The sequence below is a fragment of the Trichomycterus rosablanca genome, chromosome 10 (genome assembly GCF_030014385.1).
Source record: "Trichomycterus rosablanca isolate fTriRos1 chromosome 10, fTriRos1.hap1, whole genome shotgun sequence".
Taxonomy (NCBI): Eukaryota; Metazoa; Chordata; class Actinopteri; order Siluriformes; family Trichomycteridae; genus Trichomycterus; species Trichomycterus rosablanca.
In genome coordinates, this window is record NC_085997.1 from 15,649,624 (window position 1) to 15,916,454 (window position 266,831).

At 39.3% G+C, this 266,831-nt stretch overlaps 3 protein-coding genes across 10 annotated transcripts; 1 reads left to right on the forward strand and 2 right to left on the reverse strand.

Annotated features, from left to right (window-relative positions):
- Nucleotides 1–19,813: 19,813 nt before the first annotated feature.
- usp54b (ubiquitin specific peptidase 54b) lies at nt 19,814–218,053 on the reverse strand. 6 transcript variants are annotated; one of them, XM_063002872.1, is made up of 20 exons: nt 217,854–218,053; nt 142,238–142,832; nt 106,225–106,317; nt 80,445–80,579; nt 75,306–75,419; nt 73,657–73,739; nt 61,804–61,909; nt 58,312–58,458; nt 55,328–55,477; nt 55,058–55,229; nt 53,443–53,619; nt 51,993–52,554; nt 46,214–46,341; nt 45,975–46,133; nt 45,278–45,397; nt 36,263–36,437; nt 28,474–29,387; nt 26,427–26,536; nt 25,123–25,242; nt 19,814–20,792 (listed from the first exon to the last, which is right to left on the reverse strand). In XM_063002872.1, the coding sequence occupies exons 2-20, from the start codon at nt 142,382–142,384 to the stop codon at nt 20,721–20,723; spliced, it is 3,684 nt and encodes a 1,227-aa protein (XP_062858942.1). In that variant the 5' UTR covers nt 142,385–142,832; nt 217,854–218,053; the 3' UTR covers nt 19,814–20,720. The 6 variants fall into 6 exon arrangements, with proteins under 6 accessions (XP_062858942.1, XP_062858938.1, XP_062858939.1 ...); XM_063002868.1 differs by having other exon boundaries at nt 53,440–53,619; XM_063002869.1 differs by lacking the exon at nt 217,854–218,053 and adding an exon at nt 174,015–174,027 and having other exon boundaries at nt 53,440–53,619.
- Nucleotides 218,054–225,548: 7,495 nt separating this feature from the next.
- On the reverse strand, nt 225,549–238,357 carry myoz1b (myozenin 1b). 3 transcript variants are annotated; one of them, XM_063003637.1, is made up of 6 exons: nt 238,165–238,357; nt 234,900–234,996; nt 230,137–230,300; nt 229,606–229,690; nt 229,333–229,501; nt 225,549–225,970 (listed from the first exon to the last, which is right to left on the reverse strand). In XM_063003637.1, the coding sequence occupies exons 2-6, from the start codon at nt 234,985–234,987 to the stop codon at nt 225,736–225,738; spliced, it is 741 nt and encodes a 246-aa protein (XP_062859707.1). In that variant the 5' UTR covers nt 234,988–234,996; nt 238,165–238,357; the 3' UTR covers nt 225,549–225,735. The 3 variants fall into 3 exon arrangements, with proteins under 3 accessions (XP_062859707.1, XP_062859709.1, XP_062859706.1); XM_063003639.1 differs by having other exon boundaries at nt 229,453–229,504; XM_063003636.1 differs by having other exon boundaries at nt 229,333–229,504.
- A 19,951-nt stretch (nt 238,358–258,308) lies between these two features.
- On the forward strand, nt 258,309–259,874 carry gpr142 (G protein-coupled receptor 142). Its single transcript, XM_063003926.1, has 2 exons — nt 258,309–258,447; nt 258,934–259,874. The coding sequence occupies exons 1-2, from the start codon at nt 258,309–258,311 to the stop codon at nt 259,872–259,874; spliced, it is 1,080 nt and encodes a 359-aa protein (XP_062859996.1).
- The last annotated feature ends 6,957 nt before the right edge of the window (nt 259,875–266,831 follow it).

The following is a 266,831-nucleotide window of genomic DNA, read 5'->3' on the forward strand; positions in this document are numbered from 1 at the left end:
TATAACTTAGAGTAGTCAGTGTACAACTTGTATAGCAGTGTAGATTTACTGTGTTCTGAAAATAACTCAACACACAGCCATTAATGTCTAAATAGCTGGCAACATAAGTGAGTACACCCCACAGTGAACATGTCCAAATTGTGCCCAAAGTGTCAATATTTTGTGTGACCATCATTATTATCCAGCACTGCCTTAACCCTCCTGGGCATGGAATTCACCAGAGCTGCACAGGTTGCTACTGGAATCCTCTTCCACTCCTCCATGATGACATCACGGAGCTGGTGGATGTTAGACACCTTGAACTCCTCCACCTTCCACTTGAGGATGCGCCACAGGTGCTCAATTGGGTTTAGTCCATCACCTTTACCTTCAGCTTCCTCAGCAAGGCAGTTGTCATCTTGGAGGTTGTGTTTGGGGTCGTTATCCTGTTGGAAAACTCAGTTTCAGCCCAGTTTTCGAAGGGAGGGGATCATGCTCTGTTTCAGAATGTCACAGTACATGTTGGAATTCATGTTTCCCTCAATGAACTGCAGCACCCCAGTGCCGGCAACACTCATGCAGCCCAAGACCATGATGCTACCACCACCATGCTTGACTGTAGGCAAGATACAGTTGTCTTGGTACTTCTCACCAGGGCGCCGCCACACATGCTGGACACCATCTGAGCCAAACAAGTTTATCTTGGTCTCGTCAGACCACAGGGCATTCTAGTAATCCATGTTCCTGGACTGCTTGTCTTCAGCAAACTGTTTGCGGGCTTTCTTGTGCGTCAGCTTCCTTCTGGGATGACGACCATGCAGACCGAGTTGATGCAGTGTGCGGCGTATGGTCTGAGCACTGACAGGCTGACCTCCCACGTCTTCAACCTCTGCAGCAATGCTGGTAGCACTCATGTGTCTATTTTTTAAAGCCAACCTCTGGATATGACGCCGAACACGTGGACTCAACTTCTTTGGTCGGCCCTGGCGAAGCCTGTTCCGAGTGGAACCTGTCCTGGAAAACCGCTGTATGACCTTGGCCACCATGCTGTAGCTCAGTTTCAGGGTGTTAGCAATCTTCTTATAGCCCAGGCCATCTTTGTGGAGAGCAACAATTCTATTTCTCACATCCTCAGAGAGTTCTTTGCCATGAGGTGCCATGTTGAATATCCAGTGGCCAGTATGAGAGAATTGTACCCAAAACACCAAATTTAACAGCCCTGCTCCCCATTTACACCTGGGACCTTGACACATGACACCAGGGAGGGACAACGACACATTTGGGCACAATTTGGACATGTTCACTGTGGGGTGTACTCACTTATGTTGCCAGCTATTTAGACATTAATGGCTGTGTGTTGAGTTATTTTCAGAAGACAGTAAATCTACACTGCTATACAAGCTGTACACTGACTACTCTAAGTTATATCCAAGTTTCATGTCTATAGTGTTGTCTAATGAAAAGATATAATGAAATATTTGCAGAAATGTGAGGGGTGTACTCACTTTTGTGATACACTGTACATTAAATACAAAATTCAGCTCTTAACATTTCAAGCCCTCTATGGTTTGGCCCTAGTCTATCTTGGTAGGCTCATAAATCCTTACATTCCCACTCACTCTCTAAGGTCCTCTGGTGGCCTCTCTATACCACTAGACTCTTGGTGGCAGATCTTGGGTGGCAGATCTTTCAGTGCTGTAGCTCCTATAAGCTCTGGAACACTCTGCCTCTTTTTGCTCATCTATTTTATTGTTTCTTCCTTTAAGTCTGTCCTAAAGATTTTTTTAAATCAGTATTTCTGTCCATCTTCTGTAAAGTGACCTTGAGATTGTAAAAGGCACTATATAAATAACATTTTATTATTATTATTATTATTATTTGTAAACTGGTGTAATTGAACAGATTATTTCAGCTACATGTAATGTGTTATCAGGTGATTTTTTCAGCCAACTTTGTTAATGTTAATCTTTAAATGTTTCATTTTGTGCGATGTAGAATTCAGCACCTTGTTCAATCACACGTTGAGCTTTGAGCTCTGACTTTAGGTGTTCAGTTGATTTATAAATTGCAAACTAGCTTGTTTCTACCCACCATCAAGACAGACTATTTAGCAGTGTTACAAATATGATGTATTTTAGATCCCACCTGGCTCAGCAATAATGCAATAACAAATTCAGTGCTACACTTCAACCAGTTTGGATATGCAGTTAAAAAATAAGTAAAAAACATGCATTATATAGCTAAGGATAAGACTAACCTGATCTCCAGTGGGAAAAGCTGCATTTCAGGTCTAGGATCTCAGTTGATTCTGTGCTGACATTAAAATCAGAGATGATTATAAAATGTACACAGCACATCCCGGCAAATGACCAAATCTCATTATTAAATCAGGCTATATAAATCTGAACTAAAAATGACTTATTATAGGTTTATAGAGCTAATTAGACTTTCTCTGACTCATTAGGCTCTAGTAGCTTCATCTGAACTAATATGAGGGAGAATGATATTTTAAAACAAGTCAGAATATTTCTAATAGTCTAAATCACATGTGTCATACTCAAGGCCCATGGGCCAAATCCGGCCCGCCACGTCATTTTATGTGGCCCGCGAGAGCTTAAAAGACGTATGATTGTCTTAAAATACACTGTAAAATCGTACATGAACTGCATCTCCCACAATGCATGCCGATTTTGTGACCTGCAAAGTGACTGCATCCTGCCAATAAATGGCAGTGTTTCCACATCAGTTTTCCAACAAGTGATGTTGAGAAATATCTACAAATAATCCAAAAACTTACAAGAACAGAAAACTGAAGCAGAAGGAAGGTCATTTAATGAAAGATGGGAAAGTGAATACAAGTTTGTGCTTCAAGAAGAGAAACTGGTACGTCTCTTGTGTTATGAGGCTGTGTCTGTGGTAAAGGAGTACAATATAAATGTAGATATACATTATAAATAAACAGTATAAATTTGCCATTTTAACACAAAACACAGAATTTAGCCTCCAAGAAAAACAACAAATTGTCCAAGAATTAAAAAGCAGACTGCAATCACAGCAGTATATGTTACAATCGGCCCTTTGAGGGCCACCATAATGCAGATGTGGCCCTCGGTGAAAATGAGTTTGACACCCCTGGTCTAAATCATTACTAACCTTGTTAATCACCTTATGAGGTAACTAGCATGACTCGATATGAACTTGCAATCATGACACCATATTTCACATGTTCATAAAAAATTTTTTGACTTGTGCTTGCTGGCAGCTTCTCCTCTGTGAGAAGTGTCTATGCTCAAGCTGCCCTCAAGCCCACTGGCCCAGCTCTAAATCAATGGTTCGCTCCACTGCCTGGTCATGGGAATAATTGCGTTCCTTAGTGCTCACTGCCTCATGTTCCATCACATTCTTAAAGTTTTTCTCATGCGTAATGCTGGGCTTAAGGAACTGCCTGTGGCCTGTTAAAGTCATGTGAGAACACACACTTAAGACTCACTGAGCCAAAAAGCTCAAAAGTAAAAAAGCTGAAAAAAATCTGAATTAAACTTTATGCTTCTGTAAAACTGGCTGCACTTGTGTTTACATGATGTCTAAACAAATATTATCCAAGTAATCTAATATTTAGGACACATATTACATTATATACATATTCATATTATATTCATTCATTTTCTGATGTTTAATGTACTTAAGTATCAAAAGTAATTTTCTGACATTAAATGTACTTAAGTATTAAAAGTAAAAGTACAAGTAAATGCTGTTAATAAAAAATGCAAGTGGTCAGAATTAAAAAAAAATATATAAGCCTGTTCATTTAAGCCTGTAAACCACCTTAACAATAGAGCCTACCCTACACCTAAAGAAAAACGAGGTCAACATAAGAATTTATAGAATAAAAACATTCCTTCCCTCTAAACATGATTTGTGCCAAATCATGATTGCAATCACCTGTTGACATCAACAATTTGAAATTATTATTTTTTTTACTTCTTTTCTAGCCCTAAATTGCCCGTCCTAAATTTTTTGTAATGTGTTTAGGCCTGAAATAAATGTATGTGTATAGTAACAGTTGAAATGAAGTTGGCCAGACAAAATATGAAATATTATGAATTAATACTGTCTGCAATGGAATAAAAGTGAAAGTAAATGTAGGAAACATTGTGCCATTTTTATTTGCATTTTCCATACTGTCCCAACTTTTTTCTGAATTGGGTTGTACATTCAAGTTATAGATATATTCCAATAACCTATAACCACTGAATTTCAGGGAAATTAATTTAAAGCAAGACGCAAGAGAGTTTAACAAAACGAACTATCTAACAACTTATTGTAGTAACTATGTTGTGGGGGTTGCTAATAGGATGTTTAGGTCATTTTAAAAGGTTTTTTTGGCCTAAGTCATAGAACAAATTACTGACATAAGGCAAAGTATTACTGTGTTGTGAAGCAGGGTAAAGAAAGCAACATGATTTGAAGCTGTTTTGCTGCATCAAAGCCTAGAAAGCTTTTAATCATTAAAACGTCTCAGCAAGAAATTTTACAGAAGAATGTGGGAATGGCAGTCCATTACCTGAAGAATAAAAATTAGACTGGATTATGCAACAGGACAATAAAAACTATATTTTTTTAAATGTTATGAACATGTGTGCCATGTAATATCCAATTCCAAGTCCAGACTTAAGGGAATTCATTAGATTTTAAATACATGGGTTAACATACATTTTCACCCAGCCTAGACTGCTAATAAACCATCTGGGGAATTTGGAGGCCAAGTCAACACCTCAAACACGTCGTTGTGCTCCTCAAACCATTCCTGAACCATTTTTTTGCTTTGTGGCAGGGCGCATTATCCTGCTGAAAGAGGCCACAGCCATCAGGGAATACCGTTTTTATGAAAGGGTGTACATGGTCTGCAACCATGTTTAGGTAGGTGGTACGTGTCAAAGTAACATCCACAAGGATGGCAGGACCCAAGGTTTCCCAGCAGAACATTGCCCAAAGCATCACACTGCCTCTGTCAGCTTGCCTTCTTCCCATCATCCAGCCTGGTGCAATGTGATCCCAGGCAAGCAACGCACACACACCCGGCCATCCACATGATGTAAAAGAAAATGTGATTTATCAGACCAGGCCACCTTCTTCCATTGCTCCGTGGTCCAGGTCACGTGCCCATTGTTGGTGCTTTCGGCAGTGGACAGGGGTCAGCATGGGCACCCTGACTGGTCTGCAGCTATGCAGCCCGATACACAACAAATCGCGATGCACCTATCTATCAGAACCAGCATCAACTTCTTTAGCAATTTGAGCTACAGTAGCTCGTCTGTTGGATTCCGATCCAGCCTTCGCTCCCCACATGCATCAATGAGCCTTGGCCACTCATGACCCTGTCACCGGTTTACCACTGTTCCTTCCTTGGACCACTTTTGATAGATACTGACCACTGCAGAGTGGGAACACCCTACAGTTTTGGAGATGCTCTGACCCAGTCGTCTAGCCATCACAACTTGGCCCCTGTCAAACTTTTACTGCTTCTAACACATCAACTTTGAGAATAAAATGTTCACTATAGAGTAAAAGTGGCAGGAGGAATGTAAACAAGCCAGCCCAGCTTCTATGCTTTTCAAATCCTCTTTCTCAGTTTTATAATATTAAGAACAATTCAAGCTAAATCAGTTTATCTTTTTTAAGTTCATGTCCCATATTTAAAGGGATCAAAAACCTTTAACAGGATCAAAAACCTTTAACTACAAATGGAAATAAAAGTCTTAAGTCTGACTTTGGTCAGAATCAGGGCTGGACTGGGAACAAAATTCAGCCCTGGACTTTTTTCTTGACCAGCCCACTACAAGCACATCGCGCCACACATATCACCCCATACTCAAATGTTAGATGATTTATATTAATAGTTTTCATCTATCTTACCACTAAAGTTAATAACTCACTATAATAAAAATTAAAATAATAAAAAAATAACTACAAAGAAATGAATATATTTCCAACACTTTCCTTTGGGATTAATAGTTCTATCCATCTATCACACACATAAAATTTACAATTTCTTAAATGGTTCTATAGGATTTCCCCATCCTGTCTCATTAAACCGCAAGAAATAAAATTAAACTTTTCTTTCATTAAACCTTTAACACTGGTAAATACGCTTTTTTCGCACTTTTATTCACACGTGATTCACGTTTGTTCCAAATTAGTGCATTGCTCCGATGAGCAGAGAAATAAATACTTTATATGTTGACAAGGGAAATTAACCATGTGCGCTATGCACATAATCACTCTAAAAAAATGTCCTGAACAGCTGCATTTTCCTTTCTGTGTTATAGAGGACAAGATAGTGTTTACTTTTTCTGAACAGCAGAGACTAATGGTACCATCTCAAATTATATCCACCGCCCTATGTAGTGCACTATGTTGGACATGATATCATAGATCTTTTACAAAAATCGTCCTTAAAACGGCTGGTTTAAAGTCCCTGATATCTAACAGTAGCTTAGATAACTACTTATTAATCATTCAGTGACTGTTAAAAGAAATGGTTTGTACTGTTAGGAAGTACACTAAGTAGGGCATAGGCGACATTTGAGATGGGCCCACAGTCTCTTCTTAAACGGCGTTACTAACGAAGCAGAGGCTCTGAACACTAACTTTTCCTTTTCTGCTCTTTGGCTGTGCTGCAGTTCCTCACTGCCAAACAGGTTGTCCAGTTTCCTGCACTTTTCTGCATCTGCTTGCAGCTTTTTCTGTGTTTTATCACGGGCTTTTTCTGCACCTCCTTTACGCTTTTTCGGCCCTTTCTCCATCTCGCACTCATTCATAGTTTTTTTGTACTGGTGGTTGTGATTACGGTTTATCCTGGGGGAGGGACATTTCTGTGATTGGCCAATGGACATGCAGCGAGGATACTGTGGTGGGCCAATGTACACTTCAGGATTATTGTTCAGAAATATTTAAAACAGAATTTATTTTTCACTCTCTCAGCGGCCCACATACAGAGCGGCCCACCGGGAAAACTCCCGACCCTCCCGATGGCCAGTCCATCCCTGGTCAGAATGGAGAGAATGAAGGTTTTTAGATGTTTTAGTTACCTGGCACACGCTTTGTAACAAAATACCTTCAATGAGTCACCACTCTTTTACAGAGATTTCAAGGCTTCAGGGACGGATCATTGTTGGAGGATTGTAAATGTGTGCATGTGTTAAGATGGGAGTTCATGAGAAATCAGATTTTTTTCCTTTTTTCCTGTGCTATATTTAGCCTGCTTAGATCATTAACCATGGTACCATTTCTGGTACCTTTTTTTTTCCAAATGACAAGAACAACAAACTCCAGAGGCAAATAAGACATCTAGAATCAATGCTAGACATTTATTTAGGTCTTGTCTGTATAAATTAATAATGCAACAACACACAGCTAGGCAGGAAACAAGTGCCTCATTACTTAAAGCATTACTTCCAGTTCTCTGAAATAAATAAACTATGTATAAAAGGGGAAGTGAGTCCTGTGTGGCTCATTAAAGCTTACAATTTGCATTTTAATCTGATAGTTGTTGTTGCATAGCAAATTTAATTGGCCTGAATATAAATGCTATACACCAAAACTAATTTGCCATACAGTGACAGTTCGGATTATCTCGCACATCTTGGAATTACAGTTGGTCAAAGTACAAGATTACAAGTGTGGTCAAACTAGCTTATCTTGTTTTGTCACAAAAAGGTAACCTGATGTCAATTACAAGCTAAATACACTGATCAGGCATAACATTATGACCACCTTCTTAATATTGTGTTGGTGACCCTTTTGATGCCAAAACAGACCTGACTTGTTGAGACATGGACTCCACTAGACCCCTAAAGGTGTGCTGTGGTATCTGGCACCAAGATGTTAGTTTTGGAGATGCACTGACCCAGTCGACAATTTGGCCCTTGTCAAACTCACTCAAATTCTTACTCTTGCCCATTTTTCCTGCTTCTAACACATCAACTTTGAGGATAAAATGTTCATTTGCTGCCTAATATATCCCACCCACTAACAGGTGTCGTGATGAAGAGATAATCAGTGTTATTCACTTCACCGGTCAGTGGTCATAATGTTATGCCTAGTCGGTATATATATATATATATATATATATATATATACAGTGTATCACAAAAGTGAGTACACCCCTCACATTTCTGCAAATATTTCATTATATCTTTTCATGGGACAACACTATAGACATGAAACTTGGATATAACTTAGAGTAGTCAGTGTACAGCTTGTATAGCAGTGTAGATTTACTGTCTTCTGAAAATAACTCAACACACAGCCATTAATGTCTAAATAGCTGGCAACATAAGTGAGTACACTCCACAGTGAACATGTCCAAATTGTGCCCAAATGTGTCGTTGTCCCTCCCTGGTGTCATGTGTCAAGGTCCCAGGTGTAAATGGGGAGCAGGGCTGTTAAATTTGGTGTTTTGGGTACAATTCTCTCATACTGGCCACTGGATATTCAACATGGCACCTCATGGCAAAGAACTCTTTGAGGATGTGAGAAATAGAATTGTTGCTCTCCACAAAGATGGCCTGGGCTATAAGAAGATTGCTAACACCCTGAAACTGAGCTACAGCATGGTGGCCAAGGTCATACAGTGGTTTTCCAGGACAGGTTCCACTCGGAACAGGCTTCGCCAGGGTCGACCAAAGAAGTTGAGTCCACGTGTTCGGCGTCATATCCAGAGGTTGGCTTTAAAAAATAGACACATGAGTGCTGCAAGCATTGCTGCAGAGGTTGAAGACGTGGGAGGTCAGCCTGTCAGTGCTCAGACCATACGCCGCACACTGCATCAACTCGGTCTGCATGATCGTCATCCCAGAAGGAAGCTGACGCACAAGAAAGCCTGCAAACAGTTTGCTGAAGACAAGCAGTCCAAGAACATGGATTACTGGAATGCCCTGTGGTCTGACGAGACCAAGATAAACTTGTTTGGCTCAGATGGTGTCCAGCATGTGTAGCGGCGCCCTGGTGAGAAGTACCAAGACAACTGTATCTTGCCTGCAGTCAAGCATGGTGGTGGTAGCATCATGGTCTTGGGCTGCATGAGTGTTGCTGGCACTGGGGAGCTGCAGTTCATTGAGGGAAACATGAATTCCAACATGTACTGTGACATTCTGAAACAGAGCATGATCCCCTCCCTTCGAAAACTGGGCCTCATGGCAGTTTTCCAGCAGGATAACGACCCCAAACACAACCTCCAAGATGACAACTGCCTTGCTGAGGAAGCTGAAGGTAAAGGTGATGGACTAAACCCAATTAAGCACCTGTGGCGCATCCTCAAGTGGAAGGTGGAGGAGTTCAAGGTGTCTAACATCCACCAGCTCCGTGATGTCATCATGGAGGAGTGGAAGAGGATTCCAGTAGCAACCTGTGCAGCTCTGGTGAATTCCATGCCCAGGAGGGTTAAGGCAGTGCTGGATAATAATGGTGGTCACACAAAATATTGACACTTTGGGCACAATTTGGACACTGTGGGGTGTACTCACTTATGTTGCCAGCTATTTAGACATTAATGGCTGTGTGTTGAGTTATTTTCAGAAGACAGTAAATCTACACTGCTATACAAGTTGTACACTGACTACTCTAAGTTATATCCAAGTTTCATGTCTATAGTGTTGTCCCATGAAAAGATATAATAAAATATTTGCAGAAATGTGAGGGGTGTACTCACTTTTGTGATACACTGTATATATACTGTATATATAAATCTGTTAGATAGATAATTATTGAATTGTCTATCTAACAGATTAATCTCAGATTGATTTGGGTTCCTGTTTGCATAATATAGTTACAGGTTACATTTCTTAATACAGGTAGACTGTGTTAAATAACAATGATTTTCCAAAGTAGCAGGATGAGGGCTTGATAGTCATGCACATTCACTGTTTTGCCCCCTTGAACCAAGATTTTCACTGACCACCTGATTTTTTGTTTTCATAATATTATGAAGTGTAGATGGTAGAACACCTATTTTTTTTGCAATCTTGTACTGAGAAACATTGTCTTTGAACTGACTGACCATTCACTCACAAAGTTTGGCACAACAAAGTGGTGAACCACGACCCATCCTTGATTGCAAAGACTTAGCCCTGGACTAAACGTTGACTTCTTTAATCAGTTAAATAAAATTTTGAAAGTAAAATTCAATGTAACAATTAACAGTTTCTAGCTTTTATAAATAAATAAATAAATAACAGTTTCTAAGCCAATTACCAGCATTTTCAGCAATCATGCAATCCTGGTCAGAGATGTGATGCATATTTTTCCACTGAAAAAACAATAGTCGAGGGCAAAAAAAAAAAACCTAAGCAGTGTGGTAATTAATACTGGATTTTAACAAATTGCACAATGTGTAGATATATAAAAACAACAAAGTTTCATCTAGTGGAGCACAGTTATCAAAATCAACAACAATGTGGCGCTGTTTCTCTGTAACAGGGTTCCAGCTCTGTGCTTTTCACTGCAGACTTGCTGGTGTGTCAGAAAAGACTGTTGGGGAACTGATTGGTATAAAGTGGTGTTAAAAAATAATGACAGTAGTGGAACTTGAGCAAAAACACATTTTGTGAAACATTATTTCATTTACTTAAGGAACAAAATTATTCAACACGCATGTCCCCCTGGTTAATCAGTCAGTCACTTTACTAAATTTTATTGGTAAGCCAATTTAAGATAAGATTCCTTTATTGATCCCTATGGGGGAAATTTAAATGTTTGTCGAATTTTGTCGAGAATTTGGCAAACAAAACAAAGTTTGGGTTACTTTCAGCCATCTGATCTGATCTAAGGTCCCTAGCTAGCGTATGCAAGGGGACGGTCCTGTAACCGACACTCTGCTGTGGGTGCTGTAGGATTTTGAGCCTGCTCTATGATGTTTCTCCAGCTTTATGGTCTACAGCTACTGTTTTTGCTGGGTTGAGAGCCGAATATTCGTTAGATCTACTTCAATTTGTTTGAACCACATTTTCCTCGGAGCAGTACATTAGATTCTTTACTCGTTTCCTCCATAGGAGTTGGTATGAAATTCGGTTTACATCCTTTCTGCACACTTGTCCACACAGTCTGTCTTGAGCAGGGTCCAAGTTTCTGATCCATAAAGAAGAATTGGTAGCATTAGTGTTTGGAAGAGGTGGTCTTGGTCTTCGTAGATATACTTGTCCGGTTCCATAAGCACCAGTTGAGTGAGGCACACGCTGTGGGAGTCCAATTCAGGCATGGCTCTCCTTTGACGATGCCACCTTCTTTTCCTAAACCAGTGACACAAGATATTTTAACTTCTGGACTTGAGTGCTGATTTGAGTGCCATTTAAGGTAAATGGAGGCTTGCGACCCATCAGTTGTGAATAAATAGAATATAAATCTTGCTAATTTTAAACCTAACCAAAGTCGGTCATCTTAAAGTTTCTACAGATTAGAACGGGGTGTTGAATTGACAGCAGGACAAAACTAAGTTGCCGAAGATATCCTAAAAGTAATGTATATAATATATGATATTAGGATTTTAACATCATGTTTTACACACTTTGGTTACATCCATTACAGAAACGGTAGTTACTGGTTACAGAAGGTTTATTATTTCAAGTCTTTAATGTCAAACACAGTCATGAACAATTTTGTTTCTCCAATTAACCTTACTTGAATGTTTTTGGACTGTGGAAGGAAACTAGAGCTCCAGGAGGGAACCCACGCGAACACGGGGAGAACATGCAAACTCCACACAGAAAGGACCCGGACCGCTCCACCTGGGAATCGAACCCAGGACCTTCTTGCTGTGAGGCGACAGCGCTACCCACCAAGCCACCCTGAATTCCCTTATATAAATATATCAGTTCTGATTTTATTTTATCTACTCATATTTGACAATCAACATCTAAACAAATACACATTTTAACAAATACATCCTTCATACCTTACAATTCAATTTGTTTTGAAATGTGAAAGGTTAAATGAAAAACGGTCGTACAGTAATTGCAATAATCTATACAGTACTTTTGAATGACCACATGTAGGATTTTGTGCTTTATATCTAAGTAGAAAACAACATTGACAGTCTTACATTCCAGAATGGCATGCAAAAGGTGCACAGGGTCAAATTTGTATATGACTGGTTTGATGATAATAATAGAACACTGATAAACTTTGACAGGTAAGCAAAATAATATGGACTTCAGTTCCAACAAAAAATTGCATGATTATTGAGTGCAGCAGGAAAAACACAAAAAATAGAAACTAAACTGCTCTAGTAAAATGTTTAAGTAAAGAAAATTACTAAAGTGTTTTTTTTGTCTGGAAATTAATTGATTACTTCGCATTTATGAAGATAGAGGAGCTGTTTATTCAGAATAGATAATACTGATGATGGCAATTTCATACCTGTCAAGTTTTGGATTTAAAAATAAGGGACATTTTCCGCCGCGCGCTTCGAGCCGTCCCACCAGCCCAACCGAGGTTCAGTATCCCTTACATTTTAAGACAGGTTTACAAGAAATCTAAAATAACCACCTGTGAACCACGTACAAACTACAATTAGATGATCAGAATCTGATAGGCCTACCTTTGTTGACACTGAAATGCTGTGGACATTCCTACATATGTAATTCTTATAATACAGCCTAAATGAAAACACAGTTACAAACCTTACAGAATGCATAACTCTGCCCCATCCTGCTCCTCTTTAGAAAGGTAAATTCGATGTCCCATTTCTCTAGATATTTACATGCAGTCTTTACTTTTTTGGCAGGAATGCCCTCTCTCTCCTTGCATCCATCCATCTCTCCCTGTTCCAGGTTTGTTCCCGCTGTCCGGGTGGCAGTTCTCGCGAGGTTAGTGACATTTCAGTTTGGAGAGGCACAGGAATGTTTTTTAAAATTATAATATAATACGGGACATTTACGGGAAAACACTAATACCTCCCGGCGGGAAAGAGGGGTAAAATACGGTAGTTTCCCGGCCAAAACGGGAGACTTGACAGGTATGCAATTTGGTAACTATAGAAAAAACACAGACACAGCAGGCGGTTGTGCAGCGCCCCTGCTGGAGTGCATTGGTAATAACTTTATTGCAAAAATACAAGTTCCCTCAGCCCCAAGCATTTACAAATAAGTCACAAACAGGAAAACCACTTAAATGATTTTTCATCTTCGAAAAACCCATCTTTCTCTGGCTACAGCTGGCATTCAAAGGCTGTTATTCACACAAACATCTGTACATATTAAATAATTCAGCAAAAAATCTCTTTCATCCTTAGTTATAAGGGAAACCAGGTAGATAAGGAAACACAAGTTTATCCCAGTCTGGCTTTTTGCTGGTTAGGTGCATTTTGTTGCATAGCATACTCGTGCGCCACCATTGCTACATTCTTAAACACTCTTTAGATGAGAAGGTGGATAAATATCTAATGAATGGACTATTGTTTGCATTAGTGCCAATCTTTGGTTTAAAAAAAATAAATAAAATGTGAATAAAACTGCATAAAATATTTTATTAAAGTGCCTCTGAACTTGACAATATGATCTTTAAACTGTTAACTCTTCCAGAGTGTGTGTGTGTAAATATATGATTAACATGTATATGGTGGTTTATTTGATGCTTGCAACACCAACAAAATGTTGGGTAATGGGCAAAAAAGAGTGAATATACATTTATGGAAGATACTGTATATCATTACAAGAATGCACAACATGTTCTCTGGGTAGATAAGTCCACATTTCAGCTTGTTTTTTTTTTTTTGTGAAAAACAAACCTCGAGTTCTATGTGCCAAAAACAACCACCTAGACCTTTCTGGTTTAGCAAAACGTGTCATGGCATTGGTGACTTAAACTTTGTGTAAAGGTACCATTGATGTGAAGGCTTATATTAGGATTTTAGAGAGATGTATGCTGCCATTAAAGTAATGGAGAGATGTATGCTGCCATTTAAAGCTGCCATTAAATGTTCCAGGAAGTCTGTGGCTGTTTAAGCTAGACAGTGCCAAGCCTTCTTTTGTATGCGTTTGCTTGACTGGCCTGCAGTCCAGGCCTCATTCTGCATGCACTACAACAGCATGACTTAGTATGTGTTGCTTTAGTATGTGTGTGTTCCTCTATTAAAAATGCGTGGTGGTGCTCAAGTGGCGCAGCGGTAAAATACGCTAGCACACCAGAGCGGGGCTTTCGAATACATCGTATCAAATCTCAGCTCTGCTATTGGGCTGGGCAGCCACATGAACAACGATTGGCTATTGTTCACAGGGTGGGAAAAGCCGGACCAGGTTCCTCATAACTGGTGCAATTATGACCTCTGCTGGCTGATTGATGGTGGAGTTGAGGAATAATGCTGATCAGGGTGTGGTGCTCTGTGCACAAAGCTGATTCGCGTTTGAACTCACCTCGTGCAGGTGAAAAGATGCAGTCGGTACTGCACACGTGTTGGAGGGGGTGTGTGTCAGTTGCGAAGCTCCCTAGTCAGTGGTGGAGGGTTGTATCGGTAAAGGTGAAGCATGATTTTAAGCATAAAATTGGGGGGAAAAATGCATGGTGCATCATAAAAAAGAGAATCAGACAGTGACGAACCTTAAACTGCTGAAGTCTTGTATCAAGCAAGAATACGTAAAAATACAACTGTGAAACTGAAAGTTAGTTTGTTTAGTTTCCAAATCTAAAAAAAGATTTTAATCATTAAAAAGTGGATTTAATAGGGCAGGTGATGTAACAGTGGTAAACATGCCTCTGTTTCAACTTTAAGTCTGTAGTTCAGACTGAAGAAGTCATTCGGATTGAGTGACGAAACGTATCTCTACAACAAACTTGTGTCCAGATTAACTGATTCAACTTTGTGGATTTGTGTACCTGGATTATTGAGCATGCATCAACAGATTTAAGTCTGTAGGCATTAAATTTCACATATCTTAATATTCAAAAATACAATTAGGTTGGTGATTGAAAACATATTTTTTGTCAATTCAATATGGTTTAAAGAAATTTAACGAATCACATTGTTTTCACTGCATTTCACTTGAACTGTTCTAGAGATAGCGCTTGTATATTTGTAGATTCTGGTATTTCTTAGTATAGGAAAAGATGTTAAAAAAATTTCAGGGTCATTTTCTTTTCCTGGACAAAATAAAATACTATTTTTAATTACACAATTTATTATTTAACAAATATTATATTAAAGAATCAATATGACCAGTTCAGGGGCAGTTTAAATAAAATGGGAATAAAATAGAACAAAATTTTTTTGTTCAGTTTTAGTTAAGCACTTATTGCTTACTTTTCTTGTGAAAATGGGATGTATACTGATAAACTATGCAGTTATGTCAAAAATCTGTAGAGTAATAATCAATCTTTATGATTAATATGACAACATACTAAAAGCATAAACAATGCTTTTGTGCAAAATATTTAGTGGTGAATTACTGAGAAGGCTTTAAACTGTTTGACTACATTTCTGTAGCTATCAGAGCCAAACATTCTTTTACTAGTTTGGTTTACAAACTAAATAATTGTACATTTTCTAAAAGTAAAATTCCATGGAATGACTGTAACCCCTCTACAGGCCATATGTACTGACAATGCAACACCCAGCTGTCTTTCACATGTGTATATCAGGCTCAGAGCTTCATCGTCAGTGTTAATACAGGTTACAAAAAGAACAAAAAGAAAGCTTAACTTAACTCTCCCTATATAAACGGGAGAACTGTCAATAGAATTAAAATTGCAGCTTAACTCCAGCTTTACACTTCTGAAGTGTACTATACTTGTCTTAATGCAAATAAGTAACTAGTAGAACATAAAATGAATTAACATTCCATACCGTCATAAAGTAGAGACTCTTCATTCCGCTGAATAATTTGTAAGTATTGATAGCGCTCATGTTTTCAATAATAAATTCATTGATTAGTGTATATTCAGTCAAAATGAATAAAGCAGTCTGTGCCTGTAACACTGGACATAAAACAAGTGTGTGCTACAGGGAATGCCCATACAAGAAGAAGAAAAGATTGAGTTAGTCCCGTCCAGTCTCCGTACCAGGGCTGCACGTTCACATGCGTGCTCTGACATAGCACCAGAGCTGCGAAATGATGATATACAAAAGTACAGAATCTTTTACTGCAATGTTTACATCATATATAAGTACTTAGTTGATAAATCAGTACAAGCTATATGCTACATATTCACCCTAGACAAACAAGGGCTTTTTTCTAACACAACGGTGTGAAACGATCCAATCCTTTATAAAAGTCTGAGAACTGGATGGACTGTTTATTTTACAGTAGATACCAAAATGACAGTTTGTTTTTGGTTTCTTCAGTGGATGGAAATGAGGAGAAAATTCCAAATCACCTTCCACACACATTTAAGGTCAAAGTTTACATATGTCTGTCAATCTTGAAATTTTAAGTTCTGCAAGAGTTCTTTTTTTCATGACTGAATGAATGGAACCCAATTACATTTTGTGTATTATTGTACCTTTAGAAATGTAATAAAAAAAAAAAACTATCACCCCTGTGACAAAGGTACATTTTAATATTTCTGAGAGTGGGAGGATCTTTCCACACCATCAACTTACAAAAGTTGCTTTATACAGTCATGTGAAAAAGTTAGGACACCCCATGAGAATCTTTGTCTTTTTGAACATATTTAAACATAGACATTTGAGCTTCATTTGAACAGTACTGGAGCTTATATAACTAAACAAATAAAACTGAAAAAATTACTTTTAAACACAAGTTGTAAAATGTAATGAACAAAAATGGAAATGTATTGTGAAGAAAAAGTTAGGACACCCCCACATTTACTTAAAATGTCTAAATGATTAGCTGCAATGATTAGCGCATCGTTAGAGGACATTGAAGTTTTATTTAAACCTCAGACATTAGTTTGGTTTGCTCTTGATTGTTATCATCATGGTGAGATCTAAAGAGCACATTTAAAACAACTGCCAACATGGCCAGGTCAGGCCGTCCTAGCAAGTTCAGCCCAAGAGCAGACCACAAGATGCATAAAGAAGTCTCCAATAATCCTACAGTCATCATCACGGGACCTACAGGTAGCTCTTGCCACAGTTGATAGCAAGGTACATGCATCTACCATCAGAAAGAGACGGCACATGTGTAATTTTCATGGGAGGTGTGCAAGGAGGAAACCATTGCTGTAAAAAAAAACAACAACAACAAAAAAACATCAGAGCAAGACTAAAGTTTACCAGAGAACACCAAGACAAAGACCAGGACTTCTGGAACAATGTGCTTTGGACAGATGAATCCAAAGTTGAATTATTTGGGCACAGTAACAGAAGACATGTTTGGTGCAAACCAAACACAGCATTTAAGCACAAGAACCTCATACCAACTGTGAAGCATGGAGGTGGAAATGTCATGGTTTGGGGCTGCTTTGCAGCAGCACGGCTTGGCAAGCTCTCCATTATAGAATCCATGACGAATTATTCACTGTATCAGAGGGTGCTTGAGGAAAATATAAGACCATCTGTCCAAGGAATGGCTCAAAAAAATAATAATGGAGAGTTCTGGAATGGCCAAGTCAAAGCCCGGGTCTTAATCCTATTGAGATGCTGTGGGGTGATTTGAAACGAGCTGTGCATGCAAGAAACCCCTCAAACCTCACACAGCTGAAGATATTCTGCATGGAGGAGTGGGAAAAACTTTCTCCTAGTTGATGTCAGAGACGGTAGATGGTTAGAGGAAATGTCTAATTGAGGTTATTTCAGCCAAAGGGGGAAATATCAGCTATTAGGGCATAGGGTGTCCTAACTTTTTCCTCACAATAAATATTCATTTTAGTTTATTGCATTTTACAACTTGTGTTTAAAAGTAATTTTTTCAGTTTTATTTGTTAATTTATATAAGTTCCATCTCTCAATACTGTCCAAATGAAGCTCAAATATCCATATGTTTAAATATGTTCAAAAAGACAAGGTTCTTGTCTTGACCAAGCAGATTTTGTCTTTTTTGACACAGTAAAGAAAAAATTCCAAGATCTACATGAAAAACTATTTCCCTACAAGTGTGTGTAAACAAAACTTTAAAAGGGTATTCCTACTGATCTAACTGAATGATTTAATACTGGAGCTATATAAACCTAAACACTAACTGTAACCTTAACTTCAGTTAAGCTACAGTGTATCACAAAAGTGAGTACACCCCTCACATTTCTGCAGATATTTAAGTATATCTTTTCATGGGACAACACTGACAAAATGACACTTTGACACAATGAAAAGTAGTCTGTGTGCAGCTTATATAACAGTGTAAATTTGTTCTTCCCTCAAAATAACTCAATATACAGCCATTAATGTCTAAACCACCGGCAACAAAAGTGAGTACACCCCTTAGTGAAAGTTCCTGAAGTGTCAATATTTTGTGTGGCCACAATTATTTCCCAGAACTGCCTTAACTCTCCTGGGCATGGAGTTTACCAGAGCTTCACAGGTTGCCACTGGAATGCTTTTCCACTCCTCCATGACGACATCACGGAGCTGGCGGATATTCGAGACTTTGCGCTCCTCCACCTTCCGCTTGAGGATGCCCCAAAGATGTTCTATTGGGTTTAGGTCTGGAGACATGCTTGGCCAGTCCATCACCTTTACCCTCAGCCTCTTCAATAAAGCAGTGGTCGTCTTAGAGGTGTGTTTGGGGTCATTATCATGCTGGAACACTGCCCTGCGACCCAGTTTCCGGAGGGAGGGGATCATGCTCTGCTTCAGTATTTCACAGTACATATTGGAGTTCATGTGTCCCTCAATGAAATGTAACTCCCCAACACCTGCTGCACTCATGCAGCCCCAGACCATGGCATTCCCACCACCATGCTTGACTGTAGGCATGACACACTTATCTTTGTACTCCTCACCTGATTGCCGCCACACATGCTTGAGACCATCTGAACCAAACAAATTAATCTTGGTCTCATCAGACCATAGGACATGGTTCCAGTAATCCATGTCCTTTGTTGACATGTCTTCAGCAAACTGTTTGCGGGCTTTCTTGTGTAGAGACTTCAGAAGAGGCTTCCTTCTGGGGTGACAGCCATGCAGACCAATTTGATGTAGTGTGCGGCGTATGGTCTGAGCACTGACAGGCTGACCCCCCACCTTTTCAATCTCTGCAGCAATGCTGACAGCACTCCTGCGCCTATCTTTCAAAGACAGCAGTTGGATGTGACGCTGAGCACGTGCACTCAGCTTCTTTGGACGACCAACGCGAGGTCTGTTCTGAGTGGACCCTGCTCTTTTAAAACGCTGGATGATCTTGGCCACTGTGCTGCAGCTCAGTTTCAGGGTGTTGGCAATCTTCTTGTAGCCTTGGCCATCTTCATGTAGCGCAACAATTCGTCTTTTAAGATCCTCAGAGAGTTCTTTGCCATGAGGTGCCATGTTGGAACTTTCAGTGACCAGTATGAGAGAGTGTGAGAGCTGTACTACTAAATTGAACACACCTGCTCCCTATGCACACCTGAGACCTAGTAACACTAACAAATCACATGACATTTTGGAGGGAAAATGACAAGCAGTGCTCAATTTGGACATTTAGGGGTGTAGTCTCTTAGGGGTGTACTCACTTTTGTTGCCGGTGGTTTAGACATTAATGGCTGTATATTGAGTTATTTTGAGGGAAGAATAAATTTACACTGTTATATAAGCTGCACACAGACTACTTTTCATTGTGTCAAAGTGTCATTTTGTCAGTGTTGTCCCATGAAAAGATATACTTAAATATCTGCAGAAATGAGAGGGGTGTACTCACTTTTGTGATACACTGTATATACTGTATATAATCTTTTTGGCTCTTTAGTTTTACTAGTTTTAAATTAATCTGCATATTTGTTAAAAAATAACATTTTTCTTAATAGAGACACAGCAAATATCCCCAAAAAGTTCAATGATCAGGTTTTCCTTTCATCACAGGTATATTTAGTTTCAACCAAGAGCTAAATATATGTCCTTCCCCCCCCACCACACACACACACACACACACACACTAATTATGTCTGCTGTGGAGTGGCTAAATGGACCTCAGAGATATTAAAAAGTTAGCCTGGATGCATCTAGCTTTGCAGCTCCACGCAGTGCATTTAATTAAGTTAAGTGCATGGGGTAGGGTGGCTCACTCTGGCAGAGCCCAGGTTTAGAACCTCGTCTGTACCATAGCATGCTGCTAGCACCACACACACTCACAAACAAGCACACACTCGAATCACACAGAGCTGCCCACTTTAACACATTATCCCAAACAGTGCAGTAAAGAAAATAATTCCAGTAAAGATTATCCTTTGCCATGCTGTGGGCAGGAAGTGTATGCACTTTATCAAACTGCTTTGCAGGACAGAGGCAGGAGGTCTAAAGGAGGCTGACCCAGATGCACTATACATGGCCGTTGAAAAGGAAGGCAGCTTAGAGCACACTGGGAACAAGTTAGAAGGAGGGAAGGAAGACACAGGAGACAACATGCCCATCGTGGACAGAGAGCTACAGCTACAGATGGACTGTAGGGATCATCAAAGATCTGCTACTGCCAGAGCTAGAAAAGCTGAAATCAATCTTTGTTAGCAAGTTTTCATATGACAATATGCAGGGATTCCTGCAAGGATCGTGCAGATGCATTCAGAGAGGAGGACAAAGCTTGTCCAGTGCCAGTGCTGCTAATGCCAGGATGATTAGGTGGTGGTCGTCAAGGACATCATTAGCACAGGGCTGCCATGTTTCATTGCTGGACTGGATTGAGCTTGACCCCGGTCAGGCACAGCCAAAAACTCTGAGACCCTCTGGACAAGTCCTGCAAGAGGGAAGAATGGCCAAGTGTTTTAAAGAACAGAATCCAAAACCAATTAAAATGGAACTTAGATCACATCAGTGGAGATTATAATAAAAGAGAGTGTATCAAATAAAGCACAATAGAGTGTTTTGGAAAAGCCTCTTCATATTAATAATTCAAGCAGAATTAACTGAACAAATCCATGAAAAAGGGGAGACAGACATTTCAGTTTTATTTTAGCAATATACAGAAAGCATGGGTGCCTGCAAAGGCAACTGAATATACATGAGATAAATGAAGGGTATCATGGCTTAATAAAAAATGATGAAGTGTGATAGGAAGTGTGATATGTGAACCTGGTGTCCTTCAGACTTGCATGTAAGGAGCACAGATGTGTGCACAACAAGCCCATGCATGCAGCTGTTAAGAAGTGAGAAACAGAAAAAGATGGAGGGCAGCAAAACAGGTCATGCATACATGTTGTGTAGGAAATGGATGTTAGCATGAGTATACGAAAGGATTATTTTAAGTAGAGGTACAGTATAGGATGTGGACACATGATGGCAGTATTAGTCGAGGAACATGGGATATGGTGTGTGTGGGTTCATTCATTTCACTACTCATTGGGTAGCCAATAAATAAATTTTCAATATACAATATACACCCATCAGCCATAACATTAAAACCACCTTCTTGTTTCTTCATTCACTGTCCATTTTATCAGCTCCACTTACCATATAGAAGCACTTTGTAGTTCTACAATTACTGACTGTAGTCCATCTGTTACTCTGCATGCTTTTTAACCTCCTTTTACTCTGTTCTTCAATGGTCAGGACCCCCACAGGACCACCACAGAGTAGGTATTATTTGGGTGGTGGATGATTCTCAGCACTGCAGTGACACTGACATGGTGGTGGTGTGTTAGTGTGTGTTGTGCTGGTATGAGTGGATCAGACACAGCAGTGCTGCTGGAGTTTTTAAATACTGTGTCCACTTACTGTCCACCTTATTAGACACTCCTACCTAGTTGGTCCACCTTGTAGATGTAAAGTCAGAGACGATCACTCATCTATTGCTGCTGTTTGAGTTGGTCATCTTCGAGACCTTCATCAGTGGTCACAGGACGCTGCTCACCGGACACTGTTGGCTGGACTATTCTCAGTCCAGCAGTGGCGGTGAGGTGTTTAAAAACTCCAGCAGCATTGCTGTGTCTTATCCACTCATACCAGCACAAAACACTCTAACACACCACCACCATGTCAGTGTCACTGCAGTGTTGAGAATGACCCACCACCCAAATAATACCTACTCTGTAGTGGTCCTGTGAGGGTCCTGACCATTGAAGAACAGAGGTTAAAAAAAGGTATGTATTAAAAAGGTATGCAGAGAAACAGATGGACTACAGTCAGTAACTGTAGAACTACAAAGTGCTTCTATATGGTAAGTGGAGCTGATAAAATGGACTGTAGGTGTAGAAACAAGGAGGTGGTTTTAATGTTATGGATGATCGGTGTATATGGCTGAATCTCAGAGTTATTTCAACTGGGTTTAGAGTGAATTCACTTGGTCTACAATGAATTAATGTCATACTCATTTGTAGTGAGCAGATATAGTCATTAGAAAGCCATTCTGGACCTCGTCTTAAACCTTTTAAATAAATCAGCTTCATAAAATGCACCCGGAAGAACAGATGTGTCAATTTCCACTGACTGCTGCTTGTGGCGAGTTTATGAAAAATATTTTAGTTTTTTCTTTTATAAACCCATATTTGAACAGGAAAAGCCAATGCAGTGGTCAGTCAGGAAAATATGAATAAATAAACAAACAGAATTAATCTTGTTACTTTTTTATTCTATTTTTTCTATTTATTTGATGGCAGAGAGACACATGCAGTCATCATCTGCTTCTTTTTACAAGCCTGAAGTGGTCTCACATAACCAAAGAGCCACATTATGCTATTCAGTGATCATCCAACCATCAAGCAGACAGCTCAACCAGCCGACAGAGGTCAAATTTGCAGCAGCAATTAGGAACCTCATTAAAAACCTTCTTTAGGATCATCCAATCGTGCCTGTTGGATGCCTGACCGGGTCAATAGCACAGCTAATTAAACTTCAAAGCTCAACATCTTAAAGCAATGAAAGCATTAAGAAACAATGTGCCCCGCTCAGGTGGCGCAGCGATAAAGTACGCTAGCGCACCAGAGTTGGTGTTTCGAATACATTGTATCGAATCTCAGCTCTGCCTTCTGACTGAGCTGGACTGAACTCGACTCGTGCAGGTGAAAAATGCAGTCTGTACTGACTGTACGTGCTGGAGGGGGCGTATGTCAGTTGAGAGGCGTCCTCAGTCAGCGGTGAAGGGTCGAATCAGTATAGAGGACGCAATCAGGGTAATTGGACACGACTAGATTTGGGGAGAAAATTGGGGGAAAAAAGTGGGAAAAAAAGTGGGAAAAATTATATATATATATAAAGAAACAATGTGTTAGAATAACTGCAGTTATCAATGCAGGTATAACTGATATCCTGGCACTGGCTATGACTGTTTTGTAATTAAACGTGGGGGTAAAACCCTTATAACTAACAAATAAATGAGTAAGTTAGCAGTGAGTTAGAGTAGTGTTTCTGTATGATAAGATGAAGCTTCGCTGTGATTGACAGGGAACAGGCAGCACATACGGCACAGGCTAAAGTAAAAGTAGCTGTTTGAGTGTTCACTCTCATGCTAAAGTGATAGCACTGTGATCAGATTTCCAGGGCGCATATCCTGTTCCTATTCCCACAGCCCCTTAGCCTAACTGTCACCTCAAAGCCAATTTTAGCACCTGCGCTAGCAGTCTCTCTACCTTAAGCATTTAGAGGCTTGCTTTAAAAGACAGCAGCAAATCAGTCTTATAACCCAATTTCTATATGTGGAGCTCTACAAAGTGGAGCTCACTTACTTAATAAACACTATATGGACAAAAGTATTGGGATGCACATCTTAACCATTAAATTCAGATGTTTCATTTAGTCCTATGGTGAATAAAATCAAGCACCTTGTCATGCAGTCTGACAAAATGGGTCACTCTAAAGAGCTCAGTGATTTTAAGCATGGTACTGTAATAGGATGCCTCTCTTGCAACCACTGCAATTTTTTCCCTCCTAGATATTCCACAATCAACTGTGAGAGGGTATTACTGAAAAATTGAAGTGTTTAGCAACTCAGTTGACCCAATAACTGCAGAGTTCCAAACCTCCTCTGGCATTAACATAACAAAAATAAAGTTCATTGGGAGCTTCATGGCCTTACATCACCAAGCACATTGCCAATTGTTGGTAGGGTTGATGTAAAGCATGCAGCACTGGACTCTGGAGCAGTGGAAACGTTCTGAGGAGTGATTAGTTGCGCTTATCTATTCTTCGAGTCTTGGTTTGACAAATGCCAGGAAAATGCTACCTGCCTGATTGCACTGTGCCAACTTCAAAGTTAGGTGTAGGAAAGCTAATGGGGCTAATGGGGCTATGGGGTTGTTTTTTAGGGGTTAGTCTGGGCCTCTTAGTTCAGGAGAAGAGAAACGTTAAAGTTTCAGCATATCAAGACATTTTTGACAATTGTATGCTTCTGACTTTGTACAAGGGATCTTCAAAAAGTTTCTGCACTTTTATATTTTCATTGGAAATGGTAAGGGTGGAAGGAGTAGTAATTGGTCGTGTCTCAAAGACTTAGAGAGGGCTTATAGTCCAGATTTAGCACCATCTGATTTCCACCTTTTTGGACTGCTCAAAGAAGCTTTAAGGGGAAGAAGATTTTATGTGATGATGATGTGAAAGCAGTGCTGCATCAGTGGCTACACGCTCAACCAAAAACATTATTTGCTGATGTCATTAAAAAGTTGGTAAGACACTGGGAAAAATGCATCGGAAGGTGATTATGTAGAAAAGTGATGTCATTTGTTTTTGAAATTCTTAATAAATAAGAGTTAAAAAAGTGTGGAAACTTTTTGAAGAACATTCGTAGGAACAGTTCCAGCATGACTGTGCTGCAGTGCACAAAGCAAGGTCCATAAAGGCATGGTTGGGTAAATTTGGTGGTAAAGCCTTAACCTCAACCGTATTGAACCCCTTTGGGATGACCTGAAGCCAGGTTCAAACCAACTCCATATTACTCCCTATGGAATTAAAATGGGAGGTTATCTAAGGACCTGTAAGAGTAATGTGTCGGGTGTCCCAATACTTTTGTATGTACAGTATATAGCATATGTGAGGTTCCGTAGTATAAATGTTTGTTGGTTTAAGTGGCTTTTAATTCCTCGTTTACTCTTACTAGTTATATATGTCTAAGTCAGTAAAAAGTGTGTTGTACATACAAAGCTTTGTGAGACCGCGAGATGGTCCTCCCGTCGTCCAACAGCGGTCCCACTCAGGCTGCGAGCAATGCGGCGCAGGTGATCGGAATCATACTGCTCCCGGTCTGCCACTGAGAAAGACTAGAAAGAAAAAGTGGCATTCATAAACATACTCAGTCAACAAACACTGACAAGCTGTTACGTACACTTCATTCATTTAAAGCCAGATTTACGCAATACAAAATGTAGCTTATTTATGATCTCAGACAGTCGAATGTTTCTTTGGTTGTTAAATCAGTGGTTCTAGAATGCATCATTTGGACTGTAGTGTTGGGGGATTGATGTCCTGTCCAGGGCATGTTAATGCACTGTGCCCAGTGACTCTGGGGAAGCCATATCCTCTACAACAGTGGTCCCCAAACACCGAGCCATGGGCCGGTACTGGTCCTTGTGTCATTTATTACTGCACAGAAAAAAAGAATATATATATACTGTATATATAATAATATAATAATAATAATACATAATACATTTTATTTATATAGCGCTTTTCAAGATACTCAAAGACGCTTTACATAAGACAAATAATCAAAAAAAAATATATATATATAATATATACTGTATATATATATATATATATATAAAATCATTTTTTAAATATTTTTTTTAAATATTTTTTTCTGTTTTATTGACAATCACACTCCGAAAGATGTTTTATTTTGAAAAAACGGATTCTCTTTTAATAACATCCGTCTGTTGCTCTTGATGCGTTTGACAAGTACCGATTTCAGTCAAGGGAGAATATCCAGAGATCGCTACAAAAGCAATGAAAACACTGCTTCCGTTTCAGTGACAGCCACCAAGACAAAGTTACAGAGTGGACTGGACATAACAAACACACTTCAGGTGTTATTGTCTCCTATCACACCTAGGTGGGAGCGTCTCATTGCAGCAAAAGAAAGCTCAGGGTTCCCAATGATTTTCCATCATTAGTAAGTAGTATTGTTATGCACTTTGTGTTTTTTATTATGCTTGTCATACAATTTTATTTTAAATCCTCCTACACCCGCCGGTCCGTGAAATTATATCTTATATGAAAGCAGTCCATGGTGCAAAAAAGATTGGGGACCACTGCTTTACAACCCTAACCAGAATAAAGCGGTCATAAAATAATAATAAAAAAAAATATATATAAAATGAAACAGAAAAAAAGGTTTATTTAACAAAGTCATGTTTTTGACTGCAAATGTATATATTTCCATAAAAAACTGGTTGCCAAAAAACTCTACTACTGCATGGCAATATGCTGCATGTAAATGACTCACCAGGTCTGGGTGTGCGTTAAAGCTGTGAGATCCTGGCGCTCCAAATGCAGTCCTCTCCTGCTCAGCCGTAGGGGTCTGTGAGCGCCCCACCCCAAAAAGAAGTTTCCGTGCTATAAAAAACACAATAGTTTACTAGTTACTCATGTGTAATAGTCTTTTAATGTGTTTGGTATAAAAATGCTAGATTTGTTGGTCGTTTTCAGACGGAGTCCTTGTGTCCTTGTGTGTCTGGCTGGCGACACATCTGTTCATGTCAAGGCGGATGATATGTGATGTAGGGAATGTAGTGTAGGTGTGCCATGATTCAGTGAAAGGCTTGGAACCACTGACAGGGTCTCAATATCCAGCAGAGAATCAAATAGACTATCAATTACATTTTGACAATATATAAAGTGGCTAATATTCCTAATTTGCATAATTAATTGTATAACTACTGATTTTAATTCATTTAATTATGTCTAACCAAGGTGAGGGTATTTTAACATGGCACCATGGTTAAAAAAAGTCTGTTTAGATTACATCATACATCACACATAAGGATTATTAAAGCAAACAGGATGTTCCTGATCACGATTTGGAGTGTTATTGCAAAATAACTAATAATTAATAAAAGATTTCAGTTTTTGATTATTAATTCACAGTAAAGTTTGTAAAATCTCAAGGGATCTGAATATTTTGTAATTTAAATCTCACTGTCAAACACGTCAATATTATGAATTAAAAATGTGCATAATTTTAAGAAGCATGTATGTTCTGGCAGTGTTAAGATTTTAATGATTAGGGCCGCTCAGGTGGCGCAGCTGTATAAACACACGCTGGAACCAGAGCTGGGACCTCGAATACATCGTATCGAATCTCAGCTCTGCCTACCAGCTAAGGCTGAGCGGCCACATGAACATCGATTGGCCTGTTGTTCAGATTTGGGCGGGACCAAGCTGGATAGGGTCTCTCTCCCATGACTGGTGCAATTACGACTCTGCTGGCTGATTGATGGCGCCTGCACAGAGATAAGAAAAGAGTGCTCTCAGGGTGTGTCCTCTCTGTACACAACGCTGAGCTGCACTGCACTCGTCAAAGTGCAGGTGATAAAATGCATACGGCATGCTGCCCACGTGTCAGAGGGGGTGTGGGTTAGCTTCGTTCTCCTCAATCAGAGCAGGGATCAGCATTGGTGGAGAGGAAGCATGACACAATCAGGCAATTGGACACGCTAAAAAGGGAGAAAAGGGGAGAAAATACATAAACAAAAAAAATGATTAGGTGCAGCGGTAAAACATGCTAGCACACCAGAGCTGACATCTCAAACTCGTTAGTTCGAAACAGGCTGGTCGCCGACAGAAACAATGATTGGCTCATTTGTTGGGTTGTTTGCTTGAGAGGATTTCTCATAACTGATGCAATTATGACCTCTGCTGGCTAATCGATGGCACCTGCACAGAGACAAGAGATAATGGAGATCAGTGCGTGACTCTCCACGCGTGAGACTGAGCCCCATATGAACTCGTGTTGTGCAGGTAAAAAGACGCAGTCGGCTACACGTGTAGAAAGGGCAGTGGTAGCCTAGCAGTTAAGGTATTGGACTAGTAATCAAAAGGTCACTGGTTCAAGCCCCACCATTGCCAGGTTGCCACTGTTTGGCCTCTGAGCAAGGTCCTTAAGCCTCAATTGCTTAGACAATATAGTGTCACAGTACTGTAAGTCGCTTTAAATAAAAGCATCTACTAAATGCCACAAATGAAAATGTAAATAAAAGGGACAAGTGTTAGTCATGGCTCTCCTCGCTCAGGAGTGGAGGTTAGCAGCAATAGAGAGGAAGCAAAATGCTATCGGGTAATTGGACATGACTAGATTGGGACAAAAAAAATAAATAAATGATTTTAATGAAGACTAAAACTGTTCTGCATCTGTGACTAAATGTTACACATACATCTTTGCACAATTATTAAAAATTCATGTATTTATTAATGTATTTATTTTAAGCATTTGTTTGTTGATGCACTGAATACACATAAACCTCATTTTATAAAACTATGTAGGAGGAGTGTACCTGGTTTTGCTAAGGCTTGACTAAGACCACGGCCGGCTTGTAGGCTGGCCTGGTACAGTGAGTCCAGCTCAGTAAGCTCATTCTCCTCGGGTTCTGCAGCCTTGGTCTCCACTTTGAGGTCAAACTGAGAGTTGGATACGTTTTTGATACTTTTGTTTCTGGAGCTTGTTTGACTGTTGGGTGGGATGCTCCATCCTGGTGAGTGTGGGGAAACCATTGATCTGATAAGGTGGCTTTGGTCTGGAGGAGTCTCGTGTGGCGTGACTACGGCGTCAGGGCGGTCCAAGCTCCAGGAGGACCAATGACGGGCTTTGGGAAGGGGAACCGTTCTGGTGCTGGAGCAGAACACTATAGGTGAGTGAGAAAGAGCAAGGTTGCATTGCCATCTAGGGGCTCTGAGATGCTCTTGTACCCTGTCATCAGGCTGACATGACGCTTTTGCTACACCGGGATAGGGGCTCCAGACTGGGCTGTCAGCAGTGCCTTTCCATTTAGGAGGAACAGTGGAAGTAGAGAAAGAAGAACAAGGTGGAGGTGAGGGCTGCTGGTGCTCAGAAAGCTCTTCATCTTCATCCAATGCACCCCAGAATTCCAGGGGCAGAGAGGGAAGTGAGATTGCCAGGTTCTTGCGCATGGGTTGGCTTTGCATGTCTGATGACTGCAGGACTTTTTCATCCCCCCATTCCATCTCTTTAAGTGCGTGATCACTTCCGTGGGTAGGATCTAGGGGTTGTGATTTGGATATCGGAGGGCAGGGACTGCTAACTGACTGGAGGTTCAAAGCAGAGAGTGAAGCAGAGGGAAGTGGCTTCATCTGGGCATGAGGGGGCAGGCCACGGGTAGTGTCCTGATTGACTTCCCAGACCTCCTCTAAATTGTCTGTCAGCAGTATTTGGACCGAGCCAGGTTGTTCACTGCATAGAAAAAGAAGACAAAAAAACTCAGTATGCAAATATGGACTTAATTCTAGAACAGATCATTGTAAAGCTAAACATTGTTTTAAGAAACCTGTGCTGTCAAGTTGATTTTGACTCCTGCCGATCATTTGGATTGTGTTTCTACAAAACACCCTCTTCCGTTGGTCCTCAGACTTCTTAACGACTCGTTCTTTATTCCTCTAATTGTATTCATCCATCCTGTTGCTGCCCTTCTTCTTCCTCTTTTATCTTTAATTCTTTAATCAGATTAACACTAGAAATTTTGCCAATTTCTTTCAACCCATATCCGTCATTAGTAGGCGGTTAACCAATAAATGACTAGTACTTAGCGTCTAATCAAAACATAAACACATCACAGAGTCACACAAGCTGTAATAATAATATTAATAGTGGATGTGCCAGTAATGTAGAACAAAAAAATTAACATGAACACTGAGAACAAAATCAGTTCAGCATTCAGACTAAAATTTAGATTTTATACATAGTTTATTACAACCCCAAATCAGAAAAAGTTGGGACAGCATGGGAAATGCAAAAAAAATTTCTTACATTTACTTTGACTTTTATTTGATTGCAGAAAAAAGACATTTTGGCACAGAGGAGACCGAGCGATTTAGTGTTTCAGCTTTTATTTTGTCTCATTCTTCCTGCAAACACGTCTTAAGATGTGCAACAGTACGGGGTCGTCGTTTTCACATTTTTCCCTTTAAAATTCTCCACACATTCTCTGTTGTGGACAGGTCAGGACTGCAGGCAGGCCAGTCCAGTACCCGTACCCCCTTCTTCCACAGCCATGCCTTTGTAATGTGTGCAGCATGTGATTTTGCATTGCATGGACGTCCCTGGAAAAGATGACATCTTGAAAGCAGCACATGTTGCTCTAAGATCTAATGCAGTTGCATCATGTACTTTTCTGCTTTAGTGCTGCCATCACATTTGTTGACAAACTGGAGATCCTCTGGCCATCTTTGCTCATCAAAGACTCAGCCTTTTCTGGATGCTGCTTTTGTACCAAACCATGATTACAATCACCTGTTGACATCACCCGTCTGGAATTATTTAATTTTTTCACCTCATTACTAGCCCTAAATTGCCCCCGTCCCAACTTTTTTCGGAATGCGTTGCAGGCTGAAATGCAGGAATGGAGGTATATTAACAAATGAAATGAAGTTGAGCAGACAAAACATGAAATATTTTGGGTTCAAACTGTCCGCAATGAAATAAAAGTCAAAGTAAATGTAAGGAACACTGCTATTTTATTTTATTTGCATTTTTCATACTGTCCCAGTAAGTTTTTTTCTCATTTGGGAAGGTACAACCTACATCTTCAATTGCATCTTATTAAGTGGAATACTTGAGTTTAGAATGAAAGGTAAAACAGTAAACCAGAGGTTAGAATCCATTTAGAAATCCAGGTATTCTTAAAGCAGGAATTGGTTCAGTATTTAAAGGTTTATTCACACATAGTAATTGTAATGAGTAATATTTTATGGTCAAGGACTCTTTTAAAAGGCACTCTGTCATCAAGAGACTAAGCTCAAGGAGACTCAAGGCTGTTTTTATCTATTTTCATATGACATACATACTAGCACACAATAAAACACACATGAGCACACACAGAAGGAGAGAGAGAAAAAATAGAGAACAAAATAACCAAACTTCAACCCCTACACACACCCCTCTCCACTGACTGCAGTTCTAGTTACACTGTAGCATGATTACCGGTTGACAAAAGTAGAAGCAAGTTTTTTAACAAGCACCTTGGCTATAATGATAGCAGCAGCTGTGATTGTTAAGCAGTGTTGGTGGCCTGTGTGGTCAAAATAAGAGTTTAACAGAATCTTTGTTTTATGTCCCTCAATCACTATCTCTGTTCTTATTGTTATGTGTTTTATACACCCATCAGCCATAACATTAAAACCACCTGTTTCTACACTCACTGTCCCATTTTATCAGCTCCACTTACCATATAAAAGCACTTTGTAGCTCTACAATTACTGACCGTAGTCCATCTGTTTCTCTGCATGCTTTGTTAGCCTGCTTTCACCCTGTTCTTAAATGGTCAGGACCCTCACAGGACCACCAGAGAGCAGGTATTATTTAGGTGGTGGATCATTCTCAGCACTGCAGTGACAATGACATGGTGGTGGTGTGTCAGTGTGTGTTGTGCTGGTATGAGTGGATCAGACACAGCAGCACTCTATTAGACACTCCTACCTAGCTGGTCCACCTTGTAGATGTAAAGTCAGAGACGATCGCTCATCTATTGCTGCTGTTTGAGTTGGTCATCTTCTAGACCTTCAGCAGTGGTCACAGGACGCTGCCCACAGGGCGCTGTTGGCTGGACATTTTTGATTGGTGGACTATTCTCAGTCCAGCAGTGACAGTGAGGTGTTTAAAAACTCCATCAGCATTTCTGTGTCTTATCCACTCATACCAGCACAACACACACTAACCCACCACCACCATGTCAGTGTCACTGCAGTGCTGAGAATGATCTACCACTCAAATAATACCTGCTCTGTAGTGGTCCTGGGAGAGTCCTGACCATTGAAGAACAGCATGAAAGGGGGGCTAACAAAGCATGCAGAGAAACTTTTTTTGTTTTAGAATCATTTGTACCCAATTTACAGCTAATTCATGGACAAACTTTAAAAAGAAATTGATTTAAATTAGTTTGACAATATTGCTAAAGTGATTTCATATAATTAATTACACCAGCTTTTATACATCTTAAATAATAATAATAATATTTCTGTATGTTTATATTTTAATGTATTTTAATGTTGTTTTTAAACATTGCTTAGGTATTATTTACTCTAAAAAATATACTGCTAAATACTAATGTACTGATGTTTCTGTTCAAATCACTACAAATTCTAGTTAGCAACCAGCAAAAAACACCATAAACATATTTAATGCCAAATGCTGTTGAATGCCTTCCCAAAAGCTTTTATTTCGAGAACTTGTACGTGAATGGTGTGATCATGATGCAATTAAAAATAAATGAATAAATAAACACCCAAGCTTTAGGGCTCCCAAACACACCACACAACATATTCTAGTTAGGAACCAGCACAAACATCCAAAACATCTTTAAAATGCTAATTGCTGACCATGATTAATAAATAAATGCTAGTAACTACAAAGACATGTTGGTCTGTGTTATTATTTATGTTAACCTCATTTCCAGAAAAGCTAACAGATTTTGTAAAATGCTATAAAAAAAATCTGTGATTTAATCTGTGATCCTCAAAAAGAAAAGATTTCCAACTTAGTTGTATTTTTGAAATATATAAAAATAGACTTTATTAGATCTTTTTAACACCCTTAATAAACATTGTGACAAAATAAGGCAAACTAAACTAAGTTTCTAAAAAATTCTAGTTACACTGTGTGACACATTTAACAATAACCAGATAACAGGTAACAGGTAACAGGTAAGAGAATAATGATTGGGTTTTTGAAGCAGGATCTTTGAAAGTCTTTGTCATTGCAAGCAGAGTCATGGGTCGTAGCTCTTTTGTTAAAAAGACAAAAAGGACCTTTCAGACTGTTATCAGAAAAGGTGTGAAGGCTAACATCTGTCATGGTACAGGGGTTCTTCAGTGCCCAGAGCATGGATGGCTTGTATATGCATGGTAGTACCATTGTTGCAAAAGCCTATAATGGGATATTAAAGTGACATAAGCTGCCATGAAGGTGATGCCTTTTCATGGCAGGTCCAAGGTTATTTTAAAAAGACAAAGCCAGGCCTCATTCTGCATGCACTACAGCAGTGTGGCGTCATAGACAGAGTGTGTGTCCTTGACTGGCCTGCTGACAGTCCATATCTTTTTTTTATTTTTATTTTTTTATTGAAAATGTAAGGTGCATCATAAAAGCAGTCATGTCTTCATGTCAAGCAAGAATGGGTAAAAATTCTAATTACAAAATTGCCACAACTATTATCCTTTGTTTCCAAACAATTAAAAGGTGTAAATAATAGGAAGTAACACGTAGTGTAAACTTGCCTCCGTCCCATCTTTTCTTTGTGTGTTGCTGGCATCAAATTCCAGTTTAAATTATAATCTATATATACGTTTATAGATACAAAATGTAACTAAGCTGGTAAGTTAATACATTAGCAATCCTTAATAAATGTTCCAGAGAATTAACAAGTCACAGATTATTCTCGTTCACAACTTTTCCAGTAATGGGGCTGGTAGTGGTTTTATTGTGGACTTTGGTCCACACCATCCAAAACCTGCAAGATTATTCTAGTTGACGTTTGTGTCTTACACTGCATTTATGAGCATAATGGGACAGTGGTAGCCTAGTGGGTAGAGCCTTGGTCTATTAACTGAAAGGTTGAGAGTTCGAATCCCAGCTCTGCCATGTAGCCACTTTTTTTTTAATTAATATTCTTACATTAAAAGCCAACTATTACATGATTATAAGGTTGCAGTCTTCTGTACATCACTTGGTATAAACTGTTACATTGTATTACTGCATTCTGAATTAATATTTATTTGGGTTTTAATGCCATATTTAACACGTGTCATTTAATGGCAACAAAAAGGTATTATGTTTCCATCTATTTTATATTGTCTTTATATTTTAGTCCATTTTATATTTTCATTTTTATTTTTATGGTTGCTTGGTGTTTCTGAAATAATAAAGGTAAAATTGTGTCTTCATAGTAACGTGGGATGACTTATGATTGACATATCATTAAGAGAAATGCAAACAGTGTCAATCAATCTTTAGCCCTCAATGTTATTTCTCTTTGTAAATCTTTCTACTAAAAGTTTTACTGCTCTGTGATTATTTACCTGGGAAATTTAATCTATTAGGGGCATCACCCAACTAGATATTACACTAAAAAATAAATTAAAATAAATGAATGAATAAATAAATACTGTAGAATTAATAAAAGAAAAACACTTGGAAACAAACCATGTGAAACAACCAAGGTTCAAAATAATAATTTACATTTGAGAGAATGAGAGCAGGATGTAGAGCATTCAACTCGATCAAGGATGTGCTGAAGAAAAAGTTGGATGTGGATACCCGTGCCGCCCTTTCAAGAGCACAGTCTTGCCTGTGATGCTAAACGCAAGCAAGACAAGCGACGAAGAGAGAAGAACAACGGCTGGTGACGGTGCCATGGAGAGATGTATGCTGGGAATTTTGATACCTGACAGTCTGGTTGATCAAGGTGACATTTATTATTATTGTTAATGCACAAATAAGCTGTTCAAGTGACTTTAAGGCAGCTTGAACACAGTCCAGAAGTTATTTCATTTATTTATGTTTTTTCACAGAATCTGTGGTAAATTAAGTTATGCTGGTAGGCAGAATTTATATCTTGCAGTAAATAGGCAAATATTCATGGCACTGTAGATAAAGTCCTTCAAAGACTACAAAGTCCTAACAGAGTTATAGAAGCAGTTGGTTAAAATTCAAAACCTACTAAAAATTAAATGGCAGATTTTACATTATGATTTGCTTCAGAATGATGAAAAATGATGTGCATTGTAAAATGATTGTTTTGATTTGCCTGCTTTTTATTGCATAGAAATGTTTATGGCAATACTGATGTGTCTTCCACTGTTCTTAGGTTTTTTAGCATGCATATGGGAGTTATTAACTGACACATTAATTGTAAACCTCTGAAAGAACTGATGACCTTATCCTGATGACATTTTTAAGTTAGCTGAGTAAAAATCACAGATCAGCAACAATATAGCTAAAAATTTTTTTATTATTTAAAAGGATTACCTGACTGCCACTTACACACCATACATTATTATACAACAGGTAGTTCCGACCTTACAATCTGATTGGTTGAGAAGCGTTCTAACTGTGCTGATATTCGTGATAACAGCACGGTCTTTTCACACCACAACTGTATTACTCCGCTGACGCGTTGCCAGTAACGACAAGCTTCATGCACACAAACGTGCACGCAGGCGACACAGACTTTTTTTCCCCGATCGCGTTTTAAATCCGTTATCTGATATACAATCTAGTGCACTGTGTAGGGAACATAATTCAATTGTCTAATATATTGTCTAGTGCACTATGTAGTGAACATGAATGCGTTATCCGATACACAATCTAGTGCACTATGTAGGGAACATAAATCCGCGATCTGATACACAATCTAGTGCACTATGTAGGGAACATAAATCCGCGATCTGATACACAATCTAGTGCACTATGTAGGGAACTTTAATGTGTTTGTAACGCAAACAGTTAGCTTAATAGCCCAGTTAGCAGCTCCTAAGAGTTCTGTTATCACCCATATCCTTTGGTGTGTGTGAGAGAGGTTTTTTATTTCTTTTTTTCCCTTCGGAGGTTCTTGCCTTCTTCTTCTCGTTGTTCTTACCTCCCTAAAATGAGTTTTTGCAACTTGGGATGTCTGCTTTGTAGTGTTAAACTTTATATTCGGTGTGGAACTACTTTTTGGCGGAAGGTATTGTCAATATTAAAGCATAATTAATATGAAATTCAGGGCTTCTTTGATTTATTTTCTTTCTTTATTTTGTAATAACTGTTGTATAAAAGCAATAGAACACTTGAGGTCGTGTGTTATCGCAAATAACATCACGGCTGTGATGATCTACGGCACGGATAACACACTCCCTCTCATGTTCTATTGCTTAAGCATTGACTGGTGTTTAATTGTTATGGAATGAAGAAAAAATACACAATTTGCAGATTTGCCAGAAAACAAAAGGTTAAATATATAGATTTATGGGTTGCCATCTATTTTAAACTGAAAACAAAGACAGACAGAAGGTATCAGGCTGATTATTTTGGTACAGGCAGTAAACCAGACACACGGGGGTAAACAGTGGAGGTACCTGAGAGGCCCCTGTGGACGGCCGTGCTCTTGAGGCTGCTCTTGCTGCTGTTGCTGCTGAATGCGCTGTTGTAGGCCTCGAGCTCTCCTCATGCATTTCTGCAGCTTGGCGTCAGCAGCCATAGTCCTGCTATGAGTGTTAGCACTGCCCTCATGCATGGAAAATCTTAATTTAGCTATAAATGTAGACAAAAAAGAAAGGGAAAAACAAATAAAGAAAAGAAGCCGAGTTATGAGGGGCTCTCATGCACACTGTTTCTTTCTCACAGACACGACAGAAGTTTAGATGAAGGAGAGCGAGTGAAGTAAAGCTGCCCACCTTTCACCCAAGAACATGGTACACACTGTTCACTAGGCAAAGCTGTGCACACTGTTTTATCACAACATCTTAAAGCAGATTATTTAAAAACTCAACTCAAAAGAACAAAAAAATCATTGTTTTATTTTCCATAAATAACATGTATTATTGTGTTATTTTGCTCACTAAACATAGTCATATGAGAGGTTATGTAAGGCTAAACATACGGTGAAGGACAAGTATGGATAAGTGTGTCCCAACAGGAGAGAAACCAAACAACAATTCTTTTAAACAAGAGCATGATTTCCACAACGTCTTATGGTAAAATTAGCTGTTTCTTTGAACATATACACTAGCAAGAAAACTACTACAATTTCTGCGTAATCGTTCATGATTGTTTTTGTATACTCATATTAACATAGTGCTGCCGTTAAGCTGTGAAAATTTCAAGTCGCTCATCGCATTGGTTTGTGAAATGGGCATTTCCAGACTATAGGAATAGGAGATCTAAGATCAGGTAGACATTCCATGTGACAAAATTAGCAATTTACCCATGCCCTTGCCTTACCTCTATAACTAACTTGCAGTTTATTTATTGTCATCTCCCTGGCTTAACAGTCTGACTGAGTCATTTATTAGCAGGCTTAGTGAGTGTATATGCATTGTTTACCCATCAATCTATGTTAAATCACCCATAAAAAAAACCCTGAAATAATGCTTTAAACTACATTTTAAACTGATCAAAACAGTGAAATCTCTTTGATTTACAAACATGTTTAGACAATTTTCAGTGACCTCCCAAATTGTGGTTAGGTGCATCCTGTTTGCTTTATTGATCCTTGAGATGTGTCTAAAACGCAACTGTAGTCTACCTGTTGCAATCTGAATTAAATGAGCATAGTTTGAAAAGGAAAAGGGCTTTGGTCAGGAAGGTAAAAAAGATCCCACTGGTCAGTTTTAAACCCTTCAAAGTCCTGTGCAGAGAAAACCTGTTGGATGAGCATCCATCTATGCAGCACTTCATAAATCAGAAGCCACTTTCAATAAAAGGCATATGCAAGCTTAATACCATCCCTCTAGTAAAACACGATGGTGGTAGAATCATACTGTGGGGTGATTCTTAACCCCAGGGCCAGAAAGACTAATAGGAATTAAGGAATGGATAAATGCAGCCCAATACAAGAATAACCTTAAAGATAACCTCCTCCAAAAAACAGGTAAACTTAGACTGGGGTGACAGTTCACCTGTTAACATGACAATGACCTCAACCATACAGCCAGAACAACACAGGACTGGCTTTGGGGCAAGTTTCTGAATGTCCTTAATACCAAAACCCCAAATGAACACCTGTGGAGAGTACAATCATGTGCAATCCAATGTGATAGGTTCCAATGTGATAGGATCTGTCATAAATAATAGATAAACTGACCAAATCCAGGTGTTCAAAGCTGTGAGATACATATCTAAGACTTGCAGCTGTCGAAGTGGCTTTTACAAAGTTTTGAATAAAATTTAAAATATATCCTGTGTCTGAAAAAAGAGATTCTGAAATTAGATGTTTAATACATTTTTAAATAATAATAAAAAAAAAACTCTTGATGTTTTCACTTTATTAAAATAGGTGAATACGTATAGAATGATGGGTAGAAATTAAAATCATATCTATTTAAAATTACAGATCAGATATTGCTGACCCCTACAGAGCCCCCAAAGGTGCTATTTGGGTAAATAACCATTCTCAGCACTGAAGTGACACTAACATGCTAATGACATGGTAGTGTGTGTTGTACTGGTATGAGTGCATCAGATGCAGCAGTGACAATGTTGGGAGGAGAAAAACGCTCCAACCAAACATACTGTACAGGTCCTTCTCAAAAAATTAGCATATTGTGATAAAGTTCATTATTTTCCATAATGTAATGATAAAAATTAAACTTTCATATATTTTAGATTCATTGCACACCAACTGAAATATTTCAGGTCTTTTATTGTTTTAATACTGATGATTTTGGCATACAGCTCATGAAAACCCAAAATTCTCAAAAAATTAGCATATTTCATCCGACCAATAAAAGAAAAGTGTTTTTAATAAAAAAAAAAGTCAACCTTCAAATAATTATGTTCAGTTATGCACTCAATACTTGGTCGGGAATCCTTTTGCAGAAATGACTGCTTCAATGCGGCGTGGCATGGAGGCAATCAGCCTGTGGCACTGCTGAGGTGTTATGGAGGCCCAGGATGCTTCGATAGTGGCCTTAAGCTCATCCAGAGTGTTGGGTCTTGTGTCTCTCAACTTTCTCTTCACAATATCCCACAGATTCTCTATGGGGTTCAGGTCAGGAGAGTTGGCAGGCCAATTGAGCACAGTAATACCATGGTCAGTAAACCATTCACCAGTGGTTTTGGCACTGTGAGCAGGTGCCAGGTCGTGCTGAAAAATGAAATCTTCATCTCCATAAAGCTTTTCAGCAGATGGAAGCATGAAGTGCTCCAAAATCTCCTGATAGCTAGCTGCATTGACCCTGCCCTTGATAAAACACAGTGGACCAACACCAGCAGCTGACATGGCACCCCAGACCATCACTGACTGTGGGTACTTGACACTGGACTTCAGGCATTTTGGCATTTCCTTCTCCCCAGTCTTCCTCCAGACTCTGGCACCTTGATTTCCGAAAACAGTACTTTGGACCACTGAGCAACAGTCCAGTGCTGCTTCTCTGTAGCCCAGGTCAGGCGCTTCTGCCGCTGTTTCTGGTTCAAAAGTGGCTTGACCTGGGGAATGCGGCACCTGTAGCCCATTTCCTGCACACGCCTGTGCACGGTGGCTCTGGATGTTTCTACTCCAGACTCAGTCCACTGCTTCCGCAGGTCCCCCAAGGTCTGGAATCGGCCCTTCTCCACAATCTTCCTCAGGGTCCGGTCACCTCTTCTCGTTGTGCAGCGTTTTCTGCCACACTTTTTCCTTCCCACAGACTTCCCACTGAGGTGCCTTGATACAGCACTCTGGGAACAGCCTATTCGTTCAGAAATTTCTTTCTGTGTCTTACCCTCTTGCTTGAGGGTGTCAATGATGGCCTTCTGGACAGCAGTCAGGTCGGCAGTCTTACCCATGATTGCAGTTTTGAGTAATGAACCAGGCTGGGAGTTTTTAAAAGCCTCAGGAATCTTTTGCAGGTGTTTAGAGTTAATTCGTTGATTCAGATGATTAGGTTAATAGCTCGTTTAGAGAACCTTTTCATGATATGCTAATTTTTTGAGATAGGAATTTTGGGTTTTCATGAGCTGTATGCCAGAATCATCAGTATTAAAACAATAAAAGACCTGAAATATTTCAGTTGGTGTGCAATGAATCTAAAATATATGAAAGTTTAATTTTTATCATTACATTATGGAAAATAATGAACTTTATCACAATATGCAAATTTTTTGAGAAGGACCTGTATATAGCCAACAAATATTTTGTCATAATGTGTCCAAAATAAAAGAGCATCAGTTCTGGGCTTTAAGTGAGAAGTTAAGTTTCATTTAGTACAGATACATTTATTTATCTTCTTTGCCATCCAAGCTACTCTTAAAAATCTTTACCAGCAGTGTCATATTTCCTGACAGCTGGATCCTTTTGACAACTCGACCAATGTGTTCCTAATTAAAAAAAAAGAAAAGTAAGTTTACATAGTGTTTAAAAATCTGAACAACACTGCTGCACCTAATACACTTATACCGGAACAACAAACACTACTACATCATTACCATGTTAATGTCATTGCAGTGCTGAGAACCATCACCTGGTTTTAACAGGGTTATAAAATGAGCAAAAGATAAGCTACAGTCAATAATTGTATACCAATAAGGTGTGCTGGTGCAGCATATAAAAAATCAACAAATCTATTTGTCAGATCAGTGTACTTTATGAAGTACTGGGTGAGTACACAGTCAAGACGGAAAGTCTGCACACCCCTTTCACCTTCTCCACGTTTTATTACATTACACTCATTTTAAAATAGATTGAGTTCTTTTTTGTCACAAAATTCTACACAAAATAGCCCACAATTAGACATTTGTGCTAATTTATTAAAAATTTTACACAAGTGTGCACACCCTTTGATATGACACCCAAAAGTAAGCTGAGGTGCATTTTTTTTTTCACTGATATCAGGCACCGCTCATCACCTAGCTAATGCCATCCCCTACAGTGAAGCATGACGGTGGCAGCCTCATGATGTGGAGATGTTTTTCAGCAGCGAGACCGGGGCAACTAGTCCTGATAAAGGGAAAGATGAATGCAGCTAAGTACACCGAGATCCTTGAAGAAAACCTGCTCCAGAGCGCTCTGAACCTCAGACTGGGGCGAAGGTTTACTTTCCAACATGACAACGACCTGAAGCATACAGCCAAGAGAACAAAGGAGTAGCTTCGAAAAAAGTCTGTGAATGTCCTTGAGTGGCCCAGCCAGAGCCCAGACCTGAATCCAATTGAACATCTGTGGAAGGAGCTGAAAATGGCTGTGTACCGACACTCCCCATCCAACCTGACACAGCTTGCAAGGATATGCCAAGAGGAATGAGCAGAAACAAGTGTGCCAAGCTCGTAGCTTCTTTCCCAAGACGCCTTGCATCAACCAAGTATTAGGCTAAGGGTGTGTACAGATATGTAACCCCTAAATAAACCATTTTTGTCAGTAAAATAAAATAGCATATTTTTTAAACCCTGTTTTCACACACAATTGGCGATTGTGTGTAGATGTTTGAGGCAAAAAAAAAAAAAGAACTCAATCTATTATAGGTGAAAGGGGTGTGCAGACTTTCCGGCTTGACTGTACATTGAAATAAATTTTAGCAAATGAACTGCTTATTTGGTTGCTCTCCTGTCCGCAGCTGTTACATAGAGAACACATGAGTGTTGCCATGGCTCCCCAAAACTTGTGTTAAATTTGAGACTGAAACATTATTAACTCGTTCATAAATATGCTATTTTCAGAACATTTAAGGTTATCAACACTAGCTACTCTTTGCTTCACTGTAACTGCTGCAGATGCCCACACCCCTCAAAGAAGAGAGAACGGAGGCACGGAAAGAGTGCAGAAAAGAGGGTTTAGTGCCAGCAAAATACACACTGCACACAGCAAGCAGAAACATAGACAGCACATAAGACCCAATACACAGACAGACTGAATGAGAGAAAGACAAACATAAACAGACACACAGTTGGTGAGAGAGAACGTAAAGGACAAGTGAAAGAGCGAGAACTGATGGATTATGGGGTCACAGTAGCAGCTGTCTTAATCTGGGCCATCCATGCAAAAAACAGATAACATTGTGTAGGAACATGGCTAAAGAGCTTTTCAGTCCAAAACTTGTAAGTGTGAGGTACAGTTTGCATTCATAAGCCAAAGAAATTTCACCTAAGCTTTCAAAAGGTTATGATTATGTAACCTGGCTTTTTTCTGTTCTGTAACTGTACCATACACACGCACACACACAGATTAGAACAGAACAGCCAGGGACATGGAGTGTTTGTTGACCTGGATAGCGCTTTGTGAGTGGGGCGTGGTATAAATAGCTCATTGGCAAGTTTTGCCTGGCTGAAAATTTCTCTTTCCTAATTAATCATACATCCAACACTTTGGACAAAACACAGGAACCTGGATCCAGAGTAAAAAAGAGTGTAAAAAGAGGACATCTGGTGCTAGTTTTTTAAAATGATACAGAGGCATCAGACAAGAAAAAGTATATTTTTAGGCATCACTATTACAGTTAGCCCATCATTATTCTCCCAGTGTTAGGCATTTATGCAACAAGAGTGCACATCTGGGATAACATCTATGTCTGAGAACTGGCTTGAACAAACTTTTATTAGGGTGGGAACAAACTCAATTTAAAATTTATAAGCCAATCAAAAGAAAGCAGATTGGAACAAGATGCAACCCAAAATGCACACCACCTCATTAAATGATATGCCATATGAGTGCACAACTACTATTATAAAACGGATAGTTCCGGTCCTAAAATCTGATTGGCTGAGCCGCGTTTGAAGCCGTTGTAAAATCCCCGATAAACGCACACCTAGGACCACCTCACATCATTCCATATTAATACGCCACTGAAAAGAAATAGTTAATGTTATTTTCGCCCTCATGTTGCCTAGCAACACTGTTAATCGAACTACCTTGCGTCGCGGAAGAATGCTTTATTGTAAGTTATACACAATAAATACATTTATGAATTAAACATTGTTGTATTTATTGTATTTTATGTTGACCGCCATTTTATAAAAGCAATAAGCCACTCGAGACCGTGTGTTACTGCTATGATTTTAGCACGGGAAAGAAGTTTTAGGCACTCCGCTTCGCGTCGTGCCAAAAACGTCATTCCCGTGCTAAAATCACAGTAACGCATGGCCTGTCGTGGCTTATTGCTTTAGTAAACACTACCTGCAGTTTAGGACACTGCTGAAAATTCCATATGTGTGATTATAAATGTTGTCTTTACATAAGATTTAAATAATCATCAACACACATGAGGGTGTGGTAAGTTTGTCATGCTTTCATTTGTAAGAAGTTAGGACTGTGGCAAGGTGGGCACTGGGGTTGCGCAGCAGTAAAATGTGTCAGCCCACTACCACAGAGATTGTCTGTCTGGGGAGTCAAACAGTCTAGCCATTGGGAGGTGTATTTGTCCGTGACTACTCAGTGCCAGTCTTAAAACCAAATAAAAACAAGGAGGGTTGTGTCAGGAAGGGCATTCAGGGCATTCACCAGAATGATCCACTTACATTTCCATTTTCAGCATTTAACAGACACTTTTATCCAAAGCGACCCACAGTACTGTGACAGCATACTGTCTAAGCAATTGAGGGTTAAGCATCTACTCATGGTCCAGTACCTTAACCGATAGGCTACCACCGCCCTGATGCACTGTGGTGGCCCCTCAAAACAATGAGCGTTGCCAAGAAAAAAAAAAAAAAAAAAGCCAGTCTTCTCAAACATGTAATAGATTTGCTTTAATTATATTGTTTAAAAATCACTTTTATCGTGTTGTCCAGCTATATCAGGTTATATTTAATAGAATTAAATATTGACCAATGCACCAGTAAATCGAATTACACTGTTGCCTCTCTATAACAGTGAATAACGATCGCTGAGCCTCTGCTGTTCACTCCCATGAGGATACAGAGTGGATGCAATGCTGAAAGAACTGGCAGGTTTAATAATATGAGAAACACTACAATTTGCATTGAAGTTACTGTGCTTTCCAATATGAAAATGCGTGTGAATTCAAACTAAACAAATCGGTAGAACTATTCCTGCCACTCATGCAGGGATAGGTTTTAGAAAAGCTGAGGCTGTAGACACATTTCCCCAGGCGTATATTCTTGTCCCTAATACATTTATTTATTTATAAGGATTTTGATGTCATGTTTTACACACTTTGGTTACATTCATGACAGAAACAATATTACTCGTTACACAAGGTTTATAAGTTCACAAGCTCAGTGTCAAACAGTCATGGACAATTTTGTATCTCCAATTCACCTGACCAGACCCACACAGACATGGGGAGAACATGCAAACTCCACACAGAAAGGACCACTCCACCTGGAAATTGAACCCAGGTGCTACCCACTGAGCCACCATGCTGCCCTGTTCCTAATACACAATACATACACCAAACAAACCCAATACCTAACAAGCTAAATCGAGTGTGTTGGGAGTATACAAAACTTAAAACTCTCAAAAAGTAAAGCTAACACTAGCTTTTTATAAAAAAAAAACATCAGGCCAACTGCTGCATTCTCGGACATGCTGCTTATACAATGTCATAGTGCAGCTAAACACGCTTATATAACATCACTTTTGACCCTATAAGTAAGAAAGGCTTTTTATGGTCTTTAGAACTCTTGGTCATGAATGGCATTGACACTGGCAAAACAAAAACATCTGATCTCTTAGAGATAGTGAAAAACCAAAGTGCATTCTTTTTTTAATGCATTTTCTCCCGACTTTTAGCGTAACCAATTATCCAGTTGCAATATGCTTTCTCTCTACTGATGCCGATCCCCACCTTGGTTGAGGAGAGCCGACACTAACACACAGCCCCTCTGACACGTGTGCAGTAGCCGACTGCATCTTTTCACCTGCACGAGGTGAGTTCATATGCGGATCAGCTTTGTGTACGGAGAGCCACACCCTGATCAACGCATTATTCCTTGACTCAATCAGCAAGCAGAGGTCGTAATTGCATCAGTTATGAGGAATCCCCGTCCGGATCCAACCCTGTATGAACAACAGCCACTCGTTGTTCATGTAGACGCCCAGCCTGCTGGATGGCAGAGCTGAGTTTTGAACCGACATGTTTGAAATGCCAGCTCTGGTGTGCTAGCGTGTTTTATCGCTGCGCCACCTTAGTGCCACCAAAAGGCATTCTTGCTGATGATAACATTAAACACAGTACTAATCTACCTTGCCAATCATCTGCATAAAGCTTTAGCACAGAGAAAGATTGTAAAAAAGACAGAAAGACAAAGATAACCGCTCAGGTAAAAAATGAACACATGAAGACAATGAGGATACACATAGGTTACACACGTTAAGACAAATACAATCACACAAAAGCCAGACAAATGCAAGCTGACAGTTGGAAGCAGCTTCGGTGGAAGGGGTGGGGTAGCTGGTGCTAGTGCTAGACACAACTGGCAGGGGTACAGTTAGCGTTACTTACAAACAACGTGGCGAGAGAGTGCCAGGGCGGTGGCTGGGTCTCCAGCCTGCTCGAGGCGCAGCGACTGCTCTAACAGAGCATCCGCTTCTGCCAGGCAGCGTTTAAAACTGCACCCCTTTCCTGCAATTAACACACCAAGGCCAGGCTGCTGAAAACATGCACACATTCACGCTGCCTGTGGCACACTGGCAAGTGCCCAGTACAGATGGAAACCTTGCCACATTACGCAGACACAACAGAAGCAAAAGTATCACCAGTACAGATGTGCCCAAATACTTACACCAGGACATAAAAACATGCACTCATACTGAGAAAAGCACATTTATTCTTGTTTCTAGACTGACTGTTGTAAATATACTTATATTTTTATGCACACGGTTGCTTCAGTCTCTTGATGATCCTCTTGTGCAGTTGGATTTATTACCTCCCATTGTCTCCACATGACGTAAACACCTGTATACCTTTTGCTATCCCAGCCTTTAATCAGATTTCTTTTTCTCGATTTGTTTCCCACTATGAAAACAGAACCTACTGGGTTTACCAATGCTAATCTAACCCAGTTATCAAGACCCTGGGAGAGAAGCTAAAAAGAGCAAATGCAAAAATACAGACCTAAATTCACCCGCATATTTTAACCCCCCCCCCCCCCACAAACCCATAGGAAGTGCCTGATACTGTGTATTTGTGTCATATTTACCCTGGTGCTGAAGTTCATCTAAGTCCATGAACTTGCTAGGTTTTGGATTGAAGCCCATGGCTGCCTCTCTCTCCTTCTCCTTCTTTTTCTGAAGCTCTTGCTGCCTTGCTCTGCGGGCCACCTCCTCCTGCAGCTCGTCCAGCTCGCTGCGGCCCTCTCCTGCACCCACACAAATTAGGAAATATTTCAGAGCTTAAAGATGGCAGGGGTAGCTTCAATATGTATTTGATGCAGCTCACCCAAGCTTGCAGAAGTGCTGCTCCAGCTGGGTGATCGTACGTCTTGCAGGATGGAACTGCTACTTTTGGATTTTGGCACCGTCTTCCAGGATGGTCCCGAGGTAGGTGACCTCCTACTGCCAGCCTCTCTAATAAGGGGGTAAGATGTTTGCCATATGAAGAAAAAGTGAAATAATTACAATTTGTTTGATGTACTGTATATGGTAAATGTATACACATTGGTACATTAGTATCTTCTGCATTCGAGCTGAGGAACCATGTAATATTTGAAATAAAATGAAGCTTTTATGGATTTTACTGTGATAATGTGTAGGACCCATCAGGAATAATACACTCCATGGCCAAAAGTATGTAAACACTCATAAACTGAGTTTATAAGCTTCAGCCACACTCACACAGTCACAGACATCCCAAGTTGCAAAAACTCATTTCAGGGAGGTACCCCCCGACCCGGACCCCATCCACCCCCATCAAAAAAAAGAAAAAGAAGAAAAAAAAAAAACTCTCGCGCAGACCAAAGGATATGGGTGATAACAGGACTTTTATGAGCTGCTAACTGAGCTAACTGTTCGCGTCACAAACACATTAATGTGTACTGCATAATGCACTAGGTAGTGTGAAAGATAACAGATTTATGTTCCCTACATAGTGCACTAGATTGTATATTAGGAAGGAATTTATGTTCCTTACTTAGTGCATTAGATAGTGTACTAGATAACAGACTTATGTTTCTTACATAATGCTTTAGGTAGCGTATTACAGATTTAGGTTCCCTACATAGTGCACTAAATTGTATATCAGATAACGGATTTATGTTCCCTACATAGTGCACTAGGTAGTATTTTAGATATGAATTTATGTTTCCTACGTAGTGCACTAGTTTGCATATCAGATCACGGATTTATGTTCCCTACATAATTCACTAGATAGTGTATTAGATAACGCATTCATGTTCACTACATAGTGCACTAGAAAGTACAACTAGATGATGTTTTGTGTTCCTTACATAGTGCACTAGATAGTGTATTACATAATTAATTATGTTACCTACATAGTGCACTAGATTGTATATTCGATCATAGATTTATGTTCCCTACACAGTGCACTAGATTGTATATTAGATAACAGATTTAATACGCGATCGGGGGAAAAAGGTCTGTGTCGCCTGCGTGTGTGTGTGTGTGTGTGTTTGTGCACTCTCTTGGCCGCTCGTTAAAGATTCCAGGAGATTTTATCTGACTTGCGGGCATCAGGGAGCCGCTATGTATATGCGGGAGACTCCTGGAACTTCCGGGAGACTTGGGATGTCTGCAGTCATTTATGGAAAGTTTGGTGTGGATTAAATCAGTGGCCTACACAGAGCCTAGACCTTGACCCCCTCAAACATTTTTGGTAAAACTAAAACACCAATTATAAGCCAACATTCTCGTCTAACATCAGTGACAGACGTCACTGGCACACTCAAAACTACTGTCAAAAGAATGCAGACATTTTGGGGCTAAATATGCAGGAAGGGGGGATAAAAGAACCTTCTTTATCACATACAAATTAGTCTATAAAATTTAAACCAGGTTAGAATTGGTCTATAAAAACCTACCAAGTTGTCCATTCTAAAAATAACTAAACATATCTACAGTCAAAAACCAGCCATAGATAAGTGACCATTTATTTATTTATTTATTTTACTAGGTTTTTGGGTTTTAGCATGGCTTTTTTCTGTGCCAACTGTTATATTTACCATTGATTTATATCTTACTATACACTGACCAGTCATAACATTAAAACCACCTCCTTGTTCCTACACTTACTGTCTATTTTATCAGCTCCACTTACCATATAGAAGCACTTTGTAGTTCTACAATTACTGACCGAGCACGTATTATATAGGTGGTGGATGATTCTCAGCTCTGCAATGACACTGACATGGTGGTGGTGTGTTAGTGTGTGTTGTGCTGGTATGAGCGGATCAGACACAGCAGCGCTGCTGGAGTTTTTAAATACCGTGTCCACTCACTGTCCACTCTATTTGACACTTCTACCTAGTTGGTCCACGTTGTAGGTGTAAAGTCAGAGACAATCGCTCATCTTTTGCTGCTGTTTGAGTTGGTCATTTTCTAGACCTTCATCAGTGGTCACAGGACACTGCCCATGGGGCGCTGTAGGCTGGATATTTTTGGTTGGTGGACTATTCTTAGTCCGACAGTGACAGTGTGGTGTCTAAAAACTCCATCAGCGCAGCTGTGTCTTATCCACTCATACCAGCACAACACACACTAACACACCACCACCATGTCAGTGTCACTGCAGTGCTGAGAATCATCCACCACCTAAATAATACCTACTCTGCAGTGGTCCTGGGAGAGTCTTGACCATTGAAGAACAGCATGAAAGGGGGCTAACAAAGCATGTAGGGAAACAGATGGACTACAGTCAGTAATTGTAGAATTACAAAGTGCTTGTATATGGTAAGTGGAGCTGATAAAATGGACAGTGAGTGTAGAAACAAGGAGGTGGTTTTAATGTTATGGCTGATTGGTGTATGTCTGTATTACTGTATTTTATGTAATTGATTTGCTTCATTATTGTTCTGATTTTATTGTACAGCACTTTGGATGACACTTGAGGTCGTTGAAGGTGCATTATAAATAAACCTGACTTGACCACTTTCTTCAGCATTGATTCAAACATAAAGTCATGCAATGAACTGGCACTCAGTCCAAGTTATATTTCTACAATGTATCCTAATGTATCCTAAGTTATATTTAACTCAGCTTAAAATACACCATGATTTTGATGTCTTTAAATAGAAGACAATAACTGTTTTATTCTTCAGAATTGCATATTGGTCCTGCAATACGATTTTAAAACAATAAACAAAATTACACACAAAAAACTAAATTAAATAAAAGCTTCATGTTTCTTTTCTAAACTCATTTTGGCTAGTCTTTTTCATAATGTGGAGTCGTAGAGTGAGCTTAGCTAGGTATAAATCTTTTTTACAATCTTTTGTGACATTCCAGCTGCTTCTGTGTAGATTCAGTACTGTATTACTAATATCTGGAATCTATTATTATCGTGCTAGACTGTGGCATAGTGTTTTCGTGAAGAACCTTAAAGTGTTTTGGGTGTTTTGGGCTTCACTGTAGTGGTAAATAAAGAATAAATAAATTATATATATGTATATATACACCAAACAGCCATACCTTAAATTCACCTCCTACACACACTGTCCATGTTATCAACTTCATCTACCATATAGAACCACTTTCATGCTGTTCTTCAATGGTCAGGACTCTCCCAGGACCACCACAGATCAGGTATTATTTGGGTGGTGGATGATTCTCAGCACTGCAGTGACACTGACATGTTGGTGGTGTGTTAGTGTGTGTTGTGCTGGTATGAGTGGATCAGACACAGCTGCGCTGATGGAGTTTTTAAACACCGCACTGTCACTGCCGGACTAAGAATAGTCCACCAACCAAAAATATCCAGCCAACAGCGCCCCGTAGGCAGCGTCCTGTGACCACTGATGAAGGTCTAGAAGATGACCAACTCAAACAGCAGCAATAGATGAGCAATTGTCTCTGACTTTACATCTACAAGGTGGACCAACTAGGTAGGAATGTCTAATAGAGCGGACAGTGAGTGGACACTGTACTTGAAAAATCCAGCAGCGCTGCTGTGTCTAACGTTACAACATACTTTTCTTCACACATCTGTAAGGTTCAAGTTTCCAATTAATAACCCAGAGCCTTTACCCCAGAGCTACCCCACCAAAGCCCTGCTCAAATTCTGCTTCTTTGTAGTCCCTTGAACAAGACCCAAAGCTTTTAATTTTTAACAAACACCTGTTCCTTTTCAGAAGACTACAAGCTTCTGTCTGTGTCCTCCAGGGAACTACAAGCTCCTGAACTTTAATATGAATTTCTGCCGACTGCATAATTCGATTAAGTGTTTAGCATATAAACACTGCACAGTATAAAGGAACAAAAGTCTTTCAGAGTCCTGACTAACATTTTGGCAAGGCAGCTGGGAAAGAAAAAATAGCAGAAGCAGAGCTGTGAAGTATACACCGACCAGGCATAACATTATGACCACTGACAGGTGAAGTAAATAACACTGATTATCTTTTCATCACAACATCTGTTAGTGGGTGGGATATATTAGGCAGCAAGTGAACATTTTATCCTCAAAGTTGATGTGTTATAAGCAGGAAAAATAGGCAAGCATAAGGATTTGAGCGAGTTTGACAAGGGCCAAATTGTGATGGCTAGACGACTGGGTCAGAGCATCTCCAAAACTGCAGCTCTTGTGGGGTGTTCCCGGTCTGCAGTGGTCAGTATCTATCAAAAGTGGTCCAGGAAGGAACAGTGGTAAACCGGCCACAGGGTCATGAGTGGCCAAGGCTCATTGATGCACGTTGGGAGCGAAGGCTGGTCTGTGTGGTCCAATCCAACAGACGAGCTACTGTAGCTCAAATTGCTGAAGAAGTTAATGCTGGTTCTGATAGAAAGGTGTTAGAATACACAGTGCATCGCAGTTTGTTGAGTATGGGACTGCATAGCCGCAGACCAGTCAGGGTGCCCATGCTGACCCCTGTCCACTGCCGAAAGCGGCAACAATGTGCACGTAAACATCGGAACTGGACCACGGAGCAATGGAAGAAGGTGGCCTGGTCTGATGAATCACGTTTTCTTTTACATAATGTGAATGGCCGGGTGGCTTACCTGGGGAACACATGGCACCAGGATGCACTATGGGAGGAAGGCAAACCGGCGGAGGCAGTGTGATGCTTTGGGCAATGTTCTGCTGGGAAACCTTGTGTCCTGCCATCCATGTGGATGTTACTTTGACACGTAAGCATTGTTGCAGATCATGTACACCCTTTCATGGAAACTGGATAATGCATCCTGCCACAAAGAAAAAATGGTTCAGGAATGGTTTGAGAAGCACAACAACGAGTTTGAGGTATTGACTTGGCCTGCAAATTCCCCAGATCTCAATCCAATCGAGCGTCTGTGGGATGTGCTGGACAAACAAGTCCGATCCTTGGATACCCCACCTCACAACGTACAGGAGTTAAAGGATCTGCTGCTAACATCTTGGTGCCAGATACCACAGCACACCTTCAGGGGTCTAGTGAAGTACATGCCTCAGTGGGTCAGGGCTGTTTTGCCAGAAAAAGGGGGACCAACACAATATTAGGAAGGTGGTCATAATGTTATGCCTGATCGTTGTATACTCCCCTAAAATTGTAATAAATTTAATACACCACACATGGCCAACAGTATGTTTCTGCTGAAGACATTTAACCAGTTACCACTGGTTTCTGTTTTCATTGGTATGTTGCCTACTGTCCTAACATTTTTTTTTAATTGGTTATGTACTTTTTTATTCAGCCCAATTTTCAGCCAAGTAAAAGCAAGGTGGAAGTGAAAGTGCAAGGCGAACAAAATAGCTTTTAAATACAAGCCTGTTTTAATAGAAATGCTTTGTATGAATAAAATATTCCCTGTAGCTTCTTTATTGCACAGCCTGTTAGAATATAAAGCTTTCTTGGCAGTGAATAATATCACCCATGCTCATTCCTCACCTTTTCTGAACACTGAACAAATGGACATTTTTTTCTTTTAGTCTAAGGTGACAGTATCTTTTGGAAAGGGATGTATAGCTCATATAGGTTTGTTGCTTTGCTGTCCACATACTTTTGGCAATACAGTGTATATTCAGTTTATCCTCCAACCTTAAAAGAGTCAAAGTTTAGAACAGCAAGCAATACCTTAGTGCAGTAGAATTCTCATTCAGAGGCATGTCCATACTGATAGGACTATTGCTGTTTCTCTCACTGCTCTCATAGCCGCTCTCCATTCTCTGAATCAACCTTGGCTGGTAATCCACACCCCTTGGAGAGGTCGGTACAGGAAGATGTCCCATCCCTAGATTAGAACCATCTCCCACCCTGCCCATGACCTGGGTATCTGCTTTGCCCATGTCATCTGCGTCCGGCTCTGGGAAGGCTTCGCTGGACGTCTGAGGCATGCAGTCCTCAGGCAGTGGACTCGTGCCCATTGAAGTCTGGTCACATAGTCTGTGTCTCTCATGGTTAAGGATGCTGTCGATGTTAAGAGCTTCTCTTCTGGGTCTCCAGCATGGCCGATAGCGCCCCCCACTAGAGCTTGATTTAGACTCGCTGCTGGTGCTCTCATCCTCCCAGTCTCTTGTAAGCTGCATCCCCTCAGATCCACTAGCACCTGGCCCCACTTTCTTATAATCCAAAAGTTGTCCAGTGGAGGATGACCGTGATGGAGAGAGTGAAGCACACTTCTCTTTCAGGACATCATCTAAACAAAAGATATGCACGTGTTAACACAGTATGTAGTGTTAAGAACTCAGAGGTCTAAGGTCTAAAATTATAAATCTTAGTAAAAAAAATCTAGTAAAAAAAAAAAAAAAAAAAAAAAAATAGTAAACATTTGTAAAAAAAAATCTTACTAAACATGGCACAGTGATTTTAGCAACATGCAAGAATAGTGGAAGTGCAAATTAACAAATAACACAAAAAATAAATAAAAAAATAAAATAATAAAACAATAATAATAATAATAATAGTAATAATAATAAACAACTTAACAAATAACCCCAAGATCAAATAAAAACAAATAAATCATAAACTAATAATAATAGAAATAATAATAATAAAATAATAATAATAAAATAATAAAAATAATAATAATAAAATAATAATAATAAACAAGTAAACAAGAAATTGGACAACCAATTAGGAATAAAAAAAAATCTAAATAACAAATAACAAAAATAAATGAAGAAATTATAAAAAATAAATAAATTAGTAAGCCAAAAGTAAAACAAGCTTACAAAACTGAAAATTAAATGACCATATCAGAAAACACGGAAAGGGTATGTGTCAGTTGCGAAGCTCCAGCAGTGGAGGGTAGTGTCGGTAGAGGTGAAGCACAATGCACTCAGAATAATTGGATACGACTAGATTAGGGAGGAAAATTGGGGGAAAAAATCTGAGAAAAAAGAGAAAAATGTGGCTTACTGCACCCTTTCAGTTTTTAGCACATTAGTTCAGCACATTATTAAACCATTTATGATTTGGATCAGGTGTGTTGAGAGCAATGACACTTTTCAGCTGTGCATGGCAGTGGGACACTGGTCTTTGCGTGTGTTTAAGTGTGTGTGTGTGTTGATACTGATAGCACTACCTGCAGAGTCCATGCTGTTTTGTGAGCCATTGCTGTCCTGGTTACACACCACAGTTCCCTGAGACTCGGAGGAAAAATGCGAGGCCATAGACTCGTGATGTGAGCGAGAGTGCTTATAACTGTAACTGTCTGTTGAGGAGTCAGTGCGAGTGTCGCTGGAGATAGACGGCTCTCTCCCTGAACAAACATCAAAGACATTATTATAATAATCATTATAATTTCATAGAGTTTTACAGTCATCATCATCAAAGACTCCAAATCACAATAAAAAATATATATACATGAACACTGATATTATTTTTTTTATAATATACATGCTGTAAATCCAATACAGTTACAGGTCTTTGAGCGTTCTGCTTCTCCCAATGTGTTCTGAACTGGTAAAGCATGTTTCAGTACATAACAGATAACACGTTATTACATCTTTATTCCTTTGTTAAAGCCCAACTATGTTACCAAAATGGCATGTGTTAGTAAATGTTTGAGTAGTCAAGGATAAAGTGGTGGTAAAAATATGAAGATTATATTAAAAAAATAATTGCATAATATTAGCCAAAAGAGTGGCAGCTTAAAAAAAAAAATAATTATATAATACAAAAAATAAAATAGAATATTATATTTAATAATAAAAGTCCCTATAAATCAGGAGTGTCAAACTAATTTTCACCGAGGGCCACATCTGCATTATGGTGGTCCTCAAAGGATCCATTGTATTGTATAAAACGTATCCTGCTGTGATTGCAGTCTGCCTTTTAATTCTTGGACAACTTGTTGTTTTTCTTGGAGGCTAAATTCTGTTTGGTGTCAAAATGCCAATTTATTCTGTATATTTATAATGTATATCTACATTTATATTGTACTCCTTTACCACAGACACAGCCTCATAACACAAGAGACGTATCGGTATTTCTTCTTGAAGCACAAACTTGTATTCACTTTCCCATCTTTCATTAAATTGCCTTCCTTCTGCTACAGTTTTCTCTTCTTGTACATTTTGGGATTATTTGTAAATATTTCTCAACATCACTTGTTGGAAAACCACCTCAGTTAAACGCTGATGTGGAAACACTGCCATCTAGTGGTGGGATGCGGTCACTTTGCGGGTCACAAAATCGGCATGCATTGTGGGAGATGCAGTTTATGTATGATTTTTTATTGTATTTTAAGACAATCATATGTCTTTTAAGCTCTCGCGGGCCACATAAAATGACATGGCGAGCTGGATTTGGCCTGCGGGCCTTCAGTTTGAAACATGCTATAAATGGTTTTTTTTTCTTAATTTTTTTTTTCATCATGGCTGATATATGTGCTGCTTGTTATGACTCTTTGGAGTCTTTCTTACTTCACATTGCAGAAGAGGTTTTATTTAAATGATGTTTAGATTTTAAAAAAAATCATCTAATCATCTGTGTTGACTTTGGTTCTATTTGTCTGGTTTTAAATTGAGTTTGAAGATCTAAAACAATTAAAATACAATAAAATGTATCTTATCCTTGGTATTACGCCATGGAAAAAAATGAAATACTACAGTAAAACAAACCAAAAACCTACACGCCTTTTCACATTTTCAGTCACACTTTCTCTCTCCATTTTCTGTACTGTTTAATACTCTTACCAGAGTCTTCACTGTCGTAGCCGGCTTTACTGCAGTGGTGCAGCTCCAGATGAGCAGAGGGCATTTCCTGTGAAGCTACGGGAGTCCCACGGGGGTCAGCATAAAGCAGCAGCAAAGGTTGGTAGTGGCTCTTAATACACCGCGCCACCACATCTTTCCACTTAGGTCCAATCTGTTAAGAGTCAAACACACACAAATAACAATATACACACAAATACACACACACACTAAGCACAAATTAACTGTAGACTGCTTTTCTGCAATTTGTACCTCTTTGACATGTGCATCATCAAAGTACATCCACTTGCGTATCTTGGTTTGGAAGAAAAAAGTGGAGTAGTGCTTGCCGTAATAGCACACCATGCCCACCAGGTAGAGCTCTGATTGCTTGGCTCTGTCATCTGTCACTCTGTAGAACAGCTACAGGGCAGAACAAATGTTAAAGAGTTGGCTGTGAGAGACAAGCGAATGGTCTGTGACCTGAGCGGATGGTTGAGCGTTTAGCTGTGTGGAGCTGCCAACTTTGTGCTGCAGCCTAAGACTAAATCATCAGAGGTTCTGTCTCATCAGCATTGACAGTGCTCTGACTTGTATGCTTTACAGATAGTTTAATGAGGACATTGGACATTCTATATTTCTAAAAATAACTACTTTAGCTATAGTTCTTTTATTATTTAATTTTATATTAGGGCAGTTGTAGCCTAGCGGTTAAGGTACTGGACTAGTAATCCAAAGGTCGCTGGTTCAAGCCCCACCACTGCCAGGTTGCCACTGTTGGGTCCTTGAGCAAGGCCCTTAACCCTCAATTGCTTAGACAGTATACTGTCACAATACTGTAAGTCGCTTTGGATAAAAGCGTCTGCTAAATGCTGAAAATATAATGTAAATGTAAATATTATTTAAATATTAAATATTATTTATATTATATTATTATTATTATTATTTTTATTCCATTTAAGCATTCTTCAGTTTCTTCCCAATATAGTCATATCCAATTACCTGGTTGTACCTCTCCTTTACTGCTGCAGACCCCTACCCTTCAGCGAACCACAGTAAAAGTAAAAGATTCCAAATGACAAAAACTTGGAACAGTAGTAAATCTAGTAAGGACGGCATCTAAGAAATCCACAACAAATGAATTGTGATAACTCATCCAAAGGAACACAAAACAACCCAAAGGAACTGCAGTCCTCAATTTCCTTACATAAGCTCAGCAATCATGATTCCAGAACTGAAAAAAATTGGAAGGAAATAGGGCCTGTTCAGTCTACCCACAGCCCTAAAGACAGTGTTGCAGTGTGTGGTAATCATATTATCTTTGGTCATAAAGATGGGCAGTTTTGAATAACACAATGTCACATTAAGGCTCATTTAGTGCTCTTCCAACCAAAGAACATCTATGAAAAATTTCTGTCATTTTGCTAATGTGTTTTTCTGTAATGTGTTATTTCAATATTGTGCTATATCTTTAAGTTTTTATTTCTTTTATTTTTATTTCTATTTTGTGCTATATTTTTAGTTTTTATTTATTTTAGTTCTATATTGTGCTATATTTTTAAGCTTTTTAAATTTTTATATTGTGCTATATTTTTAGTGTTTAATTATTTTAGTTCTATATTGTGCTATATTTTTAAGCTTTTTTTATTTTATTTTTATTTCTATTTTGTGCTATATTTGTAGTTTTTAATAATTTTAGTTCTATATTATGCTATATTTTTAAGCTTTTTTTCTTTTATTTTTATTTCTATATTGTGTTATATTTTTAGTTTTTAATTATTTTATTTCTACATTGTTATATTTTTAAGCTTTTTTTTCTTTTATTTTTATTTCTATATTGTGCTATATTTTTAGGTTTTTTATTTTTATTTCAATATAGTGATATATTTTTAAGTTTTTATTTCTTTTATTTTTATTTCTACATTGTGCTATATTTTTGGGTTTTTTATTTTTATTTCAATATAATGCTATATTTTTGGGTTTTTTATTTTTATTTCAATATAATGCTATATTTTGAAGTTTTTATGTTCTTTTATTTTCATTTCTATAAAGTGCTATATTTTTAAGTTATTTATTTTATTTTTATTTCTATATTGTGCTATTTTTAGGGTTTTTCATTTTCATTTCTATATTGTGCTATATTTTAAAGTTTTTATTTATTTTATTTTTATTTCTATTTTGTGCTATATTTTTAGTTTTTATTTATTTTAGTTCTATATTGTGCTATATTTTTAAGCTTTTTAAATTTTTATATTGTGCTATATTTTTAGTGTTTAATTATTTTAGTTCTATATTGTGCTATATTTTTAAGCTTTTTTTATTTTATTTTTATTTCTATTTTGTGCTATATTTGTAGTTTTTAATAATTTTAGTTCTATATTATGCTATATTTTTAAGCTTTTTTTCTTTTATTTTTATTTCTATATTGTGCTATATTTTTAGTTTTTAATTATTTTATTTCTACATTGTTATATTTTTAAGCTTTTTTTTCTTTTATTTTTATTTCTATATTGTGCTATATTTTTAGGTTTTTTATTTTTATTTCAATATAGTGATATATTTTTAAGTTTTTATTTCTTTTATTTTTATTTCTACATTGTGCTATATTTTTGGGTTTTTTATTTTTATTTCAATATAATGCTATATTTTTGGGTTTTTTATTTTTATTTCAATATAATGCTATATTTTGAAGTTTTTATGTTCTTTTATTTTCATTTCTATAAAGTGCTATATTTTTAAGTTATTTATTTTATTTTTATTTCTATATTGTGCTATTTTTAGGGTTTTTCATTTTCATTTCTATATTGTGCTATATTTTAAAGTTTTTATTTATTTTATTTTTATTTCTATATTGTGCTATATTTTTAGGTTTTTATTTATTTTTTATTTCTATATTGTGCTATTATTTTAAATTTTTATTTATTTTTTATTTCTATATTGTGCTATTATTTTAGGTTTTTATTTATTTTTTATTTCTATATTGTGCTATTATTTTAGGTTTTTACTTATTTTTTATTTCTATATTGTGCTATTAGTTTTGGTTTTTATTTATTTTTTTATTTCTATATTGTGCTATATTTTTAGGTTAATTATTTAGGTTTTATTTAAGGTTTGAATGAAAAATTTCTTTATTATTCTTTAATCTTCAAGCTGCAAAATTTTTTTAATGTATGGAGTGTCAGGGTGAAAAATGATTGGTGAAAGAGATACATTGCAACTAAGCAAACATGATAAGGATTTTTAAATGTGCATCTTACATCTCCCAAACGCAGACATGTGCCCAGGCTGTGAATGACATCCTCGGCCAGATCAGAGTGGTCCGAGTCCCACACCAGGCCAATGCTGATGATCTCAGGAGAATTCATTAAAACTCGGCGAATGCGCAACATTTCTCCACAGTTACTCTGAGAAACAGGCACAGAGAAGTCCACGTTTGAGTTCAAGTCCAAGACAACAACACAATAAAAAGACACAGGTCAACATCAATCTGTGTGTGCTTGAAAGAGAGAAAAATAGAGAAGAAAGGAAGTGTTTGGAAATGCATATGAAGTGCAGCAGGGCCTTATGTTCAGCTCCCAGTGTTCTAGCTGCTTTCTTTGAGTCAGCGCCCACCGCAGAGACGTTTGGCAGGGGCGATGTGGAAATGGGAAAAGAAAACCCTGGCAATCGGTGGCACTGCCAGCCTCACCCCTGCCTACCGCATCACTGCTTTTGTTCAGTGGAGAGTAAGCAATGCCAGCAGGGTTGCACCAGCCTGGCACAAGTCCTGGGTAGCATGGGACTAACAAAAAGAGCGCTGTTCTCAGAACTGGCCACAGTTCCCATCATCCCCCCAGTTTCTCCTTGTTTTGTGCACACACACAATCACACACACACACACGTCTGAATACTTGGCTGAAGTAGTAAGTCAAACACCCAGCATCCAGCCAGCTGTTTAGTTTACAGCCTCTTTTACAGTCGAAACACATATAAATACTAGGTTTGCTTTAACAGTCATGGTCAAGCTTGGCGTCTTTACACATTAAGTGTTTACATGGCAGTTTACTGTGCGGAACCTGTTCACACATGAAACACCCAGTATAACAAATCCCACACACAACACTTTGTTCATCAGTTCATCTTATCTCTTTCTAATGGCTTAAATAAAATGATCCATAAATGATTTCTCATTACTGACTAATTACTGAGCTACTAACAGCATGTTGATTTCGTGTCTTAATCATTCAAATTAAAATAGAAGTAATTTCTAATGTTCTTTATTTATTGAACATTAAAAGGTGGGTAATTAAAATATCAGTGCATTTGTGACGTGTAATCCTAATCAACATGTTTGTTTTGTGTTTTTAAGATTTTTTAAGGTTTTTTTATATAACAAGCTATGTAATTACAACATTACTTGTGTACTTTAATTCTTTGTACTTTAATACTTTTTGCTTTAATGTACCTAATGTAGCTGCTGTAATAACTGACTTTCCCTCTGGGATTAATAAAGTTATCCATCTATCTATCTATCTATCTATCCATCTATCCATCCATCCATCCATCCATCCATCCATCCATCCATCCATCCATCCATCCATCCATCCATCCATCTATCTATCTAATTAATTTCAGATAATAATTATACACTATATGGCCAAACTTTTGTAGACACCCTCTAAATGAATATATTTGGAAGTTTTGTCCACACTCACTACCAACAGGTATTTAAAATGAATTATTTTTAATGAATTACAGTCATGTGAAGGAAAAAAAAGGGCAGCCAATAAAAACATATTGACATTTAGGCGCCCAGGTGGTGTAGCAGGATATTCTGCTAGCACACCAGCGCCAAGATTCTGAACACCCCAGTACTGGTTGGATGGGTGCCATCTAGCAGGCACAATTGGCAGTGCCTGCAGCAGACACAAAATTGGCCACTGTGTCTGCTGGGTGGGGAAATGACCGGACCAAGTGGGTGGGGTCTTCAAACGCTGTGCAAGGACCTGCTGTGTTAGCAGACCAAGGCGCCTGGCAATTCAGCCCAAGAACAGTTTTCATTTCAACAGATTGCATCTTACAATATCATCACAGAACCTTAAGGTAGCTCCTGCCAAAAATTATGTCAAAGCACTTGCATCTGTCATCTGAAAGAGACTGCACAAAGTTGGGATGTGTGTAAGGAGGAAACCCTTTAGCATGTCCCCATAATGTCTTTTTACACCAATACTATTTTAAATCCCTTATCTCAGTATGCATCCTACACTAATAATAAGTCTGTTCACACATAAGACTACCCACATCTGTATTAGGCCTTGACCCATGAAATGAACCTGTCAGTTTAATGATTCCTAAATAAATGCACATTAATGAAACGAGATAACATGTTTGTTCTTGAGCCTGTCATGTCATTTAAGCTTCACTGAAGCTTTTCTACATTCAAATCACTCACCCAACTCAGGGGATCAATTTAGACCATCAGTACAAGCATTAATTATAAGTGGAAGCAACCTGAATCCTGATCTTCTGATCCATATTAATTCAGCAGAGATTAGCAGCAGGTGAAAAACTGAAATATACATTTAACCACAGAAACAGGCTTCCTTGTAATTCAGAATGTGCCTAAATAAAGTAATGTGAGGGTAAAATATTATATTTAGGCCTTTTTACTGTCATGAATTCTTATTCTTATTAATCCATTCATTTATTTTTAGCAACTGCTTCATGCTGGTCAGGTAAAAACAGGGTGGGAACCAAAGACGGAAATGTTAGGCACAAATTGCAATGCACCTCATAATAATAATAATAATAATAATAATAATAATAATAATAATAAACAATAATAATGAATAATAATAATAATAACAACAGCAACAACAACAACAACAATAATAATAAATAATAATAACAATAAATATTATTATTATTAGTGTTATTATTATTATTGTTGTTATTATCATTTCTAATTTAATTGTCTTTTCATCTGCTTAATTTAATTAAATTAAATTTTAATTTTTTTTCTTTCTTTTTTTTTTTTCTTTAGTGGATCAGGCTTTCGGGCGCCAATCCATCACAGGGTCTTCACCATCTTTCCTCTCAGACATAGGCAATCATGTATGTATAATACATTATTATTAATAATAAATTATCATTATCATTATTGTTGTTGTTTCCAGTACCAGTCTGTCTGATTGCGACTGAAAAGGTTCAAGTTTTAAAACCCAACTAAACACCGCTGTTTACCCTAGGAGTGTACATGAAGCAAGATTGTGTTTTTAAAATGCATTTAGATTGTACAGTGTCATTGTTGCAAAGCACCAGTTTGGTTTGTTTTTACAAAAACTGCTACAGTAAACTTCAGCCAACCTAATGTCAATAAAAAATGTAAATAACTGGAATGAGATCTTAATAAATATCAAAAGTTTTGATGAGGATAAAATCAGATACCACACATCATGATATAACAGTTGTATCAGTTCCTGTCTTTAAAATACTTTACTCTATTACCTAATATGTTTGTTTCTAAGCTTACATTTTGTCCCAAGTCCTAATTTAATTTCGGACTCTACAGTTGATTGTTTTTACAATCACAGCAGCTTTTCAGCTTTGTATGTTAAACAGCACACCATTAGTACGTAATACCAGGCACAGTCTGTGTGAAGTCACACATAATTAATAAACCAAATGTTGATTTCAGATGCAATGTGAATGCAGTTGGGTTTGGACTCAAACATAACATAAAAACAAGTAACACAAAACAGTGTATTCACCGGGCAGCTCCGAAGGTCTCCCATAGTGCTAGCATTGCGTAGAAGCTCCCCAAACATGTCCGGCGTCGGCTTTTCCTTGCACTCAAGCATTCGCACGGCCTGGTTACTGCAGCAGAAACACAGAGACACACGTGTCCTCAAGCATCAGCTATACACTGAACATACACTATTGAACACAACTCACACCAAACTGGTAAAGTTTGCTGCTGCTCACACTTAAATACTCACAGTTTGACAGTAAATTGTATGTATACTTAAATTTATTTATTATAAGTCATTGGGTATTAGCAAATATCGAGAAAACCTATACAGCGGTCTGAAAATGAATGTCCTCTTTTTAAGTGCCCCAGTTATTGCATGTTTTTCAGTGAATGAGTTCAGATAATTATAACACAATTTTAAACACGAGAAAGAAAAGCCAGAACTCAAAAAACTTAAAAAATACAACTCAATGTATTTAATTAAACAAAGTTACCCAACATGCATAGCACCCAATTACCCCTTAATTATTAAACTACTGTAGGTAGTTTACCACAGTTAATTAGAAAGACAGTTTAGTTAAATAAACAACCAGGCTTGTTAAACATAAATTCTTCTCAACTCAAGCAGGTCTGGTTCCACTGGAAAACACAGAGCAAGGTAGGAACACCCAGGACAGGGAGCCAATCCATTGCAAGGCTTCAGCCATCCTACAGCTCTCCCCCCAAGGAAAATTATGTTTGTGAAGACAACTGGCTAGACAATAACACAGCTAAGATCTGAACCCAGATCTCAAAGGTGCCACCCGAGCAACACTCTCACTCATCTTGAACTTATCTTCTAATGTTAGGTAGTCACCTTAAAATTTCTACAGAAACACTATGCCCCCACCCAAAAACATTTGAATCAAGCTTTTTAAATCCCAAAATGTTAAAATATATCATGGTTAAACATATACAGTCATGTTCAGCTTTATCCTGGTCAATGTCACTGTCCTTTGGTTGTCCCTCTTCAGACATCATGTCTGTACGTAGATGTCTGATCGACCTCATGTTCTGTTTAATGTATCTGAAATTTGTCTTTGTAACAAATATTCTTTAACAAATGAAACCAGAAATTGTTGAATCATGATTTCTTACTCATAGTTTGGTATCAGACCAAGTTTTAAGAGATTCGATGACTAAATAAGTTACATCATGTTTTTAAGGTAAGTTTGTGGTGACTCAAACTTGTAGTTTGTACAGTACTAAACAGGTAGCTGCAAGCTTCAAATAATTGTTAGCAACATTAACTTTTAGCTCCAGTGTAAAAGCTATGAAGCATGCCTCATGCATCAATGATTTCTCAGCTTAAAACTCTTTTAACTTAGAACTCTGGTACTGGTATCAAGGGCTATAACTGGCCTGAATCTCTGAATCAGTATGATACAGGGGATGAGTTAGAATGTTCCACTTAAAAATACATGTGATGGGAAACTTAGACCTAATGTTTTTGTTATTTAATGCACTTGTATCTACTTAAAAATTACACACACATGGTGCTAAGGTAAAGGAGCTGGCTAATGTTGTCAGAGACTAAATTATTAAACAACAGCTAAATGGGAAAAAGCTACAGGTGCAAAGCAAACACCAAAACTCGCCTGTCAGTACAATTGGTTAATAATTCGCAAAAAAAGTCAAAAATAGTCCACACGCAGGTGCTTCACATTACACAAATGTGCTCACAGCCAAATGATAAGGAACATATTATAGAAGCCAGATGAGCACTACAGTCACCACTACTGCACCACTGAATTCAGGTTATTCAAGTCATCATATATGGATGAATGAATGAATGGATGGAAGGATGGATGGACGGATGGATGGATGGATGATGGAAAAATAAATTAATGGATGGATGGATGGATGGATGATAGATAAATAAATTAATGGATGGATGATAAATTAATTAATGGATGGATGAATGATCGATAAATAAATTAATGGATGGATGGATGAATGGATGATAGATAAATAGATGGATGGACAGATAAATAAATTGGATGGATGGATGGATGGATGGATGGTTGGATGGATGGATGGTTGGTTGGTTGGTTGGATGGATGGATGGATGGACGGACGGACGGACGGACATACAGACATACAGACAGACAGACAGACAGACAGACAGACAGACAGATAGATAGAAACCCACAACCAAATCTCTACCCACTAGGCTACCACATCATGCTGACAGTCAAGTGTGGAGCTGATAGCATAATGTTATTAGGCTGTTTTGCTGCAGAGAGCAATGAAGCAATGAAAGTCATCCAATGAATCATGAATGTACTGATACACCAGGACATATCAGAACAGAATTTAAAAATAGTGGTTTCTAATTTAAGAATGTGCCAGAACATCAAGCTAACATGACTCAAGACTGAAGGAAGGGGTGGGGTGTGTGGGGGGGGGGGGGGATGGGAGGAGGAGGCACTGGCCTAATCTAGCCAATTGCCTGACTTGAAAATTTATGAGGACTTTGAATCTGTAAGTCTATTAAAGAAACCCTAATGATCATGGAAAATTAAAGACAGTTTGCCAAGTGGGATGGGCCAGAACTAAACCACGATGCTGCAGAAAGTGAGACATTTATTTCAGAAGACAAATTGGATCGTTAAATGCCATCAACGACCAGCCGGAAAATACAGCTATAGGCCATGATGATAAATTGCTATGCTCAAACAATGATAAAAAATTGTAGGCACTTTTTAAAACTTCATTTAAAACCTAGATATTGGTCAGTATAGGTCGGAGTGCAAGACTGGAATGACTTTTTTTAACATTTCATTCCTGTGGCAAATTGTAGGAATAAAATAATAATAATAGCACATGAAAAATGTGTAATGTGATTTAAAATCTGTATTTTATAGTGGCATTATATACTGCATTTGTGTCCTTCACATCTCTAATCTCCACAAATTAAACGGTGTCACGCTTTTTAAAATCTATTTTATTGTTTTAACGACATAGTGACGACATAGTGATCACATGATATTCAAATGCTTAGTCTTTGGTGGCTCAATACAGTTAAATGATGTTTTTTAAACAAAAGCCTTAACATCTTTAGATGTCATCTGGTAAAGGCTAAAAATGTTCCACTGAGTCTGAGGCCAGAAATGTCTGGACAAAGAATGTGTGTTTTTTTTGCATGGTTGCCAGTCATACTATATATACACGCTTAAAACTAAATAGTAGATCATTTGCTAGTGGATCCGCACTATTTAAGGATTTTTTAAGGATTTTAATTTAGTGTTTTTAAGAACAGAAGGTAAGGTTAACAGAAATTATGGTTCTGTGTTTTGTGGGTGGGATCCCAATGCCACGATTATTTCATTTTTGTCTTTCTACATTTTTTTTGTTTTTTTGTTACATTTTGTGCAAATTATTGTGACTGTCAATTTGTTTTATAAAAAAAAAAACTGGTCAATACTGATCTCAAAACAGCACTATAACATTAAAATTCATCAAAATTAACTTAAGTTTTGTTTTGAAAGGTAGCTGAAATAGTTTGCATTAATGACAATATTTAGGCATTCTAACCTTTAAATGGGCCCTTATTTACCAACACTGGTTATATTGATTATGATTCATATTTAACTGAATGAAATGATCAGAAAAATTTAGAACAATAATCTTTGCATTTTCTTACATTTACTTTGACTTTTATTTCATTGTTTTGTCTGGTCAACTTCATTTCATTTATTAATAAACATCCATTCCTGCATGTCAGGCCTGCAACACGTTCCAAAAAAAGTTGGGACAGTAAAGCGTTTACCACTTTGTAATGTTGCCATTCCTTTTCACCACACTTAAAAGACGTTTTGGCACCGAGGATACCGAGCGATTTAGTGTTTCAGCTTTTATTTCGTCTCATTCTTCCTGCAAACACGTCTTAAGATGTGCAACAGTACGGGGTCGTCGTTGTCGCATTTTTTATTTCAAAATTCTCCACACATTCTGTATTGGGGACAGGTCAGGACTGCAGGAAGGCCAGTCCAGTACCCGTACCCTCTTCCTCATCAGCCATGCCTTTGTAATTTGTGCAGCATGTGGTTTTGCATTGTCTTGTTGAAAAATGAATGGACGTCCCTGGAAAAGATGACGTCTTGAAGGCAGCATATGTTGCTCTAAGATCTCAATGTACTTTTCTGCATTAATGCTGCATCACAGAAGTGTAAATGACCTTTGGCAAGGGCACTGACACAGCCCCATACCATGATAGACCCTGGCTTTTGGACTTATTGCTGATTACAGTCTGGATGGTCCTTTTTGTCTTTTTTTCCAAAAAAGACCTGGAATGCTGATTCATCTGACCCCAATACACATTTCCACTGTGTGATGGTCCATCCTAGATGCCTCAGAGCCCAGAGAAGTTGACACTGCTTCTGGACATGGTGAACATAATGCTTCTTTTTTGCACAGTAAAGTTTTAAGTGGCATTTGTGCATGTAACTCTGTATTGTAGTGCTTGACAAAGGTTTGCCAAAGTAATCCCTCACCCATGTGGTTATATCAGCTATTGCTGAATGACGGTTCTTGATGCAGTGCCATCTGAGGGATCGAAGATCACGGGAATTCAGCTTCAGCTTGCGCCCTTGGCCTTTACGCACTGAAATTCCTTGAATGGTTTAATGATATTATGCACTGTAGAGGGAGAAATATGCAAATCCCTTCCAATCTTTTTGAAGTACATTGTTTTGAAACATTTCAATAATTTTCTCACACATTTGTTGACAAACTGGAGATCCTCTGTCCATCTTTGCTCACCAAAGTCTTTCCTGGATGCTGCTTTTGTACTAAACCATGATTACAATCACCTGTTTGGAATCGTATCATTATGTAGTTTTTTCACCTCAGTAGTAGGCCTAAATTTCCCCGTCCCAACTTTTTTTGGAATGTGTTGCAGGCCTGAAATGCAGAAATGCAGGTATATTAACAAATGAAATGAAGTTGAGCAAACAAAACTTTCTTGGGTTCAAACTGTCTGCAATCAAATAAAAGTCAAAGTAAGTGTAAGGAACACTGCATTTTTATTTTATTTGCATTTTCCATACTGTCCCAACTTTTTCTGATTTGGGATGTGTTTAAGGTTTGATGCAACCATGGTAAAAGCAAAGAAGCTGTCATGGAAGTTTACAAAAGCTAAGTGAGGATTTAATAAACTCTCAACATTCCTAGAAACATTATTGGGAGTGTTCTCCGTGAGTTTCAAACTGCTGATGCAGCATCAATCCTTCCATGGCAGAAAGCCCAGAATTTTGTCTAAAGGCCTTAGCATAACAATGAAGCACAAAGGAAACCACTCAGGACCAAGAAGAACTCCAAGGATTGACTATATTACCTTATTTGACCTCTCAGAGCAACAAAAGTGTACTGCTAATATTGGAAATCTTGCACATAAACAAATGTTCTTGAAGCATGTGATATTTACATAGTCAATGAAAGCTTGCAGAAAGCTTGCTAAGTCACAGTAAGGATGTAAGAAACAAAACAACTGGGCATCAGCCAATACTCAGATGACTCTGAGCCAGTGATACACTGGTGTATTGGGAAGGTTAAGGTGATTCCAAGGGCTGATGATGACAGGACTGTAAGGATTTGCACCACTGCTTCTCACACAGTACACTAATTATATAAGACCATAAGCTGATCCACAGTACACCATGACTAAAGTTTTCATTCCAAATGTAGTTCTTCACACATTTTCTTTACACTTTTTTTTTCAAATCACATTATTGCATCTATTACTTATCATGGCACCATGGCATAAATGGTTGGCTCATGAAAACCACAGAGTGACATGCAATCCATTTCAGGGATCCCCAGCTGCATCGAAATCAATGTAGAATAAGATTTTGCCAGTCTGAGACAACACTACAAATCTTTTATGACTGTTATTGACCGTGGAACAATGATGTGCTGCAAAGATAAAAAAGCCCCATTTATTATTGAATACGTCTTTCCAATAACACTGCCGGCTCACAAATCCCAATCATGCTGCCATATTATTGAATCAAGTTCTTTTATATGCATCTAATAAATGTGTCAAATGAAAGTTGTGCCTATAAAGTCGCCACCAAGCAGTTACTGTTTCTCAGCAGATTAGTATTCTCTGAAAGGAACAAGAGGAAATGGAGCCATGCTTCATTGACAATCCACCACCTCATTACCTGCAGTTGAAAGAAGCTGGAGGGCTACAGCGATACCACTGTGTTTTAGGAGCTAATGTTTCTTATAGATACTTTAACATTTCAAAAAGAAAGAGAGAAAATTGTTGCTGACACAGACTCCTAAGGGCTTAAACACATAAACACGCTAGACCAAATACAAACACAGACAATCAATTAATCAGAATACATCTCTCTAAACTTTGTGACAAAAATATTTTGACAATAAAAAGCCCCATTTATTATTGAATATGTCTTTCCAATAACACTGCCAGCTTGCAAATACCAATCATGCTGCCATATCATAGAATCAAGTCCTTTTAAAAGCATCTAATAAATATACACCGATCAGCCATAACATTAAAACCACCTTTTTGCTACACATATTGTCCATTTTATCAGCTCCACTTACCATATAGGAGCACTTTGTAGTTCTACAATTACTGAATGTATTTCATCTGTTTCTCTGCATGCTTTGTTACCCCCCTTTCATGCTGTTCTTTAATGGTCAGGACTCTCCCAGGACCACTACAGAGCAGGTATTATTTGGGTGGTGGGTCATTCTCAGCACTGCAGTGACACTGACATGTTGGTGGTGTGTTAGTGTGTGTTGTGCAAATATATAGATGACCACTATTCACAACGTGTGTTTTTATTTTAATTTTTCAGTAGTCAATCTATAAAGGCAATCTAGCCTACATTATCAAAGACTAGGTTCACATACAGTATACTACGTTTGTATAATGTCAATAATCCAGCTGTGTGATTGATCCAGCTTACGTGATTCACATATACAGCACTGGGGCTACAGAACAATGAGGACGGTCATTTAAACCCTAATATTTGGATAAGTATAATATTATTACTTTAAATAACAGTATTTTAAAGATATTAAGTGCACTCAGATGATCTTAACGCGCAAACACAACACCGCTGAGATACAAATTTAATACTCAGCTGTGACACCAATGTGACTGGGCGTCCAACTAACACAACTGGCTGGGTCTGCAAGAGGGAAGTCAAATAAAGAATTCTATTGTCTATTGAGGTGCTAGGTAGATTCACACAGATTTGCGGAAGTCTCACTGTGCGGTAATGCTCTGTGCGAGGTGTCCACCACTGGCCGGTGTATAAGAGGTGGCCAACTCGTGCCCATAGCGGGGTGGTGCAAGTGGCAGGTGATTGCAAATGCAACAGAGAAGTGTTAATGACTAGATTGGAGGATAAAAGGGGGAAAAGGATATTATGCAGGTTGTGGTGGCTTCTCAACCAGAAAACAGACAATGACGTCCCTTCCTAAGACACAGCCGGTGTGTCTGTAGAGAGCCTGATTACGCTTGTGGCAATGCTAAGACCAAGTGATGGGCTAGCGCATGACACTGCTGTTCTACACAGGCGATCGTTAGTGTTCCTATTTACACTGTTTTTCATTACCACCACTGATTTACATATATTTATATATGTTAATTAAGACAATATTAAAAAAGCCATTACCATTGCATTTACCAAGTCAATTTGAGATGGCCGTAAAAATAAATAAATAAATAAATAAATAAATAAATAAATAAATAAATAAATAAATAAATAAATAAATAAATAAATAAATAAATAAATAAATAAATAAATTGGAGCCATTTATACTGTCCATTGTGTAACAGAGATAACAAATTTAGTAAAACTGAAAAATCATTATTCTATACACTGATTTGAATCTGTCAGTTCTTCTGTTTCTATTACAAGTTAAAAATTATATAATTAACATAAAAAAAACAGGGACAGGGAAGTGACAGATGACAAAAGGCTAAATCATACTAAAAAAAAAACAAGCAACAATGTTGTGATAAAAGCTATGAAGTAAAAATGAGAAGCTAAAACATGAACACTTGACAGTCAAAAAAAAAAAAATATTAAAATTAAAAATGTAAAAAGCTAAAAAAATAAATAAATAAAAAAAAAAAGTCAAATGAATATCTCAACAGACAGTAAAACATGGTTTGTGTGTGTGTGTGTGTGTATGTGTGTGTGTGTGTGTACTCAGCCCGCTGTGATAACCATGGCCAGTAAGAAAGTGGGCGGATATCTAGCACACAGGAACATTCTGTACTGACTCTTATTGCTACACAGTGTTGCAGCCAGCCAAGCAATTTACCGCAGTGAGTGTGTGTGTGTGTGTGTGTGTGTGTGTGTGTGTAGGGATGGGGTGTAGACAAAGTGATGTAAGGGGTATGAGCATAAACTGTGGCTTTTATAAGTGTGCAGCAGTTTATACTAAAAGCTCAGCAGAGATCAGGCACCTCTAGTGCCCAACAAGCATGATGCACTGATTCTTTTTACATTCTGCTGCTGATCTCACACCTGATGTGAAGGTCAAAAGATGATACTTCAAAAATACAAAAAGCCTTTACAGCCTCTCTTCATAGATCACTGGCTGTTTTTCATTTGATTGAGAGTTTTAACCTTCATCATCCTACATTCCACCTGAAGAGTGAAGTGACAGAAGGCTACACATCAACAGGATGGGGTCAACATCGAGTGCTGTTTATCATTAGAACAAATAAAAGAGCTACTCTCAACCACGGCTACGTTCCGACAAAAGTGTCTGCAGACCACTGATTACTGTTTATGTTTTATGTAAACACCTCCAAGGACTAATTCATTATTAGGCTAAAATTCTGGATCATCAGGAAATTGATTTACACAAATTTGGACATAATAAAAATGGCAGAGTTTATGTTAGTTTATACAAAAACAATTACATTCTAGCTTTGTGACGATAGCTTAGGAAAGGTCCCTTTCCATTTAGCATGACGCTTCCCCTGTGCACAAAGTGAGGTCCATAATCATGGGTTTATAGATTTGGTGTTGAGTTTGACTAGCACAGAAGCCTGACCTTAACTCTCGTGAACTCCGCAGAAAATAATTGGAATGTCAATTGCAAAATGAGTCTTTAGACAGGCACAAATTCCCACAGACAATTTTTAAAACCTAATGGAAAGCCTTCCCAAGAAAGTGCTGAGAAGGGTAAGTGTTCTGGGAATGCAGTGTCCATTAAGGTCATGGTCAGGTGCCCACATACATACACATAGTGTGTGTATGTGTGTTGATTGTATTGGACTGGCACCCTGCCCTGTATTTCTGCCCAGCAACCACAGTTTTGGGTGCTACTAGACCTGCCATGCCAGTAAGTGGGGAAAAAAGCCACTTAAAAAAAAAAAAAAAAAAAAAAAAAAAAAAAAAAAAAAATATCAGTAATTTGGCATAAGTAACAATTTGAAGAATATAAACTGGACGTTGTCTCACCATAAATTACTAAATTATTCCTGATAATCTTACCATAAGAATTTGCAGGTAGCTATCTGAGCACCTAAATTAATATTGTACAACAAGGGCGCTCAGGTGGCGCAGCAGTAAAACATGCTAGCACACCAGAGCTGACATTATGAACTCGTCATTTAGAATCTCAGCTCTGCTATACAGCAGGCTGGGGGCCTACATTGTACATACAGGGTGGGATCCGGACGGGGATTCCTCATAACTGATGCAATTACGACCTCTGCTGGCTGATTAATGGCGCCTGCACAGAGTTGAGGGATAATGCATTGATCGGGGTGTGGCTCTCTGTACACAAAGCTGATACGCATGTGAACTCGGCTCGTGCAGGTAAAAAAGATGCAGTCGGCTACTGCACACGTGTGAGGGGGCAAGTGTTAGTTTTGTTCTCCTCAATGAAGGTGGAGATCAACATCAGTAGAGAGGAAGCGTAATGCAATTGAGTAATTTGATACGCTAAAGTCGGGAGAAAATGCATAATTATATTGTACAACTATCACAAGGAGAGTCATAAAGCAATGAGGGTGAGATATTGTACAGCCGTTTAAGCAAGGGTAGTAGGCAAATGGGTTAATGGCCTCATGAAAGAAAACGTTTAAAATGCTGCTGTTTTAATACATGTGACTTATCACATACTTGAAAGCCTTCCACATTATACATTTGGGCAGTTTATCTCATTCTTTATAGCAGATCCTCTTAAGCTCTGTGAGATACTTATAGGACTTTTAGGAGGTGTTTCATTGATGGTTGTTCGTCCAAAAGATGTTTAGAGCTCTTTAGTGAGACCATTGGGTTTTTTCTTACCTCACTGACCAAGGACCTTTTTGTACCAATGCCCAGTTTGGTTAGACACTAGGTAGGTTCAAGGTCATATGAAGTGTCTTCCAATTTCAAAATTATTAAGGCCACTGTGTTCCTGGGAACACTCCTTAAATATTGTTTATATCCTTGACCTGATCTGCCTAGACACAATTTGATTGTGCAGATCCACAGAGAGTTTTATTTCCCTTTTTCCCTTCATTTCTGACACTGTAATGTAAACTGTGGGCCTTTGTAGGCTCAAGTGCTTTTACAAAATATGTCTTATCGCTTTACATTGCAATAGATGAACTCCAACTAAGTTCTTAACAGATCTGATTAAAGCAGACAGGAACACCTGATCATAGCTTGGAGCATGAATATTTTGAGTCTAAATACTGTGTTGGATGGAGTGTAGACTGGTGTAAAAAAAAATGTCTGTTACATCTAAAATGAAATTCACAAAATAATAAAATGCATAAAAAGTCAGGTTTGTCTGAATAGTTTCTGAACCCACTGTATTTTGAGGGGCGGTGCGGTGGCTCAGTGGGTAGCACTGTCGCCTCACAGCAAGAAGGTCCTGGGTTCAATCCCTAGGTGGGGCAGTCCGGGTCCTTTCTGTGTGGAATTTGCATGTTCTCCCCGTGTCTGCGTGGGTTTCCTCTGGGAGCTTCACAAGTTTAATGTCAAACACAGTCATGGACAATTTTGTATCTCCAATTTACCTCACTTGCACGTCTTTGGACTGTGGGAGGAAACCAGAGCTCCCGGAGGAAACCCGCAGAACATGCAAACTGCACACAGAAAGGACCCGGACCACCCCACCTGGGGATTGAACCCAGTACCTTTTTGCTGAGGCAGCAGTGCTACCCACCGAGCCACCAAGCTGCCCAAAGTTTGGATTACAACATATCCTGTAAACTAACAAGCCAGTATAAGGAACTTTTGGCATATACAGGGAACCAGATAGAACATTACAGAAGATAGTGCAAACTAATCTCACTGTTGCAGCCAGTATAAAGGTGTTACCCAAACAACCAGCACAAGAAGTCTAAAAGATTAGATTAATATGACCTCCTCCTTTTTCTCTTTAAAGTTAGTGAGAAAAATAACCAACATGCCAAAGATCTCCTTGTTCACCATACAGGCCAGTTTTTGTTGCTGTGTAAAAACCCCAGAGTGAAGTTAGTGAGTTGAGTGATTATTAAGGCAAGTGTGCAGGATTGAAAATAAACCCCTTGAAGCAGATATTTCCTTCATACTGCTCTGTGGAAAGACTCTCATGGGTCTGATATGTGCAATGACAGCTAATTGCCAGTGATATAGAGGCACATTTGAGCTCTGTAGGCATGCTGGGAGCTGAGCTGAAGTTTAAGCTTTGCTCCTCCCGTACTCCCCTCTGTCCTCCACACACCAAAACCATCAATCCTTCAGCTCAGCCTTCACTCACACTCGGCTAAATTGAAGCAGTAATGGTGAAGTGTGGTTCACGTTGTTAGGAATACCTGCTGTGTAATTCGACTGCACAGTCCGCCACTTACCAGAGAGACGTGGTGGAGATGTAATGCACCATTTGAACAAATGGAAGAGGATCTGACGTAGCTCCACAACTGTTACACACACACTGGAAAAGAGCAGGAGACCAGTCAGTGAAACATGTAAATCCTTGCACACAAGAAACAATTATTTTATAATTATTACAATAAAAAAAAAAACCCACACACACAGATTAATATGGAGTAACATTTAGCATCGTGTAGTGTTTATTTTTTTTACTACTGGTAGAGAATAACATTTATTAGTATTTATTTATTAGAATTTTAATGTCATGTTTTACACACTTTGGTTACATTCATGACAGAACAGGTAGTTACTTATTACACAAGATTCATCAGTTCAAGTTTTAAAGTCAAACACAGTCATGGACAATTTTGTATCTCCAATTCACCTCACTCGCATGTCCTTGGACTGTGGGAGGAAACCGGAGTTCCAGGAGGAAACCTACACAGACACGGGAAGAACATGCAAATTCCACACAGAAAGGACCCGGACCACCCCACCTGGGGATCAAACCCAGGACCTTCTTGCTGTGAGGAGAGAGTGCTACCCTATATTTGTCTTTAACCTGTATTAAATAAACAAAAAATCATGTTTTACATATATGTGCTATATGGTTGTGTAAATATGGGCTAGCTTAAATTTAATGCCTGCCACACATCTCAAAAAGTTGGGACATGCGGACAGGTGGCGCAGCGGGATATTCCACTAGCACACGAGTGCTGAGATTCTGAACTCCTCAGTTCGAAACTTGGTGTTGCCACCGGTCGGCTGGGCGCCATCTAGCGGGCACGTTTCTTCTAGGGCGGGATGACCAGACTATGTGGGTGGGGTCTTCAAACGCTGTCTAAGGACCCTGACTGGCAGATAGAGATGTGCCTGTGCAGAATGCATGGGTGAAAAAGGGTTCCGGAGGAGGCGTGAGCAGTAACCTCGACTGCAATCAGGGACCCCCAGCAGCGGAAGACAAATTGACTATGATAAATTGAAAGAAACTGCATAAATAAAATAGAAAAAAAAGTTGGGACAGGAGCATGTTTACCACTGTGTTACGTCTATTATATATATATTTTGTTTTTTCCATTACGCAAGTCTTCAGCTGTCCAACTATATGTTCCCTTAGTTGTTGTACTTTATGTTTTATTATGTGTCACAGATTCTCAATAAAAGACAGGTCTGAACTGCAGGCAGGCCAGTCTAGCATCTGCACTTGCTTATCAAATACATGTTGTTGTAACAAATGCAGAATGTGGCTTAAGGTTGTCATGTAAAAATAAGCCACCCCAGGGAACAAGATCTTTAACAAGCAGCATATGTTTGTTCAAATTGTGTGAATACAATTCTTTAAGGGTGCCTGTACAGGTGTGTAAGTTGCCATGACCAATGCCATGGGAACTAATACACTCACATGACAGACCTTTAAAACTTTATGCTGGTAACAATATGGATGGTCTTTTTAATTTACTAGCCTAAAAACATAACAGCCATTATTATCCATTTATTGAAATTAATTAATTTAATAATACATTTCCAAACAAAGGCAATGACCAATTCAGAATTAAAAACAGACATGCATTGTACAGGGTCTGGTGCAGGAAGTTAACCCCAGAGGATACATTTTATCATTACTGACCTGTTCAAATAACGTCATAGCAAACTTCTGGTGTGAGATGCAGTGCTTGGCTGTGCAGATGTCTTCTCTAGTCTCATCTGAGATGTGGAAGTGGATCCGCATCAGCAGGTTCTCCTATAAAGTAAATGAAAAAAAGGAAAACATTAATATCTGTGAAAAATGTGTGTTTGCTTGGCCTAACTGAACTATCTGGCAAATCTGGGCTATTAAGTAAAGGTCGTTTGCTGTGTGGTGTATGAGAGCTAGTTGTCAAGCAAATTTGGCCATCCACTTTGTTTGTTTGTTTTTCACTTATACTTATATTATGCAAGTCTTCAGCTGTCCAACCATATGTGGCCTTAGTTGTTGTATTTTATTATGTGCCACAGGTTTCCAACAGAAGACAGGTCTGAACTGCAGGCAGGCCAGTCTAGCACTTGCACTTACTTATCACACGTATGCTGTTGTAACAAGTGCAAAATGTGGCTTGAGGTTGTCATGTAAAATAAGCAAGGCCACCTAAGGGAACAAAATCTTTACAAGCAGCATATTTTTGTTTAAAATGCATAAATATAATTTTTTGAGGGTGCCTAACTGAATTTCCTGAAAAATCTAGGCTATTAAGTAAAGGATTTTGCTGTTCGGTGTATGAGAACAAATTGTCAAGCAAATGTGGCCATCCACTTCGTTTGTTTGTTTTTCACTTCTAGTTCCCACTTCATGTTTATCTGAGAACAGAACACATTTATACTCTAAATGTCGTTTTGATTCACTGGCTGATGAAATTGAGAATCCATCAATGACACTGATAGCTCTCGATGCTTGGATGCGTCAATAAAAAAAAAAAAACTGAGAAAGGGAAGGCGTATTAAAAAAAAAAGTCTAGGTAGTGATGGGCAGTATGGCGGTACATTCAGTATACCGACTTTGATTCCTCGTACGGTATGGATTTTTCATATACTGCCATACCGTAGCACAGTTAACAGCTGTAAGCTTCTATAGGCAGCTAATCATATAATATTGTTCGCTGCTAAAAGCACTATGGGGTGCTGCTCCCTTGTTAATCATTAGCGTTAGCATAACAGTATTAACAGACGAAAGAGGTTTTCTCAATATGGTGGAAAAAAATAAACAAAAACAACAAAGAAATGAGCTGTCTCAGCAGTTTAGAAGTTCTTTTTTGTTCCGACACAGATTAAAACACTATATACTGTACGGTTTGCCAGGGTTGTTGCAAAAAAGCAATCGGTTAAGCAACATTACTACCAGGGTGAAAATACTTCAGTTTACCAACAACACCGAAGCAAGCTGGAAGCGCAGATGTAAAGTCGTCCACTTTTCTACAACAGACCTGTGATCAAGTTGTACAATCAGTGGAGTCATACCTCAGTATAACAGTATAGCTGTGCACTTCATCAGTGGTCCATTTTATCAGCTCCACTTACCATATAGAAGCACTTTGTAGTTCTACAATTACTGACTGTAGTCCATCTGTTTCTGTACATACCTTTTTAACCTGCTTTCACCCTGTTCTTCAATGGTCAGGACCCCCACAGGACCACCACAGAGCAGGTATTATTTAGGCGGTGGATCATTCTTAGCACTGCAGTGACAATGATATGGTGGTGGTGTGTTAGTGCGTGTTGTGCTGGTATGAGCGGATCAGACACAGCAGCGCTGTTGGAGTTTTTAAATACCATGTCCACTCACTGTCCACTCTATTAGACACTCCTACCTAGTTGGTCCACCTTGTAGATGTAAAGTCAGAGACGATCACTCATCTATTGCTGCTGTTTGAGTTGGTCATCTTCTAGACCTTTATCAGTGGTCACAGGATGATGCCCACAGGGCGCTATTGGCTGGCTGGATATTTTTGGTTGGTGGACTATTCTCAGTTCAGCAGTGACAGTGAGGTGTTTAAAAACTTCATCAGTGCAGCTGTGTCTCATCCACTCTTACCAGCACAACACACACTAACACACCACCACCGTGTCAGTGTCACAGCAGTGCTGAGAATGACCCACCACCCAAATAATACCTATTGGTGGTCTTGGGAGAGCCCTGACCATTGAAGAACAGGGTGAAAGCAGGTAAAAAAGTATGTAGAGAAACTGATGGACTGCAGTCAGTAATTATAGAACTACAAAGTGCTTCTATATGGTAAGTGGAGCTGATGAAATGGACAGTGAGTGTAGAAACAAGGAGGTGGTTTTAATGTTATGGCTGATCGGTGTATATTGCACCTGTTTAATGCGTACTGATTCCATCATATATTGTGTCATTTTGTGGGGCCAAGCAAACCCTAAAGCACTCAAAACCTTATTATATTCATTAAAGCAATAAGCCACGAGAGACCGTGCGTTACTGCGATTTTATCACGGGGAAGGTTGTTCGTCTTTCCTCGAGATAAAATCATAGCAGTAACACACGGTCTCGAGTGGCTTATTGCTTTTATAAAATGGCGGTCAACATAAAATACAATAAAATACAACAATGTTCAATTTATAAATGTTTTTATTTACAAAAACACTTACAAAAAGCATTCTTCCGCGACCCCAGGTAGTTCGTTAACAGTGTTGCTAGGCAACATGAGGGCGAACATAACATTCACTTTTTCTTTTCAGTGGCGTATTAATATGGAATTATCGGGGATTATAAAACGGATAGTTCCGGTCCTAAAATCTGATTGGCTGAGCCGCGTTTGAAGCCGTTGTAAAATCCCCGATAAACTCACACCTATGACCACCTCACATCATTCCATATTAATACGCCACTGAAAAGAAAAATTTAATGTTATTTTCGCCCTCATGTTGCCTAGCAACACTGTTAATCGAACTATTTTGCGTCGCGGAAGAATGCTTTATTGTAAGTTTATACACAATAAATAAATTTATGAATTAAACATTGTTGTATTTATTATATTTTATGTTGACCACCGTTTTATAAAAGCAATAAGCCACTCGAGACCGTACGTTACTGTTACGATTTTAGCACGGGGAAAGAAGTTTTAGGCACTCCGCTTCGCGTCGTGCCAAAACGTCATCCCCGTGCTAAAATCACAGTAATGCACGGCCTCTCGTGGCTTATTGCTTTATTTTACAACGGCTTCGAACGCGGCTCAGCCAATCAGATTTTAGGACCGGAACTATCCGTTTTATAAGGTGAAATTTACGTTTGACAGTAACATCAGCCACAGACATATAAAAAGTCCCAGTCATACAAAAAATAAATGATACCATGATACACCGTGAAACCGGCAGAATCTTAAAAAAAAAAGTAATACAAATTTTTGGTCATACCACCCAGCCCTAAGTCTAGGCTATGAATCACGATTTCTCTTGTTTACCAGCATGTAGTTCGCACCTACAGTCCCTGTTTGCTCTTGCCTTTGCACACCCTGTAAAAGTGTAAAAAAATCACACTATCAGTACCTAAAGCGTGTCTCATTTCCCGCGCAGACACAGTCCTCTCATTTTCGAGCAGTGCAGATGCGCAGAGCATAAGAGGAAATGAAAAGTTACAGCTTTGCAAATGTGAAGCTTCCATTTTTTTCCACACGCCGGGAGACAGTGCCATCTGAGAGCGGTGCAGGAGGGCATGATGAGTGCCCATCTGGCATCGTGCCCACCAATGCCTCCTCATAAATGAGCTAGGCAAATAAAGCCTAAATTTCTCAGCAGCAACTCGATTTAACAGCCCTTTGGTTAAAAATACAGCATAGAAGCCTGGAGCCCAGAGACAGAAACAGCATCATACTGCAGAACTCCCAGAGAGCTGCTAATTGAACTGAATAACACTTTAATTATGTAGTCTTTTGTGACCTTGGAGAGAAAGCGTGGCTTATAGTTCTCAAACCGAGAGCGTAAAAAGTCCTGACGCATGCAGTAGCGGCTGCATATAAATGGGTGTTTAAGATTTCAGAGAGCGATCTTCACTGGACATCTCCACGGATCAGCTGATGAAGAATCGTTCAATTGCCATTTTTCTTAAAGGCAATTATCTGTATTGATGTTTAGCTGTTGTGTCCTTTAAGGCCATGAATGTTAGATAAACGGAATCCTTGTGCCTTAATCAGTCACTGGGTGAATAATCAGGTTTGCAGATTAAAACATCAGATAGCACTGACACAACTAACAGAGCAACACTGTCATCAAATAAAGCTGTTCATGTGATAAAACTACATGGGTATTTAACACCAACAAAGGCAATGATATTACATTAATACAGAACCAAACAAAGTCCACTGTTTTTGAAAGGCTTTCTCTAAGATTTTAAAGTGTCTTTGGGAATTTGTGCCCAATCAGTCAAAAGTACATTGGAGGTATGCTGCATTTGTCAGGCACTAATGATGGACAAGGCTTTGCTTCATATCAAACCACGTCTTTATGGACTGTGTGTGAAAAAAGTTAATTACACCAGAAGTATTAATACATAATCAATTACTACTAAGAATGTGTAGTTAGGGGCATAGGGGTTCAAGGGCATGATTGCCAGTAGTCATATTCCAATAATACTGCTACCACAGAGTGTTACTGGATGTGTACATGGTGTATTTGATAAGAAGTGCGTCAATTGCATTGTATGACGTCCAAAACCCAGTTCTAGCTTATTTAGACAAGTTCCTATGTTCTAGCTCTGAAATCTCTGTTAACGTTGGCATCTTCCACTGTCCTACAAGGTCACCAACAAATATATAAGGGTGTTTATTTTATCCTTCTCCTCTCTGAACTCTTTTCTACACACAATTCAGTCTCTGAGGTATTTCATTAAGAGCTTTTACACCACAGGACATTGCTTCACACTGCTAAAACAGTAAGGGTCTTCCCCAAACTGTTGCCACAAATAAAGAAGCATATAAATTATATAACTGATTTTACTGGGTATGGCTAAAACTTGATAACTTGATTATAAAGATGTTTTAAATACTAAGGCACTGTAAGGACTATCATAACTGTATGTTAAAATCTCCTGCTCTAAGTCGTTTTATCTTTACAGTAAGTGTCTGATAACATTGTGTCATTTTGTATTTAATGTCAGTTTAATCAGCTTAAAAAATTCCAGAAGAACCAGTTTGAATAATTTATTAAGGATTATTCATAATCACTATCTGACATAACAGCGAAGGAAAAAAAAGGAAATTGAAAATACAGGAGGTCTTACAAAGCACTCGGCAGCATCATCCATAATGCCCAGCTGGAAGCGCTGCTCGTCCTGAAAAGTCTTGGCCAGAGCGCTGCGAAGGGCATCCGATGGTAGAACCTTCTCACTGCTGTACTGGAACTGGGCAAAGATGCTCTGCAACCATAAACACAAAAAATCCCATTAGCAAAACCAATTTATCCTGAGGGTCACTGTGAGCCCAAAATATTTTCCATGAATACTGGGAGAAAACATGAATACACTAGACAAGGTGTCAGTTTATCACAGGGCACCATATACTGCTTAAAAATGTAAAAAACAGCTGTTTAAAAGCCCACTAGTTGTAAAAAACAAACAAACAAACAAACAAAAGACTGAAGCAGACTGACTCTAGCAACTACTAACAGGAAACAGAAGAGCAGAAAAGCTTTAAACAAAAGAGGCTAAATCCCAGTTAGAGATACACCAATACACTAATCCAATTAATTGTATTTTTTAAACAATAATCAATATGAAAATCAGTTCCCTTTGCTATGTGCACCGGGTCACAGTCATGAAGAGCATTTCTCAAACAGCTACTACCAAGTGGAAGCATATTATTTATGTTATAAAATTGTGACTATGTACATGTAGTGAGTATGTACATGTATACACTCACCAAGCAATTTATTAGGAACACCTGTCTTAAGCGTTCATTGATTTATTGGCCATTTTATGAGCTACACCCACCACACATAAGAACATTGTAGATGAACAATTACAATTACGGACTGAAGTCTGTCTGCTTTTCTTTACACTTTGTCACCCTTCTCTAGTCCATCAATCAAAATTAACTAATCAAAGTTATAGGACTGCTATTTGGGTGATGGATACACTTATTGGCCTTTATTTTATTTTATTTTTTTATTAGGGACACATACCCTGTTAAGACTTCTTAAAAACTGTTAACACATACAAGGGATGTTCAAAAAGTTTCTGCACTTATTTAACTCTATGCCTTTTTTCCAGCATCGTATTCACTTTTAATGCCATCAGCAAAAAAAGGGTTTTTCGTTGAGCGTGTAGCCACTGATACACTGCTGCTTTCACATCATCACATGAAAATATTCTTCCCCTTAAAGCTTCTTTGAGCGGTCCAATAAGGTGGAAATCAGATGGCGCTAAATTCGGACTATAAGCTCTCTCAGTCTCTCAGACACAACCAATTACTGCTCCCAAAAATATTAAAGTGTGGAAACTTTTTAAATATCCCTCATACAATCAGAAACTAGAGCTATTTTCCTTTTCATTTAAGGTGTCTGTTAATCTTCCTCTAGTTTTATCAGTAGACAGTTTCTGATCGCATGTCACTGCTGACTTTATATTTTTGGTTGAGGCTATTCTCTTTCCAGCACTGACAGTAAAGTGTTAAAAAATGAACAACATTGCTGAACCCAGTACATTCACACCAGTACAACACACACTAACGTGTCATTACAGTTTTTCATGTGATGAGTGCTGAGAATGATCCATCACCCAAACAATATACACTCAGTGGAGATTGTATGGGGTCCCTCCCTAGTGATAAAGTGGACAGCACAACAGATGGACTATAGTCAGTGATTGTATACCCACACTGCACATTTATTTGGTATATGTACCTAATAAAAATGAATGTACGTTCAATATAAGTGATAGGTGAGTGAATATCACATACACCAAACTTTGTTGAAACAGTATTTGTATCTGGCTAGCCGTATTTGTCATCACTTGACATACTGTGTTTAAATGTAAAGCAAGATTCACATTTTGGAAGTGGAGGTTCTGTGACGTTCTTTGGGGCTGATTCAAGGCATCACGGAGTCAATGAAGTACCTGGATATTTTAAATCTCAATCTGAATGACGCTCAGGTGGCGCAGCTGGGTTGCCGGACGGGACCTCATAACTGATGCAATTCCAACCTCTGCTGGCTAATTGATGGCGCCTGCATCTATCCATACACAAAGCTGATCCGCATATGAACTCGCCTTGTGCTGGTGAAAAGATGCAGTCGGCTACTGCACACATGTCGGAGGGGACGTGTGTCAGTCTCGGCTCTCCTCAACCAGAGTGGAGATCAACATCAGTAGAGAGGAAGCATAGTGCAATCGGGTAATTGGATACAACTATGACTTTTGGCATTGTCGTTCTAAAACTGGCCTAAACTCCATTAAAAATTATGAATTAGCTGGTGAGGAGTCCAGAGGACAGAACATACCTTAAAATCTAGAAAGACTTCTGTATTAAAGAGAGCTCTCAGATTATTTGAATTGTATTTAACAACATTTATTATAGGTGAATACTTAGGGCTGCTTTCTTAGCAAAAATACTTTACATAAAGTACCAAATACATGATTGGCAATCATTGTTACCCATGGTTTTGTTTACATTTTCAACTGGCTTAAAATAATGAATTTCTCTTAGCCTTTCAGTAGGTAAGAGTGTGTTATTTTATCACAAGGACATTTAGTCATTAACTTTTTTTGACCCAGCTTTACCAAGGGGGCTAATCATTCTAAAGCTGACTATACACTGTGCTTGCTTATAGGTATAAAGTAGAAAAGAAGGTGTTTCCAGAAGGAGGATGGGCTGGTGGCACTGAAACAGGTAATGTAATGAGCTGACTGCAGCACTGCACCAACAAGAAGAGAAACTGAGGAAGAAAAAAGTGAGAGAGATGAAAGCGAGAGCTAGGTGATGGCAAATTTCCACTACTCTATCACTTCATTCCTTTAATCACATGGCTGATGCTCAGTTCAGAATTTAGAACCATTTTAACCCACTGACATGTCTTAACGTCCAACACACACTCTTACACCGTGTCACACACTTTTCCTTACTTGCTCACTTGCACGACACACTCCCCTACTGCTGGCCTGACTGCAGCTACTAAATTCTGAGGACAGATAAGGACTATTGCTTCTACACTAGCAAGCATGTAAAAAAGCTGCATGAAGCCTAAATTTGGGTGACGGCAGCAACGTGATATTTTAAGTTTACCTTTTTAGCCTGCTTTTTGTTCAAACAGCCAGTGACATTATATGGCACCACTGCAAGGTTCAGAGCCTTGCTCAAGGACCCAACAGTGGCTGCTTGGTGGAGCCGAGATTTGAGTCCTCAGCCTTACGATTTATTCCCAGAGCTCTTATCACTGAGCCCATATTGTAATAATGAATCAAATACTAGTGATCGACTCTGGCAGAGTCAAAGAGCTTATCACATGGCACAAGTCTGATGTTATCTGCTCAGAACTGTAGTTTCATTTCATGTTTATCTTCTATTGAACAGTATGACATGCATGACAAAGAAAAACGTGCTGCAGTGACACAGTATTCTATCACACTAGCATATCACTTTACAATATTTAAGCATGAGTCTGAATCTCTGCAGTGCTACTAACCTGGCTGTGTGTTTAATAGACACAGTTGGCAGTGCTTGAGGAAGAGAAGGTTGATTGGGGTTTCTTCTCAAAGCTGCTGCAGTATGTAAAGTTTGGTGCTGGTCTGGGCATGGCACAAGAGGGTTGGGTCACATGGAGGATAGCGTGTCTCTCTGTACACTTTACAGCTATGTGAGGGCACCTGCCTGGTGAAGTTTGACATTCTATTTCACACACCATAAAAAGGTTTAAAGCCAAATTAAAAAGTTCAGGGTTCTGTAAAAACTGTGACTGGTCAGCGGCAAGCGTTCAATCAGATTGAACTGAGTGCAGCGACAAGCTGTAATAACAGAGAGGCAAAGTGGTGAATCCGCACAGCAGAGTCAAGGTAAGTGGCACCGTAATAATGTAATAATCTTTAAATCCCACCTATGGGTTTATGAAAAGTGACTGTGACAGCCACAACAGAATCTTCCAGGACTTCTTTTGAAACCAAGCCTTGGTGGACTTTGAGGTATGCTTAGGATTATTGTCCTGTTGGAAGGTCCAGTGATACCCAAGCTTCAGCTTTCTTACAGTTTGCATGATATTTTCCTGAAACCTGACTGAATCAACCTTGCCTTCTATATGCTGCAGGATTCCGGTACCAGAGAAAGCAAAGCAGCTCCAGAGCATCACTGATTATCCATCATGCTTCACTGTAGGCTGAGTGTTCCTCTAAGCATATGCTTTATTATACCTTCTCCAGACATACTGCTAATCCATAGGCTTGAAAAGTTCCAGCTAAATCTTTTGTGTCTTAGTTATATGATTTTGAGCATATTGGAGCTGATGTTTCTTGTGTTTTTGGGTCAGTAGAGGTGTGGGTCTTGGAGTTTGGACTTGGAGACCTTACTGTGCAAACTAAAACCCAGGTGCCTGCTGCCACAAATCTTGCTTTAGGTCTTTTGTAGTCACTCCAGGGTTTTTTTACCACAGAATCTGGTGGCAGTTGGTGATAGCTTCCTCTTTCTGCCACGTCCAGGTACTCTCACCAGTGTTCATTTACTTTTAATTTCAAATGTGCAAACTAAGCTATATCTATAATCAATTGGTGCCTTTGCTATGTTTTATATTACAAGGCAATTATCTATTAACGTTTTGACAACTCTCTTGACTTTTATCATTTTTAACATGCAATCAAATGCCACAGTCAACAACCCCCTAGCCAGTTCAGGTATTTGATGTGTTTAAAGCACACCTCACACCTTTTCTCAAGTGTTGTGCTTATTTGCAAATGTGAGCACTTATGAGGAATTCTATTCAGGCGGTTAAATAATTCTGAATCTGCAGTAGTCATTAAAAGTGGCATTTTGTGTTGAATTTGGATAAAACACTTGTTATGTTTGTTATGTTGAGCTATTTAAATTGTTCATGTTTGATTGGTTTATTGCAAACAGCTGAAAGTTTGTAAATTTTGCCAATAACCCTAATTTGCGATGGAGGTTAAATAATTTTAATTGCAAGTGTAATATAATCTATGTTTTACTGTTTTATCCATTAGTCCATTTTTATTTTTAAGATTTCCCTTAGCTATCTTAAAATTCTCTGGAGGTTTTAATTCTGATTACCTATCAGTTTGATAATTACCAAATTATTAAGATGCATGTACACAAAGCTGATGAGTCTGCTCACTGAGTCTGAATAAATGTACCTCAAGCCTTCTGCTTATAGCAGTAACACACAAAACGACAATGTGATTCATTCAAGATCAAGCTACTGTTTGTAACAAATGACCACGTAAAATGAGTCTCAGGAAATCATGTACAGTGAGCTCCATTACTGACTGCATGCCCTGAGGCATTGCATATGACGTTAACCTTAAGTCTGAGTCATGAGTCCACATTATTAGCCTTTACTATCCACACTGTTCCACAAATAGAGGCCCATTTATCATGAGATCTATGACTACTAATTTCAATTTCTTTACAGCAAAATTGGCAGTTTTTTGTAGCCTTTTTATGGGCAAAATATTTGTAAATAGTTGCAACAAGTAATGGGAGAGTTGAATCACAACAACACAATATTAAGCATATATAATAATAATAATATATACAGTATATATACACTGCTCAAAAAAATTAAGGGAACACTAAAATAACACATCCTAGATCTCAATGAATGAAATATTCCAGTTGAAAATCTTTATTCATCACATAGTGGAATGCGTTGAGAACAAAATAACAAAAATGATCAATGTAAATCAAAATTATTATCCCATGGAGGGCTGGATTTGGAATCAAACTCAAAATCAAAGTGGAAGATCAAATTACAGGCTGATCCAGCTTCAGTGGAAATTCCTCAAGACAAGTTAAAATGAGGCTCAGTAGTGTGTGTGGCCTCCACGTGCCTGTATGACCACCCCCTACAACGCCTGGGCATGCTCCTGATGAGGCGGTGAATGTTCTCCTGAGGGATCTCCTCCCAAACCTGGATTAAAGCATCAGTCAACTCCTGGACAGTCTGTGGTGCAACGTGGCGTTGGTGGATGGAACGAGACATGATGTCCCAGATGTGCTCGATTGGATTCAGGTCTGGGGAACGGGCAGGCCAGTCCATAGCATCAATGCCTTCATCACGCAGGAACTGCTGACACACTTCAGCCACATGAGGCCTAGCATTGTCATGCATCAGAAGGAACCCAGGGCCCACTACAGCAGCATATGGTCTCACAATGGGTCTGAGGATCTCCACGGCGTCTCCAGACTCCAGACGTCTGTCACATGTGCTCACTGTGAACCTGCTCTCATCTGTCAAAAGCACAGGGCGCCAATGGCAAATCTGCCAATCTTGGTGTTCTCTGGCAAATGCCAATCGCCCTGCACGGTGTTGGGCTGTAAGCACAAGCCTCACTTGTGGACGTCGGGCCCTCATACCACCCTCATGGAGTCTGTTTCTGACAGTTTGAGCAGAAACATGGATATTAGTGGCCTGCTGGAGGTCATTTTGCAGGGCTCTGGCACTGCTCCTCCTGTTTCTCCTGGCACAAAGGAGGAGGTAGCGGTCCTGCTGCTGGGTTGTTGCCCTCCTACAGCCCCCTCCTCATCTCCTGGTGTACTGGCCTGTCTCCTGGTATCTGCTCCATGCTCTGGACACTGTGCTGACAGACACAGCAAACCTTCTTGCCACAGCTCGCATTGATGTGCCATCCTGGATGAGCTGCACTACCTGAGCAACTTCTGTGGGTTGTATTTCTACCTGTTGTCGGTTCCATTTGAACAACAGCAGGTGAAATTGATTCACAATCAGTGTTGCTTCCTAATTGGACAAGTCGATTTCACAGAAGTGTGATTGACTTGGAGTTACATTGTATTGTTTAAGTGTTCCTTATATTTTTTTGAGAAGTGTATATATATATACAGTGTATCACAAAAGTGAGTACACCCCTCACATTTCTGCAAATATTTCATTATATCTTTTCATGGGACAACACTATAGACATGAAACTTGGATATAACTTAGAGTAGTCAGTGTACAGCTTGTATAGCAGTGTAGATTTACTGTCTTCTGAAAATAACTCAACACACAGCCATTAATGTCTAAATAGCTGGCAACATAAGTGAGTACACCCCACAGTGAACATGTCCAAATTGTGCCCAAATGTGTCGTTGTCCCTCCCTGGTGTCATGTGTCAAGGTCCCAGGTGTAAATGGGGAGCAGGGCTGTTAAATTTGGTGTTTTGGGTACAATTCTCTCATACTGGCCACTGGATATTCAACATGGCACCTCATGGCAAAGAAAACTCTGAGGATGTGAGAAATAGAATTGTTGCTCTCCACAAAGATGGCCTGGGCTATAAGAAGATTGCGAACACCCTGAAACTGAGCTACAGCATGGTGGCCAAGGTCATACAGCGGTTTTCCAGGACAGGTTCCACTCTGAACAGGCTTCGCCAGGGTCGACCAAAGAAGTTGAGTCCACGTGTTCGGCGTCATATCCAGAGGTTGGCTTTAAAAAATAGACACATGAGTGCTGCCAGCATTGCTGCAGAGGTTGAAGACGTGGGAGGTCAGCCTGTCAGTGCTCAGACCATACGCCGCACACTGCATCAACTCGGTCTGCATGGTCGTCATCCCAGAAGGAAGCTGACACACAAGAAAGCCCGCAAACAGTTTGCTGAAGACAAGCAGTCCAAGAACATGGATTACTGGAATGCCCTGTGGTCTGACGAGACCAAGATAAACTTGTTTGGCTCAGATGGTGTCCGGCATGTATGGCGGCGCCCTGGTGAGAAGTACCAAGACAACTGTATCTTGCCCACAGTCAAGCATGGTGGTGGTAGCATCATGGTCTTGGGCTGCATGAGTGTTGCTGGCACTGGGGAGCTGCAGTTCATTGAGGGAAACATGAATTCCAACATGTACTGTGACATTCTGAAACAGAGCATGATCCCCTCCCTTCGAAAACTGGGCCTCATGGCAGTTTTCCAACAGGATAACGACCCCAAACACAACCTCCAAAATGACAACTGCCTTGCTGAGGAAGCTGAAGGTAAAGGTGATGGACTAAACCCAATTGAGCACCTGTGGCGTATCCTCAAGTGGAAGGTGGAGGAGTTCAAGGTGTCTAACATCCACCAGCTCCGTGATGTCATCACGGAGGAGTGGAAGAGGATTTCAGTAGCAACCTGTGCAGCTCTGGTGAATTCCATGCCCAGGAGGGTTAAGGCAGTGCTGGATAATAATGGTGGTCACACAAAATATTGACACTTTGGGCACAATTTGGACATGTTCACTGTGGGGTGTACTCACTTATGTTGCCAGCCATTTAGACATTAATGGCTGTGTGTTGAGTTATTTTCAGAAGACAGTAAATCTATACTGCTGTACAAGTTGTACACTGACTACTCTAAGTTATATCCAAGTTTTATTTCTATAGTGTTGTCCCATGAAAAGATATAATAAAATATTTGCAGAAATGTGAGGGGTGTACTCACTTTTGTGATACACTGTATATATATACAGTGTATCACAAAAGTGAGTACACCCCTCACATTTCTGCAGATATTTAAGTATATCTTTTCATGGGACAACACTGACAAAATGACACTTTGACACAATGAAAAGTAGTCTGTGTGCAGCTTATATAACAGTGTAAATTTATTCTTCCCTCAAAATAACTCAATATACAGCCATTAATGTCTAAACCACCGGCAACAAAAGTGAGTACACCCCTAAGAGACTACACCCCTAAATGTCCAAATTGAGCACTGCTTGTCATTTTCCCTCCAAAATGTCATGTGATTTGTTAGTGTTACTAGGTCTCAGGTGTGCATAGGGAGCAGGTGTGTTCAATTTAGTAGTACAGCTCTCACACTCTCTCATACTGGTCACTGAAAGTTCCAACATGGCACCTCATGGCAAAGAACTCTCTGAGGATCTTAAAAGACGAATTGTTGCGCTACATGAAGATGGCCAAGGCTACAAGAAGATTGCCAACACCCTGAAACTGAGCTGCAGCACAGTGGCCAAGATCATCCAGCGTTTTAAAAGAGCAGGGTCCACTCAGAACAGACCTCGCGTTGGTCGTCCAAAGAAGCTGAGTGCACGTGCTCAGCGTCACATCCAACTGCTGTCTTTGAAAGATAGGCGCAGGAGTGCTGTCAGCATTGCTGCAGAGATTGAAAAGGTGGGGGGTCAGCCTGTCAGTGCTCGGACCATACGCCGCACACTACATCAAATTGGTCTGCATGGCTGTCACCCCAGAAAGAAGCCTCTTCTGAAGTCTCTACACAAGAAAGCCCGCAAACAGTTTGCTGAAGACATGTCAACAAAGGACATGGATTACTGGAACCATGTCCTATAATCTGATGAGACCAAGATTAATTTGTTTGGTTCAGATGGTCTCAAGCATGTGTGGCGGCAATCAGGTGAGGAGTACAAAGATAAGTGTGTCATGCCTACAGTCAAGCATGGTGGTGGGAATGCCATGGTCTGGGGCTGCATGAGTGCAGCAGGTGTTGGGGAGTTACATTTCATTGAGGGACACATGAACTCCAATAAGTACTGTGAAATACTGAAGCAGAGCATAATCCCCTCCCTCCGGAAAATGGGTCGCAGGGCAGTGTTCCAGCATGATAATGACCCCAAACACACCTCTAAGACGACCACTGCTTTATTGAAGAGGCTGAGGGTAAAGGTGATGGACTGGCCAAGCATGTCTCCAGACCTAAACCCAATAGAACATCTTTGGGGCATCCTCAAGCGGAAGGTGGAGGAGTGCAAAGTCTCGAATATCCGCCAGCTCCGTGATGTCGTCATGGAGGAGTGGAAAAGCATTCCAGTGGCAACCTGTGAAGCTCTGGTAAACTCCATGCACAGGAGAGTTAAGGCAGTTCTGGGAAATAATGGTGGCCACACAAAATATTGACACTTCAGGAACTTTCACTAAGGGGTGTACTCACTTTTGTTGCCGGTGGTTTAGACATTAATGGCTGTATATTGAGTTATTTTGAGGGAAGAATAAATTTACACTGTTATATAAGCTGCACACAGACTACTTTTCATTGTGTCAAAGTGTCATTTTGTCAGTGTTGTCCCATGAAAAGATATACTTAAAAATCTGCAGAAATGTGAGGGGTGTACTCACTTTTGTGATACACTGTATATATATAAAATATATATATATACAGTGTATCACAAAAGTGAGTACACCCCTCACATTTCTGCAAATATTTTATTATATCTTTTTATGGGACAACACTATAGACATGAAACTTGGATATAACTTAGAGTAGTCAGTGTACAGCTTGTATAGCAGTGTAGATTTACTGTCTTCTGAAAATAACTCAACACACAGCCATTAATGTCTAAATAGCTGGCAACATAAGTGAGTACACCCCACAGTGAACATGTCCAAATTGTGCCCAAAGTGTCAATATTTTGTGTGACCACCATTATTATCCAGCACTGCCTTAACCCTCCTGGGCATGGAATTCACCAGAGCTGCACAGGTTGCTACTGGAATCCTCTTCCACTCCTCCATGATGACATCACGGAGCTGGTGGATGTTAGACACCTTGAACTCCTCCACCTTCCACTTGAGGATGCGCCACAGGTGCTCAATTGGGTTTAGTCCATCACCTTTACCTTCAGCTTCCTCAGCAAGGCAGTTGTCATCTTGGAGGTTGTGTTTGGGGTCGTTATCCTGTTGGAAAACTGCCATGAGGCCCAGTTTTCGAAGGGAGGGGATCATGCTCTGTTTCAGAATGTCACAGTACATGTTGGAATTCATGTTTCCCTCAATGAACTGCAACTCCCCAGTGCCAGCAACACTCATGCAGCCCAAGACCATGATGCTACCACCACCATGCTTGACTGTAGGCAAGATACAGTTGTCTTGGTACTTCTCACCAGGGCGCCGCCACACGTGCTGGACACCATCTGAGCCAAACAAGTTTATCTTGGTCTCGTCAGACCACAGGGCATTCCAGTAATCCATGTTCTTGGACTGCTTGTCTTCAGCAAACTGTTTGTGGGCTTTCTTGTGCGTCAGCTTCTTTCTGGGATGACGACCATGCAGACCGAGTTGATGCAGTGTGCGGCGTATGGTCTGAGCACTGACAGGCTGACCTCCCACGTCTTCAACCTCTGCAGCAATGCTGGCAGCACTCATGTGTCTATTTTTTAAAGCCAACCTCTGGATATGACGCCGAACACGTGGACTCAACTTCTTTGGTCGACCCTGGCGAAGCCTGTTCCGAGTGGAACCTGTCCTGGAAAACCGCTGTATGACCTTGGCCACCATGCTGTAGCTCAGTTTCAGGGTGTTAGCAATCTTCTTATAGCCCAGGCCATCTTTGTGGAGAGCAACAATTCTATTTCTCACATCCTCAGAGAGTTCTTTGCCATGAGGTGCCATGTTGAATATCCAGTGGCCAGTATGAGAGAATTGTACCCAAAACACCAAATTTAACAGCCCTGCTCCCCATTTACACCTGGGACCTTGACACATGACACCAGGGAGGGACAACGACACATTTGGGCACAATTTGGACATGTTCACTGTGGGGTGTACTCACTTATGTTGCCAGCTATTTAGACATTAATGGCTGTGTGTTGAGTTATTTTCAGAAGACAGTAAATCTACACTGCTATACAAGCTGTACACTGACTACTCTAAGTTATATCCAAGTTTCATGTCTATAGTGTTGTCCCATGAAAAGATATAATGAAATATTTGCAGAAATGTGAGGGGTGTACTCACTTTTGTGATACACTGTATATATACACAGTATATATATATATATATATATATATAAAATATAAGGAACACAAACAATACAATGTAAATCCAAGTCAATCACACTTCTGTGAAATATATATATATACAGTGTATCACAAAAGTGAGTACACCCCTCACATTTCTGCAGATATTTAAGTATATCTTTTCATGGTACAACACTGACAAAATGACACTTTGACACAATGAAAAGTAGTCTGTGTGCAGCTTATATAACAGTGTAAATTTATTCTTCCCTCAAAATAACTCAATATACAGCCATTAATGTCTAAACCACCGGCAACAAAAGTGAGTACACCCCTAAGAGACTACACCCCTAAATGTCCAAATTGAGCACTGCTTGTCATTTTCCCTCCAAAATGTCATGTGATTTGTTAGTGTTACTAGGTCTCAGGTGTGCATAGGGAGCAGGTGTGTTCAATTTAGTAGTACAGCTCTCACACTCTCTCATACTGGTCACTGAAATTTCCAACATGGCACCTCATGGCAAAGAACTCTCTGAGGATCTTAAAAGACGAATTGTTGCGCTACATGAAGATGGCCAAGGCTACATGAAGATGGCCAAAACCCTGAAACTGAGCTGCAGCACAGTGGCCAAGATCATCCAGCGTTTTAAAAGAGCAGGGTCCACTCAGAACAGACCTCGCGTTGGTCGTCCAAAGAAGCTGAGTGCACGTGCTCAGCGTCACATCCAACTGCTGTCTTTGAAAGATAGGCGCAGGAGTGCTGTCAGCATTGCTGCAGAGATTGAAAAGGTGAGGGGTCAGCCTGTCAGTGCTCAGACCATACGCCGCACACTACATCAAATTGGTCTGCATGGCTGTCACCCCAGAAGGAAGCCTCTTCTGAAGTCTCTACACAAGAAAGCCCGCAAACAGTTTGCTGAAGACATGTCAACAAAGGACATGGATTACTGGAACCATGTCCTATGGTCTGATGAGACCAAGATTAATTTGTTTGGTTCAGATGGTCTCAAGCATGTGTGGCGGCAATCAGGTGAGGAGTACAAAGATAAGTGTGTCATGCCTACAGTCAAGCATGGTGGTGGGAATGCCATGGTCTGGGGCTGCATGAGTGCAGCAGGTGTTGGGGAGTTACATTTCATTGAGGGACACATGAACTCCAATATGTACTGTGAAATACTGAGCAGAGCATGATCCCCTCCCTCCGGAAACTGGGTCGCAGGGCAGTGTTCCAGCATGATAATGACCCCAAACACACCTCTAAGACGACCACTGCTTTATTGAAGAGGCTGAGGGTAAAGGTGATGGACTGGCCAAGCATGTCTCCAGACCTAAACCCAATAGAACATCTTTGGGGCATCCTCAAGCGGAAGGTGGAGGAGCGCAAAGTCTCGAATATCCGCCAGCTCCGTGATGTCGTCATGGAGGAGTGGAAAAGCATTCCAGTGGCAACCTGTGAAGCTCTGGTAAACTCCATGCATGCCCAGGAGAGTTAAGGCAGTTCTGGGAAATAATGGTGGCCACACAAAATATTGACACTTCAGGAACTTTCACTACGGGGTGTACTCACTTTTGTTGCCGGTGGTTTAGACATTAATGGCTGTATATTGAGTTATTTTGAGGGAAAAATAAATTTACACTGTTATATAAGCTGCACACAGACTACTTTTCATTGTGTCAAAGTGTCATTTTGTCAGTGTTGTCCCATGAAAAGATATACTTAAATATCTGCAGAAATGTGAGGGGTGTACTCACTTTTGTGATACACTGTATATATCAGATAACTATTTTCAATGTCTTGTTGAGTTCATGTTTTCGTGGGTCAGAGCTGTTTTGACAGCATATTAGGCAAGTGGTCCTAAAATTTTGGCTTACTGTTGTATTTAGCATCTTTTTTTTTTTTTATATAGACTTGAAGATTAAGACTTTGATTGAATCCCAAACATAGTGTTTGAGATCAGGGCTCTGTTCAGTCCACTAAACATATTAAACTAGGTATATATCTTTATAGACCATGCTTTGTATATAAAGGCTCAGTCATGCTTGAACTAAAATGTAGTAAATTACACAGTACAATTTATTTTATATAATTTTACCTTTACACCTGTAATAGCAAAGGGTGTGGCTGCTGAAACTTTAAAGCTTAATGCTTACAAGTAGCTCACATGCTTTTGGCCATACTTGTATGTAAGAATGGAAAAGTCCCCATCCCTGTCTTCACATAGCTGCTGTGTCATATAACTAGGGCCATACTAAATTCACAGGAAAATGTGCTTAAATTCACAGACCTTGTTTTTTGAAAATCAGAATTCAAGGAGTTTTTTTTTTTTAAATAGTGCCACATTTCACAGCAGTCATTAAATGACACTAATAAACTGAATGATAGAATAAATGGAAGCTACAATATACAGCACAGCCTAACCTTAACGGTTGAATTTAAACTAGAACATTCAGCGACGGTCTCAAATACAAAAAATACTTGTTTGTGTTTTCACACACGCCCCTCTGCATCCACAGAATCAGTTGGGAGTTTTCCAAACTCAGATACCTGAGTCATGTTTTTAGCTGCTTTAAACTTCAACATCTTGGACATTTTGTCTAACCGATAGCTGGTGTAACCGAGCATCTTTGAAGTTTGCTGAGTTTATAAAGAAAGAAATAAACTTTACATATACTAACTATCAGGAGCAGAATATTTTACTGTCTTGTTCTTTTGACGCACAGCACAGACTACAAAGAGATGATTCTGTGTGTAGAGAAACACACTTTTCCATTGATTATGGAATCTCCAAAGAGACAAAATGCACTCAAAACGTAAACACATACATCAAACATTGTCAGCACACCACACCACAGAAAAGTTTATGATTGCTAGGATGCCTCATACTGCGTATTGCGCCTCAAAATTTTATATGCTACACGAATGAAAAATGTTAAATTGCTAAACACAAACCTTATTTTTTTATTTCACAGCTAATTGCATATTACATGGAAACAACTTATTTCACTGTCCGCAACACAATTTTTAAGGCCGTGAATTAGGTAGGGTATTACATATAACGCTAGAAGTCAACTGCTACAACACACCTCATGAGAATTACTCGACTTTAGTTGATCCAACTAACACCTCAGCATATACTCACTCAAACACTCATGTGTGCACACACACACACACACTCCTTTAATGATTTAACTTGATTTAACATACTCTCCAAAAACAACCAGACCCACGCATTTATTTAGTAATATTTAATAAACCAAGAAAAGTAGGAGAAAACTAAATGACTTGAAATGAAACTAATTTCCACTATTTTCTATTACATAACCACTGCAGGCAACAGTAAGGCCCCCAGTGTAAATGTGACACCAGCTGTAAGTGTAAAAAAGCAGTTGTTTAAGGCTTGCGGTCCTAACACAGCACGATGTAATAACGTTAAAGAGTGCTCTGGGATGAGATTTTTACACACAGTCTGAATCTCTGTGTATTTGGCTTGGTTTCGTATCTCTGAGAGCTGGAAGCTTGAGAAGAAATCTAATATTCCCTCAGCAAGAGAGCTTTTAAGTAAACACACAACATGAATCTGCACTTATTTACTGTTTGCAGTGAGGAGCATATTGCAGTGCACATTAGCAGTATGAGATCATTAAATTTCATGAAGCTGGCTGTTGAGATAAGAGCTGTGAATCAGAACCTGCACCGACTGAAACTCAGCTTCATGAACCAACACTAACAAGTCTCAATTAGAAGTGAGAGTGGATTCATGCTGCATTAAGTGTCAGCTGAGGGCAAGGAAACAGTCTGGTACAGAACTGGGCATTTCTAAGTTATGGAACAGAAGCAAGATGCCTTAGCAATCTCATTAGGACAAAAACTGTTACTGAAAAAGGCTGTTTTGCCACATGGACCAGAAGTTTGTTTGGCTCAAGAAGAAGAATTCTATCCCCATAGTCATGCATGACGGTGGATCAGTAATTGCTTCTTGCTGCAGAAACTGGCAATCTTGACTGTGTGAGTGCCAATACCAAGGCATTTTGAGAAATGTCAAGCATTGTGGTGATACTAAACCTTATATTTTGATGTGATCAAAATAAATTAAGACCAATTAATAGATGAATTAAATGCCAATAATTGGTTAGATCTTTATTTATCTATTTGAGTTGGTCATTCATGGACCTTCATCAGTGTTCACAGGACGCTGCCCACGGGGCACTGTTGGCTGAAAATTTTTGGTTGGTGGACTTTTCTCAGTCCAGAAGTGACAGTGAGGTGTTTAAAAACTCCATCAGCACTGCTATGTCTGATCCACTCATATCGGCACAACACACACTAACACACCACCACCATGTCAGTGTCACTGCAGTGCTGAGAATGATCCACCACCCAAATAATACCTACTCTGTAGTGGTCCTGACCATTGAAGAACATCACGAAAAGGGGCTAACAAAGCATGCAGAGAAACAGACGGACTACAGTCAGTAATTGTAGAACTACAAAGTGCTAGCAATTTTTGATTAACCTGTAAATAGTGGTGCTTGAACCTTAACCGTTGACCCATGACTGTCAAAACTGGTGCTCATCTAGAACTTTCTTTTCCTTTTAATACAAGTTCCTATTTCCTGCTAATATTAGGCTTTACGCATGTCCATTTCACCTGGTTTAATATCTAACACTAATGTAAGCAAATCACACTCTTACACTTGTGGGGAAAACAACGCTTTACCAATGATACCTCAGTCATTCCTACTAGAGCAGTCAGAACAAACTAGACTAATTTCATTGTTAATGACAAAATACACTTCATGTTTTAGTTCTCGTTCTTCTTTAAGACTCTTAAATAAGTCTATCAAATAACAAATGACTAGAATAAAGCATGTCATTTAATATATACCTAATGTCTTTATTTTGCCTAATTATTTCATTTTATTATGTTTTTCAGTCTGCTGCTAAATCTCAAATCTTTTATTAAACATAGAGTTATCCAGGGCACCCGTGTATTTTGTTCAAATAAACTACTAATGAGGACAGAATCAAATAAATCTAACATAATATCAACAACTACGAGACTAAAAAAAATAAAATAAAAAGTAACAATAATCTTCAAGACAAAATCAGGATATATGGTCTAATTTATTTATTTTACATTAAGGTTTTTATTAGCACAGTGTTGTATCAGTGTTGTCCAACTAATGCTTGTTTTGTCTGTCAAGTGTAGATTTAGGCTTATTTAAAATGTAGTGTATTATTAACTATTATATATTATACAAACCATAGCCATAGGTGGCATGTGTAACTTTTAAATCTATGAAAGCAACATCAATGTTGAAAAGTACATACAGTGCCACAGAAACAACACCTCGTTCCCAATGGTCTCAGTTAGACAATGCCAAGCCAACTTTTGTGAATGAGTTAGAACAGCTTGGCTTTTTTAGTAAGTGAGTATCAGTGCTTGACTGGCCAGTCTGCAGTCCAGACTTGTCTCCCATTGAAACTTTGTGGTGCAACATCAAGTGCAATAGAGAAAAAGAGAATTCTAGTCTGTAAAGCAGCTTAACTGATACGTAAATCAATATGTATATCAATCAATGGGAAAAAAAAACAAGTAGCCTACATTGGTGTCCTTTATGATTGGATAAGACACAGCAGCGCTGATGGAGTTTTTAAACACCTCACTGTCACTGCTGGACTGAGAATAATTCACCAACCAAAAATATATCCAGCCAACAGTGCCCTGCTCTGTGGTGGTCCTGTGGGGGTCCTGACCATTATAAATCAGGGTGAAAGCAGGCTAAAACAGTATATAGATAAACAGATGGACTACAGTCAGTAATTGTAGAACTACAAAGTGCTTCTATATGGTAAGTGGAGCTGATAAAATGGACAGTGAGTGTAGAAACAAGGAGGTGGTTTTAATGTTATGGCTGATCGGTGTACATAACATTATGAAGATGAGTATGATGCAAATAGAATTTTCAAATCAATGATGATTCTGTTTATGTTTTCCTTTTTTTTTTTTTACTGTTCCAACTTTCTGGGTATTGGCTGTGTGACTGGGTCAATCTACTATGACAAATTACAAGTAAAATTGACATAGAAATTCCAAGCTGGCTGTTTATACAAAGGTACAATGTGGGGTACAGTACCACACATTAAAGACGTTATTGCACTTTTAGCATCACCAAATCCATTACCTGCATATTTAAAAAAGTTTCAATTATTTAGTCACAGAAAAAAGCAGTAGCAAAAAGTCCTTTTTTAAGTAGCAATTAAAATCCTCAGACGTCCCTGACATGCCTGTCACATACAAAAACATCTAAACTGTAAGTACGGGCAGGTTATGTAAATTTTATATTTTGGCTAAATGCATTTATGCAAAATGACATTAATGTCTTGAGGTGCAAATTGTTGTGAAACTGCTGGGCTAAAGATGTTAAGACATTAAGACAGCGTGACTGGATGATAAATGGTGTCACAGACCCCCTCCTCTGTTCAGATGCTTGTTCCAGCATGACATCCGGTTTTCTCTGAGGAAAATAATAACTACATCATAATTATCCTCATTATAAAAACATTAAGCTGTCAGTAAAACAAGTTATCCTATTTAAGACGAGACATTTTAGGTCTAATTTTCAAACATAATTAATCTGATCATACTACATAATTAAAAGTATTCAAGCACTTTTTTGGCTATTTATTATACAAAGTTGGAAAACATTGAAACATTCCACAATATGCAGAAAACAAGTGAGGGAATGTGAACAGGTATAAAAGGATTATCTGACAAAGGCTCAGTCTTTGCAAGCAAATATGGTTGTGACAAGCTAAAACAAGCTGTGGACTCGTCTGACCACAGAACACGTTTCCACTGTTGTTCGGTCCATCTCAGATAACTTTGGGCCTAGAGAACTCGCTAATATTTCTACCAAATTAATATATGAGTTTCTCTTTGCACAATAAATTTTAGGTTGTGTTTGATGATGCAGCGGTGTATTGTGTTAAGTGACAATAATTTTCCTAAGTACTCCCAAGTGCCTATGTTTTTTGTCAGTAAAAACACTGGAAATCTTTGTACTTTTGTGATTTACAATTCACAGGTTTTAGTCTGTAGGTGTTCAAAAAATAATGCATCTTTTTAATACACAAGCTGTGCTAATCCACCAATGATTGGCTTGAGGGAGGGATGGCTGTAGGAAGCTGATTAATGGTCTCAGAGACAGGAGATACACATCCCTATATAAACCCATCTTGTGCATACTTATACTTGCCATAGATATCACAAAAATAAGGTATTGTGATTGCATTGCGATGACTGTATTCACACCTGAGCTTTTCCTCACACTCCCACAGTGACACATGGACGCTCCCAGCAAGCACACTAACGCATCACTAGATGTACTAAACATCCACATGCATCACTGTGTCTGCGTTAGAGGACATGGCCTCGTCGAGCCCGTCATCACAAGATTCCCTCTCATTTTCACACTGCAGCAGAAGGCTCCCTGATCTCATATGTCACTGCAAACTGTCCCTGGATTCCTCATCTGAGTCATCCTCAATCTGGTACGGTTTACAAGAGCTTATGTCTCCACCCAGTCATCAATAAGCAGTCAATGTACACCCTTCAAACCAACTGGGGAAGCACGGATTCATTTTTATTAATAACATCAAGCTTTTATTACCAAATAACACAAAAGATTTAGGGTTTATTTATGGCCTGCATTTGCATGCAAGATCGTGTCACATCAATCAACATCACCTATATTCTGGTATAAAATGTTTTAATGGATTAGAAATGTCAACATTCTGTATGGGGTCAGTGCATTCATAAAAGTATACAACCTGTTTATTCCTCACTCTAAATAATTTAAATTACTTTGAATGTAAAAACTTTAATAAATACTCAGGACTGAAAAGCACAAAGTGTATGTTTTAAAAAATGTGGACCTAAAAAAAAGTAAATGCTAATATTTACATTTACATTTTCAGCATTTAGCAGATGCTTTTGTCCAAAGCAACTTACAGTATACTGTCTAAGCAACTGAGGGTTAAGGGCCTTGCTCAAGGGCCCAGTAGTGGCAACTTGGCAATGGTGGGGTGTGAACCAGCAACCTTTTGATTACTAGTCCAGTGCCTTACCCACGAGGCTACAACTGCCCTATAATATTAATTTACCAAATGATTAATTTAATAATCTGTAATCTAAGTATTACCATGGACTTTTTTTTTTGGAAGGGTGTAGTAGTTTTCGGAGGCAGGGGGAAGTAGGTTTTTTTTTGGAGGTGAGGGTAGTACTTTTTTAAGGCGGGGTAGTAGTTTTTTTTGGAAGCGAGGTAGTAGTTTTTTGGAGGTGAGGGTAGTACTTTATTAAGGTGGGATAAATATATTTGGAGGGGGGTAAAAGTTTTTTTTGGAGGCAGGGTAGTAGTTTTTTTGGAGGTGGGGGTAGTAGTTTTTTGGAAGCGGGGTAGTAGTAGTTTTTTTGGAGGTGGGGTAGTAGTAGTTTTTTTGGAGGTGGGGTAGTAGTAGTTTTTTTGGAGGTGGGGTAGTAGTAGTTTTTTTGGAAGTGGGGGTAGTAGTAGTTTTTTTGGAGGTGGGGGTAGGACCAAAGCCCTGGTGCCCTGTCCATGGTATTCACGTCTTGCAGACCAGACCAGGAGAAATCAGTTAATGAAAATGAAATGAAAGTATGATTCAGTCACACCTGGTACTAAACGCTGTATAAAAACAACTGTACACATTTAATATGCTTCCAATTTTGTGGCAACAGTTTAGGGAAGGCTCTCTCCTGATTCAGCATGGTTGTATCCGTGTGCACCAAACACTGTCTACACAGACATGGATAACAGGAAAAGTTATTGGAAGTTGGAAAGACATTTTTTTTACTCAAAAATTACTATATGGCCAAAATTATGTGGACACCCCAATTAATTCAAGTGTTTCAGCCACACACTTTGCTAGCAGGTGTATAAAATAAGCTCCAAATTTCAAATGTATGTAAGCATTTTTAGAAAGATGATGTGTAATAAGTTTGGTGAGAAAGGATTACAGTGGTCAGTGCTCTAACAACAATGGACACATTGGGATGCCAGGCTTTGCTGTCAAACATCAGTGCCAGTTCCAATAAATGCTTTTTTTACTAAATGGGCACAGATTCTCATAAACATAACACATAACACATAACAATGCGGAAAGCCATCCCAAAAGAGCGAGGATGTTAAAGATGCAATTTGGCACAAAAGCAGAGTCTTTGCCTATAATCCAGAGATTGTAAGTTTGAGTGTTCATGATGCCATTCTGTGGCCGAGAGCTTATTCGTCCAGCTCTCTGCATTAGAGGGATGTCATTTGTTATTTCCCTAAGGGTGAAGGAAAAAGTAGCACTCAGATCTTGCACAGAGAAGTGTATCAGCAATGTTACTGTGCCTCACTTTAATGCCACAGAGCCATTTAATGATCATTTATTAAGATAATGCAGCTGCATCATAAAATAGTTTTTCCCTCTCCATATACTGTGTGCAATGGTCATTGTTTATCCTCTCTTACACAGAATTTTTATAATTTAAAATGTATTATTTTAGAGCCAAGGGGATGTCATTAAAATGCAGCCACAAAACACAAATGGGAAAATGAATGCACTTCTTTATACTCTTATATAAAAAGTTACTGTAGTAAATGAATAGGTGTAAGTGTAAAGCTAACCACTGCTGCATTAGTTTTACTTATCTGGATGTGAAAGGAAAGACTATGGTTCTGTTTGAAAACCTAGTGAGCTGCCTTGCTGTCTTACTGCCTACATAGGCAGCTGGCTAACTAGAGAGGATTCTAATAAGTCATCGACTTATGTCAGGTTATTCGAATGCACTACTTAGAGATTCCATCAGTTTTTGCTTACTAAGCTAACACCGTTAGCGTCATGCCATTCAAACCAATGGGATGAGGTGGCACAACACACTAGCACGTCAACTAACGTCTCCCTCCGTGTACCGAAAACAAGCCCGAATTTGCAAATAAAAACACTTGTACACGTTTAAACAAATTAAAAATCAACAACAATTTATTTACGTTTGAAAATAACTCAGTTCGTTACTCCACATGCGTCCACCATATTTATAATTTTTCTGTGAGAAAAGTTGTGCCGAACTGAATGCTGGGATTGCCTTCAGTGCTAAGGCAGCATCGGATGCTCCCTCATTATTCAGTCAAAATACCGTTCAGATTTAAGGTGCCTCACTAGGCAGCATTTTAAGGCATCTAAGAATTCGAACAGCCTTCTTTTCTTCTCGGGAGCGCACGTAGGATGACATAAAATGCTGTCTATGTAGAGAGCTCACTAGGTTTTCGAACACACCCTATGTTAGTGGGTGAGAATTGACAACTAGTTTGAGATTAGTCAAGTACAAAGTCTAAACTGTAAACATTTTAAATGTCTGGTGCACATTAATTTTTTTTAGCCCAAATGAAAAATAATTATAATTTATTTTAGTCCTAATTTACCTGTCACAATTTATCTTTTATATAAAGCAGCAAGACCACCTCTGGCATGTAGGACTTTAGTTCAAGTTTACTTGTTGTGCTTGTACTGCTTGTGGAATGATGATAGACTCTCCATCTCTGAATGAGCCTGCCTCAGTCACACTTATTGGTTTAAAAAAAAAAAAGTTCAAATAAAGTATTAAAATTATTGTTAGTAGTAATGTATTAAGCACTTAATTGACGTCAGTAAAGCCATAAGCCATCATGATAAAACACTTTTGCTAAGGAGTAACCAAGGTAACAGAAAATCATGGCAGCATGTAATAACAGAAAATACAGGAGTTTAAAGAGCAAAACACAGAACAATGGATGACAAAAGCTTTCTACCACCAGACCTTTTGAACACATCCATTCCTTCCTATCCTTTTTGCCCAGTGAGCTGAAAATACCTAGTTATGTATTGTGTTATTTTCGTATATGACAAAAGAAGAATACAGAACCACAGCTAAAATTAGAGTCACTCATAAAGTCAGCATTTAGGCTTTTGCCAGCCAAAAACACATCTTACACATTCAGACTGGAGGCAGTGCTGACAGGCTGTTGTGGGATTATGAGATTTGTGCATTTTTTACAGGTACATGTGTAATGTTTCTTGCTCCATGTTTCTCTCTTTTTACTATTTTTTTGTTTAGTGATGAAAATGTAAACTTCTACCTTAGCAGATACAGTAAACATCAGATGGCACCACATGAAAAAATATATAATATAGATAGGTAGATATAGATAGACAGATAGACAGACGGACGGACGGACAGACGATAGATAGATAGACTGATGGATAGAAAGACAGACAGACAGACAGACAGACAGATAGATAGATAGATAGATAGATAGATAGATAGATAGATAGATAGATAGATAGATAGATAGATAGATAGATAGATAGATAGACGGGTGGATAGAAAGATGGAGAGATAGATAGACAGACAGACACACAGACAGACAGATAGATAGACTGCTGGACAGACAAACAGACAGATAGATAGATGGAGAGAGAGACAGACAGATAGAGACAGAGAGACAGATAGATAGATGGAAAGACAGACAGACAGTTAGATAGATTAGATAGATAGAAGGCCAGACCAGCCGATAGACAGACAGATGGATGGACAGACGGATGGATAGATAAATAGATTAATAGATAGACAGACAGACAGATAGGTAGATAGACAGACCAGCAGATAGACAGACAGATGGAGGACAGACAGATGGATAGATAGACAGACAGATGGATGGACAGACGAATGGATAGAAAGATGGACAGACAGACAGATCAGCCGATAGACAGACAGATGGATGAACAGACGGATGAATAGAAAGATGGATGGATAGATTAACAGACAGACAGATAGATAGCTAGACAGACCGACATAGGTAGAAAATAAGAAATTAGAACGCCAAACTTTTGTGAGATAATAGCTTTTGCTTTAAATAAAGTCTTTATCAGTAAAATAATGCAGCAAATGAATGAATATAATAAATGAACATTTTGTTGATACTGTAATGTTACAATTTTACAACCACCACATAATATTGCTGACCTACTGCTACTTAGTTGCCTAAAGTTGGGTTACAAAAGTTTTCAGCAAAAGGGCACTGGGTATAAAAAAACATTTCCAAGATTTTTCTAACCTATAAATGCCTTGGCCATGGGAGAAAGACCAAAAATCTATCCTGGGGCTTTAGCAATCTCGCCAGGACAACGAAAAAAAAACCCTGATAAAAGCTGGGACGTGTGTCAGTGGCAACCATAAAAAGATCATTTAACAACCAAGGATGCACATAAGATAAGATAAGAGATAAGAAAACACTTTATTGATCCCGAATGAAATTGCAGGGCTCCAACCCACAACGAGAAACTAGCTGCTTAGAGTAAAAAGTAAAAAGGTTGACATCACTCTCAAGCAAAAATACAGAAAGGATCAAATAAAGAAATATACCAGAAAGGATTTGGATATGCCTGCAGAGTTCTGGGACAAGGTTTTATTGAGTGACAAATCAAACCTGGAACTGTTTGTCCATATGGATCATTGGTTTGTCTGGCAGAAGAAATGTGAGGATAATGACCAGAGGAATCCTGGGTCTGTTCGAAAACCTAGTGAGCTGCATTACTGCCTACATAGGCAGATGCCTAAGTGGAGGGGATTCTAATAAGTCATCAACTTATAAGTCAGGTTATTCGAACGCACTACTTAGAGATTTTATCAGTTTTTCGCTTACTAAGCTAACACAGTTAGCCTCATTCCATTTAAATCAATGGGATGAGGTGGCACAATGCGCTAGCATGTCAACTAACATCTCCCTCTGCGTACCAAAAATGGTTAAATTCGCTGACAAGCCCCAATTTGCAAATAAATTACATTTGTACATGTTTATACAAATTAAAAATCAATGAGAATTTGTTTATGTTTGCTCCACACCCGTCCACCATATTTTAGATTTTTTTTGTGAGAAAAGTCACGCCGCACTGAATGCTGGGATAGCCTTTACCACCAAGGCAGCATCGGATGCTCCCTCATTATTCTGTCAAAAAAACGTTCAGATTTAAGGTGCCTTATTAAGCAGCATTTTAAGGCATCTAAGAATTCGAACAGCCTTCTTCTCGGGAGCGCATCTAGGATGACGTAAAATGCTGTCTATGTAGGGAGCTCACTAGGTTTTCGAACACACCCACTATTCTTACAGTCAAGCATGACGGTGGGTCAGTGATGATGTGGGGAGGTTTTTTTCTTCTGCCGGAACTGACAGTCTTGACCCTGTGACTGGCATCAAGATTCACATAAATAGCAAGAACGAATGTACTGTACTGCCTATGTGGTGAAACTGATCCTGGCTGATGATGAGACTTGAAGCAAGATAATGTTCCCAAGAACACTGTATAGTCAACCAAAGCTTGTTTAAGGAATCAGTACTGGAATATAATGGAGGGTTTATAATGGAGTTTTACACACTTTGGTTACATTCATGACAGGACCGGTAGTTACTGGTTACACAAGATTCATCACTTTACAAGTTTAATGTCAAACACAGTCATGTGCAATTTTGTATCTCCAATTCACCTCACTTACATGTCTTGGGACTGTGGGAGGAAACCGGAGCTCTGAGAGGAAACCCACGTAGACATAGGAAAACATGCAAACTCCACACATAAAGGACCCGGACCACCCCACCTAGGGATCAAAGCCAGGACCTTCTTGCTGTGAGGCAACAGCGCTACCCACTGAGCCACCGTGCCGCCCCGAATCCCAAACAAAATCTTATATCAGAAGAATTTACATAGAATCCACAAGAGTTGTCAGAAGCGTGTTAGCACAATTCGCTTATTAGAGGTTATCACGGCGAAGGATGTTCCACCAAGTACTGAGGCTGGGGAATAAATAATAGTGCACATGGAAATTTGTCAAGAGAACTACATGTTTATCATTTACACTCAAAATTACGTCAACTTATCAAAATTGGTTGTATAGAAATATTCTTGTTGTATATTCCCATTCAATTCTATACACACAGCCATAATAACCTTGATGAGTGGTTAAATATTTCAGATTGCAGCTGTATGTGTACAGTAAATACAAGCAGAAAGCCATCCATAACATGCGGATACTTTAGAAATGCTGAAACCACAGTTACCTTTAAAGCACAGAAGATACACGAGTCCTCCATGCACTTGTGCGTGGTCAGCTGCCTGAAGCTTCTGCGAAAGATGTCAAGATGCCAAAGTACCTGCAGTTAAAAAAGACATCAATGTGAGATTGTTTACACTTTAATCTGTAAAGTTTAATTGTTCCCCCCAAAAAAATCAACTTGCCAAAAAGATCCATAATACGATTCTTCACATGAAATACAGAGTTGCTGCAGAATCTGGCTAGTGCATCACTAGCACAGTAGAACACAAACACTTTGCTTCAGCATCTTCTCTAAAACACACACACTTACCCCCAACCCCCCTCCCCCCCATATTAGCACATCTCTCGCCCCGTCCCACACTCTTTCTCTTCGTCCAAGCTAACTGCGGAACTCCGAACACTCTAAAACAAAGTGTGGGAGAGCCCTGCAAGCCTGTGGCCAACGATCGCGTGCCAGGTATCCACTCCACTTAATCCTCGAAACAGAGCAGGAATTCTTCCGAGAGGAAGTTCCGAACAGAGGAGAAGGTTACAAAAGGGAGCCGCAGATCCGCAGAGAGCGAGAGTAGCAAGCACTTGGGAAGGAAGTATAAGCGAAAGAGCTAAGATCAGAGAGCCGGTATTGAAGGTGAGAGAGATAGAGACAGACAGAAGAAGAAGAGAGAGTAAGGGAGGGAAGAGCTGATACTGTAAGATTGTTGCAGAGTGCAGAGAACGTAAGACAAATCACAGCTATGCAGGTAGATGGTGCATTTGTGTACCTATACCTGTGTGTGTCTATGCCATGCTTGGGTATTTCAGCCTTAAATTCTAATGTGTCACTTCGATTAGCTTTACTCCATCTTCATTATAAAATTTAAAGGAGAAGGCAAATGCCGCATGGTTACGGCAACTTCAAGCACTCATCAACCACCTGAAACTAAAGCTGCACACTTTAAGCTGTCACAGTGACCACTGTACAATGAGACTGACAGCAAGGAGAACACAGAGGTACCAGGGTGAGCCTGCCTTCAGTAAAGGTCATAGTATTTAGTATGTAGCTTGCTACTTGTGGTTTAAGTTTATACATATTCACAAAAACAACTTTTATAGTGACAGGAAGACACTAACTCAAAATTACACACTGCCGTCTTCCTATTGCTTATTTCTTAATCATTTCCACAGATCACTTAAACCTGTTTAGGGTCATGATAAATCCGGCACCACCCAGGAACACTGGATGCAAAGCAGAAACAAACCCCCTAGATAAGGCTCCAATCTATTGCAGTCCAATACTTAAACATTTAGTTACATAATCACAATTAGTCCACCTCCGGCATGTTTTTGGGGTAGTAGAATAAAACTGTAGTACCCAGAGGAAACCCACCAAGACATAAAACTTTGCCAACACTCGCTTACCAGCAAAAGTAGTCTAGTCGTATTCAATCTTGAGATACATCTTGACCCGTCTACTGACTGGAATGTGCCTACCCAACTTCCTGGCTATGCAAAGTAGGAGCCAAAGTGCTGTATTGGAGTGATGGCAGTCACAGCATACCATTGTCTCTTATAAACAGCAAGGTGATACTGGTGGCCTACTCTTCCAGACCAGGGACGTAAATTAAAGCCAATGTTTTATACACTTTGAAAGACAGAGAGAAATGAGCTGTATCTGCTGCTAGTATTATAAATTAAAGTTTAATAGCATACTCTAATTGTAAAATGTGGGATCGTTCACCAAGCTGGCAAAGTAAGTAAAAATATCAATAAGAATGAGTCATTGGCAGCATTAGCTAATAAAATGATGAAAGAAAGTGTATAAATGAATGTAAAACTAGAGCAAAGACAGAACAAAGGTGAAAGGAGATATGTCTAACTAGAGAAACTCTAGTTGTGTGTTGTACATTTTCCAAAAGCTTCATCAGGTCATGGCCACAATAACAACTGTGGCTACTGTAGATGTCTTTACAGGTGTGTGTTCTCTGTGGTAGCAAGTTAAAGAAAAGAATCACAAACTGCTCCCAACTGTCTCTACTGGTGAACTGAACTGATTTAAATACAATTAAATGTAGGGTGAACAGATTTTGGTTTTCAAAAAAGGGTCACTGAGGGTAACATGAGGACAGTAGCCTGCAGTGGGTACAAAATTGAAGCTAAAGGGGTTCAAGTAACTAGTGGACCGTGGCATTGTCTGTGTATGTGGCTTGTGTGTGTTCATCTGGGGAAATTTGATAGTTGACTGACTATGTTAGATTTAATCCATAGACAGTTATTCCTTTAACAAAGCATTACAAATTCTTTATATAGACATAAGACAGATAATCTTCTTAATTTAAATTAAATATTTTAAAATGCATTTTACAAATAATAATAATAATAATGTATTCAAATGCATTTTACAACAACAATAATATTAATTAATTATTATTATTATTATTATTATTATATAAATATTAACAATAAATAATAGGTCGTTCAGGTGGCGTAACGGTAAAACATGCTAGCACACCAGAGCTGACATTTTAAACTCATCGGTTCGAATCTGCCATCCGGCTGGACTGGCTACATGAACAGCGATTGGCTTGTTGTTCATACAGGGCGGGAAGCCAGATAGGGACCTCATCATCAACTAATGCAGTTACGACCTCTGCTGGCTGATTGATGGCGCCTGCACAGAGTCGGGGAATAGTGTGGACAGGGTGTGTCTCTCCATACACAAAGCTGATCTGCATATGAACTCGCCTCGTGCAGGTGAAAAGATGCAGTCAGCTACTGCACATGTGTCGGAGGGGCGGGTGACAGTCTCACTCACTTTAATCAGAAGTGGGATCAGCATCAGTAGAGAGGAAGCATAATGCAATCGGGAAATTGGATACAACTAGATTGGGAGGAAAATTGGGGAAAATGTAAAAAAAGAACAAATAATTATTAATATAATTGTAATAATTGTTTGACTTTATACATTTACTTTATTTTGTTTCATGGCCATATAATAAACTAATAAATCAGTTGCCATGAAAATTCACTATTACACTAAACACTTTTCAGCATGCCTAATATACTCGGTTATACTATATAGGATCAAATATTTTCTGAAACTCCATATTTAATAATTATAGGAATAAAGTTATTGGTATACTATCCACAAAAGCATTGTGTAGCGTCTGTGATTTAACAGAAAGTTGATTACTTAAAATTTTTAAGTTTAGAATAAAATTGAATATTTTTATAGTTTTCTGTAATTGAACTATACATTTGGGTTACTGTTGCTAAGTAAGCTGCTGCTCTCTCGTTGCATGTAACACCTTACATGATCAACCAATGATAAGGGTCAAAGTTGCACGCATAATTTGTCAACATAAAAGTAAAACCCAAATCCCAGATATTTTACGTAGTTTATAAATCACAGCCAGATACATTTGTTATATTTACATTTATGACATTTAAAGTGACTTATAATAATGATCAGATACAAGTTAGGTTTAAAGACCTTGCTTAGAAACTACACTGTGGCAAGTTAGTGGTGCTGGAGCTTGAACTGGCAACCTACCTAACAATGCCCAAAGGAACTCTCTGCCTGAGGCAGGATATGATGCTGCTCGATAGATCAACTGAGGTCAGCGATCTGTTGTGTGAGCTAACTACTATACTCCCTGACACCCAAGTACTACATGAAGCAGTCAGTATAACAAGCCCATTATTCATTTAGGATTTGCCTTGCCAGTTAGGCTTTCAGCTACTTTTGTGAGTCTGAATTTCAAGGCTTATTTTCATCACATGGACAGTGGTAGCCTAGTGGGTAGAGCTTTGGAATATCAACTGAAAGGTTGAGAGTTCGAATCCCAGCTCTGCCATGCTGCCACTGTTGGGCCCTTGAGCAAGGCCCCTAACACTCTCTGCTCCAGGAGCGACATATGATGGCTGACCCTGTGCTCTGACCCCAGCTTCCAAGCAAGTTGGGATATGTGAAGAAAGAATTTCATTGTACTATACATCTGTATATGTGTAAATGACAAATAAAGGGCTTTTTCTTATTCTAAAGTGTAGGTGTAACACAATGATCAGTGCTGTTTTTTTTTTACTAGAGATTATAGGGACTTATAGGGACTACTTACAGTACAACAGCCATGTAGACTTGTATGTTATTCTCTCTAGTTTTCACTTTTCATCCTATATGCTGTCTCTACTAAGACTCTCTGCTCCAAAGTTTAACTAATGTGATTTTTAATAAAAAGAAAGATGTGGGGATAAAAGAATCTGATTAAATAGCATCCAGTGCCTTGGTCATCCTGACATTCCCAATAGCAAACTGTCAGTATACATAAAATACTGCAAAGTCACAACTTTTGACAGTCGGTGCCCTCTGCTAATATTGTGTGGGGGGCTTTATAAGTCCTAAGAGAAGTCTGGAATGAGTTCTCCTCACAGTCATTACAGTTGTTTATCTGATGACTAAAGATTATGTAACTTGAACAATAATCAGTAAAGGTAATTTCAAGTGATTTTCTGGTTGAGTGCTCAAAACACTTAAAATGATTTATCAATTAATATCTGAAATTAACAATCTGACTAAGAAATGCATGCCATTATTTTGCTTTAGGCCACAATAGGAGCATCAATTTATATATAGTTTAATATACTGGCCAATGGTATCAGTTGGGTGGCTGGTAGCCAAGCTGATGGCACTGCCAAATATCATACCTGAGATTTGAGTTTTAGAGGTAGTGGGCTGGTAAATTAGGCCTCTGTGTCCAACAAGCACCCTGCATCACTATATTAAATACATAGCACAGACACCACATATTGTGTCACTTTGATTCTTACCAAATATTTTTTTTTTTTTTTTTTTGATAATTCATTTTTACAACACAATTATGGTGAGCCTAACCTAAGCTCACTTAAGTTCAATAGACAAACTATTTTATAATAGGCATATTCATAATTGAACACACAGAACTGGGTAATTAAAAGAATAAGAAATATGAACTCAGTAACACACTGTAGACAGGACGCCAATCCATTGTGGGGCCTTCAGTATTTCCCTCTCAGCCAATAGCACATTGCAGAATTCAAACCCTGGATCTCAGCTGTAGTGAGCTGACATCATTTACTTCTGTGCCAACCAAGCACCCGGAACAGTGAAGAAAAGGAAGATACAGGTTGTATTACTTAGATGATTAATTGTATTACGGACAGTGATCACTGTCTATATAATTATCTGAATTAAAAAATATGAAACACAAAATCTGAGTTGCTGTTAATAATTATATATACACCAATCAACCATAACATTAAAACCACCTCCTTGTTTCTACACTCACTGTTAATTTTATCAGCTCCACTTACCATATAGAAGCACTTTGTAGTTCTACAATTACTGACTTTAGTCCATCCATTTCTCTACATACCTGTTTAACCTGCTTTCACCCTGTACTTCAATGGTCAGGAATTCCACAGAGTAGGTATTATTTAGGTGGTGGGTAATTCTCAGCACTGCAGTGACAATGACATGGTGGTGGTGTGTTAGTCTGTGTTGTGCTGGTATGAGTGGATCAGACACAGCAGCGCTGCTGGAGTTTCAAAATGCCGTGTCCACTCACTGTCCACTCTATTAGACACTCCTACCTAGTTGGTTCACCTTGCAGATGTAAAGTCAGAGACGATCGCTCATCTATTGCTGCTGTTTGAGTTGGTCATCTTCTAGACCTTCATCAATGGTCACAGGACGCTGCCTACGGGGCGCTGTTGGCTGGATATTTTTGGTTGCTGGACTATTCTCAGTCCAGCAGTGACATTAAGGTGTTTAAAAAACTCCATCAGCGCTGCTGTGTCTTATCCACTCATACCAGCACAACACACACTAACACACCACCACCATTGTCAGTGTCACTGCAGTGCTGAGAATCATCCACCACTCAAATAATACCTACTCTGTAGTGGTCCTGTGGGGGTTCTGACCATTAAAGAACGGGGTGAAAGTAAGAAAGTATATAAAGAAACGGATGGACTACAGGCAGTAATTGTAGAACTACAAAGTGCTTCTATATGGTAAGTGGAGCTGATAAAATGGACAGATGTTATGGCTGATCAGTATATATATATGGTTTACATTTCGTATGTGTGTGTGATTGACGTGTGCAGGGATTTACATTTCATACTTGTGTGTGTTTGACGTGGGCAGGAGGGAATGCAGGGATGACTCAGTGTGACGGACACATCCCTCAGTGCGTCAGCACCGTCTCAATCAATTCCTAAGGGGAATGTTAGGATGCTACACTGTGTACACTGCACCAGAGTAACGTACATTTGTCACCACTACGGCTGTACCTCTGAGTTCATACACACCCAATGGTGCAATAACGTCTAGCTAATAAAATGCATTTTCCACAGTACAATCAAATTGCAACCCAGCACTTTTCCTAGAGTGGGCTAAATTCAATTTGTGCAAAATGACTTGTTTAGCAAACTATGGAAAAATCAATCAACAAATTTATTTGAAAATTCCCAAAGATCCAGAGGTTAGCTTTGCTTATTCATATAGCTCTATCTGCTAAAATAAAGTGGCTTCTCACTGTTAATAGCTGCTGTTGGACAGCATCCAGGCTAGAGTAATGTAATGTTTCAGCACAGGAGCAGTAGAGAAATGAGCTACAGTATTGGTAAAGGAAGAGAATGAGGAGGATTAATCCACGGTTACAAAGGTCCCTCTAATGGACTTAATTTCAAAATCCACCAGAAATGTACAAGAAAGCTTAAATTTTAAAGTGTTTGTCTTATTCTAAAACCCAGCAGATTTAGTTTCTTGTCCTAAAACAAAATGCCTAGGACCATCACTCTATTCATGTGTTCCCCAATACCATACACAGTCAAGACTTAGTGATAATAGAGAAATTGAGAGCTATAGTATCTTGTGTAGCCCAACAAGAAAGCTACTGTGGCTCAAATAGCAGAAAAATGAAATACTGGTGATTAGGTGACTATGTCACAACACGCAGTGCATAAAACCGCTTTGTGAATGTGGCTACGTAGCTTCAGACTAGTTAAAGTGCCCATGCTAGCTTCTGTCCTATTTAGAAGGTGCCTGCAATGAGCACACAGGCATTTAAACTGGACAGTGAATGAATCCTGTTTTCTCCAAATATTCGTAGATAGCCAGACACACATACATCATTAACTGCGGAAGAAATTGGCACCAGGATGCACTATAAGACCATCCACCTTGCCATTCACATGTTTTAATTTACAACACCAAATCAGAAAAAGTTGGGACAGCGTGGAAAATGCAAATAAAATAAAAATGCAGTGTTCCTTACATTTACTTTGACTTTTATTTGATTGCAGACAGTTTGAACCCAAAATATTTCATGTTTTGTCTGCTCACCTTCATTTAATTTATTAACATACCTCCATTCCTGCAGTTCAGGCCTGCAACACATTCCAAAAAAAGTTGTGACATGGGCAATTTAGGGCTAGTAATGAGGTGAAAAAACTAAATAATCATGTGACTCCAAACAGGTGATGTCAACAGGTGATTGCAATCATGGTTTGGTACAAAAGCAGCATCCAGGAAAGGCTGAGTCTTTGATGAGCAAAGATGATCAGAAAATCTCCAGTTTGTCAACAAATGTGTGAGAAAATTATTGATATGTTTAAAAACAATGTACCTCAAAGAAAGATTGGAAGGGATTTGTATATTTCTCCCTCTACAGTGCATAATATCATTAAACAATTCAAGGAATCAAAGAGGAATTTCAGTGCATAGAGGCCAAGGGTGCAAGCTTAAGCTGAATGCCTGTGATCTTCGATCCCTCAGACGGCACTGCATCAAGAACCGCCACTCAACAATAGCTGATATAACCACATAGGTGAGGGATTACTTGGGCAAACCTTTGTCAAGCACTACAATACAGTTACATGCACAAATGCCACTTAAAACTTTACGTTAACCATGTCTAGAAGCAGCGTCGACTTCTCTGGGCTCGGAGGCATCTAGGATGGACCATCACACAGTGGAAATGTGTATTGTGGTCAGATGAATCCAGACCAAAGACGAAAAGGACCATCCAGACTGTTATCAGCAACTAGTCCAAGAGCCAGGGTCTGTCATGGTATGGGGCTGTGTCAGTGCCCTTGGCAAAGGTCATTTACACTTCTGTGATGGCAGCATTAATGCAGAAAAGTACATTGAGATCTTAGAGCAACATATGCTGCCTTCAAGACGTCATCTTTTCCAGGGACGTCCATGCATTTTTCAACAAGACAATGCAAAACCACATGCTGCACACATTACAAATGCATGGCTGTGAAAGAAAGAGGGTACAGGTACTGGACTGGCCTGCCTGCAGTCCTGATCTGTCCCCAATAGAGAACGTGTGGAGAAAATGCGAAAATGACGACAACCCCATAATGTGTTGCAGGACTGAAATGCAGGAATGGATGTTTATTAATAAATGAAATGAGGTTGAGCAGACAAAACATGAAATATCTCAGGTTCATCCTGTCTGCAATCAAATAAATGTCAAAGTAAATGTAAGATGTTTTATTATTTGCATTTTCTGATTTGGGGTTGTAAGACACTTTATCAGATGTCTTGTGGAGTCCATGTATTGGCAGGGCAGGGTGGTTCTGACAGAATTGTGGGCAGATGGTCCAAATATTTTGGCTCACTGGTGCATATCTAAACATCTCCTTCCACAACACTGTTCCTGGCTATGCTTTCATTTTCTTGTACTTATGTGGTAGCTGGTGCTCAAAGTGTGTGGAGTGGTAATTACCATGATGGAGGTTCTATTGAGCCTTTGTGAGTGTGACTCATATTGTGGGAGTTGTAAGGAGAACAGTTCTAATTAAACCCTTTTTTTGTATTGAGTAATGTTAAGAGCAGTTCTCTCGCTCTCCTTGCTTTACCCTTCTCATTAGAACTTTCTTTAGCACACCTTTATAACTGCTTTAGTTATATTAAGCCATGCTACAGAGAAGCTTGTGATCTGTTTGTAAGGGTTCCATACAGATGACATTTCTAAAAGCTGTCAAATAACTGTTAAGGTAGATACAAAATATAGTACAAATTATTAAAATGCATACTTAAAGCTATAGGTACAGCTACATACTGTTCCCTTACAATCAAGAAAAGGTACAAAATAGGCACCTTTTTAACACAGTACCCATACTAAATACAGTACAAACTCTATTCCAAAATAGTTGGGACAGCAAATAAAATGCAAATAAAAACAGAAAACAGTGATTTATTAAAAACTGCACAAAGAAAATATCTTCAATGTTACAGTGTTTGTGGATGTTTTAAAAAAAAGTTATTTAATCTGCACAGGCGCCTCTATCTGCTAATCAGGTTCTTTGCACAGCATTTGAAGACCCCACACACATAGTCCAGTCATCCTGCCCTAGCAGACATGGTTGCCGAATAGAGTCTGCTGCAGGCACTGCCCGCTAGATGGCGCCCAGCCGACCAGTGGCAACGCTGAGTTTCAAACCGAAGAGTTCAGAATCTCGGCGCTAGTGGAAAATCCCGCTGCGCCACCTGGGCACCATTATTATTTTTTATTACTGTAGAACTTTCCACAGTTAAGTAGGTAACAGGCAATGTTATAATTGGGTAAAAAAGGAGCATTAATAAAGGCTTAGCTGTTTATTAATAAATTAATGGTAGGTCAAGGTTTGCTTCTTTGCAAATGGTTTAACAGTCTAAAAAATTTTCTTCAATGCTTGACTGAAAAGATTTTAAAAGATTTTAATCCAGACAAATTTTTGCATTTAAAAATCAAGGATGAACATCAACAATTAATTCCTGTGGCCTTTAATACCACAGACAGCCCTGCATTGAAAAAACAATATTCTTCTGTATTTAATCTAACCACATGTGCTCTGCATTACTTCAAAAAACCATTGCCATTAAACACAGTTTATCACTACATCTACATATACAGTACATGTTTAGACAGTGCTACACAAAAAGGAAGCCATATATAAATGAACATCTAGTAATTGTCACCTCCTACAGTATTATGGTCCTAAACTCATCTGAGACAAAACAACTCAAAGAGCAAATGTGTTCTGTGGTCTGACAAGTCCAGTTTTTAAACTGTTTTTAAAAATAACAGACATTGTGTTCTCCAAGTAAAAAAGGATAATACAATTGTTATAAACACAAAGTTAAAAACCAGCATTTTCATGGTATGGTATGCGGTGTGTTAGAACTATTTGCATGGGTATCTTCCACATCTATTAAGGCATCATAATGATGAGGGTTATGTATTTTGGAGTAAAATACGCTGCCATCTAGATGTCTTTTTTTCAGGGATAAGTCACATTCTGCATTAGTTACAACAATGTGGCTTCATAATAAGAGTGTCCAGGTGATAGACTGACCTGCCTGTAGTACAGACCTGACTTCAATTGAAAGTGTGTAACTTCAAATAAAGTGCAATATATGACAACAAAGACAACTGACTGTCAAGCAGTACTGAGAGAAACAAATACTTTTACAATCACAACAATTTAAGTCCTCAGTTTCTTAATGAATATAGAAAAATCATCTATAGTCAATCAAAAACACCAACAAGAAATTATTAGGCCCTGCCACAAAGTTACATGACTGAGGACTCTACGTACATGATCCAAAGTAATATTATTTTTTCTTATAAGTAATAATTTTATTTTCAACTAAATTAACTTTAAAAAGTCTCAAAACCACTGCAATGTAAGGGTTGCAAGGGTTTTCACCAGAAAGCGCAAGGCAGGAATACCCTGGGCAGGGTGGAAATCCAACCCCCAGGCATAGCCAATCATGTCTGTGTAGACACCCGGCCAGCCAATGGCACCTCAGCATTGGTGAGCTAGTGTAATAGACGACTATGCCACCTGAGCACTTCCCTTCCTTACAGGAACATGTAAAGTCTATATAAAGTTATGAGGCTCACACAGGCATGGTCTCCTGATTTGAACTCATGTCTCATATCCTACACTCGCTTTCCGACTGCCAGTTTCTGACTTACTTTATCTGCTGTGTAAAAGCCCGATTACAAAGATCACCCACTTTCCACTCACTTTCTCCTCTCACAAAGCAGACGTGAGAATTTCTTTGCATCCTCATAACCTTTATCTAAAAGAATGGGAAGGATACACTCAGCATGCAATTACAAAGACTTCAAATCAGCACAGTCTCAGCACAGTCAGGTTGTTCAATAGTTTTGATCATGAACACAAAGACAAACCAAAATGCAATCTTTCCACTCAATCTTTCAATTATCATAGCGTCTTCTCTGCTTTCAGGCTCACAGCAGCTTGTCTTTGTTGTACTGGTTCTTTTTTTTTTCTTAGTAAAGCAAAGAAAGAACCAATAAAATACTAATGTACTGTTTGTTCTCGCCCACCTCACCAAGAACAATCAAGATCTCTTTAAGACAGCATTTCTATTTTAATAAAACTCTAACATATAGAAATACAGACATTTAATCGTGGTGACTCACCACTGAAATCCACTGAAAGTCTATAGAATAGTCACTAACGCACATCTAGATTAGGAATGGGCATCTTTTTTTTTTAAGCTTTTCAGTTGGATAACAGATGCACACACTGACTGATGTACAGCTTAAATCCATTATAAAAGCTAATATAATAAGGTTACAGTGGGGGAAATAAGTATTTGATCCCCTGCTGATTTTGTAAGTTTACCCCCTTACAAAGACTTGAACAGTCTATAATTTTTATGTAAGGTATATTTTAACAGAGAGAGACAGAATATCAACAAAAAATCCAGAAAAAAAACATTAAATAAAAGTTATAAATTATTTTTTTAATTAATTAATGTTTTCTTGGTGACTGTGCTCCCAGCTCCCTTGAGATCATTGACAAGCTCCTCCCATGTAATTCTGGACACCTCACCTTTCTCAGAATCATTCTTACCCCACCAGGTGAGATCTTGCATGGAGCTCCAGAGTGAGGGTGATTGACTGTGATCTTGTATTTCTTCCATTTTCGAATTATCGCACCAACAGTGGTCTCTTTCTCACCAAGCTTCTTGCTGATGGTCTTGTAGCCCATTCCTGCCTTGTGCAGGTCTACAATCTTGTCCCTGACGTCCTTTGATAGCTCTTTGGTCTTGCCCATGGTGGTCGAGAGATTTGAACGGAAGAAACTGATTCTGTGACAGGAGTCTTTTATACAGGGACAGGACTAATTTGTGTGCCTCATGGGCACATAACCGGTCTGTGGGGGTCAGAATTCTTGCTGGTTGGTAGGGGATCAAATACTTATTTCCCTTAATTAAATACAAATTTAATTTAACTTTTTTTTCTTGATTTTTTGTTGATATTCTGTCTCTCTCTGTTAAAATAAACCTTCCATAAAAATTATAGACTGTTCAAGTCTTTGTAAGGGGGTAAACTTACAAAATCAGCAGGGGATCAAATACTTATTTCCCCCACTGTATGTATACAGTTTCAATTGGAAAGTTAACATTCTTCACCTTAAACTGTACTATATGTGTTTAGATGTGTATAGAACTATATCGGAATATACAACAAACAGTCTTAGTAAACAAAGAAAGATTTCTTTGTTCATACTGCACTATCAAAGATCACTGACTCAAGCCCCACGTCAGCCAGGTTACCACTGTTGGGCCTTTGGGCAAGTCCCTTAACCCTAAAGGGTTGTACAGTATACACCAATCAGCTATAACATTAAAACCACCTCCTTGTTTCTACACTCACTGTCCATTTTATCAGCTCCACTTACCATATAGAAGCACTTTGTAGTTCTACAATTACTGACTGTAGTCCATCCGTTTCTCTAAATACCCTTTTAGCCTGCTTTCACCCTGTTCTTCAATGGTTAGAACCCCCACAGGACCTCCACAGAGCAGGTATTAATTAGTTGGTGGATAATTCTCAGCACCGCAGTGACAATGACATGGTGGTGGTGTGTTAGTGTGTGTTGTGCTGGTATGAGTGGATCAGACAAAGCAGCGCTGCTGGAGTTTTTATATACTAAATATACTTTTATATCACTGTCCACTCTATTAGACACTCCTACCTAGTTGGTCCACCCTGTAGATGTAAAGTCAGAGACAATTGCTCATCTACTGCTGCTGTTTGAGTTGGTCATGGGGCGCTGTTGGATGGATATTTTTGGTTGGTGGACTATTCTCAGTCCAGCAGTGACAGTGAGGTGTTTAAAAACTCCATCAGCGCTGCTGTGTCTTATCCACTCATACGAGCACAACACACACTAACACACCACCTCCATGTCAGTGTCACTGCAGTGCTGAGAATGATCCAACACTCAAACAATACCTGCTCTGTAGTGGTCCTGTGGCGGTCCTGACTATGAAGAACAAATTGTAATGGTGTTTATATTAATTATAATGACAAGCACTTCATTAAAATTCAAGAAAACGGCAAAATAAAAGCACTTTCACAAGTGGTCTTAGACTTCTGTCCCAAACTGTATATAAACACAAATTCCCACAAAAAAAACTCCCCAAACTCTATGGAAAGCCTTCCCAGAAGAGTGGGGGCTTGAGGAGCAACTATCACTGCTTGCTGCTTATTTAAGCTTTGCTCTTGTCAAAAAGCCAGTAACTTGGCACAGTCATGACATGTGGGCACTAACAAGGATCCAGGGGATGGTGAGTAATTGACCATTACCAGCAAACTTTTTATTCAGTGTCACTACACGGATGTATGTGTATGACAGGTGTGGGCATTAAGGTGATCGGCTATGGCATTTCTCTAGGTTTACACAGCAGCGAATTAAAGGAAAGTTTGTTCCTTTGTAAAAACAAAGGTAGGAAAGCAAGACACACAAAGCTACATGTTTGATGTTTAAGATTAAATCGAGCTGTAGAATCTAAAGTAGCATAGCTGCTAAATGTCTGTTCATCTAGGAATGATACTTTCCTTTTATGTAGCATAAATGAATGTGGCATTTAAGATGTATGTACGACATATGTATTAGACATTTGCCAGCAACTAATCACACAATATACTGAGTACAAATAAAGAAGTTTTGATGTCCAGAAGATTTAACACCAACAACAATAGCAGGTTTGTAATAAATGACCTTTTTGTGATGGCAACATGATAGAAAACAGCTTAAAAAATTAACAGATCAGATATGTACAATTAACTATAATTAAATTGAATCCAGTTAACTCAGTAACTTTAGGATAACATCATATTATTTAATACATTTACTTTTTACTAATTATTTTACTCTCCTGCCTTTTCTTACTTAGCTATTACATAATTATTGTGTCCACTTGAGCAATTTAACCCCAATTTCCCTAATCTACTTATATATCTAAACACAAATCTTATTTAGTCATTGTAGCTGTTGAAGCAGTATGTGTGACTAACGCTACTGCACTATGTGACTTACTAAGAAACCCGCTGGGTCTGCTCAGCATCTTTATTCATGCCAATGAGTGTAGTATGATATCAACTGCCTAAAACCTGCCTGGAAGCACCTACACTCATTATGTTTCTCTATTCGTTTATGTGAGTTAGTCTTGGAAATTTTGGCAGCCTTGGTGATTTAGTTTGTATAAAATTTGTATAAAACTCAACCTTTTTGGCAACAATCATGATACATTTGGTGTAACATTTATACAGAGAAGAACCACTATTAAATATGATAAAATCTGAATGCTGTTTTAGGACTGCTTGTACTCCAAAGGTCATATACACCGATCAGCCATAACATAAAAAAACCATCTCCTTGTTTCAACACACATTGTCCATTTTATCAGCTCCACTTACCATATAGGAGCACTTTGTAGTTCTACAGTTACTTACTGTAATACATCTGTTTCAATGCATGCTTTGTTAGCCCTCTTTCATGCTGTTCTTCAATGGTCAGGACCCCCACAGGACCACTACAGAGCAGGTATTATTCGGGTGGTGGGTCATTCTCAGCACTGCAGTGACACTGACATGGAGGTGATGTGTTAGTGTGTGTTGTGATGGCATGAGTGGATAAGACACAGCAGCGCTGATGGAGTTTTCAAACACCTCACTGTCACTGCTGAACTGAGAGTAGTCCACCAACCAAAAATACATCCAGCCAACAGCACCCCGAGACCACTGATGAAGGACTACAAGATGACCAACTCAAACAGCAGCAATAGATGAGCGATCGTCTCTGACTTTACATTTACAAGGTGGACCAACTAAATAGGAGTGTTTAATAGAGTGGACAGTGAGTGGACACGGTATTTAAAAACTCCAGCAGCGCTGCTGTGTCTGATCCACTCATACCAGCACAACACACACTAACACACCACCACCACCATGTCATTATCACTGCAGTGCTGAGAATCATCCACCAACTAAATAATACCTGCTCTGTGGGGGTCCTGACCATTGAAAAACAGGGTGAAAGGAGGCTAAACAGGTATGTAGAGAAATGGATGGACTACAATTGTAGAACTACAAAGTGCTTCTATATGGTAAGTGGAGCTGATAAAATGGACAGTGAGTGTAGAAACAAGGAGGTGGTTTTAATGTTATGGCTGATCAGTGTAAATCTTGTTAAAATACACTGCATCAGGGACTCCATAAAGTACCAGGAGACTTTATATAATTTTAATAATATATCTGGCCACTTTGTCAAGATTTTAAAACTGGGACATGATGAGATCACTAAGACAATAACACAGACATGCATTCTGATGCACATAAAAATGGGTGAATTTATACCTATTCAGTTGAAAGAGGATTTGTGAAGTCAGACATTGATTTTGTATTAGAAATACCTACCCAGTACTGACATTCCAAACTGCTGCTATTAAGTTGAAAGCACTTTTTTTCTATAAAAAATTTATTTATTCACGTTAATAATATATGTGACTGAAACACCTAATTTTCACATACTTTTTGTTATATAGCGCATCTTTGTGTTCTTCAAAATGAGAATGTATATTTGTGATATTAAATAAATAAATAAATACATGAATAAGAAAATAGTTCAGCCTTAGAAATACAATAAGAAAACAGCTTACACAAAATAATGAGACAACAGTTAGGAGCTTAAAACACATGATAAGTCATGCCCATGCGGCTCCGCAGAGAGATATTATTACAGCTGGCACACTGGATGGAATTTGTCATAAAGTTAACAATAAAAAGCCCACCCATATGGGTCAATTCAATTACACTGTCACTTGGATTTGGTCTCTGATCAAATTTATGGCCAGACCAACAATCCCCAACCACCATCTTTCCCTCTAAAATCACGTTTTTATATTATCATTATGAGTGATTAATTGATTAATTGCAGACAATATTGTAAACATGGCAATCATATTCATTCAAATCAAATCCCCAAGAAATCAAGAGGTCTGAATACTTTCTGAATCCATTGAACATACATACACCGTTCAGGCATAACATGATGACCACTTCCCTAATATTGTGTCGGTCCCCCTTTTGCTGCCAAAACAGCCCTGACCCATCGAGGCATGGAGTCCTGACACCTTTCTATCAAAACCAGCATTAACTTCTTTAGCAATCTGAGCTACAGTAGCTCGTCTGTTGGTCCAGCCTTCGCTCCCCACGTGCATCAATGAGCCTTGGCCGCCCATGACCCTGTCGTAGGTTTACCACTGTTCCTTCCTGGACCACTTTTGATAGATACTGACCACTGCAGACCGGGAACACACCACAAGAGCTGCAGTTTTGAAGATGCTCTGACCCAGTCGTCTAGCCATCACAATTTGGCCCTTGTCAAACTCGCTCAAATCCTTACACTTGCCCATTTTTCCTGCTTCTAACACATCAACTTTGAGGATAAAATGTTTCACTTGCTGCCTAATACAGTGTATCACAAAAGTGAGTACACCCCTCACATTTCTGCAAATATTTCATTATATCTTTTCATGGGACAACACTATAGACATGAAACTTGGATATAACTTAGAGTAGTCAGTGTACAACTTGTATAGCAGTGTAGATTTACTGTCTTCTGAAAATAACTCAACACACAGCCATTAATGTCTAAATAGCTGGCAACATAAGTGAGTACACCCCACAGTGAACATCTCCAAATTGTGCCCAAAGTGTCAATATTTTGTGTGACCACCATTATTATCCAGCACTGCCTTAACCCTCCTGGGCATGGAATTCACCAGAGCTGCACAGGTTGCTACTGGAATCCTCTTCCACTCCTCCATGATGACATCACGGAGCTGGTGGATGTTAGACACCTTGAACTCCTCCACCTTCCACTTGAGGATGCGCCACAGGTGCTCAATTGGGTTTAGTCCATCACCTTTACCTTCAGCTTCCTCAGCAAGGCAGTTGTCATCTTGGAGCTTGTGTTTGGGATCGTTATCCTGTTGGAAACCTGCCATGAGGCCCAGTTTTCGAAGGGAGGGGATCATGCTCTGTTTCAGAATGTCACAGTACATGTTGGAATTCATGTTTCCCTCAATGAACTGCAGCTCCCCAGTGCCAGCAACACTCATGCAGCCCAAGACCATGATGCTACCACCACCATGCTTGACTGTAGGCAAGAAACAGTTGTCTTGGTACTTCTCACCAGGGCGCCGCCACACATGCTGGACACCATCTGAGCCAAACAAGTTTATCTTGGTCTCGTCAGACCACAGGGCATTCCAGTAATCCATGTTCTTGGACTGCTTGTCTTCAGCAAACTGTTTGCTGGCTTTCTTGTGCGTCAGCTTCCTTCTGGGATGACGACCATGCAGACCGAGTTGATGCAGTGTGCGGCGTATGGTCTGAGCACTGACAGGCTGACCTCCCACGTCTTCAACCTCTGCAGCAATGCTGGCAGCACTCATGTGTCTATTTTTTAAAGCCAACCTCTGGATATGACGCCGAACACGTGGACTCAACTTCTTTGGTCGACCCTGGCGAAGCCTGTTCCGAGTGGAACCTGTCCTGGAAAACCGCTGTATGACCTTGGCCACCATGCTGTAGCTCAGTTTCAGGGTGTTAGCAATCTTCTTATAGCCCAGGCCATCTTTGTGGAGAGCAACAATTCTATTTCTCACATCCTCAGAGAGTTCTTTGCCATGAGGTGCCATGTTGAATATCCAGTGGCCAGTATGAGAGAATTGTACCCAAAACACCAAATTTAACAGCCCTGCTCCCCATTTACACCTGGGACCTTGACACATGACACCAGGGAGGGACAACGACACATTTGGGCACAATTTGGACATGTTCACTGTGGGGTGTACTCACTTATGTTGCCAGCTATTTAGACATTAATGGCTGTGTGTTGAGTTATTTTCAGAAGACAGTAAATCTACACTGCTATACAAGCTGTACACTGACTACTCTAAGTTATATCCAAGTTTCATGTCTATAGTGTTGTCCCATGAAAAGATATAATGAAATATTTGCAGAAATGTGAGGGGTGTACTCACTTTTGTGATACACTGTATATCCCACCCACTAACAGGTGCAGTGATGAAGAGATAAATAGTGTTTCACTTCATCGGTCAGTGGTCATAATGTTATGCCTAGTCGGTGTATAATGTGTTTTTAAAGATTTTTAAGTTTATCACACCAAATTTCATGGACTCATTATATTACACATTAAATGACTTGCATTTAATTAATGTACAGGATTAAAAACATCTGCATATAGTGTATACATAATACATTTAGCACATCAGTGCACATACATTATTTTCACAAGGTTGAAAAAGAAAATACGGTAATGCATGAACAAACACTGCTACAATCACAGAAGTCTTAAATTCTCTACAGAAATTGGACATCATGCCACCTTTGCCCAATATAACAGCTGATATTAAAAAGTGAGCAACAAGGTACTAAGGGTATCAGCAATGACTCCCTGGGCTTCTCCACAGTGTCCAGTAACAGTCCAGTCCATAAATCTTGATTGTAAACAAGGCTGACTCTGCATGTTTGCTGCCAGCAGAATACTTCAATATCTCCTCTAAAAGGAAGAAAAATCCCAGTGGCTTTTCACAATGAAGGTGAATGGATCTTAATCTGCTAGCTTAAAGTCTTTCTTTCCAAAGTTTGAAAAGGCCACTCACACTGCATACAATTATTTACATTTTAAATAAAAAAAAATGTGAGATTTAAACACATCTATCCACAATTATGTTACACACTAACCCTAACCCTTAAAAGAAATGTGCACAATTGTGAATACAGCTGTTATAGTGAATTAAAGTGGACATGAAACACTAGATGTAGTTAGCATAACAAATGCTAGATGGATTAACTCCTTACATGTTTAAGTCAGTGAAACTAAATATAATAAAGTATTCAAATGACATTTTTCAAACAAGTGTAGTGACACCTTGTCCTAGCATAGCATGTGACTTCATTAAGTTGGTTGTTTTGCAAAACCTACATTTGTTTACATCAGCTATTGTTAACTATTAGCTTTCATTAGCTAACTCAATGGAAATTTCAAAAAGCCAAACTAAAAATCGATGCGTGGCAGGGTCATCATCTGGCTGTCTAACATAATTGTATATATTCAGACAATCATACCTGTCTAAAATAGGGGTTGGCTGTCATACATTGGATTCAGAAAGTCTTTAGACCCCTTGACTTTTTGCACACATTGTGTTGTGAAATTGATTAATCATGTTTCAACTTCTTTATCATGTGTAATTAGTGTTTCTACAAAATGAATTAAATGAAACACTGAAATTACTTATTCTAAAAAGGATTCAGTCTTTTTATTCAATACGTTGTAGAGAACCATTTGGGCTTCTTGAATACATCGCTACAAATTTTGCTCATTAGATCTGGGCAGTTTACTCAATTCTATATGGCAGATTCTCTTAAGCTCTGTTAAAACTGCTATATTCAAATATTTGAAGGATCAAAGACATTCAGAGATTTGCCCCCAAGCTAATCCAGTGTTGTTTGGGCTATATACTTTGGGTCATTATCATCTTAATTATGATCCTAGTCATTGTGATCAGAGTTGTGGCTTGATTTGTTCATACTTCAATTCATACCAGTCTTCCTGTCCTTGCTGCTAAGAAGCACTAACACATCATGATGGTGAATCTACCACATTTAGCTGTAGTGATGGTTTTATCAAGGTGGTACTGCCTTTAAGTGCTTTTACTTCACACAGAACTTGCTGTTCTGCACAAAGAGTTAAACTTTGTTTTAAAACTATGTTTTATTAGTATAAATGAAATTCTGTCCTGCCACTGTGCAATAAAGACTTGATAAATAAAGTGCTATAAAGATCTAACAGGTTCTCCCACTCTTTTAGAACAACGATTGAGTTTTTTCTTCCTCTCTGACCAAAGTCCCTCTTGCCTGGATGCCCACTTTAATTTAGATTCATTTAAGGTTCTTCTTTGAAGGTTGTGCCAAGCGTCTTCTATTTCAAAATTAGCGAGGCCACTGTGGTCCTTGAAAAACTCAAAGCCTTATTGTTTTATATCTTTTCACTGATCTATGCCTTGCCAAAATTGTGACGATCCCCAAACAGTTTAGACTATGGCTTTTGTTTTGATAGTGCAGAGTGAATTGTGGACCTTTATAAAAAATAAAAGTCTAAGGTACAAACTATATCCAATCAATTAAATTAGCAAAAGACGTACTCCGAGTTTTAGGTACATCTAAATATTTTAATCATGGCAATCAAGGATAAATCATGGCATACAGGATGCACCAGACCATAAGTTGATGTGCCATAGCAAAGAGTCTGAATACTTTGGTGAATCAAATATTTCAGTTTTTTATTTGAATTCATTTATATTTTATCACTACAGCAGTACCTTGAAACTCGACTTCCCCTAAACTCAAAATCTTTAAAACTTGGCACCCTTCATCGAGAAATTTGAACCCTTAAACGTTTACCTTAAACTAAACGTGTTCAGCCTTTTTTTTTTTTAATTGTTCATTTAATTTCAAATCAACAATGAACAGCCGCTTTGTTCAGCGGTTGGCTAGAGTGGTGCAGTAAGACGTTATCAAAGTGTGAATATGAGAAGAATCTGCATTTGTGTGGAATAACCATCAAATCCATTCTGAAATCATCCACATGTATCTGTGTGTAGCTGAATTTTCCTCCCGTTTAACTTTTAAACTTGTGTTACAGCTCGGGGTGCTTTTCCGAGAGAATCTAAGACATTTATCCTTAAAAAAAATTTACTTAGTACTTAATGTACTAAAATAATGACATAGACTAAAATTCTCTTAATTATTACTGCTCATAAGTTCTCTTCACTAATGAAATTCCTCGCTTGTTGTTTTAGTACAATAAGTCACGTTAAGCTTTGTGCACCATCACACTCCATAGGAAATAACGGCACAGCCAGGGCTTTCAGTGTATACAGTGGGGTCAAAAAGTATTTAGTCAACCACTGATTGTGCAGGTTCTCCTACTTAGAAAGATGAGAGAGGTCTGTAATTTTCATCATAGGTACACTTCAACTACGAGAGACAAAATGAGAAAAAAAAATACAGGAAATCACATTGTAGGATTTTTAAAGAATTTATTCGTAAATTATGGTGGAAAATAAGTATTTGGTCAATAACAAACAAGCAAGATTTCTGGCTCTCACAGACCTGTAACTTCTTCTTTAAGAAGCTCTTCTGTCCTCCACTCGTTACCTGTATTAATGGCACCTGTTTGACCTCGTTATCTGTATAAAAGACACCTGTCCACAGCCTCAAACAGTCAGACTCCAAACTCAACCATGGCCAAGACCAAAGTGCTGTCGAAGGACACCAGGAAGAAAATTGTAGACCTGCACCAGGCTGGGAAGAGTAAATCTACAATAGGCAAGCAAGTTGGTGTGAATAAATCAACTGTGGGAACAATTGTAAGAAAATGGAAGACATACAAGACCATTGATAATCTCCCTTGGGGTCAAGATCTCATCCCGTGGGGTCAAAATTATCATGAGAACGGTGAGCAAAAATCCCAGAACTACACGGAGGGACCTGATTAATGACCTGCAGAGAGCTGGGACCAAAGTAACAAAGGCTACCATCAGTATACACACTACGCCGAGAGGGACTCAAATCCTGCAGTGCCAGGCGTGTCCCCCTGCTTAAGCCAGTACATGTCCAGGCCCGTCTGAAGTTTGCCAGAGAGCATATGGATGATCCAGAAGAGGATTGGGAGAATATCATGTGGTCAGATGAAACCAAAATGAAACTTTTTGGTAAAAACTCAACTCGTCGTGTTTGGAGGAAGAAGAAAAACCCAAGAACACCATACCTACTGTGAAGCATGGGGGTGGAAACATCATGCTTTGGGGCTGTTTTTCTGCAAAGGGGACAGGACGACTGATCCGTGTTAAGGGAAGAATGAACGGGGCCATGTATCGTGAGATTTTAGGCCAAAACCTCCTTCCATCAGTGAGAGCATTGAAGATGGAACGTGGCTGGGTCTTCCAGCATGACAATGATCCCAAACACACCGCTCGGGCAACAAAGGAGTGGCTCCGTAAAAAGCATTTCAAGGTCCTGGAGTGGCCTAGCCAGTCTCCAGACCTCAACCCCATAGAAAATTTGTGGAGTCCGTGTTGCCCAGCGACAGCCCCAAAACATCACTGCTCTAGAGGAGATCTGCATGGAGGAATGGGCCAAAATACCAGCTACAGTGTGTGCAAACCTGGTGAAGACTTACAGGAAACGTTTGACCTCTGTCATTGCCAACAAAGGTTATGTTACAAAGTATTGAGTTGAACTTTTGTTATTGACCAAATACTTATTTTCCACCATAATTTACAAATAAATTCTTTAAAAATCCTACAATGTGATTTCCTGGATTTTTTTTTCTCATTTTGTCTCTCATAGTCGAAGTGTAGCTATGATGAAAATTACAGACCTCTCTCATCTTTCTAAGTAGGAGAACCTGCACAATCAGTGGCTGACTAAATACTTTTTGGCCCCACTGTAAGTGTTAAAAACATCCCCATTATTTTACATTAGCCTAAAATGTATGCAGTTCCACAGGACCATGGAACACAATAACAGGTTTCCCATACATCCTTATGGGAAAAAAATACCTTGAAACGCCTTTTAAACTCCCAGAACCAATTGACGTTGAGTTTCAAGGTACCACTGTATTATTAAGTGTAGACTCGTGTAACACGACGTTATATCCATTCAAAAACAAATCCACAACACAGTGTTCAAAAAGTCAAGGTGTCTAAATACGTCCTGAATCCTGCAAGTATGCAAAGTTTGGGTGTCCACATACTTGTCATGTGTTTTACCTTTATAAATAAAACTAATGAGCTGCATTATCTTTGAGTTTCAGTTTCAGTGATATGTTATCCTCAGCCCACATTGAGGATTAAAATAAATTGTCATCCATCACTGCTTCATTATTGCACTTCCACCAGGTATGTCTAGCTCACTAATTTCTGGATAATTCTATCATAAATGATTGCATGAGCTGCTGGTGGGTAAATCTAAAAACTGGTCTTTTAAATGCTGCAATCACCATAAAATCTGGGTTTGATCTGGCTGACTAGCGGAGGGGGGAGATTAATGAAGGCAAAAGCACATAGTGACCCAGTAGAGAAAAGCGAGCAAAAACCCGGAGGGCTGCGTATTTGAATGAGTTCATGAGATAAGATTCACTGTGAACATTGCTTTATTGCTTCCCTACTAATAAAAGTAAAATTACACATTTCACCTTGAACAAGTTAACAGTTAGATAAGAAAGGTAAGCAATATGCTGTAAATTACACAATAGGCATCTAAAAGGAAAATCTCCATCATAACAAATATTGCAATGAATCATACTAAAGAGCTCTTTGTATGTCACCCTTGTTACAAGTCAGTTCATATATTTTAGCCATGCATGTGGTTAACCGTGTGTAAAATAACTGTAAAATAAAAATGTTGAGGAGCAATAACAGGTAAAACGTAAAGCACTACGTTTCACGTAGCTGTAATCACAAGGTGCTTTTGTTGCATCACTTGCTTGAGTTCTCAAACCTCCTCTGGAAGCAACATCAGCACAAGAACTGTTTGTCGGTAGCTTAATGAAATGTCTTTTCATGGCCGAGCAGCTGCACACAAGCCTAAGATCACTATGTGCAATACCAAGCATCATCTAGAGATGACGCTTGACATTACCTGAGATCTTTTTACTTCTAAAACTAAAGCAATTCATTTTTCACCCACAGGAGGCATATGTCATTAGTCTTGATGACCACACACACACACACAATTCATCTAATGGTATTCAGCTCTCTCCGAAACATGGACCGTTGGCTAGCAAAACATAAAAATTGGGCTAACAGTGAAGATAAATCTGTGACAAAAACAATGACTGTGTTGTTTTAGAGCCGAGGACTCCACTAGCGAGGCCATCCGTTTCGATAGCACAGATGCCGATATGCAATCTACATCAATAGGTTTGGCTGTCAGTCATAGAAGAGCATTATACTTTACATGCTACCAACAATTTTTTTACGTCATGTTTCATGAGCTGGCTTGGTGGGTATATAAGGTGTGCAATAGGCTGTCTGCACACATACTCCTTGCTGCTGCACATACTCAACGGCTACTCTGGATATTAGCTTGTGGTCATAATAATGTGACCTGACTGTGTATTTTAGCAGTACTTGTTAAGAAACTTTTGTCATGACAATGTCATGAAAATTTATTTAGCACCTAAAATAAGCTGTAATTGCATTTATGAATTCTGTAATGACAATTACTGTACATCTGGCATAACACTTATTATACACAGCATTAACTGTCATTAACACTCCTGACTGCACAGACCATCTAAAATTACTCATGTGTTTACTTTTATCTTCAGTCAGAAATGTACTCATGACGAAGATACTGATGTTGATGCTCACCGCACATCGCCTTAATGCCTCCATACTAATGAGTAAAATCACACTTTTCCCCTTGAACAGGTGCACAGTCAGGCAAGAGGCACCCAGTAAACAAGCTAATTGGCATCTAAAAAAAAGCTTATAATAGTGGATTATAATTTAGTCTAAACATATGGCGTATCATGACTATCCATCTAGCAATTATTTTAAACAAGCTGACTGCACGTTTTTGCAAAAATATCCCAAGAGCATTTCTAAGGAGCCCATTCACACAAGCTGTTCTTTTTCTGAAGTGCACAGTCAAGAAAGATTTTAATATACGGGTTCGAGGTGAACAGAGACTCAGCTAGCTGAGCTGTCAGATAAAGTACCTCCTGATTTAAAAAAAAAAAAGCTGAAATGTACCTATTTAGTTAGCGCTATTTGCTCTGGGCCTTGTCTAAGGTTTAAACAATAAAGTATGTTTGTATTTAAATTTATTTATTTATAATTTTTTATTTTTGCAATTTTTCCTACAATTTTCTTCCTAATCTAGTCGTATCCACCTACGTTTTCCCTCTACCGATACTACCCTCCACTGCTGACTGAGGAGCGCCCCAACTGACACACACCCCCTCCGACACGTGTCAAGTACCGACTGCATCATTTCACCTGCACAAGTCGAGTTCATATGCAGATCAGCTTTGTGTACGGAGAAACACACCCTGATCAACGCATTACTCTTCGACTTTGCGCAGGCGCCATCAATCAGCCAGCAGAGGTCGTAGTTGCATCGGTTATGAGGAGCCCTGGTCTGGCTTTCCCTACCCTGTGTGAACAATATCCAATCGTTGTTCATGTAGCCGCCCAGCCCAGCCAGATGGAAGAGCCGAGATAAGAAATGATGTGTTCGAAATCCCAGCTCTGGTGTGCTAGTGTGTTTTACCACTGCATCACCTGAGAGGCCATTTAAATTGAATTTTAGAGATTTTACTTCTCTAAACAAAATATATTAAATAGATTTCCTGTAAAAAAAAAAAAAAATTACATTGCTCATAGAAAGCCCAACAAACTAACATTTTTTAATACTGTCACAGCTCTTACAGTGGACTGAACCAGCTCACAGCTTTGAAATACCACATTTGAATGATGGCTGGGTGAAACATACAAAGATCTATTGTCTCTACTGTCTACTTTTACAATGCATTTTCTCTCCTTTTTCTCCTGACTTTAGCGTATCCAATTACCTAATTGCATTACACTTCCTCTCAACTGATGCTGATCCCCCCTCCGACACGTGTGCAGTAGCCGACCGCATCTTTTCACCTGCACTAAGTGAGTTCATATGTGGATCAGTTTGTATACAGAGAGTCACACCCTGATCAACACATTATCCCTCGTCTTTGTGCAGACAGCATCAATCAGCCAGAAGAGGTCGTAATTGCATCAGTTATGAGGTCCCGTCCGGCTCCGACCAGGTATGAACAACAGCCAATCATTGTTCATGTAGGCGTTGAGCCTGCCGCGTGGCAGAGCTGAGATTCAAAACGACGAGTTCGAAATGTCAGCTCTGGTGTGCTAACGTGTTTTACCGCTGCGCCACATGAGTTGATTTTTTTTCTGTTATTGCACGAAGTAGAATGAAATTAGATAGCAGTCATGTCGATGCTTTAAAACACACATGGCAATTAAAACAAAATAGACTATAAAATAAATAAAAAGAATATAAAAAAAATTTGTGGTAAAAAGTAGGACTATACTTCACATTGGTAAACTACAGTGCCTCTGTGAGCAGAAGTGTAGCTAAAAATATACATAAAAGGTGCAGTGTGGTTAAAATTTTAGCACTCTGTAGGTGTAGCTGTGTATCTGTAGCCCCACCAAGCCCTAATGTAAGTGTCCTTCAGTGTTTGGCACTGTTCAGTTCTTATATGGCTGGGGGTAAGTGTAAGCTCAGAGGTTAAGGAGTTTAAGGAGTTCAGGAGTTTGCCAGTTACACCACCAAGTTGACACTGATGGGCCCCTGCTTCAATTTTTAACAACATCCATTTAAAAAAACATGGTACATCCTGTAGATCAGGATGGTGTACATGAATTAGTATTGCACATGAATAAGCACTGCACCACCTTTTCATTTGGGCAAGTTAGTGTTGAACTTGGTGCTAAATTACGTATAAATTACCCAAATCCATGATGGTCATTCGTTCGAGGGCAGCAAAAATCGGTCTGCAAAAAAAAACCTGCAAAAGGGTCATTGGCCTGGTTCCATTTCAGTAACTATTGTGGCTAAAAACTAAAGACTCAGAATTTGACCTTAAAAGCAGTGTCTTCATTGTCCCACCATTGCAACTAAAGGGCTGCAGAGTTTGGAAACCAAGCATGGCCAACCAGCACTAGGATAGGGCAATCCAAAGAGGGAATACGGCCAGTCAGTGTAGTCTTTAGAGGAACTGGGTTTTAAATCTTGGACTTCTGAGACTAGGTATTTTCAGAGCATAGCAACCAACACTAACGATATCCAAAAACAAAGTCCAAAAAGCAGGATCCAGGATGAATGTCTGAGTTTTCCCTTAAGCTGGCACCTAATAGCCAGGGTGCAAAAGCCAGGATCTACCCACCCAGGGTAAGATTTCAGCTCATTGTTTTTTTACAAAACCCCCAGTTATAGAAAGGAACCTTGTTACTGAAAACTGGCAGCCTTTTGTAAAAGCTGTTCAGCAATGCTTGTAAAAGTCCTCATTCTTGTTTAATATCAGTATCATAAAGGACACTAGGGAACCAAGCAGAAAACACTTTGAAAAAAAAATCTTTAAAGGTTAACACTTATGCACATGTACTCAATCAAATACAGTTGTGCAGCAAAAGGCCACCAAAATGCCATTTTAGTTCAACCTCAATCCAGGATCTCAAAGGATTAGCATTATGCTGCATGATTCATTTATTCAAACTGTATTTTACTATAAGGGAACCACAAGGCAATGCTAGATAATCCAGTAGACTGGGTGCCACACTTGTTGATGATAATGAAAAATAGCTGCTGACTTCTCTGGGCTCGTAAAAAGTGCCTTCCAACTAGTGTACAATTCCAACAGCCATTCATTCAATTCCCTATTGCAATTACTTTGTTGCTTGCAACACCCCCCCCCCCCTTGCTGGTCTAGCACCCACTCCCCCCAGACATGTATGTGTATGTGTGTACAGTAATCCCTCCTCGATCGCGGGGGTTGCGTTCCAGAACCCTCCGCGAAAGGTGAAAATCCGCGAAGTAAAAACCATGTGTTTATATGGTTATTTTTATAACCCGATTCCATCGGCTTTAGCATTTAGCATCTTGTCATTAAAACCAATGGATTGAGGTAGCACAGCATGCTAATGTCAATATAACATTTCCCTTCATGTAACGATAACGGTTACATTTCCTGACAAGCCCGAACTTGCAAATAAAAACACTCGGTACAAGTTTATACAAGTTAAAAATCAGTAATATTTTATTTACGTTTGAAAAGAACTCCATTTGTTTGTCCGCACCGTCAGCCATGTTTGAACAGCCTCCTTATCGGGAGCGCGCACAGGATGACGTAAAATGCGTCTATGTACAGAGAGAGCTAGTTTTTCGAACACACCCCCCTTTGTCTGCAGAACTTTATCAAGTTCTCTCTCTCTCTCCCTCCTGTTCGTGTGCACGCTGTCTGTGCACGCCACTACGCATCTTGACCAATCACGTGCGGCTTTAACCGATTAGGTTTTTTTTTCTGTTTTTTTCTGTTTTTCTGTTAAAGCCGCATCGTTCACTTTAAAGAGCCGGCTCTTAGAGCCGGATCGTTCGCGATCGACCCATCACCAGCAGAAATCCGCGGTTTATATTTAGACATGCTTGCAAATAAAATCCGCGATAGAGTGAAGCCGCAAAAGTCGAAGCGCGATATAGCGAGGGATTACTGTATAGCGTAATGTCTAGCGTAAGCAGCCAGTAGTGCATTCTCAGACAGCCACATCATACAGAGACTCACACTATGCCCTATGCGTTTGTCCCTCAATAAGACAGATAAAGGCAGCTGTAGCCTAGTGGTTAATGTACTAAACCAGTAATCAGAAGGTTGCAGGTTTAAGCCCCACCACTGCTAGGTTGTCACTGTTGGGCCCTTGACCCTCAATTGCTTAGATTGTTTACTGTCACAACTGTAAGTCGCGTTGGATTAAAGCATCTGCTAAATGCCGATAACGTAAATGTAAGACATAGCCAATTGTGACCAGGAGCACTGCTGAGATTCAATATTAAGAGCCTGAACTCTATACAGCATTGGGCTGGCATATTACAAAGTCAATGTTAAGTTTTAACCTTAATTTCATCTAGAGTCTCTGTAGGTTTTTTTTACAGTGTTTCACTTCTCTCTGCTGCAGTGATGGCTTGTTGCGCCTTAGGAGTGAGAATGAGCAATGTTTAATTCATGACTAGACAGACTGTTAGGACTGACAAAGTGTGATATAAGAAGGAATAACCTCTGAAGACAATCCAGATAAAGCTTTGCTAACACGTGGTAAAGATCAGAAGCAGTGTCAGCACACTTTCTGCTGCACAGTAAAAGAGAAATATAGATAGAGCGATACAGTAAGAGAGATAAAAAGGTGGTTAATCAGCTCATTTTCTGAACTCTGCAGATGTTCAAGCATCGGAGCACATTAAACGCTGATCCTCGTGTAAAACTGACACTTCACGGGCATACATACAAGTCACAAATTAAAGGAAAACCCAATATTAATGACCTAGCAAAGGTGTTGGCAAAATAATTACAAGTCATTGGAACTGTACTGAACTGACTTATGTCATTTACACAGATTTTGGTTTTTTTCTTTGGCAGAAAAGAGATGAAAGTTTATATATATTGTAGCGTCGCTACTGGGGGCCGGCACGGGCTTTACCCAGAAAGCCTTGCGGCAGTGGTGTCTAAGCTCACCGTAGCCGTGTATCCCGTTGTTGGGAGTGGGGTGGCTGCGGTGAGGGTTGGGTAAGTAGCTTATATGTTTGTCTGTTGTATGAATGTATGTGTGTATGAATGGGTGTCTGTCCCTAAACCACTGAGTGAACTGCCAAAGGCAGCTCACTTGCGGCCCTGATGCTATCCTTCCTACTCGCCGGCGCCACAATATATACAGTGTATCACAAAAGTAAGTACACCCCTCACATTTCTGCAAATATTTTATTATATCTTTTCATGGGACAACACTATAGAAATAAAACTTGGATATAACTTAGAGTAGTCAGTGTACAGCTTGTATAGCAGTGTAGATTTACTGTCTTCTGAAAATAACTCAACACACAGCCATTAATGTCTAAATGGCTGGCAACATAAGTGAGTACACCCCACAGTGAACATGTCCAAATTGTGCCCAAAAGTGTCAATATTTTGTGTGACCACCATTATTATCCAGCACTGCCTTAACCCTCCTGGGCATGGAATTCACCAGAGCTGCACAGGTCGCTACTGGAATCCTCTTTCACTCCTCCATGTTGACATCACGGAGCTGGTGGATGTTAGACACCTTGAACTCCTCCACCTTCCACTTGAGGATGCGCCACAGGTGCTCAATTGGGTTTAGTCCATCACCTTTACCTTCAGCTTCCTCAGCAAGGCAGTTGTCATCTTGGAGGTTGTGTTTGGGGTCGTTATCCTGTTGGAAAACTGCCATCAGGCCCAGTTTTCGAAGGGAGGGGATCATGCTCTGTTTCAGAATGTCACAGTACATGTTGGAATTCATGTTTCCCTCAATGAACTGCAGCTCCCCAGTGCCAGCAACACTCATGCAGCCCAAGACCATGATGCTACCACCACCATGCTTGACTGTAGGCAAGATACAGTTGTCTTGGTACTTCTCACCAGGGCGCCGCCACACATGCTGGACACCATCTGAGCCAAACAAGTTTATCTTGGTCTCGTCAGACCACAGGGCATTCTAGTAATCCATGTTCTTGGACTGCTTGTCTTCAGCAAACTGTTTGCGGGCTTTCTTGTGCGTCAGCTTCCTTCTGGGATGACGACCATGCAGACCGAGTTGATGCAGTGTGCGGCGTATGGTCTGAGCACTGACAGGCTGACCTCCCACGTCTTCAACCTCTGCAGCAATGCTGGCAGCACTCATGTGTCTATTTTTTAAAGCCAACCTCTGGATATGACGCCGAACACGTGGACTCAACTTCTTTGGTCGACCCTGGCGAAGCCTGTTCCGAGTGGAACCTGTCCTGGAAAACCGCTGTATGACCTTGGCCACCATGCTGTAGCTCAGTTTCAGGGTGTTAGCAATCTTCTTATAGCCCAGGCCATCTTTGTGGAGAGCAACAATTCTATTTCTCACATCCTCAGAGAGTTCTTTGCCATGAGGTGCCATGTTGAATATCCAGTGGCCAGTATGAGAGAATTGTACCCAAAACACCAAATTTAACAGCCCTGCTCCCCATTTACACCTGGGACCTTGACACATGACACCAGGGAGGGACAACGACACATTTGGGCACAATTAGGACATGTTCACTGTGGGGTGTACTCACTTATGTTGCCAGCTATTTAGACATTAATGGCTGTGTGTTGAGTTATTTTCAGAAGACAGTAAATCTACACTGCTATACAAGTTGTACACTGACTACTCTAAGTTATATCCAAGTTTCATGTCTATAGTGTTGTCCCATGAAAAGATATAATAAAATATTTGCAGAAATGTGAGGGGTGTACTCACTTTTGTGATACACTGTATATATATATATATATATATATACACTGATCAGCCATAACATTAAAACCACCTCCTTGTTTCTACACTCACTGTCCATTTTACCAGCTCCACTTACCATATAGAAGCACTACAGTTCTACAATTACTGACTGTAGTCCACCTGTTTCTCTGCATGCTTGGTTAGCCTGCTTTCACCCTGTTCTTCAATGGTCAGGACTCTCCCAGGACCACCACAGAGTAGGTATTATTTAGGTGGTGGATCATTCTCAGCACTGCAGTGACACTGACACTGAAAAGTTTATAAATATATAACAAGGCAGGTAGCTCCTCACCACTGAAGCGGCTAGTGAAGCCTCGTACCAGCACGACTGGGAGAAAAAGAACCCAATGCAGGACATTTACACGAGGTAGAACAATACCGTAGCTAAAGAGTCACAAACAAGAAAAGAAACGACAGAGTGAAAGGTGGCCAAAATAACTAAAATAAGCAAATTACAGGACCACTCATAAAAGTAAAGAAAGAATAGAAAGGGAAAGTACAAAACCTGAGTTGCCACAATTACCGACTACTCAATCTGCCACTTTGTGGCAACCCAGACTCTCCTGAAGAAACCAACAAACAGGGAACTATCAACAGCTTACACAAGAACCAAACTTACTGAATGCAAGCAAGCAACTACAGATTATTTTGCACAAGTGTAGATATAAATGTTGGTGATAGACATTCGGTTGCCAGTGCATCTGAGACTTAGGTAAGCCTAATTTTTGTGCATAATTATCCAAATTGCTTGGACTCTTTCCAATTCAAATTATGGTTTCTCATTCCCGAAATAAGATCAAGGTGATTAAATACAGCTCAAATAGGAGGAACAGGGTAATCAGGTAACACCGAAGTAGTTCCTGCAACTTTTTGCATGCATAAGTGATTAGTGATGCTGCTTCATTCTGCTCTAGGGTCACGGCTCACAAGAATGTAATATACAGTGGGTAGGACACCAATCCATCACAAGGCAACTACAGGTACACCCAGGAAAACCAAAGAATTTAGCAGAAAAACCAAGACCCTGATAGAGCAAGTACAACTCCTTACAGATAATAGCTGTTTAAACCCAGAATTTCTCAAATGTTTTGTGTTTTAGGATAAGAATGAAAAATTGAAATCAGTCTAAATTGCATTTTATGAATGTATAGCCTCTTAGAGTTAAATGGTAATAAATGTTGGGCCACAAACAAGGTTTATTTGGTTCCTTTATATTTTTTAATGCATTTTCTCCCCTTTGTCTTCTGACTTTTTAGCGTATTCAATTACCCAATTGCATTATGCTTCCTCTCTACTGATACTGATTCCTGCCTTGATTGAGGAGAGCGAGACCCCTCCGACATGTGTACAGTAGCGGACTGCATCTTTTCACCTATTTATTTTACTCTTAATCCTATGCTACATTAAATTAATAATACATACAGACATATAAAGTAATTATTATATGATACATTGATATTTATTTATTTAATTAAATCTATAATTAAGTGAACTACTGTATAATAATTGCGCTATCACTCATTTATTGACTTTGTTTATTTACTTATTTTCTTTTTTTGTTCATGCATTTTACCCTTTTTCTTACAATTTAGCATAGTCAATTCATCTTCCGCTGCTGGAGACTCCAGTCGTGCCCGAAAAGGGTATATTCACCTGCCTCACAATGCTGATCCCTTCTTATTCGGCCACACAGTTGGTGAATTTGCGCATGAGGCCAGTATTCACGCACGGAGAGCCACGCGCTCCTCCACTTCCTGTACAGGCGCCTCAGGCTACTAGCCAAGGTCCCTACACAGCGTCGAACAGTGTTAATTTTGACAGCACATTTTGATTTAGTCTTAGTCATAGTCTTTTGACTAAAATGTCATTTAGTTTTAGTCATAATTTAGTCATCTGAATCGTTTTAGTTTTAGTCAACTAATTATCATAAGAATATAGTCGACTAAATCTACAGTCGATTCAGTCGACTAAAATATAAAGGGTGTAAAATGTAAATGCTTTTTCATCAGTTCCCTTGAATTATTTAAGTCATTATATACACTTACACAAAATTAAAAAAATTGTAACCAGTTATGGAATATTATTAATGTTTGAATGTGCAATACACACAAAAACAGATTTAACTTATTTCAAACATCTTTATTTACCTGACCCTGCTTATTGAGCATAACAATAACAAAATATTAATGACCAGTAGGCCTGCTCTGCCTGAAAAATATATGCATTGTTCATAACAAATTGCATATTACATTCTTTATAAAACTGGGTACCGTAAAAGCAGCTGTGACATTATGTTGCCATTATACTGCCAGCAGTGCCAGATGTCGTTACAGATTTGTTATGTTTTTACCCTAGATCGTCACCCCACACACAGGGGCGGAGCCAGGGGGTGGCCAGTGGTGGCCATGGCCACCATAAAGTAATCTTCGGCCACCCCCCTGGCCCCCCCACCACCGCTTTGCCGGCAATTTTTTTGCGGAAGCATTTCTGCACGCAGGAGCAGCGCACCTCAAATAAGTAGTTCTTCACCAAAACAGTGCAGTAACACACTCAACATAAATGTCAACCACCAACACAATTACAGAAGTAGTACTATTTAGTAGTATTCCTGGCGCGCTATGAGTAAAAGCGCCAGCTGGCTCTGCGCATTCCAGTGTTGCCAGATTGGGCGATTGTCCGCCAAATTGGGCGAATTTTGTTGGAAAACAATTTAATAGCAGGTAAATAACACTTCCATTTAAAAGAAAATCTTCCATTTTAAGAAGCTCCAGCATTGTAGAAGGCTATTAAAAGTAAAGTCAATTTTCAATGCTGATTTGGCTTAATAGTGTTGGTCAGTCTGTATCATATTGTTGAAAGAAAATTTAAATTAGTTTTCCATGCATTCACACTAGCATGTTCTGGGATTCAATTGAGTGTCATCATTACACACAAGTTGGCAGCCAAATGATAAAGTATTGCAAAGGAATATCTTTGAAATTCCTCATAATGTTAAGGTTACTATGTGTTGTTTTTTCACTTGTCAAAGAAAATATATAGAAAAAAAGCTTATTATTGGTATGCAGGTCTTCGTGATGTAATTCTACATGGCACTTACTGTCTGTATAGTTAAATGAGTGAGTGACCACATAAAAAGGTATCAGTTTCTGTGCCACCCCTGTGTGAGAAATGGTCTCAGTCTGGCCACCCCTATGAAAATTGTCTAGCTCCGTCACTGCCCACACATCGTCTTGTTTTTCACGACGTCAAATCAGAAATGTGTCCATATATTGGCTCTCCTCTTTCTCCCTGTTGACATTGTGGAGTTGACCTAGTTCCATGAGTAAAGAAAGTTCACAGGCTAGTCTGGTCTTCCCGGGTTTAGATCAAATTTGTGCAAGTGTGGTTTACTGCGGTACTGCAAAAGAGATTAGTACTGATTGGATGGCTACCCGGCTTGTCCCGCCCCTCCACATACGCTAAAGTAGTTATGATTGGATCTCTTCCTAACTTGTCCCTACCTTCCACAAAACTAAATCAGTTATTGGATGTCGTCCCTGCCAAACATTTTCGTCTCGTTTTTATTTGTTGACGAAAGTGTAAATTCATTTCGTCATAGTTTTTATCCTTTAATGTAGTTTCTATTTAGTCATCGTCTCGTTTTTGTCATGAAAAAAAGGTTCGTTGACGAAAACTATGACGAAAATCATTCGTCAACGAAATTAACACTGGCGTCGAAGACCCCATCCACATTAGTCTCCCGGCAGACTTTAAATGGTCAATTTTGTCTACTGCAGGAACTGCCAATTATGCCCGCTAGAGGGCACCCAGCCGACCGATAGCAGAGCTGAAGTTCAAACTCAGGAGTTCAAAATCTTAGTGCTGGTGTGCTAGCGGAATATCCTGCTGCACCACCTGGGTGCCATTTAATAATTTTTTTTTTAAAACCATCCAGAAAGACTTACAATATACTGTAGGTAATAAACCACTTTGGACAGGATGTCAATTCATCAAAGAGCCCCAAACACACATATTTACTCACTCACACCTAGAAGCAAGCAGTCAATCCACCTTCTACACTTTTTCTACATGAGAAGTGGGAATAAAACCAAAGTACCTTGTGAAAACATGCTAAACATCCTCAGTGGATGAAGATGAAGATAAACCTCTGGTCCCTACAACCCTTGTTGCTGTACGGCACCAATTCTACCAGCATATAATTATGTTAGGCCTAGTCCCAAACTTTAAATATTTTATGTCAGTCCATGTATGCAATATTTTAATTAATTTATTTACTTTTAATTTTATTTATTTATTTTTAAATGAATGATGGATCTGATTTTTGACCCATTGCTATGCTTTAGTGCGTCTTGTCAGTCAGTACACTGTTCTCAGGCAAGAGGTACATTTTGCCAGATACCGGGATGTCCTTGTAAGTGTCATGTAGGACCATTTTTCTGACCTATTGCACACTAACTGTCTTGACAGTGCAGTTATTCATTCATACCTGCAGGGCGCTGTTGAGGAAGCAGCTGTTCTGGCCTGGCTCGTTGCTTAGGCCTTTGCTGGGAGCGATGGAGGTCATGGTGCGCGGGTTGGAAATGTTCTGCAGCCCGCCGCTGCCTGATGCAAAGTAGTTGCGCTTCCACGACATGGATGCCTGCTCCGCTCCCTCCACCGATCACCACCAAGGCCACTTCCTTCTCCAGCCAATGTCGCAGAATGAAAAGGGCATCCTGGCTGAGTGTGCAGGTTTAAAAGGTGTATTGCAGAGGTGTGTGTTCTGGATTGGCTTCTATGTCACTCCCATGTGAAGTCAATGTGTGTGAACGGTAACCGTTGCTCAGATCTCTCCTTACTGGTGTGAAGGGGGCATGTGGGTAGCAGATGTACACAGAACAATTGTTCGCCTTCTTTTTTCTTTACCAAATTCTTGGCTGTCCACACAGTCGAGACGTAGAGGTATAGAAGGTTTTGCCGTTTCTTTAAGGATTTAAGTAAGTTTGTCTGCAGTAGTTTGGGCTCTGTGGTTTTGAATGCTCTTCTTAGATCCTTCTCATCACCAAGTCATGTGACCAAAAATCCTCTCTTCTTTGCTTAACCTAAAGTGAAAGAATAAAAACAACAGTAAATGTACAGTCGAGGTCAACTTATAAACATTTGTAACATTCTGCAACTGTACTTTGTTCTGATTGAACAATTGTAACTTATTACTGAGTTTACTTGGGTCAAAATGTCACAGTAAAACAAAATATGCACACAGCAAGCTTATAGCCCTTTTTCACCAAAAGAACTCTGGTTCTTGAACCGGTTCTGTTCAGGTTTCTGCGAACCTTGGTGTTTGGTAGTGAACCGACCCGCATTTCCACCAGTTTTTGGGAACCAAGCTTCATCAACGGTGGGCATTGCGCAACGAAAGAAAAGAGTAGTAACATGATGGCAGAGTGTGTAGATTACCTGCGAGCATTTGTGCTGTTGTTACAGATGTTTGTTTTTAAGCAAAATGCATCGCTCAACTATTGGTGATAAGAAGACGCAGACGTGTTTGTCACCATTGTTGCTTTTTTTAGGGCATTCACATGAGAAGTGCTTTGCGATTTGCTTTCACCTTGACCCTCGGTGCAAATAGCCGCTTTGCTCAGCGCTCGGCTTGAGCGGTGCGGTAAAACAGCATTAAGTGTTCCACGTCAAGAACATGCATTTGTGTGAAATAACCATCAAACCACTCTAAAATACAACACATACATCTGTGTTTAGCCGTTTTCACTTCACGTGGTGGTTCTGCAGCTCGGGTTCTGAGAATCCACATCTCGGGAAAGTTATAAAAGCTTATCGTAAACTAAAGCGTAACATGGCTTAATGTACTAAAAGCATGACATGGGAACACTAAACTTCTCTCCGTTATTACTGGTTATTAGTGCTCTGTACTGCCCAAATTCATTAGTCATTATTTTAGTACAATTAGTCACATTACGCTTTAATTTGAAGTGTTGTTCGCACTGTCCGGGTCACTTTTACCACAGCATATTACACAGTTCATTTCTTTTGAGGTGCTTTGAAAATATCAATGGCAAACTGGCTCAAAATTCAATCAGGTGAACTTTAAAAGATGGAAGTACAGCATTCAAGTTCACTGTCTGGAACCTCTTTTTTCGGTGGAAACGCGGAATCGGTTCAAAATCAACTTCGTGAACCAGAACCAGAACCGTTCCGCGTCGGTAGAAAAGAGGTATTAGTAAACCTTCTTTTGTCTTGTCAATTATTTTTACAAATTTTTATTGGTGAGACAGCATGTAAAATGCTGATAAAACCCTAAAACAGCAATTTGTAAATTATATCTTACCTGATGAAGACAAGGCACTTTAAATAGGTAGAATTAGGAACACAACACATTTATTACTGTTACATAACCTTTGTCTTTAGCACAGATAATGTACAAGCGTGCTGCATTAAAATAATATGTCACCAATGGTGACATCAGTGGTTCACAAATTTTTAGATCAAGGACCATTCCTGATCAACCCTAAACCTCTAAGTACAGTACTACATTTTTCATACCACACACACAGCACACTCACTTCTACACAGTAAGTCTGCGTGTGCACTATGCAACCTTTAATTTTAGTCAATGGGGTGAGTCTGTTTAGGATTTCATTACTGGGTTTAACTCTGTGCCAGTTTAATTAAATCCTAAACTCGGCAAACTTGCCTGTAGCTATCATTTTACCATATTAAAGACTAAAAAAAGACTTAAAAAAGCTAATCATCATGTTCCCTTTATCTGTTCCATTTAGTCATGACATAATGTAAGATTTGAGAAAGGTTTGTATTTTTCTAGCAAAAAAGTGTCTCTAAGGTATTAAAATTTTCAAACTAATGAATTTACTGCTGGCAGATTGGTGCATAACTCTACATACACAGTACTGATCTCTGTGTGAACCTGCCTTTAGCAGGTAAAAAAAAGCCTTGGCTACTACACGTGTTGGATAGGGCGTGCATTAGGTATGGTCATCCTAAGCGTAGGAATCTGCAGCAGTATGGGAGAGATACTAGGTAACTGGATACAACTAAAAAAAAATAAACATATGAATGGAGTCACGTTTCGTGAGCTGGCTTGGTGGGTATATAAGGTGTGTGATAGGCTGCCTGCACACATATCCCTCATTGCTGTCATGGGTAAAAGGGGCAATTTATCAGAGTTGCAAAAAAGGACTGATTATTGGCTTTCAGGCCAAGGGTGGCAGTATTTCTGAAACTGTGCAGTTTGTGAACTGTTCGCTGTGGTGAAAGTGTATCGTGAGTGGACAAATGACACCAATGCAAATAAGTGACGTGGAAACTTCGGAGAACCATGTGCCATTGATGGAAGAGGTGAGCGTTGACTACGAAGGTGCACGAGGGCGAAACGACACGCTACAGTGGAGCAGCTCACCACCAAATAAACCAGGGTGTGGGGAATGTTTTCATGGCATTCTCTGGACCCATGCATCCATGTGGAAGGCACTCGTAACCGATTTGGGTATGAATCAATCCTTTCAGATCATGTACACCCATACATGCTGATTGTATTCCCTGGAGCGGATGGGATCTTTTAGCAAGACAATGCAAATTGTCACATGACTAGAAATATGAAAGCACTGCAGTCAGCATGGCTCCAGATACCTGTGACAACCTACCAGGACCTACACTTCCAGTTAGTCTGGTGCTATCTGTGCTGCACATGGCTGTTATTCTGGATATTAGCTGCTGGTCAATAATGTGAATAATAATAATTGGGGCTGTCGTTAATCGCGATTAAAAAATTTATCAAGATACAAATTTTTAATCTAACTTTTTATTTGGCTGTTTGTGCCACATACATGTGTGTCTCTGTGGTAATTAACTGTATTTCAGATGAATTAGGATGTAAAGCGCATGAACTGTCCGATGATAAACTACTTTTAGCGGTTTTCACTTTTTTTTAACGTGTTGATGAAAAGATGAATGAAATCACGCAAGCTTTGTAACGAGTATTTCCATTGGCTGCTAGACCTGTCCATCAAAACCGCGTAGCTCCGCCTCCTTCCCTCCGGTGAGAAGTGAAACTCTGTGTGATGTTTCATCTCTACAGTTTATTCAGGTTATTCTATCACATGGTTATAAACATGATTTATATTTGTGATGTTTGTAGTTTTCTAAAAACACATTCGTATCTGATATTTATATGGACTAAGCCAGGGGTGTCAAACTCACGGCCCGCGGGCCAGATCCGGCCCGCCGCATCATTTGATCCGGCCCGCGAGAGCTTAAACGACTGTATGATTGTTGTGATGGTTCGAGTCGTTACAGAGACGCGCTTATAATTTAATGCGCTCCTGTGCCTTTAAGAGACAACGCGACATCGTAGTCATGGCAACTAACTTTAACCTTCGCTAAGAAGCCATGTGACTTTTACGGCAAAAGAACGCAGGGTAGCGTAGTCAGTAATGTAAACAATAATAAATAAATACAAATAATTATCTTGCAGTATAATACCAAAGCATCGTCTGTAAGTAGTGGCGTTTATATTCTCAGTTGTTAGTAAATGTTTAGTGAGTATATCACAGCATTTTAGTTACAAATTTACCGTAATTAAATACTGTTGTTACGTTACTATAGCAATTAGTATCTTTACACACAATTTTAACTCGTTATTTTATGTTTGGTTAAATCTCATATTGTACCAGATGTAACACTTGACTACAGCTGTGTGCTTTTACTGTATTAGGTTCTTTATTGTTTTTATTGTTTGTATTTTTACTTCATTTTGATGCACACAGCTGGGGAGCAAATAAACCGACTGTATTCTGAAGGGAGCTGTCTGTCTGTCTGTCTGTCTGTCTGTCTGTCTAGCTGAGAAAGGGGGATAAACTATTAGTGAGGGCAGAATGATTGTCTTAAAAATACACTGTAAAATCCTAAATAAACTGCATCTTTCAAAATGCAGGCTGATTTTGTGACCTGCAAAGTGACCGCATCCCACCAGTAGATGATGTTACACATATTTACACATGATCCTAAAATGTACAAAAAGATAAGTAAGAAAATTAAGCATAAGGAGGAAATTTAATGAAAGTGAAAACAAGTTTGTGCTTCAAGAAGAGAAACTGGTGTGTCTCTGGTGTTATGAGGCTGTGTCTGTGGTAAAGTAGAACAATATAAATGCAGAATTCAGCCTCCAAGAAAAACAGCAATGTGACTGCAATCACAGCAGGATACGTTACAATCGGCCCTTTGAAGGCCACCATAATGCTGATGTGGCCCTCGGTGAAAATGAGTTTGACACCCCTGGACTAAGCATTTACATGGACTGTTTTAATTAACACTTTTTTATATAGCTACAGTCAATTACTTATAGATAATGTTTGCTAACTTGACTGTTTCAGGTATTTATAGATGTTTAAATGGTAATTTAGAACAGTATTTCCCAGTATTCTTTCTGCACAAACACAGTATTAAAGGGTTTTCTTAATAGATCTATGAAATAATCATATCTGTGTTTTGATGCTTTATTGATGCCTTATATTAGATCAAAACATTATGGTTGGTGCACCTGTTTTCAGTGTCAGGGTTATAAACAGGAAAAGATCCTCACTTTTGTCAGATAATGTGCATTCTACAATGAATTTAGATTTAATCATTTTATCATATTTTATGAATGTTTTATTGGTAAACACGTTCTTGCAATAACAATGTGCATAACTGTTCAAATTTTGCTTAATTATTAGTTTGCGATTAATTTAGATGAATACATATACAGTGTATCACAAAAGTGAGTACACCCCTCACATTTCTGCAGATATTTAAGTATATCTTTTCATGGGACAACACTGACAAAATGACACTTTGACACAATGAAAAGTAGTCTGTGTGCAGCTTATATAACAGTGTAAATTTATTCTTCCCTCAAAATAACTCAATATACAGCCATTAATGTCTAAACCACCGGCAACAAAAGTGAGTACACCCCTTAGTGAAAGTTCCTGAAGTGTCAATATTTTGTGTGGCCACCATTATTTCCCAGAACTGCCTTAACTCTCCTGGGCATGGAGTTTACCAGAGCTTCACAGGTTGCCACTGGAATGCTTTTCCACTCCTCCATGACGACATCACGGAGCTGGCGGATATTCGAGACTTTGCGCTCCTCCACCTTCCGCTTGAGGATGCCCCAAAGATGTTCTATTGGGTTTAGGTCTGGAGACATGCTTGGCCAGTCCATCACCTTTACCCTCAGCCTCTTCAATAAAGCAGTGGTCGTCTTAGAGGTGTGTTTGGGGTCATTATCATGCTGGAACACTGCCCTGCGACCCAGTTTCCGGAGGGAGGGGATCATGCTCTGCTTCAGTATTTCACAGTACATATTGGAGTTCATGTGTCCCTCAATGAAATGTAACTCCCCAACACCTGCTGCACTCATGCAGCCCCAGACCATGGCATTCCCACCACCATGCTTGACTGTAGGCATGACACACTTATCTTTGTACTCCTCACCTGATTGCCGCCACACATGCTTGAGACCATCTGAACCAAATAAATTAATCTTGGTCTCATCAGACCATAGGACATGGTTCCAGTAATCCATGTCCTTTGTTGACATGTCTTCAGCAAACTGTTTGCGGGCTTTTTTGTGTAGAGACTTCAGAAGAGGCTTCCTTCTGGGGTGACAGCCATGCAGACCAATTTGATGTAGTGTGCGGCGTATGGTCTGAGCACTGACAGGCTGACCCCCCACCTTTTCAATCTCTGCAGCAATGCTGACAGCACTCCTGCGCCTATCTTTCAAAGACAGCAGTTGGATGTGACGCTGAGCACGTGCCCTCAGCTTCTTTGGACAACCAACGCGAGGTCTGTTTTGAGTGGACCCTGCTCTTTTAAAACGCTGGATGATCTTGGCCACTGTGCTGCAGCTCAGTTTCAGGGTGTTGGCAATCTTCTTGTAGCCTTGGCCATCTTCATGTAGCACAACAATTCGTCTCTTAAGATCCTCAGAGAGTTTTTTGCCATGAGGTGCCATGTTGGAACTTTCAGTGACCAGTATGAGAGAGTTTGAGAGCTGTACTACTAAATTGAACACACCTGCTCCCTATGCACACCTGAGACCTAGTAACACTAACAAATCACATGACATTTTGGAGGGAAAATGACAAACAGTGCTCAATTTGGACATTTAGGGGTGTAGTCTCTTAGGGGTGTACTCACTTTTGTTGCCGGCTGTTTAGACATTAATGGCTGTATATTGAGTTATTTTGAGGGAAGAATAAATTTACACTGTTATATAAGCTGCACACAGACTACTTTTCATTGTGTCAAAGTGTCATTTTGTCAGTGTTGTCCCATGAAAAGATATACTTAAATATCTGCAGAAATGTGAGGGGTGTACTCACTTTTGTGATACACTGTATATTAGGGCTGTCACACGATTAAAAAATTTAATCGTGATTAATCGCGATTAATTTTGTTGTTTAATCACGATTAATCTCGATTAAAATTTTTAATCGTGTGACAGCCCTAATAATAATATTACTCAACAGTGTATATATACGAAGTGAAAGGTTTTAAATTACAATTTTTTCAAGGTTTATGGAGTATCACTTGGCAGCTTCAAGTACCACCAGTACTAATGATCCAAGAGTATTAAAACCACTAACTTGAACAGCTCCCCTCTTACTTTTACTCATTGTTTTTAAACACACACTAACACCCACACACACATATGCAAGCATCCTATATTGCTTCACTGTGTAAGATTGCCTTTGTGTCCGCGTTACATTGATTTCTAGTGTGCTGTCGCTGTATGAGTGAGCAGAACAGTTCATGTGCAAATTGTGGCTGGTGATGCATGAATGTGACAGAAATGACACAGCTGCTACACTAGGTCAAGCAAAGCCCATACTTATCTCAGTCCAGACTAGTGGCGCGTGTATGTGCAGTTTTGCACACTAAGCAAAATGTTCCAGCAATCTGAGGACAAAAAGTCACAGAGACTGCATTACTCCGGCATCCACTCTGCATCATGCATCAAGCCAGTAAAGAGGAAGCCCTGCCTTTAGCCATAAGCATCGTGCATTAGCTAAGCAGAAAGTGGAGCAGCATATTTTTACTGCGCCTCTGGATTCTTCATTTACATAATGCACTGCTATATGGGGAGGTTGCACAAAGAGGTCATACCCGTGCCAATTAGCCAAATAAACTTACCTCTTACACAAAAAACACAAGAGCCATTAAATAATCTACTCTAGACCCCCTCCCCTTAAACTAATCTCTGTTTACTGCATCTTTGGAATATATGTGATTACCATGACAACAAAAATTGTACATGTTTCTGTAGAGAAAAGAATGAGCCACGTGTTCATCGGTTCAAGTATTTTATGTCAAACCCAGTCATGGTTTGTTTGTTTGTTTATTAGGATTTTAACGTCATGTTTTACACTTTCGGTTACATTCATGACAGGAAACGGTAGTTTATCTTCACACAAGTTTTTTATCAGTTCACAAGTTTATATGTCATGGACAATTTAGTGTCTCCAATTCACCTCACTTGCATGTTTTTGGACTGTGGGAGGAAACCGGAGCTCCCTGAGGAAACCCACGCAGACACGGGGAGAACATGCAAACTCCACACAGAAAGGACCCAGACCGCCCCACCTGGGGATCAAACCCAGTGCTACCCACTTAGCCACCGTGCCGCCCACCCAGTCATGGACAATTTTGTGTCTCTAATTCACCTCATTTGCATGTCTTTGGACTTTGGGAGGAAACTGGAGCTCCCTAACATGCAAACTCCACACAGAAAAGACCCGGACCGCTCCATCTGTTTCTCTACATGCTTTGTTAGCCCCATTTCATGCTGTTCTTCAATGGTCAGAACTCTCCGAGGACCACTACAGAGTAGGTATTATTTGGGTTACACTGTCATGATGGTAGTGTGTTAGTGTGTGTAGTGTGTAGTGGTATGAGTGGATAAGACACAGCAGTGCTGTGACAGAAAAGACCCGGACCGCTCCACCTGGGAGTCGAACCCAGGACCTTCTTGCTTAAGTAATTGACTGGACCCCCTTTTCCTTAAACTAATCTCTATTTACTGCCCCTTTGGAATATATGAGATTACATGACAACAGAAACTGTACATGTTTCTATACTTAGAAAAAGACAATGAGACCCTTGTTGACTTGTCAAATGTTCAAAAAAACACATTTGTTAAATATAGTCAAAAGCAATTCTAAATTAATTTATAAATTGTACTTGATTAAGATAAAACTACATTTTAAATGGAAATATTTGGGGTAGCGTCTCAACAGCAGTTGGCAACATGACCCATTATTGGCTAAACGTCCCCAAATGTCCAGGTACAGATCAGATACAGTTGAGACTGACAAACTCATTTATTTATTGAACCCCCAAGAAGACATTTTCATAATTGCAGCTCTACCAGCACAATATATCACCTAAATGAGACGTCTCTTAAAGCTGGCAACACTCTGGTCTCCTTTCATGACTGCACAGCGAGTTATTAGCTTTGTGTTTGCTAAAGAATAAGGGCTAATCACCTCTGTTCAGTGTGCTATTAAACTTGTTGCAGAACAACCCCCAGTTTACTGTGTACTTCCTTTAGCAATATTCATGCACTATAACTATACTATACGTCCAAAAGTATGTGGACACGTTTCTGTGAGCTTGGTGAACATATCATTTTTAAACTATGGGCAGTGATATGGGCTTATTTATTTATTCATTAGGATTTTAACATCATGTTTTACACTCTTTGGTTACATTCAAGGCAGGACAGGTAATTACTGGTTACACAGATTCATTAAATTAAGTTTAATGTCAAACACAGTCATGGACAATTTTGTATCTCCAATTCACCTCACCTGCATGTCTTTGGACTGTGGGAGGAAATCAGATCTTCCAAAAAAAAAAAACACGCAGACATGGGGAGAACATGCAAACTCCACACAAAAAGGACCCAGACCTCTCCACCTGGGAATCGAACCCTGGACCTTATTGCTTTGAGGCGATAGTGCTACCCACCAAGCCACGTGTTGCCCCACTTGGACACATATAATCAACTTTAAATCATTATTTATTCAACTGTTAGCAGTTAGATTGGCTGAAACATCGTAACTAAAATATGAGGTGTCCACATACTTTTTGCCATATCGCCTGGTTAGACTGATTAAAGTTATTTAACTCAAGGCCCCACGTCATTTTATGTGGCTTGCGAGAGCTTAAAAGATGTACGATTTTCTTAAAATACACTGTAAAATCGTACATAAACTGCATCTTCAACAATGCATGGCGATTTTGTGACCCGCAAAGTGACTGCATACCGTCACTAGATGTCAGTGTTTCTACATCAGGGTTTAACTGAGGCGGTTTTCCAACAAGTGATGTTGAGAAATATTTACAAATAATTCCAAAATGTACAAGAAGAGAAAATTGAAGCAGAAGGAGGAAATTTAATGAAAGATGGGAGAGTGAATACAAGTTTGTGCTTCAAGAAGAAAAAATAACAGTATAAATTTGGCATTTTGACACCAAAAACAGAATTTAGCCTCCAAGAAAAACAACAAATTGTCCAAGAATTAAAAGGCAGACTGCAATCACAGCAGGATACGTTACAATCAGCCCTTTGAGGGCCACCATAGACAGAGTGCCAGACCATTACAGGGCTTCAGTTATATATGCGCCAGTTATGTGCCACCCCAGCACAATAACAGTACCGCAAAGGCCAATATTGTGATAAATTGTGTGGCCCTGGCTACAAACTTCAGAGTTAATTTACCCTTTTTTCTGTATTTCTTTCAAGCAGTCAACACATTCCTCTAGACTCAATCATTCCAACATAGAACTGGAAAATTGGAAAAATTGGAAAATTGAACCAGCTTAAGAAAACATTGATTAATCACTCCCACTCCATTTCTTTAATCCACGGCTACTGGTCTAAACTACATGGCAACTGCACAATTGATGAGTAACATACTGCAAAACGAATCTTAGAAGATCATAATCTGATCTTTAATTTTGACTTGAATAAATGATTCAGTTCTTGGGAACAACATGAGCTACACAGTGAAGACATGTCTGCACAGCGTAATTATCATCTAGAAGGGGGAGGAAATTGCTCTCTGGCTCTCAGTAGACGTGTAGGAGGCAACACTGCAGCACCTTTACAATGTCACTGTCATTATCAAAACCTTGCAGTGTCATGACCCGAGCAAGTCAATCTTACGTGCTGTTATGTGGTGCCAGCAACACTGAAGCTCTGTTCACATGCTGACAGAACAAACACATTATATCATGTATTAAAACTTAACTGCAGATTTAAATTTACACACAACGTATTTAGATTTTTAAATATAAACACAGAAAGTATTATTGTGTTGGCGTGATTAAAAACGAGGCAGAAGAACATTTTGCTCATTTTTTTGAATGGCTGCACACACACAGCTCTCTATGTGAATCAAGGGCTAGGTAGAATAGAGGTCTATTATTAGACTCACTCATACAGAGGACTAGGGTACAGCACAATACCTGGGGACAAATATCACGACACAAAGGATGTCAATCTTTACATACAATAACACAGATTATCTTTCTGATAACATTAGCACGCCTATTTAGACATTTGTGCTGCTATTTACACTTTTATTCATCCTTACACCAATCAGGCATAACATTATGACCACCTTTCTACACTCACGGTCCATTTTATCAGCTCCACTTTGTAGTTCTACAATTACTGACTGTAGTCTATATGTTTCTCTACATACTTTTTAAGCCTGCTTTCACCCTGTTCTTCAATGGTCAGGACCCCCACTGGACCACTACAGAGCAGGTACTATTTGGGTGGTGGATCACTCTCAGCACTGCACTGACAATGACATGGTGGTGGTGTGTTAGTGTGTGTTGTGCTGGTACGAGTGGATTAGACACATCAATGCTGCTGGAGTTTTTAAACACCTCACTGTCACTGCTGAATTGAGAATAGTCCATCAACCAAAAATATCCAGCCAACAGTGCCCTGTAGGCAGCGTCCTGTGACCACTGATCTAGAAGGTCTAGAAGAACTCAAACAGCAGCAATAGATGAGCGATCGTCTCTGACTTTACATCTACAAGGTGGACCAACTAGGTAGGAGTGTCTAATAGAGTGGACAGTGAGTGGCACGGTATTTAAAAACTTCAGCAGCGCTGCTGTGTCTGATCCACTCATACCAGCACAACACACACTAACACACCACCACCATGTCATTGTCACAGCAGTGCTGAGAATGATCCACCACCTAAATAATACCTGCACATCCTTTACACATGTGTGGGGCAAGGAAAAAAGCATTCCCTTTAGAAAACCATGTGACCAACACAATATTAGGAAGGTGGTCATAATGCTATGCCTGATCGGTGTATATACAGAAAATAGAAAAATAGCATAAGATAAATAGTAAAAATTTTAATGAAATTCTAATATGACAGTATGTATGTATTTACATGCAGCGTGGCATGTAAACATCAGTTCTGTTTAAGTTATTGATTTTTTTTTTAATGGCATTCGGAAAGAAAACTGCTGTGTCTGTTTTATTTTGTGTTTAGGGCTCTGTAGCGCCTGCCATTTATATTGTTATATTGTTTTGTATAAGTCCTAGAGGGTGGGAAAAGGAGCACCGATTATATTTTCTGCTCTTTCCACAACTCTTTGCAGTCTGCATCTGTCCAAACCATACTGTGACAGATGTGCACAGGACAGATTGAATGACTGCGGTGTAGAATTGTATCAACAGCTCCTGTGGCAGACCATGTTTCCTCAGTTGATGTAGAAAGTACATACTTTGCTTGGCCTTTTTGAGGATGGAGTTGTCGTTAGAGGAAGCAACAACATATCATAACGATTCCACCTTCCTACTTGACTGCGGGTAATGATGTTCTTGAAATAATACTATTGCCAGCTACTTCTATTTTGGTTTCCAGGCAACTATATTTTTCTTTCTTTAAAACAGAAATAGAGATTATTCTAGTGCAGTTAGCTTTGCAACAGTTGTGTCTGCTGCTTCCAAGTGACCACTGACTTCTCTTTTACGTTCTCTAATTATTAGTTTGAAAGCATGTTGTAACGTTTTTGGCTGGTTCACCTGCACGAGGACAAAATTCACAAAATTCAATTTGCTCATTGTTAAATCAACTGAATCAATTAAGTTGTTTTGATTATTCTCTATGGCTTTTATCAAGGCTTAACCTTCACCAATATTGATGAATGTTGATTGAAATCTATCCAACAAATAGTAACATATTTAATAATTAAACCCAAACATTTAAAACATTGCCAACATGAGTCATGAGTAAAACATTTTCAATTTTTCCAACATTTTTCCCCCAATTTTCTCCTCTAATCTAGTCGTGTCCAATTATCCCGATAGCATCCTCCACTGATTCAACCCTCTACCGCTGACTGAGGACGCTTCTCAACTGACACACGCCCCCTCCGACACATGCTCAGTACAGACTGCATTTTTCACCTGCACGAGTCGAGTTCATATATACCGATCAGCACTGTGCACGGAGAGTCACACCCTGATTAGCATTATTCCTTAGCCCTGGGCAGGTGCCATCAATCAGCCAGCAGGGGTTGTAATTGCACCAGTTATGAGGACCCATGATTCGGCTTGCCCCTAACCCCATGAACAACAGCCAATCATTGTTCATGCAGCCGCCCGATGTATTCGAATACCCGGCATTGGTGTGCTAGCGTATTTTACCACTGCGCCACCTGAGCGGCAAGAGTAAAACATTTTTAATTTCTTCTATTAACTACTGACAAAATTTCTCCCAAATTCTAAATAAAATGTCACGTAAAGCATTTATATGCAGAATAACAAAAACGATGCAGTTTTCAGACCTCAAATAATACAAAGGAAACAAGTTCACATCAATTTTTAAAGAACAAAACTAATGATGAACATACAGTGCTACCTTGTAACTCAACATCCCCTAAACTCTAAATCCTTGAAACTCGATGCCCTTTGTCAAAAAATTCGTACCCTTAAACTCATTTCTCTTAAACTCAACATGTTTTAAACAGCTTTAAACTCACTTTGTTCAGCACTTGGTTTGAGTGGTGTAGTAAAAAAATCTAAGTGTGAATATGAGACGAATCTGCATTTGTGTGGAATAACCATCAGATTTACTCCACATGTATCTGTGTTTAGCTGGATTTTCCTCACTGTTTCACTTTAAAACTTGTGTTACAGCTCTGGGTTCTGAGAAATTGTAAGAATCAGCTTTTTATTTCAGTGTTTTTTATTTTATGTGTGTTATTTTCAGTGTATAAGTGTCAAAAACAACCCCATTTCTTACTTATGCCTAAAATATATGCAAGTCCACGAGACCATGGAACGCATTAACAGGTTTCCCATACATCCTAATGGGAAAAAATACATTGAAACTCAACAGCTTTTAAACTCAACGCCACTTCCAGAACCAATTGACGCTGAGTTTGAAGGTACCACTGTAGACAGTTTTTAATCACTGCTTTCATGAGTCTTGCTTGCTTTCCACCAGCTTGTTGGGTGAATTTACATAATGCACTGCTATATGGGGAGGTTACACAGAGGTCATACCCATGCCAATTAGCCAAATAAGCTTACCTCTCACACACAAACACAGGAGCCATTAAATAATCTACTCTAGATCCCCCTGTCCTTAAACTAATCTCTGTTTACTGCATCTCTGGAATATATAAGATTACCATGACAACAACTATCACTTTTTTAGTCACTTTTGGTTCAAAAATTCAAGCATCCCTAGGCTGGCAATGACAGTATCTTGATTATAATGATCCTCCATCCACAACTTGATTGACCTGTGTAGCATGAAGAATTGTCCTACTTGAAAAAGGCAATTGTCAGTGATCTGGAACATTGTCAGAGCTGAGAAAGCAAGTTTTCTTCCAGGACAAGCTTGTACATTGCCTGATTCATGCGTCCTTTACAAAGATGGCTTTAATCTGCCTGATTACAGCCTTTCTGAAGATTCCCCAGATCATCACAGATCCTCCAAATGTCACAGTGAGTGTGAAACACTGTGGCTGTAGGCATCTTCAGGTCTCTGACTAACCATTACAAGACCATTTGTTTGGCCAAGCTAAGAAGACAACTTTACCCCAGTCCACATTTCAATCCTTATGTTCCCTTGCCTACCTCACACTGGCTCTTCTTTGCTTTTGATTGCTGAAGACCTTTTTCTAGCTTTGCACAGCTTTAGCCCTGACCCCAGAAGACTGTTTTGGTCCTCACCATGCACTTTAGCCCAGCTGCCATTTTCTATTATTTTTGTGAGCCACGTGATATGATCCTATAGTTTTAAGTGACATCTAAATGGTTTGGCGGTAATCCCGGTCAGTGGAGAGTCCTGTCCGCCCTTGTCGGTCTGTAGCTTTGTTGTCCCCAATGTCTGTGACTTAACCTTATTCTTATAAAATGCTGTCGAATAACATGGAACCTTTATGTAATCTGCAGTATCTCTAATCCACCCCAATGCTTCTGATTGAACTTTTTTTTTTGTTCATTACAGTGTGCACTTCAACTAGCTAATCTACACCGATCAGCCATAACATTAAAAGCACCTCCTTGTTTCTTCACTCACTGTTCATTTTATCAGCTCCACTTATATATACCATATAGAAGCACTTTGTAGTTCTACAATTACTGACTGTAGTCCATCTGTTTCTCTGCATGCTTTGTAGGCCCTCTTTCATGCTGTTCTTCAAAGGTCAGAACTCTCCGAGAACCACAACAGAGTAGGTATTATTCGGGTGGTGGGTCATTCTCAGCACTGCAGTGACACTAACATGGTGGTGGTGTGTTAGTGTGTGTTGTGCTGGCATGAGTGGATAAGACACAGTAATGCTGATGGAGTTTTTAAAAACCTCACTGTCACTGCCAGACTGAGAATAGTCCACCAACTCAAAATATATCCAGCCAACAGCGCCCTGTGGGCAGCGTCCTGTGACCACTGATGAAGGTCTAGAAGATGACCAACTCAAACAGCAGCAATAGATGAGCGATCGTCTTTGACTTTACATCTACTAGGTGGACCAACTAGATAGGAGTGTCTAATAGAGTGGACAGTGAGTGGACACGGTATTTAAAAACTCCAGCAGCACTGCTGTGTCTGATCCACTCATACCAGCACAACACACACTAACACACCACCACCATGTCATTGTTACTGCGGTGCTGAGAATGATCCACCACCTAAATAATACCTGCTCTGTGGTGGTCCTGTGGGGGTCTTGACCACTGAAGAACAGGGTGAAAGCAGGTTAAAAAGGTATGTAGAGAAACAGATGGACTACAGTCAGTAATTGTAGAACTACTAAGTGCTTCTATATGGTAAGTGGAGGCAATAAAATGGACAGTGAGTGTAGAAACAAGAAGGTGGTTTTAATGTTATGGCTGATCGGTGTATATATTCTACATGTCCAGAAAGAAAAAAATAACCAAAAAACGTCAGGTTTTACCTCCTCTCATGGCACAAAAAAAATATGCGTATGATTAAAGATTATGTCAGCGCTGGTGGTGTGTGGTATTAGACGCAGACATTAGTGTCTTACTGAAAAAATTGTTTCCAGTTTCTCATCACCCACATAGCGCTAATATGAAAAGCAGCTTGGAAGCCCATAACCACTATCCACCCAAACTCCCTTTATGGCATTTAATCAGCGGCGCAGAGATAGATGCAGAGATGGATATAATAAATCATGTCAGTTTGCACATTGTTTTGTACTTAGATTGGAACCATCACGCTGAGCAGTGTGTATTAGAGAAACGTGTGGTGAGAACAGAGCATGCAAGCAATATTCCTCAGCTGGTTTCCTACATTGTTTAAATAAATCATTTTTTGACAATTTCTTTTAGATTTTGAAATGTGCGAACATTAACCACTCATCCATGCGAAAAAATAAGCCTTCAAAAAAAGCTAAATATTCACATACACCACCATAAGTTGCACAGTTTTACTTTTTTAACCAAAGGATGCCCTGGTTTAAACACTCCCAATGAAAGTTTTAAAATTTTAATTAAAAGTAAAAGGCAAGTGGCTTTGTCGCTTGTTAACTCATCACTGTAATTATGTTGCCAAACAGCAGGTGACTGTGCAGCAGCAATTACCTACTATACTTTATGTACATGATATAATTGTAACACAGATTGGCCAATTACAAAGAATTCTTTTTCAGTTAATTAAACTGTTGACGGCTGATTGCTTCTATGGAAATATTACCCAATGTCAATGTTCTGATCCTGCAACCCTACAGAAAAAACACAATATGGCCACTCAGGTGGCGCAGCGGTAAAATACGCTAGCACACCAGAGCTGGGATTTCGAATGCATCATACTGAATCTCAGCTCTGCCATCTGGCTGGGCGGCTATATGAACAACGTTTGGCTGTTTTTCATTCAGGGAGGGAGTTGCATAGGGACCTCATAACTGATGCAATTATGACCTCTACTGGCTGATTAATGGCATCTGCACAGAGTGGAGGAATAATGCTGATCAGGGTGTGGCTCTCCGTACGCTGATTCGCATATGAACTTGCCTTGTACAGGTGAAAAGATGCAGTCGGCTACTGAACATGTGTCGGAGGGGGGCGTGCCAGTTCGCTCTCCTCAATCGGGGCGGGGGGCGGCACCAGTGGAGAGGAAGCGTAACACAATTGGGTAAAAATTGGACAGGCTAAAAAAATCGGGGGAAAAAGGGAGAAAAATGCATAAAAAAAAACACAATATGTAAATAATAGCTAACTAGGAAATAAGAATCAAAGTTAAAAAAGACAAATTGCTGTATATTCATAGACTGGGATTTATAAACTGGTAAGGATCATTTTATTTATTTATTTGTTTTGAATGTTTTTACCACCACCTTAACCTAGTCTGGGTCCCGATGGGTCTGGTTTCCACAGAATTACCGGGTGCATTGCAGTAGTACAACACGGACAGGATGCCAATAAATTGCGGGGCCTTAGGCAACCCCCCTCAGATATAGCCAATTATGTCATGTATGTAGATGCCCGGGGGGTTGCTGGGGATTTTAACCCTGGATACCATACTAATGAGCTGGTGTAAGGAGCACCCGTTGAGGATGATTTCTTCAATGAATATACTGATCTTATGTGTTCCTCCAAACGCCCACCCAATATGCAATTACTATTACAGCTTTAATCTGTGTAGCTCCATATGTAATTATAACCTGATACATTCTGAGTGCAGAAAAACATTAATGTAAGCAAAGGTTAAACAGTTTTAAACATAGTTGGGGAGCAACAACTAATATTTATGCAAAATGATGCACAACAAAAATGCCTGTTCTTATTTTCTGTTTAATGAGGACCTACTGATGTTTTGCTGAGACTGACATAATTTAAAAACCTAGGAAGTAACGTGATTGAACACTAGCTAATGCTGAGCTAGCAATATTCACTAATTCCCATGAATATATAAGAACATTTTCATATTTCAGCTTGTTATAATTCAACATAACTTGAACACTTGAACCAAACATCTGTTCCAAGTTACTTTGGTACAGATTATGTTATGTACTGTACCTCTAAATTAGGATTATCAGACTGAAAAATTCATTCTAAATTCACACTAAATTCATTCTGATTTATGAATTAAAATTTTGCAGACAAGCAAAAGAGAACGAGACTTGTAACAATAACCAATAACCATAAGGAAATTGGGGAACCAATAATGTGTGTAAATGATACAGTTCGATTTTCAGCATTTAGCCTACGCCTTTATCCAAAGCAACTTACAGTACTGTTACAGTATACTGTCTGTGCTTAAGGACCCAATAGTGATAACCTAGCAGTGGTGGGGCTTGAACCAGCGACCTCTTTGTTACTAGTCCTGTACCTTTACAGCTAGGCTACAACTGCCATGAAACATCTGAAGAAAAGCACTGCAAGCATGTGTATCACACATTATATAAAACTTAATTAATTAGTACCAAATGCAGCAGACTGTTGAAGGGCATTTCTGTAACGAAAAGGTGTCAGTATCATGAAATGATAATAGTAATGAATTGCTTTCTACAACTCTCTTCACTTAGAAACCCAGAAATTTACTTGCATTTTAGGTTTGTGGATTACAGAATCCATTAACATCCTTTTTATTAATATGGCACCACTCAGTTACATCAATTAATCCACCATTCATAGTAAAGCAAAGCAAGTCTATCAAGCAAAGCTATTATTCACCACTCATTGAACAACTTTACTCCCAACATGACTCCCAAGCTAGTGGTCATTACAACAACTTGTGTATATACCACCTTACTGTTATAAAACATAAACAAACAACAGCATTACTACCTAAAGAGATACTACAAAAAGATGACTGTAAATTATCCATGACTTGAGAGGTATGAGGATGTAACTATAGACGCTGGAGATTAAGGGCATAGAAAGCTCCAGCTCTGTCTGACACGTTAATTCAAGAGTTCAAGTTAAGAGAGGCTTTGTTTTCATTTCAGCTATATACAAGTTCATACTGAAATGAAACAATGTTCCTCCAGGACCAGGGTGCAACACAAGAGCTAAACAATACAACACACACAGTGCAGATAAAAAAACAGTACAGTAAATACAAAGACCTACAATAAATACAAGACACATCTCTAAAGAAACTGATGGGGACGAGACCAAAAACAAGAGCAGTGTTGGCCAGTACATAGTACTGAGTAAATGGTAAGGTAAAAAACATACAGTGGTACCTTGTAACTTGTACCCTAAACTCAAAATCTTTGAAACTCAATACTCCTCATCTAGAAATTTGTACCCTTAAGCTCAACGTGCTTTTTAAAAAAAATTTATTTGTTTAATTTTGCATTAACAATGAACAGCTGCTTTGTTCAGCACTTGGCTGGAGCGGTGCAGTAAAACGTCATCAGAGACGAATCTGCATTTGTGTGGGGAATAACTGTCAAATTCAGTGTCCACATGTATCTGTGTTTAGCTGAATTTTCCTCCTTGTAACGACGCTAAGGTTCAAGGTTTACATGTAAAAGTTTGGTACACTTTTGTTTGAGTGCTGCAAAGTACAAACACCACAATCATTTACTTGGTTATCAATGCAAACTGTGATTCAATTTAATATTCAATTGAAGGTGGTGATGATTATAAGAAGTGGGATAAATGTTTGTAGGGTTAGCAGTGTTAATTTTTTAAACAAAAAGTTTGGTTCAAGTAAGGTTACTTACAGGTTTGCAGCAGGCATGCAGGCAGCTGTGCTGGGAGTCAAAGGATCTGAGCACTGATGGTTGATGGGATTTGAAGTCCTTGAACTGCACCATTTTGGGAATGGACTATTTTGTATCTATGGGGGGGAGCTTGTTAATTATCATTTGTATGGTGTTCTTATATAATTGTGATCGTGATTTTGTCTTAATGAAATTAATATAAACATGTTTATCGGTATAATAATGTAATGTATTTGTTTGTCATAGACCAATGACTTTTTGATCATGGTGAAAAAAAAGGTTGTTTGTTTGGGTATGTTGGAGTTGTAATGGTGGTGCTGTAGTTGAGAAGCACTTAAGTTTAGTTTAAAGTTTGTTTATTAGTTTATTAAGTTCCTCATAAATTCCTCGCTCGTTGTTTTAGAACAATGAGTAACGTTAAGCTTTGTGCACCTGAACACTCCATAGGAAACAATGGCACAGCCAGCACAAAAGTGATTTTGCCACTTCTCATGTGAATGCGCTCTTACTGAACTCACTAAGGAATAAGATCAAGCATCTCCATGATTAAAAAACATAAGGAAACAATAAAAAGTAAAGATAACGTGCAGGTTTTACTGAATTTTTATTGATTTTAACTGTTTTTCCATTGTATTTCAGTGTTTTTATATTATATTTGTGTTAATTTCAGTGTATAAGTGTCAAAAACCCCATTATTTTACATTAGCCTAAAGTATACACAGTTCTACGGGATCATGGAACGCATGAACAGGGTTCCAATACATCCTCTTTAGAAAAAATGCCTTGAAACTCAATGCCACTTCCAGAACTTATTGACGTTGAGTTTAAAGGTACCACTGTATTCTGATATACAGTTAGCAGCGTAGGGTTTATATAGCAAAAATATATTCCATGGCAGATATCCGGTGAAAAAAAATTGGAATTGGTTGCAAACCACCAAAACTTTGTGTATGACTAATTGACTAATTGCACCAAAATACAGAACTCCAGTCTCATCATAATCAGTCTTATTTTATCACTAAATGTAGATAAAACGTTTCTAACGTGTCTAGCATTGGCATCTTTACAGGGTTTATTCTCAGAGTCAGTTAGTTGCTAATTTTAATCTCTGAGCTATGACGAGGCGGCCAATATTCACACATGGTGTTTATAATCACAGGTTTTCTTCTTCTATTTTTGAAATTGTACTGAATCCAAAAGTCAGTGCAGAACTCCAAATAGTTGGGACTTGTTTATACTAGACTGAAATCAATGGGAGCAAGCCAGAGTCATCAATGCTGTCACCCTGATTCAATTTAATTTAGCTACAGGCTGCTTACAGAACCTGCTAATGCAGAAAATGTTCTGGGATTAAAGAAGTCAGTAGAAACAAAGCAACTGTGCAGTTAACAACCCAGCATTTATTTAGTTGTTTTACATTTGAAAGCAAGAAATGAGCTACCCAATGCTGGTAAAAACCAGTTCCAAGTGTACCATTTCATCTGTATATACCATTAGTGTTGGCAAATTTGCACATGGCACTACTGCACTATTTACACCAGCACAAATGATAATGTATATATTTTACATATCTTCTATACTTATATACTGTACTGTATTTATTCTCAATCATTACCCATTAATTTAGCATGGCTTCTGTTTTGTGGACAGTTGTGCACAACCGCCAGCTACAGTTGCTGTCTGTGTGTGTAGATTGGCCTGTGTGTTTCCCAAAACATATGAGTGGGTGGATAAAGTAGGAAGTGGTCATAATAATGTGACTCGACTGTGTATTTCCACTATGCCATTATTTCCCCTAGCCCCTAATGTAAAGGATTTGCATACATGCTAATCCTTATTTTCTGCTCTTTTCACAGCCTCTTTATGCCAACTGCTTCAAAAATGTGTCATTGTTGACAATGTGCCAGCTTGGCAAGCCATGGAGCAACCAACAGTGTGAATGAAGCCCTGACCGAGAGCCAAAGAGATGAGAATAGATGCAGAACTTTCCTCTCTGCAGGAAGAAGGGACGGGCAGCACTCATCTGCAGGGGAGGTGTGGGCGGCACCAGCAAATTCTCCTTTGGCACAGCTAAGAAGTCCTGAAGTAGGCAATGCACCTTTATTTAGCTTAATTTGTATCGATTCCTGACTAGTCACGAGTTGCGTTAAAAGGAAAAAGAACTGCTTCAGAGTAGAAGTGCAATACGATAAAGTTTTATCTTTTTCCTCTTAACATTGCTGTTCTTTTCACCCAACCTTCTCATTCTGGCATCTAACCAAGGGCAAAAACACAAAAAAACATCTGCTGACATGCTCTGAAAAGCAGCGGTTTAATTACATTATTGTGGCATAAGCGTTTTGATGTGATTAGCGACTCCTTTTGCAAATCCAATTTTAGCACATCCCTAGTGAGGAGGACAAGCTGAATTAAATGTGCAGGCACCTCTCGCAAGGCGCTTTGTATCCAATGGGAATAATGAGGAGAAAATGAGCAAGGGCACCCCTTCTCTTTCTCAGACCGACAATGTGAAGTTAGACATATTAAAAATTGGAGCGTCTGGCTTAAGGGCGTGCTACTTCAAAGCAAAAGGAAAAAGACAGACACTTAATGGATTTAGGACTTTCAGCTAAGTTCAATTAACTTGTCACATAGTAAAAACCATACAGAGTTGAGTTGATAATCTCCAAGTTCAGAACAATTTATAAAACTACAGTTTGTATACAATTATTAGGGTTTTGGTATTTTGCTGATGTGCTTTGTTCATTCCATTCGTAAAAGTAAACCCAAAAAGAACCAATAACTATTAAGCGTAGCCTAGTGGGTAGAGATTTGGGCTATCAACTGAAAGGTTCAGAGTGTTAATCCCAGCTCTACCATGCAGCCACTGTTGGGCCCTTGAGCAAGGCCCTTAACCCTTTTGGCTCTGGGGTGGTGTACAATAGCTGTGAACATAGCTGTGAATAGTGAACATGTCCAAATTGTGCCCAAATGTGTCGTTGTCCCTCCCTGGTGTCATGTGTCAAGGTCCCAGGTGTGAATGGGGAGCAGGGCTGTTAAATTTGGTGTTTTGGGTACAATTCTCTCATACTGGCCACTGGATATTCAATATGGCAAAGAACTCTCTGAGGATGTGAGAAATAGAATTGTTGCTCTCCACAAAGATGGCCTGGGCTATAAGAAGATTGCTAACACCCTGAAACTGAGCTACAGCACGGTGGCCAAGGTCATACAGCGGTTTTCCAGGACAGGTTCCACTCGGAACAGGCCTCGCCAGGGTCGACCAAAGAAGTTGAGTCCACGTGTTCGGCGTCATATCCAGAGGTTGGCTTTAAAAAATAGACATGAGTGCTGCCAGCATTGCTGCAAAGGTTAAAGAAGTGGGAGGTCAGCCTGTCAGTGCTCAGACCATACGCCGCACACTGCATCAACTCGGTCTGCATGGTCGTCATCCCAAAAGGAAGCTGATGCACAAGAAAGCCGGCAAACAGTTTGCTGAAGACAAGCAGTCCAAGAACATGGATTACTGCCTTGCTGAGGAAGCTGAAGGTAAAGGTGATGGACTAAACCCAATTGAGCACCTGTAGGGCATCCTCAAGTGGAAGGTGGAGGAGTTCAAGGTGTCTAACATCCACCAGCTCCGTGATGTCATCATGGAGGAGTGGAAGAGGATTCCAGTAGAAACCTGTGCAGCTCTAGTGAATTCCATGCCCAAAAGGGTTAAGGCAGTGCTGGATAATAATGGTGGTCATACAAAATATTGACACTTTGGGCACAATTTGGACATGTTCACTGTGGGGTGTACTCACTTATGTTGCCAGCTATTTAGACATTAATGGCTGTGTGTTGAGTTATTTTCAGAAGACAGTAAATCTACACTGCTATACAAGCTGTACACTGACTACTCTAAGTTATATCCAAGTTTCATGTCTATAGTGTTGTCCCATGAAAAGATATAATAAAATATTTGCAGAAATGTGAGGGGTGTACTCACTTTTGTGAGATACTGTATGACAAATACTAAATTATATTATATATTCTATAATATATCCTAATAATAATAATATAATACATTTTATATGTTCTAATAATATTTAAATATATATTCAATATATTATATATAGAATATAGTATATAATATTATATTATATTCTGTAATGCTGGGCGGCACGGTGGCTAAGTGGGTAGCACTGTCGGCTCTCAGCAAGAAGGTCCTGGGTTCGATCCCCAGATGGGGCGGTCTGGGTCCTTTCTGTGTGGAGTTTGCATGTTCTCCCCGTGTCCGCGTGGGTTTCCTCCAAATGCTCCGGTTTCCTCCCACAGTCCAAAGACATGCAAGTAAGGTGAATTGGAGACACTAAATTGTCCATGACTGTGTTTGATATAACCTTGTGAACTGAAGAATCTTGTGTAATGAGTAACTACCGTTCCTGTCATGAATGTAACCAAAAGTGTAAAACATGACGTTAAAATCCTTACAAACAAACAAAACAAACAAAAACTGTTATGCTGCTAGATTTATATATATATATATAACTATATAGACATTGTTGGCATTTTCTAATCTACTATACAAGTCACTGTCATTTACTATGTACAGACTTAATCATAAGCTGATTACATCACTTTAAAAAAACATGGGCATTTTATGAAATTGATCTCCTCTTAGCTGCTATAACAGCCTCCACTCTGCTATAATACCTTTCTACATGGTTTTGGAGTGTAACTGTGTGATTTGTGCCTGGTTCAGAATTAACAACAAATTTTTCAGGATTGAGGTCCGTGCTCCGTGCAGGCTCTTATGAAGCTTTTACATGATACGCAGCAAAAGCGCCCTTGTTGGTTGTGCCACTAGGCACCACACTCGAAAACAATACACAGTATTTTAAATACTGACTGACAGCATAGGCAGTTTATCCATGTTCAGTTTTGAATTAAGTGCATTTATTTGTACATTTGGAAATGTGAGAGGATGGGAGAACATGCAAACTCCACAAAAAAAGGACCTGGACCACTCCATTTGGAAATCAAACCCAGGACCTTCTTGCTGTGAGACGACAGTGCTACCCACTGAGCCACCGAGCCGCCCGAAAATTAAAAGAAATGATAAAAAAATGCAAAATAAAGAACCCAGAATTATGTGGGTTTATGAAACTTTGTTTTATGAATCTAAGGGCAAATTAAATCGTACTAAAGAGCTACGATGCCACAACAAGCTATTACAAGATAACAATACTTGCTTTCCTCTAAAATGCAAACCCAGTTTCTCTATTTCACAGTTTAATAGATGCCATATTTCTCTCACAATGTCACACTAGATTTAAGGTTGAAGTAAACAGTTCAAGGTTTTATAAAATAGTAAGAATGAGGTTCTTTTCACCATGTCTGTGCTGTCTTCTGTCTATGTCACAACCAATTTGAAACTGACAGTAGCAAACTAGGTCAAAGTTCAATCAGACTGATCTTTGAATGCGGTGACAGACGGTAAAAAACAACCATCTAAAAGGTTGTGTGGGAGTCACTGTCATTTAGAGTGCAAGAATGCATATGTGTGTGTGTGTGTGTGTGTGTGTGTGTGTGTGTGTGTTTACCACAGTTTTACTGATCTGTATGCTCTCAACATGAGGGAAGAGATCATTTAAGGACACCTAGCTTTAATTCTAAAGAGTAACTCAACGTGTTAGCATTGCAAACAAAGAGCTAAGAAATTCTTAATGTAGAGGCTAAAGTAGTGGTTCCCAAATTAGCTGTTGTGGCACCCTGGAGTGTCGTTAATTTTGCCCAGGGGTAGCGAAGAATCACTTGTAATTAGGGGTGTTAATGATTACCTGTTAACTGATAGTTGACAAAGAGGTCATAGCTCGATTAATGCCATCACAGTACAGATTATCATTTAAATCATCTAGATGGAGCTATTAAACATTACAATTACAAATAGTGAAGCTGTTTTGTGTCAGTATGGAGTCGTCACATGGTAAACTCATCTGTGTGTAATAATATACATTTTGCATCATGTCCTAGTATGAGGGTAAAAGTCTGCTTATCATCTTAGAAATACAACACTAATGACGTCAGAAATAAATATGCTGACTAAATCCAGCCCTTGAAATACAACCTCAAATCAGAAAAAGTAGGGACGGCATGGAAAAAGCAAATACTTAAAACACAGAGTTTCTTATAACAGATAACAGTCTGGATGGTCCGGAGCAAAAAAGACCTGGAATGCTGATTCATCTGACCACAATACACGTTTCCACTGTGTGATGGTCCATCCTAGATGAGCCCCGAAAAGTCGACGCAGCTTCTGGACATGGTTAACATAAGGCTTCTTTTTTGCATAGTAAACTTTTAAGTGGCATTTATACATGTAACTCTGTATTGTAGTGCTTGACAAAGGTTTGCCAAAGAAAATCCCTCAGCCATGTGGTTATATCAGCTGTTGTTGGGTGGCGGTTCTTGATGCAGTGCCGTCTGAGGGATCGAAGATCACGGGTGTTCAGCTTAAGCTTTTGCCTTTGGCCTTTACGCACTAACATTCCTCCTGATTTCTTGAATGGTTTAACGATATTATGCACTGTAGAGGGAGAACTATTCAAATCCCTTCCGATTTTTTTTTGAGGTACATTGTTTTTAAACATTTCAATAATTTTATCACACATTTGTTTACAAACTGGAGATCCTCTGATCATCTTTGCTCATCACAGACTCAGCCTTTCCTGGATGCTGCTTTTGTACCAAACCATGATTACAATCACCTGTTGACATCACCTGTTTAAAATCGCATCATTATTTAGTTTTTTCACCTCATTACTAGCCCTAAATTGTCCCTGTCCCAACTTTTTTTGGAATGTGTTGCAGGCCTGAAATGCAGGAATGAAGGTTTATTAATAAATAAAATGAAGTTGAGCAGATAAAACATGAAATATCTCAGGTTCATCCTGTCTGCAATCAAATAAAAGTCAAAGTAAATGTAAGGAACACTGCATTTTTATTTTATTTGCATTTTCCATACTGTCCCAACTTTTTCTGATTTGGGGTTGTAAACTGTAGGCTACCAGCTACTATTAAAAATGTAAATACTGAACGCTGAATTGGTTTTGCTCACAGTGTTTAGGTTTATCTGATTATTATACATAACTCTCATTTACTGCTTCAGCCTATAGTTTTAATAAATTAGAAAGACCTTTAGACATGATACTCTGTGAGATGTTTTACTGTAATGGAGAGCTTAAAGATTGTCAATTGTCATTAACTATCAACTGATGATGTTACTCAAGGGCATATTATAAAGGTTTTTGTAAGTTTCTTTGACCCAAGGTCTAATACTAAACCCTACCTGAAACTACTTTGGCATCATAATCCAATCGTGTGTGTGTGTGTATTCACATGTACCTGTGTGTATTTAAGGGTATGTGTACACAAAAATAACAGTGTGGCTATGCTGAGACAGAAAAATCTCTATAGCAACTTGGCATTTTAGCAAGGAAGTACATTTCTGAACAAACAGAAAAAAGCTGAAGTCTGTGACAGCCGGAGAAATAAAGCAGGCATGAACTGTCTATTTCTAAACCCTGGAGTCTGTACCCTTCTATAATCCTCAGCCTGATGACTTACATCTTCCCGGAATATTCTCCTTTTCCTGTCTGGAAAATGTTTCACGGCTTAAATCTGCTTTTAAGAGCTTATGCTCTTACATTCAGTGTCTTACCATTGCTGAAGATTAAAGTAAACATAAACACAGGCCAACGGCAAATCATGTTTCAGCAGTGTAAATGTCGAGGGATGGATACTGAGAATCTCCATTAGCTGATATTGGTCTAAAAGGCTGCATTAATAGCAGATGAGCAAATCTCATTAGCTCATAGGCTGATCTAAATGTGTGTGGAAACAGATAATATAGTGACAAAGTCCCTCTTAAATTTTGTCACAGATGTATATAAAATACATTATAAGCTTCCAACTTTGTGAGCACAGTTTGGGAAGGGTCACCTGCAACACGTGGCCCTACATTCATATACTGGATATTGGAGATATTTGATGAGTTTGGAGTGTAGGAACACAGCCCTGACTTCAACCCCAGTAGACACACCTCTCAGATGAACTACAACACTGATTGCAAGATATGCCTTGTTATCTGACATCACTGCTTGTTCTTACAAATGCTTATCTGACTCAAAGGGCACAAAAAACACAGGGATGGGGCGGATCCATAATAATGCCCATGAATTTGAAATGAGATACAAACTAAACTAATGTCAGGTGTACACCTTTGATCATGAAGCATTACGTAATCTTTGTGTGTATAACATTGCTACTTTACTTGTTATGCATTACATGGATTCATAAGTCTGTCTGTCGGTCTGTCTGTCTGTCTATCTCAACCAACACCTTTAATAATAATAATAATAATAATAATAATAATAATAATAATAATAATAATAATGCTTCTTCTACTTTGATTAGGTGCATATGTGTGAGGCTTAAATATATATAATCGTAAATATATATATATCCATCTGTTATAATATATAATATTCTCTGCATGCTTCGTTAGCCCCCTTTCATGCTGTTCTTCAATGGTCAGGACTCTCCCAGGACCACTACAGAGCAGGTATTATTTGGGTGGTGGATCATTCTCAGCACTGCAGTGACATTGACATGGTGGTGGTGTGTTAATGTGTGTTGTGCTGGTATGAGTGGCTAAGACACAGTAGCACTGATGGAGTTTTTAAACTCATCACTGTCACTGTTGGACTGAGAATATTCCACCAACCAAAAATATCCAGCCAACAGCGCCCAGTGGGCAGCATCCTGTGACCACTGATGAAGGTCTAGAAGATGACCAACTCAAACAGCAGCAATAGATAAGCGATCGTCTCTGACTTTACATCTACAAGGTGGACCAACTAGGTAGGAGTGTCTAATAGAGTGGACAGTGAGTGGACACAGTATTTAAAAACTCCAGCAGCACTGCTGTGTCTGATCCACTCATACCAGCACAACACACACTAACACACCACCACCATGTCAGTGTCACTGCAGTGCTGAGAATGATCCACCACACAAATAATACCTACTCTGTGGTGGTCCTGTGGGGAACCAGACCATTGAAGAACAGGGTGAAAGCAGGCTAAAAAAGTATGTAGAGAAACAGATGGACTACAGTCAGTAATTGTAGAACTACAAAGTGCTTCTATATGGTAAGTGGAGCTGATAAAATGAACAGTGAGTGTAGAAACAAGGAGGTGGTTTTAATGTTATGGCTGATTAGTGTATATACAGTATATACATACACACGACTGTCACCAGCCTTTTAGACTAAGGGCCAGCATGTGTTTTCTCTAAGACAAGCTAACAATATCATCATCATCATGCAACCATGCAATGTCATGTGACAGGTTAACATCTTCCTTCATTTGACACAATTTTAAATGTATGAGTTTACAGTCAACAGCATCCCTGCCTCCACCCACCTAGAAAGCTAAGCTTATCAGCACCCAGCTCCTGGCTGCACACCTATAAAAAACCTAATGGCAAAATCCAGGCTTAAACTCATGAGCTGTCTCATAAGTGTCCCAGCATAAAGGCCAACTATAAAATTAAATAAATAAAAAATGCATACTGAATGTATCTGCTCTAGCTTGCTGTAACAGATCTAAAGAAAACAGGATACAGTAAAAAGTGGGCTGAAGATGAATTACTGCAGGAGCAACTGCGTCTCTGCAGCTGCTCATAGATGAACTGGAGATCAGTTCCTCTGATAAAGAGCACCACATGTATCTCACTCCTCAGGAGTGCATGTATCCTCTAGCATTCAGTACTGTCGGTCAGCACTCTGTGTGTGATAACCAGTGACCTAAATCAGCAAGAGTGGGGAGAGATGTAATCACATAAATTGGTGTACATGTGTGCACATGCAGAGCAGAAATGTAGTCATGGAACAGATATTAAGACAATTATTACTTTAATGAGACGAGATGTTAAAAAAACAACAATCAACAGACATCAAGATCTCAAATCGTACAAAATGTATTATGGAGTGTATTATTAATACCCAGAAGCCTGGTACAGTCGACACTTTTAGTACATACCAGACAGAGCAAAATCCTAACATGAGGTTTCAATTTAAAGCAAAACTAGCCAGTGAGAATAGTGCAACATTGTGACAAATCAGGACTAAACTGTTACGTTGTTAAAAAACAGTGGTTTCTTCTGTGGGTCTCCAGTTATGTCATTTCCCCTACATTACTAACCAACAAAAATCCAAAAAGAATTTTCCTCTGGCCATAAAACATGCTAAACAATACAGGCCAATATGGAAAATTCTAAATCCTGTACAGACATTTTGCCACATGGTAAATTTTTTAGTTATTTTTTTTTTTTTGGGATGCATTTGTGGGCTTATTAAACAAAAACACATCAGCCTATATTGAGTAGTTTGTATTAGTTGTAACATTAATACCATGAATAGCTCTTTACTAAGCCAAACAAGCAAGTCCTTAAACAAACAAAACACAGATAAACATTTTGTTTAATGAAATAGCGTAAAACATAAAGGTTTAATTAAAACAAGTATGCAAACTGCCCAACTAAATATTAAGTTTAAGTGTATTAGCCATATTTTTATCAAACAACAGATGTATTTGTTTCTCTTCCAGCATGATCGTTGCCTGGTGCACAAAACAATGTTCACAAAGTGGTTTAACATGTTTAGTATGGAGGATCTTTAATGAGCCAAAAAGCCCCAATGTGAATCCTTAAGGATTTACATTGAAATACAGTGGTACCTTGTAATCTGACATCCCCTAAACTCCAAATCTTTAAAACTCGACACCCTTCATCTAGAAATTTGTACCCTTAAACTCAACGTGTGTGCGACTGCCACTTTGTTCAGCGCTTGGCTGGAGCGGTGCAGTAAAACGTCGTCAAAGTGCGAATATGAGACAAACCTGCATTTGTGTGAAATAACCATCATATTCACTCTGAAAGCATCCACATGTATCTGTGTTTGGCTGGGTTTTACTTCTGTTTCACTTTTAAACTTGTGTTACGGCTTGGGGTTCTGATAAATTGTAAGAATCAGATTTTCCGAGAGTCTTAAACACTTGTTGTTAAAATAAGCTCAACGTGACTTCATGTATTAAAATAATGACATAGAAACACTAAACCTCTCTTAATTATTACTGCTCATAAGTTCTCTTCACTAATGAAAATCCTCGCTCATTGTTTTAGTACAATAATTTACGTTAAGCTTTGTGCATCGGCACACTGCATAGGAACTAACGGCACAGCCTGCGCAAAAGCTATTTTGCCGCTGCTCATGTCAACGTGCCTTTACTGAACGGAATACGGTATTCAAGCATCTCCACACTTAAAAAGCATAAGAAAACAATTAAGAAGTAAAGGTTATGTGCAGGTTTTACTGTATTTTTTATTGATTTTTAACTATTTCAGTGTTTTTTATTTTTATTTGTGTTATTTCAGTGTATAAGTGTCAAAAACAACACTGTTATTTTACATTAGCTTAAAATATTTGCAGTTCCACAGGACCACGGAACGCATTAACAGGTTTCCCATATGTCCTTATGAAAAAAATACCTTGAAACTCAACATCTTTTAAACTCAATGCCATTCCCAGAACAAATTGATGTTGAGTTTCAAGGTACCACTGTACTTATTGTGAACTTGAATTTACAAATGCTCTTGTGACTAAACAGGCACAAATGTCCACAAACACACTCCAAAATTTTGTAGACAGCTTTTACTAAAGGTAAGAGGCTGTTATAGCAGCAGTAGGGAGGCCAACTTCATGTTAATGGCCATTGTTTTGATATAGGAAGTCCAAAAAGCTCCATATCCTATTGTCCATATGAGAATAGTTAATTGATGAGAAATGCCACTATATTTTCATTGTACTGTAAGTGAGTATTAAGATAGTACCATGACGCAGCTGTCATTACAGAGTCGTTACACACTAACGTGTGCCCTAAGGACATGGGTTTAATGCTTTTATTTGCCATTTGCTTTTCTACCTGTGAACAATTCTCCTCTGGTCCACATGGTTTTTTTATGGTACAGTTTCCTCCCGCTTTCCTTAAAACATGCAGAAGATGACTGACACCCGCCCCCACCCACACATGTCCAGTGCCAACTACTTCTTTTCACCTGCACGAGGCAAGTTCAGATGGTACTCAGTTTCGCATACGGAAAGTCACACACTGATCTCCATTATCCTTCGACTCAATGTGTAGGCGCCATTGATCAGCCAGCAGAGGTCATAATTGCATCACTTTATGAGGTTTTCCTCCCGGAATCCCACCCTGCGGACAAGCCAATCAACATTCGTATAGGCACCTGACCTGTCGTTAACAGTGCTAAGATTCAAACTTGTTTATGTTCTCTTCCTAGTAAAGAGAAATGTGTCGCAAGTCTTGTCCATGGTAATTGTCCACAGGCTCGTGGTAGATTTGCTTTAATATTAGTAGCACTGCAGTCCAAATTCATCTATATTGCAGTGCTGACTAATGCTAAACCCTGCTGGCTCTGGGTTTTTGCAGAGAGGTACATTACAGCACAGACTCTGGCTGATGCAGCACACATTAAGCTTGTCAGTACAGCTGTGTGTACAGAAACATGCTTGTTAATGTAACACAGAGAGCGGTGAAGACTAGCCTTACACATCTCCTCTGAACCAGAGCAAGGCTAAAATCGCACATTCAGCACTAAGTACATGGCTTGCACCGAGGTCCTAATGTTGACGCATAAATGATTACGGTGGGCTTCTGGGAACCACTGTGACTCATAGTCTGACTCATACGGGGGTGTGAAAGAAACTCTTTAACTAATAGACCAATGCAGTATGCAGTACAAAAGTGCATTCATTAAAACCCACCTTATTACTTTTCATCTACATTTACTGTATATCCTATACTGAAACCATTCATCTTCATTAATGTCCAAGGCCATACAGGATACATTTAAGTATATTAAACTGAATCTAATGAGTTCCTTGGAGATTACTTGTTTGGGATTCTATGAAATCCCATTCTTACTATTTACTATTCTTTTTTATTTAGATCTTTCATGATTTACAGTGTATCACAAAAGTGAGTACACCCCTCACATTTCTGCAAATATTTTATTATATCTTTTCATGGGACAACACTATAGAAATAAAACTTGGATATAACTTAGAGTAGTCAGTGTACAGCTTGTATAGCAGTGTAGATTTACTGTCTTCTGAAAATAACTCAACACACAGCCATTAATGTCTAAATAGCTGGCAACATAAGTGAGTACACCCCACAGTGAACATGTCCAAATTGTGCCCAAAGTGTCAATATTTTGTGTGACCATCATTATTATCCAGCACTGCCTTAACCCTCCTGGGCATGGAATTCACCAGAGCTGCACAGGTTGCTACTGGAATCCTCTTCCACTCCTCCATGATGACATCACGGAGCTGGTGGATGTTAGACACCTTGAACTCCTCCACCTTCCACTTGAGGATGCGCCACAGGTGCTCAATTGGGTTTAGTCCATCACCTTTACCTTCAGCTTCCTCAGCAAGGCAGTTGTCATCTTGGAGGTTGTGTTTGGGGTCGTTATCCTGTTGGAAAACTGCCATGAGGCCCAGTTTTCGAAGGGAGGGGATCATGCTCTGTTTCAGAATGTCACAGTACATGTTGGAATTCATGTTTCCCTCAATGAACTGCAGCTCCCCAGTGCCAGCAACACTCATGCAGCCCAAGACCATGATGCTACCACCACCATGCTTGACTGTAGGCAAGATACAGTTGTCTTGGTACTTCTCACCAGGGCGCCGCCACACATGCTGGACACCATCTGAGCCAAACAAGTTTATCTTGGTCTCGTCAGACCACAGGGCATTCCAGTAATCCATGTTCTTGGACTGCTTGTCTTCAGCAAACTGTTTGCGGGCTTTCTTGTGCGTCAGCTTCCTTCTGGGATGACGACCATGCAGACCGAGTTGATGCAGTGTGCTGCGTATGGTCTGAGCACTGACAGGCTGACCTCCCACGTCTTCAACCTCTGCAGCAATGCTGGCAGCACTCATGTGTCTAATTTTTAAAGCCAACCTCTGGATATGACGCCGAACACGTGGACTCAACTTTTTTGGTTGACCCTGGCGAAGCCTGTTCCGAGTGGAACCTGTCCTGGAAAACCGCTGTATGACCTTGGCCACCATGCTGTAGCTCAGTTTCAGGGTGTTAGCAATCTTCTTATAGCCCAGGCCATCTTTGTGGAGAGCAACAATTCTATTTCTCACATCCTCAGAGAGTTCTTTGCCATGAGGTGCCATGTTGAATATCCAGTGGCCAGTATGAGAGAATTGTACCCAAAACACCAAATTTAACAGCCCTGCTCCCCATTTACACCTGGGACCTTGACACACGACACCAGGGAGGGACAACGACACATTTGGGCACAATTTGGACATGTTCACTGTGGGGTGTACTCACTTATGTTGCCAGCCATTTAGACATTAATGGCTGTGTGCTGAGTTATTTTCAGAAGACAGTAAATCTACACTGCTATACAAGTTGTACACTGACTACTCTAAGTTATATCCAAGTTTCATGTCTATAGTGTTGTCCCATGAAAAGATATAATGAAATATTTGCAGAAATGTGAGGGGTGTACTCACTTTTGTGATACACTGTATATTCAAAGAAAGGAAGAGGGACTGGACTGCTGTATGCAGAATACTAATCAGAAATCAAATTGTACAAATCAAACCGTACTCATCTGGTTTCCCCAAGAAACACTGAGGTAAGATTTGAGCCTCTGTTGTCAAAATCAAGGTGACGTATTGAATTAATCTAATTACAAGTATTGCTGATCCAATAGTCTGATACTGCCCTAAAATACTGAATTGTTATCAGATCAGACATGATTTCCAGTACATTTCACAAACGTATGATGTAATTGTCAATTTCTTTTAACCAATAATCAATTATCATTAGCTGACGGTTACCTGTTTGCAAATAAGCTTATACAGTGGGGGAAATAAGTATTTGATCCCCTGCTGATTTTGTAAGTTTACCCCCTTACAAAGACTTGAACAGTCTATAATTTTTATGGGAGGTTTATTTTAACAGAGAGAGACAGAATATCAACAAAAAATCCAGAAAAAAAACATTAAATAAAAGTTATAAATTAATTTGTATTTAATTAAGGGAAATAAGTATTTGATCCCCTACCAACCAGCAAGAATTCTGACCCCCACAGACCGGTTATGTGCCCATGAGGCACACAAATTAGTCCTGTCCCTGTATAAAAGACTCCTGTCACAGAATCAGTTTCTTCCGTTCAAATCTCTCGACCACCATGGGCAAGACCAAAGAGCTATCAAAGGACATCAGGGACAAGATTGTAGACCTGCACAAGGCTGGAATGGGCTGCAAGACCATCAGCAAGAAGCTTGGTGAGAAAGAGACCACTGTTGGTGCAATAATTCAAAAATAGAAGAAATACAAGATCACAGTCAATCACCCTCACTCTGGAGCTCCATGCAAGATCTCACCTGGTGGGGTAAGAATGATTCTGAAAAAGGTGAGGTCAGTCCAGAATTACACGGGAGGAGCTTGTCAATGATCTCAAGGGAGCTGGAAGCACACCATGGAAGAAAACCATTAGTAACACACTTCGCCGTAATGGATTGAGATCCTGCAGTGCCCGCAAAGTCCCTTTGCTCAAGAAGGCTCATGTACAGGCCCGTCTGAAGTTTGCCAATGAACACCTGAATGATTCAGAGAAAGCTTGGGAGAATGTGATATGGTCAGATGAGACCAAAATTGAGCTCTTTGGCATCAACTCCACTCGCCGTGTTTGGAGGCAAAGAAATGCCCGGTGGGGATGGTGTTCTTGGGGTCATATCCAGCATTTCTCTGCTCCCAGCTCCCTTGAGATCATTAACAAGCTCCTCCCGTGTAATTCTGGACTGACCTCACCTTTCTCAGAATCATTCTTACCCCACCAGGTTAGATCTTGCATGGAGCTCCAGAGTGAGGGCGATTGACTGTGATCTTGTATTTCTTCCATTTTCGAATGATCGCACCAACAGTGGTCTCTTTCTCACCAAGCTTCTTGCTGATGGTCTTGTAGCCCATTCCAGCCTTGTGCAGGTCTACAATCTTGTCCCTGACGTCCTTTGATAGCTCTTTGGTCTTGCCCATGGTGGTCGAGAGATTTGAACGGAAGAAACTGATTCTGTGACAGGAGTCTTTTATACAGGGACAGGACTAATTTGTGTGCCTCATGGGCACATAACCGGTCTGTGGGGGTCAGAATTCTTGCTGGTTGGTAGGGGATTAAATACTTATTTCCCTTAATTAAATACAAATTAATTTATAACTTTTATTTAATGTTTTTTTTCTTGATTTTTTGTTGATATTCTGTCTCTCTCTGTTAAAATAAACCTTCCATAAAAATGATAGACTGTTCAAGTCTTTGTAAGGGGGTAAACTTACAAAATCAGCAGGGGATCAAATACTTATTTCCCCCACTGTAGTGTCCTGTCAAAAAATAAAACACATCAAGTTTCATATCAGCAAATTACAAAGGCTTTATTGATTAATAAAACGTATATAATAGCAAGGGTTATAGAAAGCAGAACCACAAAGTATGTAGCCAACATTCCATTGTAAATTCTAATTAAATAATAAAGATGCAGCTGGTGCCTTTAAGCTCCTCCTGACAACAACAGTGCATTTATTTTTAACAGATAACGGTCAAGCATATAGCGTCCCATCAAAATATATGCTTCATACAAATAAGTCACACAAGTGTTATCGAAACCCTTGAAAAACTGTTAACGCAGTAACAAACTAAATAATAGATCAAACGTTTCAGGAGGTATTCAAATACACTGTATGACCAAGGTATGCTGTAAGTCTTCTAATTAATGAATGCAAATGTTTTAGCCAACCTTCTGCTAAAAAGGTATAAAAAAAATCAACCATGTTAAACAATGTAACTGACCTCAACCCTACTGAGCACCTTGGACAATGAATTGGAACATAGATTGCAAGACTTATTGTTCAACATCAATCCCTGAACTTATAAACGCTCAATAGAATGGGCACATATTTCCACAGACATATATTGTATATATTGTAAAATTTACGTTTATCGGATTTCAGATTTAATGAACAAAATCTGGAAGACCAAATGTCCGGTCCAATTGTTTAAAATTCCTGCAAAAAGCGTACCAAGACCAACAGTTCAGTAAGTGTCCACTAGCCGGCACACGTCTCTCTGTTTACATGAGTGATAGGCTTTATTTTGCTGGGAGGCTTGTTGTGTTCTCGCCTTTTTCTCTGTGTTTTATGCTTCATGCTTCAAGTTATGCACCAGCGCTGCCCCAGTAGCCACCAGCAGTGCTTCAGACTAATAGATACTCTGAGTCCCCACTAAACAATCACAGCATACACACACACACACAATCGCATTAATGTTTGGTGTGACCACCCTTTGCATTCAAAACAGCATCAATTATTCTGCCTAAAATTGCCTACTTATTACTGTAAAGCTAAAGTAAAGTACAGTAAACCTAATACAGATAATATGTTACATGTACAAAATAACCACACTACAATTAATAAATACAGTAATCAAAAAGTCCACATATCCTTGTGTATTCATATACAAAACCACACTATAGTAGCGCATACATACATTTATGTGGATATTTTATCAAAAATGTATTGTGAATCATAAAGAGGAGAATCAGACAAGGCGACCACTTACCTTTGAGCAGCAGTTCTTGTATCAAGTAAAAATTACACTTGCAAAACTGCAAAAATTAGCATCCTCAGTTTCCAAATGATTAAAAAGTGTAATTAATAGGAAAGATGATGTAACACAGTGGTAAACATGCCTCTGTTCCAATTTTTTTGTGTTGCAGGCATCGTAATGTAAATTTGTTTACTTTGTAGTTTTATTAGTTTTGAATGTTTGAGTATTAAACACAGATCACAAATTCTTGTTTTTATTGCATCAGAAATGGGGTTTGTATTTTTAAAGCTTGCACTGTGTTCTGAAAAAGTAACAACAGATAAGCAAAATGTCAGTGTGGACACAAATCACACACATAAACTGTTCCATTGTTCTTGGGAAAAAAATTAAAAACTAGAACACAAAGGCCTCCCTCACTCCGGAGGGCATGATGTCAGGTGGGTACGGGTCAGAGACGTGGTAGAACAGCACAATGAGTAATTCAGAAAACCAAACACACAACTGTTTAGCAACAATTAAGTTACTATGTTACTGATGACCACACTTATTGACCATATATCTTACACTTAGCCATGTGATTTAGAGTCAAGGAAGGAGAGGGAAGAAAAGTCAGAAGACACTCTGGTGCCTCATTTTGTGTTTTGCTAAGTATTTGACTATGAACAGATTTCAGAGGAACAAAGTACATTAACACATTAGACCATCTCAGCATTATACCACAATCTGAGCTGTTTTCCTTTCCCTGCTTTGTCAATAGCCATTAGAGAAATGAGCTGTGAAAAAAATCTGCACAAACACTGAAGTCAACAAGCCTAAAAGAAAGCCATCCGCCATCCAGAACACTTTCTCTATCAGAAATATACAACTGCTTTACAATAATAGATCACAACAATGCCATGTGTCTGCTGATCTGATACTGACATGCCCTACGGCCAAATGTATGTTGGCACCCCTCCTAACCATACATTCAGACCTGCAGTGATGCGACAGTACATAGGTGACTGGTTCTCATTCATTTTTATTTAGCGATCTCCAGCGACAGGACACGGAGTGAATGTTAGTGACGCAAAGTAGGCGAAGCTGGAATTGCAAAAAAAGTTAAACAAAATTGTACTTTATGTAAATTAGGAGCAAAGCAATAAGGAATGACTAACAGGAATTGAGCACTAAGCAGATCAGTTTGCACATTAACCATTTTTGGTTCCTAGATAATAGTTCCTTCAACATACAAGTGTTCTTCAAAAAGTTTCCACACTTTTTTTTAACTCTATTTATTTAGAATCCAGCGTCGTTCCAACTTTTTTTTAATGCATTTTCTCCCCATTTTCCTCCTGATTCAGCGACTCAGTTTTTGTCTTCTGCTGCTGATAGATGCCAGATTTGCATCCGAGGAGAGCACGTCGCTGTACACGCCTCTTTCGACACGTGCACAGCCCTTCTCTTCTCGCCCATGCATTCTGCACAGGCGTCTCTTCCGCCAATCAGGGTCTTTACACAGCGTATGAAGACCCACCCACCCACACGTAGTCCAGCCCCCACCCTGCAGATACGGTGGCCAATTAGTATCTGCTGCAGGCACTGCCAATTATGCCCGCCAGATGGCGCCCAACCGACCGGTGGAAACACAGAGTCTCGAACCGGGGAGTTCAGAAACTCAGTGCTAGTATGCAAGCGGAATATCCCGCTGCGCCACCTGGGTTTGTTCCAACTTTTTAATGCAATCAGCAAAAAATGTTTTTGGTTGAGTGTGTAGCCACTAATGCGCCGCTGCTTTAACATCATCATCACATTAAAATCTTCTTCCCCTTAAAGCTTTTTTGAGCGTTCCAAAAAGGTGGCGCAAAATCCAGACTATAAGAGACTCTCTCTCAGTCTCTCAGATGACCAATTACTACTCACAGTTTCCAACCAAAATATAAAAGTACTTTTTGAAGATCCCTCGTAGTTCCTCTTAGTGTCAAACCTCTGCAAATACACAGCAGCAATGACAAAGAGCAAAGAGTTGTCTTGTCATGTTGACTGCAAAGACAGTGATGTACTCCGTAGAGGTAAAATGTATAAACAAGCAAGATCTGTGGTGAAATAGTTTCAGTAAAGTATGCTGTACTACAGTGGCACTTCATTTTTAATTTTTTTGCTTGGCATCATTTAAACTATGGTAACCAAACACCCACAAGTGATGATGACGTTTCCGGTGTGAACGCATGGCGATAAGCGACTCAGGCAACAAAAGGCAAAAAAAACACTGCCTGAACGTAGGGTAATAAGTGCCTTCAGGTGTTTCAAGCACATCTATTGCACAGGTACATAAATCAATACGATTCCAAGTTTTGGACAACAGTTTGAAGAAGGAGCATTCCTTTTCCAGGAGCAATGTGCCCCTGTGCACAAAATAAGACTCATAAAGACATGATCTGGACACATTTGGTGTAAAGGTATTTCTGTGACCTGCACAGAGCCTCTACCTTAAATATATTAAACACTGTAATTAAATTAAAACTTTAATTAAAATGTTAATTGTGAGGCAGGCACTCCCTTTCAACAGAGGTACCTGACCTCATGAATGCTCTGTTGATTAAACAGACCCACATGTCCACAGAAGCACTCATTTAACCCTCATGTTCGAATTGGGGTCCCTGAGACCACAGAGCATGTTTAACAGCTTACAAAATATCTAGATATTTCAGTCAGCTTAAAACTTCATAACTTTTTCTAATTTTATGAAAACTGCTAATAAACAATATGTTGATGCTGTGTACCATACACCCCTAATTCATACCCTTCTGTTTGAGGTCTCAGAGACTCCTGCTAAAATACTTAACTAAAAGCAATAGATATTTTTTTTAATATACATGTTTAGTTTCTGTCTATTGTTAAGGGTACAGCTCTCTCTCTTTTACACACACACACACACACACACTTGTTAATTTGGTTATTTAATCAGGTTAATTTTGAGCTTAATGTAATTGTATTTTAGCCACACATATCTGAGACAATATTAACAGAACACACAGGTTAACTTTTATGGAAAGCCCTTCCAGAAAAAAAAAGATGTTATAGCCGCAAAGAGGGAGAAAGTTTAACTCAATATTAATGCACCATATTAAAGTCTTAATGGTTTTTAAATATGTATTAAAATAACAAACAACTCACTAAGTACTAATTACAGACAGAGCGGATGTGTGCTCTTCCTAATATTTGCTTTAATAGATTCGAAAATGAGCCATGTAAAACCAAGACTAAAAAGACTGTATTAATGACTAATATTAATATTAATGTATTAATTGTTATATGTAAAAACATGCTATGTGCTTTTTTTTTTGCTTTTTTTTTTAGACTGCACTCCAAATACACTGACCAGACATAACATTATGACCACTGACAAGTGAAGTGTATAACTGATTATCTCTTCTTCATGGCACCTGTTAGTGGGTGGGATATATTAGGCAGCAAGTGAACATTGGCCCAAGGAGAGAACAGTGGTAAACTGACGACAGGGTCATGGGCGGCCAAGGCTCACTGATGCACATGGGGAGCAACTGTAGCTCAAATTGCTGAAGAAGTTAATGCTGGTTCTGATAGAAAGGTGTCAGAATACACAGTGCATCACAGTTGCAGGGCTGTTTTGGCAGCAAAAGGGGGACCAACATAATATTAGGAAGGTGGTCATAATATTATGTCTGATCGGTGTATGTTCATAGATAAACTGTAAAAGTAATGATTTAATAAGTGTAGTTCAATGAAAGTGCACCTTAGTTGGCATAACATAAATGGTGCTACATTACACAACCTCTACACCCAGCACCACTGAGTCAGAGCACTGTAAAAATAAACAAATCCACCCCTAATAAACATTTTCCTTTGGCTGGATTTAATAAAGCTAAAGTATTTATATTGGATACTAACATAGTGTCACATATTTTACCTTGGAGCAAGATGGTTTTCAAAAATCAAAAGCTTCAGTAAATGATGTAGGTGTAACATCTGATGCAGATTCATTATTGAGTTTGTATAGTGAGTTACAGCTTATTATTTGTGACACAGGGATATGTTATTACTGCATGCCATTGGGAAACCGGTATGTGCTTTTATAACCTCTAGATTGAACCATTGCATTTTGCTAGCACAGATTGGGCTATTGCAACATTTGCCAGCTTGCTGCCTTGCAGTGTCTTAAATAAGCTTTAGCTGGGAAAAGAAGATCATTTTATCACAGAGTGAATCAGTTTACACAGACTGCATTGACATCAAGCTTATGCAAGGTCTTAGGTTGAATGCAGGATCGAAAAAAAGTGTAAAACAATTTGGAATGATGTGGGGCCTTATGGGACAGAGCTGTGAAAGTATGCTTTAAACAAGGCTGCTTTAAATCCTGCGCTTCTGTACATACACTCACCTCTAAGGCATCACATACAGAGCAGATTCAGTGAGGGGTTGGGGAATAGCATATTTACAAACCATTGGTTTCTATACAGACTAAATTACTAAAAAGATTTAAAAATAAAAGGTAGGATAGCTTTTAATTATCCCACAGGGGGAAATTTGTAACGTTAAAGCAGCTTTCAAAAATATAACAATATAAAAAGTTTTTACACATATATTTAAAAAATAGCCATAAATAAATTAATTAATAACACTTAATTAATTAATAAAATAAATTCTAAAATAAATAAATGATTAGAAATTGTAACAGTAAAGTCCCCTCCACAATTATTGGCACCCTTAGTAAAAATAAGTAGCCGCTCAGGTGGCGCAGCGGTAAAAAACACACGCTGTTCACCAGAGCTGAGAGCTCGAATACATCGTATCGAATATCGGCTCTGCCTGCCGGCTGAGGATGAGCGGCCACATGAACAACGATTGGCCTGTTGTTCAGATAGGGGCGGGATTAAGCCGGATGGGGACTCTCTCTCAGACTAGTGCGATTACGACCTCTGCTGGCTGGTTGGTGGCGCCTGCACGGAGATGGGAAATGAGTGCGGTAGAGGGTGTGGCTCTCCGTACACAGCGCTGTACTGCACTGCACTCGTCAAGTTTAGGTGATAAGATGTTCGATTGCTGTGCACATGTCGGAGGGGGCGTGGAGCAGCCTCGTCTTTCCCAATCAGGAGCAGGGACCAGCATTAGTGAGAGGATGACTGACGGGCAGAAATTGGATGCGCTAAAGTGGGAGAAAAAAGGGAAAAAAATGAAAAAATTTTTTTTTTTGCAATTTTCTCCCTTTTTCTCCCAATTTTTCCCAATTGCGTTATGCTTCCACTCTACTGGTGCTGACCCCCACCCCTGATTGAGAACAGTGAACTGACAAACATCCCCTCCAACACGTAAGCAGTAGGCGAGTTCATATGCAGATCAGCCTTGTGCACAGAGAGCCACACCCTGATCAGCATTATTCCTCTACTCTGTAAAGACGGCATCAACCAGCTAGCAGAGGTCAAAATTGCATCAGCTATGAGGTCCTCCCTACCTGGATGAACAATAGCCAAACGTTGTTCATATAGCTGCCCAGCCCAGCTAAATGGCAGAGCTGAGATTCGATACGATGTATTTGAAATCCCAGTTTTGATGTGCTAGTGTATTTTACTGCTGCGCCACCTGAACGGCCAGTAAAAAGAATTCTAAAAAAAAAAATCACCTTTCTTTTTCCCTCACATACAGAGTGAAGGGTGATGTAGAAAATTTTTACATCCCCAATGATCACTGTTGGAGAGTTACAGAAAAATGGCATCTTGAGTTAAACTAGACACCAAAACTACCATCAGAGATAGTTTTTTTTGAGAGTTTGCTAAACGCTCCTGATCAGATGAAACAAAAATTAAGCTTTTTGGCAACAATTACTCAAAATGAGTTAAGTGTAAAAAGAAGACTACACTAAAAAGAACCTGCTGTAAACTGGTCTGTGATGCTGTAGGGTTGTTTTCCTCCACAGGCACAGGGAATCTCATTAGGGTACATGCCATCATGGACTCCATAAAATACCAGGACAGTTAAATCAATATCAGTCTGCCTCTGCCAAGAAAATAAAACGGGAAGTCACTGGGTGCTGGATCCAAAACATGTGTCCAGATCAACACACAACAACACACCTAGGAGACCTAGAAGCCTGGATGGGAATAGTCTCACATTTCCTGCTCTCTGTTCTGTTATAGAAGATTAAGTGTTGTTTTATTGGCAGGGGAAGGTTGTAGAAGTGGTGCCAAAATGTGGCCCATATAGTTTTGTTAAAAATAATCAATAAATGTGTCTATAATTGTGGAAGAGACTTCATATACATTGAATATAAATGCTCATTATAAATTTGATGGCTCTAACATGTTTCAAAAAAGCTGAGACAGGGACATGTCCAGCTCCAACCTCTACATTAAGTTTGCGGACGACACGACTGTGGTGGGTCTCATAAAGAACAATGACGAGACAAACTACAGGAGTGAGGTGAGTCACCTGTCCCTGTGGTGCAAACACAACAATCTTTCTTTAAATGTTGAAAAAACGAAAGAGATTGTTGTGGATTTCAGAAGAACACGCACTCAACATGCTCCTCTGACCATCAACGGTGCTGCTGTGGAGAGCGTGAGCAGCACCAAGTTCTTGGGTGTGCACATCACAGAGGACCTCTCCTGGACAAACAACACAACATCTCTAGCCAGGATGGCTCATCAGCGTCTCTACTTCCTTTGCAAACTGAGAAGAGCCAGAGCTCCAGCCCCCATCATGTACACCTTTTACAGAGGTACCATCGAGAGTGTCCTGACCAGCTGAATCACTGTATGGTACGGCGCCTGCACCTTGTCCTGCCGCAAGACCCTCCAACGCATCGTGAGAGCAGCTGAGAAGATCATTGGCACCTCTCTCCCCGCCCTCCACGAGCTACACAACACCCGCCTCACCCGTAAAGCCCTCCGCATGGCAGGTGATTCCACCCACCCACTACACAGCTTCTTTAGTCTGCTCCCTTCAGGAAGGAGACTGCAGAGTCTCCGAGCCAAGACCAGCCGACTGAGGGACAGCACTATCCACCAGGCTGTCAGGATCCTCAGCTCTCTTCCTGTTCTGCCCCCCTTCCCCCTTCTGCCGCCTGTGTCCATCTCACGAACCTAACCCCCCCCCCCCCCCCCCAATCAATACCAAAAACCCTACTTCCCCAGTACCTATTTAATGCACACATCACTTTAAACTATCTATAAAATGTAAATTATTCTATTTTTATATTCTTCTTATTCTAGGTTTATTGTTTTAATTAATGTTTAGTGTTGCACCATGGGTCAGAGAGTAACGTAATTTCAATCCTCTGTATGTCCTGTACATATTGCAGTATTGACAATAAAGCAACTTTGACTTGATTTTTGATGTTTGCCAATGTGTACAGAACAGTGCTCTGTAATCATTTAGGACATTTAGGACGACACCAGTTATTATGTTGTTACTTGCTTGGTTTAACACTAACTGCTTAACAGTCTGGAGTCTCCATTGTTTTATATTCAGGAAAAAAACTTCTGGCCAATAAAACTTTACTGGCTTGTTCTATTGAGGCACAGCACAGACTACAGAGAGATGATCATGTGTTTAGAGAACCACACTTTTTCATTGATTATGAAATCCCCAATGGGACAAAATGCACTCAAAACGTAAACACATACATCAAACATTGTCAGCACACTACTCTACAGAAAAGTCTCTTACACTAACTTAATTTCAGTATGATTACTAGGACCACCTCATATTTCATACGTGAATGAAAAATGTTAAATGGCTAAACACAAAACTTACATTTTAAATTTCACTGCAAATTGCAAATTACATGGGAAATGCCTAAACGCGATTTTCACGACCGTGAATTAGGTAGGTATCACACTTCATAATGCTATGCCTGGTCGGTGTATATATATATAATTAAATAAAAATTATACAACATAAATCTCAGTAAACCCAGAAAAATATTCATTAATACATAGAGCAAATTTTATTAGATAACACGATTCAACCACCAAACTCGGTACTTTGTGGGGCATCCTTTTGCCTTAATAACCTATTGGCACCTCTTTTGTCCAGTGTTAATCCATTCTTCTCAAGCAAAATCCTCCAGCTAACTGAGGTTTTATAGCTTTTAAGCCTTTACTTGTTTCTTTAAACCCCATCAAAGATTTTCTATGGGATATTCCAGGACTGATTTCTTCACCAAGTTTTGGTTCACTTGCTGTTCTTGCTGGAAAGTCCAATTATCACCAAGGTTTATTTACCACAGACTGCATTACTATCCTCTTCAAAATTCGATACAGTGATAACACTAGTGCACCTGTATGCCTAACAAAATAAATGCCTACATATTTTCTCCATGTAGTGTACCACACTGTTCTTCCAAACATTTGCTCTTAATCTCTCTCTTTATCTCTCTCTCTCTCACTCTGGCTGCCTTTAGGTCTCTCTAGACCAGATGTTGGCCTCACCCCAGCAGTCAGGAACCAAATGTGTGATTCATGTGCACAGATAAATTAATGGCTTTATCTGCTAAGACAAGCGTTGTCTGAATCATTTTCATCAGTTGATCCATCAACATCTCTGCTGTTACTGTACGCTGATGTGAACAATTACCCTTTTAACATGGACAAGCTTTTAGTGGGAGGGAAAATGTATACTGGGAATTTTTCAGGACAAGATGGCAGATAAGTCTGCTGATACATGACCTGTAATTAAAAAGTAATAAGACACTCTGAAAAGCTGTTCTTCTGAGAAACATGTCATGTTCAGTGGAATTGTGGAAAGAATAAAATCAGTGTATTACATGGTTTTAAATTATATGCACCCGTCAGCGACAAAATTAAAATCACTGACAGATGAAGTGAATAACATTAATTATCTCGTTACCATGGTACCAGTCAAGTGGTGGAGTATGGCAAGTGAACAGTCAGTTCTTGAAGTTGATGTGTTGTAAGCAGGAAAAATGGGCAAGTGTAAGGAACTAGGAGACTGTGACGAGGGGTTATTTATTTATTTATTAGGATTTCAATGTCATGTTTTACACACATTGGTTACACTTTGGTTACATTCATGACAGAAATGGTACTTACCGGTTACACAAGGTTTATCAGTTCAAGTTTAATGTCAAACGCAGTAATAGACAATTTTGTATCTTCAATTCACCTCACTTTCATGTCTTTGGACTGTGGGAGAAAACCAGAGCTATGCAAACACCACAAAGAAAGGACCCGGACCACTTCACCTTTTTTCTTCACTTCATTTCTATTTTCTCCCAATTTAGCGTGGTCAATTTGTCTTCCCCTGCTGGGGGATCCCTGATTGCAGTCGAGGTGGGTATATTGCTGCTCAACCCTTTTTCACCTATGCACTCTGCACAGGTGCCTCTCTCTGTCTGCCAAACAGGGTCCTTACACAGTGTTTAAAGACCCCACCCACATAGTCCGGTCATCCTGCCCTAGCAGAAACGTGTCTGCTGCAGGCACTGCCAATTATGCCCGCTAGATGGCACCCAGCCGATTGGTGGCAATGCCGAGTTTTGAACCGAGGAGTTCAGAATCTCAGTTCTGGTGTGCTAGCAAAATATCCCGCTGTGCCACCTGGGTGCCCCCAGGACCTTCTTGCTGTGAGGCAACAGTGCTATCCACTGAGCCACCGTGCCGCCTGACAAGGGATGAACTGTGATGGCTTGACGACTAAGTCAGAGTCATCTTCAAACCAGTTAGGTCATGTGGAGCATTTTAGACATGCAGTGGTTAGCACCTATGAAAAGCGGTATTAGAAAAGATATCAGGGTTATTATTGACTAATTGAAGGCTGGCCTTCAAATTCACCAGATCCAATCTAGGATAAGCTGGACAAACAAGCTTGATCTATGGAGGCTCCACCTCACAGCTAATTTACCAAGACTTAAAGATCTGCTGCTAATGTCTTGGTGCCAAATACCACAGGTCACCTTTAGCAATCTTGAGAAGTCCATACTTGTGGAGCCAAGGAATCAGGAGTAAAATTCACCTGATGTGTGAATTTGTTCTTGCAGGTAAGAGATCTATCCAACAAATACTCAATAGCAAAAATATAGATTCATAATGCACAATGCAAAATGGTAAATCAACCTAAAAACATTACTGTGCCCAAATAAATACATTTGTTAAATTATAGTACCTGAAAATACAATCTTCTGTGACTTATTATACTAATATATGATGTAAAAGCTCTTTTTGTAAAAGTATGAACATATAGTCTTATATATTTATTGATTAGGATTTTAACGTCATGTTTTACACACTTTGGTTACATTCATGACACAAGATTTATCAGTTTAAGTCTTTAATGTCAAACACAGTCATGGACAATTTTGTATCTCCCATTCACCTCACTTGCATGTCTTTGGACTGTGGGAAGAAAACAAGAGCTCCCTGAGGAAACCCACGCAGACACGGGGAGAACATGCTAACTCCACACAGAAAGGACCCAGACTGCTCCACCTGGGAATCAAATCCAGGACCTTTCTGCTGTGAGGCGACAAGGCTACCCTCCACCACCCTAAACATATAGTCTAGATCATTGTTGAATTTAAATGCTCAAGTTTGTGTTACCTATATCCCAGAAATATGATATGTTATGTTATTTATACTAAACCAATACTATAAAGCCAAAATTCTTTAATGCATGAATTCAGATTTATTTATTATAATGTATGTAGGTATTCAAAAAGAAAATTACTTATAACACCCACTGTTTCACATGGCTTTGCCCTAAATGGAAAAGTCAGTCTGATAAGCAGTGGTGTGTATATAGTAAAAGCAATTATCGAATCACAGTTTAGTCAGATGTCAACAATAAAGCAATACTGAGTGAATGACTTTAATTTAGAGTACCTATAATAAAACAGAATATTAGCCATCAATCAGGACTAATTTAGAAAAAAGTCATCAAGATCATTACCCTGCTGAGATGATTAGGTGGCCACACTTAGAAAGTCAGATTTGGAAAAATGCCAGGATGTTACACTCACACAGAGGACACACTAAACACTAGATCTGTAGATACCCAACTGATATAAGGTACTCTGTGTTCTCCAAATAAGAATAATAATAATAAAAAATACTAAAACCAGAGTTGCAGATCTGACAGTATCGGCCCTGATATAGACTGGTACTAGATCAGATTTAATCCCACTTCTGACATGATACTTTGGGACAGCGGCAGTCTAGTGGGTTGAGCTTTGGGCTATCAATCAAAAGGCTGAGAGTTGAGAAGCCCGGCTCTGCCATGCAGCCACGGTTGGGTCCCTGAGCGATGGCTGACGATGGCTGAAAATGTCCAACATGGGTTGGAAGAGCATGATCAAGACTTCCAAGTACTACCCTGGCCCCCTAATCCCCAGACTTGAACCCAATTGAGCATCTGTGGGACCACCTCGATCGTCGTGTTTGCTCTATGTATCCTCCCCCACGCACTCGCCAGCAGCTGTGGGACACACCTGGCTCCAGATACCTGTGACAACCTACCAGGACCTTACTGAGTCACTCCCAGCCCGTCTAGCTGCTGTCCATGCTGCACACGGCGGTTACTAGCTGGATATTAGCTTGTGGTCATAATACTGTGACTTCACAGTGTATAAAAGCATGTTTAAGTGACATTTTTCATTAGCTTTTAGTTTAAGGCTACCTGCTTTTGCTATTTTGAATAGTTGGTTAATACAGTGAAATCAAGGTTATAATAATATAAAGATGTCACACAGACACTGTGCTGGGATGTTAAAATAATAGAAATAAGAATTGTTGTTTCTGTTTTCCCTTAATAAATCCAAATACACAAATCTGAAATTTGACATTTTTCTTCTTTTATATTTTGCCTTGATTACACAGAACTGACAAAATGTCAGCCAGAATTAGAGACAAAAAAGGTCACAGTCAGTATGGCAGAATGGCGTATCCAATCAGGGAAGCATTCCTCTACCCACTTTCCTGAACAGCATGGGCATTGTACATGTTTATACAAACACATGCACTCATATTAAAAGCCTCAATGATAAAGCATGCTATAAAAAGAATCACCAGTGCAGTACACAAGCAGGACATCACACATTCACTTGCTCAGTTATTTACAAGAGAAAGTTTAAACCAGTTAGTTCATGTACTAAAAAGACAAATCAAAATTGTTACAATAATGGACTTACAAGAAAAATCCAAAGTGACTTACAGTACTGTGACGGTATATTATCTAAGCAATTGAGGCTTAAGGGCCCAACAGTGGCAACCTGACTGTGGTGGGGCTTGAACCAGCAACCTTTTGCTGAACCTACAACTGCCCCGTGGTAGTCCTGAGTCCAGTGGTATCTAGTAGCAGGACATTACCAGCAGGTCGTTCAACTTCTGTACACTCTGAGGTGGATCTACAGCACATCCTGGTGCATCTCTTCCACAGTTAAACAATGCAAGTGCCCAACCATCCATGTGATCTTGGAGAAAACAGACCGATCTTCCATTGCTCCGAAGTCCAGATCCAAAGCCTTCATTTTTACTACATATATTCTTCTTCATATTCTTTTGAAGTAGGACAGGCATTAAGCATATGAATTTTGACTAATGCGAGTTTACGCAGCCCAATACACCAAAGGGATTAATGAACTACATTCACCTCATCTCAAACATTAAAACAACTGCAATTTGAGCCTAAGTTTCTTTACTGTTGAAAAAGACATTGTAGCTTTTATGTTCTTTACCATCAGTAAGGCAGGCCAACAATCTGTCAGCAGTTTGTAGCTTGTACCTTCTTTGGAGCACTCTTGGTGTTGCTGTTGTGGAAATACTTTAACCCAGATATCTGGCCTTAACGATTTGGCGATTTTAACGATCCACGTCACTTAGGTCTATGTCATGCTCACATGCACTACATTCAACACGTGTAATACAAGTAATCTTCGATAGGGGCAATTGTAGCCTAGCGGTAAAGGTCACTGGTTCAAGCCCCATCACTGCCAGGTTGTCACTATTGGGCCCTTAACCCCCAGTTGCTTAGACAATATACTGTCAAAGTACAATAAGTCGTTTTGAATAAAAGCGTCTGCTAAATGTCAAAAATTTAAATGTAGTCCAACATGTAATGTATGAAATGACTTTATTAAAAAACAAACACACACATTCACAAAAACTACAGAAACAATACTGGTGCAACGTGTGAACCATTGGTTCCTGGAGTCTTAAACAGGCAGAACTGGACATTAGTCTAAGGTAAGGGTCGGCAACCCGCGGCTCCAGAGCCGCATGCGGCTCATTCATCCTTATACTGCGGCTCCGCGTGGCTTGGGAAAATAAATTATAAGTATTTAATTGAAGTGTATTTTATTTGTGTTAGTTCTTTTTTAAATTGTAGTTCTAAATTGGAAGATTATTGTGATCTTAAATAAAAAACAAACATCGCTCACGTCTCACAGACGGCAGCTTAAGTCCTGCGTAAAGATGAAAGTGACTTCGTACAGCCCCGATTTGCAGACGCTGTGCGCAGAGGTTCAGGAGCAGAAGTCCCATTAACCAGGTAAAATAAATATTTATGCAGATATTTTGCAAATATTTATTCTTCATTGTTTAGTGGCATAGTGTTTTTTTCCAATTTATTTTTTAAATTCAGGTCAAGGCTCCGCTACACGCTCCGAAAGCCCAAAGGCGATATAAGGATGATGGCTCACGGCATTTTTGGTTTGCTACATGGATAATTAAAGTTCAGCTTTTTAATTCATTTGAAAGAGACCTTTTTTTTAAGAGTTCAAAATGTGTTCATTACATAAATAAAATTTAATTTTCTCTGCAGCACTTCATGGATTTCATAAGCAACACACTATAGTCGTTTATACAAAGCGTAAAGGTAAAAAAACAATATATAGTGTTATCTTTATTTTAGATGTCAAAAAGTATTTGAGGCTCCCAGTGTTTTCTTTTCCGTGGAAACCGGGTCCAAATGGCTCTTTGGGTGTTAAAGGTTGCCGACCCCTGGTCTAAGGAGACTCCCAAGTGTTTTTTATAGCAATGACATTACATAACCAGCCATAAACTCACATGTAGGTGAGAAGAGTGCAGACTTCATCCTGCTGTCATGTGTGCTTTATTTGACATCATCAAGGTGGACAGGCAGGTCGTGCGTGCTACAGAATGAGCACGCTCAGTAAATAACATGTTCATTATACAGGTTAACAGGATGGAATGCTGTTTGACCCCGTTAAGAGAAAACTCCTTTTAACAACCACTTAACGGCAGTCTCAGAAAAGTAACTAAGTGTAAGGATGGTGGTTATATAACTAACTATATCACTATACAGGTCCTTCTCAAAAAATTAGCATATTGTGATAAAGTTCATTATTTTCCATAATGTAATGATAAAAATTAAACTTTCATATATTTTAGATTCATTGCACACCAACTGAAATATTTCAGGTCTTTTATTGTTTTAATACTGATGATTTTGGCATACAGCTCATGAAAACCCAAAATTCCTATCTCAAAAAATTAGCATATTTCATCCGACCAATAAAAAAAAAGTGTTTTTAATACAAAAAAAAGTCAACCTTCAAATAATTATGTTCAGTTATGCACTCAATACTTGGTCGGGAATCCTTTTGCAGAAATGACTGCTTCAATGCGGCGTGGCATGGAGGCAATCAGCCTGTGGCACTGCTGAGGTGTTATGGAGGCCCAGGATGCTTCGATAGCGGCCTTAAGCTCATCCAGAGTGTTGGGTCTTGTGTCTCTCAACTTTCTCTTCACAATATCCCACAGATTCTCTATGGGGTTCAGGTCAATCACAGTAATACCATGGTCAGTAAACCATTCACTGTGAGCAGGTGCCAGGTCGTGCTGAAAAATAAAATCTTCATCTCCATAAAGCTTTTCAGCAGATGGAAGCATGAAGTGCTCCAAAATCTCCTGATAGCTAGCTGCATTGACCCTGCCCTTGATAAAACACAGTGGACCAACACCAGCAGCTGACATGGCACCCCAGACCATCACTGACTGTGGGTACTTGACACTGGACTTCAGGCATTTTGGCATTTCCTTCTCCCCAGTCTTCCTCCAGACTCTGGCACCTTGATTTCCGAATGACATGCAAAATTTGCTTTCATCCGAAAACAGTACTTTGGACCACTGAGCAACAGTCCAGTGCTGCTTCTCTGTAGCCCAGGTCAGGCGCTTCTGCCGCTGTTTCTGGTTCAAAAGTGGCTTGACCTGGGGAATGCGGCACCTGTAGCCCATTTCCTGCACACGCCTGTGCACGGTGGCTCTGGATGTTTCTACTCCAGACTCAGTCCACTGCTTCCGCAGGTCCCCCAAGGTCTGGAATCGGCCCTTCTCCACAATCTTCCTCAGGGTCCGGTCACCTCTTCTCGTTGTGCAGCGTTTTCTGCCACACTTTTTCCTTCCCACAGACTTCCCACTGAGGTGCCTTGATACAGCACTCTGGGAACAGCCTATTCGTTTAGAAATTTCTTTCTGTGTCTTACCCTCTTGCTTGAGGGTGTCAATGATGGCCTTCTGGACAGCAGTCAGGTCGGCAGTCTTACCCATGATTGCAGTTTTGAGTAATGAACCAGGCTGGGAGTTTTTAAAAGCCTCAGGAATCTTTTGCAGGTGTTTAGAGTTAATTCGTTGATTCAGATGATTAGGTTAATAGCTCGTTTAGAGAACCTTTTCATGATATGCTAATTTTTTGAGATACAATAAAACAATAAAAGACCTGAAATATTTCAGTTGGTGTGCAATGAATCTAAAATATATGAAAGTTTAATTTTGATCATTACATTATGGAAAATAATGAACTTTATCACAATATGCTAATTTTTTTAGAAGGACCTGTATGCTTTTATGACTTTTATTTTTGAGATCATGTGTTCAAGTCAAGTTCTAATAAGTGTACAAAATCAACTGCATTTAAAAATAGAAACCAGTCGAGGTCTTAGTGTGGTGTGGAGGAATGTCTGTGTCCTGTACAGAGCCCTGACCTTTACTCCACTAAACACCTTTGGGATCAATTAGAACATCCACTGCATAACAGAACTTCTTGTCCAACAACAGTCCTTGACCTCAAGAATGGGAACACATTTTCACAGGTGCACTTCAAAATATTGGGGACAGCCTTATTAGAAGCCTGTTATGGGGGGAGGGGGGTAACTTTCTATGTTCTACTCTCTGTGCTCTATGTACTCTCTGTGGTCTATGCACTATTGTACTTAATGTTTAACCAGCATATGGTTTTGGGTCCAAATACTTTTGGTTCTCTAGTATACAACAGCAGCTAACTAGGCAATATGATGATAGAGTTTTAATATCATGATTTAATATATGACACAATTTACATACACAATTTATACAGTGTTGTGGGTATTTCTTAGTATTCTGGGTGTTTTTATGTATTGTGGGTGTTATATTATATCAATTATAGTTAATTGTCAATAACTTATTTTAATAAGTTTTGTTTTTAAATGGTTGACTAAAAGTTTATTTAAAAAAAATTAAAAGCTTCAGCTTCTTAAGATGTGACTAATTGGGTGGCGCAGCAGTATATTATACTAACCACTGGGATGCCAGACCCACCACAACCTTGGCCAGGATAAAGTGGAAGTAAAGCATAAAAATTTAAATGAAACTGAAAAATGAGTGTTTTTACTATGCTAATGACAGAAAAAGTTTAGCAGAATATTAGTAGTTATAATATAAACAGATTTATGTAACTCTGTCAGTCTTACTGATTGTTTTATTTTCCTCCTTTTAATTTCATTTCATTTTCATGTTTTACCACCGCCTTATCCCGGTCAGGGTTGCGGAGGTTACGGCTAGCAAGGTCCATAAAGTTTCACACTGATCACACACCAGACCTTCTTGTCCAATGTACGATGCAAACATGACAGACAGTGACCAGAGGCAATGTCCAAACCCAGGTATAAAGAGCCCTGAAGCTCTACAGCACCCACACTAGCAGCTACGCCACCATTATAATTATAGCCATAATTAGATTCTACAATAATTCTATATCTCTGCAGGTACTCGTTCTTTTATAGTCCCTCGGCTCTTTTTTGCTTCACCCCAGTGCATCTCATCCATCTACATTTCAATACAGTCCCTCCATTCAATTACTCCACTGGACCTGCCAAGTTTATCTTCTCTTCCTGTCGGCAAGCTTCCATCACCCCATGCTCACTGTCCTCCCTGCACCAGCATTCCTACCTTCTCAGCCACTGTTCTCATTGCCTGTACCAGAAAAGCTATCATAATATAACACAATTCTAATAGCTGTCCAATCTGCTGCTGTGATTTATTTATAAACTATCAAATACTTTCTAAAAAGCATTATAACAAAAGATAAGTTGTGGGTTTGTTTAGTTTGGTGTGCTATGTTTACCTTACTGATAAAATCAGTTTGGTAGAGGAAGGCTGACATGCGCACGGGACCGGTCAGTTTATCCGAGACAAATGTTTGCTCAGCTGATTTGACATGGCTGCAGTATAAGCCGTCAAGCTGTCAGTCATCATACGATATTAAACATTACACTGGCTACTATCAGTATTTCAGAGCTGAGCTGGATATCCAACAAAACACTTTATCAGAATCACAATAGTAATAAGGGTGAGAAACCCAAACCCAGTAACACCCAATAATGCTCCTAGAACTGCCTACACTGAATGCCTGAATTTAGGATGTTGAAAAGATTCTGGAAAATTTCGGTTTGTGCCACTCACTGGTGCAGATCTGTAAGCGACACATTCATGCTGAATCAGGTTTTACCACATGTTTATTGAATTCAATGACTGGAGAGGCCATGTAAGTTTACTACAGTCACTGTGAGTTTACTGCATCAGGTAAAGTTGACGTTTGCTTTGTGACATGGTGTAATTTTAATGCAAAAAGTAGCCATTGTGAGATTTAAATTATGGTTAGGAATGGATCACACGGTAGGCAACAAAGACAACAGATGCTCTACAGGTACAAGGAGAAAACCTTCCCTAGTTATAACTATTACTATTACTTATTATTATTAGAATGCCTATTCTTAGCTTGTCCAACAGATGCTCTACGGATACTAGGAAGACCAGTGCGTGCAAAGAAAACCTTCCCCAGTTATTACACTACCACCAACAGGACAATGAGTTTGATAAATTGAAGCAACACAGGTTAGGTCAATATATAATTATGCGTTTTATCCTTAATTCAGACCCTACCAGGAATCAAGATTCATCTGAACAGGCACCACCTCTTTTTTTCAACTCTCCAATGTTGATGAACCTGTGTCCACTATATCTTTTTGTATTTTGGCTGACAGAATTTAACCCAATGAGTAAACTCTAGAGACTGTAGTCCATAAAAATCCAAGATGCTACTACAGTTACTAGTCAAAAACACCACACTGGAAACTCTGGAGTGTTTAACCTTTAAACTAACCTTTATTTAATTAATTAATTAATTAATTAATTAATATTTATTTATTTATTTATTTATTTATTTATTTATTTATTTATTTATTTAGCTAACCTTTATGCATTATGCACTACTCACACTCAGAGAATGGGTTGCCTTTTGATTCACAGTTAAGCTGTTGTTGCTAGAGAGTTTTACACCACAATTATAAAACTAAGGCTGCATTCACACAGACTACGATGGCGTATTAGGGCCACTGTAAAAAAAAGTGTTTAAGTTTTGATTTCAAGAATAAAGTCGTAAAAGTTTCAATTTCGAGAATAAAGTTGCAATTATTTCTGTGAGATGAAAGTGAAAATGATTATGAGAATTAAGTTTAAATATTATGGCCAAAGAGTGTGCAGCCGTCGTAGGCTTGTCAGTTCAGCACAGTTCTCAGCACCTGGATTGGCACGCAAGCGATGAGGGCAGCCTCCAATGCTCGTTACTGTGGTTATCCAATAACCCGCGATTACTTTTTTTGGGTCGTTGTTTGTATTGTACACGTCCATCCACATGACATGACTAAACCCATCAATGCAACCATTTATAGCGATGCCATACGGCTTTAGTTTATCGTACGAGTCCATAAGGCTTGTTAGATGATTTCTGAGGCTGTGTCCCAAATCACATCTTAGAGGATCTTAGAGAATACATAATGAATTAGTACAAACCAAACTAATTACTGCTACTACAGTTTTTAAATTACAATACATTTTGTACACTCTTGGTCATAATGTAGGAAAAATAAACTCAAATACACCAGCAACGCACATCAATACATTTTTCAACAGAAGCCAAGAATGTTTATATGAATGCAGTCCAAGACTTCACAAAAGAAGAATCTATGTAAGAATTGTGGCACCCTCTGACAGTACAATGCTAAAAGTCACAGAGCTATTTAGAACATCACATTTCAATAACAAAGGTTGTTTTGATCGTCTTTTTTCATCTACAATATTTGTCACATTGTTCCACCTTTTTACCCAGGATGAAGCCAACTTACCAATTCCCTTGTGAACTTTGCTGCATACACAACACTAGTGGAGGACAGCTGCAGGCTAGCACACACCTCCTCCGGCATACGTTCAGCCACTGACAGCTACTTTTTTCTGTCATGCAGCTGATTCACAGAGCTTTAACACTCACTGAGGATCACACTGTGCTCTTAATAGTCCTCTGCTGCTCATGTTAACACCTTAACCAGTTTCCTGAATGGGGCACAGTAGGGCTGTGTCTGAAATCGCATACTTCCATACTGAACAGTATGCGTAAGCAGTTCGTGATAATTCAACTGAAGCTGCAAAGGCGTTCGTAGCAGAAGAAGAAGGGTGGCGCAAAGCAGAGTAAGACAAACAAAAATGTTATGATTAAGTACAACCCTGAATAACGTTAAAAGTAGCTTTGTGGAGAACGACAGAATTAATTTAGTCTGATTTTAAAATTGTTATAAGTGTGGTGATGTGACATCATGCATAAGATGGTAAGATGGCAGACGTAGTACGTCTAAGGTGCATGCATACTACACACTTACATACTGAAAGAGCGTACTGCTTTACCGGCCATGCATTGCGCACTGCCTCAAATTTAGTACGTACTGTTTAAGTATGCGATCTCGGATGCAGCCTAGGTGTCACTGTTTAATGACAAGAAAATAAATCCTCATCCACAGTTACCTTCCTTTGACACAGATAACTGTGCTTGTAGAGGACCACACCATGACACATACAGTGTATCACAAAAGTGAGTACACCCCTCACATTTCTGCAGATATTTAAGTATATCTTTTCATGGGACAACACTGACAAAATGACACTTTGACACAATGAAAAGTAGTCTGTGTGCAGCTTATATAACAGTGTAAATTTATTCTTCCCTCAAAATAACTCAATATACAGCCATTAATGTCTAAACCACCGGCAACAAAAGTGAGTACACCCCTAAGAGACTACACCCCTAAATGTCCAAATTGAGCACTGCTTGTCATTTTCCCTCAAAAATGTCATGTGATTTGTTAGTGTTACTAGGTCTCAGGTGTGCATAGGGAGCAGGTGTGTTCAATTTAGTAGTACAGCTCTCACACTCTCTCATACTGGTCACTGAAAGTTCCAACATGGCACCTCATGGCAAAGAACTCTCTGAGGATCTTAAAAGACGAATTGTTGCGCTACATGAAGATGGCCAAGGCTACAAGAAGATTGCCAACACCCTGAAACTGAGCTGCAGCACAGTGGCCAAGATCATCCAGCGTTTTTAAAGAGCAGGGTCCACTCAGAACAGACCTCGCGTTGGTCGTCCAAAGAAGCTGAGTGCACGTGCTCAGCGTCACATCCAACTGCTGTCTTTGAAAGATAGGCGCAGGAGTGCTGTCAGCATTGCTGCAGAGATTGAAAAGGTGGGGGGTCAGCCTGGCAGTGCTCAGACCATACGCCGCACACTACATCAAATTGGTCTGCATTGCTGTCACCCCAGAAGGAAGCCTTTTCTGAAGTCTCTACACAAGAAAGCCCGCAAACAGTTTGCTGAAGACATGTCAACAAAGGACATGGATTACTGGAACCATGTCCTATGGTCTGATGAGACCAAGATTAATTTGTTTGGTTCAGATGGTCTCAAGCATGAGTGGCGGCAATCAGGTGAGGAGTACAAAGATAAGTGTGTCATGCCTACAGTCAAGCATGGTGGTGGGAATGCCATGGTCTGGGGCTGCATGAGTGCAGCAGGTGTTGGGGAGTTACATTTCATTGAGGGACACATGAACTCCAATATGTACTGTGAAATACTGAAGCAGAGCATGATCCCCTCCCTCCGGAAACTGGGTCGCAGGGCAGTGTTCCAGCATGATAATGACCCCAAACACACCTCTAAGACGACCACTGCTTTATTGAAGAGGCTGAGGGTAAAGGTGATGGACTGGCCAAGCATGTTTCCAGACCTAAACCCAATAGAACATCTTTGGGGCATCCTCAAGCGGAAGGTGGAGGAGCGCAAAGTCTCGAATATCTGCCAGCTCCGTGATGTCGTCATGGAGGAGTGGAAAAGCATTCCAGTGGCAACCTGTGAAGCTCTGGTAAACTCCATGCCCAGGAGAGTTAAGGCAGTTCTGGGAAATAATGGTGGCCACACAAAATATTGACACTTCAGGACTTTTTACTAAGGGGTGTACTCACTTTTGTTGCCGGTGGTTTAGACATTAATGGCTGTATATTGAGTTATTTTGAGGAAAGAATAAATTTACACTGTTATATAAGCTGCACACAGACTACTTTTCATTGTGTCAAAGTGTCATTTTGTCAGTGTTGTCCCATGAAAAGATATACTTAAATATCTGCAGAAATGTGAGGGGTGTACTCACTTATGTGATACACTGTACATTGGTCTGGCTAAATCTTAAACCTGGGAACCATTAAACAGCAACACCAAAACAAATGCTCTCAAATAACTAGATGCCACACATGTTCAATAAGACATTCTGCAGTTCAGACTTCAGATAAAACATCAAATCACACTGGGTTTGCCTACTGTAACCTTTGATATTTCAAAAGGTGCAGCAGAATTCTATTGGCTTCATTTATCTATTCCCATGCCTATTCTAAGCTTGTACGTTTTAATTATCACAACACACACTGGACTTTTTAAATGATCCAATCAATGCTTCCTGTGTCTGGTTTGGTTGCCACCTTTGCAACATCGATGCTGCATTGCAGGAGAAAATGAATCAATGTGTGAATGAGTCATGGTGCTCATTTCATCATACATCTGGCCCCATTCAGGAAACTGTAAGGTGGTGAACTGGAATAAACTCTATGTGTTAACTGTAATGCAGCATCACTTGCAGGCATAAAAAAAGACCCAAAACCCAGAGCTGCAAAGCTAAAGGAAAAAGATAATAAGACATTCACTGTAGCAGAAAAGTACATTGGCTGTCGACAAGAGGCCAACGGCTGGCTGTATGGTTCACTGTGCACACAAATCAATCTTGGAGATACACATTGAGCACCCAGCAGGGTCAACATGAGATCCTGGAGTCAGAATAAAATGGTTATTGTGACACTCTTATGTCCCATTTTTGCTTGGCTGAATACTATGTTTTGAATTAAATATGAATCAGAGCCTAGTGATGTGAAAAAAAATCCAAGATTTGTTCAAACTGTCACAAATGTGTTATAATTATTTTAGGATAATCAAAAAATATGTTTACAAGCTATTTAGAATTTATTTTCCTGTTTTGATGTCACACAAAAAGAGCTGTCAGGATGAACATTAATACAATGAATTAGACACGCTAAATAATAAACAGGGTTTGCACAGGTTTTCTCGGCAGTTCCTAAGATGTAAGGATTTTTTTCTGGGATCATTTCTTATTTTCTGAATACATTTTGAGGAGCCCTTGAGACTTTAGCAAACGCCCAATCCTGGGTATATTTACCCCCATTCCACATCTCATTTATTTATATCATTTACTTATTCTGAGTCAACAAATGACTCTCAATATGGTTCAGCTGAATCATAGAGATTTAAAATGGCTTGACTTTGACTGGAATGTTCAAGTAGAGGGAGATTTATAGTCTACAAGCCTTGGTGTGTACTATTAGCTGTTTTAGCTTACTAAGCAAATAAATGCATTTATCCCACCTTCCGGAATAGTCAGAAAGTGAACTGGCTGCTCTAGATAACCCCCATGTGCAGGTGAGTGAGTCAACTCCAAGGTGTGTCTAAATCAGTGGTGGGCACAGTGGTATGGCCCGTTACACTGTTTGATCCTGCCCGTTGAGCATTTACAAAATTGTCCTTTAGAGTAGGGCTTGCAAACTAATCACTTAGTCAACGAGTCAGAGACAACTCTTTTCAAACGAATTATTCATTGGAATCGAATCAAGGAGCTGTGCTCTTATCTGTGGTAAAGATTCATTCGTTTTGCTCACTCTACAGTGTCATGCTCAAACAACTTAATGAATCAGTTCATTTGTTAAAGAGATTCAGTCATGGACCAGGCCTTGATAAACAGCTGTATAAACCAATCGGATTGACCAGTTTCAGCTTTTACCACGAAAGCAGAGAGAATAAATGATCTAAAATGGTTTTCATGAGTTAAGTGGATAAAAACAGTTGGGTATGGATTTTATATATTCTGGAAATATTCTGGAATCATACAGGATGGTCGCCAAGATGAAAAAAACAGCAGATTTTCTGCTGCTGTGTGATTGATCTGGGTTGCGGTTCTGCTGTTTACCATGCACTTTCATTTTGCAATGATAGCAAAGCATTATTAAATATTGTGGGGTTTTTTTTATTCTCATCTATTTGAAGTAAAACGAACAGCATAAATGATTGTGAGATGCTGCTGGTTTGTATAATATTGTCAAAATGTATATATAATATACAGGGGTTGGACAAAATAACTGAAACACCTGTCATTTTAGTGTGGGAGGTTTCATGGCTAAATTGGACCAGTCTGGTGGCCAATCTTCATTAATTGCACATTGCACCAGTAAGAGCAGAGTGTGAAGGTTCAATTAGCAGGGTAAGAGCACAGTTTTGCTCAAAATATTGCAATGCACACAACATTATGGGTGACATACCAGAGTTCAAAAGAGGACAAATTGTTGGTGCACGTCTTGCTGGCGCATCTGTGACCAAGACAGCAAGTCTTTGTGATGTATCAAGAGCCACGGTATCCAGGGTAATGTCAGCATACCACCAAGAAGGACAAACCACATTCAACATGATTAACTGTGGACGCAAGAGGAAGCTGTCTGAAAGGGATGTTCGGGTGCTAACCCGGATTGTATCCAAAAAACATAAAACCACGGCTGCCCAAATAACGGGAGAATTAAATGTGCACCTCAACTCTCCTGTTTCCACCAGAACTGTCCGTCGGGAGCTCCACAGGGTCAATATACACGGCCGGGCTGCTATAGTCACCTTTGGTCACTCGTGCCAATGCCAAGCGTCGGTTTCAATGGTGCAAGGAGCGCAAATCTTGGGCTGTGGACAATGTGAAACATGTATTGTTCTCTGATGAGTCCACCATTACTGTTTTCCCCACATCCGGGAGAGTTACGGTGTGGAGAAGCCCCAAAGAAGCGTACCACCCAGACTGTTGCATGCCCAGAGTGAAGCATGGGGGTGGATCAGTGATGGTTTGGGCTGCCATATCATGGCATTCCCTTGGCCCAATACTTGTGCTAGATGGGCGCGTCACTGCCAAGGACTACCGAACCATTCTGGAGGACCATGTGCATCCAATGGCGGTGCCGTGTATCAGGATGACAATGCACCAATACACACAGCAAGACTGGTGAAAGATTGGTTTGATGAACATGAAAGTGAAGTTGAACATCTCCCATGGCCTGCACAGTCACCAGATCTAAATATTATTGAGCCACTTTGGGGTGTTTTGGAGAAGCGAGTCAGGAAACGTTTTCCTCCACCAGCATCACGTAGTGACCTGGCCACTATCCTGCAAGAAGAATGGCTTAAAATCCCTCTGACCACTGTGCAGGACTTGTATATGTCATTTCCAAGACAAATTGACGCTGTATTGGCTGCAAAAGGAGGCCCTACACCATACTAATAAATTATTGTTGTCTAAAACCAGGTGTTTCAGTTTCCTTGTCCAACCCCTGTAGATATAAAATTAATATTGTCAATATGAATACAAATACAGCCTTGTAATAATACAAAATATAAACACTGTAATTCTGTCAGTCACTTCATTCTTTGATTGATCATTTATATTAGTTCACCCCCCATCTGCTACTGGCCCAGCCCGCCAAACCCAATGTGGCTCTTCAGCCAAAAAGTTTGCCCACCCCTGGTCTAAATGGTGCCAGACCCATCACAATACTGACCTAGATTCATTTTCACTAAATGAATAAATTAATAAATATTAATTATGAAGATGAATCAAACAAACAACCAATTCAGTAAGAAAGGAAACCAGTTTGTGATTAAATAAAGCTAAACCAGACTTATGCTATTTAAATAACTTGCACTGTTAAGCCCTGCCTACACGTAACTTCCATTGATTGTCATGCTTAACCAATTAAAATTTGTCTTCAACATCACGTTTCCGCTAATTAGTTGCTGGTAGTCAGAAAAGAGATAAAGATCAACCTAAAGAATCAGCAAAGCATCATCATTCAGTCTTCATTAGTGACTGCATTTTAATGATCAAGGTCACAGTGGGTTCTGTGCCAGCTAGAAACACTTTAGTATAAGCAACACCTTTTGTAAAATGTAATTCTATTTAAGGAACAAAGTTATACAAAGCCCCTATCAGGATCTCAGTGTATCTGGTTTTCCCAGAGCTAGTGGGTGCAATGCATTAAAACACCCCGGACGGAGCTCCAATCAATCCCAGGTCCTCAGCCATTAACTCCCTCCCCCCTCACCTTCAGACTTAGCTGATCAGATCTGTATGTAGACGCTGGACAGGCCGATAACACTGCTGGAGATTCAAATTGAAGTGGTAGTGGGAGAGCATAATTTACCACTGCACCACCCAAGCGTGACGCTTATATCAGCTCTGTGAAAAGCCAACATCTGCTTTAAATTAAATGCTACCTTTATCAGCAGTGAATACGACTTAATCACTTTCCATCCTTCACGTTGCCGTGGTGAAATCTGCATTCTTTTTGCAGAACTGTTTTAAAAGAAGACAAACTGCTAAGCTTCAGTACAACCTGCTTAATTCAGGTTTCACTACAGCATCTTCACAGAGTTCTAAACTTTTAAAAGTTTAATTTTAGTCCTGATGCAGCATCGCAACACTAATCACACTTTTACTAGAATGTTAGACTGTTTAGTGTTCTCACTCTAGAATACTGTATTTGCATTTTGCCACATGCAATAAATTGTCAAAAAAATTGACACCTAAGAGCTTGTTTGACATTAGATTTCAAAACCACGGCCATCATTATGAGTTATTTATTAGGATTTTATTGTCATGTTTTACACACGTTGGTTACATTCATGACAGGACAGGTAGTTACTGGTTACACAGGATTCATCAATTCACAAGTTTTAATGTCAAACACAGTCATGGACAATTTTGTATCTCCAATTCACCTCACTAGCATATCTTTGGACTGTGGAAGAAAACCGGAGCTCCCGGAGGAAACCCACACAGACACGGGGAGAACAAGCAAACTCCACACAGAAAGGACAAAGGCCGCTCCACTTGGGGATCGAACCCAGGACCTTCTTGCTGTGAGGTGACAGTGCTACCCACTGAGCCACTGTGCCGCCCCTATTAATATGAAGTGGACCAACTTTCAGTTTGCTTTGTGCACAAAGGCACAGTTTCTCATACTGATGCCTTAAGGTGAAAGCATGTAATTTATTATATTTAAATATGATTCATTTTATACATCTGTTAGCAACAGATGTAACCCCCATAAACTGTATAAAATGAAGAGGCATTAGAAAGGAATCTTTAAATTAACAGAAAATTACGGCTAGTGCTACAGCTGTAGAGCAATCAGATTTACTGTTAATATTTTTGCATTACTGTATTGTTCTTCTGACCTATAAGAAATAATTACAATAAGAATGTTAATGATTAACCGAATAGTTTTTTTTGTTTGTTTGTTTTATGCATTTTCTTCCCTTCTTTCTCCCGACTTCTTTTAGCGTATGCAATTGCCCGATTACATCACACTTCCTCTCACTAATGCCAACCCCCGCTCTGATTTGAGGAGAACAAAGCTAACCCACGCCCCTCCAACACATTGGCAGCAGCCATGTGCATTTTGTCACCCCCACTAGGCGAGTGCATATATGTGAACCAGCCTTGTGTACGGAGAGACACACCCTGATCCGCACTCTTTCCCCGCCTGTGCAGGCGCCATCAATCAGATAGCAGAGGTTGCAGTGCATCAGCCATGAGGAACCCCTATCCGGCTTAATACCCCACCCCTATATGAACAACAGGCCGATCGTTATTCATGTGGCCGCTCAGCCCAGCCGGATGGCAGAGCTGAGATTCATTACGATGTATTCAAAATCCCAGCTCTGGTGTGTTTTTATCGCTGCGCCACCTCAGCAGCCCGAATAATTTTTAAAAAGTAATTCTTCAGTTAATACCGCTCAGTGTTCGTTTCCATCTCACTGTTCTACATTATTTAATGATAAACTTGTAACTTAGTGAACATGACAGTAAAGTATAAATACTTGTTTAAAAAACTTGTTTTGACACTAATAGATTGTCAATTATACAGTTACTTGTTTTGACACTAACAGCTTGTTGATTATGCAGTTAGCCATCAGCTAGTGACAGCGAGTTATCAGTTAAAAGAAACTGGCAAAATATGCAGCTCAAGATTACATACCTAACTGCACCCCAAAGTGCTTCCTATACAGAGTGTAACTATTTGAAATGCACTAATAAGATATAACACGGGTTTAAATCTCAACAGTGCTATCAGCCGTTTTAGCGTCTACAAAGACATGGTTTGATATGCCTTGGGGAAGGGTGACTGTAGCCCTGTGATAAACAGGCTGATAAATAGGTTTTCCCTGCCTTGCACCCAATGTTTCCAGGTAAAATCAGACCTGCTGTGACCCTGACCAGGATAAAGCAGTTGATGAAAATGAAATGAAGCAGTATTAAATGTTTGTACCAAGATTATATAGACTTTAGTAAAAGTCTGGTTCAGGTAGACTACCACAGGCTTGGACTACCATGGGCTTGGGGGCAGCAATTTAAAAAAGATGCCCATACTCCTGCTTTATTAGTCATTGTCATCAGCAAAAATCTTCAGTCGAGCTTTAAGTTGTGTATTTTAAGGCCCACTTTATTTCATGGAAACCTTGAACTCATGCTGGTGTAAAGATAGCATGACAAAACAGTGTCACCCATGTTCCAGCAGAATACATAGGAAACTTTTACAATTCAGAAAAATATCACCAAGCATACGGTGGCAGTTTGTTAGATTTTTTTTTCTGGACGTTGGCAAGAGACTACTGTTCTTTCTTTTTCTTTTTTTACATTTTTGTTTATGCATTTTCTCCCTTTTTCTCCCTTTCAGTGCGTCCAATTGCCCGATTGCGTCATGCTTCCTCTCCACCAATGCCGATCCCTGCTCTGATTGAGGACAATGAAGCTAACCCACGCCCCCTCCGACACGTGGGCAGCATGCCGTACGCATTTTATCACCTGTACTTTGACGAGTGCAGTGCAGCTCTGCGTTGTGTACAGAGAGGACACACCCTGAGAGCACTCTTTTCTCATCTCTGTGCAGGCGCCATCAATTAGCCAGCAGAGGTCGTAATTGCACCACTCATGGGAGAGAGACCCCATACGGCTTAGTCCCGCCCATATCTGAACAACAGGCCAATCGTTGTTCATGTGGCCGCTCAGCCTTAGCCGGTAAGGCAGAGCTGAGATTTGATACGATGTATTCGAGATCCCAGCTCTGGTTCCAGCGTGTATTTTTATCGCTGCGCCACCTGAGCAGCGACTACTGTTCTTTTTAATGGGTTTAGCCAAACTAGCCCTTGCTTTATGGGCACATATCATTTTGACATTTGACATTTTCATTTTCAGCATTTAGCAGACGCTTTTATCCAAAGCGACTTACAGTTGTGACAGTATACAGTCTAAGCAATTGAGGGTTAAGGGCCTTGCTTAAGGGCCCAACAGTTGCAACCTTGCGGAGGTGAGGCTTGAACCGGCAACCTTCTGATTACTAGTCCAGTACCTTAAACACTAGGCTACAGCTGCCCTGTATCATTGAGTTACAATATCAATATCATTGATATCAACTCAATATCATTGAGTTACAGTTGATTATAGGAATGTAACGATGCACCACAATACAGTTAATAACCGATTCAAAAACTCCACAATTCAAATCGATTTGACATGTGAAATTAATCGATATTCACTTTAAACAGCTGAGGGCACTGGCATTATACACCTCGCCTGGTTGACGTCACTGGCGCTTTACGCCTGGTTGGCAAATCCGAGGTTTTTCAGCCAAATTGGGCTTAATTCAAAATTGTTTTGCATAGTTTGTACCTACCTGACAAATAAAAGGGCATTAATTATTTAGATAAATAAAAGTTAATCACAAATACAGTATTTTATTTTATTTTTTAAGAGAAATAATAAATGGAAAATCAGGAAAAAATCGTACTGTGAACCCAGTATTGTGAATCGCATCGCATCGTGGGTAGAGTGTATTGTTACATCCCTAGTTGATTAAAAAGACAGTGGTAGTCTAGTGGGTAGAGCTTTGAGCTATCAATCAAAAGATTGAGAGTTCGAATCCTGGCTCTGCCATGCTGCTACTGTTGGGCCCTTGAGCAAGGCCCTTAACTCTCTCTGCTCCAGGGGTGCTGTACAATGGCTGACCCTGCGCTCTGACCCCAGCTTCCAAACAAGCTGTGATATGCGATGATTTTGTTGTACTGTACACGTGCATCTGTATATATGACAAACAAAGGCATTCTATTCTTCTATAATGACTACTAAAGAATTAGAAAGCTAAATAATTAATTTAATTTGCTGTAGATGTATTTTACCCAGTTAATTGATAAAAACTGTTTTTTGCAAGTACTCTATGTGTTCCAATCCTTTTTTTCTTTTTCTTTTGGCTGCTTCTGTATTTAGGAGGCACCACAGCGGATCGCTCTTTTTCACAAACCTAATTTGGCGCAGCTTGCCCTTACTGACACAACCCTCTCTATTTTATCTAGGCTTGGCACCACCACTGAGAGTGCACCGACTAGTGCACTCCCCAATGGCTAGGCTGTTCGGCTAAAACCCCCCAATCTTCCCGTCATAGCCAATCAATCATTTCTGTGTGGATGTCAACCAATCAGCCAAAAGCACCGCTGAGATTCAAACCCCAAATCTAATCTGCAGTGTGCTGGAATAATTTACCACTGCACCACCAAAGTGCCCAATGTGTTACTCTCATCTGGTCTCAAACAAGGAACAGAAATCATTAAATACCAAAGACTGCCTTGACAAATCATATCACCATTAGGGTTGGGCGATATTGCCGATTTTCATACCGTCATACCGTCTTCAGGAAATACCGCGGTATACGGTATTACCGCGGTGGGGGGGGGCGGTGTTGTGTCGCGGACAAACTTTACAGTGTACACACTTGAGTGTAATTACAATATTTCAATGTTTTATTATAAAAAGATTTAACAATCTGAACGTCAAACATTGCTTATCTTATCTGATCTATAATAAATACGCATAAGTATAAATGCACGTGTATCAATTACACTTTAACACAAACATTAACATGTTAATAAGACATTTTGGCATTGTAATCTCTCTCTGCCCACATAAAACAGAATAATAGCAGGCTAAACACTTCAATATGTTTCAAAAGTTAACTGCTTAGTTTATAGTTACAGATATTTCTTAAAAGTGTATGAACATGTACGATTAGTTATGCCTGTAATCCAGAATTAAGTTCTATACCGTAACAACAAATATGAATGTAAATGTTCATGTTGCGATGACGGTGATGTAAAGTAATGTTAAAATAATTCAAAGTCCAAACATTTGAGTGGTTAACGAGAACGCTACTTTAAATGTCACACAAGCTCAGTGCAAAACAACTCGAGCACAGAAACGGTACAAATCCGATCTATTCCCTACACACTCGCTCCCTACGCCCTATAGTGCGCTTAACTTTCTTAAAGGGCCAGACAATATATTTTACAATTCACATTACACGACAGGTGAGACGTTCTTTTTTCTTAATATAGCGCTTTTATTTAGGAAAAAATAGTTCTTACATAGGCAGGAAAATCTATGGCAGACAAGAGTCAGAACAGCAGATTGGGCGTAACGTTATTATTACTGTTTGCTCCTTTTTCTCAACACTTGCACTTATTTACTAAATATATCTTCAGTGTAAATCGAGCACATGTCCGCGCATGCACGCGCTTGTGTTCATTTCCGGTTGAACTGATAAAAAATTTTGATTTTGAAAAATTTAAAGACGAGCCGTTATTCAGTTTCTGCTTGTTAGCTCACAGCTAATGCTAGCCAGTGTGGCTCTTCACTCGTCTCTCTGTGTGAGCACCCCACAGCCAATCAGCGAGCTCCAACCGCCTACCCCTCCCACCCCTCCCACCCCTCCCTCACTGTGGATGCGCGCATGTCCTAAAGTCTCAGTTTTCAAGGTAAACCTGAAGCAGAAATTTGGCGCTTCACATTTAAAAAATACCGTCACCATTTTTGAATACCGCGGTATACGGTAATATCGTCATACCGCCCAACCACCATATGTCTTATGTATTATGTATTACCTAAAACTCTGCAGAACAGAAAGTAAAACCTTGCAGTAAGCTCAATTAGTGCAGACAGCTGGTACTGGGAGATATTTTAACCTGTCTTTACCTCTAGGCTCTTCATCTCCGTCTGGAGCAAAAAGCTAATGTGGATCTCCATGGTAGCCTGAGCTGGTAAGGTCATTTTCATTAGGACAACACAGGTTACCATGTCGACCTGGCAATAGTTACTTATTACAGTGCAATCTCAGCAAAGTGCTACAGCAGGTACAGCAGACTGAAGTAGTTAGAGAACAACGCTCTGGCTGATGACATAGAGTGCAGATAGAGTCCTGGGGTCTTTGCTTGGCACCCACACCAGTGAATGGCACCTCACACTCTGTCTGCTTCCTGTGGTGAGCCACAAAACCCCACTGCAAACTGCCAGGATATGACACCATGCTGCTTGCTTCTTGACTAAAATATGATCCACCACAGGCTTAGACACAAGAGATAGATGATCTGAGCTTTGAGGTTGGCTGTGACAGAAGCGGGAACAGATTTTACACGACAACTGAGAGCTCATCGTTCTCCTCCCTCCCTCACTGGTTTCTCTTGTCCTCTGTTATTCTCTCTCCTTTCACCTAGATTGCTCTGACCCATTCTTTGTCCCTTCTTATACGATTAACCTGATCAACCACAGTGGTCATGACTAGTAAAATTTTACCCGAAAGTTTTTTTTCTTGCTGTTGCATCAATTTTTGATATCCTGGTTGCTTGCTTGCTTGCTTGCTAGTATATGATGCTGGAAATGCTGGTCAGCTTTGTATTGTTGGTCTATGCCATTAATTTGCATAACCTCTTAAACTCTTAAACAAAATAAACCAGTACAATACAGTTTCTCTGCAATTGGACAACAATAGCATTGTGAAAGTCCAAACTTGATTAAATCAAACTAACAACAAAATGGTTCCAAGATCTTTACCTGGAGCAGAATTATAATACGAATTTATGCTATGAATTTAAGCACTATCAATACTATAGTAAACTGTTACCCAAGCATCTCTGGTTTTAAATTGACACTAAAATATAAACCAAAAGCTAAAAACAGGAACTTAAAAAAGGCTACAATAACATTTTGTCAACCTGCACTGAATGATTAAGTCAGACAGATCTCAATGAGCTCCATTTTTATTTTATTCATGCTCCCAACAAAAGCTCATTTAAATGAGAAGCAGCAGTTCGCCGCCTGAATTTATAAAAGCACATTGAGCTTTTAATGGGTTTCAACAGTATCCGTGGATGAAACAGCCACTGACACAAGCAATTAAGTCCAATGTGGGTCAGTAACACACAGTCAAATACAATGTGTTTCTATTAATGAGACCACAAACTATTAAAGAAGATATGAAGTCAAACTGAAGTATGTAATGATTTATATGAAATAAAAGCACAAATGAAAAATAATAAAAAAGGAAAAAACTTTGCCCTTGCATATAAAAAAATACTAACTGTGCTTTTTCTGCGTTTATGACACTTAATTAAGAACAGCTTTGTCATTTTGTTAAAATGGCATTTAGGAGAAGATAGAGGAGTGTGACCAAAGAGGAAGATTTGTCATTTATCATGAAAGCTGTATCTTTTTTTAAGGTTTGTTGTAGGGATTAAAAAAAAAAAAAACATCATTAGTCAACGGTTAATCAATAACAGACAAGCTTATTGCAGCCAATCAAAATAGAAAACATATAATTGAGTTTCATATCAACAACTCTTCATGCTTTATTAATTCAAAAAACAGCATAATATAGTGCACATGGCAGTAATGTAGAAATTAGATAAACATGAACGGATGAACTTTAAAGCCAGTAGCAAAATGTTCATTACAAGCTCTAAGTAAACATGCTAATCATAATTAATGAAGATGTAGTTTTACTGTTGAACTAGAGCATGATGCAAAATGTCCATATTATTGCACACAGATCCACATGTGAAGAGTTTAAAATGCAGGAAGACTCCTTAGTGTTGGAAAACAACTTTTGTTTGGAATGTTAAGGCATCATAGTTTTGTGGTTCAATATTTAAATGCATTAAAAGGTTAAGATTAGAACTCAGCTAATCTGAATGTATGTGGCTGTACACAGTGCTGGTGTAATACACTGATGTGCTCTCAATTGAAATCAATCCTCAGCTGTTGAAAGTTAATCTTAAACCTTACAGTAGATCTTTTTCCCTAATTAATGTATCGTTAATGTTTTCATTTGCAAGACGCAACTTTATTCCTGACTGTTGTTATCTGGTGATATTTACTTATGTGGGCATTATTTACAAGTGACTTTATGGCTGTGTAGCTGTTTCATTTGCAGTGCTCTAATTAGACATAATATTTAGTGCAGCAATGTGCAATTTCGGACACAGTCAATTCAACTGTCATTGCTACTTTGAGCTTTGCCTTCAAAAGCACTCAAAAGTTTAAATCTATTTTAATTTAAATTAAGTCAGGTCCCCTGAGACCGTTAAATGGGAGTTGGGATCAAACATTAAGCCTGGAGCTTTATAAATCAACTTATATAACTATCTTATTTGTTTCAAGTATTTTCAAGGTTTGTGTACTTGGAGCCTAGAGTCTTGTGGCTTTTTTTAACGCAAGGAAGGTCATTTAGCATTACGATCCCTAGACTTTGGAACTTGCACAGTGTCTCCATAACATAGGATCCTAAGCACTTACTGTAGAAACATGTCCAGTTCAAAGAGATACTAAGAAAAAAAAAATTGTGCACAATTAGGCAAATCACATTATGGCAAATCCCTTAAACAGCATAAAGTATTGTGTAACTAATCAATAAATAAAGTACCATGTTGATCAACAAGTAAAATGTAAATAGTACATGACTTGAAACTTGTCAACAGATGGCACATTTTTGTATCTGTAATATTTTTTCTTTAGTTTTGTTTAGTCTTACAGCCAGTTCAGCTCCTTTAGGTATTTCATGACTAGTACACGTTTTTTTTTCTTCTTAAGAATTTTCAAGTTAGTTTGTTGGTTAAAATTTCATGGTCGCTGTTGTGTATTTTCATTCTTGTATTAATGTACGTGGGGCAATCCTGAGGTATGTGCTTTATGTTTAGAGTGGTGTTGCAGGGTTCTAATTAGCTTTATAAACTGATATCTGCCAGTTAAAATCTTATTTTTCTAACCAGATTCTTAATTTTACCACTCAGAAAATGCAAGATGGCACAAATATATGACGTTGTATAAAACTAATAAAAATCTAGGGACTGGCATTTGAACAGTGAGGAGCCGTGGTAATTTTCATTGTCTAGTCTATTTTTATCTGTTTTATTTTCTCTCTTACTCTATATTTTTATTTTGTTTTTACTTTTTTAACATAATGTTGTCTTATGTATGCTTGTTCGATGTTCTACTTTGGTCAACATAAGTTGTTTTAAGAGTGCTTTATAAATAAAAATGTACTTACTTACTTATTTATTTTTGCCTTGTCTATCACAATAATGACCCATAAATGATCCATAAAAAGTGGATAAAGTGTTGTTAAGTGTCCCAATTTAGCAATAGCTACTAAAAGAATTAGGTATTCTGGTCAAAATTTAATTATTTGCCTATTTAAATAAGATGAAACAAGATTGTTGAAATGTGTATTGCAGCCACTAAACTGGTGTAAAATTTACTTGACTGTGGAAAGAGTAATCTCCTAATGGCAGATCTTTTTTATTGGTGGTTCTTGAATTGCATCTGAACATACAAGCAAAGTTTTTCCCAGAAACAACAACAGTTTACAAGTTTCTCCTCCCAACCCTGGCAAGCAATCAGTGTTTTGTGTAAAATTGGGGCAGCCAAACTAGCATAATATAAGCAAAAAAGAAGTCATCAAGTGTAGTCCTTTATAATTCTTAATTAGGAACTAGGAGGCCACGGAGCTCAGTCACATTATACAACTTAACACCGCAATTAATAATCCTGTAATCTTTGTATATTTTTCATGACACACCTGTCTCCTACAAGTGTATGAATTTTTTTGTTTAATTTTGCATTTCTCTCAATCTAGTCAAATTTTTATTTCCTCAATTTCAGCTCCTCTGCTTTTGCACTGCCTCTGACTGAGGAGACCAGCACACCATTATTTTCACCTGCCAGAGGTGTATTCTCACAATATGCCCTTCACAATGCACAATCCCCTTACTTAGAAGCCTTCACCAAAGAACAGAAATCACATTTGCAGCAGCAATGAGGAACCCCGTTAACTGCCCTTCTTCAGGCACAGCCAAATGTGCCTGTTAAGACACCCAGCCAAGTTGATAGCACAGCTGAGACAGAGCTGGCCTAGGGTATTAGACCAAACCTAAAATTTATTTTATTTTTTGTGTGTTCAAATAAACAATGTATTGAAAAACAATGTTGTAGATGTAATGTATAAAACTATTTGAAAGTAATGGGCACAAAAGCACATCATATCATTGCCACATTTATAGTGGTGGCAGGTCAAATATCTGGGTACATTGTGCACGCTGAAGATTTTGAGAGTGACAATGCATTTGTGAAAAGCTCTCCTGTGTCAGATCTTCAGCTGTAATGTTTGGTTATTTATAGAAAGCAAGAATAGGTGGCATTTATGTAGTGTTTGCAAAAATGTAAATACATAAGAAGTTAAGTGTATAAAATATCTATACTGAAACACTTCATCTGTTCACCATGCATTACAATAACACTCAGTAAACATGTGGAGAGCATGTCAACCATACCCAGCATTAACTTTTACTTTCTAACCCTGCTAGTAACTGTTTCATCATGTATTAAGTTGAAAGATGAATGTGCAGATTTGAAAACTGATTTCACTTTACCTTGTAGAAATGAAATAGCATTATTAAGGACAGCAAGGCACTAAGCTATATACTATATTTTCTGGGATTGTAATTCTTTGGATGGGGTGTAGACTGTCAAATTTAAAAGGCATTTTTTAGGAATAGAAGAATACAGTGCAGTTTAAACCATGTTTACAGTTTGTAGTGATTTTAATGTACACCGACCCGGCATAACATTATGACCACTGACAGGTGAAGTGAATAACACTGATTAATCTCTTCATCACGGCACCTGTTAGTGGGTGGGATATATTAGGCAGCAAGTGAACATTTTATCCTCAAAGTTGATGTGTTAGAAGCAGGAAAAATGGGCAAGCGTGAGGATTTGAGCGAGTTTGACAAGGGCCAAATTGTGATGGCTAGACGACTGAGTCAGAGCATCTCCAAAACTGCAGCTCTTGTGGGGTGTTCCCGGTCTGCAGTGGTCAGTATCTATCAAAAGTGGTCCAAGGAAGAAACAGTGGTAAACCGGCGACAGGGTCATGGGCGGCCAAGGCTCATTGATGCACGTGGGGAGCAAAGGCCAACAGACGAGCCACTGTAGCTCAAATTGCTGAAGAAGTTAACGCTGGTTCTGATGGAAAGGTGTCAGAATACACAGTGTGTCGCAGTTGCAGGGTTGTTTTGGCAGCAAAAGGGGGACCAACACAATATTAGGAAGGTGGTCATGATGTTATGCCTGATCGGTGTACATTGTATTCAATTTTCATCTCGGTATCGCATTAAAAACACACAAAATCTTGCATCAGTTAGGTTGAATAACTTATTATAAACAAATATACAACTGATAGTTAAAATATTCTTTTAAGTAATAAAACAAACCGTACACTGTTATTATTTTGTTTAGGTTTTTTCTCCAAGTAAAGAAATTTAAGGTCACATTTTGACAATAAAATGCATTAGTTTAGATAACTACATAAAAAGGTTTGCTGAACAGTTTGTAATTTTGCTTTTGAGTAATGAAAGCAGTCGTGGCACAGCTGGTATACTGAGTGCCGCACCGCAGCATTGATCCTGGCGACCTGGGTTTGAACCTCACCTACTGTTACTCAGTGTGAGAAAACTGACATGTTCTTAATGTGACTTAAATTTAAAAAGAAAATAAATAAAAAATGGATTGTTTAATAATCTAACATATGCTATATATAAAAGAAATAACGGACACACCTGCACATCCTGTCATTGTAGAATAAACACACAGTGGTGGCAGGTGAAGTATCAGCGTACGTTCTGCATGCTGGCAGAAAGATGCTGAGCGTGACAATGCGTTTGTCTAAAGCTCTTCTGTGTTAGATTTCAGCTGTAATGCTTTATTATCTACAAAAAGCAACAATAAGTGTAAATAAATGTAAATACATAAATGTTTACAAAGCAATCTTACTGAAACGCTTCACCCGTACCGTTCCTCGTGTTACAATAACACAACAAACAAACATGTGGATGTCATGCCAGCTGTACCCAGCATTAACTTTCACTTTCTAACCCTGGCATCATTACTTTGTTTCCCTGCACGTTTATACACTCACTACTTTATCCTGTATTAAGTTGGAAGAGTGCTTACTCACCTTGAGTCTTCATTAGTCGCGTCCTGTGTCCTGTTCGATCTGAAACCTGTGGGAGAAAAATCTCCAGCATCTAAATTCCAAAACATCCAGCAGCGCCATCCAGCGCCACCACGACACCATAAAACCCGGTCTGTTATATACACTGTTTTTACCTTCTACATACAGTGAGTTTAACCAGATCACAGTAATATTCTGACATCATTCATGTCTGTACTATGGCATACTATTGGATATCTGAGAGTAAGAACTGGGACGCAACCCATTCAGCTGACGCCATTATTTCATCCGAACTAGGTGCCGCCATCTATTGGACTAACAATGAACTGCACTTGATTACATGACGTAATCCAGTTTACCCCTGAATTAGGTTGCAAATTAAATGCTTATTAACAATGATAATTGAGTGTGCAAGATAAACATCTAATAGAGTAAAATGTCTATTAGTGCGTGACACATGCTATTGGTGAAGAGAGAAGGTTTTTGTTACTCTTATTGTTCTCAGCTAACCAATGACCTTCACTGCATCAGGACTATTAAATAGTGGAAAAAATATTATCATTAAATGTATTATTATATTATTATATTATATATCAACATTTATTGTCATTATATTCTACAAAATTACATACATTCCAAAACAGATGTACTCATGATGCAGGTCAGCAATTACTGACCCAATGTACTCTGGGGAATACATAAAACACTGCGCAGCCCCAACACACTAGGGGTGGGCGATATAATATCGTTCACAATAATACCGGTATAGTTGTAAATTCGATATGGTTTTTGCCATATCGCGATATTGTTAGCAAACGCGCGCCACTCGCTCTCAAGCGTGTAACAGTGAAATAATGGACAGTGAGTAGTACCGGAGTTAGCACCGAGGACGAACTAGTCCCTAAAAGCTGAGCTACAACATTAGCGTGGAAGTTTTTCGGATACAGAAGGTCGGACAAAACGTGCAAAAATACTGTAACGACAAAAGGTGGCAACACATCAACTTTATTTTAGCACCTAAAGCAAAAGCACCCGCGTGAGTACGAGGAGTGTCAGTCACTGCGTGAGTCCGAGAATCATGTGAGGCTAAAAACTGTGTCAGTGAACGAACATAGAATACACAGGTTACATCTGAGAACGTTTAAAACACAAAAGTGCTAAGCGGAACGCTTTCCTTCGCGTATGAGCATGGAAACTGAATCACTGAGTCAATGAGTCAGAAATGACTCTTTTCAGACGAATTATTCACTGGAATCGAATCAGAAAACTGTGCTCTTATCTGTGGTAAAGATTCATTTGTTTTGCTCAATCTGTGGGCAAAACAACTCCGGTTCAAGAGATTCAGATGAATAAACCAATCAGAACTGGGCGAATTTTCAAGCTCTCTTTTCATTGGTTGCTGTATAATTGACAGATATTCATTTTGCAACGATAGCAAAGCATGATCAAATATTAATCAATTTTTTCGATGCTCATTTATTTGAAGTAAAACGGACAGTATAAATGTGATTGTGAGATTCTGCTGGTTTGTTTAATATAAATGTTGTCAATATGAATACAAATACAGCCTGTAATAATACAAAATATAAATACTGTAACTGTCAGAATTGATCAGAACTACAGTGTTTTGTGTTTTTAAGATAACATATGAACAATATAAGGTAAAATACAGGTAGTGGCCTGCCATTGTACTTTAAGTTTACATTATATCGTATCGTATATAGCCACTTCTCAAAAGATATTAGTTTTTTTAGCCATATTGCCCAGCCCTACTGAAAGCGATGCTTAATTTAATGTACATTTAGTAACATTTGTACCTTAGATTTCCTGACTGTCTGCAAAACAAAAGTGTTTTTAAAATAAACAGAAGCAATTTCGACTTCTGCTGACTGGTTGATGGAGCCTGTAGAAAGATGTGGGATTCCTGTACAAACACACCTTGTGCAGGGTAAATAAAAAAGTGGTTAGGAACTGCATATGTGTTGGAGGGGGTGTGTGATAGGTACAGCCCTTCTCGACCAGGGTAGGGGTCTGCAGCAGTGGAACATTAGAAGAGAGATACAAATTGGTAATTGGGTATGCCTTTTTAGGAGGAAAAGTAAATAATGCTTTAATAGAATGTTGAACAGAGCATTTTTTAGTAACTTAGATCAACACAATATATAGCACTGCTAAGAATTTATCCACTAATAATCTCTTCCTAACTGCAAATATTATCTTTTGCTAGTCAATATATTGTTTATAGCATGTCTATATTAAATTTTGTTGCCACTTTACTGGTTATTAGTCTGGGAATAGGTGTTATGTCTTAGATAGCTTCCTTAGGTCAAGGAGGAAGATAACTGTCTCACATTTGTCTCACAAAACAAGGAGCTTTAGTTACACAAACTTCATAACTGGCTAGTGTGACATGTATGGTGTACACCAAGAGAATAACACAGGTCTACAGAGTACAGAGAGTGGACCTGGTGGCTCTGTTGTCTTTTTGGGGGCATTTGAGTGGCATGTTTGGGTCCAATTATTCCCTTCATGTAAATGACTAAAAGGCACCAGGGCACACTGAAGAAAAAAGCTTGTGCATATTTCACACAAATTGTAATTTCTAAAAGCAGTGGCGGATCTAGAGCAGTTGACGCCCGAGGTAACATTTCAAAATTATATTCAATTTAATTATATTTTAAATTTTGGTAAAAGATTCATCATAGGGTAAATGAGTGCATTTAGTGTTGAACAATGTTTATAATTAGTTATTGTTAACCCATCATGTCTGTTTAAAATGTACAGCTGTGCAGCTGCAGGTTATCAGCGTAGGCACAGATTTTGTATTGTGTTGCATATCTGAGTCTGGAAGTGAAGAGTTGATAATCTCTTTGTTGTTCTCACAAAATCAGCATAACCGGCAAGTGCAGCTGGTTCAAGAGAAGAGTACTGATCTGAATGCTTGACTCCTATAGTAAGTAAACCTGGCAGATCTGTTATGCTTTGAAAGCATTTTGCTGGCATAATTTGCATCTTCTCATCCTCTTAGAGCAAAGTGAGACTGCAAATCAATACAAAGTTATCATGTCTGATCACCATATAAAAACTATAAAACATTTGTATCTTGATGGGAGTGGTCTCTTTCTAGAATGGCTATACCCACCCTCATATACTGCCCAAGAGAGGTCACTATTTGGTGTTGTTATTATTAAGATTATGTACAAGACTACCATCAGTAGACGGCAGGTCTTTCAGTGCTACTGCTCAACACAAAATTTGGAACGCTTTCTCACAAACCATTTGTGACTGCTCTACAATCTCTTTCTTTAAAGCTCAACTTAAAACTTTTCTTTTTACTCCTTCCTCCTGTTCCTCCTCCAAGTCTTAGTTTTGTTGTTTTTCTCTTCTGCATTGTTGTTTTTCTTCTCACTGTAAAGTGTCCTTGGGTATGTTATTATTATTATTATTTATTAGGATTTTAATGTCATGTTTTACACTTTGGTTACATTCATGACAGAAACGATAGTTACTCGTTACACCTCACTTGCATGTCTTTGGACTGTGGGAGGAAACCGGAGCTCCCGGAGAAAACCCACGCAGACACGGGAAGAACATGCAAACTTCTCACAGAAAGGACTCAGACTGCCTTGGGTATGTGAAAGGCTCTATATGAATAAAACCTTATTCATATTTATTTCATTTTCATGTTTACCGTTTGACATTAAATTTGAGAATTGATGAATTTTGTGTAATGAGTAACTACCGTTTCTGTCATGTCAAAGAAGTTATAAGACTGGTGTACATTTTCCTTCAGGTAAATGTAAACCTTTTGACTTTAACTGTATATTGATTTGATTTTCAACAACATAATGTATCCTGCAATATATTTATGTATCTTGCATAACAATTTGAGTACATTTAAATATTCTTGTAAAATATAAAGTATAAATTGCAGCAATTGCTCACACTAGATGGGCAAAAGTATTGGGACACTTACACATTACACCTACATGACCTTTATCACTGTCAAGCTAATTCTGAAGTGTGATTGTGGGCCCATTCCTCAATTTGTGAGGTCAGAAACTGATGTTAGTTAGATAAGAGTGCCCTGCTTTTAATCTCCGTTTATTCCAAAGGTGTTTGATTGGGATGCAGGCCAGTTAAGATCTTCCACACCGAACCCAACCATGCCTTTATAAACCTTGCTTTGAGCACTGCAGCAAAGTCATGCTGAAACAAAAAACGTCCTTCCCCAAACTGTTCCCACAAAGTTAAAAGCATACAATTGTCCAAAATGTCTTGGTATGCTGAGGCATTAAGATTCCTCCTGAACTTTAAAGTTTTGGCAGAGTGCAGTCAGGCAGGTTACGTTCTCCTGGCATTCGCTAATCCCAGACTTGTCTATTACACTGCTAGATAGAGAAGCATAATTCATTACTTCACATAACACACAGATTCCATCTGACTGGTTTGATGATGTAAGTCTTGCATGCAGCTGCACAGTCATGAAAATCCATGCTAGTAGCTCTCTATGTACAGTTTTTGTGCAAATGTTAATGCCAGAGAAGGTTTGCTTTGGAACTTGGAACTTTGGATGTGTATCTCAAAACCTAAATCCAAAATTAAAAAAGACATTACACACCCAGGGTACCGGATGTTTGAACTGCTGCCCTCTGGTAGACGTTACAGGCAAATTAAAACAAGGACAAATAGACTGAGAGACCATTTTTACAACCATACAGGGCCATAGCTCTGTTAAACACAAACATGTGACACATCATGTGTCATTTCAACGGGTCTAGTGCAATTTCATATTTTACTTTTAATGAGCCAATGTGCAACTTATAATTTAAATACAAATTTTTCAATGGGACATGTGCAATAGCTACAGTGTATCACAAAAATGAGTACACCCCTCACATTTCTGCAAATATTTCATTATATCTTTTCATGGGACAACACTATAGACATGAAACTTAGATACAACTTAGAGTAGTCAGTGTACAACTTGTATAGCAGTGTAGATTTACTGTCTTCTGAAAATAACTCAACACACAGCCATTAATGTCTAAATAGCTGGCAACATAAGTGAGTACACCCCACAGTGAACATGTCCAAATTGTGCCCAAATGTGTCGTTGTCCCTCCCTGGTGTCAGGTGTCAAGGTCCCAGGTGTAAATGGGGAGCAGGGCTGTTAAATTTGGTGTTTTGGGTACAATTCTCTCATACTGGCCACTGGATATTCAACATGGCACCTCATGGCAAAGAACTCTCTGAGGATGTGAGAAATAGAATTGTTGCTCTCCACAAAGATGGCCTGGGCTATAAGAAGATTGCTAACACCCTGAAACTGAGCTACAGCATGGTGGCCAAGGTCATACAGCGGTTTTCCAGGACAGGTTCCACTCGGAACAGGCTTCGCCAGGGTCGACCAAAGAAGTTGAGTCCACGTGTTCGGCGTCATATCCAGAGGTTGGGCTGCATGAGTGTTGCTGGCACTGGGGAGCTGCAGTTCATTGAGGGAAACATGAATTTCAACATGTACTGTGACATTCTGAAACAGAGCATGATCCCCTCCCTTCGAAAACTGGGCCTCATGGCAGTTTTCCAACAGGATAACGACCCCAAACACAACCTCCAAGATGACAACTGCCTTGCTGAGGAAGCTGAAGGTAAAGGTGATGGACTAAACCCAATTGAGCACCTGTGGCGCATCCTCAAGTGGAAGGTGGAGGAGTTCAAGGTGTCTAACATCCACCAGCTCCGTGATGTCATCATGGAGGAGTGGAAGAGGATTCCAGTAGCAACCTGTGCAGCTCTGGTGAATTCCATGCCCAGGAGGGTTAAGGCAGTGCTGGATAATAATGGTGGTCACACAAAATATTGACACTTTGGGCACAATTTGGACATGTTCACTGTGGGGTGTACTCACTTATGTTGCCAGCCATTTAGACATTAATGGCTGTGTGTTGAGTTATTTTCAGAAGACAGTAAATCTACACTGCTATACAAGTTGTACACTGACTACTCTAAGTTATATCCAAGTTTCATGTCTATAGTGTTGTCCCATGAAAAGATATAATGAAATATTTGCAGAAATGTGAGGGGTGTACTCACTTTTGTGATACACTGTACTGTTTCAGCTTCTGTTTTGTTTGAGTGTTGATTTATATTTGTATATAGCGCTATTATTATGGTTTGCTGTTGTTGTTTTCTTGCACCGAGCGGGGGGGGGGGGCGGGTCGTACTTCAATTTCGTTGCGCAAGGGTACAAGTACAATGTGCAATGACAATAAAGGATTCATTCATTCATATAGTGTATAAATACCAAAAAATAAGAGGCCGCTCAGGTGGCGCAGCGGTAAAAACACACGCTGCAACCAGAGCTGGATCTTGAATACATCGTATCGAATCCAGCTCTGCCTTTGCTGGCTGAAGGCTAAGTGGCTACATGAACAACACCTGACGCCTGCACGGAGATGGGAAAGGAGTATGGTAGGGGGTGTGGCCAGTGGCGGCTGGTGCAAAAAAATTTGAGGGGGGCGCAAACAAAACAACAAATTAAAAACAAAACAATAAAAAAACAAGCCTTTAAAAGTAGCACTATTTGAACATGAATTTTGCCCTTTTTTTACTTTTTTTCAAGTGAACGCTTTGTGAAAGCGTTTTTTTGTAAAGACAAGACTGAATTATCTCTCATTTTGGAAGAAATGCTGCTCCAATCTGCAACTAACTGTTTAACGTGAACCGAGCTGAGGAGCCGCAGCTGAATGAATCAGTTAATGAGTCGACTCGGGGATTGTCCAATCACACGGCGGTTAAAAAAAATAAGCCAATAGTGACACACTTCTAATAAGAGTGGGTTGATATGGGGCGCAGAGAGCTGCGCCCCTGTGGAAAATTTAAAACAACCAATTAAAGAGCAGCCTCAGACCACGTGCTTGTCAAAAGTTTATGCACGCACATAAACACTCATTAGACCGGCGCCCTGCGCATGGGACGTGTGCACGATGTAAACAATTACATACAAATATTTATTTATTTTAAAAATGCTATCATGACCATTAGACAAACAGTTAATTAGACCATTAGATAAACAGACTAATTAATTTCATAACTATTTTGCAGTATATAATTAGCTTGTTTTAACATCTTAATAATTTTAAGGGGGGCGGCGCCCCTGCGCCCCATATTGACCAGCCGCCACTGGGTGTGGCCCTCCGCGCACAGCGCCGTACCACACTGCGCTTGTCAAGTGTGGGTGATAAGATGTTCGATTGCTGTGCACGTCTTGGAGGGAGCGAGGAGCAGCCTTGTCCTCCCCAATCGGGAGCAGGGACCAGCATTAGTGAGAGGATGATTGACGGGTACAAATTGGATGCGTTAAAAGTGGGAGAAAAGGGGGTAAAATACAAAAAAATACAAAAAAAAAAAAAAAAAAAAAAAAAATTTAATATTATTATTTAATAAATTATTAAATAAATTATTTTATTTATTTAATATTCCACCTTTCACTCAAAGTGCTATGTTGATTATATAAATTAGTAATGAAAACATGAGAAAACTCTGAAATAGACAAATTACTTTTCTTACAAATGTCTTATACTGTTGGAGCCAACTGTAATGTGTGCGTGTGTGTCTATGTTTTCAAGCGGGTGGGAAATTTAAGACTCAAAAGCAGGTCTTTCTCAAGAAAAGGTTAAGAACCACTGAGAACTCTTTTTTCTTGCAAAATCTACACATTTTGCAGTTCCTTCTTTATTAGTTGGGCACATATGACTGGACAGATCATTTACCTGCAATATGTGTATTTATGTATGCCTGGGTATGCGTTCATAAGAATGAAAAATCTGACAGATGTGCAGATATTGTAAAGCAGGTATAAATACACAGTGCAACAGGGTCCTCAGAGATCTTCAGTCTCTCCATCAAAAGGGATAATGTTCAGATCCACGAGGACTTGACTGGCCTCCTCACTGCAGACCCAGCCTATGGGGGTACGATTGAAAGAAGGCCGAGAGTTGATGTTACACTGAAGCATAGACAGCGGCTCAGGCTCTTCAGAAGCAACCTTGATCTTAGGAATCTCAAAGGTCAGCAAATGAGATGCTTTGTCAAATCCACCAAAGGGCAGAGCTGTCCTGTAAAATAAAGAGGAGAATCTAGATTACAGAAATAAGGAGAGGTTAGACAAAATCAAGCTGTCGCTACAGAAAAACATGAGTTACTTGACATTGATTTCACTAGATTATGCTTTTATTTATTATGGCATAATTTAGGAGTTGTTAACCCAGCATGTTTCCTCCCAAAAGTTCAAACACATGCAGTCAGGCCAGTTTTCTCTTGATGAATCAGAACAATGAGCCTGAACAGGATGAATCAGTGGTAAAACAGATAATGAATACATAAGTGTTTAAATCCTTAAGTTTTTTTTATTTCCTATTCGCCCAGTTTAGCGTAGTCAATTCGTCATCCCGCTGCACCGCCTGAGTGCTCTAATCCTTGTTAAGTTTGGTATGTTTTTTAATTACTAAAAGTTCCTAAGGACATGTCTACACCTCTAAAAGATATTTTAACATATGTACACCGATGAGGCATAACATTATGACCACCTTCCTAATATTGTGTTGGTCCCACTTTGCTGCCAAAACAGCCCTGACCCGTTGAGGCATGTACTCCACTAGACCCCTGAAGGTGTGCGGTGGTATCTGGCACCAAGATGTTAGTAGCAGATCCTTTAACTCCTGTAAGTTGCGAGGTGGGGCCTCCATGGCTTTGTGGCAGGGTGCATTATCCTGCTGAAAGAGGCCACAGCCATCAGGGAATACCGTTTCCTGCAACAACTCTTAGGTAGGTGGTACGTGTCAAAGTAACATCCACATGGATGGCAGGAACCAAGGTTTCCTAGCAGAACATTGCCCAAAGTATCACACTGCCCCCTCCGGCTTGCCTTTTTCCCATAGTGCATCCTGGTGCCATGTGTTCCTCAGGTAAGCAACGCAAACGCACCCGGTCATCCAAGTAATTAAAAGAAAATGTGATTCATCAGACCAGGCCACCTTCTTCCATTGCTCCGTGGTCCAGTTCCGATGCTCACATGCCCATTGTTGATGATTTAGGCAGTGAACAGGGGTCAGCATGGCCATCCTGACTGGTCTGCGTCTATGCAGCCCCATATGCAACAAACTGTGATGCACTGTGTATTCTGACACCTCTTTATCAGAACCAGCATTAACTTCTTCAGCAATCTGAGCTACAGTAGCTCGTCTGTTGGATCGAACCACACTGGCCAGCCTTCGCTCCCCACGTGCATCAATGAGCCTTGGCAGCCCATGACCCTGTCGTCGGTTTACCACTGTTCCTTCCTTGGACCCCTTTTAATAAATACTGACCACTGCAGACCGGACACACCAGACACACAAGAGCTGCAGTTTTGGAGATGCTCTTACCCAGTCTTCTAGCCATCACAATTTGGCCATTGTCAAACTTGCTCAAATCCTTACGCTTGCCTATTTTTCCTGCTTCTAACACATCAACTTTGAGGATAAAATGTTCCCTTGCTGCCTAATATATCCCACCCACTAACAGGTGCTGTGATAAAGAGATAATCAGGGTTATTCACTTCAACTGTCAGTGGTCTTAATGTTATGCCTAGCTTGTGTGTATATTTGCTACATATATCTTTGTACTCTTGTCATCCTAACCCCATCCCTTTTTCCACTACCTTAATTATGCTCTGCTATTACCAATAGTGCACTGGGCTATTACTATCAGGCATCAGGACACACTGGGGAAATACAAGCCTCTATGAATCTTGCATAATAGCATATAGTCCGAGTAGAAGGACTGGCCCTACCACAGCTGTTGCCTCATTATTTATTTATGTTGATTTTAGATTTTGGGATGTCATAGCATATATTATGGAACAGCACTTAATGTTTAAAACTTGAGAGTTTACCTAACAATAATTATTTGCTACTGTGGTTGTATCTACTGTAGTTCTAGTCAGTATTTTTAATGTATATATTATACAGTATATATTCTAGTTTAGTTTTTTATTCAATTTTTTCATCTCCCTCTTTTTCCTCCCAATCAAGTCGTTTTCGAACCCCCATTGTAACTTCCTTTGCCACTTTCACCACCCAAAGCCCTGACTAAAGAGAGTCACAAACAATCACAGCTTCTTTCTTCACTATCCAGAGCCTCACAGAAAGCAGTATCACCTATAGAAAGACAGACTGTTCTCAGTGAATTAATCCACCCCTCATTAGGCCCTTTGACCCGCCACCAAATGTTGTACTGCAAAAATGATGAGGAACCCTGTCAACTAACACCCCACAGGCACAGTTAAATGTGCCTGTTAGATGCCCAGCCAGGTAGTTAGATTAGCTAAGATTTGAACCCAAAAGCTCAAGATCACTGTGAGGCGAGCTAGAGCATTAGACCGCTGCTGAGTGAGTTCAACTGGAATAATTTGATCAAAGCAGGTGTGAGAAAACAGCATTAAAAACAAAGAGCAAGGCTGGCTTGTTTACATTCCTTCTGCTAGTCACGTTACAGTCATGCTTCACATTCACTTTGTGAAATGGCAAGCATCTTATGGTTGCAGAGAGAAAACAAAGTTTAATGAAATGTTCCCTTTAGGAACCACTACAGAAAAAGTCCACCCAAATGTATATGGTAACAGTTTGGGAAGGGCCCCTTCTATTTCTAGCTCCACTGAACAGATTGAGATAAATTGCAATGTCGGTTGCTTTTACATTCATCTTACATTCTACTTTTTTTTCCTATTTTATTTATGCATTTTCTCCCATTTTCTCTCTTCTCTAATGTAGTCAATTTGTCTTCCACTGCTGGGGGATCCCTGTTTGCAGTCGAGGTGGGTATATTACTGCTCACACGTCCTCCGACCCGCGTGCAACCCTTAGCAGAACCCTTTCTCACCCATGCATTCTGCACAGGTGCCTATCTATCTGCTAATCAGGGTCATTACCCCGCTTTGAAGAAACGTGTCTGCTGCAGGCACTGCCAATTATGCCCGCTAGATGGTGCCCAGCCGACCGGTGGCATGGCCGAGTTTCAAACCAAGGAGTTCAGAATCTCTGCGCTGGTGTGCTAGCGGAATATCCCGCTGCACCACCTGGGCGCCCCACATTCTCCTTCATTTATATACTTTATGCTTTATGCTCTATTAAGAACAGACATGTGTGTGTCCTTTCTTTTTGATCTCCTTGAAAGAATAGAGGAACCATGATGGACCAAGCACTGAGAACTAAGTAATCACCTGTAAACCTAACAGCCGCAAATGTGGCCTCCCTGTCTAATAGACTTAACAAGTGCATTCTTACTCTTGAATAAATGGGCAAAACTTCCAACAACCATACTCCAAAATCTTGTGAAAAACCTTTCCAGAACAGTAAAAGTGGTTATAGCCCAGTTGGAGAAGGGGGGGGGGGGGGAGTAGGGTTAAGGGTCTTAGAGTGTTAAAGTCACACATATTTACTTATTGAAACTCTTGTATTTGGGAAGGTCCTTGTGCACTTGAGGTCCTGGCATTTGTGGCTTCATTGTGGCTTTCAGCTCTTCATCATCTTTCATAGCCCGTTCCCATGGTGATACGTACGTTTTTACATTCTCTGACTTCTGCTTCTCTGCTTCAGGATCAGATTCCTCTGCTAATGATATAAATACTTGTCAAAGCTTTAATTGTGGCATTAAGTTTTTATTGAACAAACAGGATAGTTTTTAAACCTTACATTCACTGAATGAAATTTACCTTTTGGTGGTTCTGGTTTAGGCAGTGGTTTAGGTGGAGTCTTCACTTCACAGCCTACAGAAGGTGCGAGCTTCTGCAGATTTTGCTGTCAACAGCCAGAATAAAATGTGCAATTTAAATGTAAGTTGTGATGTTCTATCATTACCTGTACAGTATGTTGAAATGCAACACAGAATGCACATAGAGCTTAAGGTCTAAGCTGGCCATGATGTTTGTCGGCTAGCTGACTAATGTCATCATAAAAAGAACAAAAATAAATTGCTGTTTTGATTCTTTCTGTACTACCCAAAATCTGAAAAAATACATTGTAATAAAACAAACAAATTCAGACAGAAATATCTATTTAAAAATCAAGTCTGGACAGGCTGCTAATTTACATAAACAATAAACAGCAAAGATTTTCAAATTAGGTTTTGCATCATCATGCTGCTACCGTAAGACACAAAATCCATTTTAGACCAAACAAACCTTGTAATTCTATCAAGCAGAATTCCTATTCTCTTAAACTCTCTCATATACTCTCATGCTTACCAGATTCTCAGCACTGACAATAAACTTCTCCACCCTCTGCTGCCTCATCTTGAACATCTTTGAGCCCTTGCCCTTCATTAGAGACAGCTCCTCCAGCATGACTTCCTTGGGTGTCTTAATCTTGGTCCCAAGGTCAAGTTCAGACGCTTCTGTTTCCTGTTCCTCTGTAAAATGTCACCAAAAACAATTTAAAATTCATAATCTTCCACTTCAATAAAGTCCAGTTTGTCCTAAATAGGGCCCTGCAATGGGAAGGTAAAAACATTCTCTTGAAGTATTGAGCTATATTACTGTAATATAATTGCATCAAGCTGGCTGCAACTTGCTGCATGTCAAGTGCACTTGTAGGAACATCCTAGATAAAATGTTGTGTTTAAGTTTACCTTTAAACAAAAAAAATGACCCAAAGCATAGAGCCACAACAACAGTGGTGGTTTTTTGGCAAGTCTCTGAATGTTCTTGAGTGGCTTAGCCAAAGCCCTGACTTAAACCCTATTGAAACTCTGTGAGGATACCTACGGATGGAAATTCATACCCTTGCTATAGTCAACTATATAGATAGATAGAAAGATAGATAGATAGATAGATAGATAGATAGATAGATAGATAGATAGATAGATAGATAGATAGATAGATAGATAGATAGATAGATAGATAGATAGATAGATTATTTATCTGATGTGTGATATCAGCTATAAACCCTGGAGACAAGCCATACCTGGTACCACAGAGAAGTGTGATGTGCTGAGTGATACTTGCGTTATTTACAACCAGACTTTGGATCTGATGTAGCTGTTTTAGTGGTTGTGCACAACTACAGTACATCTTTGCTGTTATATTACTGTTTTCATTCATTTTAATGCATGGAAGAGTGCTTCCATATCTAACAGACCAAAACTCGCCCATAAACTACAACTAATAATCTATTTTTACTGTGTTTTATTTATTTTTTCCTGCTGTTTTTTTGTGTGTTTATTAGGATTTTAACGTCATGTTTTACACTTTTGGTTACATTCATGACAGGAACGGTAGTTACTCATTACACAAGGTCATGGACAGTTTTGTATCTCTAATTTACCTCACTTGCATGTCTTTTGGACTGTGGGAGGAAACCGGAGCTCCCGGAGGAAACCTACGCAGACACTGGGAGAACATGCAAACTCCACACAGATCATGCAAACTACCCACCTGGGGATCAAACCCAGGACCTTCTTGCTGTGAGGCGACAGTGCTACCCACTTAGCCACCGTGCCACCCTTTTCCTGCTGTAAAGCATTCCCATGTAGCATGTTTTACAGCACACGGCATAACATGGTCTATGCACATTGTTAAATTTTTGCCAAGACCTTCTGCCACATTCTTCGGAGGACTGTGATGTTCTGCAAATGATTTGCAAGCAAGGATGTGCTTTTTTAAATAAATGAGCTCCATGCAAGATCTCGCCTTGTGGGGTAAGAATGATTCTGAGAAAGGTGAGGTCAGTCCAGGATTACACGGGAGGAGCTTGTCAATGATCTCAAGGGAGCTGGGAGCAGAGAAATGCTGGATAAGACCCCAAGAACACCATCCCCACCGGGCATTTCTTTGCCTCCAAACACGGCGAGTGGAGTTGATGCCAAAGAGCTCAATTTTGGTCTCATCTGACCATATCACATTCTCCCAAGCTTTCTCTGAATCATTCAGGTGTTCATTGGCAAACTTCAGATGGGCCTGTACATGCAGGATCTCAATCCATTACGGCGAAGTGTGTTACTAATGGTTTTCTTGGTGACTGTGCTCCCAGCTCCCTTGAGATCATTGACAAGCTCCTCCCGTGTAATTCTGGACTGACCTCACCTTTCTCAGAATCATTCTTACCCCACCAGGTGAGATCTTGCATGGAGCTCCAGAGTGAGGGTGATTGACTGTGATCTTGTATTTCTTCCATTTTCGAATGATCGTGCCAACAGTGGTCTCTTTCTCACCAAGCTTCTTGCTGATGGTCTTGTAGCCCATTCCAGCCTTGTGCAGGTCTACAATCTTGTCCCTGACGTCCTTTGATAGCTCTTTGGTCTTGCCCATGGTGGTCGAGAGATTTGAACGGAAGAAACTGATTCTGTGACAGGAGTCTTTTATACAGGGACAGGACTAATTTGTGTGCCTCATGGGCACATAACCGGTCTGTGGGGGTCAGAATTCTTGCTGGTTGGTAGGGGATCAAATACTTATTTCCCTTAATTAAATACAAATGAATTTATAACCTTTATTTAAAGTTTTTTTTCTGTATTTTTTGTTGATATTCTGTCTCTCTCTGTTAAAATAAACCTTCCATAAAAATTATAGACTGTTCAAGTCTTTGTAAGTGGGTAAACTTACAAAATCAGCAGGGGATCAAATACTTATTTTCCCCACTGTATATATATATATATTTTATTTTTTTTCACAGTAAATCGGTGCATAAGATTAAAGTGAATTTTACCATTACAGGTTTTATAATGACTTTTTAAAATGCATGGATTTAACTTGTGTATTTGTTTAAACTAAAAAAAATCCATGCGCTTTGATATACTTAAATTATTTAGACAATTTTGACTACAGTTATACTACTGTACTACAAGATCTGTTCTGGCAGCTCTATTACTGAGACTACAACATGTACAGCACATTCTGATTATTTATAGAGAAATGTTTAAAATGCATATGCAATATAGAAGTAATTACTGCAGAAATCCTTGTGGAACACACTTTTCTTGGTGGTAATAATTAGTTTGACAGTGTAGACAGAGGATAAAAGAGAACTGCATTCTGACAATGAAATATCAGCTATTTTGAGCAGCAAACCGACAGGTCATTATGAATTCCGAGGCCGGCAGATGAAGTCGGAGCATGCATTAATCAGCCTCCACACACTTATATCACATGGTCGCTCATTAAAGGATAGCGGTGTACTGACTGTTTACACACACACACACACACACACAAACACTTGTCAGTGGACAATATCTGGGTCACTGGATTCGTCAAACTGGTAATTCTAGATCAAACACTACCCACCTTATAAAGAACACCTGTACACCTACCTATGTGTGTAAAGAACACCTGTACATCTGCCTATGTGTGTAATTATCAAATCAGTGAGTCATGTGACAGCAGCACCACGCATGAACTCATATGAACAATGGTTAATAGATTTAGTTTATGTTTACATTAAACATTGTTTTTGACTGTTGCATTGTTGTTGCTAGGACAAAAGCATCTTACAGTATCCACTTCAGAAGTTCTCCCTAACTGGTTCCATAAATAAATTAATGAGTTTGTTGTACTTCACTGGGCTCCCCAGTCCACAGATCTAAATCAAATAAAACACATTTGTGATGGTGTAAAACAGGACATTTGCATTTATGTGCAGATAACAAATCTGCATTAATTATGTGATGAAATCATGTCAACCTGGACTTGAATAATGTTTCCAGCCTCTTGATTAATCTAAACTATATATAATTGAGGCAGATCTAAAAAAAAAAAAGTGATGCTGAGTACTATAACTAACACATTCACACTACAACAAGCACGTATGTTAATGGTTTAAACAGCAAATAACTGGTCAGGAAATTATTAGTTCTTGTTAGTATGTGTTTCATGTGAGACAAATATGTTCTTTAGGGTTTGAATTAGGACTTTTCGGGTTTGGTTTGCCCAGGAATACAAATGGTATATATTTGTATGCAGACAGTATATATTAAACTCAAGGGATCTTCAAAAAGTTTCTGCACTTTTATATTTTGGTTGGAAATGGTGAGGGTGGGAGTAGTAGTAATTGATTGTGTCTGGGAGAGTTTATAGTCCAGATTTTACGCCATCTGATTTCCACCGTATTATACCACTTAAAGAAGAATTAAGGAGAAGAAGATTTTCATGTGATGATGATGTGAAAGCAGCAGTGCATCAGTGACTTCACGTTCAAACAAACATTTTTTGCTGATGGCATTAAAAAGTTGGTACGATGCTGGGGAAAATGCACTGGAACGTGACTATGTAGATTAATAATTCTTTAATAAATTAAATTATTTAATAATTCTTTAATAAAGAGGTAAAAAAGGTGCGGAAACTTTTTGAAAAACCCTTGCCAACAACACTGCTGTACAACATACACTACCATATTATTGACATATTATTGCCATGGCAGTGCTGAGAATGAGCCACCAACCAAACATCATCTGGTCAGAGGCACATGAGGCACATGGGGGTTGCAAAGTGTTCAGAGTGACAAACGGACTAAGTCAGTAACTGTATTGTATTTGTAGCTTAGAGAATAACTAATATATACCAGATATAAACCAGATAGCAGGACCTAATACAGTGCTATTAATTTTATACTATTAGTGTATAGTCATTGTATGTGGGTTATACATGAAGTGTTGAGTCTGCATCAGTATTTGTCTTAGCTAAAAGTATGTTAAATAGAAAGTCTCTGTGACTCTTGTTAAACATAGTGATTATTTAAGTTTAAAAACACAAGATATATTAATCGTTTCACCAATATGCCCTATTTAACATGATTTTAACTACAGTATTTGCTTTGTTGTCTGTTAAAGAATATGCTACAGTAAATTAAATATTACCAATTTTAAATCTGGCACACTTATATCAGTTAAAAAATTTATTATCACCCACTGAACAGATGTAAGAGCAGATATAAGAGCATGAATAACCATATTTTCCATATGTTCATTAACTGCAACTCAAGTGTATAAGATACATCAGAGGCATTTAGATATACTGACCAGTCTGTGTAATGGTGGACAAGTCAGTGATGATTTTAGAAGGTTTTTTCCTCGGGACGGGAGGAGCTGGAGTTCCTGAGAGGGGCATCTCTGCAATCTGGAATGAAAAGACCAGAACAATATTATGTCAATAATAACGTATTATAAATTGATATTTTGTTACTTATTACATTGATTTACTAGCCTATTCTGGAAACACTTTGAATAGGGTGCCACCTCCTAACATGTTTTGTGAGTGCTAGGAGAAATCACACGTTAGTCGTCACACAATCAGGATCTGATGTGCGACCATTCTACCCCATAATAAACTAGATGACAGTATAATGGGAATCAAACGAAGCTTGTTGACTAGATAGCAAAATCGGCATTACAGCCTTTGACAAGGGGTATTTTTGGCAGCAACCCTGTAATTCAATCAGCACCAGATATCTTGGGATACATGTAAGCAGCATGTATGATAACTGATTACTGAAATGTCTCGATTTTACCAAGACACCTTCTATTTAAAGAAAAAAAAAACACTTCAAACAATCAAAATCATTTAAAACAACCTTTTAATGTTCTTCTCAGTGAACATTACAGTGTAATATCAGTCCCTGTACTTAAAGAGAAGAACTACAGAAGCAGTAATATGTCTCTTGGCGTGGCGAGGGTATTTCTGTTTGAGCAAACTAAATCAATCCACCACAAGTGGAATGTGGCCAGCTCAGCAGATTCCTCAAATGTCCTCAGACACTGCACAATATATCAGCACTTACTGTAGGGTCTACTATCTAAACAAATGTACTGTAACTTTCATATACAAATGTAATTTCAATATTAAAAAGTGCTATATTTAATATATATTAAATTTTTTAACTCAATATTAAAAACGCTCTAAAAATAGATCTAAATTCAGACATTACTTAATTTCAAATAAACCTAACATTTTAACAAACACAGTAAAAATTTCAATTAAGATACAAAATTACCCACCACCCACTACCTAGCATTATATTATACACTGATCATGCATAACATTATGACCACCTTCCTAATATTGTGTTGGTCCCCCTTTTGCTGCCAAAACAGCCCTGCAACTGCGATGCACTGTGTATTCTGACACATTTCTATCAGAACCAGCATTAACTTCTTCAGCTATTTGAGCTACAGTAGCTCGTCTGTTGGATTGGATCACACGGACCAGCCTTCGCTCCCCACGTGCATCAATGAGCCTTGGCCGCCCATGACCCTGTCGCCGGTTTACCACTGTTCCTTCCTTGAACCACTTTTAATAGATACTGACCACGAACACCCCACAAGAGCTGCAGTTTTGGAGATGCTCTGACCCAGTCATCTAGCCATCACAATTTGGCAATTTTTCCTGCTTCTAACACATCAACTCTGACTGGAGAGGCCATTAAAGTTCATAGTCGTGCTCATAGAAACAGTTTAAGACTACAGTTTCAGATAACCTTAAAACATCTTTTTTATTTGACCTAGATGGTCTGTGGCATTAAAACAATACTTGATTTTTGAGCTGGGGGTGGGGGTAATGCACACAAAAGATGCACTCTTATTGGATGTATAGTTATGTGTGGTCCATCTGTTGTTTTGTACACTTTGTCACCAACCTTTCTATCCCATCTATTAGGGGACCCCTGATGGATTATCACCCTATTAAAGGGGCCCCCTAAAGGACCTCCAGTAAACAGAAATTATTTGAGTGGTGGATTATTCTCAGCCTTGCAATGACACCAATATTGTAATGGCATGGTAATGCATGTTGTACTGGTATTGTATTTGATGCAGCAGTGTTGCAACTAAATAGTTGCAGTTTGTAATTGTACACCTACACGTGCTAACAGGGTATGTGTGTCTAACAGCAATGCCATCAAATGTAAACAGTATTTAAAGACCCCAGATATGCTGCTGATACACAAATACCAGTACAACACTTTTTTTTTATAAAAAGGTGAATTAAAGGGGGGTAACAGAGCTATAGTCAGAAATTATATACCCACAATGAACAATTGTATGGCCAATGACCAAAAAATGACCAATATGTGTACACTCCTGGGCGAAAAAGGGCCAAACCCAAAGAGTCCAGATTCATACTCTGTGGAGAATATTTGCTCTCACAATAAACACAGTAATCAAAGGGGAAATTAATGGGAAATACTATTCCCTACTAAGTTAGTTCATTTATTTATTTGTTTCCTGCTAATTTTCTGACCAAATATTTGCTGTTGAGACCATAAAAAAATTTTTTTTTTGCATTTTTCTCCCCATTTTTCCTCCCGATTTAGCGCACTCAATTTGTCTTCCGCTGCTGAGGGATACCCGATTACATCCGAGGAGAGCGCGTCGCTGTACATGCTTCGTCCCACACGTGTACAGCCCTCCTCTTCTCGCCCCTGCATTCTGCACATGCGTCTCTTCCGCCAACCAGGGTCCTTACACAGCGTATGAAGACTCACCAACCCACACATAGTCTGGCCCCCACCCTGCAGATAAGGTGGCCAATTAGTATCTGCTGCAGGCATTGCCAATTATGCCCGCCAGATGGCGCCCAGCCGACCATTGGCAACGGCAAGTTTCGAACCGAGGAGTTCAGAATCTCGGCGCTGGGTGAGAGACATTACAATTTTATTTTTTAAAATTTGTATCACATTAATTTATTCATTTATTTTGCCCATGAATGTATGTATACAATTATCAGCATAAGATTACAGAATGCCAATTCATAATTTACTGATACAGCCAGGTTAATACAGGCATAGATGGCAGAAAACTGCATTACACAAAAAGCACACACAAAGGTATCTCTTGTTCAGACTTCACATATAGAAATTATTTTAATGTAATTGCATTATTATATCTAAAACCTTCCACCACCACCATGAAATTTATTCCACATTTTGTTTATGCTGTTTGTCCTGCATGTGTTATTATTTCTAATACTGCCAAAAATAAAATAAAAAAAGGTGTCTGTGTTGAAACTGCCCTACAGCTGAGAAAAGCTCAGTGAATGAGATATATCAACCCTGAACATGTTCAATACAATATACTTGTACAAAACTTTGAGTAACAGCAAAACAAGGCAATACATTAAAACTAAAAGTGTATATCCAGCTCTCATTTTATGAGAACACAAATTGTGAATACACAATGAAGCAGATTAAGCACCATATTATAGCTTATTACATAACTTCACTTTTTATCACCTTGTTTGGCACTCATCAACTGTATTCTGATCCCTGTCCTGGCACAGAAGCCCTCTTACCTGTAAAAAGAGAATCCTGTAGAAAGAAAATTGGGTTCAGTCAGACCTCCCACACTTCCACCAGTTTCCTACAAAATAATTTGGCTTATTTAAAATCCTGGCCTTGGTTACTGTTGTCTACTACAAGCCAAAAAGTTTAAATGAGGCCAGAATTTAGGGTGGAAGGGGTTCGGCTTAGTACTGGGAGGAGGCTTTTCTCAGTACGATGTAAAGAGCCAGAGCAATGGTGAGGGATACTTTTGGTTCAGATGCTTCTTGGGACTAAATATAGAATGGTGGAGAGCAAGAAGTTCTGGGAGAGGCCCCACCACCAGGAGAGAGACAGTCAGAGTTTAATTGCCCCTAGTCCATTATTACTTAGTCCATTATTATTACTTCTGGATTCACACTCTTAGATAGAATAAATGGCCAAGAGTATGGGGACATTTAAACATCACATTATGTCCTATTATGTCACGTGAACGTTATCCTGTTATAGCTTGTGGGCTATACCTTTGTGGTTGTGGTGTTGTTGTTTCTAGACATTTTCACATATAATATAATTACAAACAGTGTACAGTTACAGTATGCTCCTGGTTTTAATGAAATGGATATTGCTTAAGTAATTGTCTACATGAATAAAATAATATAAATATTAAACATATTCCTTCAGATTTCAAGCTAGGCTACAGAAGAATATATCTATTACTCTTCTGCATAGTAATAATATGGAAATATATGTAGTTTGAAGTTTGCTGTAAGGGATATACTGACTTCTATAGATTTACTACTGACTGTCCGGCTTTTGCACAGCTGCTGTCACCTCAGGTTCTGCATGCTGGTTTGTAGTTGCATGCTGTCTAAACTTTCTGCCAGACACAGCTGTCTGTCTCCCTGCGGGTTTAGAAACAGTATGTGTGTTATACCCATATGCTAAAGCTCAGCTAATATACTCTGATGACTCTATGCTAAAGCTCAATTATACATTCTGATGACTCAGTCAATAGAGTATATAGATGTTTGCTTTAGTCAGCAGTTTGGCTTATAGCTCAGGCAGTAAAGTTGATTTAGTAATAAATAAAAAACATGAGGGTGGTGCTTACTAGATTGTACAATGCACTGAGAATAATGCAAAGCATCTTTATAAACTGGGCTCTATATTCAGGTGTCATGGGCAGTCTTATTTAGACTTATTGCTCCTGAAGAAGAGTCGTTTTATTTAATGTCTGCATCCCACCAATTTACAGCCTGGCCAGTAAAGCTAAATACTGTATATTATGCTGAGAGTCCCATCTCAATGTCAATCAGATTTAATGTTGCATTTTCATGAGGATATAAGAGTGGGATGAAACATGGTGAAAAGGTGTTAGTAATTCAATCAAGTAAAGCAACAGAATATACATTCATTCATTCAATCATTCTGGTCAAGGAGGCTCTTGAGCTACCAAAGAACACTAGAGGGAGGGCTTGATTACACCCTGGGCGCCAATCAATCGCAGAGCACACACTCACATTTACTCACTCACACGTAGGGACAGTTTCACACATAAGTGGCTGGTCCAGCCGCTGGATGTATTAAAAGGTGAGAGGAAACTGAAGTACCTGAAATAAACCCACACAGAAACTGAAGAAACATGAGAAAATCTTGTTACTGAAGATGAAGATCAAACCCAGTTAAAACCAAGAATGCCCATGACCCATGGTGCTCTGTCAGCTCTACCACTTACCACATTCTGTGCAGTATACACCGACCAGGCATAACATTATGATTACTGACAGGTGAAGTGAATAACACTGATTATCTCTTCATCATGGCAGCTGTTAGTGGGTGGGATATATTAGGCAGCGAGTGAACATTTAATCCTTAAAGTCGATGTGTTAGAAGCAGGAAAAATGGGCAAGCGTAAAGATTTGAGCCAGTTTGATAAGGGCCAATTTGTGATGGCTAGACAACTGGGTCAGAGCATCTTCAAAACTGCAGCTCTTGTGATGTGTTCCTGGTCTGCAGGGGTCAGTATCTATCAAAAGTGTTCCAAGGAAGGAACAGTGGTAAACCGGGTCATGGGCAGCCAAGGCTCATTGATGCACGTGGGGAGTGAAGGCTGGCCTGTGTAGTCCGATCCAACAGACGAGCTACTGTAGCTCAAATTGCTGAAGATGTTAATGTTGGTTCTGATAGAAAGGTGTCAGAATACACAGTGCATCACATTTTGTTGTGTATGGGGCAGCAAAAGGGGAACCAACACAATATTAGGAAGGTGGTCATAATGTTATGCCTAATCGGTGTATTTACATGTGTAAAAAAGTAATATTCTGTATTCTTTATCTCTGCAAATAATCTAATTTAGTCAACATGTTTACATGCATTTCAGTATTCTAATTAAAAAACGAGTTCCAGGTGCATATGCACTGCTGTTTCTTTTAAAAATGCATGGCATGGGCACCTCTGTAACTGGTTTACAATGCAGCAATAAACACGCCAAAGAAAAAAGAAATGTCATAGAATTGCAACTTTTTTCCACTGTTTTACTGGTCTTTTTAGGAGTCATTTTATTAGTAGTTGTTTATTGGAGGATTTTATGGTTACAAATTGCACATAATACTGTCCTTCTACAAGCTGTTATTTTTATGTTAGCTGCTCCTTGGTTGTACTAAAGAAAACAAGCAGAATTGCAATATAATAACATTTGTTTATTTATTTTTATTTTAACATCACATTTTTAACATTAAATTTTTTTTTTTTTTTTTTTTTTTTTTTTTTTTTTTTTTTTTTTTTTTTTTAAATCTCTTTATCCTGGTGTGACTGGGTCCAACACTGGGCACAAGGCAGAAATACAGTACATCCTGATGCCAATCCATTGCAAAGCAACACACACATTTATTCACTCACTCACTCACGCACTCACGCACACACACAGCCATTTACACATTTTTTGTAGGCAATCCTTATTTCTAATGTTTAGGGAAGTGGGAGTAAATTGTAGTATGCAATGGAAACTAAGGTAGACATCTGCAGTGTTATTGACAATAACTGGAAGTTTAAACTCAGAATACCAGAACCAGCCCCGGTTCTGGACTGCTTTGCTTGGGGGGGCAAAGACACAATTTGGGGGGGCAATGCCCCCCTCAGCCCCCCCTAGCCCCGGTTCTGGACTGCTTTGCTTGGGGGGGCAAAGACACAATTTGGGGGGGCAATGCCCCCCTCAGCCCCCCCCTAGCGCCGGCCCTGACCAGAACCCAGGTGCAAGTGATATGGTTATTAAATAAAACTCCAGATACTCATACACTATAAGAACAAAAGTATTGGGACACCCCTCCCAGTACTATTAAGGGTTTTGCAAAAAATATATGCTGAGCAACTATTTCTTGATGCATGACATTATTTATTTCTTTTTCTATCCTTGTTAAGGTTACAGTGAGTCTAGTGCCACCCAGGAACACAGGGTACAAAATAAAATCACACCCTGAACAAGACTTAGATTTTATCCATAATAATAATGATGATGATGATAATAATAATAATAATAATAATAATAATAATCACTGTGTTTTTCGTATATGGCTAAAATTCAGTGAATAACAATTGCAGTCCTTAGGTCTATCTCATACTATTTTAATGTGTATGTAATTAAATCAAATGTTAAATTATAAGTAGATTTAAATATATGACAATGACATGCTTAAATATTATGAGTAGTGTAAGTACAAGGTGGTAGAATATTGTTGACTATGATTCACACATTCAAGCCTGTGTGAAACAGGTCGCCAGTGAGGAGGCCCAGCCATTTACCACCAACATGACACTAAACTTAGCACTTGTTACCCTGTATACGTGGCAAAAAGCTCAGCAGGGTCAGCAGGAAGTTCACCTTATGAAGGAGAGTCAAGTAACAGTGACTGTGAAGCTTACTGGTTCAACAGAACATGTTCAGACTGTATATGCCATGTTTATGGACTATACTGTAAACAGTATACAAGTGGTTGGACTCATAGCAGGAGGGAATGAGTCAGTCTACAGGGACAAAGGACACAATACTAAGAGTGGTGTTTTATGAACAACCTAGTCTTTTAAAACCAAAGAAATAGTTACCGACTACCAGAGGAACAAAAGAGTTCTGCCACACTTTACATCAACAAGGATCATGTGAAGAACTCACATCTCAAAGGATCTCTCCTGGTCTGCCAACACCTTCGTAGTAGTTAAAAAGACCCAGGTGCATCTGCATTTCTTGAGAGTGCTTTGCAGAAACTTCTAACAAGAGAGACTGCTGGTGGCCTTCCCCCGCTCCATCATTGAGAGTGTAGTGGGATACTACATCAAGGTGTGGTATTTCGGCCATTCGGCAGCAGACAGAAATTCCCTGTAAAGCGTCATCAAAACTACCCAAAAAACAATTGGCTGTCCTCTGCCCTCCCTGGAAGACATCTCCAGGTCCCAGTGCCTCAGCAGAGCCAGGAATCCTGGCCATCACCTGTTCAATCTCCTGCCCTCTGGCAGCCGATACACGTGCATGAAAAGAACAGACTCAAGAACAGATTCTAATCCTCTATTTTTTTTTCTCAGAACATATTAAATTCATCACAAATTAAAAGATACACAAATACGACTACTACTGGGTAGTATAGGGGAATATGTGTGGGTAGTATATGGGCATCTGAGCCAGACCATATTTCTCGTCTTATTATTTATAATTCTGGAAATATTTCAAGTGCAGTATTTCCACAATGTGCAATATTCCTCGTGACCTTTGTTGATCTTAACTGTACTGTTTCCTTTTTTAGCTTGCGGTGGGTAGGAGTAGTACTCCTAATTCCATTGTATGTTTGTGCATTGATAATAAAGGCATTTTATTCTATTCTTTTATTCTATTTATGTTGATAGTGGTATCATTGGTTGTGCAACTATGTTTATGTTATGATTTGGCAACCACTCACTCACTCACTTTCTTAACTGCTTATCCAATCAGGGTCGCACGGGTTCTGGAGCCTATCCCAGCTTTTCAATGGGCGCAAGGCACGCAGTAACACCCTGGATGGGGCGCCAGTCCATCGCAGGGCAGACACACACACACACATACACACACACACACACACCTATAGGGCAATTCAGTGTCTCCAATTAACCTGACTTGCATGTTCTTGGACTGTGGGAGGAAACCGGAGCTCCCGCAGAAATCCCACACAGACACGGGGAGAACATGCAAACGCACAGAAAGGAGCGACCCACCTGGGGATCAAACCCAGGACCTTCTTGCTGTGAGGTGACACTGCTACCCACCGAGCCGCCCATTTGGCAACCACATTTTAAATAATGTATAACTTCCCAGTGAGCACAAATGTTTTATCCAGATGTTAACGAAATGCAGATTTTGGCCTGAGTGAAATTAAGCAAAATGTTAACAATAATGGATGTTCATCACCGTCTCCAATCACTCTTGTGTTGGCTTAGTTGTGAATGTATAAATAGCCTACTACATTGTGTTAATTGTCTTAATTTGTAATTTAATTGATATTCCAAAACAATATATTGCATTTTAACAACACAGAAATATCTACTGATTTCTAAAACCAGAAGATTTAATTTTCTTGTGCAGGTTCTGTGGTACCCGTTCTGTAAATAATGTCCATACACTGTCCCTTGCTGGTGGTATTGTGTATTGCAATTATATACTGGTCATGGAAGTCTGTGATGTGTATTTGTACTCTTGCAATACACCAACAGCTCTAGTTATGTTAGACCCATTCAATATCATTTTGCTAGTACATATATTCTGGTGCTTATTTTGTATTTTTTATGATTAAATCTAGAACACATTTAGAATGTGTCTAAAGAAATGAGTACAGTGACATGAGTTTTATCACTTACCAGATAGTCTTGGTGATTATAAGGACGGTGCCATTTACACCTTCCTGTACTTTCCTATTTTTGCATGTCACATTTAATTGTTTTAGTTGTTCAAACATGTATCTAATAATCATATCATTAATTTATCTAATTTTATGCAATGGTCACAGTGGGTCCAGTTTCCCTGAAATCCCTGAGTGCAATATAGTAACACACACCAGGCTACACAACATCGTGGGCCCCTCAGACATACCTATTCATGTCTATATGTAAATATCAGATAAGCTGATAACACTGCTGGTGATTTAAACCCTGGATCCCAGTGATTGTAGGTTAACGTAATTTACTGCTGTGCCACTCGAGCGTTTAATTGTTGATATATAATATTGATACAAATTCAGGAAAAAAAAGTAGTCTAACAACTGGCCCTGAAAAACTAATTGCCACTTTAGTTTCTTAATTAACCAGTTAATAGTATTAAATTAAGACTGGCTAGTCTAAACTGTCCCTCCGTTTAGGAGTGTGTTGATATGTGTGGGAGCTCAGTGGTTAGAGTACTGAACTAGTAATTGGAAAGTTGCTGGTTCAAACCCCACCAACAGTGGCCAGATTGCACCCCTAAGTAAGGTGCTTAACCCTCAGTCACAAGTGTTTGTTTGTTTGTTTGTTTATTATGATTATTAACGTCATGTTTTACACTTTGGTTACATTCATGACAGGAACGGTAGTTACTCATTACACAAGGTTCTTCAGTTCACAAGGTTATATCAAACACAGTCCTGGACAATTTAGTATCTCCAATTCACCTCACTTGCATGTCTTTGGACTGTGGGAGGAAACCGGAGCAACCAGAGGAAACCCACGTGGACACGGGGAGAACATGCAAACTCCACACAGAAAGGACCCGGACCGCCCCACCTGGGGATCAAACCAAGGACCTTCTTGCTGTGAGGCGACAGTGCTACCCACTTAGCCACTGTGCCGCCCAAGTTGCAATTGTAAGTCACTTAAAAAAGCGTGTGCTCAATGCCGTAAATGTAAATTATAGATTGGCAACACATCCAGGGTGCACTCCTGGCATTCCTACAATTTAATTATGTACCACTTGACCCACTGTGACCCTGTACATGTTAAATTGATTACTGAAAATAAATGAAATAAAGATGTTCAAATATAAAGAGGTTGTAATTGCAGCAGTCTTAGAAAACGTGTCTGTTAATGTAGTAATTATTAAGGTTGGTCTTAAATTGCTATTAAAATGTCTTATTAATAATGATGATTCCTAATATTTTACTAAGTGATATTCTCTGACCCTGCTCCTGTTCTATAGCTTCTGCACTAATGTGCTCGACACAGAGAACAGATGTATTTTAATGAAAACCAAACCGTTTATGAAGCATGTTCAGATAAAGATTACATTGAGTGCAGAAAGTGTCAGAGGTGTAATAGTGGTAAAAATGACATGTGACTTACTAATGAGGATTAAATGTATTTAAAAAAGCCAAAAAGACTAACACGGTATGTACACAACATCAGTGGATAAGAAATGACAGAGAACATGATAATTGGAAAATTATGAGGAAAATATAAAGAGCTTGCTGGGTTTGCATCTAGCATCCAGTCATCTCATCTCTAAATTTTATTTTAAAAGAAATATTCTATTAAACAAATATTTAAAGCCTATCAGTTATGACGTGGGGCTACACAGTGGGATATCGCTGGTGCCTAGGATTCGTTGTGTCCATTTTCCTTGGCTAAAATTTGAAACCCATCAATTTCACCGATTAGGGTACAGCATTTACATAAATGAATGAATGAACAAATAGATTGATGGATGATGAGAAAATGAAACAACATGGAAGTGTATGTGCCAGACCTAGGGTTCCAAATTTAATCCTAAGCTGCAATCCCTCTTTATGAAACGTTGTATGTTTTTATGATGTTTGTGGGCTTACTCTGTGTTCTTCTTCCACGTATTAAAATGATATGCACGTTGTATGCGCCCAAATGGTACAGCAGGATATTCCGCTAGCACACCAGCGCCATGATTCTGAACTCCTCGGTTCAAAACTCGGTGTTGCCACCGGTCAGATGGGCACCATCTAGCGGGCATATTTGGCAGTACCTGCAGCAGACATGTTTCTGCTAGGGCGGGATAACCGGACTATGTGGGTGGGGTCTTCAAAATGCTGTTTAAGGACCCTGATTAGCAGATAGAAAGGTGCCTGTGCAGAGTGCATAGGTGAAAAAGGGTTCCTCTAAAGGCTGTGTGCGGGTCGGGGGAGGCAAGAGCAGCAATATACCCACCTTGACTGCAATCAGGGATCCCCCATCAGCGGATGACAAATTGACTACGCTAAATTGGGAGAAAATGGGAGAAAATGCATCAATAAAATAGAAAAAAAAACTGAATGCACATTGCCTCTAAATTAAGTGAGTGTAAATGAATGATTAAGTGTTTATTCCTTTGCATTGAACTGAAACAATTTTTAGGTGTACATGTCTCCAGGATAGGTTCTAGACCCAGCGCTGAAGTGGCGCAGCAGTCTATTATGCTAGCCCACCATCACTGGCATAATATCTCTACCCTGACCAGGATAAAGCAGTTGATAAAAAATGACATGAAATAAAAGATTCTGGACCACAACACTGATAAAACGCATTAACTATAGATGAATGAGTATTAGAATAAAATTCATGACCATATCTAGGGTCCCAAGTTTGATCCCAGCTCTGTTAAGTATCTGTGTAAGGATCTTTTCTTCCATGTACTATGGTTTCTTACCTTACTCCAACCTCCCCAAAACACAGCAGTGGTTGTACTTGCTACTCTATTTTGCCCACTGTGAGTGTGAATAAATAAACATGTGTCTATTATGCTATTCCACAACTGCTGATTTGGCCTATCAGTCAGCCAGGCATCTAAACACTGAGGCCGAAAGAGGGGATGGCCAAAGCTCTTTGATGAACTGGCTGCCTTGCCCCCAGTAATTCCCGGTAAAACAGGACCTGCCATGACCCTGTCCAGAATGTAGTGGTTGATGAAAACAACCAGCTCAGCATAGGAGATTTTTTTATCCATCCCTCAATTATTACCCCTTTCTCTATGTCCCTGCCCAACTCCGATAGCATGATGCTGCAAACACCATGTGTTAGCATAGGGATGGTATTAGCCAAATGCTGTTTTTTTGCCAGACATAGTACTTAGTACTTGAGTTCAATTTTCATCGCAAACAGACTAGAAAATCCTTTTCCTTATGTTGCCTTGTGAGTTCTTTTGCATGTTGTTTAGCAAACTCCAAGCAGTTATATACTTTTTATTTACCGGTGGCTTTTGTCCATAAAGGCCTGATTTATTAAGTGCTGCAGAGATGGTTTTCTCATGTCTGCACAAACCTTTTGTGGCTTTTAGAGTGATCATTGGGATCTGACCAAGGATGCCCAATTTGGCCCAATGACAACTATAACAAAGTTCAAGGCTGTGCCAAGCTTTTTTAATTTTTTAATTATTGAGGTCACTGTGGTCCTGGGAAGGCTGGAAGTCTTAGATATTTCCCAGATAGTTCCTTGTACTGAAAAAGCACTGTAAATGGTGGGCCCTTATAGACCCAGGTGTCAAATTGCTACAAATTGAGCTCTACAAACACTGCAAAGATAATTAAAGCAAGCAGGGTGCATCTGATCACAATAAAGCTCGCCACAGCAAAGAGTCTGAACACTTTTGTGAATAAGAGGTTTCAGTTCTTAATTATTAATCATTGAAAAACTTAACAAAAACATGTTTTTAATTATGGGTATTTATGGGTCATTATTTAAGGTATGCATTGTTCAAGATGCTTGAACATAGATTAGAGGACACCAGTGTGAGTTGTTTATTTGTAATACTTCCAGAAGATAGTCTTTGGAAATGGGACTGAGATTTAGCCTTATTGGAACTAGAGACACTGGTCTGAGCAGTCTGGTTCAACCCACCAGTTAACTCGCCCTTCGACCAAGTTGGGGTTATACTTTTTGAGCAATGGAAGACCCAACATTATGGAATACCTGGAGGACTGGATTACAAAGAAGGCCAAAGTGTGTGATGGAGTGATGGGGCTCAAAATAGAGGGAAATGGGAATGATTTGGTACAAATCTACTACACAATAAATTCAGTTAATGGGACTGAATAATTTCTGAATCTCATGTGTAACCTGTTATGGCCAGCAAAGGAAGCAATAAGGCACAAATGGTTAAGGTGTCTGTTCCCTTTAACTGACCAGTCACCTGTACCTCACTAAGTATTAATTTACTCCAGGTGGGAGTGTTTCTATATACCATGGTTTCTCTCTAGAGCCTGCTTTTCTCTGGAGCCGTGATGCCGGAATTGGTGCAGTCCATTTTTCTGCGGGTATGACATGTCAGCATATGTTTATCTGTTTACAGAAACCAGGTCGAGGTTGTGGTAGGTTCGGGCCTCATGATAAAGTCACCTTGGGACAGCGAACCTGTAAGTCTACGTAGGTTGGTGTGGTAGGGGTGCAACTCGTGCTTCTACCTTTCTCAAAAAGTGGTTTGTCGCAGATGGCCAGAGTAGCCTGTCATATTCTGACAACCTATTCTGTTATTTTGGTCACTCTGTTTATTTTTATTGTTCATGTTTTTGTTAGTGGCTTTTAGCCAAATTATTAATCCACCTTGAGTTAAGCATCCTGCACTTAGGTTAATTTTTCATTCTTGTAGGTGTGGGGCTTCACCTCATGCTTCAGTAGCAAGGTGCAACTTCACCCTTTACAATATGGTCATCAATTTAGATTTTCTAATAGTAATTAATAAATAAATAAATAAATAAATAAATAAATAAATAAATAAATAAATAAATAAATAAATAAATAAATAAATAAATAAATAAATAAATAAATAATAAGATGCATTAAAAAAGGTTAGCGTATCTAAATTTGGGACTGATGGGAAGTTGAAAAGACATTTTTAATACATAAATAAAAAGAGCAGAATAATGTTTGCGTTCCTTGACAAAATGTCAAAGCAGGAAGGTAATCTTTGTTTAAAAGTCCAGATTATTCATGGAACTATTTTGTTTGGAGTCCAAACTGTTTGGATTTTGCATGACTAAGATTGTTGAGTGGTCTTTTATACTGCATTTATACGTGCAGATACTTCTGTGCTTCATTCCTTTTAGATTATTATAGCTAGTCTTTGTTGGATCAAGCAATTTTGTGAGACATTTTATATTCCCATGAACGCTTGCAGTAATAAATTTATTCCATTCCCATCCAGCTCTCTTAGTGACTAATACAGATAAAAATCTGGATTCATTAAGCGAGCAGGCCACCAATGTTTTACACTATATATAGATAGAGACTAGAGCTTGTTTGTTTTTGTGCACAATGTAATCTTTCTCTAATCTTTTATCAGTGGACACTTTTTGATCAGAGGATGCTGTTGGCTTTATATGTTTGCCAGCAATACTGATGACAAACATGCTGATGTACTGATGACAAATACTAAAAAGGTTTTAGTAGGTTGAACATGATATTACATATTAGATTACATATTACATTACATTACACCAGATTACATTACATATACATACAGATTACAAACATTACAGACATTACATAAACCTCCTGTATACACTCACGCCAGTGCTCTACTCAACTTTTATGCTGCATTTTCACTATTATGCTGCATGTGGTTAGCTTCATAAAGGAAGCACAGGTTAGCCATTATACTGCTGTAAAAGAAAGTACAAATCCAATGACAATGACAATATAGATGTAGAACTAACATATTTTGTAAGGCATTACATCTCTTTTTTCCTCCACTGTTTCTTTTCACACATTTTAGCCCTATTTGTTTCCCTACTTGTTTTTAATCCCTCCCTCCACCTCTTCACACTCTCTCCTCCCCTGAGTTCTTTTGTTTCTCTCATTCCTCTCTAGCCGGCTGTCTGGCTGCAGTGATGTGCTCACTGTTTAAGGACCTTGTCTCTTCATCTGTGGCCAAAGAAACAAGCTCTAATAGGGCTACAGACTCCTTACTTCACACATGGGCCCTGAGGGTAAGAAGGTCTCTCTTTTTCTATATCTAGTTTTCATTATCACTATCTATAAAATCATATATATATAATATTGTTTTGGACATTTAGGCTCTCTATATATAGAGTCTATATTGTATGTCATATGACATACTAATAAAGCTGGTATACAGAGAGCTTAAAAGTCCAAATCAATCTTTCAACAGTATGTGGATAAGAAAATAAAGAGAAGTATTTTCTGTTTTTGAGATAAAAAATCATTCTGCATCCAGGATTATGTCTCATTTTTAGTAATTCTTCAAATATAAAAGAAAGTGTCAAAAATGGTTATTATAATTTCATTGAACTAGACGTATCCTATTGTTTTCATATTTTAAACCAACACAGGTCTTGTAAGTATTATTGTAATACTTTTATTCCAGAAGGATGATTGCTAGCAAATTTGTCCAACACTTTATTTATATCCTGCAGCCAAAAACTTACAAAAACATTCCAACTAAACTGAAGTGATTTTAGTTACAAATCAGACAGCAATATCACAGCCTGGGTCTATTGCCTCTGTCATAATCATAATGTTTATGCATAGGAAGACATAGCTCTAAAACAATTTTTAACAATACCAATCTTAACAAGCCTTAAGAATTTTTAGATAACAATAAAAGTTATTCTTCTCAAAAATAAAATACACAGATAGTCACTGCGATGGATTGGCACTCTGTATAAGTGTGTTACTGCATTGCGGCCCATGATTCCAGGCAAATTGGACTCACCACAACCCTGACCAGGGTAAAAGCATTAAAATTAATTAAATATTTAATTAAATAATAATAAACAATTAATGTTAACAATGTTCCAGCAGCTGCAAGCTCACCGGAGTAACACTTGGATTTACATCTCTAGACCCTCTACTCCCAGCATAAAGTATTAACAGGACAGTTTAGATTTTTGCAGGAGACCATTGTTTCACAATGATCAAAATATAGTAGCATAGGCTATTTTTCTGCAAAAACACACTTACTATAAAACAGACAGGTGTACAGTGCAGGTTGTATTAAACCCACAGAACAGAATCATTAGCAAGCACAATTGCAACATAAAATTACTCAAGTCCCCTAAAAAGCCTATTTGCCCTGAAAAGGGTTTGATTATAATCACTATATAGATACAGTGTATCACAAAAGTGAGTACACCCCTCACATTTCTGCAAATATTTTATTATATCTTTTCATGGGACAACACTATAGAAATAAAACTTGGATCTAACTTAGAGTAGTCAGTGTACAACTTGTATAGCAGTGTAGATTTACTGTCTTCTGAAAATAACTCAACACACAGCCATTAATGTCTAAATAGCTGGCAACATAAGTGAGTACACCCCACAGTGAACATGTCCAAATTGTGCCCAAAGTGTCAATATTTTGTGTGACCACCATTATTATCCAGCACTGCCTTAACCCTCCTGGGCATGGAATTCACCAGAGCTGCACAGGTGCTACTGGAATCCTCTTCCACTCCTCCATGATGACATCACGGAGCTGGTGGATGTTAGACACCTTGAACTCCTCCACCTTCCACTTGAGGATGCGCCACAGGTGCTCAATTGGGTTTAGTCCATCACCTTTACCTTCAGCTTCCTCAGCAAGGCAGTTGTCATCTTGGAGGTTGTGTTTGGGGTCGTTATCCTGTTGGAAAACTGCCATGAGGCCCAGTTTTCGAGAGGAGGGGATCATGCTCTGTTTCAGAATGTCACAGTACATGTTGGAATTCATGTTTCCCTCAATGAACTGCAGCTCCCCAGTGCCAGCAACACTCATGCAGCCCAAAACCATGATGCTACCACCACCATGCTTGACTGTAGGCAAGATACAGTTGTCTTGGTACTTCTCACCAGGGCGCCGCCACACATGCTGGACACCATCTAAGCCAAACAATTTTATCTTGGTCTCGTCAGACCACAGGGCATTCCAGTAATCCATGTTCTTGGACTGCTTGTCTTCAGCAAACTGTTTGCGGGCTTTCTTGTGCGTCAGCTTCCTTCTGGGAGGACGACCATGCAGACCGAGTTGATGCAGTGTGCGGCGTATGGTCTGAGCACTGACAGGCTGACCTCCCACGTCTTCAACCTCCAGCACTCATGTGTCTATTTTTTAAAGCCAACCTCTGGATATGACGCCGGACACGTGGACTCAACTTCTTTGGTCGACCCTGGCGAAGCCTGTTCCGAGTGGAACCTGTCCTGGAAAACCGCTGTATGACCTTGGCCACCATGCTGTAGCTCAGTTCCAGGGTGTTAGCAATCTTCTTATAGCCCAGGCCATCTTTGTGGAGAGCAACAATTCTATTTCTCACATCCTCAGAGAGTTCTTTGCCATGAGGTGCCATGTTGAATATCCAGTGGCCAGTATGAGAGAATTGTACCCAAAACACCAAATTTAACAGCCCTGCTCCCCATTTACACCTGGGACCTTGACACATGACACCAGGGAGGGACAACGACACATTTGGGCACAATTTGGACATGTTCACTGTGGGGTGTACTCACTTATGTTGCCAGCTATTTAGACATTAATGGCTGTGTGTTGAGTTATTTTCAGAAGACAGTAAATCTACACTGCTATACAAGCTGTACACTGACTACTCTAAGTTATATCCAAGTTTCATGTCTATAGTGTTGTCCCATGAAAAGATATAATGAAATATTTGCAGAAATGTGAGGGGTGTACTCACTTTTGTGATACACTGTAGTAGGAGGTCAAGCCACAAAGGTAAGTAATATTATAGAACTTACGATACCACCAGTTTAGTAATCTAGGTGGCTATAGGTTTATTTTTGACACATTTTTTCCTTCAATGTATTCAGACCACCTGACTTGTTACACACTTTACTGTGTTGCTAAATTATTATTAGTATTTTTGTATAGACATAATTTCCATTTTACCCATTAGTCTGTAATTATTCATCCATAATGACGAAGTAAAATATGTTTTAAGAGTTTTTTTTAGATTCATTAATTATTTAAAAAAATATGAAATGGTTTAATAAAATCAATCAATCAATCTACCCTTGATTTTTGATGTTACATGTCACCGTACCATACCTAAATATAGATATCCCAACGTAAATGGCCTGTCAGAATCAGGACCACAGTGGTTCCAGCACAACCCAATGAACACTAGCGCATTTACATTTACGTCATTAGCAGACGCTTTTATCCAAAGCTTGGATTGCATATTGCAAAGTAAAGGGTCATGCTGAAGTAGCAACTGGTGTGGACTTAAATCAGGGACCTTTCAACTACTATTCCAGCACCTTAACCACTGAGCTATCACTGTCCCTGGGTCAAGCAGGTTTGTGCAGGGTGTCACATACTCATCCATTTCCTTTCACACTCATACACAGTGAGTAAAGACAAGGTTTGAACCCAGGTCCCCAGAACCCAGGTGCTGTTAAATTGTGTAGAGCTTGTGAAGAAACATTTTAAAAGCATGTATTGTTGTAGGAACAGCAATATAGAAACATAGATCCTGTATGAATTTGCAAAGCAGTCTTTTTACTATTACTTCATTCTTTAATTAAATGTTCCGTTCTCTTCTACTGATAGGGACATTGTGGTTATGCCATTGCCCTTGAGCGTGGTTATAGTTTCAGACACTGAGACCCAGCATTAATAATTAAGAGAGCGGTGTAGCGCAGAAAGACCGAAACCTGGTCTCGTCTCAGAAGCCTTTTTGCACCCTATACACTAGTACATCAGCACGTCCGTTCAGCTCTGAACAATAGCACCTGAGGCTACACATTCAGTCTTATAAATGTCAATGGTTTGGTAAGCAATTTAAGACAAGATGTTCCCAGCTATTAATCTCCTTTTGCTACCAAACTGACAGAACAAAGCTTTTATGCGTTCACAGGTCTCACGGTGTGCTGTTAAAAATACAAGTGCTATTGTAACAAGCAGTACTGGAGCAATTCCCAAAATAATTTTTGAAAAGAGCCCCAGTTCATCCCTCACAGCTGCAAATACATCAGTGTGTTTAAACTGTTCTTCTCATGTTTGAGACACTACTTTCCTGTTCAAATAGGGTTATGCTGCAAGCATGGATGACCCCAAGCATGTGAACTGGTGCAAGCAAAGAAAACATCACCCTTGTCCATCCCCTTCTGTGGGTTACACTGTGAGCTCAGATGACATTCTTAAATCAAGCACATATTTTCTGAGTTATTTCGCTTAACCCTTCATGGCCAGTCGCTCTACTAAGTATATGGGAATGTATTTGTTGTGGATTACTCTTTAAAACTCAACCAGAAATCCATGAACACATAAATATCTTTAGTAAATGCTCTAAATGTACTATAATGAACCATTTGCTTGTTTTGCTGCATCTTGCTAATGCATATATAGTGGGTGTGAATAGATTTTTCAGTTTAATCAAGAGCATCCAAATGGCAGTCCAGCGTCAGGAGATAATTCAACACATCCTTTTTAGATTTCCCAGGGGTATCTACAAAACCAATATTCACATGTACCAGCATGTTTCTATTCTCAGATCAGCAACCACAGTTTTTGTGAAATTCTTTTTTAATCACATTATGAAACGTGTGATATATGTGCAAATGGGATTTTAATTATAAACCAGTAATCAGCCATAACATTTGGGATCTCACCACTCCACATTACTTTTCTGTTAACCTACATACATTATAAAGTAGAGTGTTGTGAAGAAATATTTCCCTCTTGCAGATTGTTACTAAAGTCAACCTATTCTGGTGCAAATTTAGCAACTAAAACACATACTGGTGTAACAGGGTGGGTCGTGTGACCTGCAAGAACACTGCAGATGAATTCAATGTTCAGGATGCTTAACCAAGACAGGACAGTACTGGGGCTAAAGACAAAAGAAACTACAAAATAATGGATGGCCAAAGTAACAGGAATGAATAATCAAAACAAACCACAGCACTAAGCAGAGAGATGATTAAACAGATAGACAAGCAGATTAGTGGAGTAGAGGACATCACATTCTATGCGCTCGCCCAGAAAAGAAACGTTCACCCGAGAGTGACGTAAGCCTATGCTGTCCCCAGCAAAGAAGAAAACTCAGGTGGCCATGTGCTTGCCCCACAGGGACATTGGTGACACGTCCCCAGCGAAACACATGACCACAGAGGAAAGTAGGAAAAATGTAGATAAAGAAGGAAAGGTGAATCTGAGTTATCACAGTGCTACCTACTCAGTCCATCTGTGTAAACTCAAGTTTTTGGAAAAAAAGAGACAACAAAGAGAGGAGTTTAGGATACAACAGGCGACAAAAAGAGTGGATCAGCCACTACATCACTGTCGCAGCTTGTGAGGCTCAGCTTAAAGCGCTGCTGGAGGCAGCTTGCTCTGTCAGGGTGATTACTCTGTATTGCTAAATGGATCAAAGAATAAGATAAAAGAATGCGAGTGGAAACAAAAGATGCCAGTGAGGCATGGACACCATACAACACAAAGTCACAAAGGTAGAGCGCAATGAGATCTGTATTTAAATGGCTTTCCCAGCTGCAGTGTATTACTGCTGATGAGATGCAGATACTGTCTGTGTAAGGAGATTGCCACAGATAGCCATCTGCAGCTCCATCCGATGGGCATGATGCTGCATATGCTGCAGGACTAAAAACTTTAAATACAACAGTACAAAAATAGTTAATAATGTTAATGCATTTTAACTTCACTGTGAGAGCTTTTATCTTCAGATATAAAAAAAAAAAAAAAAAAACAATGTTTTGAAATGACCTAGGAGTGACTGATCTACTTAAGTTTCTTCCAAACGTATCTAGCAAGTTGCATGAAAAACTTTAAAACATAAAAAAAAATTGCCTTTAGTCGTATCCAATCCCCCTATTGCATTACGCTTCCTATCTACTGATGTTGATCTCCACCCTGGTTAAGGAGACAAACACACGCCCCCCTTTAACACGTGTGCAGTAGCATCTCTTCACCTGCACAAGGTGAGTTCATGTGGATCAGCTTTGCATATGGAGAGACACACACTGATCCTCATTATCCCTTGTCTCTGTGCAGGCGCCATCAATCAGCCAGCAGAGGTCGTTATTTTATCAGTTATGAAGAATCCCCTCCGGCACCCTTTCCTTGAACAACAGCCAATCGTTGTTCATGTAGGTGCCCAGCCTGCCAGAGATGTAAGCTCTGGTGTTCCAGCGTGTTTTACTGCTGCGCCACCTGAGCCCCTTTTTTTTTTTTTTGCTTTTGTAACTGTGGTGACGTAAACCATCAACAAAATCACAATCTGGTGCATGTGGTATGGTATGCATGCATGAACACCTGACCCAACTAACACTTGGGCCACTAGTAATTAGTGCTCAAGGACGTATTGATGCTAATAAAGCAAGAAACCAGTGATTATTGACAAAGTCTGAACCACTGAACGTGTGAACTGACATAGCATAAATACCTAATGACTATAAATCACAATTCACTTTTAAGCACACGTAAACACCTAATAGATAGGGGTGCAAAGCAACACAAGATCTGGGGTCTTTGTGGAGTTTGGCATGTGTGCATCATGATTTCTCCCTGAATAGGGCAGTGGTACCTTAGGGGGTAATGTATTGCACTATTGATCAAAAGGTTACTGGTTCAAGTCTTACATCTGCCAATTTGCCACTGTTGAGCTCCCAATCAAGGAGTTCAGCACATTCAACCCCAACAGAGTCACAAATAACCTCACAAATTATCCTTAACTTCAACCTCCAGCACAGAAGTAAACCAATTACAGCCTGACAGCAGACATATCCTTGCTGCTCTCTCTATTACTTCTTTATTTTCTGAATCTGTCCACCTAAGCAAGAAAGCTCAATGTTCCCGGCTGTAAATTCAGCCAACATGTTATCTGCATGTCAGTGGAAGGGAATGACTTAGTGTTGTATTCGGTGCTCTACAGTCCTCTTCATTGTTGTAATCACCAGTGCTTAGGCAGTATGATTAAGACTGGCCAATCAATAGTCCTTGGCGAGGTGAAGACGTTTGCAAAAACTAATTTTACTCAAGATGAAAACTGGATAACACACACAAGTCATGGTTTGAAAGTGGGTCAAGAGTATAAAGCCAAAAACCCTGTTTAAAGCAAAACCTCAGTACTCTAAAACCAGAGCGGGCTTATTTGTATTTAAACAATTAACGTTAATGAGAAATTCGATAACACTATTCCATATGCATAGGAGAGTAGTAACCTAGTGGGTAGAGCTTTGGGCTATCAACTGAAAGATTGAGAGTTCAAATCCCAGCTCTGCCATGCAGCCACTGTTGGGCCCTTGAGCAAGGCCCTTAACCGCTCTGCTCCAGGGGCACCATATGCTGGCTGACCCTGCGCTCTGACCCCAGCTTCCAAACAAGCTTGGACATGCGAAGAAAGAATTGTACTGTACATGTATACACATGTATATGTATATATGACAAATAAAAGCATTCTATTCTATTGTAGATCTAAACATGCCCCTGTTTTCATTGTGCTGCATGCATCATATACACCGATCAGGCATAACATTATGACCATTATGACCACCTTCCTAATAGTGTGTTGGTCCCCCTTTTGCTGCCAAAACAGCCCTGACCTGTTGAGGCATGGACTCCACTAAACCCCTGAAGGTGTGCTGTGGTATCTGGCACCAAGATGTTAGCAGCAGATCCTTTAACTCCTGTAAATTCCGAGGTGGGGCCTCCATGGACAGTAGCTACAGTAACTCGTCTGCTGGAACCACACGGGCCAGCCTTCGCTCCCCACGTGCATCAATGAGCCTTGGCCACCCATGACCCTGTCGCCGGTTTACCACTGTTCCTTCCTTGGACCACTTTTGATAGATACTGACCACTGCAGACCGGGAACACCCCACAAGAGCTGCAGTTTTGAAGATGCTCTGACTCAGTTGTCTAGCCATCACAATTTGGCTCTTGTCAAACTCGCTCAAATCTTTACGCTTGTCCATTTTTCTAACACATCAACTTTGAGGATAAAATGTTCACTTGCTGCCTAATATATCCCACCCACTAACAGGTGCTGTGATGAAGAGATAATCAGTGTTATTCACTTCACCTGTCAGTGGTCATAATGTTATGCCTTTTATATATACAAATATAACAAAATACCCCAACTTTTTTTTAGAAGTGTTTTTAGTAACATTTTAAAATTTATCACAGTATTCATTGTGAGTCAGGAATATGTTTACTTTGCCACCTCTGTTCATTTCTACTTTTTATCTGTCTTGGCACAGAAGAATCTTAAGGGCCATGATCGACTGGCATAATGACACTTTGCTTAGCCACCAGGATGGGATGCCAAGCACTGATGAGTACCAAAGATCAGAGTGTGTGATCGGCTACATCGCTATCACCTACTACTGCATCCTGCTGTGTATCGGAGTTCCAGGTAGGACATTTAAGCAGTCTGCTAATTACATTAACAATCTAAATTAACTTAGATTTTTTTACTGTGGCTTGAGCTATGATGTGGCCTGTCACGATTATGCAGGAAATACTGTGTTATATTTCTGGATTCTTTTGAGAAATTCCAGAAAAAATGGTATGTAGTTATTAATTGGCATTGATAAAGAATTAATAGTGTTGTTATAGTTGTATGGTGATTGTCAAAGACTATTTCAGAGTCATAGCAATCAAAAAATGACTTTTTTTTCTTTAACATTTGACATTTTAGTGGGCAAACATTGCAGTGGCAATTTCACCAAGTAAATTTGAATGGCCTGATATCTATTTATATTCATTTAAACTTCTGATTTTCCAATTTATGATTTTCACACCTTTGCACCTCTATATCCCTTTAATATTTACTTACTCTTCTCCCTCCTCTCTTTCTAATCTTTCTAATCTTCTAACCTTCTTCCTCCCTCTTCTATAGTAAACATCCTAACATTGGTGGCTCTGTCTCGTTTGGCAACACGCACTCAGAAAGCCCTATACGTCTACCTGTTGGCACTGACCGGCTCCGATCTGCTTAGCCAGCTTTTCATCATCTTTGTGGGCTTCATATTGGAGACGGCTGTGTTCCACCGTGATGTACCTTCGATTCTGCTCCACTCAGTCAGCATGCTGGAGTTTGCCGCCAACCACGCCTCCATCTGGGCTACCGTGCCTCTTACCGTTGACCGCTATGTGGCGCTGTGCCACCCACTGCTTCACCGCCAGATCAGCTACCCGGCACGGGCAAGGCGCATCATTGGTGCTGTTCTGGCACTGGCTCTGGCATCTGGAGTGCCTTTCTTCTGGTGGTCAGACATGTGGAGGGTTAGTCGGCCACCTAATACTGTCGATTTTGCTCTCATCTGGACTCATGCGACTATCATCTACTTTTTGCCATGCAGTATATTCCTGGTGCTGAACTCTCTCATTGTGCTGCATCTGAGAAAACGCCAGCACCGGTGCCAGGATGAAACTAGGCAGCAGCCACAAGTGCCACCAGGAGGCAGACTGAGTAAAACCACAGCCATGCTTCTGGCAATTACGTCAGTGTTTGCTGTTCTGTGGGCACCTCGCACAGTTGTTGTACTGTACCACCTTTACGTTTCACCAGTGCATCGTGACTGGCGTGTGCACTTGGCATATGACCTGGCCAACATGCTCGCCATGCTTAACACAGCTGTGAACTTTTTCCTCTACTGCTTCGTCAGTAAGCACTTCAGAAGGGCTGTGAAAGATGTACTGCTTTTTCGGGGGTCACTACATCATCCACGAAGACCCTATCAACATAGAAATGCCTCTGCTAACACCTCAAACTCATCCCTGGCTAGTGGTGCCAAGCGCTGTAACAGACATGTCAGTCTTGCTTGGGACTCTTCCTAAATCACCGGAAAAAACAATATTTTCATGCAAAAGTCTAAAAAATATTATAATAAGTAAAGAGTAAAATGAGTCTATAACATGCAGTCCTGTGAACGTATTTTTTAAATAAGATTACACAATTTTTTAGAAAACATTTTAAAATGTTTGTTCTTTTTTTACTAAATCAGTAGAGAATAATATTGATAATAATTGCTGTATTCAGAAGTTACTACCATGTTGAAGGGGGATACCAAATTTAAATACAGTGGTACCTTAAAACTCAACGTCAATTGGTTCTGGGAGTGGCGAGGAGTTTTAAAGACGTTGAGTTTTAAGTTATTTTTCCCCATAAGGATGTATGGGAAACCTGTTAATGTGTTCCATGGTCCTGTGGAACTGCATATATTTTAGGCTAATGTAAAATAATGGGGTTGTTTTTGACGCTTATACACTGAAAATAACACAAATATTTAAAAAAAACACTGAAATACCTTTACTTCTTCATTGTTTTGTTCTTTATTGCGGAGATGTTTGATCTTGGAATACCGTATTCCTTAGTGAGTTCAGTAAGTGCGCATTCACATGAACGCTTTTGCACTGGCTGTGCCATTATTTCCTGTAGAGTGTGGCGTTTTTACTAAAACAAGTGAGGAGTTTTATTAGTGGAGAGAACTTATGAGCAGTAATAATTAAGAGAGGTTTAGAGTTTCTATGTCATTCTTTTAATACATTGTCACATTAGGCTTTTTTTTTTAAATAAGCATTTTAGACTTATGATTCTTACAATTTCTCAGCACTTCGAGCTATAACACAAGTTTAAAAGTGAAATAGGAAGAAAATCAAGGTAAAGACAGATACATGTGGACGCTTTCAGAGTAAATTTGACAGTTATTCCACACAAATGCAGAAAGACTAAATGACCCAGAAAGACTAAAATGTAGGTTAAAGAAAAGTATCTATTATTATTTTAGTGATAATATGCTGTCACTATGATTTGTAAAGTTAAATAAGTTTGTGTTAACACAGTATATTTGGATTTGCTTACATTTTTATATTTGTATATATTTGTATCATTGTGCAAAGACATATAGTTGTACAAACCCAATTAAAAATTGGGACATTGGGTAAATGCTAAGTAAAACAGAAAGTTATTTGAAAACTGTGTTGTACAAGTGTTTGTTAACAGCACAAAGGAGAAATATTTAATGTCTTATTAACTTAATTTTTTTAAATATATACAATGTTTTAATTTGATGCCTGTCAAAAAAGTTTTAAAACAATGGTTCTCAATGCATAATAGAAAGAAATATAGAAATTTTACCATCTACGGTCCATAACATTATTAAAAGACTGGAAAACCCCTGTGTAAAAAGAGCAAACCATAAAGAAAGAAAAAAAACAGTAATGAATGCCTATGACCTTTAATCCCCCAACGGCACTCCAATAAACCAAAATGCTTCTGTTACTGATGTAACAATGCTGCAATACTTTGGGAAACACTTGTCAGTCAGTGAATAGGTTTTCTGCTGCATTAACACAGTCTGCATTTGTATTAAGAAATAAAACCTGAAACACTATTCCACAATGTAAAATCCATATATCAATACTTTTTTTTCTATTTATTTATGCATTTTCTCCCCCTTTTCTCCCAATTTAGCGTATTCAATCTGTCTTCCGCTGCTGGAGATCCCTGATTGCATTTGAGGAGGGTATATTTCTGCTCCCGCCTTCTCCGACCCGTGCGCAGTCCCTAGCGGACCCCTTCTTTTCACCCATGCTTTCTGCACAGGCGCCTTTATCTGCTAACCAGGGTCCTTACACAGCATTTGGAGACCCCACCTACTTAATCCAGTCATCCTACCCAGCAAAACTGGTGGCCAATTATCGTCTGCTGCAGGCACTGTCAATTGTGCCAGCTAGATGGTGCCCAGCCAACCGGTGGCAGAGCCAAGATTCGAACAAAAGTGTTCAGAATCTCGGCATTGGTGTGCTAGCGGAATATCCCGCATTAATTCTATGCAGAAACGCTAAGGTTGAAGAGAATTAACAAATGTAACGTTTGTTTTTATTGCATTTTTTTTTAAATAAGGGGTTTGTAATGCAGTTTAAGTTGTTTGAGATATATAATTTTTATCCCCAAAAAGCCTTGCTGTTCAGGTTGTACTGTTTGTGCTACTAAGTAGACCAGAACATATTTTACACAGAATTGCTTTTTCTGAACCCTGTGAGAGTAACAGAAAGAGATGATGCAGTGTTTTTTTCACTCGTAAGTAAACATGCTAGCTTGTTGTTGGTTCATGATGAAATGGGACTCGATGGAGCTTTCAGTTTGGGATGCATTTGGGTGCATCAGGATTGAAGTCCCCACTAAGCAAACATGTTATATTCTTCACTGAACACACCAGGTCACACTCACTATTTACTTCCATGTCAATGGAGACCATTAGAACTACCATAAAATGATATATTTGTATTATTAAACATTTAGATATTTCTTAGTATGATATCCCTTAGAAAAATATTTTAATGTTAATAAACTGTTTCTAGATTTTTTTATAATTTTGCCTATTTAAAAAAACATTTAAAGTTAGTAACAAATAAAATACATTCAGTATGAAAGTACAGTGTGGCCAAAAAGTATTTAGTCAGCCACTGATTGTGCAGGTTCTCCTACTTAGAAAGATGAGAGAGGTCTGTAATTTTCATCATAGCTACACTTCAACTATGAGAGACAAAATGAGAAAAAAAATCCAGGAAATCACATTGTAGGATTTTTAAAGAATTTATTTGTAAATTATGGTGGAAAATAAGTATTTGGTCAATAACAAAAGTTCAACTCAATACTTTGTAACATAACCTTTGTTGGCAATGACAGAGGTCAAACGTTTCCTGTAAGTCTTCACCAGGTTTGCACACACTGTAGCTGGTATTTTGGCCCATTCCTCCATGCAGATCTCCTCTAGAGCAGTGATGTCGCTGGGCAACACGGACTCCACAAATTTTCTCTGGGGTTGAGGTCTGGAGACTGGCTAGGCCACTCCAGGACCTTGAAATGCTTTTTACGGAGCCACTCCTTCATTGCCCGAGCGGTGTGTTTGGGATCATTGTCATGCTGGAAGACCCAGCCACGTTCCATCTTCAATGCTCTCACTGATGGAAGGAGGTTTAGGCTTAAAATCTCACGATACATGGCCCCGTTCATTCTTCCCTTAACACGGATCAGTCGTCCTGTCCCCTTTGCAGAAAAACAGCCCCAAAGTATGATGTTTCCACCCCCATGCTTCACAGTAGGTATGGTGTTCTTGGGTTTTTCTTCTTCCTCCAAACACGACGAGTTGAGTTTTTACCAAAAAGTTCCATTTTGGTTTCATCTGACCACATGATATTCTCCCAATCCTCTTCTGGATCATCCATATGCTCTCTGGCAAACTTCAGACGGGCCTGGACATGTACTGGCTTAAGCAGGGGGACACGCCTGGCACTGCAGGATTTGAGTCCCTCTCGGCGTAGTGTGTATACTGATGGTAGCCTTTGTTACTTTGGTCCCAGCTCTCTGCAGGTCATTCATCAGGTCCCTCCGTGTAGTTCTGGGATTTTTGCTCACCGTTCTCATGATCATTTTGACCCCACGGGATGAGATCTTGACCCCAAAGCAGATTATCAATGGTCTTGTATGTCTTCCATTTTCTTACAATTGCTCCCACAGTTGATTTATTCACACCAACCTGCTTGCCTATTGTAGATTCACTCTTCCCAGCCTGGTGCAGGTCTACAATTTTCTTCCTGGTGTCCTTCGACAGCTCTTTGGTCTTGGCCATGGTTGAGTTTGGAGTCTGACTGTTTGAGGCTGTGGACAGGTGTCTTTTATACAGATAACGAGGTCAAACAGGTGCCATTAATACAGGTAACGAGTGGAGGACATAAGAGCTTCTTAAAGAAGAAGTTACAGGTCTGTGAGAGCCAGAAATCTTGCTTGTTTGTTATTGACCAAATACTTATTTTCCACCATAATTTACAAATAAATTCTTTAAAAATCCTACAATGTGATTTCCTGGATTTTTTTTTTCTCATTTCGTCTCTCATAGTTGAAGTGTACCTATGATAAAAATTACAGACCTCTCTCATCTTTCTAAGTAGGAGAACTTGCACAATCAGTGGCTGACTAAATACTTTTTGACCCCACTGTACATATACAGTACATTGTATAATGAGTAAAATTGTGGTAAAGCAAGTGATTTTGCATGGCAGTCACAATTTGTGAAGTTTAGCAAGTTTTCTGTTGCTGGTTTCTTCCTCCCTTTCATGGACATAGAAAGTTGGGCTGCCCTAAATTCTAAATTGCCCCTGGGTATGTGTGTGTGTGTGTGTGTGTGTGTGTGTGTGTGTGCGCACTGGCACAGAAATCTGATTAAAATGAATAAATGAATGTATAATCTCATAATGAAAAATGTTAACCCCATTTGCCAAATTTTAAGGGGTGTGTTTCTTTTGGTATGCACCTAAGTTGGCTAGTAAACTGTATACTTTAGTTTAAATGTATACTTTACTGAAGAATGATATTGCAGCAGGTGAGGTGTAGTTTCAGTATAAGCTGTAACCGGAGAGGAAGTTTGGGGAAGGAGTAAAAGAGTTAATTAGGGAGTGGGTACACTTGTAGTGCTAATTATTATCTTATATTCACCTTGCATCTGCTCAAAGTTCCGTCCTCTAAATTGCGTACATTTGGTGTCGCTGGCCCCAAGTTGTGGAATAATCTCCCTCAGGAGTTTGCTTGTTCATCTGCAGCCTTGTTCAAAACCCGTCTCAAAACCCATCTTTTCCATCTGACTTTTGGGTGACCCAGAACTGTGCCACATGTATAGCATCTCCATGTTTGTAAATGTGCCCTTGGATGTCATAAAAGGCGCTTTTCAAATACAATTTTATTATTATTATTATTATATTATTTAACCCCAGTCTTTCTCCCCTTCAGCTCTTTGTTTTATAATGGAGTCTGTATGACAGGTGATTTCATTTGTATCAATCAGTAACTGAATTGTTTTATACATAAAAGGCAATATGGAACACCAACTGTGTCCTGAGCTCTGAACAATTTACGAATCATTCCTTACTAATACCATGTGAGGTCATAACATATTCTTCCTTTTAGGAGTCCTGACATCATTTATGATCCCACAGACTGAAGAGAATAAAGTGAAAAAAACCTGGACTGATCAACAGTTAGACCTTTGACTGTATTGGCTGTGTTAACTTTGACAAATGATTTTACATCAGGAAATTGATTGGCTTTTTCCCCTTACAGAAGAGTCTGTTTGAAGATACTGTATATTTGTGAACCCTCTGGAAGTTCTTAGAACCCTAATGAGCATATTAAATTGGTAGAACATCATGTGGTGGCCTGCAACCCTGACATGTATAAGCAATTTAGTAATTGCAAATCTAGGCCATGGCTATCTGTGCTGGATATGGACCCCTAGAATAAGCTGCAACATTAATATCCTTTTCCAGATTGTAGAGTATATGTCATATATACTATTCATCTATTCTATTCATCTAGACCAGGGGTTTTGACCTTGGGTTGAAAGAGTGGCGCTACAATTTTAAGGAATGCTGGAAAAATTAATCTGCTATAAGCATTAAAAGATACTGAGAGTGTGTTTATGCTTACATACTCTGTATAGCCAGAGAGTATGTGTACACCATACCCCATATGTTATTGTGAGGACAGACATTGATGTTGGATATACACCGATCATCCATAACAATAAATCCTTGTTTCTACACTCACTGTCCATTTTATCAGCTTTACTTACCATATAGGAGCACTTTGTAGTTCTACCATTACTGACTGTAGTCCATCTATTTCTCTACATACTGTTACCCTGCTTTCACCCTGTTCTTCAATGGTCAGGACCACCACAGAGTAGGTATTATTTAGGTGGTGGATCATTATCAGCACTGCAGTGACAATGACATGGTGGTGGTGTGTTAGTGTGTGTTGTGCTGGTAAAAGTGGATCAGAGTTTTTAAATACTGTGTCCACTCACTGTCCACTCTATTAGACACTCCTACCTAGTTGGTCCACCTTGTAGATGTAAAGTCAGCGACGATCGCTCATCTATTGCCGCTGTTTGAGTTGGTCATCTTCTAGACCTTCATCAGTGGTCACAGGACGCTGCCCACGGGGCACTGTTGGCTGGACATATTTTTGGTCGCTGGACTATTCTCAGTCCAGCAGTGACAGTGAGGTGTTTAAAAACTTCAGCAGTCCTGCTGTGTATTATCCATTCATACCAGCACAACACACACTAACACACCATCACCATGTCAGTGTCACTGCAGTGCTGACAATGACCCACCACCCAAATAATACCTGCTCTGTGGTGGTCCTGGGAGAGTCCTGATCATTGAAGAACAGCATGAAAGGGGCTAACAAAGCATGCAGAGAAAGAGATGGACTACAGTCAGTAATTGTAGAACTACAAAGCGCTTTTATATGGTATATGGAGCTGATAAAATGGACAGTGAGTGTAGAAATAAGGTGTTAATGTTATGGTTGATCAGTCTATGTTTGTGTGTCAGAAAAGACAAAGATCTCAATGTATTTATTGTTCAAATGTAAGAATTGCTATAAAATGCCTTCCACATCGTGATCACACAATACACTGTCAATACTGTAGCATCCTTCCCTTTCTATTTTTTGCCCCCATGTTATCATATGTGGTTTCTTTGAAAGTGCGTCCCGTGGTGTCCCAAACACAAGCAGCAGGAACAGAGCACATCAATCACTGTCCACCTAATGAACTAAGCAGGGGCAGCAAGTGAGAGAGTCTTGTTTTTTACACATTAAGGTCACAGTGCAGTCTTAGACTGGGATTTGGTTATGAAATGACAGACCCTTACTGGGTCAGAGACACCATGCCAAGAGGTAAGATAAGAAACACTGCTCTTGTTGTAATTACATCTCTGTCAAAACTA

Coding starts and splice junctions, on each gene's coding strand:
- usp54b (XM_063002868.1), bottom strand. CDS start 142,384: ATGTCGTGGAAGCGCAACTACTTTGCATCAGGCAGCGGCGGGCTGCAG. Junction 25,243..26,426: donor TTAACGCACACCCAGACCTG/GTGAGTCATTTA, acceptor TTTTCTTTCTAG/TCTTTCTCAGTGGCAGACCG. Junction 20,793..25,122: donor TCGCGGTCTCACAAAGCTTT/GTATGTACAACA, acceptor TCCCTCTTGCAG/GACTTGTCCAGAGGGTCTCA.
- myoz1b (XM_063003636.1), bottom strand. CDS start 234,987: ATGCCCCTCTCAGGAACTCCAGCTCCTCCCGTCCCGAGGAAAAAACCT. Junction 230,301..234,899: donor GTCCACCATTACACAGACTG/GTCAGTATATCT, acceptor GACATTTTACAG/AGGAACAGGAAACAGAAGCG. Junction 229,505..229,605: donor TAAACCAGAACCACCAAAAG/GTAAATTTCATT, acceptor TTATATCATTAG/CAGAGGAATCTGATCCTGAA.
- gpr142 (XM_063003926.1), top strand. CDS start 258,309: ATGATCGACTGGCATAATGACACTTTGCTTAGCCACCAGGATGGGATG. Junction 258,448..258,933: donor GCTGTGTATCGGAGTTCCAG/GTAGGACATTTA, acceptor CCTCTTCTATAG/TAAACATCCTAACATTGGTG.